Raw genomic sequence first — 243793 nt, forward strand, 5'->3', positions numbered from 1 at the left:
GCGCATCTCAAATAGACTTGAAATAATTCCACAAAATATCCAGGTGAATTAACATTTGAATTTCGAAACTTTTTCAAAATATTGGATGTGATTCGTTTAAATAAATAAGCAGTTATCTATCACTTAACCCGCCAATCAGTAGGACGGATGGACGAATTAGTCTGGGAGCTGTTTGGTCTATAGGTCTGTAGCTTTTTTAATCATTGAAAAATCACAATTAAAACCGTTGCTTAGAATTGGGACGGTATGTAGTGTAACTAAGTCATATGTAAATAGGTATGTAAATTATATTGAAAACCATTAAACCTCCGACAATACTAATAAGTATGTATAGTTTTCTTATTTTAATTAATAGAACAATTGAATAAGTGCCTTTTTAGAGTTGGTGAGTTGGTTAATCACTTTGTTTATTTTCAGTATACGTATTCCAAATATTGAAATTTAGATATCAAATATTGAAAATTGGGTCCTAATAATTGACATATTTATCTGTGGCAAACCAAATTAGCTTCGATAATAGGATGATGTAATAAATGACTACGTTAAGTGACTTAATTAGATGAGTTATATTTAGATAACCCATCTAATTAAGCATTAAGCATTCTAACAGTAACTAGTACCTAGTTACTGTTAGAATACTGAGTTACTTCTAACAGTAACTAGTACCTAGTTACTGTTAGAATGCTTAATGCTTAATTAGATGGGTTATCTAAATATAACTCATCTAATTAAGTCACTTAACGTAGTCATTTATTACATCATCCTATTATCGAAGCTAATTTGGTTTGCCACAGATAAATATGTCAATTATTAGGACCCAATTTTCAATATTTGATATCTAAATTTCAATATTTGGAATACGTATACTGAAAATAAACAAAGTGATTAACCAACTCACCAACTCTAAAAAGGCACTTATTCAATTGTTCTATTAATTAAAATAAGAAAACTATACATACTTATTAGTATTGTCGGAGGTTTAATGGTTTTCAATATAATTTACATACCTATTTACATATGACTTAGTTACACTACATACCGTCCCAATTCTAAGCAACGGTTTTAATTGTGATTTTTCAATGATTAAAAAAGCTACAGACCTATAGACCAAACAGCTCCCAGACTAATTCGTCCATCCGTCCTACTGATTGGCGGGTTAAGTGATAGATAACTGCTTATTTATTTAAACGAATCACATCCAATATTTTGAAAAAGTTTCGAAATTCAAATGTTAATTCACCTGGATATTTTGTGGAATTATTTCAAGTCTATTTGAGATGCGCGATTCATTATGCCCGAGTCTAGAGTGGGGCGTTGTAAGAGGCAAGTTTTAATAATGTAGGGCGGTTGGCAAGACTGCGCCGTTTCCTACCATTCATCTCTCCCCTTCCGGTTGGCGCAATTAAAACGGCGGCTTGTTCCGGCACTTAAAAAACTTTGAAAGTATATATAGGCTCTAACAATTTGAGTGGTACCACACTTTTGTTGTAAGTTACGTTATGTAATCATTATTTAATGTTTTCTTTATAAGAGTTTGGGTTTGAGTGAGATGGTTCTTTTATCGCTGTCAAGCACTATATTTACAACAGTTAATTTCTCAATTTGAAAAAAAAAAATCAAAATAATTACAATTATGAACTGCCATGCTTTATTAGGAAAATATTAATAATGTGTCCAGAAAAATATCTAGAAAACCTGTTCATTTGTCCACGTAGTTGTTTATAATATGGTTCAATTAAGATATATGCCAAATAATATGCTACATTTGTACTAAGAAACAGGAAATGACTGCTATTCAGTTGGTTACGTAAACTATTTTTAGTGAAATTTTATTTGTAATTATTCCACCTATCCCAATCCCAACTAATATTATAAATGCGAAAGTAAGTTTGTTTGTTTGTAAACTCTTTATTGCACGAAGAAAACACATACAAAGAAAGCAGTGAAATAAAGAAAGAACGCGTACAAAGGCGGACTTATCCCAGAAAGGGATTTCTTCCAGTCAACCAAGTATTTGAAAGGAAAAAATTCAACGCACAAAGTAAGGTAGCGTAAGATAAACGTGCAAAGTGAAGAAAAAAGAAGTACACGAAACATCAAGTAACAACAAGCAATGAAAACTTAAATAAGTATACTATATTAAAACTACACACAATAAGTACAAAAACAAAATAATAAAAATATAATAAAACCTTATATAAATACTAATATAAATATCTGAGGCCTGTTCATAGTGTCCCTTCAGCTGGGATTTAAAAGAGGCAAGTGAAGGAGCCACCTTTATTTCAAGAGACAGAAGACTGTTCCAAAGTTTCGCAGCAGGCACAGAGAATGAGAGAGCAAAGGTCCGAGATGCACAAGAAGGAATTTGTAACTTAGAAACATTACATGACCGTAAGCGACTATCAACATCACGGAAAGAGAATTTTTCATGAAGGTATTCAGGGAAAGACGGGTTAAAAAAACATTGTACAGAAGAGAAAGAATATGTAAGTTATGACGAAGACGGATGGGCAGCCAATTTAACTGACGACGAAAGTCAGAAACATGGTCAAATTTGCGAAGACCGAAAATAAAGCGAATGCCTTGATTTTGCAATCGTTCCAGCCTATCATACTGCTCCTCCGTTACATCCAAGACGGCAACATCAGAGTTGTCAAGAAGAGGAATAAGAAGACATTGAGTAAGAAGAGTTTTAGTGACAGTGGGAAGAAAAATCTACAACCGACGAAGAGCATGAAGTGAAGCAAAAATTTTGCGGCTAATCTCATCAATGTGCTGGGTCCAAGAAAGCGTCTCGTCCATGATGATGCCAAGATTCTTAACAAAAGGAGATAAAGGAATGGTTTTGTTGTCAAGAACAAGATCGGGCACCACCAGTTCTTTAAATTTATTAATATAAAAAGGACTACCTATAACAATGGCCTGAATGCCCGAACTGATTCTCATCAGTCGCAATTTTATTCAAGTCCGAATTAATGTTGGAGAAAGCGTCCTGGATGTTTTCTAACGGGGCAGCTGAGTATACTTGAAGGTCATCAGCGTATAAATGAAATTTTGAGGAGAGAGATGCCATTAATAAAAATCGAGAAAAGAACAGGAGAAAGTATGCCACCCTGAGGAACACCGGCAGAGAGATCATACCAGTCCGATAAACAGTCATTAAGTAGAACACATTGACGACGTCCGGTCAAATAAGACTTAACTAATTAGTGGGTACTAAGGGATAAAGGATAAAAAATCAGCTTATTCAAAAGGGCGATAAGAATGTCGAAATCTACAGTGTTGAATGCACTGGTAAAGTCTAAAAGAACAAGAACAGTCAGAAATCTCTTATCAATATTTGCCCGAATATCATCCGTGATCTTAACAGCGCAGTAGTGGTGCTATGACCATTCTTAAAACCAGATTGAAAGGCGCTCAAGTGGTTGAAGTAAGAAGATGGGAACTCAGTTGCTTGAACATGATGCTCGATGATTTTGGAAAGTAAAGGAAGGATGGAGATAGGACGAAGGTTACAAGGGCTAGATGGATTAAGTTTTTTAGGAAGGGGAATTATATGGCCGAGCTTCCAGGCGGATGGGAAAACACCAGAAGAAATTGAACAGTTTATTATGTTAGTAATTAATGGGGCAATAAGCAAAGCAATAGGTTTGATCATCTCCAAACATATACCATCATTGCCTACTGCTTTGATTTAATGGAGTTGATGAATTTAACAACTTCATCACTCGATATGTTATTAATGCAGAATAGAGGAGAATTAGAGAAAGGTTTAGCAGAGATGCCATCTAAGGTTGCCTGCTTAGTTGTGGAGGAAAGAGAAGAAGGAGTACAAAAATGTTTGTTTAAGTCGTTAACATCAAACACAGAATTACAACCAAGTTTTTGTTTACCTAAACCTAAGCTCCTTAAGAAGTTCCATACTTTATTGGAGGGACAATTCAGAACATGCGAATGAATGTACTTTCTCTTCGCCTCCCTACACTTTTTATTGCACAGGTTGCGTAGACAAACGTAAACGTTTGTTTGTTTGTTACCTCTAATTCCTCACGCATTATCTATTGAACCGATTGTTATGAAATTTGGTACACGGGTAGAAAATAACCTGGAATAACACATAGGGTACTTTTCCCGAAAATCTCACGGCAGTCAAGCCCTGGGGCGTAGCTAGCAATTTATAAAACAACTAGCTGTTCCTAGCAGCTTCGCGTGGTAGCCTATGTTTGACCTCGGGTCATTAAATTTCATATTTCATCGAAATCGGTCTAGAGGCTAATCTTTGATAGACAGAAAAACAGTTTCGCATTTATAATATTAGTATGGATTACAATATAAAATAGGTAATACTATCAAAAGGTCGATCATTTTGGTAAAGTTTGTTCCGCCACTTCTCTTTCACCTGCGCTTTGTAAGTCGGCGGTAGATTTAGTATTATGTATATTTTTGACGTCAATAAATACATAACAATAATGTACAATATGGTAAGTTGAATAAAGAATTTAGAATTTGAACGACAGCGCACCCGTTGAAATAGAGACTAGGCGGCGACATTTCGACGCCGATCGAAACATCTGAATCATTCGCGTGTGGTTGAAACCATTCACCAGCTGAAGTTCCGCTGGGTGATTAATGGTCCTGCGTTCCGACATTGTGTTTTTGTGATGCAAATAACTTCAGCCTGAGTCTGGCGCATAATGTGCACTACGCAAAATGAGCAATAGTCGCGAAATGAATACTTCGCAAATGTGCTGTTCAGAAAAAGTGTATTCCGTGAATTTTTTACAAGGATTTCATTAACTCGACAGCAACGTATTTTCTTAACATTTTTTAGAACTGCGTATTAGATAAAGACCACTTAGTAAGTTCCAATTTGAAGCCAATCGACAAGTACACATTTTGATTACATTTTGACATTTTGCATTTTCGAGAATTGCATATTCGCGAAGTGCACATTTTGCGTCAAGTGCTCATTTTACGAAATGCACATTATGCGTCAGACCCTTCAAGCGGAACAAGGAAAATTGAGTGGGAGGTCCGCACTATCGCAGTTTCAATTGCCTCCGCGGAATACTGATGAACCGTTTCGTTATTTGTTGTAACTAGTTAAGTACGGATTCCACTCAGGTGAGGTTAAAGTTGCATAGTCACGAATGGTAATAAAACTTATTAAAGTCACAGTTATAAAGATTGGCTCTATCGTATTAATGCATTAACTGTCATGATAATACATAATATAAATTCATTATAAGCATTTTAATTACTTTATTTGTTTCTTGATAAATTCATGACATCAATACTAACGGTTAAAATTACTGCGTTTTTACAGTTTATTACTATATCATGTATGATCAGACTTTATAAACAACGCAATAATATAATTTACATAACCTTACATAATCTAGCAAAATTTTAACAGTAGCATATTATTTATACACCATAATTAATATTGTCGAAGTTTCTCCCCTACAGCTTCTTTAGCTTGAGGCGATATGGCAATAAAATTTATATCTTATTAAGTACTTTATTTGTCTTACAAGTTTATTACATATAATATAATGTTATCAGTGTGATATCAAAGCATTTGCTCCTAGCTCCGGGCAAGATTTCCGGGTTTTATTAATACAGTGTTCTATCGACGGAATATGGGACTATTTCTGGTTTATAGCTGACAAATCTTGCAAGATAAAACATGCGTTCACTGACAAAATGATATTATTATATTAAGTAGTAAGAAAAATTTAATAAGTACATACATTTATTTTATTTTTGTAACAATTTTAATATATCCTTTTTTTTCCAATTTTAATATATCTCGTAAAATAATTAAGAGCTTCGAGAGCCGCGGGCTCATTGGCATACTTTTGCTGGTAATACGCAGTTAATCCCTGCACAAAAAGTTGCCTCTTGCTGATGTTATAATTCAAGAGGCCCGCCTGTTCTAGCGACAAGGGTGAATTTCTTATGAGCGAGACTTGTATTTGTCACAAAAATCTATATGTATATTTGACTCGGGACTACGTGCCTTGCAATTTTACGTACATAACACAAAACTGACAGCTTACTTTATTGCTTGTAGGCTAATGTTTCTTTTCTGAGGTATTCTCAGTGAATAATGAAGAGATTCTGCTTGGTTGAACTCTCCTAAATTGTGATAAAGCCGGTAATATTGTCTTCCACGGCGGCGCCGTGGGGTCACGAGCGGAGAACATTTCATTACGATTATTGCCGACTTAATGATGTCGTACTAACTTCACTTATTCGCGTGAGGCGAGGAATGCTGAATTTAAATAAATTCGAGCACATACGGGTGAGTTATCCTCATTCCAGGGACGAACCCGCGCCTGTCTTACAAAGAAACGCCGAGAATTCACGAGCTCAGTGTGAGTCACCCTTATCTTTTGAGTCCTACGACGACGCTCTTAAATCTTCCCGAGTCTCAAATAGTACTCAGGAATACTTACAACAGCATTTAATTCGAGACAAATTATTGCATAATTTAACAGTTTCAAATCTGGATTAACATCGGCAATAAGTTACGGCAGTGTCTGTTGTTCCCGGCTTAAGGAGTTTTGTCAAGGATTCGAATAATCTGGATGATTGCGTTATTAGGAGAATTGTCGAAAATGGTGGATTGCTTTGAAATTTTAATCTAAATAAAATTGGGAAAGAAAATAAAAATGTTGGAAAAAGTTCAGTTTAAACCCGTTTACGTAATCACAAAAATATGTTGACATTAACTTTTACAAGTCTAAGAGCATGATTACAAGAATTCTAAGCCGTAAAACATCCGCCTCGGAGCCACGACATGAACAAAAATGCTATCACGTCCCGGACGACAATCATTTAAACATTAAGGCAGATTTCGCACTGTTCTAGTAAGGTGAGTTATAAAAAGGGTCCTGTCCTGACCCAACTAATACCCTTGTCATGTTGAGATGAAATTAGTTCAACTTGTGCAGCTGTGACGCCGAAACCTCTGTTTGTTCAAAATTAATTCTCACAATATAACATCAATATACACGCACAAAATGGACTAGTCCTTCTTGTTCGTTCGGTTAATTGACCAATAATATTGGACATACATTTTAGAGGGACAAGACCCTTGTTAGTGGGTAAGCAAGATGGAAAATGAAAGAGCTGTGTGACCCCACAGATGAAGCTGGATCGGCCACTGTAAATTCACTTTGACATATATTAATAGGTATGAAAGGTAGGTATATTATATCTTTTATATTGTTGATTAACCTTTATTGTCTATAACACAGTAGTTATTATAATATACCTAGAGTAAAATAAATACACAAATTATATATTGTAATAAATATCGATAACAAGATGAACAACATCTTGTGAAACCTTTGTATTTTGTTTACTATTGATAATAGGAGCTCAATCATTTAACTAAAGAACGTACTCCCAAGATACCATCCAGATACATCATAAACTTCTAAAATAACTTATAATTTGCCACAAGTTTCCGTGTCCTGATGTACCTCATCTTTATGATGCCGAACTAGGACAGATGCGGACGTGAATACACAAACATTGCGTTGCGTATGAAAGCTATTATTTACCGCAATAAAAATCCAGCAATGTATGTCGAATCAGCCAAAGTCGATGAACTGTTCCGCGATAATGTATAGTCGGCATTACATCTACCACCTCGATACTAGCCACTTGGGTTCGCACCCGTTTACTTCGAGTTACGACTGTGATAAAACAACACTTAATACTGTTATTCTGGATTTAATTTTCTTTCTGTGTCACGAAACGTGGCATATATTTGAAAAAAGTTAATGTTTTAATACTTGTAAAATATAGTTCGAAGGTTCAGATGTTGCAAGGTGGATATTTGAACAAGAATTTACCGGGTTAAAGTGAAGTAATAAAACTGAAATAGCGGTTAACTTTTACGCGGCATATTTTTTTCTATTTAAGTCGCTCCATATGCAATACATTTTGTTTCATATTTTATAGAGTTTCGAAATCCTTTTATGCATGCATGGACGCAGTTTCAATTCAGGTCATTGCCGTTTGCAGAATGTGAATTGTCGTAGAATTTTTATGGCCTTTAAACTTTCGAGATGTGACTTTATTTACTGTAAAATTATAACTTTATCTATGTAGTTATCTCCTATATGTTATGTTTTGACTATAACCTCCTGTAAATAAAATAACAACAAAGATTATTCCATCTCTTTCGCTTTTCAACTTTTATAAAATGTATTAACGGCTTGTACGAGTATGTACTGAAGATTAATGAAAAACCTACACTCATAGGCCTAAAATATGCTAATGCAACTTGAATTTTAGTACAATTCTATACTAAAATAGGTGCATTTATTTTTATCTTTTCTCTTAGGTACCTATATGCATGAAAAAGTATGTTTATCTCAACCCAAATAATTCCAAAGTATGATTGATGATACCAAATGCGTCTGAATAGTGATGGACATAAATCAATATTTTTGCGAAGTATTTATACGGTGTTTTATATTAGCTTATAAAATATTTGAAAGAGTATTTTTTACGAAATGAGAATTAGAATATTAAAAATTCGAAAGATATAGGTAGTTTTGAATGTATTCCTGCTTTCGCGCTTAAAACGCTTGGACAGATTTGATAAAATTAACAATATATATATAATACTTAATTATCCGATGTCAAAAGAACTTTACAGCTATTAGGGGTGATATGGATAATTGCCAGTAAAATTATTTGTACGCAATCTAATTTGGTAAGAATTATGAATATCTGATGGTATAGAACCATTAGATACTTATGTCATTAACACTTGTGTGCATCAACTTATCATCAACAACTTATTCATTATCCAGCCATTGAAACATAAACAAATATTACCTAACAATGGGTTAAATAAACTTAAAATAGTGCATTCAATACATTGAACATTGTGTTGAAATGAACTGTATTTTTCTTGGGTCATACATTTGTCTATGAAGTAGATACAAATGGAACGCGGGGACTTTTTATGACAGACAACTTATTTTACTAGAAAATGCAAATTTATTAATATAAAAATACATTTTAAAATAGTGTATCACACAATACCATAGTAGTATTAAGTCCTAGATGTGGGACATTTATATGTGTGAATGATATGGATAGAAAAGTTAGCTTAGAAAGTGAGAAGGAAAAAATACGTTATGCAACTATCCTGAAACTGGGCAACATGACCATAATAATATTATGACAAAATTATGACCATAATATGATCAATAAAAATCTCCATTAGTTTGACTAGTAAGACTAGTTGTTGCGACGTGTGAGTAGATAGTAGACTCCGGAATATGGACCTTTATTTAAAATAAATAACAGCAAGTAATTAACATTTTATAATTTGTTTCCTATATTATATCACGTACAGTAATATGCAGCCATACTAGTCGGTAGTAAGAATGGAATGGATGAATAACTGAAACTTTACGTTCTCTATTTTAAAAGGCATCATCGTCTGAAAGCCAAGATCGCCTCATTCCTCCCGGCTATTTGTACAGTGACTTCGAAAAATGGTCTACCCTTACATTTTGACCGCGTGATGTGTGTCGCTCGCGCTATCACGGACTTTATAAGTCGGTCAAGTGGGCGGACCACCATTCCATTGTTAGATCAGGATAACAATAATGCTTTTAGAAGAGTAAAACTTGATTTTGAACGTATCCCAACTAATATTTTATATATTTTTTTATTTATTTGGCAATATAATAATGGTGAATAGGTTACATATATACTAAAAAACACTGATAAAACCAGCGCAGGGTTAAATCTGTGCTGGTTTTATCAAATTGATATCAAGTTCAGTTTGCCTGTATATGTATAGTTTAAAAGTGTTAGTAGTTAACTCGTTAACTATACTAACTATACAGTTTGCTAACTGCATTTTAGAAGACCATATGCTATCTTTTATCACGGGGAAAAAAGTACCTATAACAGCTTCCCGTCCCGTCTACGCTCGGGAAAATCATAATGAAAAAATCACATGTTACTCCTGTGGGTTTCGTGGGTCTCTGTGATAAATTTCATCAAAATCGGTCCAGTAGGTTTAGGGTTTTTCATATGTTTTAAACCTTTTGATGACATAATATCTGTTGGGTAAAGGTCTCCCCTTTATTTTCCACCCATCTCGATCCGAGGCAAAGTCCAGACTTTGAATAGCCAGCTATTCTCTCATAAATTTGTTGAGGTCACCCCGCCATCTACTTCTTAGTCAGCCTTTAGCACTCAGGTACTCAAAAGTGGCTAATTTTGGCAGATCTAGACGCATGCGACAGTGTCCCGCCCAGTCCCATTTCAGCTTAGTAGTTTTGGCACCTACATACGTCCTGAATTTTTACATTACAAACAAAAATACATATCTTTTCTTTAATATGGAAGTACGGATAGTTGAATATTGTAGGTTTTTACAAATACAGTGTCACAATTCAACAAAGAGTTGTGTTCCATTACACTCAGCGAGAGTTAGCAATACAATCACGTAGTACATATTTCTTCTTAATGCCATAACCTCCAAAGATATTGCGTTAAGGTGATGTTTCATGTGTAACCCAAATTGATATTTGCGAAAACAAAGCTTTACGGATCACAAACTTCTGGTGATAAAAGAGAAAGTATTACGACTTCTTATATTTGTTATTGTATTCTTTTTCTATAGTTTATTGCATATTAGTGAAGATATTATTAATTTTTTCTCATCATCATCAGCATCAGCGATTTTAACGTCCCCACTGCTTGGGGCACTACTGATCTTACTTATGGATGGATAAGCATTATGGGTCATAATGAGCCGCAAATCCGCCAATTCGTGTGCCCCACTATGCAGGCCCATTGCGTATTGGCGGGTTTTAACGAATGCAATGCAAATACATTCGGGAACTACAGCTTATGGCAGGAAACACGGTGGCAATGTTTTTGTTATGAGAAAAATCGTTTTTCTTTTATCATTTTTTGTTTGTACTATATCTCTATCTTATCTTTTTCGTGCTTCCGGCTTTATTTGACTTTCCACTCTATATCGCATTTGAGCATTTGGCTATTATTCGTCTACCCTGACATCAAGCGTCTTTGGATTCTATCAGCTATCAAAGCTTTTCATTTCTCCGTACGTCATCCACGGGAGAATATGGAGTGGTTTTATTATAGGGCGGAACCACCGGTTCTATAATAATATTAATAATATACAGTTTAATTTTAATTAAAGCACAGATTATTTAAATCGTTATCAAGGAGCTTAGCAACCACAGGGCATGGATCTATCGACTAACAACCAATCTGGGTTTGTCGTTGCGGTATCAGGAGGTATTGGGCGGTTATCTTGTAGATAACGTTTATCTTTTAGCAAAACTACATTGCAATTTGCGTTGTTTGCAATTTCTGTTTCAAAGTCAGAATAGAATATTCTATTATGGTCGCCTCATTCCTGAGCTGTAATAACTAAAAATACAGCTAAAAAAATTAATGGCGTGAATCTAATTGTTTTTTTATTCGATTAAAAACCGCTGAAAATCTTGCATAAAATCAAGGTTTAAAAATATCAGAAATTAACACATCATAGGCAAATTTATATATTATCTTAGCATAACATTATTATTTTAACACAAATTAGGTTCCAAAATCAGAAGTAGATCTAATGAAAAAACCAGTGCTAACAATGACACACTCGAAAAGAAGAAATCTATTATGTAACCTACCTGACATTATAGCCATGTAATGTTAGCTCACTTAAAAAAAAACGGTGTCATCTTTAACAATCAAGCTTTATTTGGTTTCATCTCAGTTGATTTACGCTGATGGCGCCTCTCAGATACGGCAATTTCCACAGATGACTGTAATCGTTCCGTGTCAGTATAAATAACGAATTTTCACCTACGGGATCTGTGTGCGCGCACGAAGGATATTTATGACACGCCGTGGACCCATACATTTGGTTCTTTAAGCATGCTATCTGTCATTTAGCAGCGTAACATTTAATGCGAGTTCGTGTCGCGTAATCTGAAGTCGTTATTGCTGTTGTTTGTTCGTGAATAAAGTGCTCTTTGCATTTCGCAAGATTTGTGTATAAGTCTAATTAATAGGATTGATAACAAAATTTTACGTGTATTTTTTTAGACGTTATGAAGTTAAAAAGGGAAAGTGGGAAGCTGGGTTCTATTTAGCGGCTGCGGAGGTAACCGGAAAAGCACTTAGATGGAAGAGAGAAATTGAATTTATGTCAAATCATGTGCTTATTGAAACTAAAACGAATAAAAGTAGACATTAAAATGAAATAAGTATAATAACATTAACGAAGTTCATATACTTATTAAGAAATGTGGATATGTTAACACAGTATTTTTATATTTATTATTGTTTAACAAAATATTAGGTTACCGTTATAAAAGTTTCCGAGATTTTTTCTGAAAAGCCACGAAAGAATTTAATTTCAACATTGACAGCTGGCCACTGCCTCACCGACAAAATGTCGGAACAATTTTTCAATGGAATTTTTTGAAAGTAGATAAAGTAAATTTATGATTTTTGAAGTATCTAACGAAAAGGAGCCTCTAGTTATTACTAAAGATTTTTTTAAATCATTGCGCTATTTATAGTTATCTTAGAATCTCTCATTTATGTATTTCTAGGGTTGCAACCCCAAAGGGCAAAACGGGACCCTGTTGCTAAGACTGCTGTATCTCATGGACCACGATAGATAGTTGACATTTTACAATAATATCATATATTTCTGTTGCCGCTGTAACAACAAATACTAAAAAGCAGAATAAAATAAATAACATTATACAATATACGTGATGTTTGGTAATAGATTGTTGATTATAGATACGGAACCTTTCTTGTGCGGGTCCTACTCGCACTTGGCCCGTTTTATTCCAATTCCTTCCTCAGCCGTCTGTCAGAACCCAGGGTCCACTGCTCGACTGTATTTAATACAATATGAAACAACATAAGTGCGTGTGTGTTCGCTATTTTTAGGTTACGATCCACGCCCAAACAACATTACTTCTCGACATTCATTTCACGAAGTGTCAGCGTAATGATACAGAAAGTACCATGGGACCTTTCTGCAGGGGCGGCATAATTCTAACATTTCTTATCACGCACATGCTTTATTTCAAATATTTCATAACATTAACATCGTTGGATAACCTATTATTTGTTTATTCGTTTGACAAGTTAATTTATCGTAGAAAATATGGGTAGATTTCACTATTTGTTTTTTTACTTTTATTAAAGCTTATAAATCTCAGCTGGGTTTGCTGGGAGTAAATGGGGCTTGAAAAATTGCTTGAAAAATGCATTTTAGTATAACTATGTTGTATACGGTTATATATCTATAAAATATGTGTCTTGATGGGTTATGTCATTAATGTAAAACAGGAATCGTTTGAGTAGTTTATTGGGGAACCTCTATGTTTATTTATTTTCCTGAAATTTTGCCCATTGAGTTTGGATAATTAACTGATAATACATACTCAAATTTTAACATTACTAGAATATTAGTCAAATTAACAAATTTCAATTGGAACTTGCGATATTTCGTAAAAATATTTTGAAGGGACTTTCAGAATAAGTTATTGGTTTTCATCCCAAAAGTGGGTAAACGTTTTTCAATAAAAAAAATATTAATAGCTGTTTGAATAACGTCAATAATGGCTTCCGGGTATTACAATGGGTCTCCGTCCAGCGGCGGGCATTGTCAGGAGGCTTGACGACCTTCCTCTGGAAAATGGCTTCACGAATCATTCGCTTTTGTGCCTAAAATCCAGCAAACATTTTGAGGCTTTCAATACCCAATTCTAATAATCTAAAATTTTTGACTATAATTAGACGCGGAAACCATATAATTAAGTTAAACAATTATATTTTTTAACTAAATTTTTATTATTTAGGAAAATGCCACCCTATATGTTTGATATCTTCACAGATATCAAACTGCAATAAAAAATGTTATCTATGAATTTTGTTTGCCTGCTTAGATTTATAGTGATTTATCCAGTTAAATTGTTTTATGTAATACTGTCATCGAAATTAATAAAATAATAAATTAGTTTTTTAGAATCCTGCTATATCATAGATCGTAAGCAAGTTCACATTCAACATTGTAGCATTTCATACACATACGAGTATTAGAGAGCTACGGGTACTACACATATTTCATTTAAAAGGAAAAACAAAAATTCTTACATACGAGTATCTAATTATACGCTTCATAGAAAACAAATGAAAAATAATCATTAAACATCATCTCAAATTAGCAACTCTCAAAACGCTTCTCTGTTTGATTAGAAAAAGATGGAAATGGTGATAAATAGGTAATGAATATTTACCTTTTTAGGTACATAAAAGAAAAAAATATTTAATTTAAAAGAGATCTAAAATAGAAAAAATAAACCATATTTTCCAGGAAAACCATCAAACCACGTCTGCGATAAAAATATTTTGAACGTAAGTATTGTAGTGTGACGATCTTTTTTCTTTCAAAATGTTAACTCAAAGTTCTGTTCCGTTTATAAATAGCAGTGTTTTTTTTTGCCACAGTACATTCGCGTAATCATAGTGTGCTAAGCTTATCGTTCCGTCATAATAATTTTCTGAGCTAAATAACGTTTTGCTTGCATGACTTGCAAATAAATAACTACATACATAATTGTTTAAATGCAATTTCACTCATTTAATTTCCCTTTAAATGAAAGGTGATGGTTGAGTTATTACTTTTTTAACATAATATGACCATTGAAATCAATTGAATTATTTATATATTCTTTAATAGTTATATTTTAATGTTTTAATGAATTGCACATTGTATGATGTGTGTAACTTTATAATTTAAAGTTACACTGAAAGTAAATAATAGTTCGTAGTGTAATGAGCATTAAATAATTATAATTAATGTTACTTACTCAAATGAATCGAAGAAGGCTGTCAATATGCTCATTTTTGTATAGTAAAAATTAGTTATTCGGCCAGTTTTTAACCAAATATAATAAAAAAATGAATTCATTCAATATGAATATCATTATGCTTCAGTTCTATACTATGCATATTTTTGTTACATGGAACTTGAGTAGCGCACACAACTAGATAAAAGTTTTAATGATTACTGTTTTAGGAAAACTTGATATCACAAAGTTTGCTACAATAACTGTGATGAATTGCAGTTACTTTAACTTGCAATTTGGAAATATAGTTGGTGAACTTAATTTTTAAACTACTTAACACAATCAGAAGTAAAATCCATAATTTTGATGCGACTTTTAGGACTTATTTATATAGCCGTATTTTAGTTGTTAGTCAAAGGAATAAATAATAGGAGCTGCTATTTAAGAACTGGCCACTACGTAAATAATTTTTAAAATGTAATTATTACATTTGGAAATTGAACTCTTTGGTCGTAGACTGTCAATTGTTTTTATTGCGTGGCGCGATTTAAAAAGTTCGTGTCATTATCACAATATCACCAACCGACTTTTTTATTTCTAATCGTAAAGAATAAATTACGTGGTCATAGATTTTTTACCGCCTTACAATTGGACAAAGTGCTATGAAAGCTGGTTTCATCGAATGCAAAAGTGCATCGATCATCACGGCGAGTATTTTGAAAGATAGGAGTCTATGTACATAAAATACTCGTATATTTTACACATATATGTATTTTGTGATTCCAGAAAAATATTAAATTTATTTTAGAACTACTAACTTTTTTTATTTTAGAAAGCAAAGCTCTAACGAAATGATTTCCACAGAGAGGCAAAATTGGGTACTAAATCATTTATCAGGTCTACGTAACTTTGTTACTAAAACTGTTGCTGTGGGGAAAAGGCTGGCATGGAACTAAATCTTCACAGAAAAGATTTTCCAAGTTAACACGGAGCAAACAATATCGGCAGTCCCGCCTTCTAAACTTTTCGGGAGTTTATATCAGTTCTATGTTCAAATAAAAAGAATGAACGATTTATCCTTACCTGTTAAATTGAAAAAGTTGGTGGGACTACTGTAAGGGCAGAATATATCTAGATAACACCACACTATAGACACAAAAAACCTAACGGAGAGAGAAAAAAAAAACATTATTTTTTTAAGCTGAAATTCTTTATAATATTTTCCAACATAGATATTGAAAGTTCGTTCGGTGGAAGGCAATTTATGAAGTGTCTATTTTTGCTGAGTGGTCTATGGCGCAGATTTACGTGCAACCAGTGCTGAGTAATATCAAAAAAGTTTATCGCAAACGGTTAACGTCGGGCTGCGACACGGGCCGCGCCGCGATTTTAATAATTTTCAACAAATTGAAAAATGTTACCCCCGCATTGATCCACCGTACAAAGTATCTGTACCAATGTGCATAATTTGTATGAGTACATACTTTTTACCATTCCGTAACTTTTTTGTTTTGAAATGTGAAACGAATTCAATTGTAATTGGTTTATATTTTCTTTGAATCTATATATTTTGTTTATTGAATAGCTTATTTGTGATAGTATTGTTCCTAACTTTTGTTAATAAGTATTTTAGCTATTTATTTAAAATATTATTTTACAATACAAAGCAAAACATTATTTACTTATTCTATAGATTAGAAATACGACAAGAAAGCTGAAATCATTTATATAATAAATCATATATACATGTGTAAATAACAACTTACACTTGACATACATTAGATATATCCTGCTCTTTCTTTCGTACATGTATTGTCGTCGTATATGCGACTTTGCTCGAGCATCCGCCGTCCCGCTCCCCTTCAATCCTTGAGCTCACACGCGAAGCGCAACATTAAAACGGTTAATTAAATACATATTATTTTTGGTGTGAAATCGTAAAACGAATTATTATAACTTGTCGAACAAACGTTGTTTACGATGTAATGAAAGCTATCAAGTCCTGAAGTGTTGTAGCTGATGTGTTAAGAGAAACTCTGTATGATTAAAAAAAGTTGCACAAGGTTTAAATTAAAGGAAATAAATCGTATTACCAAAAGGGACAAATTAAAACTACATGCTTCGAATTTCAAAGCGATCTCATACATAATGGTAATCACTTAATGGCAACATTAATTTCGGCTTTGTCCGTGGTAATTGGCGCACACTCATTAAAAACAAAGCGTTGACATACCACACCGATTTCCGAATGGAATAAAATTAATAAATTGCCTAATGGCAATGAAAATATTTAACGCCTCACAGGTCTACATTGGTTTTGGTACCGTTATTACTGGTATATTACCGGATTAAATCGGCATAATTAGGGTGAGTTGCACCGATCAACTTTGATGTTGAATGAATGGCGTACTTTAAATTCTTGTGCGCATGTTTAAGTTCAGTGGTGCAATGGGAAGGCTGGTACCGGCAGAAGGGGCAAATACAAAAAGTGCTGGCTTAATGTTGTCAAGGTTGGTATGACTGCTAAGGTTGGTATGAATGTTCTGGGGCTCTGATAAAAAAGAGATAGAATGGAATTCGAAATCAAAATTTTATTGAGATAATTTTACGGATAGGTAGATATTTGTATACATATACAAAATTTTATGTATAACATATATAATCGTCAAATAAGGTACATGAAGACAACCTAAGCGAAATCATTTCCATAGCATCGAATCTGAGAGCAGCACAAATGTTTGTTCAAGTCTGTAGCACACGCTACGGAATCTCGTAGCTCGTAGCCCGTAGCTCTACGCGACGTGTCCGACCCGTTGAGCTGGAAACATCTACTCGATTAGACGGAAGGCATACGCTTTACCCGGCGTCCTAGATGTGCGGCAAATGCGGTGAGACAACGTTATGCAGTGTGATATACTCTGGCCTAATATAATTACATTTCTGTCTCCGTAATCATTCACAGACGCAGAGCATCGCAACTCATCGTGTTTGTAATGTTTTGCCGCGTACCTAGAGCGCCGGGTCAGTCATGGCAGAGTTCCCTGAACCTAACTTTATTTGTTTATTTTTGAAGCACTATTTTGAGAACAACTGCTAATAATAAACTCCCGGGGAGTTTTAAAAATGTATTTCACATTTAATTCTATAAAAAAGTTTTTTTAACAAATTTATTTCATAACAGCAAAACTGGTAATGTAAATCTGGTAGATAAGTGTAATTTGTAGACTTGATTGATGGTATAATTGCTCATTTCAGTTCTTATCAAAGGAAAATCGTGAGAAAACCTTGAAATGTATAATCTAATATGTGATATGCGTAGATGATGGAACAATTCAATTTTATTCTACAGCCAGTGGTTATTATCATTGCATGAAATAAAAATAGGAGGAAAAAAAAACTCCTTTAAAAATAAATCTCGCCTCAAACTATTTTAAACTGTTATCTAAATCGTGGCAAATAGGAGAATTGTCGCATCGGACACTTATCAACGTCGCTAGGGCCGCGCAGCAAAACGAAACGTAACTGTAACAATTGGGGTGCGCATTTGTCACGTGACCAAAACTGAAGTAGGGTCGTTTGTGCCCGCCCTGAGCAATACTTTAGACCAATTCGAAGGCAATTCTTGTTTCTCTTAAACTGCTTGTAATTTAGACTCGTTTGATTTATAAACTTTAATCATAATTTTAAAGAACTTTTTAAATCAAATTTAGTTGATATAATATGTATTTGTACGTATTTATCTTTAAATATTTTATTATAAAATTAATTAATCCAAGTATCTAGAACTTTTAAATAATAATTTCTTATTTTACATACGTAATCTCCTCTCTCTTTTTGGTAAATTCTTTTAGCGTAATGTTATTTCCATAAATATATCTTCATTTAATTCACCATATAATAAGGCTGTCTCAATTATATGCACGTCATCACATTTACCCAGTACAATTTGTTGAAAGAAATAAAACGTTCCCTATAAATATTTTTTAAATTCCAACAGAATATTAGGCGAGATTTTTGTTTTTTTACTCATTCGTGTAATTTTATTCCCCAATTAATTACATAATGGCCAGTCCCTAATTGAGTAGTAGGTAAATCCCTGGGCGGGAAACGTCTACATCAAGATTCTTGTTAAAAATATATTAGACCTTTCCCAAAAATCTTCGCTGGGTTCTTTACGCTTGGTTTCGTGTAATGTTGCGGGTTTAATTATATTTAATTTTGACGAACAAGAAGTTAAACTCGTTAATTTTTTATTTCTGAAGTCAATGCTCTAGCAAAGTATATTATTTTGCTTTTATATTTTAATTACTCAAAATGTGTTGTAATTTAGAATAAATAATGTCGTGAGTTTGATTCCCGCCAGATTCAGAATCCGGAATTTTTAAGATATGTATAACAAAACATGTTGGTAGTATCTCTCTCTCTCTCTCTCTCTCTCTCTCTCTCATAGGTGCGTTATCTTGGCCTGTGCAATCCACTAGGTGCATATCAAGTTACATTGCAAAGATATTTATAGCGTTGTAAATGGAGCAAATTTGCGATGCTTTTGGTTGGTAAGGATGATGTGCTGTCTGTACTTAGCCGCGCTAGGTTTAATAATCTTTAACGACGGATGCATCTGAACCCTCCATACCCTATAAAAGCCCTTCTTAACGACTACCCCAAGTACTCGTGATATAAACATACAAAACCGGTACCACATAATATAAAACTGACCGTACTCAAGTAATAAATTTGGTAAGTATGGTCATAAGATACACCACATCTGGTGATACTCGTAAAATTCCCTAATGGAAGACGCTTATTTCATAAAATTTTAGATGTTCGAACAGTGTTTTTATTATTATTTATACAGATGAAGCGTATAACAGAAGTAATCTAGCGTATTAATCTGACTATATCCAGATACTATACTGTGACATTTCCTACCTAAACGAAAGAAAATCAATAAGTTAAATAATCAACGCACTGTATCGAGTTGTAATGATAAAAATATTGTAATACAGCATACACGTTCTCGCATGAACATCAGGCAGAAGGTGCTATAAAAACCTGTTACCGCAATTGAACCCAGATGTTGAGGCATTTAATAAAAAATAAACGAGCATCGCGCGCGGCCGGCAATCTATCACGCTACAGTCATAAGCTGACTTTAATGCTGGGTCACTTCAGGCCTTTTTGTTGACGTTAATATTACTTAACGCTTTACAAAAAAAATAATACAAAGTCATCCGGCGCTCTTTAAATAAAACGTCGACGGTGGGATAAACGTCTGACGGCTGTACATTTTATTGCGAGGTGACATGACGTAGCTTTAATTCCATCTACCGTAAAATAAATTATACATTATGTATTTGTTTATTTGACTAGCTTTTGCCCACAACTTTGTAAGTGAGTAAAAATCCGTTTCCTATGGGAATTTCTGGAAATCTCTTCTTAGTGCTCCCCTACACTGTCCTAAGAACCTACACACTAAATTTCACCTTTCTACGCCCAGTAGTTTCGGCTGTGCGTTGTCTGTCGTCAGTCAGTCACTCAGTAACGCAAGAGTTATATATAAAGAAGATTGCAAAAACATTCTATATATCTAGCTAAATTATTTAATTATCTTTCTCGGATAGGAAAGCTACTCAATGGCTGAGGATACGGGCATGGAACCGAACACGTTCAGATGAGCGTGTCCCGATTGTTACCTCAGCGGTTGAGTGTTGGAGTCCAGGGTCCACATTCCTACATTTTCGTCTTTCTTCTTGTCTTGGACATCTCTAGTTGTCAGAACATTGGCAGGTATATCATTCTCCGACATCAAGCTTACTTCATCAAGCAATACTTCTTGCATTTTTCCCCTTCTTCGGGCGGGTACGGCTTCGCCAGACATTCTTTCCCTACGAAATATGCCGCACGCAAAATGTGACAATCAAGCTAGATCATTTAATTTATCACCGTTAAATCACACTGTTGTCGATATAATTAACTGATTCCCTACGAACAATTTACTTCCATGAAAATTTACGCGGATCGTATTGAAAGCGCCTTGTTGTAGCGAGATTAAACAGTTTTGGCAGAACATGTGAGCACTTACGTATGCAAATGTGTTTGCGTTTCAACGATACATGAAATACTAGCTTTTGCCAACGGTTTTGCTCGTATAGATGTAAAATAGGGTTTCTTTATCTAGTAATAATCCTTTTATTTCTGTTTTTGTAGTTGAGATAAAATAGAACAATTAAACATACTCACTTTTGAAATAACCTTCATAAGCGTTTATTCAAACATTCAAAAAGAAGTAAACTTGTTTATTTGAAGCACACTGGAGTGCGGTCAATGAACAGGGCAAGTGGCGTTGGATGGAGCAGCCTCCAGCGATTCCACCCTTTGTTTTAAATCACGAGGTGTCTTCGTCTGTAGAATGTTGAGTGGGCAAGACGCCACTGTTACGTTGCTCCCTACACACTCAAAACGTCGAGCATTTTCCATGACTCATGTGAAGACTTCAACAGTCTTTTGTGACGCAGCTATGTCTAAAGTTGCATCGCGTTCATGCTTAGAAGTGATACTGTGGAAATCAAATTTTATGCTATATCAAATTGACGTAACTGCATGAGCGGTATACAAAGATTTTTCGCAAGGAACTTAACCTCGCCGTAAATATACAGGAAAATTGTTTGAACTGTGCTATTTTTCGATAATTTTAAACAAAAGATGTTTAGATTCAGGTACTTTAGAGAGTTTTATAAAATATGCTCACGATATTTCGACAATTTTATTATAGTCTCTAAAGGATTTTTCTTTTAAGTTTGAGGTGAAATAATTTTACAAACTGCTCGGATGATCTCAGATTAGATTTCCTAAGAGTTTATGGTATACTTTATTAATTTAATGAATATTTATTCACTAGCGCAGAAGACGTAAATATCATAACAGATACATTTAGGCAATTTAAATAATATTTTTATTAATACTTAATTTTTAACACATGTGTTAGCCATAACATACTCGATAAGAAATATAGTTATTCGCCTAAGTTTCCTCTTCGACAAAATACATATATCATTTAGGAGTTTGCTCGCTCGTACGTACACTACGCAAATGAGAATCGTCCTCCAGAGGCTTGCAAATGAGTTTCTCAAATGAATCGTTACGAAGTGTCGGCAACGAGAAATCATTCCACGGAGCTTGTTCGATCGCTTTCCAATTTAGTCTACTTTTCTACGTGTCTCTGCCAACCCGCACAAGGCATGTGGTAAACCTCTTTATTCGATTTTGTGACACCCTGTACGTAGGGATTAATTTGTAGGCTATTTTCAATATATTTTACTGGTGCCTTGTGTTTCAAAGTTATTTAAGATTGTTTCCGGTTTCATTATTGGCTGTAAGGCTCGAATTCCGCTTAGAAATGAATTTGAAGATACGGAAGTATTTTTACGGCCGCGCCGCCTGCTAGATGCCCTCTGTGGGCATGGTGATGTGGCAACATCACCAAAGAGACATCCCCATAGACATGGACCGCTCCATTTTAGTCAATCCACAAGGAGTTCACTCTACATCAGGATCGGATATCCTGATATTTAGCTTAAACGTAAAAAAAATAATGAATTGATAGCTTCGTGATCAAATCTAAGTATTAGGTACTTCAAATATGAAATTGCCAAGAACGTGTACATTATATTATCCATCATCAAATGGTGTATCAATATTTCTAAACGAGATCACTTAACTATTTTCGTCCTTTTTGTAAAAATCGGGCGTAGGAGGACACAAACAAAAGCAGAATACTGGAACTTTAGAGATAGTGAAAAATGTATTTTCTTTCACAAAGCGCAGAACATGAAATATGGTACGGATTCCGTTTGGCTCAACGTGCGTTAGGAGTGTACCACCTACTTAGTATAGCTTTCTTTGTCTGTAGTAGGGCATGCAGGGCATACAGGTAAACAATTCTGATATGTAGTACCTACTTGTGAATGGTGGAAGAACAAAATTTTAGGTGGCTAATTTTGCGAGTCCTTTCAGTGTCTTTTGAATGACTTTTGTAGGTCATATTATCATATAAATATATTATAGAATAATATGTAGCATCAAGACCGGGCAAGGTACATATCGCAAGGCTCTTTGGAGTTTTTCGGGTTTTTGGTTCTCACTATGACAATAACCGGATTGTTAATATAGGATATTTTAATATTAAATTGAATCTCACTAAATAAAATCTCATGAGATATATAACATACAGATAATACATTTAATTTACATATATCCTAATAATGATATAGCTTTGGTCCACTAACTACAAAAAGATACGTGAGGCCGTGGGCCCACACCGCACACGCTTATCGCTAGCCGCCACTGAAACTCATTTCATTTCGCTCGATTGTGCGTTTTTGTGTCAGACCGAAAAATATTCTGGAAATAAACAGATGCCAGTTTTTCTCGTCTTAGAATGAGAAAAACCTGTCAACTTTAACGTTGACTTTACCCTACGCAGTTAAACGCAAAGTACGCCAATATATCTAAATGACGGCAGCGGCGTGCAGGTTCGAGTCAACGTCAAAGTGTCTGGTGCAACCCACCCTCATTATTGCGATATATCTATTGTTGACAATTCAAAAAGTTAAGTTTATATATATAACAAGTAGAATAAGAACTTTACTATTTACTTTGTATGAACTCATATTTCTATATAATAATTGTTTTAATTCAAGACATTTCATGTTCAGCGTGAGTTTTTCTTGCGTAAATTATTCATGTCTTAACTCCATTTTGCTAGCTGATTGTTTAGCGCTCTATAGGCTGAACTATCTCTATAAAGTCGAGCTATCCGTTTCTCGACTAGAAAGCATTATTCCTTTTTTGTGCATTTGTTATCTAGGTATATAAGATACGTCGACGCTTCACTTGTAGTATTTTGTGCTTCGTTATTCAAAGTATCTTATTTACATATTCAAAGCCGCAGAAAACGTTTGGATTACTTCTGTGTATACTTTTACATATTTAAGTGGCACTGAAATGAGATTTTTCTATGTACTCACATATAGCTACAGCTTCTGGTTCAGGACGTTATTGCAGAATTGTGTTTCTTCTTTTTAGTGTCTTGTAGTTTGTCTTTGAAGTTGAAGTAGATATAAGTCGTCGGTACTTATTTAAAATTTACTGAAATAAGCTGGAATACGCTTATTTAATTTCAGTTATCTTATTTACTGTATCGACCACAGAGTCAGAACGTAGTCTTAGGCGGAGAAGATCTCGGCTAGAAACTCAGCTCTTACTCTGTTAAAAGACCATTTTACAACAATTGTTTTTACAATATTAACATTGACTTTATTTGCCATCAATTCTCAACGTAAATAGTTTAGAAAAAATCGATACCACATAACAGTAAATTTAGATAGGTTTAACAAACCGATGTTTTATAAGACGATATCACTATGATTAGTCGATACTTTAACACATAATGACAACGTCATTAATAATTTGCAACAATAATGATGATCCAATAGAGTAACTGCGTGAAATTTCAGAAGGTCAGCCATCCGTTATGCCTCACTAACAAGTGACGCATAACCTCCTCTCCAAAGAGGGCACTCACTTGTTTATGTCACTTGAATGGAGTGCGAATAGGTGTGCGGTGCAGGTGTGGTGCAGCGCCTAATTTGTATACGAGCTACATGTAAGTAACTTATGGCAAATAACTGATTAATTGCCTTTAGAAAGGCAAAATAAACATTTTTTTTAAGTATGAAACTATGCGTGCAGAATTAATATACTTTTTTTAAAGACATAAAATACTATTCACAATTATAAATACGCTGAGTGTCCAAAAAAAATATTTGTACAGAAAAAAGAAAAGCTTTTGCCCGCGGCTTTGCCCGTATAACTTTGTGGCTTCGACTGCTCATAACTTATTATTTTCAATATCTCGGATTCTAAGCGACGTAACTATATAAAATTTTAGGTTAGACAATACGCTATATAACTGTGAAAACCGCATCAAATTCCAATCATTCGTTTTTGCGAACTAACAAATATACAGACAGAAAGACAGACAGTTGTCTGTCTGTCTTTAATTTTGGCAAAATTGTTCTGGCTTCTATTAATCCCATAAAGACTCACCATAAATATTTTTCTTTAATATCTCCTATGTACAGACAAAGCTCTCTTCCAGTTTTTTTTATATGTATAGCACTATGCAAATATAGATTAACTCAATTAAAAGTATTTCATCAAAGTCTTATCTAATCGTACTATACTTGGTTGTCATCGACAAATGAACATAGACGATTACAGTAACGGAATACACGCCACAGACAGGCACACGGAATTGCGTCTACAGTTGACAAGCGCGAATTAATTAAAGTCAAACATCGCACGCGTTCTGCAAAATTATCTCCTCGACAAACGGAATTAATATTTTCATTAAGCTATATGTATGTGTGTGACAAATTATGTGAAATGATGTGAAAGTTTTAAGTGTTGTCAGCAACAATCGTCAGGTCCGAATCACCAACTATATTCAAAGAGGAATTCTGTATGATTACATTTCTTCTTTCTTTCATTTGTTTATCATTCGACAGTATAAAAAACGACTAGTATAAAGATTTTCACTGTAAACGATTCGACGAACATGATGGTCCAATTGTGACAAAACATTTTTTAACTGAAAGCATTGTAACCGTATTTATTTTAGTATTCGTTCATTCTGTGAAATCCGTTAAAAGCTTTTCAGTGTTGGAATGAAACGAATAATAGTGCATCTTTAAAAATTTGAGTGTCTATAGCTTGCATGTAGGTAGGCCGGCTTTCAGTACTTCGTCACTTTACATTTGAACGATGTTCAAAAACGTATAATCTTTCCTCACTTGAAAACACTCAATTCTAATCTAGTGTAAGTTTAAGTATGTTGCGATGATGAATATTTAATTTGATTATAGATAAATCTGTTGCTCCTACAATACCTGACATATTTTTTACAAAACTCTTCAAATTTTGAATAAAATCATTGTAAATCTGTATATATACTTTTAATTTACAAAATAAACAATGTGTTATAACAAAACTTACAAAAGTTTTGTTATAACACATTGTTTATTTTTCAACCTAGGTACCTATATATATAGCGACATTGTGAATTGATTCTAAAGTGAGGTTCATGGCTAGATAGAGAGAATAAATAAATTAAAAAAGCTGCAACTTGTTCTGTAGTTCAAATGGCAAAGTTTTGGTTTCGGACAAGCCGACCTAAGTGCACTTTGTCACTTAAATTGGAAAATATTGTTCTCAGCAAAGAAAGTAACGGTTCTAAACTGAAAGAATGGCTGGTTCATTGTTAGAGTTAAAAATATAATGTCGCCGACGTTCTCGGTTAGTATTCGTTTGTATTTTTAAAAGGAGTGTTTTCAAAAAAAGAATGTTGGGTTATTGTTTAATTAAAAAAAAAACGCGGCGGCAATCGACGAGGGCTGAATACATAAGCAAGTGCCAGTTTACACATGTCAGATTCTTATTTTACTCGCATGTATATTATATTTCCGCCATAAGTGATGACCGCTGAGAAACTATTGCAATGACTAATGCAATTTCAAGATGTTTTTTGAAAATGAATAGTAATTTATTTATTTACAAAGTAAATTCGTAGTATAAATTAGTAATTCTAAATACGAACTACATTTAATTATGCTTTTTATACTCTGTAATATTGTAACATGTAATCTACTTTTTTTTTTAATATTATGAGTCTTAAAAATGTCAGAGAAATAAAAATCACATAATTTATTTAAAAAATACTACGCCGTTCAGGATTGCTATTTTACGGCAATGAATGTGACCGATACGCTGGGAAGCCAGCATCTGTCAAAATGAACATTATCTCAACCGTGTGATAGCGAAACATTTTTCTTTATTGGCGAATGTCGCCATTTTATTTGATTTTTCTTTTTAGCCTCCGACGACAGAAAGAGAGGAATTATAAGTTTAACGTGTCTGTATTTCTGTCTTTGCTAGGCTGACCAAGGACGGCATAACTCTGTTATTTGTGGACTATTAGATGGCTTATTCTCTTTGGTGCAAACGGTTAAACCATTAAACTACTGACTTTTCATAATCTTAAAAGTCCCCATTCAATTCTAAAATAAACCAATATGATAAAATAATATCACAACACTTTATAAGTACGAAAATAGTAGTGTGAAGTTTGCTAGTTTTTAATTAAAAGTTATTTTATTTTTATGCTAAGAGATAAACTCTTGCAATTCGCGGCACTAAGCGGATATCAACTGCAAAACTTTCCTTTCCTGTAGAAATATTGCAGAAATTAATAATGTTATTCAAAATTAACTATCTATGTATCATAATTATAATATTTATTTTCTTGTAGTACCAGAGGCCCATCCCGGCTTCGCTCTAATAAAAACATAATAAATTATACACCTTAACATTTATCAGGACTTACGCAATTTATTGGTGAAAACCGCATGAGCATCCGTGGCAGTAGTTTTTGAGTTTATCACGATCAGAAAGGCGTAAAGACAAACGCAGCAGAAGACTGTAAGAAAAATACTTATTATGTTATTAGGTATGGAATAGGTGCTTAAAGTTTGGGATCAATTTAAGATATTTACTAATTTCAGCGAATATTTACAATTATTCGTCATTGTTTTGCCTTATATGTTATATGTTCAAACTTTAATAAAAGTTTGAACATATTTTTTTCATCTCCAACCCAAAGATTGGGATATTCCAGCCAATGAAAATCAAATATAATACCTAATAATACACGAGAAACATTATAAAGAAACATCTTTCACTAAACTTCGGAATGTCCGATGGGTTTACGTTCACAACTCAAATGTATAAGTTAAATAAAGCCTCGTTTAGTTCCCTCAAAAGTACTTACGGAGCCCGTAGTATTGTTTGTTAGTAATTTACAATACTAACAAACAGAAACCAATCTAAATAGGGGAGAGGGTCACATTCCTAGGTTTGTTCTGTTTGGAGCTTAGTGACCAGGTGGATATGGATATTATTTTGTACAATTAAAATCTTTTTTTAATATTTACTTTTTACTGTTATTTTCTTCTTCTTCTTGGCGTGTCGATGCCATTCCAAGGATATGATTAAATTTCTACTTTAATTTCTACTCTTCTTATATGATATGATTAATTTCAACTGTTATAATAAGCATTCCATTATGATTCGTGAATAGAAAGACCTGAAATTAGGTAAACGGTACTATGTTAAATACTTATATCAAATAAACTTAATGAAATTTTTCTTCTTTCATTTATGCTAATAATAAAGATGGACAGAAGAAGAGAGAATGAGTGAATAAAGTGGTAGGTTTCGAAAGCTTTTTAAGGCTAAGCTATTACTAAATAAAACTTGTCATTAATGCACATAGATAATGAAAGAGACGCTCAGCAGTGAGCAACTGGAGGTACACTTATTGTAAACAACATATTTCATTTTATTCTCCCTCTCATTTGAGCAACGGATTGCCAAAAATATAACGTCGGACTCGTGGTCATACCGTTTTGTGAAAATAAAAATTTAAAAGTTCTAACAGGAGCGTACCTATTCCGATATTGGATTTAGTTTAGCGATGGGACCGTTCGACTTACTGCTCTAACTATGGAGGCTTGCCCCTTGTTCCTCATTATCAAAGTTTGTTCCTGCATTATAACTATCTGTATTGGTCGATTTATTTATTTTCGGAAAGGTATAGTTGGGAACAGTGAGCTATATTTATTTAAAGGTATTTATTTATTCGATACCTATAAGGAGGCGTGTGGTCCCTTCCTAGAATAACCACTCACATCCTCTCGTGGATATCGTACGAGGCGACTATGGGATTCATAGCCTAGGTAACTGATAGGCAACAATAGCATTCCAAGGAGGCTTGATGTCAGACAGGCGGCCTGTTGTATGTTGTAAAATATTTTACGTTGATCCCAGGCTTCGCCGCATCAGAACACAGAATGCAACCGGAAATATGCGGAGTAAAGCGCGAGAGATTAATAATGATTAAAAAAATAATTAATTCTTATGGAAATCTAAGGACAAAAATGTCTTCAGAAGAATCTGGGCTCAGACACTATGCATCTATAAAAGCAATTGGGAAAATGAGAAAGATAGAGTATTGAAAAGAATCTCAATCAATTTGATCAAAACGATCCTTGTTGTCTTCAACATCTTAAAATGGATGGGACATTTTAAAAAGGGTTTGTCCCATTGTTCCCACTCCGTCGCAATGCTTAACCCGTCAGACTTGGAGCACAAAGCCACTACACGAGGTAAATGGGCTTTCTGCTCCTGAAACTGTAGTCCTGGGGACAGGCAACTATTATTTTATTTTAGATTATTTAAGCCTGTATTTTTTTTGTGAACCCCAAATAGACACCAAATTATATAGTTATATATTTTTATTATATATTTTTGTTAATGAATTATAGTCGATTATTTTATAAGTTTTTTAAGTCTATTATGATTACAGATTAATATAAGCTAGCTATTATTTCGCTCGACAAATGCAAAGTATTTTAATTCGAGATCTTCAAAGATTATAATTAAAAAATATCTAAATAAAAATATACCACATGATAAAATGTCAAGGTGTGTAAATAGTTCTACTAATTATTCTATGGTATTACTATGGTATTCGATTTTTTAAAGGTATTCTTATATTTAAAGATTTTTACACATTAGATATTATTTTTAATGTGAAATAGTATTTTTGTAATTAAAATGACGCAATAATGTGGCAACTCAATGATTCTTAGTTGCCGGAAGTGAATTACCAGGTACGCTAACTGGTGTCCAATATAAGCCACGATTTAAGCCACTATACAAATATACCCCAAGAAACTTGAATAATAATCCTCCTATCCCCTGGATCCCCCGTATAATGCTCCAGAGCTCGCTCTAAGAGTTGTTGCTGTGTCTTATTACAGTGTGCATAATATAATAATATTCATATCTGACACGAGACGCGGTTTATTAAAACCAACCAAGTCGCCGCCTCTTTTGCTTAGCTGAAATGAAAATTGGCGGTATTTGTTATGCCGGCTACACATTATCGCGATACGGCTTGCAGAACTTTGGCGGATTCAATGTACATTGCTGATTTTTCCTTTCGTTAAATAAAAGCTCTAAAATAAACTACGCATTCTTCATGCATTCGTGTCGGTATCCGAGTTCGCCGATAGTGTGTAGCCCATATTATAATTAGGAATTAAGTTAGTATCTTAAAGTTGGCTCTTTGATAATAAATTTTCGTTACGGTATAACATTTTACCTACCTAAATAACCTTAAAAGCTTAAACAATTATATCAGATATTGGCACGTGTGACCTAGGAGTTAGTGTTAACTCAGGTAAGTAAAATACCCGTATTACTACTGGTAAGACTGGTAAACAATGGGAATTTGCATAGGTATTTCACAAGCATTAAGTATATACGTCCCCAGAAACCTTTTAAAAAAGTTATTTATCCTTACGTTTTGATCCACTATGGATCACTGATTCTGGTGAACTACGTTTCGTAAAATCCTTCCGATATGTTAGATTTCCTTAAGGTTAAGGTATAACTACTATGAATATAAAAGAAATTATATTCATAGTAGTTACAAAGAGGTTTTGGAATTAGAAATGCATCATCACAAGTGAAAATACTGACTACAATGTAAGACGTTGGTTATCATCAATAAAAATACAATTAGGGTGAATGGCACCAGTCAATTTGTCGTTGACTTTTATCTACGCGCTATTTAACGATTTTTTGCCCAGGTTAAACTTAACTTCAAAGTTACGGGTGCAAACCCACCCTTATTTACTTTCTACTTATATTTAGGTCTTCTTACATCAGAGCTAAGTATTTTAGAAGACACACGCGGATAGAAATAAAAGCTAGTAAAGTTTTTCATTAGAGGAGTGTTCGTTGAGGCCAATCAGTCAATATCATCTCCAGACGGCGGCGTCAGGAAGATGTATAGTGTTCGTTATTTCTGACCCGTCGTCCTCACTGAGCGGCAGAGTACGACGCACGAGAATACGAAGCAATATGACGCTGTGCGGCGCTATTCAGACGTTATGTGACACTATGCGAGAGTATTTATCAATTCTGGCCATAAAGTAAATACATATTTATTTCTGTGTATGTAGGAGATTTACAAAAGTTCCACTAGTGTTAAAGTGTTTTTCTACCATGCTCATTTGCCCAGCAGTTTTATAAAAAGAAGCATGTCATGGTTTGACTGTAAAATAAACACGTATAAACATTTGAAAAGGAGTGCTAATAATAATACCATTTAATAATAAAATTTATCACTTAAAGAAATAAATAATAAATGCCATTATAGCACCCTAAACTTTTTTTTAAATTTTAATATTGTTGCTTCGTGATGCTTTGTCGCATTAGTAGTTCAGTTAGGACACCGGGTTAGCTTCAAGTATTCTGACCTGATATTCTACTTGAGCAATGAGCATACGTCGAGACCATGTAATTTAAGGAAAATAAAAATTGGACTTTTCCAAATATATAGCCAATCTTGCTAGCAGCTTCAATTCGAAGATTTGCTCAGGTGATAAAAGCAAACGTGCGTGATACAATGAGATTTATATCAAGTTTTGTGTTTCCATATTCCGTGTTATTATATACTTATATAATTTACAAAGGACTACTGCTTGGGAATTTGTAATTAGGAAACAGTAAATTGATTTTAATTGTGCAATATAGGAAAGGCGAGACTTTCTTTGTATTTTTCGTCTGCACTAAATTTTAATTAAAATTATTTATTACAGAGTTATTCTATTAGACTTGTCGAAAGCTAATCCATCAATCAGCAGCAGACGTCGTCACCAAAATGAATAGGTTTCCTAATTTACTTAGACAAAAAATGCTTAAAATTGGGTGCTTTTTACATTCAGTGTTCTGTTCATTTTCATGTAGTGTAACCAATTTTACAAAATAAAAAAGAACTGACATATTTTTCATACAATTTTTATAAAAAATGTGTCGCATTTCCAATCCCTTTAAGTGTCACTTTCCTTAAACAAATATGAAATTCCCTGTTTATGTGTACTGTGTATTGTGTACTTCACAATAGAAAAGGGTAAACTATAAAAGAACAATATCCAAATATTATTTTTCATTTTATTTACGTAGCTAGATCAAACAAAATATATTCGTAATGCGATAGTAATGTATTCTACATTCGCGCCACGTTCATTTTATATGCAGAGTTGTATGTAATGTACGTACACTGAACGATATCTTGGGTAGTCAACATTTTTCTTTTGTGCCAGAAAATAGGAATTAAAATATAATAATTTATTGTTACGTAAGTACTTATAAACGTAGGGTACATAACGTATTCTATTTATCACATATACATATATATACAACCTGCGACTATCATGATGCCGTCCGCCCATCTCATTGGAGGTCGTCCGATACCTCTCTCGCCGGTTATAGGCCACCATTCAGTCAGCAATTTACTCCACCTGCCAACACGCCGACGTGCCATGTGTCCTGCCCTTTATCACAGATTGGTAATTTTTTCTTCATAAATATTTTTTTTTATACAAAAAGTGACATAACAAAGCGTTTTCAGTACGTTCTTTTATTTTAAAGCAAAAAAGTTTTCTGAATTTGACAGATTCGCTATTACATTACTGGTTTTTCATTGTGATAAATAAAAGCTCTCATAAAAACTACGCAATGTTTTTATGCATTAGCGCCGGTATCTGTGTTCGTCGATAATGTGTAGCTTGCATTACAAATGCTTTAAAGCACGCACACATCATCGCAGCTAAAACGCTATGAATTTGAAAGAGTATCACTTTTTTGATAACTCCATATTCAAGGCGGCAAAATAAGCACTCAAACAGGTAAAAAATTACACTTCAACTAATATAATAATATATATAATAAAAATTCAATAGGTTCGAAATAATTTATTTTAGAATGGTGGCACGGCGCGTCGCGTCTGGGCTCGGCTCGATTGTCATTTGTTTATGGCAGAGTCTTAATCCCGCCCCTCTATAGACAGCTCCCTGATAAGAAGCGAAATATTCAAGACCTTTCTTCAGTAAAGCTATCGTCTATTTATATCTCCCAATTTCTTCATCGATGTTTTTTTTAATTGCTGAAATACTTTTTAGAAGCTTACGAAGTAATTACCTAAATTCTTATTCTGTCGTATGTAACGTGTAAGGTTGTTTATAATATTCTTACTACTTATAATCTGATTTTTAATATAAACTAGTGTTAGATAATTATAGATTATATACTAATACAAATGTTAGTAGCTTATCTAATAATAAAAATATAAAGTATCTACGAAATTCGGATCCTATTTCGTTTCTCAACCTCCCCATTCAATACGATCAAGACGTTTCCCGACAAGGATTTCTATCCCTTGAACAAATATGCACTCATGAGTTTGCGAACTACCATACCAGTCGTATAGAAAATTGAATTGTATGTGAAGAAAAAGGTTTTGTTTATTTTGATACGTGGCTGATCTTTATTATGTCGCACGTCAATAGACGGAATGCTCGTTCTTCTTTTTATGTTCAATTTGATTCGAATTCTTTAAAGTTTTTATCAGTGCAATTATTTTTCCTCGCATCCTAACTGAGCTGTAAATATGAAAAGACAGGACAGCAAGGTGCGGCGCGATGTGACTCTTTCAAACATTTGTGATACGAATTAACGTGTAGCCTATAATTTGTCGCCATAATTTCACATGCACATTCATAGCGTCGTCGTACAGCCATAGTGTTATCCATGTCGGTGCTTAGTGTTTTTATTTCATTAGTTAAGAAAGTTCTGAAACGTCTGTCTGACAAATGATTATTTAAGCGGAATTTATTGCGTGGCGACTAACATTATTTTTCCAATAATCATCTACTGAAAATTTTATCTCGTATATAAAAACTACAGCGGTGCTATTGAATAGTTTCAAATCAAAAAAGAAAAAGAAACTACACGAAAAACTAGTTAGACAAAAATAAGTTCGACCAATTTCATTTTCAGTGACTGGGGACATCAGACAATATTTTTCCGCTAGGTCCAGCCGCTAACGATGTGAAAAAGTTTAGATGGATTTTTCATAGCCTATCTGAAAAAATACAACAGTATGTGGTCATCCAATATCGCAAGTTTTGCGTCAGTGCGTCGCTGAAGTATTCGGAAAGTTCGAATGTCGATAACTTAGTATTTTATTACTCTTTAGTTGCTTTGGTAACAAATTTGGTCCCTGTTTTCATTTATTGTTGTATTGTTTGAAAGTTACTTTTATGTTTTGGGGAAAACATAATTTTATAATTCCCTTTAAAAAAAAAAAAACTTAAAACTTAAGTGTGACTAAAGTACACATAAATTCAACAAGTATCGGTCGAAAGTCGGCCTTGCCAGCTTCTATTACTATTTATAAAAGTTCCTAGTTGCAGTAGACATACGATCAATCTTACTTTGCCATTTTTTCATTCGACCAATGTCTACCCAAGTTGATAACACAACAAAATAAAAAAAATCAATTTATTTCCCCTGCGAGCGTGTCCCGGACTAATCCAGTTTGTTCGACCGCGCAAGGGTTGAATCGCCAATGAGAACCAGTCCAAATGTAAAAGTGTGCCTCTCGGGAAAAAATGTATCGAATATTGGCTATTCGCAATGAAGCTTGACTTCGATGACTATTTAAATGTAATTCTTTTTGAGTACGACTTTGCTGAGTACAACCTGAATGTTAATATATTTTATACTGGTAGGAATTTTTTTTTAATATAAAGTTTGTTATTTCTATCATTTCTTCTAGATTTATAATATATTCTATTCACTTAAAGGCATCTAATATGACTTATACGGCTGCCACCATCTAGTGGCAGAAAATCATTTTAACACTCCAGAATAATTACTCAAGAATTCTGCTTTTAGGCGTCGTGAAAAAACGCATTGTGGAAGATTAGATTGAAGTTTGTAGTAAATATTCCAGAGCACTTTCAGTCTTTATAATCATATACATATCATACATTTTTTTATCAGTCGATGGCAATGGGTATTTGATGTCAATAAGGTTACGAAACTCGAAGATTAACAACAAATATGGTGAACTTCGAATATAGGAATGGGTTGCTAGCCTATGAGAAGAATCTCCACTTTATTGTCCATTCTCTTGATTGACTTTTACATACAGTGCAATATAATTTTAACATTTTAGAAATATAGTGATGCTATTTTTATGCTCTTCATATCAACAAACAATATTTTAGCGAGAAAAATACAGTTCAGTCTCGTGTAACTGTATGTTTGCTCTTCAAACCGGCATTCCTTTTCAACAAACAGCTTCCACGTACATAAGGAATATTTAGTACGTGACGTACATGGTATTCTCTTATATTTAATTTTTCTTTGTAAAAAAGAGCTCTAATTTATTTAATTTTACAAAATGCCGGTTTGTTTCAGTTTGTTTTTCAATCGCAAAATAACATACAGTGGTAAACAAAAGCCAGGTGTTTTTCTTTTAGGAAGCAAATAGCACTTGATACAGACAAATAGCGTCTAAAAATATAAAATAGCCGTCATTTACGCTGGTTCCGCTTTGCGTTTAGCCAAAAATCCCAGGTGAATACACAAATTTCATTTAGCCCAAACTCATCACAAGCGTGTCGGATGCTCCGACTGCTGGCTTTAGAGTTGAAAAACTTATGAATAAAAAATGAATTCCTTGGTTTTAAAATTAGCATTACAAAGAGAGGGTAATTCTCGTACCTTTGCGCTGAGAAAGAAAAGTATAAACGCGCTCTTTTTCGTTTTGTTGTAAGTGAAAAATCAGCGTTTTACCTGAAACATATCAGGAATTCTGACTGTTTTTATTTCGGATGAACACGATGGAAATAAAGTTACTTTCTTTTATATTTATAATTAAGGTATGCTATGTAAATAAATAAGATTGTAATAATTTAGGTATATTAATTGTGTATGAATAAAAAAATGCAAATTAATTATTTTTTCGTAACTAAACTCATTTTTGTCACCTATACACGCCACTTATAAACGTCGCCAAGAACAAAAAAATGCAATTTTATAAAACTACGCTAGCGTTATATCTACTTACCTCAAAGTGGATCGGAAAACTAAGCATTAACATATAAAGGAGCGTATCCTCCACATAATCATGAAAATGTTATCGCTTCACACAAAATTGAGCCCTTCCCAGGAAAATAACTTTGGCTACAATGAGATCGCGACGCGAAAAGCTTTCTCCCCAAAGGAAATAAAGTGACACTTTAGACAAAATTTAGATAAAAATATTTATATAGTTTGCTTTCATCAGATTGGTTTCTAGATAAGATTGGTTACAGGCGATTTTCTTTTGACCCTTTTTACTAAAACAAAAGTTTTTGTAATAAGGAAATATCACCGGGATCCCCGCAGTAAAAACTTACGTAACAATCTCATATCATGGTGACAGGTCTACAAATTGTGTCAAGGTACTAGCTGAAAAGTGCCGCTTGGGCCCGTCATACAAAAAAGCAGTGACATCGGAATTTCTCATTACGGCTTCAGGCAAGATCCCATACATCACGATGCGAAAATATAGCTTTTAACATCCCCCAAAGCCATTAATAGTCAAACATATGTTCGTATATAGGGTAAGTAATGTCCACGAAATTGATAATGTTCGAAACAAGATTGAATTTTCCGTCTTGGGAAAACAAAATTACAAAAGATAAATAGAAGTTTTTTTATCTTCTTGGTACATAAATTTTAGCAAGGATGACAACTTGATTAGAAAAAGTTATCACTTAGAACAGCAAAAATTATCAATGTTAAAAATTAAGAAATGGTAATTTTGCTTGAATAAATTAATAATAATCTGAACTCAAAGCTTGGTCAATCGAGTTCGAGTAGCATGTTTTTTTTGGTTCTTTCAAATGTTCTATATACATTATACTCTTCAATAAATGCGCTTGGTATAAGGGTTATAAAGTATTCTGCTGCGATGTATAAAAAAATATCTTCAGAAAAATAAAGACCAAGCCACACGAAGATAAAACAAATGCATGCAATTTTTCTCGACCACACCACAAGGCGCCAATATTTGCTGACTAAGACGCTGTAATGGAATCGGTTAGTCGCTGAATTAGGCAGCATGTCTCTCCATTAGTCGAGCCTTAATTAGGATCCATCAGGAAGGTCTCCGAAGCCAAGTTGGTCGCAATGGGACGCCTTAATACCGCCATCGGAATTCTGATCACGATTTTAGAAAGTTCTATGAGAACGCCGAATGTCATTGCCCACATTTTCATATAGAATATGGCCAGAACTATCAGTTTGGAATGTTACATAGATTTTTTGCGAAATTATTAGTAGTTTATTTAAAATATTTTTTTCGCAACAATTTATCATGTGTTTTATTTTGATTTTATGATATTTCAAAAATATTTAATAAAATACTGAATAAAATGTTAGACCAAATAATTTGTTTCGAAATTAGTTTCGAAGTAATGCGATTACTTTTTGTTAAAGTTTGTTCTTTGCAGTACCACTTCGACTAAGTAAACCGATCAACGTACAGGTTTCCTATTTTTAATTCCAACCAACTGATTGAGAATATAATATGGCCATCAGACCAACTACTTTACCTAGTTTTTATTCTAAATTTTTCAGAATATAATATTCCAAGAGACCAATGTTAGTTGTTTCGGAGCTACAATTTTAAAATGCTTTGGTAAGAAAAAACCATAAGCGATCCTTGGCCAAAAACGAAACACGACTGGGAATCCGGGAAAACGTTTGGATGAGAAAGAGAAATAAAAATATTATTTTTGAAAGTAATAGTTTTAAAGGAAAGTAAGACATTAAAGGTGTAAACGTTCTTCCACAAGCACCATGCTCGAGCAATTTGTCTTCAACGCGAACTACAAAAGCGGTCATTGAATTAATTTTCGCTGACCTTACATAAAACTTGCGCTGGATTAAATTCAACTAGCTCTCATAACAGCTCATAAATAGTCTGGTTCTAGTTTCTGGTTAAAGTAAGATTAAATTCTAATCCTATACAGCTGTACACATTAAATGCCATGCTCTGTGCTATAGAGCACAGAGGAATAACACGAATAGTCATGTTATTCCTCTAGAGATGAGTCCTATCTTAACGGGCGCACCGAATCTGGCCATTTTGACCATTTTGGCACGATCGTTTTTTTTTACCGTAGGCTAAAAGGTACATCCAAACCTTATCCATTATTAGCTTTATAATGCGACGTTGAACCGTGGATTCAATGTCACTTATGTCGAAAGAGATTTTAATACGCCAATGTCACGTCGAGTGCTTTTTTATGTTCAGTTTGAACGAGGCCCAAACTGTAGCAGTAAAACTATAGAGTTTAATTCAAACAGGAGAGAAAATACGAAGCCATATTTATCATGGTATTTGAAAGTGGACATGCAGCTTTTATTAGACACGATACAGAAATAGTGAGATGTTTTGTCTGATTTATTACGCCAAGGGTCTATGTTTAACTAAATTGATTAATATTGACAGATATTGTAAGAAGAATATTGTAAGATATAACAACTGCAGCTGTGACAGCTGACTGAACAGCCCTTCCAACACTTTTAAAACACAATTTTAATGCATCAGTTCGATATGTTACATATAGGCTATGTGATAATGTTAGTATTCCGTGCATACTAACTCCACCTTACATTTTAATCTAGTTCTTTTATTTCTTAGCAAAAATTAAAAAAAATATATATTTTGACTGATCATTACCACATTAGAAAAATAATTTTAGTAGAAAGTATTATAGTTTTCTATAATACAATGTGGTCACAGTACACGGCATTTTGCCACGGCCTAAATGAATTTAAAAAATGTGAGGTACTTGTAGGTCTGTACCTACAAGTACCTCACATTTTTTAAATTCATTCAATTCATTAGCATTGTCTGTACAATGCTACTAGATCAATATAGTGCTTGCGAAGTTGCGATTTCCACAGTACTCTAGCCCTAGGCTACAGCCCAATTAGCCTAATGTAAATCAGGTATTGTTACGCTTCAGCTAGACTAAAGCTAAAAGTTTTGTTTCCAACAAAAGTTTAGACTATTCGGTAATTTAATATGAAAGTAAAACAATACTAACACTATAACGGAGATGTGTTTTTGAAGCAACCACTTAATTGTTTGGGTCCCTCAAGTTGCAGTCTGTATCGCAACAAATTAGTAAAGCAACTCCTTGATATAGGATGCCAAGCACGTCGGAAGTCGAAATTCGGATAGCTATGTCGATGTATCTAGGATCTGCTCAATTGAGTTAGCGTAAAAAGTTTCAATTTCATTAGAGTTATATTTTCTTAGCGGTAAATATATAAGTCATATTGCAATGTAGATTTTTTTTCTTACAAAAACTACTTAATGTATACATTTTAATATTATTATTGTAGTTGTAATTTTTGCCACATGAATAAAATTTGACTAATTTCATTGTCAAACGTATATCAGTATTACAATGGTTTTGAAAAACATGTATGTAATTGTATATATGTAATTAGTAATTAGTATAATATGTAATTAGTGAACGAATAAGATACACGAATTTTATCATCAGTTTAACATAATATATAAAAATCGTTTTATTTTGGTATGCACCGATTCAAAATTTCATGTTTGATAGCAGATTAATACACTACATCTACGTCAAGCTTCATCAAATGATTATTGATAAACTTTACCATAAAAAAATGAAATTAACGTTCCAAAACTTGTAGTAGAAAAAATATTCAGTAGAAAAGGTGCAATTTTCCCGTTCCGTTGACACGTTCGCCTTTTATTCCGCTCAGAATATTCAACGGGCTAATCGAACATGCATAGCTGTTTGTCTATGTATGCTTGTGGCTGTTAAGCATAGGTCAATAAAAAGAAAAAATGCTAAGCCAGTGGGAATAAGTTAACTAGAAACTTACGTGCGTTTAATCGATTTCAAAAATAACAAAAGAACTGGCATGGTCCCGACAGCAGTGGTTAAAAAGGTGGATTGACAAAATTCATTAAAAAGCATGTTTGCGAAATAAATGCAATAGCTAATGAAACGCATTTTTCGAAAGCTCAGTTTCATGACTCAGTTTTCATAATTTCATACAAATTCATGCAATTCTAAAATACGCTATTGAAACTTACATGCTTACAATTTTGTACAATTTCCTATGAGCATAGTTAGAACGTAGTAACCTATTGCAGTGTACAGTCGAGGACAATATTAACTTGGGTAATTAGCTCAGGGAACTGTACCGATTAGTTTTCTCAGTTCACCAGCCGAATGGAACGGGCACTGTTATTAAAGGTCGCAAATTCAATCACTGCGATCCTTGGAGATTATAGCGAACTGAGTTCCTAATGATAAATTTATATAGTTTGCGTCTTAATATTATTTACGATTAGTGTTCCTATTATTGGTTATAAGAATAATAAATCGTAAAGAGATATTAATGTAGTGTACTTACTTTTTATTATGAGAGGCAGTTCGATTTACCCCAGGTCAACGAAAACAAATGTTACAACAGTTTATTAGACATAATAAGTTTCATAATTTCCTCCAGAAACTAACGTTTATAGTTGGGTTCAGGGGGGGCATATTTTATCAGTTTTGGCGGATAAAAGCTATCGGGAACACCTGAGACTTATTTTACGCCCCGCATGCCAATATTCCTATTACGTACGAATGCCAGGTAGGGACCCTCAGGATAAATCATAAACGTCGGAAACACGCGCCGGTCGGTAGAATTAGCGTTGTTAATTTTGTTTGTTTCCGATATTGGCTCGTTCGCTGCAGATACATTGTTCGTTTCATCTGTTTTCTGCTTTAGTATTTATCTCATATATGTCTAGGTTTATAACAGAATATTACTTTTAACCCTTCCATTAGTGCAGCAAAGCTTTTCAATAGTTTTTCAATTATGTAATTTTTTATATTTGTTTTTATGAAACATTTATGTTTGACATAATTCAAAGACGAAGGTTCATTAATTCTACTTTCTCCAGCTTTTATGTATGTAAGACCACGATAGGTTGTCTGAAAGTCAAATATTGTAAGTTATCATCACGGGATAGAATAATTATTTTCTGTTCATTTATAGCATAAATTCTCTTATGTAACAAGAAGCATTGAAACCATTTTATTTTGCGAGATTACTTTTTAAATTACGAGTAATTTCGGCATTTTAAATTACGAGTTTGGTCCAAATCAATCTGTAATTTGTACTGCAAATCCCACAAGCAAAGCAAAGTTTTTTATTTGCTACAAAAAGTACAATAAATTAATTTTACTTAAAAATTTATAAGTACATTTGACATTATATAAATTAAGTAAAATTTCGCCTACTTTGCAGTTCCACTAAAAGTAGTCTCAATAAATACCTCTACGCTTGGATCAAAGATGTACCAAGCTTTGAGTTAACGTGCAAACGATTCCGACATTTACGTGAGTAATGTTTTCGTGTACATTTCCTAGTCGGAGGGCTAAAGACATTTGTATTCCATCAAATTGAGCACATCTCGTATGCACCAGGGCGGCTGCGATCGTTTGCGCTAGATGTGCCCGGCATAACTCATTGCCAGCCTCACAATATACGTGGCCGTGCTTCTGAATAAAGCTGCTAATATTGAAAGGTCGATTCCTAAACGTCCATCGTAGATGCTGATACAGTCCTCTTGTATATCATTTGGAGCTCATTATAAATATAACACAAAAATATGCTTACTCGTAAGTACTTACTTGTTTAAATAGTTCAGTTATGCTTAGCTACAAAAAATAATATATTATTTTACTGTCTAGATCCGTAAAAAACTATTATAAAAATGTAGGTAAATATAGCTTGAATATATAAAAATATAATGGCCCGAGATTCAGATCATGGACTCTGGGTTCCATTAGGCTTCACTGCTGTGGAGGCAACCACATTCACTTAGTTCCCAAACGCGACTAGATGAGAATTAGGTGGCATAATAATACCACCGAAATTGGTGTCGATTAAAGTATTAACACACAGAAAATCGTGTGTTAAAACGCCACATTAAGATAGTTTGTTCTAGTAAATAATGTTCTAACCGCATTTGCTTATCTCGCTTTATTTTATTTCCCAATAGTGATTGCAAGCACCTGGAATCTGCCATTACTCTTTTAAAATTGCAAACTTTATAGCGTCAATATTTCAGTGAAATTGCGGAACTGTTCGCCAAAATCATTTACTAACAGGAAATATGAAGTCAGTTTTGATTTGGAATACTTTTCCTAGTTACAAAGTTATGAGGTGTTCATGTTGTTTGTTACATTTTAAATAAAATATTGTGCTTACATGTTTAACTAAAAGTTCTGTTGATTTGCTTATTTCTGTTGATATATATTTTGTTTCAATAAATATATTACATAAATATGTTTGTCTATAACATATCGCAATTTTGGACATTTACATACAATTATTTCTGAAAATGCATTAAAAATTAATCAGTATCCGTTAGTATCTTAGTTATTTCTAGATAGTATAAGTTATTTCTAGATTGTCCACCAAATACTGGATTCGTCCAATAATCCCTCGGCCATGACGCCCTCATACCAAACAATTAGGAACATTTCTTATACATAGGAAATACAGAGACAGAGAAGAAAAATCAGGGTAGATTTAAAGATTTTTTGATACGCGGGTTTTGAATTTTCGGGCATTTGGAGGCATCCTTGTTGATAGCCTGTTAGGACCGTACCCGAAATACTGCATAGTTCCGACATAAAGCCAACAATTACAAACGATACTCCTAATCCGAACTAATTGCAGCCCTTGGAGCGCCACACTTTTTGGGAGCGTTAAATTAAATCGGCTTCGGACGTGACTTGCCTCGCGATGGTCGACTTCAAGCCATTTGAACTGTTTACTTTCAGTGTTGTCACCGTTAGGAAAGTAGACGTGAAATGTGGAGTTAGCGGACACAAAAATATCAGTATTGAGTACTTGGCTTTAACAGTAGGTACCTATAATATATGTCTTTATTATTGTGCATCATATATATATATATAGGTAACCTTCGGTGTAGTTCGGCACTAGTTATTATTACTATTCACACAGCCAATTCTTATTATTCGATTGTCGTATGTATTGTTAGCATAACTCTAATAGCAATCCATCGTCGTCATTGAAATATTAATTGAAAATGAAGTTTGTTGAAGAAATATTAATTGAAAATGTTTAACTTTGATTAAAATATATGACTAACTAGGTTCAATACATTACCTGAAATTCGACCTTGCTCAATGTGTGCTGACCTTTGTATTCCTGTAGGAGAAAATTTACTGATGTAGCAACCTTTATAGCCGGCCCTCCACGAAAACAAATGAGGCGGTCACTGATCATTATTAGAGAGTAATCATAGATTACAAAGTCTCGAATTTCAAGCTGAAAAGTGGTTACTTTTAAAATTACTGTCACAAAAAGTTTGTAGATCTCTGGAAAGATCTAACCTTCAAATAATTAGATTACGAGGATTATATCCACACTGTTTGACATCTAATTGAAAAGGTTGAGTGAGTAAGTAATTTTTTTTTACAAATAGGTGAACAATACTGCTCCCTATAGTTGAATAAAAGCATCTAACATTATCTTTACTATACTTTAATCGCCTAATTAAATAAGTTGCCTTTATAGTTGTGAGAGGACAGAATAGTACATTATCAAGCAAGCGTGATATTTAAATTATTTTTTATTTCAAATATTTGCTATTATTACGGGGATGTCAACACACGCAGTGACAAGTGTATCGTAAAATGTCTATTAAACGTGAGTTGCAACGTCAAATTTGACGTTGACTCTTACCAGCGTGCCGCTGACGTTTAGACAAAATGGCATACATTGCGTACGCGCGTTAAAATTAACGTCAAAGTTGACGGTGCAAACGTGGTGCAAACTATCCTGATAAGTAAGAGTATATAAAGTTAGTGATGGTAAATAAAGGATTTGAAGTAATATAAGCCTACAATATATTTAATTTTATCATTTAATAAAATAAAAAAATCGCATGTTTGATCTCCCCCTTATCCGATGAGATCTGTTTTATCTCCCACTTTTCTCAAAAAATGAGAGCAATGAAGTATAAGTAATTGCAATAAGATGTGTAATATTTTACTCTGTTTTCTTGACGCGAACATTCTCTTCTATTATCTAAATAGCGACACGAGTACTGCTTGTGTGGGTTTAGTCTCGGAAAATATTTGAAATAAACTTGTTGTTATTCTCGAATAATATAAAATTCTCAAGTACCTAAATATATAATAATCTTCGATTTTAACAACCAACCTGAAAGTCTTCCCACACGGGATTGAAAGGCAATATTCATTGTCTACGTTTCACATTTTAAAAAATCCGTACCTATTTGAGCTGTGAGCTGTAAATGATTTCCTAAGTCCTAAGTTAAACATACCTCTTTTTAACCCCGACGCTAAAAGAGGGGTGTTATAAATTTAACGTGTCTACGATGCCACAGATACACAGACGTGTAGGTATATGACATCGTAGCTCCCAAACGGATGAACCGATTTTCGTTTAGTTTTATGTCATTGATAATTTTGTCCCGAGTGTTCTTAGCGTTTCCTGAAAATCGGCTCAGCCGTTCAAATGTTGTAGCGAAATTAATATTGAAAGACAAGGGTTTTTTAATATTTCTAATAAATAAACTTGTTATTGAAGGCAGTTAAAAAAGAGCATATTTCTTCACGTCGATAACATTTTTTGGCCAAAATCACATCTTGTTACGAGTAGATGGATGTATTTTATCAGAGACCTTAAATTAGATCCAGCTGAACGTTACCCGCATCGGTAAAAAGAACGGGATTTGCTTTTTCTGATTACAAAAAAGTATTGCCGCTCTTGAAAAATTCTTATACAGGTTTAATTTTTTTTATGCCATACTATACAGTAGGTAAACGAGCGGGTTGCCCGACGGTAAGTGAATAAATTGAAAGTTTAAACTGTATTGAAAATAAGGGTAACTATATCTTATTATTTTATAGTTCTAAATACGCGTTGGCAAATAAAATGTTTGATAATATTATAAGAAAGACTCAACACAGACAACGAAACTGTAATTACTTTTGAGTTTTCTTCGAGTTTCTGCCATAACACAGATTCTTTTATAGCAACTTATATATCAAGAATTTGGTGAAGAAGGTAGCTCGTTCTAGGTATCAAGTAGCTCATTGTCCATAAATTTTACTCAGTTGTTAAAATTATTTTCACGTCAAAGAAAAAAACTAAACTAAACTATGCCGTAGGCTGTACTAATTTCTTCTGTCGTATTATTTAACACTTTCAGTTTATCTAGGGACAAAAGAAACACATCGCGTTCGATTTTCAAAGCAAAATAATATTTCACAAGTCACAAGGCGAAGCGTGTAACTGGTAGAGAGGACCCCACTAGTTGAACGATTAATTAACAAAGACTACGAGCCGCCCCTAGAGGGTACTGCTCTCGGAATTATTCACTCTATTCTCTACTCTACCCTTCTGCAAAATAATTATTAAGAGTAACCTAATTAATTTTCTCTTGTATAAGCCCTCGCATTATCTAAAGAGAATTTCCATTTTTTCAGCTTTATTAATGCTGGGGATTCTTGTGGTGAATAGCGTATTTTTACATACTTTCTTTAGATTTAGCTCGCAAAACATTTTATTTACAAACAACAAATTACAATTCTAAATATGGTGAAATATTAACCAGTAATAGAAGCCGATGACCGAATTAGTGATAGGGTTTCGTTTATTGAAACTAATTATTTTTTTCTATAAAAATCTTTAATTTTTTATTTTTTCACTTCTATTCAGTGATGCCTACATTCTGAAGAAACCCTGAACAGCCTAACAGAAAATACAGAAAATGAAAGCGAGGTAAATAGGCACAAAAAATATAACAAATTCTTTGATATAACTTTGACAAAGAGTTTTAAACCTCACAAAGAACTTTTTCATTGATTATAAGTCGCAGTAGATAACGCAACGACATCGGTGGACATAATACAGAGTCAAATAAAGTTCAAATGGAAACCAGGTCACTGTACTGGAGTAATTTGAGTCTAGGAGAATCTCACAAAGCAGATAAATACCACAGATACCCTCTTTGTAACAAAAGATCGTTCTTATCTCTTTGTCCATTGGATACTTTAGCCCAGTTAACAAAAGCCCTGTATGTTCTTACGTGTTCGTATTTTTTCCGTAGTGTGCTATATGTAGGTTGAGTTGCACCGTCAACTTTGACGTTAACTTTAACGTGCGCAGAAAAACGCAAAGTACGCCATTTTGTCTAAACGTCAGCAGAACGGCGGTTAAAGTCAACGTCAATTTTGACGGTGCAACTTCCACTAGGAGATTATTTTCTATATGTGTATTTTTAGATTTTATTTTGCAAATGAATAAAAGCAAAGTATTTGTAAATAAATATAAATATATATAGGGCATATCACAACTAAACTATATTTTATAGCATATATCATTTATTATATATTTATTGTACATTTCAAATATTTAGTATTTTTTTATTAAAAACCCATGACTCATTTTGATCATTTGTTTTTGTGTCACGAAAGTCGATGGACATGTAGGCAATGATTCACCAAACACCATTTTAAAGTCAAATGTTTGTTGAACAACAAAGCGCAGGTGACAGACAAATAGAACCTCGGAGTGTCAGAGTATTAGTTATTTGGTGGAAAGAAAAAACTTAAGTTTTTTTCTGGTTAAGAGATAAATTCTAAAATCATAAAAAAACGCAAAAAAATGCTCTCATCGAACAGTTATATACGACGAACTGTTACTAAAATGTTCAACATTAATTTTATAATATTATACTACTTAACATATATTTTTTTGTTCTCTTTTGTATTTCTTAAAAAGAAATAAAAAATGTTGATTTTTATTCCTAATTTAAATAAAAATCAACAATTTTTATTTTTTTTTATGAAATAAAAAAATTATATATCATGCAGATTTAGCAATCTTGAGAAATTATTTCTTTTTAAGAAAAAGCATTTATAAAGTTGAATACATGCTGATATGTATTCAACTTTATAAATGCATTTATTTTGAATATTTAATAATAATATGATATTTAATAAATAATTTAAATAGTTAAATAACATATATTTATTTAATTATTGAAAGTATCGTTGTAAAATTATGTACTGAGAAATGAAACATAGCCAACCGGTTACTAATATTGCACAGCCAGAGATATCAATATCCACATTCACAATGGTATCACAAACGCATTGAACATTGATCTAATACTTGTATCACATACACGTGGGATCAGCGTAATTACAGGCGGTTTGTATGGGTCCATGATTAGTCGGCGCTTCACGTAACCAAGGATTGAGCTAAACACCGCCGCGCCGGTTTGCTGGCAGACCGAATGGAGCTAGTGGCGAGGTAAACTGTAATGAAAGTAGTTAGCTAACTAAACGTAGATATTTCATTTATTTATGAACATTAAGGAAAATATGTAGATCAAATAAAAGGGAAGAAAAGGGATGTGTAATAAAGTGTTGTCATAAGAATGGTTGATAAAGAGACATGGAAATCACCCTAAGGTGCCGAAATCTACGTGAGATAGTTTAATGGTTTAAATTGCAGTCTGAATATTTCAATAATTAAATTTAAAAAAAGTAAAAAAAAAAATAAGCAAATTTTTTTTTAAATTAGGTACCTAAAAACGATAGAAACCTAAAGTCTAGAAGGAACAAGGGTGAAAACTGAATATATATTGTAATTTACTTACATGAGTAAAATTTCCTATTACTACCTAAGACCTCGTTGTAATTTCGAAACACTTGGCTTTCGCGCAAATGATTTCGCTTCACGCATCTTTGGTAGCAATCCATCGGAGTGATGGATTCGCTCCTCTTAATTCATGACGCCAAATCACTCCGTTGTCACGCGGTGACGCGGGAAAAATTTAATCAACAAGTAAAAGTCCCATTCCTTTGATTTCGCGCCCTTTCTGCAAATAAACAGATAGGTAAAATCTAAATTATCGAGTTCGAGTGCTGTAATGTTGGATATTTGCCAAGCAAATTGAATTATTCTAAGATTGTTTAATTTCTAATGCAAATGTTTGCTACATTTAAATAATGTTTATTTATGATTTTGCAGCCATGAAATGTAGCTAAACTTAATTTGGGGTTGATTTTGTGTTTAACGTTGAAATAATAATATCTTAACAATTAGGTTTTATTATACATATAATTATAAAAAATGTAGTTTAATTATGTAAAAGAAGGACAGCGAATAAAGAAAAGAGATCTGCACGTAGTAAGAAAAAAAGTGCCAAGATTATCGAGAACAAAAACAGTGATTATCAAATAAATCTTATCGTAAAGATTCTTAAAATCTGTAAATTGAATAATTTAAATTTCATAACACAAAGTATGAACTTCAGCACTTGTGTACAGCAGGATAAACAAAACTACTTAATACTTTTGTGAATTGAAACAACGAGATTGTTTCAATTCACAAAAGTATTAGTCCAGCCCTCAGGAGAGGCGAACATGACCTAGATTCATATATCGATATACAAACAGGAATAGTGTTCCGGAATTTTATGTAACTGGATATATCACTGTTGCTACTGTGGGTTACTTACATGTAGATATGCATTTCTGTGAGTATTCTCCTGAGTGTATAGGTATTGAAATATGAAACTTAGAAAACAGAGTTTCCGTCCATGATAAAAATAATTTATTTCACCACGATTGCTGAACTAAAAAGTCATGCAAAACCTACTAAAGGTTTTGCATAACTTTTTATCTACCAAAAACTCTAATTATTGTAATGAAATACTTTGCTCCTTAAATAGGATGTACGGTGATATTTATTTATTCAAATGTAAGTTAATATCACACAGTACAACACTTTTATTATGATACACAAGCACTTAAAAAACTGAACATTCATTTTTTAAATCAAATATCCAAAAAGATGAATTAGTAGACAGATTAATTAATTAGACATTTCAGTAGGTATATTTACAATGATCCAGACCTCGCAAGCCCGAGGCTACGAGGCGTTAATTGCAGCGCCTGACGGAAGAACAAGGGGCAATTTGCGAGCCCTACAGTCACTAAAACACCGCTTTAGTCTCCACACAAAGACATTATTAACCACAGTCGCCTAATTCTGGTAATAGAATAGGAATGGAACCACTCTGAATTTTATTTTCCGGTTTGACCTCGCATTTTCAGAATTTATGGCGACCGTACTACATCATGACATTATATTAGAAAGATGAAAGAGTTTTTATGGATAATATTAGCACGGAAAATTTATATTTAGAAGAAAAATATGCCTACAATGCCATAGAATTTACAGCATTTTATTAAGGATTATTTTAGTACACAATGCTATAGCACTATATAGCTGTACTATGCTATACTATATGTAGTATTGGGGTAAACGCTCAGCATGTTCCTACGTATGGCTTATTTGAAGAATGAAAATATTTTTTGGATTACAAAAAACTAAGAAAGCATGCAATAATAAACATAAAAATAAAAATATACAAACAGTCAATTCGTCTGGGAAACATATTTGAAGCTTCGAAATAAGATCACATATTTTCATCGAAAACGATAAAAAATATGCTAGTTTATCAAGTACAAAAATAATATTGTAACATTTCATCGCGATCGGACCTTAACAATTAAATCCCAATACTTGTCAATGTTTTAAATTTTAAAATTGATTTAAGAAAAGTACGAAGCAGGCTCTTGTCTTAAGTTTTGGCAATCCTTGAAAGCTTTAAAAGCTTCGCGCTGTTGTGAAAGCGCTCGGGGCTGCCAACCTTTTTCTATCCAGCTGCGGGACCGCAGGAACAGTTTCTTATTCCTGTATAAAGCAACGTTTCCCTTTTTCCCGACTTGACTGAATTATTAAGTGGCATAGTAATATATTAGTATAGGTCTGTGCCACATTATTTATTAAAACACCGATATCTTTGATCGCGCTTTTTATTGGATATTTTTGGATTGATATGGATAGGGAATTGTAAATGATGTTTGTGAATCTTTTGAGGAAAAACTAGAAGGGATTAAATTATGTCCTTGCTTCTAGTATACGATCATACTTAAATTGAATACATACTACAAACTAATGTGTGTGTGTTTAGCTGCATGTATGGATAAATATGAAATATCATTTTAGAAAATGGTAATAAATTATATAGTTTTTAATTTTGTTTTACAAAAATAAAGTTTACCTACTGTATATACAAAAATATTAATTTGTTTCAAATAAACAACATTTGAATGGACTGTCTTATTGTAGCCAGAACGCAAACTCAAACCAAAGTAAATTGTTATCGTCTGTGCAGGATCCAATTTCTTTCTTACATCTGAATTAAAAACCATTCATTTGCCAAAAGATCCCTTTCTATATTGTGTTCTTCTCTTGAGGAACAACTCGGCTACTTTCTCATTGTGATGCTTGGTAAATCAAAATAATACTCTGATAAGGAAATAAAAAAGCGAAATAAACTTGTATCATAGCATTTTACATTTATATCTACAGATTTTACTCTGAAATATAAAAATAGTGGTATAAAATTTTCATTAAAGAGATGAACCTGTCCATATGTTCTTATTTCGAAAGACATTTAATTAAAAATGGATTTCCATAAGTGAATGACATTCCCTCAGTTTCGTCTAAATATTATAAAAGTTTAACCGTAACGAGAAGCCAATTTTCATTGAAAGAAAAGAACATTTGAAAGTACAAACGAATGATGAATTATAGAGTCAATCTTATGCAACACAGTGTTAAGTTTAACTCCCATAAAATCTAATTACCATACTAGTGTACACAAGATTTCCATAATCAATTTACAAAGGGTTGGTACTCTATTGACAGATTCAGAAGTGGTGGGCTTTGCATGTCAACAGAATTGTCGCAGTCTAAAAGTAGCCCGATTCACAGTCTGTCCAATAGATTTTCATATCTATATATATAAAGGTTAGGTCAAGTTGTGCTAGTTTAATTTGTTTCTAGTATATATACCACATGATTATTCGAAAAGGCTGTAGCTCCAGAATCGAATGTTTTTGTAAATTAAAATTATCTAATCTATAATAATATAATGCATTGATGAAACTTGTTTTATATATTTTAAAAAGTTGTATATATTCCTAATGATAAAAAAAGTTCTAAGGATAAGATTGGATATATCAATGCAATAAAAAATTAAATGGTCGATAATAATAAGACGTGTAGAGATGAGAAAATCTGATTTTTCCTCTTCTAAACATAGTCACAAATCTTTCTTCAAGCTACATTAGGTGCACAATGGGCATACATTAGCTATATGGGCTCAAAGTGTCGGTCCGAGGCCTTATTCCTATCAGGAGGATTCCCTTCTTGCTTCTAAATTAAACACCATTTATTTTGTCGCCGCTTCCCGAAGGCTATAGACCCGATAAAGTGTTTATTATCACAACATCTGTTTTGTCTATTAGATTGGCGGTTCTACCTCAGCAGGAAAATTTCATTTTCTCCGGCACTTTTTGCAATCATTTTCAAGATACTTAGATAAAATAGGATCAATATATTATAAGAAGTAATGTTTATGTTTCAAACCCACTTTATTTGGGTTTTGGAGAATAGGAGCTATGGAAATTTAATTTTGTTTTAATAAAGTAGGAAGGATTTAAAAAATGTTTAAAAGTTATTGAATACTTATTTATTTCAGTTGTTTTATTTGTACGCTAGTGTACGAGTACACACTGAAATTAAGATACATTACGTGATGTATTGTCGTGCGAAGACTTAATTAAAATACGTGATAGCAAATATTGGTTAATGAAAAACTGACGTATTTGTAGTTTACGCAAAACTATTAATTCGAATTTCTTAATATTTATAAAATTGAATTTCAAATAGCATACTTTTTCGTGTAATATAATGAAGTTTTTTCAAACATATAATACATGCATTCTAAAGGAGAATGTTGATGAATACTGATACTCACGTTTCGCCCTGTATAGGCAATGGGTATCTTGGATTGTATTGTATTATGTAATGGCATTGTCACTTAACATTTATTATAATTAAAAACAAAAATAAAGGAACATCGATTAAAGAAACATTTCTTTTGAAATAAAGTCAATACAACTGGCAGCTTAGCTCAGTAAAAGCTGTGTGTTGATGCACTGTTCGCTCCACTGGTTTCCTCGACGACAAAATGCACTCACGTCGCTCCATCCCGCCTGCGATTCCAATACACTAATATTATTGATCGTTGCAGTCTTCTGGCAATGTTTTAGTCGAGACACGTCTGCAACTATTGAAGCTACTGTTTTACTTTATCAATATTGTGCGTAATGATTCTGTAATTATATTTCTGTAAATAAAAGGGTGCTGATTCTGTGTCATATATATATTTTATCACACTATTGTGATACAGTAGATATTTTTATTCACAGTCAATCCTCCTCTGTTGAATCTTACAACGAAGTTAAAAAGAAGGCACTTTTAGATATTGAACATAAAAACAGTAGTCAACAAATACAAGAATCAAATTTAATTAAGAATATGTAGTTAAGAAGGTTTAGTTTCCTTTTGAAATTTTAAAGCATTATTAAAAGAACTAGGTTAACGTTCTCCATTGTGGAAAAAGCTATTTGTGCTCAGAATTGGTTCGGCAAATAGTTCGAACCGACGTTGTTAATATTAAGCAGTATCCCTATTAGACAGTAAAACATCTAAACATATTACTGTCAATTTGTAAGGGAAGCACGTTTGAAACGTTAAGTGGAATGTTTGAATAAAAAATATATCGAGCGTATTTTTAACCCCTATCATTTGTCGCGAGGGCGTCAGATCTAGTCCAAAGGTATTTTCCATTCGGAGGCGAATAGCTGAGCTTGCTACGTGAGCACTTATCCCAAATTAGTAGGAGGTTCGGAGGGGATACGCCATAGAATGTTCCAAGCGATCGAGCGTGAGCCGCTCGCGCCAACTTAATCCCGCTGTCTGTGCCAGCGAGTTTCGACATCACTCCTGAGCCTAAACATTAAATAGTGAGGACGCTCTGAACTGAAATCGTATGTGATAACATCATAGAGGGATCAGTTTACATGTGTATATATTCATTTCATCATTCATATCAATATGAATGACAACATTTTATAACAAAGCGTTTTATTGTCAGGCACTCGAAGGATAAGAGATAATTTCAATAATTTTAAAAATCATGAAAGTCACTTACCTATATAAAATATAAAATGATTTATTATAGGTCAAGAATTTTAAAATCTTTATATATCATCATGTTGCTTAAAATGAAATAAAAAAATCCAGAGCTAAAAATAAAAAATATAATTGCAATTCTCATTTGACAAAAAAAAAAACAGCACAAGCAAACTCATACATCTGTCTAGGCAATTGAGAGTTATTGTCCAAAATAAAAAAGGGCAGTCGGCAAATTTATTCTGTTGCTCCGAATAAAGGCTTTTTCTGATACTCTAAAATCCGAAGCCGAGCTCTGGGAGCATTTAAAATAAAATGGAATTGAAACTTCGTACAATAGTTCATCGTGTTTCCTAACGCTGCAATTAAAAAGAAGTATCTAGAAGAATTTGTCCGATGCTAATGAAGCACGACTAATTCAACTGCCTTTGTTTCCTTTAGAAAAAACTTTTGAATACAAATTGTTTTTACCGCCCACTTCCCCGAAATAAAAAAAAAACAAACGTTGAATTTTCTTAAACCTTGCATTTATTTTACTCTTTCCGACATTATTATATCGAAGAGTAATTAACTAGGTAAATCTATTAGTAAGTACTTTAAACAGTGCAGAGTAAAAGACAATACATGAAGAATATGGAAAGAAAAATTGAAAAATATTTCTATCACACTTCGTTGTAGATAAAGTCGTAGTTTTTATTCCTGGAAAATGTCATATCGAGAATTCCTTTTCGAACAAAAAGTGTGCCTTTAATTAAACTTTGCAAAATTTATTTACTTATTCAATAATGCAAACGGCAAAAAGGATGCGAAAAAGACAACCATTATTAACCCATTTCAGAAAGTAGAGAAAAGAGACGGCTAGGTTGATTAATTAACAGCGAACTGGCCACAAGCGCGGTTCCTACGACAGAAAACTTAATTACTTTTCTTAGCTGAATCGTAAAGCTGAATAATTCATATACTTGCTGCAACGTCATTCTTAAAGGAATACGACAAAGATCGGAACACGTAAAACATAATAACTTTCATTTTTACATTACCATATGAGAGAACTTAATAGCCATTTGATAACCGAAAAACTAATTTCTACAGTCAATTTTACACGTCAATACATAAATGAGGAAGTTGTTCAACATATTCAAACGATAAACTACATTATAATAATTATTTTGTAAACAACATGGGATGCTATTATATAATCCTGTTGGAAAATTCAAAGATTTTACACGGGCAAAAATAAAAGTGGTGGGTATTTTGTATGGAGCTCAGTCACATAACGACACGACACTACTGCCGTATTCCTCTCTCGTGTCAAAACTGGCTTCGTAATAGCTGTAATCGACGACGTTCCAATTCAGGCAGGTACAGTCGACTGCAAGTCATGTTGTCCTGCATTACCCATCTATGTCTTGGTAATAGAGGCGAATTTGCGATGATCAATTTAATGTGTTGTTGATTGTACATTCAGCACTGCATCCAGCTTCCAAAACAGCTGACTAGCAGCCGGTGCCAAAACTTGGATTTTGCTTTGTTTAGCAATCGTTCGCATCGAGTCAACTGCCCTGATGATTTTAAGTTTTACACAAAAATAATATATACAGATACAATATCACGCAATATCCGTAACGGAGTTATAGTATAGCTAGCTAAGAGTGGTAAAACTCAAAGGAAAGTACTCAACGAAGAAACATCATGATCAAAGTACTTAATTTAGTTTTCATTAAAATAGGTTAAAATTTATTGTATTAAATTAATTATACACATTTTCACTCACATTTAAACTTTCGCATTAATAAATAAATAAATAGATCTCTAAAGTTAATGATAATTCTTAAAACAATGTTATTATTATGAACAATAACGATCATATATACATAATTATTCGGTTTGAGATATCAATACGTTACTAAAAGTACTAAACTTAATTTATTGTAGTGAGGTATTATTATCTTTTAGAGTTATAAGAGATCTTTGTTTCAGTAAGGAATTGCGCTTATTAAGCCAGCAGACGATATTATGAGAGTTCTATTTTAAACTGAAACACTTCAACACAAATTAAATACGATTCATAAGAGACGCTGCGAAAACCATGACTACAAAAACTATAAGCTTTTAAACAGGGAATTTAAATTTTAAGTTATTTTGTTGGGATAATGATATAAAAAGGGCAGGTAATATATTTTTTGATGAATAATTATTTATGCACTAAATGTAGGTTGGAGTTTCAGTGACTACCAACACACTTGAAACAATTAAAATTAAAAATAAATGTGATGTAACACATTTAAAGAAAAGTGAATCTACAATACTTTTAATGAATTTCACAAGGGTTAACATTAATAATTTGAAAGTGTACGTTTCCTTCTCGTGGGATTTAGAATTTCAAAGTACTATATTACTATACTACTATATAACTGTATTATTATATTACTATATACTATGTAACTAAATTAGTAATACTCATAATTGAATATCTAACACTCATCTTCACGAGCTCACATACATGCAAACTTTCTGCATTTATAATAATAATAGCATAGTAGGACTAAAAATAAATTAGAAGTGTATTAACTTCTCACCGTTGACATAATTTTAAATACTTATTTAAGGATATTTTCAATCAAAAACCTTTATTTCTGTCCTTTCATTGTGTTATATTGTCTACAAGGGCTGCCGCAATTAGCTCGGTAGTGGATTTTAAGCACTGTCATTTTCATAGACCGCCCAAACTTGTGACTACCGCTTTTGTGAGTAGTTTCTGATTTAAGTATTTATATAATATGTATATTGGGAGTAGCTACTCCCAATATACATATTACTACTTAGCTAAGTAGTTATTTTAATATTAAATTTATTGTCTAGTAACGCGACTTGAAGTTTGTGATAAGCTGCAAAAGTCAAATTGAATTTATATAAGTACTACGTGCATGAAGAAATATTAAAAAAAAAAACTATATTTTAGATTTTCATATCACGAAACTAGTTGTATTTTGTAAATGTATTTTTTCATTGTATTCTGGTGTTTAACTAACTTTATAGCAATAGTTCCCCTGGAGAATCAAAAGTCGATAATAAGAGCTTATAGCAATACCTCAATAAATAAACGAAGTATGGCAAGTTGTTGGATGAAACTCGTGGAATGTAGCCAGTTAACCGCTCGCAGGATCCCCAGAGACATCGAGACACGTTCCGTGCGCTCAGCACTCGACTCCAGGCGCGGATCCGCAGTTGTGGGCGAAATGGGCTCTTGCCCATTCTGACCCTTTGGGATGCCCATAACCTTAATTTACTTTATACGTTATAAAAAAAACACAGAAAAATATTTAAATAATTAAGCATATAATTTTCAACATTAAATTTTTAGGTTACTTCTACTACAGCCTAATAGCCTTTTAATAGTTATCTTCCACAGCAGTAATCCAAGTTGTATATAGTCAATAACATTAATTAAAGCAAGGAAAAAATTGTTAGGCACCAGCCCACACAAATGATAAGTCAGGTTAAGTTTCTAAATAAATACACACACACGTGTTAATGATGAAATGTTAGTTCAAATTGTTTTCGACCACAAACTTTTTTATGTCTGGATCCGCTTACTTCACTCTTCCAATTCTCAAAGACAATTCCGCTGTTCTTTCCCCGGCTCAAGAGCTTGCGATATAGCTGACATATACTTAATTTCGATTCGATACCGGCGCTATAGTTTCTCCAAAGAATTGCGAAAATTGACTCGAAAATATTCTGATATAGCTTTACCTTTTCTGTGAAACTTATTTGTAACTTACAACAAAAAAACAATGTTGTATAGTGATTGCTATACAAAGCAGTATTAAATAAAAACAAAAACGCAATACAAAGTAACTAAATGAATTTAATGATCGAAACAATCATCATCATAGTATCTTCATGCCTGATGGTCGTGACTACCATAGCTGAGGCTTTCTTGACTAGGGCCTACCAGGCAATACTTTCTTAAGCCTGTTTTAAAGCCTAGCCTAAACATTATATTCGATATAGGCTAAGGAAAATCACACTTCTGAAAATAGTACAAAAACATATTTTTTTAAACCAGCCAACTACTTAAAATATATATAACACATATTTTATTAATAACATGGTTTCATAACGTGACATACATATTAACGAATATCAACGACATCCTCGAAATAAGTCGCAATACTCTGTGGCAAAGTTTCGAAAACCCCAAATACGTGATGGTTGTATGTGACCAAATGCATTTATTATGTAATGGGCGGCTATGACGGATTTATTCCAAAGTTCTCCGAGCGAAGTCTTTCGAGATTACAAAGTTACCCTTACCGCATTTTTACAGGAAAAGTGGATTAAGATTTCCTATATATCTACCTAATATTTCACATTAGGGAACGTTCGTATGATTTATAGGCTAACTTTAGAAGTTTTGCATGTCATCCACTGGCTCTCTGCGAATTTTCTAAAGGAACTTTAAACTTTTTACGTTAGATGGATTACAGAGCATAACCCGGATGTTTTATATGTAGTGCAAAAGTTCATAATGGATTGTAGTTCTTTCTTTGAGATGACTTTTTGGTTTTTAAAAATTCTTTCCGCCTTTAAGCTTTTTTCAAATTGTAACACAGATAGTTATAATTATTTAAGCAACGTCTTATTGAAATACATTAAAGGTACATGCTGTAGTTGTGCAGGGTACGTACTGGTACATTATCATACAGAGGTACAGGGTACGTACATACTGGTTTATTAACCAGTATGTACAAAATGTAAATGTATACATTTTGTACATACTGGTTAATAAATAATGTATACCAGTATGTACAATATGTATATTTCTCCCAAAATAAATAATTTATCTAGTCTAGTTTATCTATCAGATTACAGTACAATAAATTTGTCAGAAAATTTGGTATAGTTAAATCTACAAACGCTTTAATTCCGCATTCAGACGAACAGCTCATTTCAATAATTTCACCTAAAGCGCTATCAAACTCCACACCGGGCCCTAATACATCAGCAATCAGTGAACTTTTTCCAAGGGTATTTGAACCCTTTGCCAGCGAACCAGCGTTCTTCGTGATTAATGGCTGCCTTTTGGATTGTTCGAGCGAGATGAGTTCAGAAGAAGCATTCACAACCCGTGAAATTAACTTTCGTCGCCTCTCCAATGCCTGTCAGTTTGTTTCCAGAAGTGCGTTTGGCTTTTTTGTGTTCCAATATTTCAAAGGTTATTGGAAACGTTTGATTATTATTGCTCCTTATTTCACGGTGACAGCCTCTTAGGCTGATAATCCTAATTTATCTGAAAAATTGCGGATTGAGGACATTTCTTTCGCAAGAAAAAATATATGTCGGAAGATGGTTGGAGTAAACAGAATTTTGATAAAATATTTTTTCAGGTGCCTACTTATTCTGTGTATTTATGATGTTTGCAATATTTTCAAAAATGTAATATTCGGAACTTCTACTCGCTGATTTTTATTTCTTTATTTTATTTATTTACTAAAACATGATAAAAGTATAGTACAATGCATATGTGCAAAAACCCGACGAAATAGGTAATACGTACGAAATCATAAAGTAATAGCATAGCTCGTCTTATATATTCTTACAGATACAGTATCACGTCTTTATTCCTTCAGGGGTTAACAGGGCCAAAAGTTGCGGAACACGAAGGCCGAGTTTAGCTGTTTATGGGTGGAGTTGAAATTAAATAACGACAGGTTGCTAACGCATCTATATATTCTTAACTACTTATAAACTCACAATTAGTTCTAGCAATTCAAACTTTAAAAAATAAAACTATTATTACGGTAACGTTAGTTAACGGGTACAGTTTTATATGTAAAATCCTGAATGACAACAAATTGAATAAATGAACCATTTAGTTCTGAATAAAATAGAACGGATTCAAATGATCATGATTAATTTAATGAAATCAATGTTGTTTCAATGTTAACTGTTATAAACCACGAGTCGTTATATGTTATTATATACAACGCAGTTATTCTGTGTATTCATGAGCATTTTATTATTAAACATATCAAAGTAATTAGTTATAACGCATCACTACATGAAAAGCAACAGTATTTTTAATGTATATAATTGCAATTGTCATAACACTGACCTACGAAAAAGAAAAAAAAAACATTTATACATCTGAACAATATGCACTGTTGCTATTACAAGCCTATCGCTGCTTTAATTGAATAAAAAACGCTCGCAGTGTAAAAAAGAAGAGAGTTAACAAAACATTAAAAAAACCCAATCCATTTGATCTTCACAATAATTTCACTCTTAAGTGTATAGATGGATCCGTTCTGTGAGGTATGTACCTCACAAAACGGATACCTTACAGGTACCTCAAAGAACGGATCCGTATGACCCTTAGAAATTAAAAACAATACAGATGGGACATTTCTTGCAATGTGTATGGCAGCGCTCAGGTGTAGGTTGTCTCAAAGGATTAGAAACGACTTCAAGGAAAGCCCATACTTACTCTGTGTTTAGTCCTGTATTTAAATGTTTGGTAAGTAATGTTTTGGTATGTGAATCTGACGTGTAGTACCGCCCTAGAATACATACTCCATATCCTCCCGTGGATGTCGGAGGCGACTAAGAGACACAGTTTTGAATCTCAACTTCTAAAATGTTGTTTTGTTAGGACTATTTTACATGCCTAGATTCAAAATTGTTCGCTTTATTATAGGTACTATCTATATAAAAAGTATAAAAATACATAGTCTTGTTCAAAACAAAACACATTTTTGTATAGAACAAAAGCACTGTGTGAAATCCATGTGAGCTCGTTATTTTATTCAACCAATAATGGATTGGCACCGAACGTCATGCTCTATGTCAATAAATGTTCTAGCTTTTAATGCCGTCTTTGTTGAAGTAGGCCATTACTGTGATCGAACCAATTATTAACTAGCACAGTCACTTTATTTGTACTGTTTCTATTGTCATTGGACATTTAGATACAGCCAAGCCATGTTATTAATTGTATAAATTTATGAACTTATTTTTGGCTAAATAAGAAATAAATAAGAATAGGTATACGGTTTTTACTAAAAAATATTTAATGTAAGTACTATTAGAATGCGTTTGAATCTCTTTTTCTTACTTTCTATTTAAAAACATCCCCCTGCATTTCAGGAAAGGCTCATGAATGCGTGTCATGACAGATATGAATAAACATTTAAAAATCCACCTCTTTCCGTGCACGCTGCACGTTACAAAAAATTACTATGCAAAGCTGTATGCTTTATCTCACTATTTTTGTTAGCGGAGATAGCGACCATTAACCTCATTCCACACGGACCCAACACAAAACAATGAAAAATTTAATAGTCAAGGTACTAGAAAACGGATTCACTACGAAAATGTCGTCGGGACTAAGGGTACTTTTTATTTGCGATCCAGACAGCTACTGTGATTCGAGATCAATATGTAAATGCATTCGAGAGTGCATTTTGCCCGGTCGACGTGTGAGTGCATTTTGTCGTAGAAGAGAAGGCAGCCAGCCGTGAAGTCGGGACCGCGAACTATTGTTTCTGGCTTTGTCAGCCAACACTTTTTTTCATATTTTTTAAACCTATGTGTTTTGTGGCTTTGAATGTTGTCTAGTACGATTGCTGCTGGTAATACTTAGGTAGTAAGATATTGCATAATGAAGTTTAAAACGCCAATAAAATCGTACAAATAAAAACTATATTTATTTTTTACGTTGAACAGTTGTAAATATAGAAATTATATTGCAAATTATTATTATTCATCTGACATTCTTACTGATTATCACAAGACGGTTTGTCAAAATAAAAGAATTCCAAATTTATTTTACAATTTGTCTTCAACTTACACGGGAATATGAATTTTCACTCTCTGAAACTAAATTATACTCGTAGTAACGGAATTGAAAAATGCAGTTTACTGGCTTCTGTATTGTGTAACGTCCTGAAAATTATATTGTCCGTAGCAGTTGTTTTAACGACCACACCTACACCGATCTGTGGAAAATTCATTTCACCCATTTTTATTTTATTTTACGGATTTAAGATTTCATCCATATTTTCATAGATATCGATTTATCAAAACAATCTAAACAATAAATGGAAATGTTAAAAATACAATTACATAAAAATAACAATATGTAGAACTATAGAAATTACGAAAATTGTCTTCCAAGGAAAGATATTACATTTAGGGTAAGTTGCATCGTCAAATTTTACGGTGCAGCCTACCCTAATTGTCATTTTTAATGATAACTTAAAGACAAGTTTAATTATGTTTTGTATGTATATAAGTACTTTTACTAAAAAAATATTTAAACATAACCAAAACATCACGAATAAGCTCTCAAAGCATACCTTCGGAGATGAAATGTTTGTTTTTACAGTCCGATGCATTTTCCATGCAAGCTGCTGAAACTAAACTTTAAAATTTTCATAACTGGATTTAAATTAAATATCAAAAGCACTAAGTTAATTCTTAAAATCACATTTTTATACTCCTAATGTATGTGTAATTGTTTTTATACAATATTTTTGCTTACGAAACTATTCATTCTATTCTATTACAGTGTTAACACAAAACTTCCTTATGATTGAATAGTTGCATGTCCGACAGTATTAAAAGCGTGAATCGCCACAGAAGAATGAGGAAACAGAAAAGAAAAATAGCGTCGTATACCGGCTGTGACGCCGCCAAGCGTAAATTAAAAGATTATTCCGACTATAATTTTACAAACAACAGCCTATCTGATAATGCTATTATTGCCTTTCATTACCTTAGGCAAAGTTGTGATAGTCGTCAAATTTTCATACACTATCGTACAACTTTCGTGATCTCCTTTGTTTATGGTGCCGTGCCTATTAGTCGTAATTTTCATTCGGCCGAATGGTTTCTAGTAGATTAACCATGTAACACTGATCGCCTTTATTACCTAATTCATTTGTGATTTTTCGCTTGTCCGACGAGTACTAACGGTGCTTTAAGTCTTTATTTTACTCTTGTTTTAGTAACTAGTTGAAATAATTTATGTGTAGTGACGTGAAAACTTCTTTACGGCGCTGTGCACTTTTTGTGATGGGTAAAAAATATTAAACTCGCGTCAGGAAAATTCGTAAGATGTCAAAAATGCACAACGTTAACATCCAAGTTTTCACTTCTGCCGGCATTCCTGGAGTATAACCCGTTCTTTTTTATATAACTATTTACAAGTACCTATAATAATAATCAAATATTTTCCAATTAATTTCATACCCAACATACTTTTGCAATTTAACAAATTACTTTTAAAAAAGATTTATTAAAGAAATAGTAAAAATCAAATTAAACTACCAACGAAATGTAAAGATACTATCTTTTTAAATCCAACAAAGATTTTAAACGCTGAATAGTTTCATCAAATTTCTATTTAAGTTTTGGCCGCTTAACAACTTACAGTCAAACAAGCCTTGATTATGGCTTCGATATCAAAGCGGTCTATTAAAGTTTAACAGAAGATAAGAATATAAGTAAATTAAACTGCCTCAGTTGACCTTTGGCACGCAAACTCAAATTTAGTGTAGGTACCTATCGTATGGTGTCAAAATGTTTTGGCATGCGGTCGCTACACAAGCTGCTCACCCAAGTTAAATACGACTTACACCAAGTTCTTGTGACATACACAAGTAGACGGTATAGTACCTATGAGACCTTTGTAATTTGACCCCATCTATAGTAGAAGTACGTAACGTACTGTTAAAAACCTGAACATGCGCCCTCAAAATTGATCTTATCAATAGGGTCTAATGCTGGCTACACACACACTATCGCCGAACTCGGACAGATGCCGACGCAAATGCAAAAACATCACGTAGCAATATGAGAGCTTTTATTTGCCGCAGTGTAAACCAGAAATGTATGCTAAATCTGCCAAAGTTTGGTGAACTGTTTGTTTCACGATAACGTATAGCCCCAAAGTACGAGACTAAATACACATGTTCAAAAAGCACATTAAAAATCTTATAGTTTTCAATTCTTATAATTTTTTTTATTGGGCGAATTTCATTAGAACCAATCAATATACATTTTTTGCTTGTGGATCTAATCTTGTAGCTCCAATGGGTTCTAGATCAAGTACACTAGCAAGATGGCAGTTTTGGCTCCGAAACTGCTTGACTTTGTTTTACTGTACAAAGCTCTCCCTATGTTATTTATTAGGTGAAGTATATTGTATTGTTTGTGTTACGATAATGTTACGATGTTTGTACTTAGACACGTTAGTTTGCTTGTGCACAATGACCAATCTTGATATTATAATTTATTAATATAAATTCTTGAAATTTAATAAGTACTTGTATTAGAATACTACTGGTGATAAAAATGCTAATTTATAAGGAATAAAGTAGCTTTCTAATAATAAAAGAAGTCGCGTAAATATATTTTCGATGAATATATCTTACAAATAAACCTATAAATTACTTATTAATGTAAATTAATAACTTGAAAAAAGTAAATTAATAACTTAAAAAAAAATGGCTTTAAGACATCAAAATGTTATTTATATGCTCAACATACACGAAAATACATACTTGAAGCTTTGCATAAAATGAATTCGCATATTCTTGTCAAGAGACATATAATTGTAGAGAAATATGTTTCTTAATGTTGTCATACATTTTAATGCGAAGTGGTGAAAATCTTTATTTTCTAAAACCAACCGGTAAAATAACTACATAACTTGAAACATGTGTCTTCATATAAAAGCAATATTTTTCCTTTGAACGAGACTGACATCAATTTTATATCGTACAACACGAATTTAGTTCCGGGGTCGAATCGTAATATCCAATATACAGTCGTTCAAAGGCTGCACATTTCGATGTCGGCAAACAAAATCCTAGGGCTGCGTTTCCACTAGACCAAAACTGTCACGTAAAACCATTTTGGCGCTTTAGTTCGGCGAGCTTCATTGATTTATTTTTCGCAAGTGATTTTGAATTAAGTTTAAGTTATGATCATCATTCATTCTTTAGAAATTAGACCTTCACAGACAATTTTTCTCGTTTAATCATACTAATGTTATAAATGTGAAAGTTTGGGAGGATGTTTGTTACTCTTTCACGCAAAATCTACTAGACTGATTGTTATAAAAGTTGGTACACGGGTAGAATATAACCTGGAATAATAAATAGTGTACTTTTTATTCTGAAATAAGGGTTGTGTGACATATTTTAATGAAAATTTAGCATAAATAAAAATTCAAAAGTATTTACTTCAATCTATATAACAAGTAAGTAAGTTATATAACACGATATTCGATAAATAAGTTTCTTATAAAGAAAAAATATACAAACACCATGAAAATTATATACCATAATGTGATTCAAAATTAACAAAAAAAAACCGCGCTCAAGTTTTAAACTAAACATAATTCTCGCATTGGACAGTGAAAGAACTAGTCAGTGCTGAACAATATGACCAACTCCGCTGTGCAAGCTGGTAATTATAAATTCTAACTGCAAAGCATTTTCCGCTGCGCCGAGTTTGTTCTAGCTAATTTTGCATTCTGCTGTCTTGTTGTGTGACTTCTATATAATGAACTTTTATAAATTTAACATAACGAACTTGTGTGTTATTCATTGAATGTTGTGTCTTATTCACAATAAATTTTACTATATTATTCAACAAGTAACATTCTTGCAAACTTTTTAAAAAATATATAACGTAATAGAATTTCAATAATTTGGCACTTTTGTAACAAGTTTAATTTAGTATGGTTATAGTCGAGCGAAACCGAAAAGGGCTGCTAGTATAAAATTAAGTAATAAAACTCACATACATACCATTTTCGTTGTTAGTGAAAGTAAATAAAATGAAAATGTTGAATGAAAATTTTTAGCTTCGTAATGTAAATACAATCTTAATCTGGCCCCCGCAAGTCGAGCACAAATTTATTTTTACAATTAATTCAGAAAATGTAATTAGCCTTGATTTCGTAACGATGTAAAAACAACGATGCCTTTATTTGAGGGTCTCTTTCAATTTACCCTCCTATTTGCTCACTCAGTTTATATAACCAGTGAATTTCACACCTTAAATACGTACAATGCTTTAAGAGCGTCGTTTTGATCTCAAATCGCCTTAGTTTAATAATAACTGAAGTGAAATAATCTATGCTTTGTATCCAAGGTTTGATATGGGAATGCTGTTATTTTTAGAGATATAAAAATCGTTGTTTACTTATCGTTTAGTCACATTTATCCGCAGTGTCCGTCTTACCATATCCATCATCCATGAAAAAATCGCTTACTAAGTATGAATTTTCGGGTGGAATCTTGTAATTATTTATTTTAATGTGCTGAAAAACTATATATGACACTCGCGAGCATTGACCTACATGTCCCAACATTTGCTCGCTAGTATTAAAATTTACTATTCTAAATCATAACAATATCTGATACGTCGTGAGAAATAACTACATTACTTATGTAACCCTCGGATGTAAGGTCTCTATCATTTATCTACCCTTATCACGATACGCAAAGTATGAATACTTATCGACGATCGTAGTTCATTGTGACTATTCAAATAGTACACAATTGCCGAAGCAGGTATTTCCAGGGCGGGACTGGATCGCAGTAAATTGTGAACATCAGGGTTTCCACGAATTCACATTGAAAATGTTGAAAAATTGTTGAAAACTTTTATTAGAAATCAAAGCTGAAATGTAATTCCCGGAAGTAATGTTCGAATCAATCGTAAATTCTTGAAATGTATGCTTTAATTAAAGTATGAAAAAGCTTTTAGAGCTGTGCTACTGGATAGACTAATTAATTTTTACACACAGAGGTTGCATGTAGTTACGCTCGAAACGACATCGACTTTTTATATTTATGAAAGAAGATTTGACCAGATCTTTCAATCAAAAAAATTAAGGATATATATGGCATTTTTATATATTAAGGAATCATCATAATCTTATCCTCATGGCTGAAGGACTTGGCCACCAATGGGAAGTTATTATCAGGGAAATTCCATCATATAGTGTGCAGACTGCGCTAAGCAGCAGCGTGCTAAAAACACACAATGTAAGTAATGTTTTTGTGTAGGTAGTAAGATGTTCCTTAGCTTTCAGCATGTGTTAGGCAATTATAAATGATTTGTATAGTTTTTATAATAAAGAAATAAATAATGAAATGATAAAATCCTTTTTATGCATATTTGGCCACCCTGCCCGTGACGCCTGGCCCTCGCAATCGGCGGAGTCACCGGTCTGGAATTAAGCGATTTATCGTAGTCACGGACTACGGCCCAGGACCCCGGCACGGCTCGCAATATTGTTAAACTGAGTACCCTACATCTAACCTAGAAATTATTCATTTGTGAAGATGTTTGAAGGTTCGACTGGAGGCTGAAAACGCAAAATATGTTGGATGGATTTCGATGATATTTGGTACTCGCGAGTGTGAGAGCGACTACAATTATTCACTTTGTTTTATAACCCCCGACGATAAAAGAGGGGTGTTATAAGTTTAATGTGTCTGCCTGTGTATCTGTCTGTGGCAGCTCCCGAACGGATGAACCGATTTTCGTTTAGTTTTTTTTGTGGTCATAGAAAATTTTATTCAGAGTGATCTTAGTCATGTTTCATGGTTCAGTCAGCGAAATGAATATTAAAAGCCGGTTTTTTTTTATTTGTCTAACAAATAAACTTGTTCATTATATGAATCACATGAAAAGCTTGTAAAATTTTATTTGTAAGTTAGCAACCTGCTTACTGTGCCCTTGCTTTGCTTGCATCACTTGTACTTATATTTTTTATTAAGTAACAACTTCAAACTTGTGACACCAGAAACCATCATCATTTCAGCCTCTTCCTGCCCATTACTGAGTATTGGGATTTCTTCTTTAAGCAATCCTTCCATTTAGATATCATTTCGGTAATTTAAAAAAAACATGGGATATTTTTATAAATCATCAAACCTGGTGATTATCAAACCTGAATCAGATGTAAATATAAGTTAAATAGAAACTTAGATATTTTATATTTATAAGCTACCTATAATTTTCTTAATATTATGTCAGATATAATTTCGGAAATCTTATAAAACTATGGGATATTTTTAGAAATCATCTACTCATGATATCAATATTTAATGTCATGAATAAAAATCAAATATTAAAATGTTCTCATGCAAATTACTCTATAGCCGATTTAGAGCAACAAGGTTTTCGGCAGTCATATTTCAGTAGGGCTCATTTCGCGGGCCCTCCACTGGGACAATATATCAGCCTCAATTTATTTTCTTCTCAGCCTTTCATAACCTCCGCTTTTTATTCTATGTCCTCACTCTAACACGAATCATATAGGATTACAGTGGAGCAAGACGTATTTTGGTTGGCTTACGATTAAACTACTTTTTTTTCGTGTTAGTAATGTGTAGGTATACATATGTATCCTGTCATCTTCACAGTCGTATTCCTCATGGCTGAGGGTTGTGGTCATTACGTGGAATTAAACACACACAACAACTTTCTTGGTATTAGTAATGGAGTGGTTTTCCATTGCCTTCTCCATTTCACACACAAGTTAATAATCAACCAATGTGCAGGTTTCCTCACAATGTTTACATTCACCGGAAGCAAGTGGTGGTCGATCAAAACTACTATACATGAATCAGATTGGTATACAAACCCATGTGGCACGAGTAGGATTCGAACCTGGAAACTTTCGATCCACAGGCGGACGTCTTAACCATTACACCACCACCGCTTCCTATGTTAGTATCCTGTGGTGATGTGTATTTTTTGATCTAGATCATATTTTCACGCTAAGCACGTATTATGTGACGTCAAATATTTTAAGAATGATTTTTACTCGTATAAACAATAAACTTTGATTTACGAGTCGCATAACAAAACTATATGTTCATCTTTGAAAAAAAAAATTTATAATATTTCACAAATTAATTGAATACTATCACGTCAATCAGTCACTTCATTGCGATAATCATTCAAACAAATTGCATTTCTTTCACATAAATATTTTTATATTGACGACAGTCACGTATTCCATAAACATATCTTTTTTTTCATTAAATACAGAATACAAACAAACTTACCGTCAAAAGCCCACAAACTGATACAGTTTGCTTTTACTGTGTCATAGTAGACACGTATTCGACGGAGGGTATATCGCGAATCAAGTGTATTCCAGACACGTCGTCCCCTGCGGGAGACGAGATACAAATCCCGGGAGGAACCAGGAATCTGTTCACATATACCTTCATGTTCACCTCACTCTTATTTATATGCGATTGAAAGAAAAATACGTGCAAGATCGCGTGACATACTAAACCAATGTGACGGAGAGGCGAAGAGTTTGAGCAAATATTTTGGATTAGTTTGTAGTTATTATTACTGTGTAAAAATAAAATAGGTCGATCGGTAAAGAATTAAATTTTCTATACGTACCTTAACTCCACGCGAGGCTTAATAACATCGAGAGGCATTTTTCAATTCTAGCGACCGTTTGTACTTTAATTTTAAAACTGAAAAATAATAATCATTGCCTTTACCTTTGAACATAATTAATCCTTACTCAACATTGCTGATAACAACGCGAACTTTCAACTTCAAATAAAATTTAATGAAGCAAAAACAAATACGAATAACTCCTCGACATGCAATGATATAATTTTTAAATGGCAGGAATGAACCCGTTAACACCTCAGTCCAGCTGTACTGGCATCAACATTTAATAAAGTGATAAAATGCTTGCTCGGTCTCTGAACACGCGATCTATTTGCGATTTCATTGCCGCTTTAAATTCAAGCTTTACGTACGCTACGAGTACGCGCATGTTGTTATCAATGAATAATTTCACACTAATTTATCACACGAATGAAGTAGAGGTTTATACGCGGCAAAGTACGCAGATTAACCTCCAAAAATATCCAGTTATATTGCCTTGTCTTATATAGAATATATGTATACAGAATATATGTATACAGAATATATGTATACAGAATATATGTATACAGAATATATGTATACAGAATATATGTATACAGAATATATGTATAATGAAATCAAATGATACATATTTTCATCTAATGTGGACATCAACACACGAAGGAAGTTATTTTAGTACAAGTTAAAATTGTATAGTACCTAATATTAATTATCGCCTTGACAAAAGTATTTCAGATTCACTATTGTTATTAAATAATTTAAAGTACAATTACTATGCACTTGAATTAGGTTTTGGCTATTTTGTTATGAATTTTATTGAATTTCTCCCGGTTTCATCTTCAACAATGGAACGTAGAAGCCCAAGATCAATCAATTAATTATTAAAGAACTGTGCTATAGCAGATTCCCCCAATTTGTTTTCGTTGCGCGATCTCTTAAATTTGAGGCTCTCAGCAAACGCGCGTTTTACTTTTGGTTAATATCTATTGCTTATTTTTCTCCCTCGTAACGCCTCGGGGATTCCGGTGGCCTCCGTGATTTATGGCTTATGCAAAGAATGAGAGGATATTTTCTACACCATAATTCAGGCTAGTTGAGATTAGAGGCGGGTCTCTAAGAATGATATATCAATCCTTCCCGCTCTTTTTATGTCTCGTATATTACGTTACTATTGTCAAATAAATAAAGGTCCGTTACTTCTTGAAAGCTTGTGCTTTGTGTTACGGTATGTTTTATATTAAAATAAAGTAGATGCTTATAAATATATTTTAGGTATGAGATTATCATAACATACGTCATGGTGATTATTTTAACAATTTTTATATACATGTAATGTTTGATAAACGTAACGGACGTAACATATTTATATGAATGAACAAACGAATAATTGTTACAGATTAATTTCCGAGTATTTTCGAAACAAACACAACCCAAAATAATGAATAGGTACTCACTTACCAACGTTGTATACCACCGTTTATCAATGTAATAATTTTACAGCCATCAAGCTATTTTAGCTGCTGTAATTCTAACTCCATTGTCTACATCATTAAATTAAAAGCTTCGTGTTTGAAGGCCGTTAGGAAATTTGCGACGCCTACAGTGCCTTGTGCCTTGAGAGTCGGTAATACAGCTAACTGATTCATTATCCATAAATTCGCGATCGAAAAGCTGATAAGACACGTTTTCAGGGTTTTACGAGTCTGTTTTAAAAGCGATGATGATATTGGTTCGTGTAGTTATTGTGTACGCTAATATTTCTCAACTCAGTCGCTATTCTGTATAGTTAAAAAACTGGTGACACGAGAGATTTTCATTATGACAAAATAAATAAGAAAGGATACAATTCGATTGAGACAATCCAACTATTAAAAGTCAACTTATATGGAATGAAAAGAGTACTTAAACCATAAATTCCAATATTTTTTATATCTCACTTTCATCCTCACATCCTCAAGTGTTTCCGATTATATTCAGGGCTGTGACGGCATGAAGCCTGCGACCAGCCTAAAAACCAAACATTAAAAACATTAGGCTGTAATTTTGAAACCAGCGGCTTACGTCTATCTTCTTTGGGAATGCTATTATTTCCTATCAGCAGCCAAGGCAGGGTTTTTCACCTCGTATGTCATCTCTGATTATGTAGAAATATAACATTTTAACTGTGAGATTGAATAAAACACAGCAGTTACTGATTGCAGTCTCATTTAATTTATCATTTTGTTTTCAATAAACTAAGATAGTTACATCAAAACACACATTGCATAACAAATTGGACTGGAAGATATGTTAGAACCAGTGATACGTACTATGTACCCACGAGTGGGGAAATTTATTGCCGAGCGCCCTTCCACCGCTGATTCGGATGAAATTTTTATCAAGTTTATGTGTAAACTATACAGCATTTTATATCATACAGAAGCGTACTTTGCAATGGACACTGTGACGTTAAAATTCCGACTGAACGGCGGGAGGACCAACCTAAAATATTATCTAAAACTGGGATATGTTTCGTTAATCACGAAGCATTCTAACACGAAAAAAGTAATTCTAAAATGCCATGTTGATATATACTTAATATTGTCATTGTTTTTTTATTTTTATTAATTAGTATTAAGTTATAATACTTTACATGAAGACTTCACTAGACAAAAAGTAGAAAAGACAACTTAGCGTATTTCCAGAGCGCAGTAGCATATAAAAACTTGAACATAATTTACCTAAATTTCATCTAGGCTAGTTTACCAATATTTTTCTATATATATCTATAACGTTATTTTGATGGTTAAAATGTACACACTTAAAACGAATTTCAAATTCGATAATAGGTACTTGCTCACAGAATAATATTCCCGCATACACCTTAAATTTATAAATCAACAGTCATTTATGTCAATATTATTATAATCCTTAATTATTGTGATGACGAAAAAGATGATAAGTATTCCACTTTGGGCACCAAATAAAATAGCACCTTGTGGAATACCTCAGCTGCCATTTTTTCGATGCCCAAATGGGGTAACGTCAAAATAAAATATCAAAGTAAGCTAGGAGAATTTAACTAAATTAAACATAATCCGTTGTAAAGTGCAGGTAATTAATTAACTATATACATATAATACACACCAGTGAGCTGGTATATAAATTAAAATTATGATTAAAATGGCCTTAATAAATTAAATTTTGAATACACGATACTTTAATTCGTGTATCAGTGAAATAAAAACGTCGGAAATTTGATATTTTGGAGCAATTTCATAACTAATTTCAATGCGGCTTTTAGTGAAGAGAATAAAATCAGTAATTACTAATATTTCAGTTGTCGTAAATGTTCTTTATGTGTATGTTTTTTATTATTATGGGTATTATTTTATGAGGTTAAAAGCTGATTTCTAAATTATATCACAAGAAAAACTAGTTAAAGTCCTTTGTTTCTTATTATTTATGTCATTGCACATCCCATACTACGGGAGTATTCTTTCACTAAAACCGCATTCTTTTCCGGTCTATACATGTATAAAAAAAGCTACTAATAAATAAATTAACGTTGAGTATACACACATAAAACTAAATAACTAATAAAAACTATTTTAAAATACTATGGCACCTTTATGATTGTATACTTGAGTGAATATAAAGCAATCTTAGAATTAAGGAATGATGTAAATGGAATGAAATCGTTAATGAACTCTTACTTGACACCGGAACATTGATTCAGGAAATTAAATTCATAAAAGCAGATGTCTTTTAACAATAAAAATGGAATGTTATTATAGGATATTGCCTCCCGAATGAATCGCACCACGGTGTGAATCCTTCAAATACTTTTATTGTACCCATGATCTTATTTAAATACGAGTCTTGTTGTGTAATGTTTTTTTGCACCGAGTGCTTACTTTGACTAAAATGTAATTACAAATGTTAAGTACACTAGTATTCATAATTTCATTGAGAAAATTAAATTATTAAACTTTGACATGTATCGTCACAGTTGCTATGCCCTAAAAACTGAAAATACGTTAATAACTCATGTGAAATAGTATTAATAAATCATAGATATATAATCTTATAATGCAGTTTTTCATGTTAATTTATGTTTTGCTGATTGCCTTTCAGCCATTCACTGAAATTTTGCCATATCAAAGCCATTCTTTGATCTGTCATAACCGCATTCGCAAATGTACTTACATACTATTCGTATGTACTTAGCATGTGATCTATTACTGTAAACTGGAATAAAAATTATATTCAAGTAATTCACTATCGATACCACGGAAAATATATTCTCCGAATTTTAACAACCTTCATAAAGAATTATTGGCGATTCACGTCGCGATTCGAACCACTCGTAAAAATACCCGGCTTTGCCTATCAACATCTCCTGGATAAATATTTTATACTTTTTCGAATTATGTACCATTTTCACGTAAGATATATACTATTCTAATTATCTACATATAATATTTTTGCTAGTAATAACAACAAAATATCGAGAGTCTTTTTTTATTCAGTACTTTCACACAATAATTCATCTGTTTATAATATACCTCTGATGTGTTATCCGAGCACCGATTTCCAACGATAGTATATTACTATTAAATAAGGCGCGATTATACGAGAGATTATAAGTTTCAAAGTTTTTCGAATCTTGGAATATTTATGCGCTCTGAGCCTTTAATCCTAAAACTACAAAATAACATATGGCAACATATTCTTTTGGTAATAAAGAATACTTTAACTTTTTTTTATTAAAGAATACGGATCATTTTAACATCCCTGTGGGTTGCTAACCTCTGATCGTACAATATACAATTTAAACAGAAGTTCGGATCGGATATGTATTGGTAGGTACATTGACAGGTACTTTCAAAAGTAACACAGAGCTTCAAAATAATACTTATAATTTTCACATTGATGTTGGCAATTGACGCGTTGCACCGTTGCGATTAGTCGTGCGTTTATTCGCAATGTCTGACTGTCGAAGCGGGTCGGATCGGAGTCGTGAGATCGAGGTGTCGCCCGCTCGCCTTCACACTTGCGACACATCCGTGCAAGCCAGTGTAGAGGGCCGGAGGCAGGCCAAGTGGCAAAGTTGGTGATCCCCCTGTGTTAAGTAGGCAAAGTTTGAGTACTCCTCACTACCAGAGTCTTAGTCCAAAATTAAAGTAGTTTATAACTTGTTCAGGATAATGGGCTAAGGAAAGTTGAAATGATTACTTTGGCTCACGCATGTCTTTATCTGTATAAGTACGGATTAACTTTTTAGAACGTTTATGTGGTTAGTACAAGTACCTACAATGAAAAATGACCAACAGACCAATCCTAGTATTAATATTATAAATGGAAAGTTTGTGAGGATTTATGTGTAAATTTAAGTTATGATCATTTCTTTAGAAATTAGACCTTCACAGACAATTTTTCTCGTTAAATCATACTAATGTGAAAGTTTGGGAGGATGTATGTGTAGGTTTGTTACTCTTTCACGCAAAATCTACGAATTGTTATGAAATTTAGTAAACGGGTAGAATAATAACCTGGAATAAAACATAGCGTGCTTTTTATCCCGAAATTCCCATGAAAGCGAAGCCCCGGGGCACAATTAATGTGAAACAATTTTTTTACACTTAGATAAATTAATAGATAGATAAGTATATACATTATGTTGACAAGTTAGAGACAGGATACGGATATTGAACGATTTGTTTCGTATTTCACGAACGTTAAAGTTTTGTTATGAAAATTTTCAGTAAGACACCTACTTAGCTGAAACTTTTACGAAGCTCTAAAGATTTCTATGAAGCCTTCATAACGAATTTAATAAAACTGGTTTATATTTCAAAATCAAACAAGTTTATGTAAAACTTTATTGCGTGGGTTCATTTAAAGTCACTTTAAGTAATATTTGTCAGTCATATATAAAAGCACTTTCAGAAATACCATCTATTTTGAAGAAATATGTTTTCATATTGGTCCTAATTAGATTTATTCTCATTAAGAGAATCAGCGGAAATAAGATTTGTATTCGAAGTTTCAAATATGAAAAAATACTTACCAATCCATAGTTTGGGGTTAGATTTCGAAGGTACCAGCATAGACTGGGAGTACCCTCTGACAGGCGGTCTGTTGTCTACCTGCAGCATTGCCAGTCGCTTTCTTCTCCTCACAGTGGCTATGTGCCACATCCCGTCATCCACACGGACCTTCGACTCAATGCTCTGGAACCAGTCCTCGTTGCTCGCCGAGTTGAGTTCCTTCACATCAGTGTCTGTGTATATAAGCTGCAGTTTTCCCTCACTCAGTCCTAGACCTATGAAATCCCGAGGCCGGATTCCAATCTTCCGCCGCCACAAAAGTAGACCAGACTCGTTGTAAGTTCTGAATTTAATTTCGTATCTAACACCGCGGGCATTGCGATTCCTAAAATCATATGAAAATATGTTAACACTATAAACGTTTTCTATTGTGATATTCAAAGTCACAAAGCTAAGTCAATAATTCCTTGTTTACAATCAAGCAAATAACAATGTTATTAATTTCAATTACATTTAAAATTCCGAATGTCAATTTTTAAATAATAATTAATGTTCAAAGAATTGCGTAATCAAATTAAAATAAAGCCAGACATAGAAAAAATATGGCAAAAAACGTTATGGATTTTGCTTGCAATTCAATATTACTGTAGTCCTAAGAACACATAATTAATAAAAAACATTTTAGATAAAATACTAATAAATTAAAACTCTCGAAAACAACATGCAGCAACACTGATGCTTGAATTTAAATTAGAAAGCTTGTACACACGCAACTTTATAATCTAAAACACGATAAAGTCAATGCAAATTTTCTGCATCGTTAATATAGGGCTGGCACTACTTAACCCGTGTAGGACACATTTACAAGCTGTAGCCGTGTTCGTTGTAATTACAACCCTAAGACATCCAAATGAAATTTACGTGGCGATAAAATAAAACAATAAAAGCAAGGAACTGCACTATCTGCAGCCAGTATTTCGGATTTCCTTATTTATGTTAACGCGTTTATGCAAATGTGTAAACTTCGGCTTAACTTATTTGCTTCACTTTGAATTTCTACATTCAGCAACTAAGAAAACAACAAATAAACTGTTTATAAAAAAAATGCTGGACATTTCAAAAGTATACCACTTAATAAAATATTAATTTTACAATACATCAACACTATGCTTTCCTTTGTAAAATGTGCCTCTTAGTTACCAAATGCATTATTATAACATTTTATACCATTTCCAAATTACACTTAAGTGGTACAATTTCCATGTCGCAATCAACTATTCATGGCCATGAACCGAAATTGTTCTAATATCCCCACATTTGCTTCATATTGTACGACAAAAATATTACATTACCTAATCTAAGCATACGGCAGTTTAGTGTTATGGTTTAAATTTATATAGTATCGTCCGTCGAGTGTTATCTTACATCATACGGTCCTTCACCCACATCTTTGTTAGTACGTAAGCTAGAAATATGAAATATTTGTTAGTAGACAAGACAATTACCACATTGATTATCTCAAAGAATAACCAGCAACATTTTTCTTCTTATTTATTGCAAGCGTGCTCGAAATTCGAACAATTTCGTTATACAAATATTTTCCTTCGCTGTATTTTCGTTTACAATGTATATCCTAATGAAGACCAATTATATACCTATTTCTATTTTATGTAATCTTCCATTTTTACTAGAAAATAATGTTATTGTGAATATAATAATATATACGAATTAAATCAGCATATATAAAAAACTTACTACATCATTTTTTGTATTTCTACTTAGGAAAACCAATGTATTTAACAACATTGTAGCATTTGTAGCCCGTCAAAAACTAGGCTGCTCGCTAGGACTGGCTTTTAATGTGTCATTAAAACAATTAAGTCGCAAATTACGACTGGCACGAAGTTCTACATCTACAAACTGGTACGAAATTAAAAAGCAAAAGTCGTGTGATCGTAAATGTTCCAATTGAATATTTAACCTTAAATACGATTTTTTACAAGCACTGAAGTGTTAGTAGTTATTTCAAAGACTCATATTGATAACGTATTAGTTTAAAACGTCAACTAAAATATTAGATATCCATATTGATAATGATTAATAAATTATTGTAAACCTAAAACGATGTAAACCTAAATTATGAACTCTTACCTGCGATTTCCTTTACTCCTATAGGAAAAATAATTGTTTCCATCAAATTTAATAGGAGATCGATCGCTGAGCATTGCCACATTTTGCACCTCACAGTTCCTGCCTTGGTAGCCATCTTGACATATGCATTTATATTCGTTCAATAGAGGTATACATGTTCCGTTGTTCTTGCAGGGACTAAGACCTAGCAAATATATAACAATTATAAAAAATATGCAAGCAATAATGCATAATGGATAAGTAAATATACCTATCCATTTTGTGTACGAGCTTCACAAATTACGCTGTGTAAAAATGACAATGCAACTTAATTATCTAATCAAATATTTAGTTTTTGTGAAATTTACACGCAACTATGTAGTGCTAGTGTAGGCCTAGGGCTCTATCGGCGCTAATATTCTGAGGAAGGTCTCCGATCTATTCATAAAAATATCGATAAATATATTTTTTATGTAATAAAACAAACGGCACACAAAGCGTATACAATAGGAGGGCTTTAATATATATTCTTTGCTTGTGTGTACAAACTCTCCCCGAAACGAGTAGGTATAGGTACATACGTGCACGATACAAGAATCGAAATATTAACAAACAACGTTGCGAACTAATACACGAAATATGGAAGCCAATCTCAATATTGGATTTGTTTTGTAAAGTTAAATAAGGCAACATCGATGAACATTTGGGTTACAGTTCAAGTAAGTTCGACCCAGAAGCTCCCAAGCGAGCAATTCATACTAACAACAGTCTACGACGCTATTATATGAACAAATAGTTTACGTAATTTATCTTTATACCATTTAGGTCCCGCTATTTCAATGGAAGTTCAGGCAAAGTTGGAAGGTTAAGATTCTGTGTACATAGATAAGTTTCATTGATACTTAGACATTGAGAGGTATATCTGTGCTGTTTTATCGCTTATATACAGTCTTATTTTCTGAACGCTGATTTTGTTTTATTTTTTAATTACAAAATTCAAAAATGTTCTAAAAACGGAAAATTGACAATTTTATTCAAATAGCAGAACTTTTGTAAATAACGACCCAGTTTTCGTCGCTAAAGGGTATCGTATCTCAAAGGGCGCTGGACAAAAACGACGGAAAAAATATATAAAATAAATGCTTCATTTTATTTTGAAAATGTTTATTTAAGTGCTTTAGTATGTTTATTTAGTACCATGGATTGATATTGATTTGAGGTCACGAGATTTAAAATAGTAAATTGAGTTGTATCGTTATTTCTGCTTCTGCACTATTATAAATAAATACATATTTTTATGAAAAAATATCATCACAAACCTTCATTTACATAAATAAGAAATAAGAGAATATACAGATTTTCTCTCTCCGCTTATTTATACGACAATATTTATAAAACACATGTTTTATTTAATAAAGTTATCACCAACAAACAGACAAACTCACCATTACCGCAAGGCGGGCCCACATACTTTGTGACCCCACTGGTAGCACAAGGCAATTTCTCCTCATCCTGAACTATGCCGCATCTCGCCGTGTCACCATTGTACAAAGACAGTGGGTTCCCATTCAGGAAGACCTGTTGCACGGAGCCTATGAAACTGCTGGTCACGCCAGACATCTTGTGCGGTCGGATGTATGCGCTGGAAGAATTATGTAACTTAGATTTGCAACAAATTGATGCCTAATCGGAGAATAATTTATAATGTCGCATGAGATCGTGGCCCTGGTGTAAGTTAAACATATTAAAGCTTAAGTATAATTTATAGTTCGGAGTAAGAGTTAATTTTTTAGTTCAGTCAAATAAATCAAGCATGACATCATATAGAAGCAGAACATATTAAACTGTAGATACTAGCTCTTTACCGCCATTTGTACGGGTTGCAATGACCTCTTTGTGGCTGCGAAACACAATATTCGACTTCGCAAAGCTTTTTAAGCTTATATTGTGTGCTTTTATTACTGGAGACATATATTGGTTTTAATTTACTGAAAATTAGGTGTTAAGGAATAAAATAGGTACATGACGTGTATAATTAACGACACTGTTTCCAATAAGTATATTATATTGTTAGTAAACAATATCCACAATATTAGCCGTGCTATCTGTCAGCACAGAATCCTCGCTCGACACCATGGCTACGATGGCAGACAAGATGATGGAGCACACAGAACAAGCGGTAGCAGAAGTCCGTGAAGATTCAACCCCTAGAAGCAGCAGCGAAACGCAAAACAACTTGCAATTTCAAGTCTTAAGCAAACAAATAGAAAAGCTTACACTTGAGATTGCCGCTCTCAAAGAAGGTCGGTCCAGATTTCGTGGTCGTCAACCCTTTAGAAACCCACGCCAGAACAGATCATCAACCAGATCGAAGTCGAGAAACGGAAGAAAACCAGGTGACCCAGAATGGGAATGCTCGTATCACTATCGCTTCGGTGATAAGGCCAGAAAATGCCAGTCACCCTGCGCTAGGCGACGGTCGGAAAACTAGAAGCAACATCGACGGTGGCGGGCGTTGGTGTTACTAAAGGGAGTAACCGCCTCTGCATCAGGGAGCTGAACACGAAAGAGCGTTTTCTCGTAGACACCGGCGCAGACATATCTGTATTAGCAGCGAAAAACAGAAACCAAACTCCGAGCAACACCTACAAGTTGTACGCAGCGAACAATACGCCGATACGAACCTACGGAGAGAAAACTATAAATCTCAACATAGGCCTTCGTCGCACATACAAATGGACATTCATCGTTGCAGACGTACAGACATCCATACTGGGCGCAGATTTCTTACGAAGTCACAAGTTACTCGTCGATCTACATCAAAAGAAACTCATAGACAGCGTCACTGATTTGAAGATAGAAGTCATAGAAACAACAAGCAATCAGCCCACAGTATACATCATAGACCAAAATCACATATATCAAGATATCTTAAAAAAATATCCCGAAGTACTACGCCCGATGTCAGTGAAGGAACCAGCAAAACACAGCGTCACACATCACATCGAAACCGCCGGCCCCCCACTCTTCGCCCGGCCTCGACCCCTCCCACCCGACAAGTACAAAGCGGCCAAGATTGAATTTGAGAAAATGATGGAGATGGGTATTTGCCAACCATCCAAAAGTCCATGGGCGAGTCCATTACACGTCGTCACAAAGAAAAATGGCTCACTTCGTGTGTGTGGAGACTACAGAAGACTTAACGCCGTGACTGTACCCGATCGCTACCCCATACCGAGAATTCAAGACTTCACATACAGATTGCACAATAAGAAAATATTTACGAAATTAGATTTAAAAATGGCATATTATTGGATCCCAATTCGAGACGAAGATAAAGCAAAGACAGCCATCATTACACCGTTCGGACTCTTCGAATTCAACTGCATGACGTTTGGCCTACGAAACTCTAGCCAAACATTCCAAAGATTTATGCACGAGGTACTACGAGGCTTGGATGACATCGTCTACTCATTCATCGACGATTTATTAGTATTTTCAAATAATCCGGATGACCACAGAAGGCACGTAGAACTTGTCCTGGAACGCCTAAGTAAATATGGAGTATCGTTAAACATCGAGAAATGTGAATTCGGAAGAAACAAGATTGAATTCCTCGGTTATCAAGTCTCAGTGGAGGGGATAACACCGACCGAAGAGCGCACTCACGCCATCTCTAACTATCCGAAACCAAACACGGTGCAAGATCTTAGAAGATTTCTTGGCATGGTCAACTTCTATCGTGACTGCCTACCTCATCAAGCCGAACATCAACACGAATTAAACAAATACTTACATAACGCCAAGAAGAACGACAAGACACCGATAGTATGGACAACTGAAGCCGAAACAGCTTTCGATATATGCCGACAAAGCGTTCTCGAAGCTACTACGTTATCACATCCAGTACCCGGTGCACCGTTATCTTTGTTGACCGACGCGTCTGACTGCAGTTTGGGCGCAGTGCTACAGCAAAAAGAAAATGAAGTATGGAAACCACTCGCATTTTTCTCGAAGTCAATGAGCGAGACGCAACGGCGATACAGCGTGTACGATCGCGAATTACTAGCTATGTACACCGCTGTCAAACACCTACGACGTCTTATAGAGGGGAGCGAAGTGACCATTTACACCGATCACAAACCTCTAGTAAACGCCTTAACAAGACCGCCGAGCAACAGTGACACACCGAGAAGAGAGAGACAACTACATTATATCAGCCAGTTTTGTTCAAGAATCAAGTTCATACAAGGAGAAAAAAATCTAGCAGCCGATGCCATGTCACGCATAGAAGAAATAGATCTACTCACATGCATAGATTACGAAAAATTATCACAAGAACAGAAAAGAGATATCACCCTACAAGATTTGAAAAATCATCCGAAATTAACTTTTGCCGACACAATTCTGGCAGGCGTCACTCAACCTATCACGTACGAGACATCGACAGGAAAAAATCGACTGTATCTACCACAAGCTTTTCGTTATGCCGCTTTCAAAGCGCAACACGAATTAAGCCATCCAGGAATACGCACGACGAGAAGAATAATGACTTCAAAATATTTTTGGCCGTCTATAAACAAGGACGTCGGATCATGGGCCAAATCCTGCATTGGTTGTCAGCGTGCGAAGATTCATAGACATGTCGTCAGTCCCTTAGGCGAGTTTTCACCGGCAAGAAGATTTGAACATGTACATACAGACATCGTTGGACCTCTACCGATCTCGCAGGGATACCGCTACCTCGTCACAATCATCGATCGCAACACGAACTGGATGGAAGCGATACCGGTCAAAGAAATCACCGCCGAGATTGTTGCTCAAGCAGTCTATGAAGGATGGATATCGAGATTTGGATGTCCTTTACGAATCACCACGGACCAAGGACGGCAATTCGAGTCATCATTGTTCAATGCACTAATGAAGAAATGTGGCATAAGGCGCATAAGAACTACAGCCTATCATCCTCAAGCCAACGGAAAAGTGGAAAGATTCCATCGCACATTGAAGGCGGCATTGATGGCAAGAGAGGCCAGTACAAGGTGGATAGAAGATTTACCTACAGTTTTGCTTGGCATACGCACTGCACTACGTGACGACAACACTAGTCCTGCACTGATGACGTATGGTTCTACGCTACGAGTCCCGTTCGATTTCTTTGTACCTACAAAGTCAAAGAATGAAGACGCCCAATTCATCCGCCAGTTCACAGAAACAATGTCAACTCTATCACCTGTACAGAGAATAATCGCATCGAGTAAGAACCTCTTCGTATATAAGGAATTATCAACATGCAGTCATGTATTCGTCCGCAATGACACTGTGAGAAGCCCCTTGATAGCGCCATATGACGGTCCATACAGAGTGATAGAGCGAAACAACAAATATTTCAAGATTGAATTGCCACTTCGAGCATCCAATATATCCATAGATCGACTCAAACCGGCACACATAATCAAGCAAGATGACGACGTAGCGGCAAACGCGCAACCGAGCCATCCCCACTCCTCGAAACCCGCACCAGCAACGAGTACATCTCAGCGCTCACTATCTGCTCACACGCCGAGTGCGCCGCAACCACGTATTGTCAAGCCGGGAAAACAGGAAACAACAACTATGCCGAAGATATCAAGACATGGAAGAGTAATCAAACCTTGTGTACGCTTCGCTTGAAGGGGGATAATGTGGAGCCCACAAACAGTTTGAATAGAAACAACGCGACGCGACGCGCGCTCCGTTCAGCGCGCTCCCCACCACCGCGCGAGTTGTGCCGTGATGCGAATTACGTGTGCAGTATCAATGTTGTACTATAAATATATGTAAATATTGTAAAATAAATTATTCTACTTCCATTCTTCTCATTGGCATTTTATTTCGAGTAGTCTAAGCACACTACAAATATATTACCTAAGTAATTTAATATTGTGTTTTTTGTGTTTACGTTATAACTAGACCTCGAACAGAAAAGAGGCTTCTGTTCGAGGTCTAGTTATAACGTAAACACAAAAGGATCAATTCTGATATTCTTGTTGCTATAATCCAATTAAACAGTGTTACGTAAAGGGCCACTATTCTTCACAATAACTTAAGTAAAGCTGTTTGACCGTAAAAAAAATGATAGTTTTGCGCAAATACAGCTTAATCTTAAAAAAGTGATTAGATCTTATGATTCACGCGTATCGTGGTCATTTGTTTTTAAGATTCAATCAATCTTGAAGTTAACAGAACTTCTATCTAGATAACTTAAAGGTAATTCCAAACTTTCTGGTAACCCATCGCTTAATAGTGAAATAATTCAAGCATCAACAAAACACAAAACAAGTTTATTGGCAATTTAAAAACGATTATCATCATCGTATTGTTAACCGTACAAAATATACACAAAATCAATATCAGTGAAGCCAAATTGAAGTATTTTATATTTATTCATGTAATCAAACACAAAGCTAAAACATTATCTACCAGTCATCAACACACACCACTGTATGGTGAGTTTAAACGAAAAAGCCGCACACCTGAAGAAAAAAGAATTTAAAGGTTCGGAAAAAATCAGTAAACATCCGGTGCAAATGTATTAGTTTAAAAACTTACGGCAGTGATCCAATGAACAAAGGAAGATTCAACTCCAGATGAGTCAGGGGTGGAGCAGAAGTTCCTTTCTGTGTTGGATGGTGATCTAGCTGTAAGCTGCCGTGACGATCGATTCGGGAGACACGGGCTCGGTGCCAGTGACCTTTGGTGATAGGTACTGGTGACCTAAGAAAACAAGTACATATTAAAAGTAGCATAGGATACGGATGGAATACTGTTGATTTTTCAAAGTCTCGGACAAACTCGAAACCTTTTTAGGATCTAATAACTTTTTTCTAAAAATGTTATTCGTATTTACTAATGAAATTTCGAAAGATTTTTAGTATCTCTATCTTGATCATTAAAATATACTTAGCCTAAATGCTTGAAAATAGTTACAACCTAAGAACTCTCTCCACAAATCTTATCTGTAATTTAAAGGCTTTGCTTACGTGATGTTGGCGATTCCGCTTCCCAAGTTGTATCTAAATTGTAGGTATCCATTAACCAAGTTAATCGCTATGAAATCCCCCTTGGCTTTATTAGACTGGCCGGTGTAAAGGAGCATCCCTGAAAAGCGGTTCGTTAAAAACCAGATTTCGATTCGAAACGCCTTCCCCAAGCCTTCGAGTGGTGGTAATTCAATGTAGCTCGTTCCATTAAACTGAGGGGACCACGTTTCTTGAACAACGTTAACATCTGTAAGCAAATAAAAATCAAATTAAGTAGCAGACTGCGGCAATTTTTCGAGGCGGAAGTTAATCTTCGAAAGTCGTTAAGAGAGTAATAAAAAGAAGAAATTCAATGGACAGCTGCACGGCATAAAAAAAACGCATTTAATTGTCTGGAGCTAGGACCGTTTCAGTGAGAATTATAAAATGGTACGTAAACACAACCATTAGGAGGAAATTCAGCTTAATTAAAATAGCGAAGTAGAGTACGTAAAGTAAGACTGACCTAACTTTTAATGAGGAAAGTACAGAGTTGAACTAGGTACTTGTTAAATATTGATAACGTAAAACATATTGAAATAATATACAAGTTTACGTAATATTTATAAAATCAGTAGATACATGAATTTTGTGTTTATAAGAAGGACTTGTTGAATTTTTAAGATTCAAATTCCGTGACAAAATGTTGTAATTTAGTATTGAAATATTTCTTTTAATAATATCTAATCACATATACACACTATATACATCTTTTGTCAATTTGAACACCAGTCTCGTAAAAAGAAACAAAAGTCCATCAATATCCAACTACTCACCGTTATTACAAGTATTTCCATTGGAACCAATTTCACCGCCAAACAAACAGCGGCAGACATGTCCGCCATCAGATCCGATGTCACACAATAGCCCCTCATCATATCCACAGGGATTCGACTCGCATGGATCTAATCTATCGTCACAATTGCCTCCTTGAAAACCGATAGGGCAGATACAAGTGTATTCGGTCAGCGATCCTTCAACAGAGCTACACGAAGCTCCGTTCTTGCACGGCATACTCATACACGGGTTGGATTGGCACTCGCGAACGTTTTCTATAGAAACTACTAATGAGTCCGGCCGGCCCAATTTCTTTGTCACTTGATGACGTATTATCCTCAAATACTTCACGCACCCAATAAATCCGCTTCGAGTGCCGATATTATCGAAAACCCTGGACAAAGGTAGTCATTGATTACAATATCGATATTATTGCGGATTATAATGATAGGAAAGGAAACCAAAATATTATCTACGGTTAATGACAGAGGTATTGTTTTAAATCTCACAGACATTTTCGAAAATTAAGGGATAGTAAACATCGAAATCATACACATTATTTATGAATAAGTATTATCTATCTTTTCAATTCAAAAACAATGTGATATTACTGTGTACTAATTTACCTGGAGTAGTTTGTAGGTACACTGCCTATGTAAGCATCCTCGGCAAGGTCTAAAGCCTTCAAATGGCCACTGGATTGTCCCACCACGTCCTCCATGTTATCGACCGATAGAATACCATCACGGTTGTAACGCTTTGCTGACACTTTGTGATATTCATTCAAGGTTATCTTTTCGAAGGACGTCAGAATTATCATTCCATTCCCAAGGTTATACCTAGATAAATAAGCACATAAAACAACCAATCCTAAAATAATATTTTATCAAGACAATTGGACATACAATATTGAAAACTACCTCCAGCATTGTCCAATGCAGAATAGTTACATCTAGACATGGCCGGAAATTGAAACCGGGAAATTATGTTTTATGCAGTTTCTAACTGTATACTATTCTGATGTTAATAACATGTCAACATGTATGTTCTATAGAATAAATAAATAATTTTCAATGTATTTATTGTAGATGTGGAACATTTTTAAAATAACTTTAAAAGCAGCACTTGCACAGCGCAAGCAACGAACTGGAAAATCCAATAGCATTAAATAAAGTTGTGAAGCAGAAAATATCGCTCACCTAAACTCTAAATATCCGTTAACCAAAGCAAGTGAAACAAAATCACCAGTGCCATCGAGTTTCTGCTGATTGTACAATATTACTCCGTTCTCGGAGAAGGCTTTGAACTCTATGTCGATGTTTAGCTTATGGTAAGCCTTCAATGGTTTCAGTCGAATATACGATGAGCCGTCAAAGAAAGGCGTTTCGATGTACGACCCCAGTCCGTCTTTTATGAGGGCTTCGCAATTCAGTCCGGTATAAGGCCCAGCGCACATACAAGTGTACGTCGAGCCTGGTAAGTCGACGCAAGTGCCCATGTTAAAACATGGCTCTGACAAACATGCACTGTATTCTTCAGTTGTCTCTTGAGTTGATTGTTCTGAGAATAAAACATCAATCTTGCTCAATTAGTTCGTAATAATGTACACAGAATTTATATTGATTAGGTTAGGTATATTTTATTTATACGTACTTCATAGGAATGGTTTGTCCAGGTTTATCGAAACCAAGAAAAATTGGACAAATAAATTCTGGAGACTTATTAGTAGGTACCTAAGTAAGCGAGCGAGGTCTCACATTCTATTTGGGGTAAAAATATTTTTTTGTATGTATGTATGTTTGTAACGCGATAACTCTCGAACCGTTGATCAGATTTTGATGAAATCTGAAAGGATCTGCCAATGTAATTTATAAGTTCGTGGGGCAACAAAATCGGTTAAGTGGTTTTTGAAATATTCACAATTTTGTAAAAAAAAATGTATTCGCGAGTTCGCAGCGAAAAACTAGTATAATACAATTCAAGTGCCTTTAACCATTATAAACATTTTTTAATCATACTTTGGCAAAGTTACGTCATTTATGTTAAACTTACCAATACAAGCTTTCCTATGCACAGTGGGTGCGAATCCTGGTCTACATTCGCATCCCCCACGCGCACAATGCGCTCCGGGCAATGCTGCGCAGTCATTATTGTCAGCGCACAGATCTCCTAGTAAGGCTCCTACAGCGCCTACTGTTGCTGTAGTTGCAGTTTGGGAGCCTATGGTAAATTGAATTTAAAATTTTGGCTTTTATGATAATTTATTTATGTTGGTATTTGCATATCACACATGATTTCAATTAAGTTCGTTTTCTGAATTAACTTCGTTTTATTATTCGTTTTTTCGTTTGGTCTTTTCTCTAAATTTCTTGTCAAATATTGTAAAGTTCATGGATTTAGTAAGTACTCGGAATACCATGGTAAAGTCATCTGCCAATATCATCCATGGCCTTTCTTTTTTATTTCAACAAATTAATACTTATTTTATATTGTAAGTTGTTTGTTATTTTGTATTCAATCGTCACCTATTAGAATTTAATGTTTCCCTGTAGCGGACAACATGTGGCATGGATTGGATGTAAACAACATTAGGCATGTGGCATAAACGTAACAGTAGTCAGTAATAATATTCATAGTAAGTACACTCGAAAGAATAATACTTTTTGTATTATATTTTCAAAATTGTATCATTATATAATGCAACAAGTAAATCAGACTGGGTTCACAATAAAAAAATAAGGCAATTATTATAGTACCGCATGAAGCCTGTGGTACGAAAGGCTCTGTGCAAATATCTTGTAAACAAAAAAGTCGAAACATAACAAAGATTATTTATATATTGCAGTCGGTTAGATAGACCTACATAATTTAAATCTGCATAGGCAAATGTCAAGCCCTTGTTATTTCTTTTTTTGACATTTTACTCTGAGTTCGGGTACATTAATCCGGTCCGATTGAATATCGAGGGTCGGAAATAAAACAAACTGTCCAATTGTTGACGCGAATTGACAAGTTTCATAAAGGAAAGTAGGCAGGCCAAATGTCATATACAGAGACGATATTGTTCCTGGATCAAAACATATGATATGACTTTTGGTCAATGCTAAACACAAACTTTTTTTCAAACTTTTTTGAATTTTGCACTTGATAAGTTAACTTTGGAAATCAGTATTTGTGAGTTACACCACTTAATTTAACATAATTAATAATTTAGCATCGAAATGGTAAGTCCATATTCTTGTGATTTTGTCATGTGACAGAAAAATTAATAACTGATGACTTTCATTGTATTTCTATAGATATTTCTGATTCAATAAAGAGTTTTACGTAATACTTATACCGTTACGATGACAAGACAATTATCAATTTCTTATTTTGTAATTACTTCACTTACTAAAATACTGCCTCATTATAACCAAGAAACCCATTTAAAAGTTTTGAAATAATGCCTTTAAATATCGCCTGAAATTACACACGCGGTAATTTGAGACGCTTCGTACAAACTTTACGTGACATCAATAAACAAGACAGTTGGTAGGAGACGGCAAAGTTTTCTCAACATTATTAATTACTGCTTATTAGGTAATAATAATTACAGAAAATTACTATCGGTGGGGTTATTATTTTTAGGAAGAAACAATTCGTTAATTGCGTAATGCCAGATTGGGAATATTATTTCCTTTAGGATTTCGTTTCGAAGACGACAGACATAAGTTAAATCAACAATATAAATGACAGCTGACAGCACCTACATCTTCTTCTTAAGATGTAAGTACCTACATAATTTATTCAGATTTCTTAACGGTACTAGGTACGATGTGTGTTCCATATTAATATAGGTAAGGACTTAATTCTCATCTGAATACTAAATCTCTCATGTGAGCGTTTACAAGGTTCCTCAGCCGCAAAGCATTGGAGCTCAGGGTCCGCTTTCCTACTTATTTTCTTCATTTCGCACGGTCTTCGGTATTTTCAGTAGTTATTTGTTCAGCTTAAGGGAAAACTAATTCATAGTAGAAACTCCGTGGATATAAAGTATGTATTAATTTAACTTAAAATAAATGAACCGCTAAAGAACGATCGAGTTGCTTGTATAAGTACGAAGTAAAGTTCAAACAACGCTGCAAAAAGTGGAGTGAAGTTTAACGATTCAATATTGCTACGTCGATTCCAAGGGATAAAAAAGTGAATGGCTCGCCATCGCCACTCGCCAGCAGCACTTGTTTTATAAGTTTAGAGGAATTCTTTTTTAAGCTATTTGAATTAGCTCTTTTAATTAAAATGGAGATTTTTAAGAGAGTCTTATACGTAAATGATTTACGCTTGGAGCAAGTAACTGACAGGTAGGCATATGCAATGTATTGTGATATTGAGATGAAAAATATTTGCGTATGTAATTTGTCCTATACTTAGTTATTATTCTGAAGTAATGTTTATATAGTGCTAGAAGCTGGCATGCACGTTTGCAAGCTACTGGGATGTGTATTTCTGCCATTATTCCAATTTAAAACAAGAAACATTTTTGAAAACAAAAATTGCAAATTGAATCCATCCCACGCCATTGCCTAACCGGAACAGTGCTTTTAACCTCACATTAACCTTGTTTTGAAAATTTGTTGAAAAGTATCTGTGACATGTCATGAAAAAATCATTAAAATATTACACTTACTTCTAAACTTTTGTCCTGACAAAATTCCATCAAAATCACTTGGCGTTTCTTTCCTCGTCCATTCGTATTTATTGTAATATTTATCTGGATTGAGAAGGTGCCTCGTTGACTTGGAAGCTGCGCCGTCATCTTGTTGAGTGAATTGAATGGGGGAGGAGGGTCTGGGAGGGCCAGCTGTTCCAGCCAGTTCGCCCAGTTTGCAAGGGCCAAACGCTTGTACTACTATGTCCTCTTGCGTGCGACACGCTTGCAACTTTAGGTGGCATTCCGACTCGTAAGTCTTGCCGTCGCTGCCGCAGACCTGTCAGGAATTGCAACAGAATTTTAAATTAAGTACTAAGTGAAAGTCTTACTGCTAATTACTGAAAACATTCACGACTTTACCACTTTCACACTGAGCCTATGTTAATGTGGGAAACTAAGTTTTCCGGCCTTCATACTAGTGTGAAATGCCTTGAACATATCATTGGGAAAATTGGGAAAAAAATCCATCAATATTTTGTGAAACTTCTCTTTTCAGGAATGAAAATTAGATTTAATCTAGAGGTTATAAAAATTGCTTACAGATATAATGTCACAGTCTGTGTTCATAAAAAAAACATAAGTTAATTACAAGGGTTTCCACTCACCAGCATGTTACTATCGCTATCAGGGCAGGGCGCAGCCGCACACTCGCACAGGGCTCCGCCCGTGCGCTCAGTGCACACTGCTCCGAAATAGCAGGACAGATCAGTGCACGAAGCCACCACGCTACCGCTTTCAGCTGTTTTGATAAATAGCTTTTGTATTAAATAGTTGAACAACTGTTTATATATTGCTTAGCAGAGGTTTAAAGGATATGATTACTATTGGTACCTAATACTATATTTATATTTCTTCCTTTCTCCAAGCTGAAGAACACATATGACGTAAGTTAACTAGAGTCAACTGGTTCAAGTACTATTGTCTTAATAATATTCTGAGTGACAATACGAAACAAATCAATAAATTACTTCAAGAAACTCAAAATGTCAGCGTATTTTAATTTCAAACATATAATACATACAAACATATAATTCCTAATGTAAAAAAATTCAATGAGTCTAGGACAAACAACATACTCGTACATTTATAATTGATAATTTTGGGCTTATCCGATCCAATTTGAGAAGTAGTGGCAGTATAATTTATTATGCACGGCCATTTCATGCGTTAATGGATACGTCGATCAAGTGGGGATCATTTTGTGATTATACCTATCCCACTTGAGGTAAACGTGTGCTATAATGGTATTAACGAGCTGTCCTATAATAATCTATTCATTTTTACGATAAAAATGGGCACTTTAAATTTATCTAGGTCATGACTTATGTAGTTATATATCAGGAGGTATTAAAACCGCACAAAATAATATATCGTTTGTAACATTATTTGCAAGATACCTAACTAAATATTTTTCTTTACCAAAATACTCTTTACAATAGATTTAACATAGGTACCAGCCACCCACGCAGCCGCCTACGAAATAAGTAATATATACTTAATAAATTTATTATCCCAACAATGATACAGTCGGTGGCGTAGTGGTAAAGTGCTTGCCTCTGAACCGAGAGGTCTCGGGTTCTATCCCCGGTCGGTTGTTTATCTATATATGTATATGTTATTAAATATAGTATCGTTGAGTTAGTATCCCATAACACAAGGCTAGAACTTTGGGGCTAGCTCAATGTGATTTGTCCTAATATATTTATTATTTATTTATTTAGTATATGATAATATTTAACTGTGTTCCTAAACATTGTCACAATAGTTGCGGGTACCTAGTAATATATTTATTAGTATATAACAATAGAGCTCTGATGAAATTACTATATAAAACATTTTCTTTTAAAATAGTCATGCTGCTAGATAACTGTGTATACATTATCAAACGCTTTTGATCTTTCTTTATTTTAGTGTGCTATTTTAGCCTGCACCTGAGATGAGAGTAGACGCATATAATTATATCATACTAGTGAAGTTCATCAATAGTGAAGTCCATCAGTGCGCAGGTTCATCATAATATTTTGCGTTACCCGGAACATGTGATATTAAAACTAACATATTATATGAGTATGATTGTTATAAGTATATAAGTAGCAGTAGGGATCGAACCTGGGAACTTTCGATCAAATACTACGACTACATTGGCTATGACCCATCTACGACCGCTTCGGCATGGGTTTGATAGAAAGTAGCTACGCTTCAACGATGAGTTTGAAAGTAAGTTTTTTAATCAACTAAATTACATTACATGGGTACAAATGTGTTAATGTTTAATAAGTTTCAGGAAGAAACTCTATAGGATAAGACTAAGCGAGTTCTAACGTATCCATGTAAAGGAAATTCTTACTAGGCAAAGTTTAGAAGTTTTGAACTTTATTTAGTATGGATGAGGGGGCGGGGAGACTTAGGATTGTTAAAGCAAAACTTTGTGGCTTCCAACTAAGTATATACGCGTTCAAAGTAGCTATGTGGAAATTGTTTTGCTGTGAAGAAGTTTAATATTAATGATATTTACATTCGTATCATTCGTAATACCTTTTATTAAGTTAATAATGTAGAAAATATTTTTTTGATTGAAATGAGTGTATAATATCATCTTATCCAACCCAACCCAGATCAACCTCACTTGCACGCGCTTCGGCAACAGAAGACTTACAGCTGCGAGTTTGCATTTCACTTCTCCTAGTGAACCAATCACATTGCGGTGTGGTTGTCGTTACGTTACAATGGCGCAATGTGATTGTTTCGCTCACTTCGAATCGACTCGATAGTGAGAAGTGAAGTACTTAACTGAATATCTCTCATTTGGTTCTTTACCAGATAGCGGTAGCCACCAGACTGTCTGTAACCTAAGTATATCTCAAGCAACATGAAGGAAGATCTGCAGCGAACTTTGAACTATTTTAATTTGACTTTTAATCGTACAAAATATAGAATTACTCACGGTCAGCACACCCATTGGGTCCGAGTCTGCGGCGATGGTCAGCGCACACGGTACACTTCTGTCCCTGGACTCCAGTGCGACACACACAACGGCCCGTCATTTGTTCACAGTCCTCTCGCACTGAACCAAAGGCTGAGCAGCCGCAAGCTAGACAATACACACGTTTGTGGCATTTTGTTGCACATTTCTTATTTTACCATTATTTAATATGACAATAAGCTATAAAGAATTCTCTGCCGAATATTAGGATCAAACAGAAAATAGCAAAACATTACCGTAATATAAAAATTTGAAGTAAAAAATAATTTTAAAACAAAAGATCCCTTACAAAAGTATTACAATAAATTTATTGCATATTTCATGATGATCCTGTCAGCATGGTATAGGTACAAGAGTCAATTTAAATAAAACTGAGTAATTAAATCGCACAATCTATCCGATACACAAATGTTTAAAATGATATTGTGATGACATATTATTCCGATCCGAACACGATGTCAAAACATAACAATAGCTGTTAAACATGTAGATTAGCGAGTTTTAATTTTTTAAATGTTATTTATATTATCATCAATATGAATTCTCACTACGAGTATTCTGTGTTTTTTATTTTTTGTAATTAAGTTTCCTTTTCTTCAAGACTAACTTGTTCGGAAAAATCGAGAATAACAATTTGGTGAAAAATAATAAGATGTAATAATATATAACATACGCAAAATAAGTGTATCACGGAAAACTGTTCGTTTAATGAGGCCAGAGACAAATCAGAATCAGACATGGGTTTACGTCCAATATTTTCCGATCAGCAGGCACAAACTGAGGTTAGAATGTAAATCTATAATACTTACGAATACAGCCAGTGTGCCCCGAGCCGATCCTCGGCAGCCCCCAATATCCGGGCTCGCAGCGGTCGCATTTCAGCCCGCCGACGCCCGGCCGACAAGCGCATTGCCCATTTTCGTCACAGCGATCTGACACGGACCCCAATCTATTGCAACCGCAAGTCGAGCTTGTGATTGGGCAACCCTCCTCATTGGGTCCTGTCGCCGCTGTCGACCCGTCAGGGCAACATCCGAACGCGCTAACCTCACAGTGCTCAAGTTTCTTCTCATCTATCCGTGAATCGTCTACAACCATACGTTTGAATATTAATGGCGATTCAACGGTTCCACGTTGAGTACACGATTTTATGGAGCTACCAAGAATTCAGGTAGCGTGATCGTGACCAATTTACTTGTGGTGCCGTGTACGGGTAGTATCTACACCGCGACAAATCACACGATAAAAATAGTACATGCATTTGAGTATTTTAAAAATAAATAGATTTTCCAAAGTAAATATATATAATCGTACTTTAAAATTCTTTACATTTCATTAAATAGATAGATAGATAAATAAGAAGTTTATTTGCATCAACTGAGACACGTACAAACATTAAAAGTTGGAACATATTAGATAGAGATACACAGCTATAAGTAACAATAATAAGATTGTTTCCGTGACTTAAATGTGTGGCGCAGTGATACAAATTAGCGATTTTTTCAGTCATCACCATAAACGGACACGTTGAGCCGCCGTCCAATGAACACTTACAATAATAAAAAGTGGAGAAAATAAACAAGTAACATTACTATTTATCATGCATAGACTAATTAAATGACTACGTAAAATAAAATAAAGCTGCCACTACTACACACTGCAATACTGAAATATAATTTCAATATAATTTCGGAATTATTTGCTCATAAAAGCTGCTTGAAAGCTGTCCTTTACCTCTACAACACTCGTAATTACGATTTAATTGCTTTCTAAATAAAGAAATGAAAATGGAGAATTCAAATTCGTTAACTCCAATTTGAATCTGACATCTGACATATACAGGAAAAGTGTTTTACTGGCAGCAGAAACTTTGACACAATATTTTTTTGCTTAGATCACAGATAATTATGTTAACTAACAAAAATTACTCTATTTTTCTTTAAGTTTCTTCAAGTTATTATTTTGTATGTGATGGATTAATTAAATTAATAAATCAAAGCCAATTATTAAATAATAAAACAATTGTTTTATTTATATTTTTTATCAACAAGTTAAATTTCAAGACTGAAATTTTACACTTACTTTTAGGACAGCATCTGGCAGCTGTAAGCGTTATATGACAATAGCTTCCAATCGGACAATCCTGACGATGAGGTCCATTGCCGCAGTCAATTTCAAGACCAGTAGTCGGATCAATCATAGCTTTATTATTACCACATGGCCTTACTTCCATACCTGCATGGAATAACAAATAAATTGATATCTTCAATTAACAAACACATTTTTGAAATTTCAGTGTTAGCAAGCATGCAAACAGTAACCCCCCACCTTTACAAAGATCCAAAGGACGAAGCCGAAGTTCAAGTTGTTTTTGGCATCCTTCTTTGCGCATAGCACATAAACTGGAATACAGCCTAAAGTCTGATGCACAGACCGGGAAGTATTCAAGTTCATGTGGACAGTCAAAAAGACAGGAACATCGTGGATACCCATCGGCTCCGATCTCGCAACTCGCTCCGAAATCACATCTGATGTCGCGGCATGCTGATGGGCTGGTCGTCACACTATCATCCGTGGCCCCCAAAGAATCAGTCGACTCTTCCTCTGCCTCCGTCGTGGTCATCGCTGTCGTTGCTATCCACCCCACACCAAAATATTTGCGTGTTAGTCGAGCGATAAAGCGGAAAGTTAGTTAATTGATCAGGGATGGGTCGCTTTATTGGAATTACTGCTAACAACCGGCTTGATGACGGTCCGGCGGTAAATATTTTGACTGCCACCCGCTCGTGAATTTTACATGCAGCAATAAATTATTGTGAAAATTAAAATAGTTAAGGAATAGATACTTTCAATAAAAAAATAAACGTACTCATTGCGATTGGTGGTACAACGGCCAATCTGTCCTTGCAGTCTCCGTAGAAGATTACATGTAGTGTGGCAGGTGGTGGTAATTTACAAGCGGCTTTCTGTAGTTCACATTCGTTGGGAAATGTCTGCATGGTGCTGCCACACACCGGTTCACGAGCTGCGCCAGTACAGTCAGTGGGACACACGCACTCTCCAGCCGAACAATGAGCTCCAAAAGAGCATTGAACGCCTTCGCATAGAGCTGTCAAAAGTGAAGAAGCTTTAATAAATCATAATATTTTAATTACTCCACAAGTATAGTTTACACACAATACTAGCGAATGAGCTGTAAAATATTACGAGTAATAATATTACGTAATGATCAAAACAGTAAATTTCTCGACAGCATTGGAGTCACATAGTCATAAATAACTCTATACGAGTTTTATTTCGTCTACGCTAGCAAGGTTACGACTCTGTAAGCACCCGGCTAAAGTTTGCCGAGAAACGAATGGCTGAACAGATAACGTCATTTTGTCCAACAATTGCGGGCTTCTTATAGTACTTTCTCATTCTGGCGTCAGAGAAAATTAGGCTTTCCCATTCTCGCAATGAGGAACGAGGGAAGACACCCGTGCAAATTTAATAACGATTGTTTACCACTTCTCCGCAAAATGAAAGTCTTGCAACAGCCGTCAAACTAATACACGGCGATAAAATGAAAGCGTCTTTCTATGAAGATTTTCAACTCTAAAATATTTATAAAGGAAAAACGGAAATGTTTTACGATTTTTCCAGGAAACTTCTTTAAATAAAGTACAAAAATAACTACCTCGTAAATAATGCAAATACTTTAACTTTTAAAATTACCAGATCTATTAATTTTTCTCTTATATTTTTATAACAACATTATTTTTTTAAATAAATAGTAAATACTAGTAGTGGTAGTTACAATATACTACAATATACTTGTAAGTTATTTGTTATTGATCCAAGCAATTGATGTACAATCTAACATTATTATAATAACGAGCTTACTGACATTGGAAAAAGATTTAGCTCAGTAAGTACGCCACAAAAGGTTCGATCCACAAAACAACCTGAAGATGCAAACAAAGCCAATTTATTTAATCCTTATGTGGATTTGAGTAAGTACCAGCAAAAAAGGAAAAAAATGGATTTCAAACTTTTCAGACTATTGAGATAAAATATAGGATGATAAAACTGCAGTAAAAATACAAAAAATAGTCAACTTTCCATTTTAGTTTCCTTTGAGTCTTCAGAGGATGTCAGAATACGTCATTGAATATACATTGAGTAAACAATAGTTTGAAACAATGCGTCTTTAAATACTTCTAAAATAAAATTTTATTGAAACTATTATCCTATTCTGATATTGGAATGTGCGCAAATATATTTATTCTTAAAACGTAACTTTTACTTAAAAAATATTACACTGTTTTTTATTTTAAAAGATTGGTACCTATATTACAATACTATTCTAAGACAAACTATGTGCATGCACTGTTATGTATTTTTAGGTAAATCAATAATTAATGTAATCCAATATGTATTCCCTGAAATAGCAAGCCCGATGCTCATTTCCGCCATGCACTTGCATAATAATGCACTAGCTAGGTGTCGTGTACAGTTCGTGGCAATGTTATGTTTCTCCACATAATTGTAATTAATCGGTACATAAATGTTGCGGTGTAAGTACCATCACGTGCGGTTGCACGTAATTTGGTTTGTAGCAAAAGATTTAATTGTATTTCCATTATTATGAATCATCTGATGAAAAAAATACGCCGAAACCAATTAGTAAAGATCTAGTTCACTAGCACTTGACCAGTTTTTAAATCGAGCTAATCGAGTGTCCGCGGCTTTTTAGCTTCATCGATTTTTACCACCCTGCGATGCCACCGACATTACCAAAAAAGAACAAATTTTATATTTATGTTCTAGTTAAATAAGCACTGTATTATCAAAGGGTTCTATTTTTGTTATGACAAACACTACTAGTATTTTTAAGCTTTTATGTAAGGTTTAACTTACGTTGTGATATTTTCTACTTTTAAATTGTGTTTTGAAAAAACATTGCTAAAAACATAAATTACTTATTCCGTAGTACAAAAATTGACATCATGACGAAGTACTGCTTTACTTTTAACTGCCTCCTTTGGAAAATGAAATGAAATCATGTACATACTGGTATGTTGACATTACAGAACAGGGATTTATAGAAAACAGTCTAACAAAATGATAACTATTGTTATCATTCAATTTAATCATTTAACTAATCACATATACTTAACACTACTTTATACTTACAGCAATCGCCCCTGTAAGTAATCTTGAGGTCACTTTGTTCCCGACATGCCATTGAATCCAGTTCACATTGCGAGGGGTACGTTTGGCCGTCGGTCCCGCATACCACGTCCGATTCCTAGCGATATAAAGGGTTAACTTATGGATAATTTAGCTAAGAATGTCGGCTGGGCCCAACCCATCATAGATTAAATATTTGAACATCGCGGGATATTTTATTGAGTTGTATTTTAACTATATTTAGTTTATTACTTTTTTACGCAATATAAACAAGGGTTAGGAGTTTATTACTTTTTTCTTTAGTAACATTGTATTTTTAAGTTATAGGATTTATTTATAAGTTACAAACCATGTCTCAAGTGAGCTCAAATTGCAGCAGTTGGATTACCTATTTGTTAAAATATAAATAGATTTATTTATTCATAACTTACTTCAGTAACTAAAAAAAAGACAATGAAGCAATTTTAACTTGAACTTTAATGAAATCGAATCAACAGAAGTGAAAACTCGATTAACGACTAAGAAGATCTTAAAATCAATACGTCTGATCCCTTTTAAGCTAAACTGGTTATAATCTACGTCTCATGCTACCCGGGGTATTGTTGAGAGCTATGCTTGTGCATTATTTGAAATCTACTTAACTTGATTGGATTGAAATTTACTTTCTCCCGAGGTCAGATATCGAGTAAATTATTAAATTTCGTAAATTTTATAAAGGTTAAACTTTTCGTCGACTGAAATTTTACTAATTTTACGTTATTATAACAGAATTAAAATTGTAAGATACTTAAAAAAATATTTCCATACTTATAAGTACCTTTTATTAGAACTTTAACATCACAAACAAATACGACGCCCGTTCGCTATCTGCAGGTCCTGGGTTTGATTCCAGAGCGGGCAAATATTTGTATTTGTGATCACATATATTTGTTGTTCAGGGTGTGTTCTGCCCATTTATGTTGTCCATTGTATTCGCGACACAAGTTTAGTGCAACGTGAACGCAAAATTATATATAATGATTGGTTATGATATTTTTATAAAAGTATAAAATACGGAACTACAATATAAATTATACATTATTATTAGATGTTTCAAAGCCAACAAAAACAGACCCAGTCACAAAGAAACCATGGACATTCTAATCAAGGTAGTTGACAAACACACATGTGGCGATGTCCTGATTCGTAATTAGAGAGCTCACCTGCGACGCAGTGCAATTGTGGTTGCATCTACACACTGGACGGCCGGTGTCGGCGTCCATGGTGCAGTCGCCGCCGCCTCGGCACACGATGTCCGCGCATGACTCTGATTCACAGACAATACAATCAAAACATAGCTAGAGATCAAGGCCATATTGTCCATGTCCACGTGGGAAACAGGGAACTTAACAAATGAATTGAAGTAGTTGTAAGAGATTTTAGACCGCTGAAAATGCAATGTTATGGTGAATAAGTTTGCAACTTGATGCTGAACTCAAATGCTTTACGGCAGTGGAAGTAACCAGAAATGCGCTCACATGAGAGAGCGAGAGAGTTTTGTATCAGTAATAAATATAATAGTTTTTTAGTCAATAGCGATCTATCTATAAAATAATTTACATGCATAAAACTTTTTTAATTTAATACACGAACAAAATACCGCGTAATTATAAAAAAAAATACTCAAAATATAGTTCATATGAATTTCTGAATAAAACATTCTGAAGGGTTAAAATATACACGAATACAGTTTAGCATACCGATTTGTTCTTTCTTTATGTTAGATATGAAACTTTTGTTTTATAACTAAGTTTTATGCATCAAGTTTTCAAAAATGTTTTGTACTAATCAGGCACCAATAAGTAAGCAAAGTTATAACGAAGTTAAACAAATAAGCTGCCATACTGACACCAAATTGGCTTGAGGCGAAAAGCTCTGCCAAGAAGCTTTAAAGTTGATTGATTAATAATAAAACTCTTAGGAAGTATCTTTTGAGAATTCTGGCGCTGATAAATATATTTTCCTTTTGTTTTTTGGAACATTGTTAAATATCAATAGCAGTGTAGGAAAAAATAATCTGTTGTCTCCGTTCATCAATCCGCGTCGGTTTCAATTACGACCTGCATTGGAGCCATTTTAATCTCTAATTGACATTTTCCGCGTTATAAGTGATAGGTTTGGTGCGATTTATTACTGCGTGTGAGTTAAGCAGAACAGATGGCTGCGCTCGGAATTACGAGGTTGACAAAATGCTCCAGGCGGTAACAGAATTTAAAATTTTAAAGTAAATCTAACGCTTCCCTGGATTTAATGACAATCAATCAGTGTCTAAAAATGTTTACAAAATCAAAATTTCTAATTCATTGTTAGATAAGAGGAAAACGATGAATCAAGAATTTGCTCTGAAATGATTTAATAATAAAGATGAAGCTCGCTTTCACGAATTTTATAAATGAAAAAATGTTTTGGTCTTTTAAATTACTTCAATGTAGCTATTGCTTATATGCCTCTATATTTTATTTGTTATTTAAAAGCTAGTCTTAATAAAATAATTTAAAATTATATGTTTTGATTGCAAAATACATGAAAAAAAGAACATAGGGTGTTCAACGAAAATCCACTGGGGTTAAAATTGAGCGTGGAATTTCGTATTTGAAACTTCTTTGTTTCATGAACAATATTTTTTCATATAACAAAAAGTAAAAAGACAACTCACGACAAGTTCCATTATACAGCACCCGTAGTTCCCCTTCCTTGATGCCTTCTTGGCAGGCGTGCATCCTCATCTTGCACTCGCTACCGTACGTGTTGTGATCTGAGGCGCAGACCGGCGCAAGCGCAGGGGGACACACGGGACATGCGCACTGCGCAGTCCCGACGCGGGACACGCACGCTCCGCCCCAAGGACAAGATGCGCGGGCACACGGATTTTCTACGCCTGTATATAATGTTGCACAGTTTCTCACTTCTGTTTGTCATACTAAATACAAGAGTAGATTTGAAATTGATGAACGGACTCGTATATCGTAGCAATTCGCTTTTTTATTTGGGCATAATTTTTTAGGGAAATCCATTTTCGTTATCAGAAAAAGAGTAAACAACCGTTTACTTTTTCAATTACAAAAAGAGAACAGAAAATTAGAGCATGTTGTGCAGAAATGTTTGATATTCAGAATCTGCTACAACTTATATCATTTTCTGTTAACAAAATTACTACAGGAGTTTATTCCAAAACATGTATTATTCAGCGCAGCACGCAAAAAGAGAATAGATTAACAAGCGATAGATGGATGATTTAGTACAAGTTGTAGCTTCGCTGTCGTAGCATATTCAAAATTAAATTAGTGCTCCAATGAAATAAATATACATTTCTTTTCAGGGTAAATATCACTCCTTAATAAATAAAAGGAGTAATACTGGTTGGTTTTGGCAGTTCAGTATTTTTATATTTGTTATCAAAAAAACTGATAAATGAAATCTGGAAAGTAGTATAGTAATATGACACAGAAGAAATTAGACACAGCTACATGTTTTCTACCTTACAGACGTACAAAATTTGGCCAACTAAAATTAAACAAAAACCAACATTTGCGTTGTACATAGGTCCATATATAAAAATCTTGACTATTTTCCAATAAGACAAATGAAATTGCAATTTGTTCCTTAGAAAATGGTCATGTTTATGGTCATTTCATTTATCATTTTACATACTCACCACACGTCCCCATGTACGCCACGCGTATATCTCGGTTCTCCATACAAGAAGCTCGTTCCAGCAAGCAAGGGCTCTCGTACGTTTTGCCGTCCGATCCGCACACGGGCCGGACAACCGACTCACAGTCAGAACCGCAGCCGCACACGGCGACACCACGCGCGTCCAGTGAACAGTGTTCGCGGAGACCACATTTTACGGACTCGCACGGATGTTGAGCTAAAAAAAATTATAATATTAAAAATAATATCAGGTGGAATGTAAAAAGTTTAACATTTAACTGATAAAATATTCTACACATTTTCTTGTTGACTTAAGTAGGCCTCAATTTATAGAAACAGTTTTATGTAAACTTATGTAACTTTTTTCTGTAGTTTCACTGTGTGTATAGGAAGATAAGGATTCAATACTTCGATGGTTAGTAGTCAATAATTATCTTAGTCTAATTCGACAAGAAACTGGAAGAAATTTCTGTCTGTCCACCGTAATCTGTCCACTTTATTTTATAATGCCAAATAAGTACATACAATATTCAGTTATGAATGTAAAGTAACTTTAAATATCGCTTCATTATATCGATCTTTAGCAATAATTTTTATAAAATTTACCTTTTATAAATGATTATACAAAGTAGAAATTATTGTCACAAATTGTAGCGTAATATTATGGAAAGTTAATGCTATCACTGAAACCCTTTAGGTATTAATTTTAACAAAATTATTTCGTCCTTGTCTCAATATCTTTTGAGCCGACAAGACGGTTGAGCTCGTGTCCAATTACTTTCTTTAGAACAAAATGTCCCTTTAACATGGGCTACGACAAAAGCTGACGCTTAACGTTTTCAAATAAAGATTTAATTTTAGATTAGAAGACATGACATTGAGGCTTTTCTCCCTGGGTGAAATTTTTGATTTTCATTATCGATATTATCGAAGTTATATTGATTAGTGTGGTTTGGGTTTATTATTAAATGATTGCGATTATACACTTTTACAAAATTATGTCATGAAATGTTGTTGTTAGTAATTCACCTGCAATAAACTGTGTAAGGTTTTTGTGTTTCATTGGGTACGATAGTACACAGACTAATATTTTATATTTCAGTTACCTGAGGCGCACTCTCCTCTGTAAGCGATAGTGAGCTGTTGCCGCGTCCGGCAGGATTCCCGTCTTAGCGCGCATTCGCTAGGATAGTCCCGGTAGTCGGAGCCGCACACGGCAGACCCGGGCCGGACGACGAGGTCGCACGGTGGCCCGCACCGGCAGGCCGGCTGACGCAGCTCGTTTAATTGACAAACGCTACCATCAGCGCATTCGTGTTCGGAACAAGGATCTGGTGAACAATAAGAGTATGTTTGGACGAGCTTAATTTTTTTCTTTTAACGTCGATTTGGTATACCGCCTTAAACCTAGCTGAAACTTGTTGAGCATTTTTTAAAATTATATAGTAAAAGTGAAATTACTCAACGTTGAATCAAGATCAAATCTAAAGCGACTTAAAAATAATCTCGTAAGACGCCTCTTCGAAAGTTACTTTACTTGTTATTATTAAAGCACAAAGTTGATACCGTCAAATATTATTTCTTTTAAAGTAAAGATTAACATTTTCCTTAAATATTACACTGAATATGTAAAAGCTTGTAAATGTACTCAGACTATAACTGTATTAAAGAGAATAACTACAAATGTACTTTAGATCGAATGTTCTGTACAACTTTCGTGAAAAGGGAACAGAAATAGACGTACACACGTGGGTACACAATAGATAAAGTAAAAGAGATTAAGTTACTTTGTGAAAGGAAAAGTAAGAAGCGACCCACATTTTTATTTGGCATCCAACAAATATTGAACAAGATTCTTCAGTGAAGAATATGCGAATCAAATATTATTTACTGTTTGGGGACAGTAATGAAACATGAAAGTTTGAAAGTAATATTGCTAAGTATAATTTCTTTGTAGGTATTTTACAAATATACCTACTTCCTTAATTAATTTTCATATTACCTAATACAAGAAGAACTCTGAATGTTAGAAATGTTTACAAAATCATCTATATATAGCAAATCGCACATCATATGGATGACGCTAGACGCTGCCGTCATACTAGGATATTTTTAAAATTCACATTGGCTGTTCAGAAAATCAAAAGACAATTTTTTTATTTGTGTATTTTTTTTTTTTCTGAAATTGTTCGACGCCGACCAAACAAAAATTTTTTAGAGATATTATCGCATCTCCCACCCGATATTTAGATAAAATCATTGCCTATGTTACTATCTGAGTATAAGAAAGGAAAAATATGTACCTAGGTACTTTTCAATATTCTATCATCGAATTCTGCTATAAGAGTTTGAAATGTCCACGTGATTGATAGAAATTATAAAAGTCGTGCTCTATTAACAAGGTGTGCGTGACACCTATCTCCTTTCAGCCTATTTTATTCTTGACGTCATCTTAACGAATTTAATGTTGACCTTTTTATATACTTCACGTCTATTATGAAGAAGCTATTCTTAACGAGATCCTTTCATACTTCCAAACATCGCCAACAATACGGGGTCATTTGTTCTAATTAATTTTCCTCATTAAACCTCGTCGAGGGTTGTGGTCGAAAGTCTCGAAAATGTTTTCATTGCATAATTGTTGTTACTTGAATAAATAACCCACGGGATATTAATTTTTTTGCAACTTTTCTTAGGCTTTTGAATTACAAATTATAAGATAAATGTGCTCCCTAATTGAAAACAATGAAGAATAGGCTTGACTGATGCTCCAATAAAACATTTGAACTAGAAAATAAAATTTTGCACAGAGTTGATATTTCTGTTGAGAAGAATAAGAGTGAATCATTACCAAATAATATATATACTTACATAAAAGAGACATAAAAAAAAGTAAACTACATAAAATAACAGATCGCTCACCGCATTTCCCGTGGTACTTCACAGTGATGTTGAGTTGATTTTCGCACGCATGTTTGTCAAGATGGCAAACCGAGGGATACTCCTTGCCGTCGGTTCCGCACACTGGTTTCCTTCTCTGGCAACTCCTGGCACATCTACATTCTGGCTGGTTGTTGGTAACCACACATCGCGCGCCAGTGGGACATGTCACGCCAGTGCAGGGGTCGCCCGCTTTTGGAAAGAGAGAAAACATAAAACAACCTTGATTTCTCCTTATCGCATTATTATTTTTTTCTGTTGATCTGTGTATTAAGCATACGGATACAGATATACAAGTAATATTTTTTTTAAATGTCGTGTTGGTAAATTGACTTTGGTTATCAAGATTAACTACTAACAGATTCAAAAAGGTAATTCTTGTTTATAAAATCTGTTTGTTCAAAGTTTACACTGAAGTGTGTGGAAATACGAATTGTAATATATATAGAACATAACATATATTTTCTTTTAGTCCTAAATGCAAATTAAATACTTTCTAATAAAATAAAGACGATATACACTTAAATACGTTTAAGATAACATAACAAACGTTTAGGAAAAGAGCGCATAACAGCGGTCTTTTCCTACTAAAATAATAATTTATTTATGCTATACAATAATAATTGTGATTTATGTACAAAACTCTGAAATAAGCGTACATATTCAGCACGGAAATAGTTGAAGCAAGCGCTTCAAAACTACCATATTTCCTACAAGACAAAGAGAAGTTCCCAGTCTAACTGAAATGTCGTGGAGTAACGACGGACGCCATGTGGCAGAATATTTTTATGAGATTGTAGCTCGAAGTAATGGATCATTCCAACGATTCGCATTTGTTTCATTTTGCAATTCAAGCTAAACTTTATATACCTACCTAATATTTTTTAATTTTTTTCTATACATCAATTTAGCTTTTTATCTAAATAGATATAAAACTAGCTATAGTAGCCTATGTTTGACCTTATATCGTTTGACCGTATGTGTATTCCAATTTTCATTAAAATCGGCCGATCGTTTCCGCTATGACAGCAGACAAACAAACAGGCTTTCGCATTTTTGATATTAGTTTCGATATGGAACTATGGATTGACAAATGACAAACATGACAATATTATAATAATATGCTCAAGTCCCACATGATTTTCCCGTTCGAGTTGGTTTTTTTTCAACACTAATTAAAATTATTAACAAGATTGTATGTATGTACACATATGAAATTATTATGAGATTTGAATTTGTTATAATTTTATTTGAGTCCAACAAATGTATTATATTGATGTACAATACAATCTGAAATCACAAGAGAACGTTACATGCCAGAAAATAAGCCTAATTGACTATTTACAAATCAATCTCAAGATAACTATTGCCTTGACTGCCTATTAAGGAAAAAATACCTAACCATATCGATATTTTTTCCTGGGACTTAGATAATAATAATAATATAATCTATATGTACATAAAATATGTGTGTAGTACTTATATGAAAGGTTTTGTCCTTTCTCGTCCGTGTTTAGCGCCCGATTCGAGTTTTAAATACATAGCAACGTTGGGTGACGATATTATTAAATCGATCGTTGCTGTGTTGCCTAGCTATTTAACTTCTAGTACAAAGATTCGTGTTGGTAGTTTCATTAGTCTGTAACAGCTTTCAATTACGGTCACAAAATAGAATGATCTTTATTCAGAAATTGAACTTTCATGGGAATTTTATCATATTTCCCAAATTTAGTTATATTAATTAAATTATGTTATATTTCCCAAAAAACTAAAAACTATTATTGGCATTTCGGAACGACTGCTTCAAAGAAATTCCGAAAGGAACTCATTTATACTGTGTTGGTCTCTATCATGCCAGAATAGTGATATGGAAAGAAAATAGCTTTGTGAACGAAAATCAAACTTCTCAAAGTATATAAAGAGAATGTACTACACTTAATAATTAGTATCTTAAAAAACTAACTGCTTGGAATTTTCGAATTCAGCGCTCAGGAAGCGATCCTTTTTCCAATCTTTGATGATATCACAATGAGTGCTTATTAGAATAAGTAGACTGCCGAGTGCTTGTAAAGTAAAAGTTCGCAGTTTCCAATCAAAGTCATGCCACAACCATTTAGTACTATATTGGACTTCACGTGAAGAAACATAAGTAAATTACGGAAAATTGCACTGCTCTTTTTATCAGCTACTGTGTGTGAAATGGAGAAGTCAAATAGCAAAACTCCCTTATTGACGTTCTTAATAAAATCTTCTTAACAATATTTGGGTACTATATAACATTTAAGTAAACTCATATAATGACACCGATAAAAAAAGCTCTCACAAAAAAAGAACTAAGAACTAATTTTATAAAAATAAAAGATTTTATAATTGTGATTTCTAAAATTGTATGCAATTCTAACGCCCGTGTATTTTGGATTTCCATACAATTTCGAGGTGCAAGTGCTGCATATGCATTGGGTGTGCACGGACCTTGAAACATTTGAACAACAGCGATACGTACCGCATTCACCTTCATGTTTGACGCGTAGATTGAGCCGTCTTTCGCACGCTTCTTTGCGCAAGTAGCAATGGTTGCGATACGTGCGGCCTGCGGTGGAGCAGACGGCCGCGGGGGACGCGGGGCAGGAGGTGGGGCACGCACAGTGGGCCCGCCCATCCCCCAGCGACACGCATTCTGCCCCCCATCGACAGAACGTCTTCTCGCATGCCTCTGAAATTATTAAATTATATTAATCCACATGCATTATTTATGGAAATTACAGAATATGAACTAACAGCTGTTACCCGCAAAACCGCCCGCGGTATTAATTATTACTTTGGATCATTAACTATATGTATTCCATCAAATCGGACAATGGTTTAACCGTGAAAGAAAAAAGTACACCAGAAGAAAGACTAAACAAAGACGAAAAAAGTCTCTAACTTTCACTTGCCTCCCATTTTACAGTATGGAAGTATGGATGATCGAAATGCAAAATCAGAAATGGCAGGAAAGCGCATTTAGAGGCTTAAGGATATAAATCCTGCAGTGGTTGTAATGAGATATGCCAAGAAAATGAAGAACAAAGAACATAAAGGGGGTACCTATGATTTGAAAAGCTTAATGGCTTATCTCTCTAAAGTATATAAACAGTAGATTTTCTCCATAAAATACAAGATCATTCAGAAAAACGTATAAAGCATCCTGTGACAATTATTATTCGATAATTTCACTAAATAATGTAAAGTCTATAAATGATAATAACTAAGAGTGGGATGCGCCATTCAACTTTGACATTAAATTTGACTCGTGCAGGATACCGAAAAGTACACTATTTTGTCTAAACGTCGGCTGCGCGTAGGTTGAAGTCAACGTCAAAACAAGATTTCAAATGGCAGTTCAATTTCGACTAGTTGAGAAAAACCAATTCCAAAAATCTGATGGGTTGAAACAATAAAGTTAATGGGAGCTTATGTCGCGTTTTGTTATCTAACGACGACTGATCATAAAAGTAACTCCAAAGCAAATACGACAGTAAACCGCGTCTTTCGCAACAAAGTAACAGAATTAAACTGATAGATACCGGGTAGACGTTCTAGATCCCTAATCACGGGCATTGTTGTAACGCGGATAGCGCTAATAAAATCAGGACTGCGACGCGAGCTTAGAACTCTTTGAAGAAGCCATAATTCTTTAGCCAACTTGGCAAAGAATGACACAATTTCCAATTTTCCACCTGGGGAAACGTAGCCGTGACTAAATTACTGAAGAGACTGAAATAAGATGCGAACATCCGCCTTGCTACGGGATTGTGTTAGCGTAGACTTCGGGGATTACTGATTTCTATCGTCTAGTTAAAATTCTGAGCAGCTATTGTCGGCCGCAAAGTCACACAGCGGCTTGGCAAAAGTTAATTTACAATTTTCGTCTCCATTTCAAAGCGCTTTCGATTGTAGCTTAAAAGTTTTTGGTAATCTTATGAAACCATTGATTGTCTATTCTTCTTACTCAGAAAAAAAAAGATGTTGAGTAAAAAATTGAAATTTAATTTTGTATCTATAGAATATAATATAATTTATTTGTTTGTTATTTAGGTGTGAATTTTATTATTAGTTATTATTAAAATATATAATGTTAACAATAATGTTAAACAATTTTAATGGAGTTTATTACAAAAGTAAGTAAAAAAAAACTCGAACTTGTTTTTTTTATTCAATTAATGAACAGTTACATAAAATGTTATTGTTCGTATTATTTGTTACCTATTTTGTTGAAATTGCGTATAGGAAAAATATGTTTTAAAACTATCAACACAAAACATACTTCTCGCCTATTTCATTAAGGTATTCCTCGAAGCGCACTTGTTTTGAGCGCACCCGTCGAAGCATACCATAGAAGCGCACCAAAATTGTTCTGATACGAAATCTAATTTATATCCCATTTGACATAACGTTTGTCTCTTGAGAAAATCGAGCATCAGAATCCAACCTAGAACTCATTTCCTTGACTTTTATGTAACGGCTGAGACGAATCCGCTTAAAGAAACAAAAGCAACCGGAAATAACAATTTTGTAAGAAACAAACAAAACGTAAGACCAAGAATCGCTGTAGAGCTTGAGATAAATGGAGAGGTAGGTAGGTGCTTCGTTCTTCAATATTTTAGTCCTATGGGACGAAACATCCTATTTGAAAATATTAATAATGTAATGCGTTTTGTCTCAAGTAATTTTAAGGCATCTGAAGTAAACAATATTCTTGCAAAATCTATTAAAAATAGACAAATATCAGGGTCATCCTTTTGTTATAAATAAATCTCTAAAAATATTGTACTTACATACATATATGGACATCCTTTATAAGATCCTAATATTTGTGCGTGATCCGACACGCACGTGGCCAATTTATTTATTGTATAATTAAAGTGATTAATGATTAAAGTTTAACATATTCATGGGTCAGTTGGTTCAACTAACATTAACATAAATAAAATTGAGACCAATTAAATATATTTTTAAATTAGATATTTCGTCCCGTAGGACGAGAGTATTGAGGGACGAAACGCCGACATACTCAAACGGAGATAGGAGGGGAGATAAAAATTATGGCGGATGCCTCGTGAATGAAAGAAAATTAGGTAATACGCCGCAACGCTTTTTATGCCGAAGGCTGTTTAAATTATCTATATTACATATGCATAAATCTCTACTGCTCATTCAAGAAGGCATACGAGAAAGCTACGAACCTTTATTAACTTCGATATGGCTGCAGACTGAAAAATGTTCATAAAAAACGAAATGAGGTCATCAGCCGGTGAAGGAAAAACATTATCATTTGCTTGGAGTAAAAACCTTATTTATTAAAGTTAATATAGTTATATGTTATAATAAAATTCAAATATTTAAGAATACTTACTTTAAGACAACACCATTAATGAAAGTACGTGTGATTATCGACAGTCAGAAAGTTGACCATAGTTTCAGTCTAAAATAATAAAACAACAGTTTTATGTACAAGACTTGTGATTCAAAAGACGGATACGACTACACACCTAATTTCAAATAAGTCTCTATTTTAATCCTACGACGATTTCTAGCGAAGTTCCTACTAAACATATAATTTATCTAATAGATGTTGATTCATCTGACGTGCATTGATGGTGACAATACTTTCTATTTAATGCTTACCCTCAGGGACGGGTGGTCTAGGTTGATAGTGTAAATCTGAAACAAAAATAAAATCAAATTAAAAACCAACTCTAAAAAATATTTGTGCATATAGAAAGTTTAAAATCCATAGAATTCAGTTTACCTACTTCCTATTAAACCTATCTCCAGTTGACTGTAAGATCCTTATTTGGGATAAGTCCGTTGTGCAATGTGTCTTTCTTGATTTAATTTAAATTTATGTTTTTATTTTTCAAACAAAGTTATAACAAACAAACTTCCAAATATCGGTACTGGCACTCATTACGTCACTTTTTTCACTATTCTGTTAATCCGCTGTGCCATTTGAGCACCCGTAAAATGCCTAGGTACTGAAACTAATGATAATAGCCGAAACGCAATCCGACTAATAGACCTGCATTCACGGATTATTTGACTCGCTGTTCTATTCTAAACTAAAATAAGTATAGAAAAAGGGATGATATTTTTTTTCTTACTTTATCATTATCATATCGAGTAGGTACGTTCTTATTGAGAATATGGTGTCAGATTTTTTCAAGTCACCTTAAAGCATAACTTATATGAATACTATTGTTTAGCGGCAAGTAATCATAAGACATAATAGTGAACGAAATATTCAACCAGTGTGTATCGTGTATCACGATATTTTCATACATGGCTAGAACTTTTCTGCTGTGTATGTAATATTCATAATAAATTGACTGAATATATGAAGTTGAATCAAAGTAAGCAAAAGTCTTTGGGGAGATTTGCTTGACCTTCACTCTAAATATTATTGTTTTCAGAAATAACTATCGTCTTTATAATAATAGTACAGTTTGTTAGTGTTTCTGAAGCAGCCATAAATGTTGTAAATTCATATTATTAGTTATTTGATTAAATAAAACTATAGACAGAAGAATAATCGTTCCAAAATTCTACTACTATGTCGCCTGGAATATTATTGTGTGGTTTAAAATTTGAGGTGAAACAGTATCTGTCTAATTTCTGATTGTAAGTTTGAATCGACAAATATTCAAACAGAAGACCATCAATAAACTAGACATTGTACCTACTTAGGATAATGCACTATAGTGTATCTACACTATTGTAAGATACCTCGTAATCATATCTTGATTATTTTGAAATATCTATGGCAATCTTTCGCCTTGTCTTCGCATGTTTTAAGCCGCATATAGGTATTTTCTTCTGTGCATTCAATATTCTGTAGTTACTATTTTCCAATTTGCAGTGTAAACCACAATAATGTAATTGTACAACTGAATTGCCCACAACTGGGGCTGTCCATCGACCACTGCGTTTCGTCATTCAGATTTATGTTGTAATTGAAAAGCTAAATGTTTTTCATTAATTGAGCTTAAAATAAATTATTCGAGTGTACATTACTAATGAGCTACCGTTTTTGTACTAGTAATTATTATGTATTTGATATCAATTAATCCAATCCCAATGATTTAGAAATGTAAAAGTGAGTTCATTTATTTTCCTTCACGCTTTCGATCAATCTTCTGGTTCTGTATAAAAGTTTAAAAGATATATACATATTTAGTTTTATATAACCTACAATGATTTATCTATTAATATCACTCTTATAATACTGATAACTCACAAAAAATAATATAAATCCAAACATTTAAAAATATGTCTATCTCCGTTCGTGACATCTGAAATGGAAAAATGCAAACAGTGCGAATATTTATTTCAGTACGAAAAATATTTGTGTTCGAGTGAGGAGCAGGCGACTTGGCTGCATCTTTATACAAAACACGTTTTTAGCCCAACGTGCAGCCTGCATTGTAAGCCGAACACAATTTTCCACTGAGATTGGACATTCAATGTACATTTTGTTGTTGTTATATATACTAAAAAATACCATTTTCTATAAAAATATAATAATTATATGTTTATATAACATCTATAAATAACCTCATAATATATTTCGGAATAAAAAATACTCTGTGTTATTCCAGGTTACATTCAAGAATAAAACTCAGATGTAAAATATCAGGCAGATAAATATTTTTTACCAAAAAGTACCTACTATTTAATTTGGAAAAAATAATAAAAAAATCATTTAGTAAAATTTTCTGTTGCATATTCTCTGTATTATTTACTCTTTCTTTGCAAAACATAAAAGATAATGTGGCGGCTACTACAGGCAGAGAGTGCACCTCGAAAATTGGCAACGCATGAGAAACATACTAACACTGAAGGGCCCTCTATGCCATAAAGTAAAAGAAGGGTATCACGTATTATTATTACGACACGTACAACCGTTCAGCAGGAATTGCTAGAAATTCTATATAGAAACAAGAATTTTGAGATCATTTCTTCATATGAAACATATCGAGCATCTGCTAACCAAAATTTTTATAAAAAAAAAAACTGATATGTTAAATAATCAAATAAAGAAATATAGGTCATTGAATAAATATTTTATGTAATTTCAAAAAACAAATATATCAGAGCGATTCAGTAATGTCAAGAATTTCTATGATTCTCCGAAAAACTTCAGGAAGACAAATTTCAATAATACAATTTATACGAAAAAATAACAGGTGAGCTCGCAAAATCTGAATTTGAACTTTTTCCGAGTACCTACTATCCCCTTTGACGCCGTATTCATCAGCTCGGAGATTATTTAAATGCTTTTGAAGAGAGAAAATCATACTGCGACGTCTTTATAAATTTAGGTTGGTAGGTACCATTTCATGAATATTAAATGGAAGGGTTCATTAAAAGTTGTTTTAATCCGATCTTTCCCTGGTGCATGATAATTAGTCTACCTTGCATTCTTGTGTCAGCTCTAGAGTAAATCTAAAAGCGCCATTACGAAAAAGGGACAAGAGTAAAGGGTTTTTCATTTTACACAGATTAATTTCATCTTAGGTCGGGACATAACATTTCGGTATGTGACACAAAGAGGTTCGTAGCTAATGGGTTCGGAGTCGGGATAAATATAAAATACAACAAGAGGTTGGCACGGAGCCGCAAGCCGGGTGTTCGGGGCGGCGCCATATTGTTTTATTGCAAATTGGTTGGACGTAGACCGCGCTGTCCTTTACATATACGAGGCCATTAAACTACGGTCGGTGTCCAGTCACGTGTTAAACGAATCCGATAGCTGCATACAATGTAGACGGAGTGACTCTACTGACACGTAACTAAGGCTTAGGGAGCTGACGGCATGCAAATGGCAGGACTGCTGAGCTGGATGCTAAACCCGCAGTGAAGTCACTATTTTTGCAAGTTCAATTTTATTTTCAATTCACGACACACCATTATTTCAGTATTGTTTTCGTTCTGGATTGTACTTTTAGATGTTGCTGGAGATTTTTGATTATAAACTGTGATCAGGCTTTGGAAAAGGTTTGATTTTTTTTTCGTTATAAAGTAGTTCTAAAGGGGAAAAATATCAAAGGAAAGAAATCAAATTGAATGATTCGAAGCGGTGGTGGCCAAGTGATCAAGATCGTCTGGCTGTGCTCGAAAGGTCCCAGATTCGAATCCTACTATTTATGCCATGAGCTGTTGCCAAATGAGTTTTTATACCACAGTGACTCATGTATATTACTTTTCATCTACCAGCACTTGCTTCAGCTGAAGGAAAACATTGTGAGGAAACCTGCGCATTAATAGAGAGTTTAGTTCATTATGTGTGTATGCGACTACATGCTACGAGTTGGCGGTAGATAGTCGTAAAAAGTCATGTCAGATGCTTTTAGGTGACTTAAATAAAATCTGAGACTAGTGTTAGCACTAACACACTCGATATCAGTGAATGAAATTGATTGGTGTGTTTAAAATATTAGCCCTAGCAGCGATAACAGTCGGTTTGCCGAGTAAAAAATAATGTTTCAATATATTCCAGCAAAGAGAAAAAAGTTTTGTATTAAGCCAAGCCACTGGTATCTCTAGTCCATAAATATACAGAAGTCGAACAAAACTAGAAATAACAAAGCAAGGATATATTTCAAGTTACCTGCAGCAAATCCAATAGCGCGACTTGGCGCGACAATATTACGTGTCTGGTATTAGGTTTGTTCCATTATACGAATACCAACGTATCACGTGAATATCGGGACGATAGGGTTCCTGAAGGATGTTTGTTGTATTATTTTCCTAAAGCTACCCTTTGCGGTTTTATGTATTTTTTTCGGATATACGTTATTATCCTATTATGGTTCTAAAAATAATGTCGATAAGTACATTTATTTATATGAGAAGATATTTTCATTTTGAGAAAGTTATTTTTAGTCGTAAATTATGTTATATTTTCTAATAGTAAAATATCGTCGGATGTATCAACATAATTAATTAGGATAGAACTTTAATGTTTCTTCTGTTATCCGTAAATAGATACTTGTTACTAAATTTAGAATGAGCTTATTACATATTGTGCTCTCTATCAATCCAAATCTATATTATAAAGATGTAAGCGTTTGCGAGTTTGTATGTTTGAGGCGGGTAATCTCCGAAACTACCGAACCGATTTCAAAAATTATTTCACCATTAGCTTTCTAATAGGTGCATTATCCAAGATTTCTATAGGCTATATTTTATCTCAAAATTCCCACGGAAGCGAAGTCCCGGGCAACATTACATATTTTGGCAAAAATGTAAATATAACATGCTATTTAAAAGCACTCAGCGTTACGAAATCAAAGCTGCCAAACCGAATACGGAAATTAAAATGACATTATTTATATCGAAGCGTAAGCGAAAACAATTCCCGAATTATAACGAAATGCCGTTTATCCATCGGAATGGAAATGAGCTAGATAGAATCAATGCAATATCATTACCAGGTTATCAGATGTCAACGTTGGGTTTACATTAAATTTTATGAATCACGCACCACAGCGACCCGTGTCCCTAAACCATACGATAATTGTGTATGAAGCTATAATTTATACAACGATAATGAATATGACTAACGGTTCCGGAGCACGAAGGTTTTACCCTAATAAGTGGCACCAAGTCACAAAAAATGTGCACAAAGGTTATTGAATTATGTCTCCAGGGAAACCTTTCATGAGGCGTCGCCCGAGCACATTAAGTTTTCAGCTGCTATTCATTCCACTCGGCATGACCGGTAGTTATACTTAGTGGAACTATTCCAACAATGATTTTAGTAATCACCTGCAGTTTGGAGTTTGAAATTGAATCGTCAGACCCGAACTGGTTAAGAACTATCCAACCAAACCAATTGTTTCCTATATTTCAGGCTTACGTTCTGTAGGAATTAATATAAAAACGCATTTATTATAAAAGTAGGTACCCATAATGAGGCAAACACTTCATAAGGCTTTTTATATCTTAGTTACCTAGTACAATATCCTATTGGAAGGCAGGAACCACATGTCACATATGTTTTTAGCATAAAAGTATCTACCACATATCGTATTCCTGATTTATACACTGCCTGTACTATAAGTTATGATTGTGTAACAAACTTTATCATACTGATTTTGCATATAACGTTTTTTAACTAAGGTTATGCCAAAGATGTAAAACTATTACCTATTATGATTATAATTATTATAAATTATTCGATTGGGTTGCACCAGACAACTTTGACGTTAACTTAATGCACGCCATATTGTCGAAACGGTGGCGGCGCGCAGGTTAAAGTTAACTTCAAAGTTGACTGGTGTGTCCCACCCTTGAGTTCAAAAAACACCATTATGTAAGCACAAACATTGAATTATTTTTGTGAGCATACTTTTTCATTCAGAAAATATTAGTAGTATATTTAACTAGAGTCCTTTATTGGCATCTGTATTATTCCGGTCGATCCAGCTTCGTCTACGTCGGTTCTTCACAGATGATTGCTATTGTTAATTGGTAATTATTATCGGATCAGCCAGTATTTGGCTGCTAATCTCGTATCTTCATTATGGACATTAGGTGCTGATTGCAAATGATATCTGTAACAATAGGCGTTTGTGATCTCTCAATCTGGCTCCGCATAGGTATTATTTGTTAGGTTTATTTGAGGTACTAAAAACAGATTTTATTTATGTATCCAGATGACATTTAGGGTGGATTGCAACAGACAACTTAGACGTTAACTTTTACCTTTACGCCGCCCTTTTGCCCAGGACTGATGCAATCGAACCTTAAATAAAGGCATTAATGTTTTAAATTAGGATGTTTTTTTTTCAAGTAGGTACTCAAGTTTTGTAACAGAAAATATGTAAATAATATATCCAAATTGGACATAGCACTTGTACAAGATCAAATTTACATCTAAACAGGAATACTTGTGGGCGTCGGAGACACCATTATTGTACTTTATTAGAAATTCTAAAGATAGAAATTAAATGAAATCCCGAAATCAACAACAAAAATCCTACCTCATTGAAACACTGTAGACAAGCGAAACAATTAAACTCAATGATAACAATCAATGGCGAAAATATCTGTAGATCAGACAAAGAGTTAGACACGGCTCGATCTAAATACTGGTAGCGAGTGCGTGATTGCGCTTGACACCTGTAATATCCGGCCGATGCCCACCGATGGTATCAATTTCAATTTGTTGCGGTGCTAGCTATAACTGCCGGCTCGACTCGATTCCTATGAATCGATCTCACTCCAGTTTCCTGTTGCGCTCGCACCGGACTTAATCTCAAATCGATTGAAATGCTCGCTCGGAATCATTGGTGTTTATGGCACCGATATCTATTTAATTTCGTGTTCAGCGAATTCCAATAATAACTTCGCTCGCTGAGAATAAATCTTTATTGGAACGAAATTGAACCACATCTTATATTTAAGCCACAGTTTGAAATAAATCGATCACTATATAAGTGATTAATATTATATGTGAATTTATATTCACCATTACAATGGACAAACAAGTAGTGTTATCTGATACGTTTCTAGATTCTGAAACTGAGCAGATAGTCGGTTGTCGAAACAGTAACAAGAGGTCAAGGAAATAGATTGATTTAAGAACAGGATCAGCCTTCCGTGATAACGAGAAATTATGTAAGTTCAACGTTTAATTAACCCAAAGTAACCAAATTGTTCTCGAATAAATCAAGCACCAAGGAGCGGTAAATCAGCGGGACTCACTTGATCGTATAATTTGTTACACAACATAACTGCGAGGACGATATAGCTAGAGTATGTGTTCATGTGCTGGGAATTACAAATTCCGATCCTTGCATTCCACAAGAATTTTGTGTTCAAACGGCGTGAAAATTAATCGATCGATTAGCCACTCGCGCTCCGCTTCAAAAGCTAAAGTTGAACGTGACTGGTGGAACGGTCCCCTGCCGTCGGTAGAAATTAATTCTCCCGGTGAAAAAAATAGACGATTCGTTCAAACATTTTGGCAATCCAATGCTAGAGTTTCGACTAACCTTTCCACTGTTCTACGTGGTTCGTAGTTTGTTAACGGACTGCGAGTCAATACAGTTTCGAATATTGCTTGGCTTATTGTTCCGCTCCCGCGAAATCAGACTATGGTGTTAGTTTTATTTCAAAACTTGAGTAGACTATTTAAGTGCTTTTGGCGGAGTGAAATTCGAGCTAATATAAACTTTCAAATATTGAGCAAACTGATTCAATAATCTGTATGTATCTAAGTTTATTTCCAGACGATAGAGCATTTCCATTTATTATGTTTTTCCAACTCTTTTAGTTTTTAGGGTTCCGTACCTCAAAACCCCTATAGGATCACTGCGTTGTCCGTCTGTCTGTCCGTCTGTCACGAACGCGTCTTTTTTTCAGGAACGCGTAAAGTAAGTAAACTTATACGTTAACGCGATCAAAAAATATGACCGTTGATGTCACATATTTTGTGATATTTTGCGATTTTACAAGGGAATTAAAACCTATTAGGATACTAATTCCCGTAGACCAAGAATCATGAAATTTGGCAAAAAGTTAAGTAAAAAGGGGCATACCTATAGGAGCATACCTACTGATATAGGAAAAAATCTATATATATGAATGAATAATTTTCCTATATCTATATATAGGAAAATTATTCATTTATAATTAGATCACAGAAAAAAAGTTATATTTGTAATTTATTCCATGCAAAATGAGTGCATTTTGCGATTTCACAAAGGAATCAAAACCTACAAGGTGCTTCCGATGACCTAGAATCATAAATCATGAAATTTGGGATAAAGGGCATACTTAACTATGCTGATATAGGAAAATATCCAAAAATTGGTAATTTATACTTACATACTTTTATTATAAGAATTAATAAAACATATCCTATTGTAATTGCAGAAATTGTATTCTTGTGTAATAAAGCTTAATAAATAAATAAATTCGCCATGTATTTCCTCACGTCCATTGTAAATTAATACAGCACTTAAATATATTTTATAATTATTATAATGAATACACGAGAAAGTAAAATATTGGAAATAAAATTAGTACAAATTATGATGTTCACTCAATTAAAATATTAAAAATTATGATAATAAACTACGTAAACCAAGTAGCAGCTAAGGTAATTAACAGTACCGTCATAATCAAGTTTTATACACACAATAATATAAACATTCATTAATTTTGAGTTATTTGAATCAGTCAGTCGTAGTTTCAGAGCAAAATCACAACTAGTTTGGTCGCAAATTTTTGGCTGTAAGTAGTTTTTAAGTCCGATATATAAACGCACTGCGCATGTAATAGGCCACGCTACTTGTTCGCCGCAATATAGGGACTAGCCAAATTTAAAGATGTATGGGAGAAAAGTTTTAATAATTTTAGCATAAAATTTTAACAAATAAAATACACTTCTAAATTGACGTATGCGTTAATTACTAACTAATGCATAGGTACGTCAAGTTAGAAGTCTATTTTATATTTCTGTGCAGAGCTGAAATACAATACAAGTATAGGATATTATTATATAAGTATTATAGTAAGTAAATATAAGTATAGGATATATTTTTGTCTCTTATAGCCAGCCGAATCCTATTTTTTGTTTAGCTTGGCCAACTTGGTTTACCGTCTACTGGTTATATAGCCGGCAGTTGACGGTATCGATGATAGTAAACGTAGACGTATGTAAGTCTACGTTTACTATCACCGAACTCGGACAGATGCCAACGCGAATGCATGTATATTGCGTAGTTTGTACGAGTGCTTTTATTTACCGCGATCAAAAACCAAGCAATGAATTCCGACGCGCGAAGTTCGGCGAACTAGGCCGCGATAGTGTGGAGCCGGCATACTATCTAAGTTTTAGTGCGCAGTTCTGTGTTTTCACTCTCACTTCTTAAGCTTGGCTCTTCTGGTAGACCCAAGCGGAATAGTTATCATTCTTACTATAACTACTTATGCGTTTAAGTACAATTTTTACCAAATTCTATCAATATTTTGTAGAAAACTCTTACAAACTTTCACGTTTATAGGATACAGCAATTTACATAAGCAAAGCAAAATATCAATAAAATGTATGTAAACATTTAATAAACAATAACCCCGTAATCCACTTCCACTATGAATCTCTGATAAGGGTTCTAAACTTGTTGGGACCTGTCACCGGGTAGGGTCTCGGATATAATTTATTTAGCGTCCAATTAAGTGGCGAATTGCTGCGATGCTCTCCGTTTGTGTAACAATAGACTGCCTATGGGATATAGCTCACTGCTCCGCTTTATAATACAGGAATAAATGTCTTCAACAATACCTATATTACTACACATCCCAGTCTCTATCTTATTCTCGTTTATTTAATGTTAATTCTTGGCTGTGACGCTCCAAAGCCCGAACTCCGCATAAAAAGACCTACTTAACGATACCAAAATACTCGTAATTCAGGATTGCCTAAAAAAAGGATTCATTATTTTTTATGTATGAACTATATATTTAACGTATAGCTAAAATCATTTTTTTGACTGGACTGTTTAATCGGAGACTAAATAATAAAAGTGGAAAATAAACTTCTTGAATACTAACACCATTTCTATTAAGGCAATCATACAAAACCGGGTCGGCCTATTAAATAACAAGTAAATAACTTTTTGAAATATGAAAAATTATACGCTACATTATACTTTACAAACAAAACATGAAAACAAAAAGACAGCCTTTGTTTCTTTTGAAGTCTATACAATTATTCGAACCATTTGAGAAATATGCTAACAAAGAAAATTCATTAATTAATTAAAAGTTATCGGCAAGCGTTGAAGTTGAGCTTCTACTTATACGGCATACAGAGGTCGCGAAATTGGTTCTTATACCCACTTTAAATAATTTTTTACATCTAAATGGAGTTGTTATGATGTCACACATGCTTTTAAACTTATTTTTGAAAATAATAATGAGATGAAAAAATTAAATAGATCCATTTAAATAAATGCTTGAGTATTTTCAAAAACATAATTTCTTACACAAGTAAGGCAAAATATCAATATAATGTTAATCTTAACTAATCAACATACCCTACTGTTACAAAACAGTAGGGTATGTTGATTAGTTAAGAATATATACTACTATATAATAATACTACTCTCTGATGAAAATACTGTACGTCGGCGTAAGACGTAAAGAGCTGAATTAATTCAGCCGATCTGACATGGTCTCGATAGCGCTAGTTCAAGAGCACTATCCCGGATAGACAACACAACACAACACAACACTTTTGCGAAAGCTTAGTCAGTACGCTTTTGATTCTAAATCAATTGAGCTAATAGCTTCGTACTTAAAAGATAGGTTACAAACTGTTGATATTAATAACGTTAAATCAAATGGTTGCGTGTTAAATCAAATTTCTCTTCTTAGTTTACGTCAATGATCTACCATACATGGTAGAAAAGCGGGCTGACATCGTGCTGTTTGCTGATGATACATCATTAATCTTTAAACTAGACCGCCATAGCGAAGATGTTGATGATGTAAATCGTATTTTGTCTACCATTTCGAATTGGTTTTCTGCTATTAACTTATTGCTGAATGCAAATAAAACCCAATGCATTAAATTGACACTTCCCAATGTTAGGCAGGCTCACGTCGACGTGACTCTGAATGGAGAAAGCTTAGGTTTTGTACTAAACACCAAATTCTTAGGAATTACCCTTGATTCCAAATTGCAATGGGACGCTCATATTAATGGCCTATCTAAAAAGCTTAGTTCCGCGGCATTCGCAGTTTGGAGAATCAGACAACTGACGGACGTGGCGACTGATAGATTAGTTTACTTTAGTTATTTTCATAGCTTAATGTCCTATGGGATACTACTTTGGGGGAGTGCTAGCACCATTAACACTATTTTCATTTTACAAAAAAGAGCAATACTGCTATATATGGTTTGAAGAGAAGGGATTCCCTTAGAGATTTTTTTAAAGATATTAATATTTTAACTTTACCCTCTCAATACATATTTGACAACATTATGCATGTCCGGAAAAATTTAAACTTATTTAAAAAAGTTGGTGATTACACTGATAGAGCCTTACGTAATAAAGATAAATTGTCTGTCCCCGGGCATCGGTTGGCCAAAGTTAGAACGTCTTTTGTTGGGAACTGTATACGTTTTTATAACAAATTGCCTAAATGGATTCTTGATTTGCCGGACAAAAAATTTAGAAATTATATAAAAGAACTACGTTAATATATATATATGTATATTGTGTGACAATTTTCAATAATTTTATTGGAAATTCACCTTTTATTTTATTTATTCATTCAAATTTTGACATTTTTAATAATGATGTAAATTCGTCCTCCTAATTTTTGTTTTTGACGTCCTTGGAGAAAAGGCTGCGGTGAAGTTTGTTGCGCCGCTTCTTCTTCACCTGCGCTTTGGAAGCCGGCAGTAGACTTAGTTTAAGTAATTTTTGACGTCAATAAGTGATGTATATCATCCTAAATTGAATTAAGAATTTTGAATTTGAATTTGACTGTCTCAAATTCAAATTCAAATTCAAGGTGCGGGTTCAATTCCCGCTCGATTCCAGAATTTTTTCATTTCAATTATTTCCAAAAATTTTTAACATCGTTTTAATATTTCAATTTAAATTGAGTGTTGCCTGTGAGCCTACTGGAAAAAGAACTTTGGCCGGTGCTCATCGTCAAGGATGATATACATTCCAATGGTCTGACAATTAGGGATGCTGACGACTGAGAAGTGGAGACCAAAATGTAGGAAACCGGACCCTGGGCTCCGACGCACAACTGCTGATGAAGAAACCGGGAAGATGCTCAGATAAGAGAGAGTTTTAGTGGTTTATAAGTAACAACAGCATTCCCAAGGAGGGCTAACGTCAGGCAAGAGGCCGGTTGAAAAATCACAGCAATATCTTCACAATTTTATCATTTATTCGAGCTTCGCCCAGAAAGAGATATCGGTGTTGCTAATGCTTAAAATATAAGAGTAAGTAAATAAATGAAACTTAATATTTAAATAAAGTTTGCTTTATCATACTCAGAAAAACAAAATCTGCGTATGACGCTTGCCTTAGTAATAACAAAACTAAAATAGGAGTGAAATTAATAATTTTATGTGGAGTTTATAAGAAAATTTACAAACATTATAACTAGAGCTAACTAATAAATATAACAGTTTTCTTGTGACCTTGTGAGTGATTGCTCGATTCTTCCTTGCACCATTTTCCTCGATTCAGCTCGTGTCTTCCTTGCACCGAGCGACTCGGACGCGACAGGAAAATTAATAAAATTAATTATCTACAGCAGTCATTCTATTACGCTCTCTCTTATAAGCAAGAGTCAGGAAAACGTTCACTTGTGTTGGGAGCTTCTGTACCTATATTGTTGAAGAATTGCTAATGCTGAATTTTTAGATTTCTATATATTTGTTATTGTTACAAGGTATTTAATTAATTTTTATGCAACTGGGTGTCGCACCTGTGGGAATTTGCTTTGAAAATGACTCCATGCCAAAAACTAAGTAAAACACATATTTATAAAGTGTCTGCCGTATACACTTTATAAATATGTATTTTTTTTTAAATTTTCGCATGGAGTTATTTATACGAAATAATTCTACCTTTAATATTTATATTTCAGCATAATTTGAAACAAAATACTGTCATATTTCTTCTGTCTTTTAAACAGATAGCTGTGTTTTTGGCAAAGGATTTACTTGTTATTTGAGTATTAAAATGATATTTTGTCCTCATTACATGCACATGATCTTATAAAAAAGAAAAAATTCATATTGATTATTATTCTTCAATGGGAAAGTAAGGTTGGATGGGATATTACGTACGATATATATAAATATCGTATATGCCAACAGCACAGCTATCTGTTTAAAAGACAAAAGAAATATAACAGTATTTTGTTTCAAATTATGCTGAAATATAAATATTAAAGGGAGAATTATTTCGTATACTGCCGCATACACTTTACAAATTAGATGCGGTCACACAATGTCAGTTACAGGGGCGCGGGCTCTCTGTCATCCTACAACGCTACGGTTTCGGGTGACGATGTTAAAATATTTATAATACTTTGAGAAATTTCATTCAACAATGCGAATATGTAAAACAATTCATTTACATACCGCAGTCTTATACACAATATATATTTTTTAACGTAACGTACGTCTTAACGTAAGCTGGCATAGGTCATAAATGAATTTAAGTATTCTATAAAATAAAATTTTCGATCTTTGTGTTAGTTTTCCTCGAAATCTTTAAATTTGCCGCAAAACATTATTACATGAATTACTAAATCATTACTTGAATAAAAATTTGATAGGGCTCTATCATTTTTCAAACTTTCATCTTTCAAAACTATTTCTATTATTATTTGCTATTCACAAAATAACACTTACGACAAATTAAAATTGCCAGCTTGCTTTAAATTTTAAATTCCATTTAGTACAAAAGTTAATTTTTAATTCCAATAGTCTCACCGCAATTTCTAAATCCGGCTCTGTGCGCCAGGAGTGCCGCTGAAATTAATGTCCTGCCAACGAGAAAAACGAGTGAAACGGCACCCGGCTCCTAGACTACTCGTACCTGAGTCTCACACCCCGGCCAATTTAAGTTTCCTTTGTAGTGCGCAATGATTGTCGCTCTTAAGTGTCAAGGGTAACTACGTATGCAGATACTTTTATAGGAATTTGTATTAATAATAATAGGACCGTCATATTTTGTTCGATGCTATTTTATGTTATTTTTCATTCGTTCCAAGCATGAAATAAATACGCTATTAAGTTTTCATATAAGATAAAAGATACATTGAAAAAAAATCCGTAAGTATAACATATTTTTGTATTAGAGCTGGTATTAATTATTATTACGTATAATGAATAAATAAAAATATTTTTTTTATATTACTGAACCTACATTACAGTAAAACTACTAAACTTTACATAAAAATTCGTTAACGGATAAGATAAAAAAAAAAATGCTGTTTTGAAACTCACTTTTATTAAAACATTGAAAAAATCTTCTCCTATATATTTTATTTATCTATTATACTATATATTTTATTTTTATTTATAGGTTTTTATCAATACAAAATACCATACTTTAAAAACAAAATGGTAATCCAATACGTACACCTCACATTTTTCTGAAATGCAGCGCTCAGTTCGCATCGGTAAAAAAATAAAATAAGCTGACAGTGTCACAGCTAACGTAAGTTTATAGCCGGCTTTAGCTAGCGGATGATCAAGCTGATCTATTCATCCAGGAGCAAAAATTCCGCTTGCGTTAACAACATTAAACAGGTATTCCATGCCATCCATTTCTAAGTTTTACAAAACAAAGTCTGTTTACTAGTATGATATAACTTTTTGGGATTTCAAATAAGAACTGAATACCTACTATGCAATTTTATATTGGGCAAACGAGCATACAGGTCGCCTGATGGTAACAAACAACACACCCCGCGGACAATTCGGTATATAAATTTTGAATTATGTAAACAAATAAGGTTATAAAATATATACTTACAATTATTCGTCAAAAAGAACCCTGTTGATACTCCCAACAAGACTAGAAAAAACAGCAGCAGCAGAACTATGAGTGCAGGTCTGCAGTAGTGGATCCAACAATAGTCCTCTGAATTGGCCGCGGGAGCACTAGACGACAGTCCACAACACTTACTACAGCCCGACTCGGCGGGGGCTGTAGTCCTGACTACGGCACTGTTCCCTTGCTGGTTCACTATCACCCCTTGCACTGGAGCATCGCTCCCTTGTCCATACATCGCATTTTTTTCTGAAAGTCGAGCAAATCCCGAACTATCATCATCCTGGGGGTTTCCGTACACCCCATACGAGGCTACCATATCGACTCCGGACAGAGACCTCGTTGTCTCATTTCCTGCAATATCTTGAACCACATTATTGTCGGTACTAGGCCAGCATTCACAGGAACATCGATCCTCTTTTCTTCTCTGCCTCGGCACTGTCGCGTCAGCCCTTCGTATAGGCACATCAGCTTTTTTCTCTTCTTCTTTTTTAATTTTGGCATCTTGAGGTATTGCGTCGTGGCTGACGTCGTAACTAGATTGAATATTTTTGTGGTTTTCTATGTACCAGTGCCGTTCTTCGGCTCGGAGAGTGGTGTCGTTATTGCCTTCGTACACATCGGCGTAATTAGCTAGCGGGTGGGAAGAGGGGCTGTAAACGGGGCCAGCGGCAGTGAGCGGGCCGTAGCCGCGCTCGTACTGTGGCGGCCGGTTACTGGCCGCGTAATACGTGGTGGAAGCAGGCGCGGCATAATCGTAGCCCGGCCTGTTCATCTTCAAGGTTTGATCGCCTCATTTGAGCTTATATTTCATCACTGATGGCATCATTGATGGAGCTGTGGATGAAATTTCGTCATAATCCAATCAAGTTTTAACAAACCTACCGATATTATAATTTATCCAATATCGTACAATGCTGCTTCCTAAAGTAACATACTAATATGATGAATGATGAATATGAACTAGGCATATATTTTGCAATATATTTTCATTATTTCATACGAAGCGGAAGGCTGAAGACTCCAGTTGTTAGACAAACTTTGCTGATTCTGTTACGCGTTACACTCGGAGGCAGAAAGTTATAGAGCAAAATACACATCTGTTTATCTCAATTACCTCTCTTGTTCAACGGTGGTATTTATCTTTTGTATTACGACGTGCGCCGCCCTTCGCGTGCCCAAGGAAGGTAGACAAAGAAGTAACGACGTGAGTAAATAAACTCCCTTAACTTAAATTAACGATATTTATACCTCAGATTTTGACACACGAGCTTTATGTTATTTAATTACAAACAATATAAGAAAGAAAATTCTTGATTTAATTATTTCTTGTACATCACAGTGATAATCAGATTGGCTCTACAAAAGTTTGTCGCATTAATAATGGATCGTTGACCTTCCGACGGAGTCGATAACAAACTTTTCTGTGAATCCCTGCGATCGCTAGGATAATCCATCCCAATTAATTAAATTAAAAACAGGCAAAAGTCATTACATTAAAGTTGGGGGACGGAAGTTGCGACTCGTGATGACAATCCTGGGGGAAAAATTGGCACCCTTTTCTCTATTAAAAATATAATCAATTAATATTATCTTTACGATTTAATATTTTTATTTCACGATTTAATTTTTTTAAACAACGTAAAATAAAACGTATATAAGTGATTATTGATTTAAAATAAAATTAAATATTGTTATAATGACCCTAATCGAATCAAGGTCATATTATTACATTTACTTCCAAATTCTTCCCGCAATTGACTATTTTCAATGTTCTTAAAAATAACGTAGGCTATTAGCGAAATGGTTTATTTCCAGGTTGATTAATAAGTTATTATTTAGAATTAACTGAATCTAGTAACATGTATACAGATATGTCGATATCTGGTTTTAGAATATCCATGGAATCTGAGCTGCGGTGCGTATTAAGAGGCTTAGCATTCAGTAGCTTACGATTCGGGTACATTTATGAGGTTTCCTCTATGATCATAGTTATTCTAGATATATATTTAGTGGATACCGCATATAGACTTAATTATGTTTATATTGTTTTTATTTATATTGAAGGCACGATAAGTTCAAGCCCTTGGATACAAATCCATCAATCATATCAATTGGTCTAGGCTGTCTGGTGAGTCATGGCACATTTTCCTTAGCAAAGTCAATGTTGTCATTTTCAATATAAATAGAAGAAGAATATCTTATGAAGCGTCTTCTGATCTTGTGAAATAAACTGTTGGAGCAGGTATGCCGCGAATGTAGTTATAGAAATCCCGCAATTTTATTGGTTATGAGAACTATTTACCCTAATTGGAAAATTGTACCAAATCAGATTGGAATGAAATCAAACGATTTACCAGGAAAAATGCTATCTTTAGGTGTAAACGTCATACTTTTTTATTAACATTTTGTGAAATGCTATATTAAAAATAATTAATGGATACTAAAAAAATTGTTGTTGTAGACTCGCCATCAACATGCAAAGAAGAAAAGTAATAATATCAAATTCAGGAAATTAATGTATCGTACATCTACTACAATAAATAAGTGAATACACCAAATTTTACTTAGATTATTAATTAATTTGTTATATTCTTATAAAAATATACAAAATTGTAACTCAACGGGGAAAACGATGATGAACCCTGGTTGATAAATAAAGGACATAAATTTTATTAAGTCCAAATGGATCATTGAATCTACCATTTCAGTAATTAAAAACACGCCGACTGCCTCCTATAGCTTCAAAGTACTCGTCTAAATTATTTTGCTGTAATCAGGAAAGTTTCCATTTAATTAATTAAATTTCTACCTACGAAGAATCATTTGCAAAGAAAAGTTATTAATATCAATTAACTTGTTAATTCAAACGAACGCAATCAAATAAATTTCATCTTTATGTACTTACTTAAATCTCAAGTACTGTAAATATTTAATCACTAAATTAAATATCCGCTTAAAACTGAAGTTAATTTATTTTTATTACTCATAAATATTATGTACGTACATTTTATGTTTAATATTTAACTCCAATATAATAAGCAAGTAATTCTTAGAAAATACTTCTTCATAGTCTGTAGTATTAGTAAAGTATCAGAAAGGACATATAAATATAATTACTCGAACTAATATGTAATCTATTTTCTATCCGCCTATAGCCTGAAGGCCACATCTACATTGCAATTGTGCATTTGGTTGGTTCCCTACTTCAAATCAGCTTCATATCAAATTATCAAAACATCAAAGTCGTAAAATGTCAAGACCTGAAAATATAAAAACTAATAAAAAAATAAGGCAAGGAGTTAAAGTTTTGATAAAAGAAATTATTAATAATAGGGAACATAAAAAAACCAGTGCGAGCAGAAAATAACATGTTATGTAAATTTTTTTAATATGTTATGTTACAAAAACCTACCAATTTTTTTTCAGTTTGCTCAGTATTTTTTGACGATTTCCCTTTTTTGATAATGTGGAAATATAGGGATAAACATCAGACTAAACTCTTAACTATAGATACCTGGAAAACAACAAACGCTACTTTCGGTGGAAATGGGCCCATTATGCTACCGACACCAGTCTAATTGAATATGAAAGTTTGTTATGAAACCAAACTTCCCATTAAAGCATGCAGTGTATTATTTCTACTAATAAATGTTACCTTATATAATTGTATTCTCACTATCCCGCCCGGGGCGTGTTTGAGGGTAGTCTAGTTAATAATTTAGGAGTGGATGTCAAAAACAGTTGTTACTGTTATTATGATAAATCGTAACCGACTTTTGGAATGTCTGTGTTAAGTTTCTAAAACAACTTTGTGTCTTGAGTCGTTTTTAATGAATTATTAATTCCCATCACAGATATGTTGTGAAATTGACACACAGTACATATCGAGCAAACACAAAAATATACAGAATACACATAAAAATGTATTGATATAAAAAAATATATATCTATTATCTATATGTCATAGATAATTAAATATTTTAGTATAATTTTTTTTTTGTATGGCAGTAATTTAAATTTTACATTTCGCCAGACAGTCAACACTTTCGCTCATGAAGTCTTTAAAATCTAAAGAAGACCCTAGATACTTAGCGAGAGTACATTCGAAGATAATCGAAGATAACGGTTGAACATATATAGTTTGCTCCTGATCACCAAAGTTACATGTCTCTTTGTAACTTCTGTCGCCCACTGCTGGGCAAAGGCGCATCTCATTTAGATAAAGAGCAATGAAAGGCGAATGAAAATTAATGATATATACACGTGAAAATGTATCCTTGTTCTATATATCTTTGTATTCCAAAATTACTTAAACTAAATTAAAAAATCATCCTACGTTAGAATGTGCAGGAAATTGACAATACAGAATAAATACGGACTTTAACACTAAAATATGTGAATTCTTTTGATATTGTCAATCTTTTCATTCTTCCAAATAAAGATAACTATTCCGCCATTAGTATCGACCTTGTTTAATATTCCCAATTCATACATCGATTTAGATAAATAAAATATCGAGCGCATCATTTGTAACTCGTTACTTATTCCAATAACAAGGTCAATGTGCCGTTTGAATTTAAACCTCTCGAATGGATTTTTGTGAAAAACGTTTTTTCAAGGTTTTATAAATATTAATGCCTCGGGGTTTTTCTAGAGGGAATGTCGGAGTGGAAATACTCTGTTTTCTAATTAAAATACAAAATGTTTTACTTACGTTATAATTCATAGCTTTACATAAAAGATTCATTCATGAAACATTTATATAATATAAACATTTATATAATAATATATACATTTATATAATATAAACTTTATTATATATATACGAGAAGACGGCAAACCTTTGCCTACTGTTTCTAGCTATTCAAGCAGACAGTTCCCAAAGTAATGAAAATAGGAAATAAGAAGAACAATAAAGCCTAATCCGCCAAATTCCGCCCAAGAATCTGTTCCCGATAAATATTGAGCTACTTAGCTATGCACCTCCTAATAATATGTACATACGGCTGCTCTGCCACGAGTATACCAAGAACAAGCTACACGGATATAATATGACAAAGTATTTTGCCAAGACTTGAAGATAAATAAATTCCGATGGCTATGTTAGGTAACAATATTATTTTTAACCTGTTTTTTCGTCTCATCTGCAGGACAATATACGTTTGTTTATTTATATCCTTAACCTACGGTTCTGAGACATTGCGTGTGACCCTCTGGTGAGTTAGGGCAACACTAGTTTACGGTCACGACATAATCTGAAATAAAACGACGATAGTGTTCCATGAAAATAAATATAGCCGGACAAAATGTTCAAGTGAAAAAAAGTATCTAAATGTAAGTGAAAACGGCATTGACCACAATGATTTAAGAATGAATGACATTGCCAAAAAACATACATAATTTTTAAAAAAACGGTCAAGTGTGAGTTGGACTAGCTTTTTTCAATGCAGATAGGTATAGATACATTATATAATTTTCCGATCTTGTGCACGTGATGCTTCTTGCTAAATATTATTCACTTGATGTTAACCAAAAGCATGTACCCTATATATAATATATGTTCTGATTTATTTGTGAAGTCGCGAAATATGCGACATAAAGGGTCGGTCTTTTCAATTTTGGAAGTGACAATTTCTTTAGCGGCGTTGTGCACTTTTCGTGATGGGTAAAAATGTTAAACCCGCGTCAGGACACGTGACCCTGATCGAAAATTCGTAAGATGTCAAAAATGCACAACGTTAATAGTAAGTTTTCACTTCTGCGGGTTTGCACTCCGGGATTGCCGAAGTGCAACCCCGTTTTTTTGACAACGATTGATTCTATTAGAGTTCCAGTTTTAAATTTTTTTAGCTAAAGAACCAAAATAACTTTCCTAAGTAACCATGTATTAAGACAACAGGTTTTTATTAGAAAAATATGTTCAGTGTCTTGGTCTGAAGCGCTCCTGTAATTTTATTTGTACCAATCAATAGAGCCTTAGGCCTCCTTCGCTCTCACGTGGAATATTTATTCATAGTTTCCCTTTATTATGACCACAAACTATTTAATTCTTATGTTTATGCAGTAGTTAACTCGCAGCTGAATTAATAATTATCATGTATTTATGTATGTAAGTATACATAGATACATTACACTTATACACTTTTTAGATGTGAATCTGTCGGAATGAATGAGTTTGAATAATATTTATGGTTAACATTGACATGAGACACTATTCATTGAAATATAATTATTCTAATATTATAGTTATATTCTTGGTAAAAAAAAACATATACATGTTTTTTTTTCCAGCTTTTTTAGGAAGGCAGCATTATAAAATCTGGATATACTTATTTAAATAATCGGCACCGGTTGCCGTTTATTCTAATCATTGAAATTATGACAGACCACGTCGGCCGACGAACCCAGCACCCATACAATGAACGGAACAGACACATTCACATATGTGCAGCACATACACGCGTAGCACTGAGCACATTCGTAGGCCTCGCCACGCTTCGGGAAGTGCCCATCGTAGCAGTCACTCCGAAAATTTAAATTGTTCGTAAACACGGCTACGGTTACGGACGCCTCGGCCGACGTAGCCTCGCGTGAACGGCGTAACGCCAACTGCCAACTACCCGATCCGACCCCATTCCCCCCTCCCGCCCCTCGCAACCCCTGTCACCGCCACACTTTGCCCAAATCCAGACGAGTTTTCATTAATGTTGTTATCGGTGTAAAAGTTCGGCTAAGTTAAACTAAGAACCTACAGCTTTAATTAACTGTCCGTAAAATAACACTAAACAAACGGGAAGATCCGACAGCTCCCAGACTATGAGATTGCGCACAACTTCTTGAATGTAATAGGGGTTGATTGAGTTGGCCCTTTCGAAACGTGGCGCTGCATTCATTTTTTATCTGTTGTTTCAGCTGATAACAATCTTGTTGAAAAATTCGTTTTTGAAAGAAATGCTTCACAAGTTGAGACAAATGTAAAATGATACATTACAGAGGATATATAAAGTTATTTAGTAAAATAAAAATAAAAAGATTAACAACTGTGTAAGTTTGACCCGCGTGGGAATTTCCAGTTTTTGGATAAAATATTTTTCTATTCCTTACTTGCCCTTTGCCTTGAAGTTGACCTTCCTCATGAACTTCTGTGAAAATAAACCGATAGCAGTAGCAATCTTTCTTTCTTATCGAGTGTTATACAAGTCGCCCAAAGTTATCTAACGTTAATATCAGGACTATTATATATAACTGTATATAGTATTATGTATCAAGTATAGCGTAGCTATAACAACACATTGTTTGGATCAGTGGAATAAAAGGCATCTGACATTATTAATATCAGGACTCCTATATATTACTGTATATAGTGATATATATCAAGTATAGCGTAGCTATATATGTACAAGGCATTGTTTAAAGCAGTGGAATACCAGCCTGAATGTGGAATATCCTTCGTGTATTATCCAGCGCGTACCTTCACTTGTGACAATATCATATATTTTTCCATTAATTTTATTTACGTTTTTATCTATAATACAATCACATAACACTTTATTTATTTGTAAAAAAATGATTGTAGATTATTGATTTAAAAATGATAACGCCCATTTCCATTCCGCTTAAGTCAGCCCTTTATGTTTTACGTGAAATAATAAAATTTTACAATAAATAACTACCACATAAACATGTACAATTGAGTCTTTAATTTCTTGTCCAGAATATTAAAATTATTTAATTATGCATAATGCAGTACATAATGAGTGATGAAAACATTATGAAAAACGGGTTTCCATAGAGTTTTGGGCTTGGTCAGTTATCTCTTACCACGTTGTTTAAATAACTAGAATCACCAACTACTGTAAAGTTTCAGAAATCAATAACAAGATTTATTAGAGCGTATCGCCTTGGTTCCATCTCTGTAAGCCTTGTTAAGCTTCTTGCAACTTGCCGTCATAACTTTGCATGTATATCATATTAACGATACTTAGAATTATTACAACTTAAGAATTTACCGATACCTTTGATACAGCCACGATTCGTATAATGTAAAAATTTTTATAGAAGCTCTCAAAGTAGATGTTGAATAAATAAAAATGTTTTCAGTGAGAATTTCTTTAGTGAACCGGCTCAATCGTCTCCATCGATTGAATGCGGGCACAAATTGTAAGAATTATTGATACCGAGCGGGTGGCGGGAGCGGCTCATACAAAAAGTTTATAAAAGGAAGTGAAGCGAACAAACCGGCGACGAACAAACTTTTATTCCGGGAGTCCGAACACAAATTTCTGCAACCACAGATGTGATCCTTCATGCAATCATGCAGTTCGTTCACATGATGTTCGCTAAAAATTGTCAAGTCAATAGAAAGTAGTTTATAATGTGGAATTATTTTGCCATATACTAATTTATATCAAGTGTTTTTGAGTAGTTTTTTTATATAGTATACTAGCTTAGCTTGCAGATATTTACGCGCGTAAAAAATCCTTTTTTTCTTTTCTTTGTAATGTACTTAGTACAGAGCAGTTTTACGTAATAATATTAATAATATAATAGGTACATAGTTTCTGAGATGAATTCGTTAGCTATACCTTTCTATGCACTTACAGTTTGTTCCGGACGAGCGCGAACGTTACTTATCTGCCGCAGTCGAGCTGACAGGCACAGATGAAAAATTGAAATTGTGTGAGATAAAACTACCTAACTGCTGCTGCACTGCCGGCCGAACAATGTGACAACAACTTGTTTATTTTTAAATCACATCAAAAATTTTACATTTTTAATGCAACCAGCTATAGATAGTCAGAGCGTGAAAATTTATTATTTTTGTTTATATAAAAGAAATAACATTTTTCTTTCATAAATAAAAACCAAGCAGCATTACATCTTTCATATCCCACTCATGGATGCGTAGCCAAAAACGCTCACAAAATCCCCAATATGTAAATATGAACGTTTCTGCTTCCTATATCAATTCAACACGGCCGATGTAAGCTGAATGGCGACAGCGCCTCTCTAACATGCAATAATAACGAACCGTCCAAACGTCAGCCGAGACCCTTCTATTTATGGGGTAACTCGAGGGTGCCACGTGAAAACTCCGACGTAAATCAAAGTCATAAATTCTCCTATCGTGAATGAACATTTCTCTTCGCAGACGTCTACACTGGGTGAATGGATAACGCCGACCCGCCTTCGCAGGATCACCTCTACTGAGTCATTTGCTTTTGTTCGTGGGGCAATTAATAACGGCCAGAAGGACGGTTTCAAACCGCAGGCGCCATTCGCATATCAGTAATGATCTAACGGCAGTCTCCTGCTCAGCTATCGATCATATTCACTTAATGAACGGCACATGTGGAACGGCACGGACTCCGTTTGCGGTTTCTTGTGAGTTATTGTTTGTCGACTCTATTAATCGTATATCTGTGGTACATGTGAATAGAATTTTGATTGCAATGGTATTGATATATGAATAATATCTTGTAAGTATTTAACATTACTACTTAAAGTTTTCCACTAAGAAATACCGTTATTATAGCTTTCTAACTGTAGCTATTCAATTACTACTTTCTATATGTCTATCCCACGTTATCTAGAACTACTAAACGTCAAGTCATTTTCTTATAAGATTGTAGGTACTAAACTGTTTTACGTATAGGTGTAAATTATAGTACAGGTACTAGAAATGAAAACAAACTACATATAAATTATTTGAAGTCTCCTGGTCGGTAACTAGTTATCATTACAGCATTGTGTTAATGTGTCCCAACGACAGGATTAATAAATAGTCGTGTGGACATTGCATGAAGAATTGCCACTACTAATTATTTTATAGCGTGATAGTTTTCTGCTCGTATACATTTCAGACTGAAGTATTATTAAATTTCGGTCTAACAGGCTGAACGACTTGCAAGTAAAAGCAATATCAATTTCATACATTGTCATTAAATGGATCGACGCATCCAGTGAATCATATCATAACTGTTCAACATATGTCATCTTGTTAAAACACATTTTTATCGGCGAACATTCAAGGAGTCGCAAAATGATACTGTCCAACATTATGACACAACGAGTGAAAGTATCGAATAAACTCTTGTAATCTGGGACGTTACACAAAATTTTCAGCAAGGATTTCTTTCCATTTTCCCCGTCACATTAGGCGGCGGAGCCCAAACATCGGATAACTTGTATATTGTTGTTTACGGCAAACTTGGAACTTAGAAGGAGCAATTCACGTCATAAATTCTCTTGTAATAACAGCTCACAGTTTCCCCCAGACACTTGTAAGTGCACCGCAATAACGTGAAGCCGACCGCCTGTAAACATTTACCTGAATGAAACAAACAATGAGACTTTCATCAAAATGTCATATGTTAATTAATTGAATGAATTGCGGTGAATGACAAACTTTCAGGGCATAATAAAGGCTTTGCTGCTAAAGGCACATCAATACATGTTTTGAACTAAACTCGAAGATCGTATTCTATATAGACAACCTGTATTTAAGTATCTAGAGCAGCAGACTTTGTGATCGTAATATGTATGTAAAATAAAACCAGTATTTTTTTTGTTTTTTGATATTCAGGAACTAATAGTTTTATTTTTATTTAGTGATTCAATCTAGCTTAAATAATAAATTTATTTCATTCGCTTGACCCGGTGCAACTGACGCAACTAGATTTTCAACGTTCGAAAATTGAACATCAATATAACTCTTTAAAAATAATACTACAATTTTTTTTTTAAGCTAGTCAGTTCATTTTCCTTTTTGATTGCAATTTATTACCGAGAAGTATCTATTTATTGTCATGAAAACTTGGATCAGCTGCTATTGATGTCTTTATACTCTAATCCCTGTGTCAACATTTACATAGCCTCGATTTTCAACTGAAGACGTTGACTGCAACTTTGCGTAGCCTCATTTCGATTCAGCGGAAACGATTATTTTTTTTCGGCGTCAATGCTTAAAAAAATAGTTATAACATATAAATACTTTAACCAAATAATACTTATGTGTTATGTATTGCTCATCCAATTACGTTGCAGTATTTCTATGCGTTGATAACTTATAGATAACGAATTCTTTAATGCTATGGATTTTGTTGTGCTGTTATCCAGTTATTATAATCCACTGCTTATCTGGTTTTGACCTGTACCTGAGAGTTGTAGCTGTCATTAGACACGGTTTGTTTTGTAGGTTACTTATATCTGCACTAGCTTTGCAATACTTTGCCTATTAATCCGTATTAGTCGCGAATTGTCAATTTATTAATAAACCAAAATTTATGGTGGAAACCACGATTTAGTTTTGTTACTACGAACAATACCTGGCATAGCTCATAATATTCTGACGTAAATATTTATTATTTTGCGAGAACGCAATTAAAATTGGGCCCAAAGCCAAGCATAACGAGACCACAGAGCATTAACGATACCTAGACAACATTCTGCCGCAGGTATCCTCTTGACATTCAATTTAATATCTCGGATAGTCTAGACTATTTCAGGCCGGCAGCCTAACAAGATTTGGTAACTTATCAATGCAATTTTATTTTAAAGATAAAATCACATTTATGTAGTCTAGCCGAAATTCATGCAATATCTTTAAAGATAAGTATATAATGATATCAAAGCAGCTAAAGGTATGTTGTGCCCTGTTGGTCCCAGACCTGCAGAATCTGCAGTCGCTACAACATATAAATCCGCATTGGGCCCAACTGAAAAAAAAATCCTCACCCACCCATAAGGAAAGCCAGTGCCCCCGCAATGGACATTAAAATGGCCGATGATGATGATGATAAAACATCATAACATCGAAGGCAAAATATTGAATATACGTTCTTAACTTTATTGGTCAATTTAATGAATCCTTGATTGTTGAATTTTATGGCTCACCCAGAAATAAACGCGATAAAAGTGGCTACCATTTCTGTTGCATGTAAATATGTTAATGAGAATGTTTCATTTGTAATGTCCTAAATAAGCTGGAAAAGCCACATAAATTTTATTTAGTTAGATGTTTAGCTTATCAGGGAGCAATCGGAATGATGTGTGGACTAAGTTTGAAAGACCAGAGTAGACGTATTGGTTAGTGGTAAAATCAGGCAAAATGTAACTTGGATCTCGGCATGGGCATGTAGCCAACTGATGGCTATCGACGGACGAGAAATATCGAAAATTTATAAAATTAAAAGTTCATAATAAGGCTTTTGTTAAAATATCGTAAGAACAAAGAGTTTAATGTGTATTATCCATACTCATAAATGAGATAGATTTTACTGTAACTTTGAAACCACTGTAGCAAAATGTAAGTATTTGTCTCAAAGAAAAAGTCGTTTTGTGTGCATTGGAAACGGAAAATAGGATAAAATAAGTTAAAAAAAAGACTACAGACATTAATAACAAAGTTAAATAAAAAATCTAATATTATCATTTGTAAATTATCATCCAATATGCAAACATTTGTGGATTAGAAATAGACTATGTGGAATAAGCTTAAAGGAATCGCGCGTAATAACTTGCATGAGAAGTTTATTACTCTGCCACGGGTCAGTGTAAAACAGCATAAGATATAGTTCGCACGAGCTGTAAACTCCATTTTTAATAGGACGTGACCACACCTACCGTAATGTATTCGGATACAGTTTCGTTGGGAATTCTCGAATACCTGCTGCTGGCAGAACGTCCGACCTCGTAACGTACTCATAATTAGCTAAATATGACTTTTAAACTAAGAGCACGAAGCCGCCGCTCTTTTCCCAGCCTTTTTAGAAAATTAGCGAATTTTCATACGAATGCCCCGTTCCCAAGTTGGCATTTAATTCGGAGCTGAAGAAATTTACACAGACTCGTCAAAATGTTATCGCGTTATCGTTTTTCCCGCCGCCGCATGTATGCGGAACCCGTTAATGTTTTAAGCGAATGTTATGAGGAATTCTCTTTGTTAAATTTGTGTTTCAGTGAGAAAATTGCGTTTAACTATTCTGAAATTTTGCTTTTATTTAGAGCATACTGCAGCGCACGCTTAATGTTTCATCTCATACCATTTCATAGTACAGTCGGCGATAGATAAAACTAATCCACATCTATCTTACTTGTCATCACGGGTGGGTTGAGTTTTTCTATCTCGACCGTACAAGTGATTCATTATACCTACTCTATCTGTTTCCGTATATCAATCAATCAATGCGATTGAAATTAAATCTGAAAATAAAACAAAAAAAAATAATAAAAAGCTAAAATATTTTCCTAAACAATAACAATGAACGAAACCTTATTGGCTCTGAAAGAGTTTTAATTTGCGGCTAGGTATTTCCGCGTCACGTTCATAGGAAGCTGCCGTAATACTAGTTCGTGAAGTCTCGCTATAAATCATAACGCCATTTCAATTTACCGACTCCGACGCGGCCGCAAAGGTGCAATTCCACAGACACGCAGCTTATACAGCACGCGTACTTAGGTTTGCTTGGCACATTCAATTAATTACTTTACCAAAATTTCGTGGCGTGCACGCCTTACAATAGGACCGCTCGACGGACTAATAGCCTAGATTATGTGTTACCTAACATTAGATAGACATTAAGCATCAGAGCCCAGAGACCGCTTTCCTACTTTTTCTTTTCCATTTGAAAATCTTTTTAGCATCTATAATTTACTAAATGTTTCTATAATTTTATTTGTGTGGAAATTGCAACGATATTCACCTTTTTTAAGTTTAAAGTACGTACCGATTACTGATTACGATACAGACGGTACCTATAAACAAACACAGGTACACAGGCTTATTTGATTTGATTTTATTGATTTTACGATTTTTATGAACAATACATATTTTTGCAAAATTGTGCGAGGCAATGGAAAAGCTCCTTAAAACCAACTGACCGTAGACGCTGAAAGACCTAAATTTGTATTCAAGGAGCGATATGATCATTAGTTAGTGCAATTTTCCTCCCATCCTGTACACGAATGCCTCTATATGCCCGGAATAAATAAAATATCGCTAATTCTTAGGACCATATAGGTACAGTCGCGGACTATATAACTCTGCCGATTAATTTAATATTTTTTAGAACCTCTACCTACTCTGTCTATAAATATATCTCGCTCTTCAATCAACCTTATAATTTTGAAGATTTGTATAATTATTTTACTACCGCCCACCCTGTCTGACGTGAATTTTTATTATTGTCCATCAGCTGGCAAGACTATTTCTTAGTAATCATGTGTAACATCGAAAACAGGATTTGGAGTGGTCCTAATCTAGGACGGAATCGCACGACAGCACCGCTGTGCAATTATGTATTTAGTCTTGTGCGGTTCAAATATAAATTAGAAAATTCAACGAATTTCAATAGTTCATCAATAATAATTAAATTTTTTTCTAGACCTGCTGGGCCGAGGTCTTTCTTCTTGTTCCCCAAAATTCTTTATAATTACTATGTACTTATCTCGATTATATGCGGGTGCCCATCTCATTACCTACATTAATACCTTCGATTATATATAATACACGATAATATATGATAATAACTAAAATAAATGTATAAAGTATAGTGACCCATTAAACACCATTGAAAATGTCGTTGTTTGAAAAAAAGGTATATTAAAATTGATTTATTATGTGACTGTACTTGGGAATCAACTATAATGAGTGCACTTTTGAACGCCTTATTATACCATCGACCTTATCCATATCAACTCCACATTTGCATAATCTTCACAATGTAATATTGAAATCGTAAGTAATTTCTAGATTACTCGTAGCTTTGCATGTTAATGTAGCATTTATGAGATGCAAGAATTCTCACTTCATTATTTGGATAAGATAAGGAAAGATTTCAAAAAAAATGGACTTTACGATCATAGTGTACTTAGGTAGTAATGAATAAAAAGATCGATCTACTTAGATAAGCTTATAATATTAAGACTATTTACACTTTAGTAACTCAATTTACTTATAAAATGACTATTTAAACGAGAAACTGTTTTCAAAAGGTAAGTAAAAATTATACACAGTATAATGAGACTTAAGACCTTGTCGTAAACAATGTATCTTTAAAAACAGATAAGTTTTGTAAGGATGCGTCATTTGCTACTCTTTTAAAGGCTAATGTCCTTCAGCACGCCTCATTACGCGAAGGATACGAGATACTTAGTGTTTCGCTCACTAGTTTTTGGACCCAAAATCCACTTTATGTCGCACTTCAACTATTCCACAATTTCAATAAGCATACCTACTTAATTTGTTTACTCTTACAATTAAATTTGATCGGAGAGTATTGAAATGTTAATTTAATTTGAATTCTTATGTAGCTAATGTAATGTATGGATGGCCCAATGTATGGATAACTAACCATTAACTTAATCCATAATCGAATAAAATGAGCGAGTTTATGTCAAAACACTATATTTTTCTGTCGAGTTGAATAAAATCATAATATGATTTTCTTATGTTACAGTTTTCTTGTGTTAAAAAATATGAAAAGAAAAGGATAAGAGTCCTGCCCAGAGAAATTCCATCTTCACATTTTAATAAGTAGTTATGTAATAAATTCAAGAGCACTAAAGCATATATATTCGCTTGATACAAGGTTGCGGAAATACTCGTGCAAACATAAATCCCACCGAACTAAAGTCAAAGTCACATCATGAATTCAAGGTACTGCGAGTAAGACGTCTAGCAAGCACTTCTAAATTGGCAGTAGTCTTGACACTGGTTCAGGAAATACGTACATGTAATATTATTGATTACGGGGTGCGGTCCAGCCCAATTTGAATTTCCAATGAGCTCGTTAGAATCAGCCCGGGACACGGGCCTCGGACAAGCGATAAAAACTTTATTCCTTTTTAGCTGATTGTGCACGAATCCGAATTTGGAATTAGTGTAAACGCTTTTTTTGTAAGAGATTTTTAATTAGCATTGATTCTTATCAAATCAATTGCTTTTTCATCGTTGTTTATTTTATTTTATCTTTTGATAATTTTAAAATTTAACGAAATGCAGAAAAAAAGATTTACGAGCTATTTGGTTACTTGTGCAATGTTATCTACAAGTATATGTGATGATTTGCTAACACATCTAAATTTTTATTGAATACGATCTTATTATCAACGTCATTTAAAAACATATATTTTTCGTAGTTTTGCAATCAACTTTGCAATTATTTGTTACGAACTTATAGAACAAAGTAGCAGTCTCGGCGTAGCAACGGCAATACATAGCGATTCGAGTTTTGCTCTTAATTAAACCCCCGCGGCAGAGCCTAGCGGGAAACTTCGATTGCGCTGTCAAAAATCCGAAGAATTATTCCGGCAGTGAAATAACTTGTGCTATTTTAGGCTTTATCGTCCCAGTTCAGGCGTATTAGCGAATTTATACGGATGCAATATGCTGCCGCTTCGCGCCACTAGTTCGGCCGGTTTTATTAAAAACTGTTTTTATTTATTGACGGTCCGAGGAGGCCAAGTTTTTCTTCGTATTCGTTCAGATATAGGGGATTTCTCTGTCAACTCTAGTAATGTTGTGATAGCTCCATTTCATTTTATTTTGGTTTTGGAGTCTATTATTAGTTTGTCTATATAGAAGTAGTTTTTGAATAACCTAAAGTCATCTGAAACCTTGACCTCCTTTGCGAATAACAAAGACGTAAACAAACTCACATTGACTCCTTTAGCACGCAATCTTTACTTCTACCTAGTGCTCCAATTATTGCCTACCCATTACTTTATGGTCTTCATGATTCTGCCAGCACGCACTAGTATTTACCACAATCTGACCACGTTAACTTGGTCTCGGATTGTTTAATTCTTTCCGTGGAATTGTACGACAAAATGCTTATAGAGGAAATAGCAATGAAGACCGCTTTATGGTGGCGCCATTTTCCGACCGCAACTCTAGGGCAATTAGTATTAAGATTGTTTTGCAGCACGCCACAAAAGCCGGTTTATGTGTTCTATATTACTGAAAATTAAAAAAAAAACAATTTACCATACATACAAAAAAATACTCTTATTAGCACATTTAAAATTATAGTCACGTAAATAACAATGCTATTAAACTATGAAATAAAACTGAATGCAAAATTAAACGATCCAAAAGCTATATAAAAGCACAACAACACGTGATTGATAGCCGCAATACATTAAAATAAGGGTTTGTGCAATAACGATTTAGCGGCCGCCCACGCACTATTCTCGAATAAGATTTATTCACCCATCGTTCATTTAAATTGAAAGTATTCGATACATTTTTAATTACCTGCCTCGGGCCCATAAAATAAAATAGGGAGTGTATGGATTTTTAAAAATAAATCGTTATGGAATATGTCAACTTTCACATTTAAAACAAAGTTAACGGTTCTTTTTAGTGATAATAAAAATAATAAAACGGAACCCTTATCAGATCACTCGTGCGCTGTGCTCGTGCGTATTCTGTCCGTCCTAGAATAAAGACTGGCATGTAGCTTCACGATCCGTTTTTCAAATTTCTTCTAAGTTTGTCAAAAATTTTTTTACAAGATTGAATTCACTCACTTCTGTAGAGTTTTTATTTTGTAACACCAATGTTTTGTACTGTACATTAAGCGCGAAATAATTAAACGGGCTATTACTTAATGTATACAAATAAAATGGTAATTGTCTTTTGCAATTAACAATTGGTCCCAATGAAGCCATTTAATTGCTGCTTTTGTACGTGGTTTGAATCAATACGAAAATCAATTGCGTTGACATTTATTTCTCGTTTAATACTTGTGTAGCACAACAAGTAATAAAATAATCTACAGGTTTTATTAAAAATCATACAAATAAAGGTTTTTGTATTGCATAATTCAATACTTATAGATATAAATATTTCGACTCCAGGAAGAAGAAAGAAATATTTGATCTTGAACCATTGTACTCTGTACTCGTAGTTTAATCATTCATCCTGACGTTATACCATGAAAATATGACCTACAGAAAAAATATGACACTGCTGAATATCTGATAGTCTGAGATAAATTATAACTCATGCAAATGCACCTTTAGATAGACCAGCAAAGAACTTCATTTTCCTCAAAATATAAAAAGTTTCTAAACCTGAAAATTATCAAAAACAGTTTTATTAAATTTAAGTGTTATGAGCACTTTTAGGTACGGTCTGGTACGATTCGGGGTGGATGGCCAGATAAGGTATAAAATATGTTTAGTATTGGTACATTTTGAATGACATTAACAATCAATTTTTTAAGTCATTCAAAATCACTCCATTTAATTCCGAGCTTCTAAATGATGTCTACATTTAACGCACCCCAACGCTGCAGGAACAAGCATTTAAAATGCCCAAATCCCATTAACCCTTTTTAATTCGTTCCGAATCGTCCTTTACACTCCAATTGACATTCTTGTAAAGGAGATTGATCACATAAAGGTTTTTTACGACATGTTTGTTTTTATTACCACGTCGCTTAATAGTCTTCGATAGAATTAAGATGTCGTTTAATATTACAAATATTTAATGTATCAAATTAAATCTTCATTTTACCGCATTCACCGTATACCGTATTAGTATAAATAGATAAATATACAATTGGCGGTCTTATCAAAGCGATATATTCTACAATCGAAGATTATTGAAAATTAAATGGTTATTACCAATATTGCGTACATATTTAATTTGAATAAGTCTAGACAAAATATACAGTACTGTAAGGGAAATTACATAACCTGAAGGGCATGAAATATGTCATGTAACCTATGCTGCATAATTATGTTATGTAATTATAAATTGCAAATAAAATATTTTACCTATTTTCATTATTGTAGACTTGCACAGCTATTTTTCAAGGATACATAAGCTCTGCAACTTATTTCAACAGTACGGTCATCATCACATCAACATAAACAAATTCATTTCTAATGTACTAATGCGTACATACCCCTATTATCAAGGTATAAAAGATCCATGCGGGATAACTTTGCAAGCGGGAACAACATCTACTTTGGCCACGAAAGTTAATTATTTTCATCTATTATTATAATGAACTTTTACACGTGTTTCACGGCATTTCAGTCGCCGCTCAATACGCCCGCAGGGGCTGGTGTACGCAGTACATACATATAACATATTGTACGATTTCAATCCAAAGCTGACCTATTTGTTACTTTCTGAACTTTGATTGCAGCTACAAACATCTGGTTCCAAATTATTATTTTTAATGATTGTCTCTGTATAGCAGCGTGTATGATTGTGCGCATGGTATACAGACAGGACAGCGAAAAAATGGCGCACCTTAAATTACACAATCGGAAGAAAGCAAAAATATGTAAATGAATAAATATTGTTTAGTTTTTATTTTGAGCAATCAAAGGTCCTTCTAAGTAGGTAGGACATACTCGTAATAGTACATTTTTTCGATTCGGTCAGTTTCGAAAATCATCTAGGTTTCGTTTTCAGTTTGTCATATTTACCTGCGTGTGGTACCGAAATATTTATTTTAGAACTTAGTTATTCCTAATAACTAAGTTCGAAAATAAATATTTAGGTTAACAAAACAATAAAAGAGGCATTAGCATAACAAAGCATCGTTATGTCATAATAACCTCGAGAGTGCTTGTGCCCACGACTTTGTGCCCAAAGCTAGGAAAGTCTATGGCTTTATGGCTAGAACCAAAGTTACTTATGATTTATAGGTAATTTGGCTGTTAGTAGAAGTCTTTAAAATGCAACTTACGTGAGCAAAACAAAAAAAAATACTTATGAGGTTTCAATGAAACTTTGGTTTCAACACTAAATGGGAGGTACACTATAAATGTTAGGTATGTAATTCTAGCAATTTTTACTGAAAAAAATATTTTACAATAGATATTTACTTATAATAAATTGAATGATTTTCTCATAAGATTAAGAAAATTGCTCCATGATGCTAAAGAGAAGCACATTTTATTTCTAAATTTGAAATTAGTAAGTTTGTACAATATAATTTTCCGAACTACTAAGCAGATAATGCAAGGCACGATCACCCACGCGTAATCACAAGGGGGAATCACTGGGTAAAATCTTAAACCCAGCAAACGGGACCGGTCCCGTACGGAGAGGGTGATTCATTTAATTGTTAATGCCGTAGTGATCTAAGGGAACCAGTGGCTTAGGTATATAGGTTAATGAGGTCGCTCCTAATTCACGCAGTCACGGAAAAGCTCCCCTGGTTATGAAAACTCCCCCAGACCGTGCTACTTTCATAAGGAAAAAAGATGCATCTGATATTTTTCTCGCAAATGAGTTAATTGCATATTCTGAATCGTCTGTTTTCGCTGATTCTGAATATGTATAAAACTGTTTTTCGAGAAAAACGTCTTATATGACTTTTTCCCGCGTGTCGGCAGCATAGATGAGCCAAGTTTTATACCCATTATGTCATTTACCTACATTTGCTTTTAGGTCTCGCTTGTAAACTAAGAATGTTTGCATTAATGCTAATTGCGTTATTACTGCGCTTTTAACATATTTAGGTTTGCTAATTGTGCTGTTAATACTGACAATGCAATGTGTGAAGTGATAGTTGTTTCTTTGAGGACAATAAACTTTAATAAATTCTAAAGTTTAATAATCATTGAGAAAATACTCAAGCCCAAGGATCTAATAATTAAAAAAATATATACTTAGTCTCAAGTTTGCATTGAAATACTAAACATTTTTGTACTCGTATGTGCATTTTTAAGCTATGAAATACTTTGTAGGACTTATAGTTTACAGATTTCCAATTTTTTAATTATTTTTTTATGGGAAATTATACTTTAACTATTTAACAAAAAATAATTAATTATACTAAATCCTTTGAGACAAAATTTATGATGTTTTGTGGTTAAGTGTTTTAGGTCGATGTGCGTGAAGCCTACGGATTTATCTAACATGCTAATGTCGTGACATTCAGACCAGAATCACTGCTATCAGGGCACCGATCACTCATCAACCCACGTGCAGCTAGGATTTATATACAGACAACATAGTTCCAACAAAGTCGCATTAAACTACATAAATACGGCATAATACAAATAATGCCTAATGTATTTTAGAAAAAGAAACATATTAAAATTACATTTATATTATATATAGTTGTGTCGTGTACAGTCGACCGCAAGTCAAGCTACCCAAATTCATTGCATACTCACCTTTATTACCGCCGCATACAGCGATTCAGGGTAACTTGTCATGCAGTAGACTGTACCAGTGTACTCGTATATTATCAGTATCATGATATTGACAAAAAATTACTTCCATTCCATTCCATTTTTTTATGTCATGATGTAAAATGATGGCATAAAGTGGGATAAGCGTAGTTGGATAATGACAATGTTTGAAAAAATAATAATAATGATTATTATTACAATTTGCATTGTACTCCTAAAGCTCTAATTAGCTTGCACTTAAATATTAATGCAATTTAAACGACACACTTTGCAACTTTAAATTACTGGAGTTAATAAAACCCACGTATGTACGAGAATATTAAATTCGTTTATATGGCAAAGTTTATATTGCAAGTGAATATTATTTTAAACAAGAATTTATTCTGCATGTAAATCAAAATAAATTTCATAATTATTTTTAAGTAATATGCGTTTTTTAACAAAAAAATTAATTTTCTTTTAAATCTTATATATATATATATATATTTTTAATTTACCTGGTGCTATCATTTTCCACAAAATATTCCACATAAGTACAATTACTTTATTAATTACTAGAGGCTCGTCTCGGCTTCGCTCATGTAGAACCATAAAAAAGTAGCCTATGTCACTCCTGTGTCTCTGCAAATTTCATCAAAATTGATCCAGTAGTTTTTGAGTGTATTCATTACAAACAAAAAAAAATAATCTTTTTTTATATAATATTAGTACGAATTAACATGACTTTAGATACACAAAATAATCTGTCAACAAAAAATCATTTTTTCATAGAACTTGGTACGCAAAAGCCTTATTCTTCTATAAATTTCGATCCAGCTTGTTAAAAAAAGCTAAACATGGTTAGTCGGGTAGGAGTAAAACTAGCCGCAAAGACATTCGCGATAACGTCCGCCGCTAGCGTGCCTAATTTACCTAAATACGCAAGGAGGAGGTGCTAGATAAGGCACGGACACGGAAAAACATTTCCGTCCTACATTAGCGGAGACGTCATCAGCCAGCCGCAATAATCAAATGAATTCGAGTATCTGGTCCTCAGGACAGCGACTTGTAATGTTTTAGTAGACATTGGTTGAAATTACCATTGATTACCATTACCATTAAATTAAAAAATTGAATTTATAAGAGTTGTTTGCACCAGTCAACTTTAACTGCCGTCGTCTTTTATATAAAATGGCGTACTTTGCGTTTTTCTGCGCAGGTTAAAGTTTACGTCAAATTTGACTGGCTAACCCTATAGAATTAAAATTACAATGGTTAGGTACATTTTTCGCTTCATGTTTATAATTTTCTTATTTACAGCCTGCTTGCTTTTGCAGCCATAGAGATTGTCATCCAGGGTTTGATTTACTCACTTTCACTTTCAATCGACGATTTATGTCAGATCATTTGCATTGCATCAACAATGTAAAGACTGCTCCTCTTAAAATTATTTAGTATGTTGCGCCTTATACGTCTATGGTTCAGACATTCTGTTATCGGGGGCGGACGGCGTCGGTGCAGTGGCGAGATAGCATCGCGCACCCGACCTAATTTGATTCGCCTAGCCCAGCCTTCCCCACAAAACTTACGACGCGATGCGACTTACCCGATAAACTCTGCTTTAATAACGAAATATTACACAGTGCCTGATTAACCGTGTAAAGTGAAATGGGCTCAGCTATGCTGGGGGTGCCTGCGCCCTAAAAACTTGAAGCAATCCTTAAGTTAAGGGAGGACTTCCTTATAATCTAAGGATGATGTTAAATATATCCAGACAAAATATGTATTTCTTGTACAGTTTCGGACAAGATGATTAAGTAAATAACTATTTTATAGCATAGAGCTTGCTTAATTCGGCACTGATGTTACAATCTGCACTCAAGCATGCACACCTTTGTGTCGTGACAATCAATTTGCGATTTCATAGTGTACCTTCAAGAAAACATTCATTGCTGAATCGCGTGTCAGTTTTTTAAATTCCTTTTGAAGTGGTGAAATTATTTATTTTTTTCAGATTTCAAAAGTTTCACTTATTAAGGAACGTGAAGTGAAAATAAACGTACCTACCATAATTTTATATTTTTGGCACTTATTAAGAAGAACAATCACTTCAAAAATCACAAGTATATATCATAAAATATTTATAGTAAAAGATACAGACCAAAAGCATAATTATTTGTCAAAACTATTCTCGAACTCCTATCGGTACGCAATGTAACGACAGATAGTAAAGTAAGATTTGAAGGTACCTACGTTCGCTATTAGATCATACAATTATAATAGAGACAAACCTTCCACAGTATCATGAGTGTTTTGCGGTGGTGCAGAGTCTCGGTCTCGACACGACGCGCCCCAACACTTCCGCTCGCGTAATTAATTCAATGATCGTCCGCATAATGACTTGCATGTGGCTACCCCCTTACGAGTGCGCCTCCAACTAACGCTCGCTAATTTCCACCACGTTAATGAAGGGAATTCTCTGCAGAGACGTTTTTGTTAGCACTAACATACGTTACGTAAAACAAGGATTTTTGGCACTGTCACCGCCGACCATTTAAGCGTTCCCGCCATTAATCTCACGTTTCCGCGGAGATTGCATTTTAAAGTTTCTGTTTGGGCAGCATTTGCTTGTAATGTTTCATTTCGAGTCGTTCTACTGCCGCTACACAATTGAAATGAACGGCGCGTCCTATAAAAGTGGAGCGGCGCGCTTGTGGCAGATAAGTACAACGTCGTTTTACGGAAAAGAAAGTTTTTTAATTTACATTACAATACAATAACACTTTATTGCACAAATTAATTACATAATATAAATAATTACAACATACATAGAGCATGACATAATGATATATATATATACATACATTGTGCAAAAGACATTGTGCATTGTGCAAGATTTATATAGTAAAATATATATTCAGATTTTTTTCGCTAAATGCCAATATGTATTCAACTCATTTTCCTTAAGGCTACTCGACTTTCTTCGTTAAGGCGGCAATACAGCTGGGATGGAATGGTCAACTCGAATGCGTTATTTCTCATTAACGAGGAGGGATTTTCATAACAATTTTGGGTGAGATTTAGGCAAAATGATGTTGCTCTGGGCTACTCACAGAGCCATTTGCAGAGAGATTGGCCCGACCTAGTAGGAAGATTGCGGAACTTTAGAGATAACTTCTCCAAACTTGGAACATTTTGACGCTGCAATACTTGGATAAGGTAAACTGACTGTCTGTCTTAATTAAGTTAGAGACGTTTAAACACGACTTAGCCTCATATCATTTGTGAGTCTGATAAAGTATAATGACTTTATTATAACTTCAATCATGTTTTCGAAACAATAATATTTTCAGATGATTACATGAATATACCACACCACTTTAGGCATACCACATCATTTAAAACTTGCTGGCTGCAGTGGAGTGCGGAGTCCGACCCGACCCGTTCAAGTTGCTTTACATTCTCTAATCTGCAAAATAAGAGCTGATACTCTTTAAACACGTAAAATCGAATAAATATTACAAAAAACCTCAAATCGGTTAAACCGTTTGGCTGCTATGAGGCTACAGACAGACAGAAATATAAACAGATACGTGAGACTTATTTCCTTTTATCGTCATTAGGTGTTAAAAAAATGCTGCCAGGTAGCAGTAGTCAAACCAATTTGTAAGTTGGTATAATATACATTAAACATATAATATGATCCCTCGGTACGGCACCTACGCAAAGTGCTTTGTCGCTCTCAAAGGAGAGGGCGTTAATAAATATTACTATGATACAGCAGGGCAGAGCATGTAATATATACTAACGTGTGTTTCTACAAGGAAACTGAATACCGCACATTAACTAACAAGGATGGAATTTTCAACAAAATTAATCGACATATGGCAACACTAAGTAATTTACTCAAGATTTATACCAACTTAACAGGATGTAAATGTTAATAGATAAATTATATACCAATTTATTAACACTATAATAAAGCTGGGTAAAGATAAATCATACGTATTAAACATCATACGTAAGGATAGATTACATGGTTTTAATGATATGACTAGATAATTTATAATCAAGCTTGTAAATTGACATTATCGTCATAGCATATATAATTTCAATATTAACATCTTAATCTTTAAAAAATTGTGTTTACCCTTTAGATTTCCATGAGCACCAAAACACCTTAACTTAAAATACTTTTCAAAAACAAAATCAAATTATTTATTCAGAAATTAGGCCTTCACAGGCATTTCTTTTTCACGTCATAACGCACTAACATCGCTTTTCTATTATTATGCATGTAACAGACTTCGAGCTTCTGGCTGAGGGCTTCTAAGATTAATTTCTTATACGACACAAACACGAACAGCTAAACCCGAATTGAGTTCTATTGATGCAGTGATGGTCAATGAAGAGGTGGTGGTCAAATAGTTAAGACCATACGCCCGGATCGAATGGTCTCAGGTTCGAATCCAACTCGTGCCGTATGAGTAATTTTCATAGACCACAACTTCTTTAAAATCTAACATAATTTTAGCAATTAACACACTCGAAAAAAAAGAAGTATTGTACTACTAGGTAAAACTAACAATAAAGTGTAAAAACAAGCAATATACATGGCACGAGCATTTTAAATTAAAATTAAAGTTGATGACTCTTTAATGACCAGGACACGTGCCTATGTAGTGGTTGGCCATTAATGGCACCCAATTTCCGTAAAAGCATTGTATTAAGTCATTCACAGCGATGCAATCGCAGCCGTTTGTCAGATAAGATAATAATTTCGTTTGTTTACTAAAGTTATTTAAATTTTTCCAAATGTGTTTTGAATTATGGCTGGCTTTAAGGCTTTGTAGAAAACAACAATGATTGAATGAATTTGAAAAAGTGATAACGAAGTAATGAAGCCATGAAACATACAACAAAATATTACTTTATGCTCACTATTTCTGCCAATTTTACAGACAATTTGCCAAGTACATATATTCTAGCTAAGCAATATTAAATAGATAAATAATTTTCCCTCATATCACATTAAATACTTACTTAGTAGGTATCCTGTCTAATTTAAATTTAATATTTCCCTTTGCTTTCATATACAATTTGTGTAACTGACAATTTGTCGCTGATTGTAAAATATCCAAATTAGCTATAAATTGGAAGCATTATCCGCGTTGTGAATATTAAGTTGATTTCTATTTAAATATAAAAGTTGTATTCATATGGTATATTTTTATAAATATTTTATGGAATCATTTGTTAAAAAATAATCCAAAAAAATGTGAACATTGGTCATTAGGCCGTTATTAGAGTCTCATTTTGCCTTCAAAACGGTGCCTGTGCATTTCCATCGTCTATGCCAGTTTTGGAGTTCATATCTTTGAAATATAAAAACATAATATACAACAATTATATTTATTTTTAGATGTATATGTTGTGCAATAAAGTTTAAATTGTAAAAAAATAATCTCTCTTTAATAATATTCATAAAAGTCAACTCAATTGAGTCGTAAAATTTCACTGATTCGTACCGAATGCATGCGTCATGCATGGTCATGCGTCCGAATAAAGTTGGACAAGGTTATACGGCATCCATAATCCAGGATCAAGCGTTCTTGGGTGAATTTTCGAGCGTTTTGACCGCCGTCATTACCCTCCTTCAAATTTCAACAAAGACAAGAAGCTTTTTACTACCCAAATTTATAAATAATAAACTGTGTTGGGGATAGTGTTATTTTAGAATGGTTCTTTATTTTGAAGGAGGATAATAACGGCGGTCAAAACGCTCGAAAATTCACCCAAGAACGCTTGATTCTGCGACAAAAGAGCGAACCCAAACGTATTGTACTGCAAAGCATTTCAACAAATCGCTTTCTGAAAAGGAATCGTCTTTTTGCAATTTGCGACCATAACGGCTCCCGTCCAGATTGCATGAATACTATTTTTATATATTTTGTTCAAATATATGTAGAAGATATCGCAATAACATGAAATGGCTCTTTTATGGATTGCGATATATTTTATTTGATAGTATATTCTATATGATTATTTTATTTATATTCTCTATACTTTTCGTGACTATTATACCGGCGTCAGATTTATTTTTAAGCTGCCTCATGAAATCATGCTGTAATAAAGCCATCAGCTTCCTCCACTTCTCCCTGCCTGATGTTCACGAATCTGTTACATTTCTCTATGCCATATTCTGCCGAACGTACTCTATCCATCTCTTGAAATTAATTGACATGATTAAAGTCTACACTCTAATTCCCCAAAATTTTAGTTAGTTAATGGAATATAAACCGAATTGATTTCAAGCTCTACGTTTTTCTGATCATCTAGGTAAGCTAAAATCATTCATTAATTACAATTTATTTATCATGTGACATAATTTCATTAGCTATTTTCTACTTTACTATTAACTAATTCCAACGTTTGTGTTAGTTTTGTATACTAAATAGATAGATGAGTTTGCTAAATATACAAATGTAAATGTATACTCGTAATCTTTCCATTCATTAGTCTGTAGTGCAGAATACCTGAAAATATACATCTATAGCTATCTAAATAAATATCTTACGAATACAAAAAGGAGCTTGTTATTTCTTCACGTTTCTACTAAATATACCCAACCAATAATCTTGCTAGTTAGCGTAGAAATAAAAAGGAATAAGTATTGAAAAAAGTATATCGAACCTTTTATAGTTACAAAATACGGTCCCTGTGTAAAATTTTCGCAAACGACGCCGCCGGTAAAATCTAGTAATGATATAAACTCTTACTAAGTGTATGCATAGACACAAAGCGATATAAGTTTCCCACAGAAAACAATACGTACTAAGCTTCTAATATAACTATCCATATGGTTTTGTCAATAATATTCGAATAAATTGTTAATTATTTTGAGTAAATGTTTAATATTGTATTGGAATCCAGTAGCAACACAATTACAGTATCTTTTCATTTTAATATACAAAGAAAAACTAGTTCTTTTTGTCATTTAATGAAAATGTATTCTTCAATTTACCACAAACTTATTATACTATATAAAACTAGCGGCTTCTTCTGACTTTGCTAAAAAATGTAACATCTAAACCTTCCTCAGGACTCATACTTCTACTCATATATTTAAAAATCCCGCATCAAAATCAGTTTCATAGTTTTAAAGATCTAAGTAGACATAGAAACAGACAGACAAACAGCGGGAAGCGACTTTGTTTTATATTATGTAGTGTTTAAAATACTCTAGTTTTTTGACAAATAAGTAATAAATTATTGTGTGATCGTAAAACTAGTTCGAATAGCCAATTGCCGGTGCTACTCCCGCACCGGCAATTGGCGCCAGTGTACATTTGCGTAGGCAAACTAGTGCCGATCTGCGGAGCAAAGTGATTAACTGGCAATAGTGTGCATTTCTCACAGCCTTTAAACTTTATAATTATACGATACAATCCGTCGATTCATAGTAAGGCTGCAATTTCATTTTCTTGCACAATTCTAGAATATCATTTCCAACCTTTGAGCTTTAGATATCGTGAGAACGTAATAATATAACTATTATTTTCACTATAAATTTTAATTTATTACCATCTTCGATATAAATCAGATTTATTATTAATGAAAGGGATAATTTCAAAATTAGATCAAAGAGATTCCATTTTTGTACTAATTTACATGTTCCATGGAAATAATTAGCATTTTGAAACCAATATTTTTGAGAAATTAGATTGTTTAACTTCTATCTACTGTCCAACAAGTGTTAAGATCTTCTCATAATAGTCAAAGAAATATAAATTATACAAATCTGATTACTTTGAAAACGTAAACCTACTCGAATAATGTCATCCGAACAACAGCATTAAATTAATTAGACTATTAAAATTCTACCGCGGCAGTTTACTTAATTGCGTCTTTGTTATTCGCGGAGAAGGCAATTCACTTTTCACAGAACATGACAACAAGACAGCAGTTTAATTTTATTCTTGGATAATGAAGTTTTAGGTGACAATAACAATTAAAATATTTTTAAGAGATCGAAAGTTCTATCGTTCGGTTAATAATAAAGATAATTGTTGGTGATGTTATTATAATCATTGACTATTAGAAATAATATTATAGTCTTCTAATATTTAACCAATAAATAAACAACAAATTATATCTAGATGTCGGTAGGTAGTCGTAAAAGTCATGTCATATGCCTTAAGCGACTTGAATAAAATCTGATACCAGTTTTAGCAGTAACACACGCGAAAAGAAAAAACAACGACGAAATGTTAATCAGGAACTGTCATCCAGCTAAAATTGACAACTATTTTGACTACACTTATTTAAACACCTACGTGGTTACGAGGGTCACCCAATAAACCTCCATTTTCATCACCACTCCTTTACACGTCAGGAAAATTAAGAGCTCATAAAGTTGCTGCAAGTGGATCATTCATTTCATGTCAGTGAAAGCTCGCTCTGATTACACTCACAGTGGTCGAGTTCGAGAGACGTGGTGACTAGCTACTTGTATAATGTACTCTAAGTTGAGAATATGATTGAAGATATTTTTGTGATTGTAATTTTATTTATTATTTTACGAGTATTATAGAATAAAATTTTGGCATCATAAATATGTCTAAATATTTTACAAATAAACTCATAAAACTCATAAAACCTACCTATATAGTTTTCATTTCATTTCGATTAATATTCATTAACTCCAATATCTTTTTCTCTCTATCTAAGATTTCCCGGTTTCTCACAATAAAGAACACTCTTTCCTAAAAAGAAAGATAAACAATGTATTCGATAAGTAGATATTACAAAATTATCGTTACAATACAAAATACGTTCTCAAAGTTCACCAGAATAAATTGGCTAATTCTACATTTCTTCTTCACTAACTCACTAGATCAACGTGAGCTAATCTTATAGCAGTACGAAGTTATCGCTGCCGCAATCTGAACACGTCTTACTGTTACGTGCTCACGGTGCCATGAAACTCTTGGCACCAACAACCATCACCATATTTTAGAGTTAAAGCATGCACGACCCATTCAGTCACCCATAGACGAGTTTTAAATTGTCCAATCGTCTAAGATTTGTATTAATTTTGAACAAATTTCTATCAGAATATAGTTTTGAAATTGAAACTAAATTTAAATGTTGGCGATACTAGCCTTTGACATATATTGATGATTTATAAAATATATAACTTCCTTTACTTACATAACTTCCAGTGTACATATACACTGGATTTTATATTAGGTAGCATTTAACAGAAATAATTACGTAATTAGGTAACTGGTACCTATTTTGTCTATGTTATAGATTGCTTAAATTATGCATTGCATATGCATGCTTGTTTTTTTTTAAGTGGGCAGTTTCAGTTATAAATGCATTATTTAGGGTATTATTTAATAAAAGAATGTCATGGAGGCGTAATTTTAGCTGGCCTAGTAGACTTTTTATTGTTTCGAAAGTTAATAACGTTAATGGAGTTTATTCAAGTCAGGTATTTTATTTAGAGAAATTATCGGCTGTTATGTAACATATTTGGCTTCGTAGCTAAAGTTACTCCTTGCCAGTTGGGAGTTCCTAACGTACTTAACACCAACACCTTGTTCTGAGCTTGCAAAGACGCACACTATACGATTTGTGTTATGTAAGTAAATGCACACGAGAAACTTTGACAAACTGCAATATCTAATTTGCACCGTTGTCTATTTTGTACTGTCTACGGTACATAAACCTAGCTAAATGTATACAGTCATCATTTCAAGCGATTGAAAATATGACTGACGACACTATATTTTTGTACTCAAGGCTCTCTCATTTCCGCATGTTGCGGTCATGGCTGTGACGTCAAAAAAATAAGCATAATATTTTGAAGATTCGGTTGTCATTATGGAACCGGCCGCCTTCTTGACGTCAACCCTCCTTGTTAATGCTTTAATTGGCTATCAGCTATCTAGGTATTGGACATGCACGGTAGGTAATGGAGAGGCCTTATTCCAAGGCTACTTGAATAAGTATTTTTTCTTAATTCATTTATAAATTCATTAAATATAAATATAACTAAATAAATATAAATATATTAGGACAAATCACACATTGAAAGTCACCCCTTCTTCAGACTTGCAGTCGATGCAGTTGACTGGATAGCCGACATGTGCACATTGTGCAGTAACTTCTGTTGTTGGCATTTCCGCGGAGATAAAAATAAGTTGTTCGAAATTTAAATGCAAAGAATAACTTTTTAAAAACGAAATACACAAAATTGAAACACATGAAATTGTTACAGATAGCTGAAATACAGAAACGATTGTGCTCTAGTGGTTAAGATATCCCCTTTTGATATGAGTTTGTATACAAAACATCGTAACGTGTGTACAGACACTACCTAGTTACTTTATTTTTTACTGTTGTGTAGACTAGTGATGCGACGATCGCCACCATATCACAGATTGTACAATACTTTCAATAACCAGATGGACAACATGGAAATGGATTAATGAAGAAGCAATCATTATTTTTCAGTTACATCTGTCAGCTATTATATTCAGAGCTAATACGATATTGAGTATAAAACTGAAGTATACAATTGTTCAAACAACAATTCGAGGTGGCCATTTAATGTAGTATACATATATGACATAGTATATGGAATATATACTCATGATGTGTTGAGCATATAGCTTATTCACTAAGTAAGTTCTGACGTGAAAGATGAATAATCTAGCACCCAACCTAGTCGAGCAAATGTCCAACAACTTGAAGAAATATATTTTGTTACCTACCTATATTTTTACAAATATACGTCTGCAGTTATGGTTTGATTAAAATGCCTGTAGCAAACAGTAAATATACTTAATTTATTTACATCAGTAACTATGTTAGTATATATTAAATAACTTATTATTTTATCCTGTAGTAGTTAAGGTAGTAGTCAAGAATAGACTTTTTATTTTTATAAAGAACATTGATCGTATTTTGCAACTAGCCGAGACTCAAGATCAGCAATCGGTTTAGTATTTCAATCCACAGATAAATAAATCTAGCGTAACTTCGAAATCACTCGACGGACGCTGTCCTGTCAGATTAGATATTGATTATCTGTAATCGACACGCTCTGATTGGTTGCCTTGCTCGATGTTTTCACGATAAATGTCAAAGAGTTCTAAATAATGAGCAAGAACGTTATATATTCCATAGGGATTGCTATATCGATTTTATTGAACCATTTTACATAATTAGCGCGTTTTGGAACGAATTTCATTAACCTAGCTAATGACAAAGCGTCGTTATTTGAAAAAATGACATCCTTACTTAAGCACTATTTTCATAAAAAAATAATTCCTATAAAAGTTTTTTACTGTATTTATGACTGAAAGAAATCTTTTTCTGAGATAAATCAGCCTTAAGTTAATTTTTTAAAATTGTATACACATTGCACAGTTTAGAAATAAATTAAAATTAAACAAAAGTATTTCAGTATAATTAATATAAACACATTTTATTATTATTTCTCTATCTATAAAGCACTAAAACAAATATCATTAAACAGGTACATTACGAAATTACTACCAAGAAACCCTACTATTAAAACGTCAGAAATATTAATAGCGAGTCATCCATTTGTTTTCTTATAACCATTATAATCATCATTAGCCTCTATTTATTTTTAAAAGGCCTCCACAAAGTACAAATTAGCGTGTTATTAAAATTTTTCAATGTTCCTTGTTCTGAGAACTGGAATAATTAAACATTCTTTGAACTCTTATAAAATTTACCTACTTCTAATCGTAAAGCTCATTTTAAAAAACAATTTTTTCTCTTTAGTTAAAAGTTTTCCCAAATAGATATTGCTGAAATAAAACTATTCTGCTAAAACCTCTTATAAAGGAGATAAAAATCTATGGCAGGTAACAGAGTAGAATGGAAAATACTCCATCCACAAGAAAGTAGTTCTTACAATTGTTGCCGATGAAATATCTTGTTAAAACTCGATCCGTTTTTAAAATCTTTAAATAAGTATTACGCTACGCTCTTGACCGTGCTTTATACATAATATTTATACAAAATCCTGCCGAAATGATAGCTCTGCTATATGCTATGACTTCCTAGTCATAACATAATAAAAAGAAACGAAACAAATTTGTAATTATAGGTAGGTAACCTATAAAAACGTAGAACAAACGTTGTGTATAATGTTAGCTTTCTGTGATGTTTTACATATAACCGACCGTGTATAAAAATACAACATTCAATTATATTAACTGTGACCTTCAACCGGATTATAAATTAGTACGTTACATCACTGTGATAGTTTTGTTTATAATTCTAGTTTATTTAGTTTCCCGTTATCTGCCACGATGTCGCCACTGGACGGAAGCCGACACACGCAAACAGTGGAGGCAACCCTTGCTTAACTTATATTATTTACAGTTTACAGAGGCGGGTCTTAGCTTGTGACTAAACAAGCCAACTTCTAGCGAGAGCTCCGTGGCTGGTTGCATGCTCAAAGTCGTTTATACTATTTGTGAAGAATTTAGTTTTGCTTAATTTCCTTTGTGCTCGCGACGATTTAACAGAAAATGCAGTGTTTATGCGCCTTAGACTAGGTTTAAAAATTTCAAACGCTTATATGGCTGATATAAGTACAAGAAAAATATAAAACTGAAAATATCGAGAACCATTAATTAATAAAAATTCTTGTAAGAAAAAATATGTTTGTGTTTGTTACACTAGGTCATTCCATATGAAGAAAGGCGAAACTCATTATATTTTGATAGTCTTATAGGTACACTGTTTTTCTTTTGATTGTGATAAAGAGAATAAGTATATAAATTAAAATTAATAAAATAGCTTTTTTTATTATCAGAGCAAAATAATTGCGATAATTTTAAAATCTATCAGATGGCAACTATGACCACCTAAGCTATCCTAAATTGATTACCCGTCCTTGTAAGTTGAGTCAGAGCACAGTACCTGTAACAATGAGGAATAAAAACAATTAGTAAATCAGTTCTCTTACCTCATCCGACAATACGATACATATATCTAGGCCCCCGCATCATTGTTGCCGTAAAACACGACACCCACTAGGTGTCAAGGAAATTATTATGAGAAGAACACGTAATGATTAAAATTAACACAATATCTGGTATGTTAAACCAATATGCATTGAATAAAGATAAAATATACGCATAACAGGCTGTATTAATTTGAAAATAGAATAATAATAAAATAAAAAGTAAGTGTATAATTTCAATTTCTATGACGTCATCCGCACATAAAGTCGTACAAACGAATAATAAATACGGTCGAATTTGTTTTAATTTTGTATCCTCTTCACGCTTGTCTACCAAATAATTATAAAGTTTCGCTTAGAAAGTGCGCAGTAGGACGTAGATACCTTTCAAGCCAGAAAAAAACATGCCAAGTAAACCATGGACAAAAGCTAATGTAAAATATTTTTAGAATGAGAAGCAAAATAAGACTGCAAAATAAAAAGGGGTTACTTCTGAATCCAATGAGTATACAGTTAAGTTTGTGAAACTGAGCGTCTAGCTAAAGCAATCTTCTCGAGTTAAAGTAAATAATAGTGCTTATTGTTCTATAAGATTAATGGCTTCCCTTCGCGGTCACCTGTCGGCGGTAAAAAACGGAACAATAATTTAGGCGCCAAGTGCCTACTGAATTTGTAATGGGCACAAAATACTTAAGCATGAGTTAAAATTAAGGAAAACAGGCACTTTAACTTCTTAAAACAACGTGTTGTTTTAACGAAAACAAAATGGCGGGAGTTGTATTTTAAATATTAATTCATTTCAATACATACGTGTTTTTTTCTCCATTGAAAATATATTATTTATAATTATATTCATGATCTTTAAATAATTTCATAATGACCAATTAAAAAAAAAAACTCAATTAGTGATAGTCAAGTATTTCCCAAAAAACTGACTACAAGATTGACTATTCGGAGATAAATTGTAAAAATATTGAGAGTAAACGCACGTTCGCATGTTTTACTTACATTAAAATAAATTTATTACCAATCCAAAAAATACAAATTACTACAATGCGTAATTAGTACAAAATTACATAACCTCACGTTATAAATTCAAAAGCAACCCATTTGACATACAATTCATAATTCGACTAATCGGATAACAACAACCAACAATATGAATTTGCATTTTAAAATGTAAATCCAAATCCCCTCAAAATTATTTTATTGCCGAATACAAATCCATTCTACAAAGACTTGATATTATTAGTCAATTGGATAGCAGTTAATGGACAAAACGGTAACGGGTTGAAAAAAATTTGGACGTACGTGTCTGGAGGCCGGAAGCGCGTAGGTAGACGACATTCTGCTTGATGGAACAAAGCTTTGGAATGCTGCACGGTTTTTACCTGACATTAGGGTTATCGATCCTGATTTTGTCTAGTTAATCGTGGCTCAATGGTTTTTTGATAGTATAAGTATTATATTCCTTAATAGTTACAACACCTGTGCAAATAGCAAAATATTACAATTTTTTTTTAGTAACATGATTAGTGTCGTAACAATAACATATGAGTGTCGTGTATGTATCTGTAAATGAAGGACTTCACTTTAACAGAAACGATACTAGTGTCGAAATTAATGAGAATAGACCTATTTGAAAATTGATCTTACCTTAAAATTTCGTGGCTCTTTTCCACACGATTAATGAATTCTATACATATTTAGAATTGATATTTTTTTCTATTCAGGAGAAAATAAAATAAACTTAGGGTCGTCATTCAATAATTCATATCACAATAAAACCGACCTATTGTTAATAAAAACTCACAGATTAAGAATAGCTCATGTGATTGAAATGGATAAAAATAAAAGTTGTAAGTTAAAAGCTTTTATGTGTGGTCTGGCGATTATATTTTCTGTTATTAATTCATCGCGTTATATTTGATTACAAACAAAAATATTAAAGTTTTTTTATTAATGATATTTAAATTGTATTGCATTTTTGATATGATATTTAAATTGTAAATAATTTCTGCGTTAAAATTAACATGATTAAAATGAAACGATATTACGTCTAAAGAATCAAATAAGAAATAAAAGGATCTAAAGTAGTGTTGCCATTACAATAGTAAATTACATAAGGAATATAATGAAAAACAAGAAGCCTGGTTAAACAATGTTTGAAAACATAAAACGATTGGAACATTTGAAAGATTTCGAAGCTTTATTTTAAGTAAGGTAACCACGGTTTGAATTCAATTGTTTTCTCAGAGCGCTTTATGGCTCGCGCAGACCATGCGGTTCTGAGGTCAGCATCCTTTTTTTTTTGCCGTCAAGAGTACGAGTATGAAACTTTCCATCATGTTACTAGTCTAATTTAAGATATTAACGTCCAATAATAACATGCCATTAAGTTCCAACAGTCATATTATTCCAATTCCATATAATATCAATTTATTTCTGTTCATACAAGAGATGACGTAAATACTTTTATATTTCTACCTAAACAAAGAGCAAATCTATTCCTGGTGAAATAATATCCCAAAACGATCACACACTTAAGAGATAGAGGATTTGATTCGAGATTTATGGATCCGCACGTTTCCGAATAGGTTAAACGATCGCAGATCAAGTTTTTATAGATATACAGTATTGTTTATTTCGCAAAGGATTTCATTTTTATTCATAGCACCAAAACATTTATATGCTTATTTTTGTATCAGTTTTCTATGAAAAAAGTTGCGTTATACCAGATTTAAAGGTAGCCTATTTAATTCTGCGAAGTAATGTGTACAAAAATTCAAGAACATAGTTGATAAAGCGGAAGGAGTTTATTATTTCAATTAGCATAATATAGGATATATTTGAAAACACCAGCCAAATTTTCACAATATAGGTACCTATTATTTTATCAAAATACTTAACTACTAATTGATCTCAAAACAAATGGTTGCCCAGGATCCAAAAAATTTCACATTTGATAAAGTTTAGGTTAGATATCTCGACATCCAATTGGGATAGTTAAAAAAATACTTTCACAAATAAGTCGAATAAAATTCATGCAATTGCAAATTGCAAAAAACAACACGATTGAAAAAATTCCGTGGTGCTTGCATTAAAGTGTCAAAATTAATGTTAATCCATAAAATAACTTTATCACGAGTATTCACTAGTTTAACTAAAGACATAAATAACACTTCACACTCGTTATTTAATGGCAGCAAAATTATTATTGCATACCTATATTCAACGCCGACCGATAAATGCTACGCAAATATATGAGTATCACTGGAATTTTAATTTTATTGTCAGAATTTCCACTGTAATCAGTGTATAATATGTACGGTATCCATTTTGACCATAGATCAACCAAAATAAAAAGTATTTTAACACATGTTCCTGCCGCAATGTGGGTCGTAAACTGGAATATTGAAGTATAAACTTGTTAAGAAATTCTCATTGCTTCTTGCCAGTATTTGAGATAAAGATGCTTCTGGCTATTAAGCCATAAGTATATATAGGTAGTAAGAATATATTCTGGTCATTATCCCTCACCATTATAGTAATATTTTTTATTATATTATAAACTTATCAAATACTTTATACCTATACGCCAAGGAATAAAGTATTTGATAATTTTATAATAATAAAACATAATGTAGAATTCCTCACTTATTGTATTTAATAAACCTCTGTTTAAAACGAAAGAAGCGAGCAATGTGTTGTTTGTAGTATCATAAAGAATTTAAGCCCATTCTTATATGTACTTATACCTATATAATTTTAAGCTATTAGATACCTATATGAACGTAATGGTCAAAATTAGTTTAACTTTGTTCTTGTCATACGTGGTCTCACGACTCAAAATAATGCCAGTTCAAAAGACAATAGACAAAGAAAACAACGGTGTTATTAGAGAGTAATTTCATGTTTAATGTTCTAGCGAGTGCGTCGCAAACGTTTCTCAGCGTTACTCTAACGTAACATATGTGAGAACTTTCCGAATATACACTTTGTTACCTGAAAGGGGTTTCATAAAACTGAATTATAGCCATAACCTTAACTCGGTCTTGAGGATCGTCATAAAGTAGCATCTTGGGCGCACACAGGACACGTGAAGTTGACTGTTGTTAAATTTTATGGAATCTCAGCGGGATACAATGGGAATATGTAAATTAAGGAAGCATCAAGTTACTGGACCTTTTGAATCTGCCGGTTAATACAGCATCATGCAAACGAGATTGTCGATATTCTAGATTTTATTCCCGGCCAAGATTGTGGCACGTACAGCAAGCAGGCTACGAGTATGGAACCCGCTCTATCGTTATATTGAAATTCATGTTTTGATGTTAACATTCACAATATTCTATTCACCTAAAAGCACACGAAGAATAGCAGCTTAAGTATGCTCTGGGTATTTACATTTTACGGTAACTTTGAACCGCCATTTGACTAATACTTTTAGTTTCTCCCGTCTCGCGTGTGGATAATCCAATATAGTTTGTAAACTGTCAAAGATTAAATATACAAAAGTCACTGGTCCTTGTGGACTCAAGTGGAATGACAAGACTCTTTCGTTCCCTAAACAATGCGTCAGCAAAAATATCTCATTATTATGTCACGCTCCCTAAGAAGATTATCTCAAACGCCTTGATCTACCTCAACGTATATGAAAACAATAAGATTGGAAGTCTTGTCACTGGTATTTGAATAATTTATTTTATTATTACACACCTCAGGCAAAGTGTCTCGCTTTAATGATGCAAACTACTTTACAATTTATTATTGCCAACGTATGATGGCAGTGTGGTGTAGGCGTACTTTATTTGTGATAATAATACTATTCTAGGTAGATGTTGGCCATACTGGGTTGAATAGTTCTGAAAAACGATCAAAAAGACATCAAAATATACAAACTGTAGAACATTTAGTATTAAATAAAAAATATTTCCTAGCTTTTCTGCAATGTTTAAGACAATAAAAATGTAAACCATATAAATAAAAAAACTAGATTTAGTTCCACATTCACAATTAGGTTGATGAAATGATCATTTATTGTTATTTTCTAGGTACGGGACCTTATTAATATAGACATGTACAAGGTTGTTTATACAAAAAAGCGTGAAGTTAGCGAGTGCCCGGCGGCGGCTGGCGCCTGAGGCCGCGGTCGGCGCCGGCCGTTTTCTCTGCGCCCACGCAGATTTGGACGTAGCTTATCTGCCGTATTCTCACATAGAAATTTACACGTGCTTGCGAGAGCTGGCAGCTCGTAATAACGCAGTCGTCGAATTTTATCTGCAAGCTGGCAGCTGTGACCGCTCGGGCGATATGTAGCGTACTATCCGACAACACCCGTGGGACGTGGGCGAGTGCCGCAACCGCCGCGTTTTATAACCTTTTTATTCCATTGTCACTCGGACCGAGCGAGGGAAAAATAAATTTTATTCTTTATCTAAATGTCAAATCGTTCGGATTCGATCGAATCAGTTTCCAAATAGTTTTAATAAATCTCCTTTTACGGCTTTGGAACTGGCGGCGGTCGTACAGGGACATTACGGATTCATGCGGCGACTTATCGTGTTTTGTTCTGTTGTGACCGCTGTGTCTGGCCGCGGTAACAATAGCTTTAATTGAAAGAGTGTCAATAAATTTGTCGGATGCGGTCGGACGGTTCTGCGACGTCGGTGGTCTGATAATAAATATGGTCACCGCGCGAGGCATCCCTCAGGATCGAACCCTTGTTCCGGAGGTCGCGTGTTTGTTTTTATCTGCCGATCTTGTCTTTATCAAGGCATATCTTTTGAAACCTTTCTTGAAGTAATTGCTGTTATCTCTATTTACTACTTGAAACTTTTTTTACTTTAACGCAAGCCACTTTTAGTGTAAATATAATGACGCGATACCTATTTACCTTAAAAGTAAAGCAGTAAAATGCCCTCAATTCAGATCAGTTTAACAGACATCTTGATTGCTTAAAAAGGTATCTCATCCTTGGTCCAATAAAATACAACAAAGAATCGTATGTCTAAAAATCCGTGACAGAATAAAGGCTATCATACGGATTTTGTTTGAATTTTCTCACGCTACGAGGTTCTGGTTCCGCCCACATCTTCTACGAAGACGATTTAAAGAAATGAAACACGTCTTCATAATTTAGCTATAGAATTAGATGACGCAAACTATTATAAATATGTCATCTATCTTCGTTAGATGAATTATCGCCTATCTAGTAACTTATTTAAATCGTATAGTAGCAAAAGATTGATGACCAATTTCATGAATAAAGTCTTGACTTAATTATGATTATATAGTTATGTAATTTAATGATTGGGCTTAATAATCATTAAAAAAATAAAGAGTGCTGTTTCCCTATTTTAATGTATTTCATTTACTGCTTACGGTTTTTTTAAAGTTTATTTTTGTTCCTTGTTTGTGCTTTCATAATAATATAATTTATTTGGCTTTACTTATTGTTGTGTATCTTTAAGTGTCGTTCGCATAAAAGCTTTTAGCCATTAAATAATAAAAATGACGCTACATGTTACGACGTACCTAACAGTACAACAATTATAATATGTAAGTAAAAATAAAATATAGATTAGCTTGTTAAAAAGCAAAAAATATTTATGTAATTTAAAATCGTAATTAAAAACGCAATAACAAAGACGAAATATCTTCTAACAGGAACAGATATTTTCCAACTATTCACAATGTTTAATATCATTTGCAAAATATTTAAAGCAAGAACACATAATTGACCATAAACAAGTCAATTCCATTATTTTGCTCTGGCTAGCAATATGGCTTTCAAAGAAACCGCAAATATACTGTAAACGTGAAACAGCCGCGGCCATATTAACTCTGTACAATCATCGCAGACATGGTTTTACTGCACTTCAACAATTCACACTCAATAATCATCTTTTGAGATAAACGCTTAGCTATTGATACACCGCTGAATATATCTACGAAGTTGTGTAGTTTCCTTATGTGTAGTTTTATTTGTATTTAGAACTACAACTAAAATAATCTGTAATTATTAATTATCCACGACCCTCAGCCATGAGAAATACTAGGTAAATTGAAATAGATAATTTAACTGATTATGAATATCAAAATGAGAACAGGAAAAAATCTGGAATCGAGCGGGAATTGAACCCAAGCCGCTGTGTATCTGGGACAGTGCTTTTAACCACTGAGATATTTAATTCCCCCTCGATTCTAGATTTTTTCCTCTCAAAATTAAATAGGTAGATATTAATTTATAGATAAACTGAGAGTTTCATTTTGACAGAAAGTGGAAACTATTAAAGTCCTTGTTGAGACAAATCATACACAAATATTAGGAGGAGGTATTTTCCTATGTTTATGTTTCTTATTACGGCAGTTTGTTAATTATAAACCAAAAGAACTTTGAATGGATGATGTTTATATTATTACGAACTAAAAGAACTTAACAAGATTTGCGATAAGTTTATTAACTTAGCAAAGAGCTTATCAATTAACATGAGACTTCATTACAAATAAGTACCTACTTACTTTGTCATTTATTCAAATAACAATGGCATGGGTCTAGAACTATAGATAGGTAGCTGTAATTTATTACTAACCTTTAATAATAGCTTTCACTTTTCTTACTACATCCAGACTAGAAGGAACAGGATCCGTTATTAGTTTCAGAGGCGAAGAATATTCTGCGCTAAAGAGAAGCGCACCCCAGCCTTGCTGTGCGCCCGCGCATCTTTTTTGCCAAGCTTTCCCTTCAGCAAACACATACGCTCGGTTTGATGAATTTTTCGTTCTTGTTTCAAAATTTAAAATATCACTTAAGGCACCAACATCACCTTTCAAAACACGCCTAACAAACACTTTAATAACACTTTTAAGTTTCCCATTCTCCCGCCTCCGTCTTTGCACGCTCGAAATTTTCCCCGTAAAAATGTATTTAGACGCAAACACTATCTGTCTCAATGTGCCATTGTTTTTGAATATGGAACTGTTATAAAAGCACGGCGGAGGAAAATTGTCGTTTATTTTTATCACAGTGTTCCGTTTTTTAACCGCGCCTTTTATTACGAAATCCGCATCCGTAGTGAGTAATAAAAGCGCCCAAACTGAGACTATGACAACGATTATCTTTGTCATTTTTTGCATATCAGCGGTTTCGAAATATTTGCATGTTATTTTTATAGTTTATACAATATTTTTCGTCCTAAATAATATATTGTGAACTTCATGTTATGAAGTCGTCAGTGCAGTATCCGAGTATATTCTGAGTAGCGAGCGAATGCGCGCGCGCCGCCCGCCGAGCTAACATAGACTGGAGGCTTTATCAGGCTGCAACTGCAACCTGTTATATGTTAATCCCGTCTATATTCACTGCCTGCTCTTGTGAATATTCGACATTCTCGATTGCCCTTACATTTTTTCATGTTCTGCCATTATCGTAATTTGTAATATATCACTTGTCAATGCCATAATTAGGGTTTATTGGTCAAGAACCTGCGATCAATAAAATGATAAATTGTTTTTATGTCATTGGACATTTATTCTGCTTGTGATGTTTACGCAAATTTATAATTACCAATTTTTTGATGCACTTTTTAAAATTAATTTTTAATAATTAGTCCAAGAAATAGTTGTCTGAGTAAACAAACTATAAAATACAAAGAATATTCTCAGACTCATTAGATATTGTTAAAATTATGGATCAGGATTTTTTAAATTTTTAATCTTGTGTCATCCTAAATCGACGCATTTTAGTAGATTCCATTAAATAATAACATGTAAGGCATTTTGAATAAATATCGAGTAAAAACTCCGATATTACTATTGGATGCGGCGCTTGACAGAGACTGCGTCGAGTTTTGCGTGAATTCCAGTTAACCTACTACCTATTATGCATCTTTAAACGAATGGGAGAATGCAGTTTGTCCACAGAAGTGAAAATATAGACAAGTTCTAAGTAACTACTTAGCGTATGCTCGCCGCTCGCAAAGAATATTACAAACTAATAGAATGGCTCGGTATTACTTAGTACCGCATGGTTAGTATCTGTAGAAATATCGTGTTGTTTTGTATCTACAAGTACAATCAACTGCATTTCTATAAGTACAACAAGCTAGCCTAAACTAGTCATAGCGAATTTTAATTAATTAATGTATAGGTTAAGATAGTTTTGTTGATGAACTATAGGTTGTATGTATCCAATATTTATGTAAAATAAATAGGTACCTACTAATTTAATCTTGCTTGATTAGTTTCATAACTAAAGATACCGAAAACCTTGCAAAGTAGGCAATAAAACATAGGAAAGCTTACCTTGGGCTCTGAAGCATTACGACAAAGGAAGAAACCGAGAAACTCTCAGATGAGAAAAATGTACTATTCTATATATATTCACTACTCGTAGATAAACTTGCTCATAACAAAGAGTAGTAAACTAAGTATATCTCATAATTGCATTCCATATTTGTAGTTGGCACTTCATTTTACTATGCAATATTATCAGAGTAGCGTAACACGACCAGTAGACCGTCAAGGTTCAGCGTACATCTACAAGATCAGTTGTTCCCTTTTTCCAAAAACCTTCATCCGATAACCTTCAAACAGGGGAGGGAATAAAGTTCAAATTTGTTTGAAAGTTTTTGAAAGTATGCGTATGCATCTTGGTGCACGTGGAAGCGCGTGGGCGAACGGGTAGGTTCAGAAACATGGGCTGTGGTACAAAAGTGATCGGGGCCAGTCGCCTGAGCGATTTATAACGTCCTACGTCTACGACTAAGCCCTATATACGATTCGCCATTGTCACGGTTTTGGTCCATGATTCGGAAAATGAAAGCGCCGTGGGAGGTGCTCTAGAAATCGGATAATAGTAAACTTTGTAACGATTCAAAAATAAAGAAATAATAAAAGGTCTGAAAGACTTCAGTGGTACGTTAAAATATTAATGACAAATATGTAGGTAAGAACTCCTATTGCACATTCAGTAAGACAAACAAACAAAAAAAAAACAGGAATATTAATTTTATTCATGATTTTTTAAATATGATACTTATCGTCATTTTATGCAACATAGTATAAGATGAAAAAAGTAGTCCAAGTGCTGATGCTCAATTTGTATTCAAAACACATTTTATCGATAATTCTATCAACGAACTTGTTGACACGGCTCGAACTTCAATTTCCATTCCAGCGCTAGTGCCGGACCAGATTAAGTTACAAGAGCTTATTAATAACTAGATGTTTCCCGTGGCTCTGTCCTGTTGTTGGGAAAGTGAGAGAACCTTTGAACTCGATAAATTTCACTTTACCGCCTTTATAATATATACTGATCTTTCAGTCTTTGAATAGATAAAATCTTTTACTCGTAATATGTATTACGGCTTGAATTTATTTTAATTTGTTTACGTTTCCATCTAAACACGAGTGGGTGGATGTGTTTCCTACTGGCCAAATAAAAAATGCTATATATAACGTATATAATATATATAACGTATGTTACAACAAACCTAGTTGGTTTTATTAGAAAATTTTACCTACAAAACCTTTAACATTTACATACGATTTAGTAAGTGCACATATAAATTCATACCTTTACTTTTCCATACCTTTTTTATCACAAACTTATTACCATACATACCTTACTATATTAGAAATTTTATCTAGGTGTTGTAGATGTTTGAAAATTATTGTTGTTCTTAACACAAGTGCAAAACTTGAAAGCACGTTTTCACAATAGCATTGGCTTTATTCTAGCTGCAAAGTTTGCTAGCTGATTAACATAAGTTAAATTAAACATGCCCGTATTACATCGAGATAGAAAGCAGAACCAAGAAAAGCTATTAAAACTACTTACATACAACATAAACAAACAATTTATAAAAACATTTCAAGTTAGGTATAGTTTGTGATAGTAATATCAAATTTAATTAAAATTAAATCGGCGGGAGAACTGATATAACATTATTTAGTCACACTTTCAGTATATCTAGTCGTATTCCTCATAGGGCTTGTTCCACATAATAGCCACAACACTCAGTTACACTTTAATACTGGTAATTTCGTAATTTACAGTTTGACTATAACTTCTAAGGATATAAATATAAGTTAATTTGTGTTTGAAATAAAAATAGAATAAGGTCAAAATACATTTACAGCTTTATTGTATTATATTTTAATTTGTTATTTTGCTGGATTCCCTCAACTTATGAAAGCGTGGAATATTTCCCACACTTAGCTTTGACTCATGAGAAGATTAAAAACAAACTGTCTGTTTATTTTTGTTATATTTTTCGTTGCTTTGGCGTGGTATCCCGAATCAAAAATACACTTTCAGAAGAAACGTATTTTTAATTAATGACATTTGTACCAATTGCTATATTGTACGAGATTTTCAATTGATGTAGTTATGTAATTTCCACGCTCGCACGATAGAATAATTGAGAGCCTACACTTTCGAGGGTGATTAGAAAAATACCATCCAAAAATGACGACATAAAAGCGGAGAAACGGAACAATCTGTGGTGCTTCACCGGCGACCCAAACGGGGCTCCCATATATTGAGGGCCATAACATTGGCCGGCTCATACTTGGCTGCAGCATTGGAATGCAATTCCAGCATAGCTGTGGCAGACAGCGGTCGATAATTGCATTTTGTGGTCGGTAAGCGCTTAAAGCGCTCCACTTCGCTGGAACACGCGCGATCGAACGGAACGCAAACAAACTTCGGTATTCTTCCTCGGATTCCAGACGGATAAATAAGCTGCAAGCTGCGAGTTGAGCTAAGCCGCCAACAGTTTTCGTACTGTCGCGTGCCGTAAATATATATATCCTATTCTATTATTTTGTTACTTATTTATCAGACGCAATCAGTACAACAAAGTTTCGTCTGATGTTGATATTTGTATGTTCACTTGTAGTATCCCTTCATGTACCTCTTCTTATATCTTAATTATAGTTGCCTTACTATTAACCTAGCTTTTTTACAATCAATACAGACTGTCAGTAATATAGTTATTTCAATTGAAATAAATATAATATTTGGTATTTTATTACTATGATACAAATTAAAATAATTTTGTTTGGTAAGCACAATACCTTACTGTATCCTATAAACATTAAGGTATAATTGTTGTGACCATCTCAATATTTAGCCTCATTTGCAATAACTGTATGGTGAATGTAAGGCCAAGACCAAGACCTCATATAAATTATATTTATGGTTGTCTGAGTTCGCATACAAATAGGTTAACTTTTAATGCATTGAGTACTCCAAGTGCGTACTTATTGCAGGATCCTTTCTAATTCTGTTGTATTCTCTGAACAAATCGTTGACTTCCTCAAGAAATGGAAGTTTAAGACGTCGGTCAAAAGATCGAAAGCCAGACGTTACTTGGACAAACATTCTTGTAAATGCACTTATAGTAGATTTAAAAAAAAGCCTTTAGTAGTATATATAATAATAAAATACATATTGTCTTCAAAAAGCAAAAATTGATGTAGATAATGCTATAAAATTTATTAAGAAAATTATCTACTTAAAAGATTTTGTAAGTAGCATTGTTGTACTTTCTAAGGTTACGATACACTTTTGAACACAACAATGATACGTGTGTCTAACAAAAAATATAGTACACTTCAACACAAGGCCACTACTATAGACCCTTGCGGACATGTGACACGATTGGGGTTGGCACAGATTTGCTATAACTGGAAAAATAAAAAGCCTGCAGCTAGAGATTAGAGCGAAAACCGCTGCGTCGCCATTTCAAGATATTGAACTATATAGAAATGCCAATAAAATTATTTACTATCTTCTTATCTTTACCACCATCTAATGTAATATTTTATATAGACACTTAGGTTTTTACTACATTATTGAGATTAAATAAAGTACTGAAATTCTTAGCACTTATTTGTTGCATTATAAAAACTGCAAACAAAACTAGAAACTTAAGTCATGAATCGAGAACAAAACTCAACGACATTGTTATATATACGTTCGGAGTGCTGACAGAAATTATTTCAAGCATTTTCCATTTATCGACTTAGTTTAACGAGACTTCGAACGACGAGAGCTACTTATGGTCACACTTTACAATAAAAAGCGAATTGATTGGATGGTATAAAGACAAAAGCTGTAATTCTGAACGGTATCGATAGTATGATGTCAGCTGAATCCGCTGCAAAGAGAAATGCACTACAAATTGCTCAGTGTTAGTGTAGAATGGATGACGCAACATCTGTAGTTATTAAAGCGTCAACATCTGGGTTTAAGGATAAAAATAGTCCTTGTTTACGAGCACACCCACGAGCATAGAACTATGAAAAAAAATTACAATATGTTTTAGTTTAGTTACCCTTTAAGAAGTCAAGTTACCCTGGAGCCATGAACCCCTGACAATCAAATAATTAAATAGGTTGTCGACTGTACACGGACTACCATGTGGCATGGCGAATGAACCGCAGTTTTAAATACTAATCAAATTACTATAAAAGTAGTATTTAAAAGAATAAAATGTTAATTATAGAAAATTTACCATCGCCCGATAGAAAAAACAGTAAATTCTAATTATATGTTATTTCTGTTGTACTGACACAACCGATAGTATATATTTTAGATGTATAGTGCTATTTAGTGCCCGGGTATATCCCCATAACTCTGTCGCCTCAATCCGCTGAAGTGTCGCAGTGTGCGAGAGAAATGGTCCACAAATTGCGTTCGCTTCACTGCGTCGCTTATGTTGTCGCTTCTCTATCTGCACTACATAAGTTAATGCATAAATTTATTTATAGTATTTCGTTTTGTTTGAATTTCACGGCATGTCTCAGTTATCTGTGCATGGTAACTGGACATGAATGCATCAAGTTACCATACTATATAAAATAGCCATAATAGGTCAACAAAAAAGAAATACTGTAGTAATAGCTGCAACTTTGCAATGGTTTTGGACAGCTTCAAGTTCCTCATTTTATTCAGCCTTTTTCTTTGCTGCACGAGAAATCAAGAAAATCGTGATCGACTTTTCAATAATGAATAAGATTAGCCTTGGACTGTAAAATAAAATAACTATTCATATAACGAAATAAACAATTCATTTTGCATATTTCTACGAAGAATTGCTAGAAATATGTATACACAAAACGGGTCTAATAAAGACATTATTATATAAGGTTCTCTCATATACGGCGAGGAATTCGGGATATTAAAACATTATTGGTAGAGCTCGTCAAATATTCAAACTGGGGACACTTTAATTACAGACACTAAAAGTGAAATTGCCAAAACATGAAAATTACGACCTAATGAAATGTGCATTTTCTTGTAAGGGTTGATCGTGATGATACACAGGTGATTAAATTGTACTGGTATTGATGTTTGAATCAATATAAATTATTATATCGTAATTCTCATCGAGATTTCTAAATAATGAGACTAATTTATTATTTGGATGAACCTCATTAGGTCTATTTGCTAGTACCTAACTGAATTTCATAATGGTATAATAAATAAACTTCTTTTGTCTCGTCGAACATGAGACGAGACAAAAGTAGTATATTTATTATACTTTTATAATCATAGATGACATATGTTCTATTTAACAGACCTTTGTGTTAACACTATAGTACACCGTACTAAGTTATTCTCACCAACTCCAGTCGTTCTTCCGCGAAAGTAACGAAGGCACATGCATGGCCAAGGATGACATTTGTCCTATTTCTATTTTACAAACCTCTAAGCTCTCACGATAAAACACTATAAGTTATTCATACTGGTTCCAATCATTCTCGCCTGACAAAGGTGGTACTTACGCATTTCTATAAACTTAATGCCGCGTCATAATGTTGCGGTTAAGCATAAATAATTGTTGCTGCAATAAAATCTGTAATTCAGGAATGTATCGTCGTCTGTCATCTGTATGTCATTGGTCTACTCTATGGTTGATTTTCATAGATCTCAATTTGCAACCAGAGTTATTAATTACTAAGAAGTGTATATACTTATTCATACATAATTTAACTTCTATTTTTCTTTATGAGATAGGCAGAAACTTTAATTTAGTTACGTGTGTATCATGCACAGACTGTTTTATAGCCACAAAAACGTGACAAACTTTCGCAATTTATTGTGATATCTATAAAGTATGGATTTTTAAACAAATCACATCATACAAGCAACGATAAGCATCATACAAGGTATAGTATACAATAACCCCAAAAAAGTTTAAATCTGAATAAAAACATGACATTTCGACGTTCCATATTAATCCATTCGACTGAACGGAACGGAACCAAGAAAAAAACAATAGGTTAATTTTTATCCTTTGTCATAAAACAAAAATAGAGTAGAAAGTAGAAACTCCTATTTTTTTTTATTATTTAAAGTTTTGACGTGATTTCAAAATAATTGATTGAATTGGAATGATACTCGCTTTAGTGATAATAAAGCAATAATTTTTGCAATTACATAATCATATGGAAAATGAACAGATACTTTATCATCACAAAATTTCCCATATAAATTTTGTCGGTGTCGATTTCATAATAATGAGAATTGTGAAAAAGCAAAGCACTTAAGTACAGAAAATTTTATGTTAAAAAATATTTGAGTAAAATGAAAACCAATTTATAACTGGTATTTTAGCTGCGACTGAGCAATATCAATGTTAGTAAAAACGTTCATATTCCCTCTGTGAATTTTTCTCTCAACTTCACACGGTCTTCACGTATAATTATAAAATATTGTCATTTTCACATTGTTTACAAACCATGAGCTATCCAATTAACATTTTAGAATCTCGAACCGATCCAGTCCAGCCTCACATGTCATAATAATTTCTAGCTTTTATATTTTTGCACATAGTTTCCACGGGGGGTACCCACATGGCGTTTCAGTGGGAGTTTATGCAAAGAAAATTTATATTATATGCTAATATGCATGCCTATAATGGCTGTTGGCAGCCGTAACAACAAAAATTTATTGTTGATAACATATAAGGAGATTATTGGTTAACAAGTAAAGGCAGTGCTCTTTATTTGATTTTAATGTTATTCTAACGAAGCTTGACTGCATTACATACCGGCTATTACTAATAGGAGTGGAAGCCAGAAAATTATAGGATATTATCGCATAATGTTACAAGATGTGTATACAAATATTTTTAATTTAATGATTTGTGAATTTAGTATTAATTTGATACTGTATTCTCAAATTAGACGACATTCATCACCGTTGTATAGCGACTAGAATGTTGACACTTCATTGCAAACATCAATTATTTAAACGAGCCACTGTTGTTACATATTTGTATGAGTTACCTATGTAGGTATTTGTGCAAAAAAGCTGGGATGATTTTTATGAATATTTCTAATTAGATATTCAAATTGTTACAGGTCATCTATAGTATGTCATATCATCTCTATAATCTGTTGTAATCTAAAATATACTTTGTTCTTTTTAAAGTAGAATGAAACTGAACGCAATAATCCGAGCGTTCCGTGTCGGCATTTCCCACGAAAACATTTTGCTGAATAGGAATAAACGTTTCCAGTCTTATGATTATTATCCCCTACTTGCTGTTTGACTATTTTCTTCTGAAGTTAAAATGTCAAGCCTTTATTTCTGAAATTCACCATTGACATTTACTTAAGCAATGAATATTTTCCAAGTTAATTTCTTAGTATGCGTCACTTAAATGATGTACCTAATACGAGATCTAATTTGTTTTACATCATTGTTGTTTCTGTTCTACTCTTTTGGAAATTCTTCTGGCGGGTGAAATCCATTCTTTGTTTAAATAATAAAAGCCTTTTGAACGTTACTCTCATTTTCATAGCGGAGCTATTTTAAATCTACAGAGTTATGGATACTCACAAGCTACAACTTTCTGATAACAACACTTATAGCCTAGAGGTATATCGAACAATTTCTTGTTCGTTATTAAAACAAACAAGCAACATCGGTTTCGTGATTAAAGAACAATACGAACGATTTGTCCACTACGGCGCTTTTGAACGCATTGTTAGCAGAAAATTGAATGGCGGTGGCGTATTCTCAGTTTAATATATATAAGCGACATAGGTAGAGGAGCTTGTGCGGTGACCGCGTCCGTTTTGTGTAAAATGTCAAAGTGAGGGGAAAAGGCGGGCGCAAAATTGTGTTGACGCAGTGACCGCAGCGTCAGAGCAGGGTCGGGCGTGCCGGCCTTTGGAAACTCAGCAGTCGCCGGGTGGCCTGCAACCCTGCAGCCCACTACAGAACAATTCTAGTGAACCCGTCATTCTTGAGGATAAGCGGCTCATTATTCACTAAAAGCCCACAGCGTGCCCGCTCGGGTAATTGGAGGCTTTGTTCCTTTGCGCTCGGCTTTGACGCTCTCGTGAACTACACGTGGCGCAGCTCCGACGGATTATATTATTCGCACAATCAACCATGTACGCAAAGCCTAAGATTAATCTGACATTTGAGACATGAGATGTTGGAACTGTGGACAAAGCTCAGTTCACGTACAGAAATAATAAAAAATAGAATTATAAAAAGCTTTCATGTAAATAAGTCCTCAACAGAATGACACGAATGGACAGCGAAGCTACATTAAGTTTAAAGTTAAGGAGAATTATGATACTATTGTCCAGCGTCACATCGAAGTGGTTTTTAGTTTGCGTGGGGAGCGTGGGAAAACTGGGAGAGGCAGAGAAACTATCGGATTTAGTGCGTGGCCGCTCCGCCCGCTAGCGAAGGCGACAAATATGACTTTAAAAATTTATAGCCAAGGCAGAAGCAATCGTGTTTTTAAAGCAATTTAAAACTGGAAAATAAAATGTTTGTAATCTATTTCGATTTATGTGCTGCAGTTTAAACAATGGACACGTATTGTAGTTAGTGCCCGGGTTAGGCACTATTGTAATTTTGAGTTATTTTGGCGAACACAGCATAACAGACGTATTCTGCTCATGACGTGAAACTAAGCAGAGAATGGCGAAGTGTGCACATGAAACTGAACCTTATGAGAATATTATGTGACAGAGAGCTAGCGTGTGTTCTGTGGCTGTTATGAAGATAGTAATGGAGAAAAATAGTTCATTTCGCTCATAAAGCACGACGATATATCATAACAAAGCACATTATTATTTTGCTGCATCTGTCTCTATTCAACCGTTCTATGTGTGACGTCATAACTGCTCGCGTATCTTTTCATAAATATGATTTACGTATTATATTATTGTATTTGAATTCACATCGACATTCACATTTGATGATTCATAATAATATAAATAATAATATATTCAAAAATATTTGTGAAACCTATATTCCAGCCCTAACCCTAGGAGCCTATCCTGATTATGAATATATTATATTTCAGTTAAATGACCTACACAAACAAGACTGGATAACAAGTGAGCATCGTCGGCTAACTCTATGACAGTGAAGTAACTTTCTAATCTAAGTTACAGCCTTTCGCGTCCCAGCGCTTCCAAAGTTATTGCAGTGCCAGTTATAGGCTAATTAATTGTAACTCGGGTAGACATCGTCAGTTTAATCACAAGTTGCAGCCCATCGACTATTAGCTATCAAGTTTTCATGGGAAATTCGAAACGCTCGCTCACATGACTGATTAGTGTAAGCTGAAGGTTCGTCAGCTTTATATATTTTAAAAGTATTTCCATCATTTTTGTTGTTGTCTTGTATCTGAACGTATTTTATTCATGTATTTACGTTTACCTTATGTTTAACATTTTCAGTTAAAAGTAAAATAAAACAAAATAAAATACCTAAAAGAAGAAAGTTGGAATCGTTCGTGATTTGTGTAGATAAACTTTACGATATCTAAATAGGTATTTACTTGAATTGGATTACAATCCACATCTTCTAATCCACAAATGTTCACATTACACTAGACATATCAGCTCGAATGACACGTGACAAGTATCAAGTAGTTGGTACTTAGTGGTATGATATGATACCTAGCAAAACCATTTAAAGAGCAATTTTAAGTTGCAGCGAGTTTTACCTAATTACAACTGTATTAGCAGTTGTAATTAGTTAAAACTCGCTGCGTAAAATCATAAAATATTACTTGTACAAAATACCGGGTTGTTCCGGTATAATCCAATGACGATGACGTTTTGATTAGTAACAATTAACCATTGTAAAATACGAGCAGTATACAATCGGTTGAGTGTGTGATAGCATATAGTAATTTGAAATTAAGTTTATCGTCGTCGCATGAGTAAAGCAAAAATATTGAACCAGATGAGACGTCATCAGATAAATACAGAACAAACCCAAAATATCATAGTTACATTTTTTTTACTGTAATGAAAAAATGTCTCCCGCATTTTCTCTGAATAATTTGTTTACACATAAAAGAGCAGCATACGTTGTTTTAGCGAGATGAGATGAGACTCGTTTATTTCGTAAAATGGCGACCATTGGAGTTAAAATTCAAGAGCTAATTTTTTAAAAAGAGGCGCACTCAAAGTGTCAGCGTCGCTAACTAAGACGGTCGGGCACCGGCGTTCCCAAGCTCAGGGGGCCCTCGGCCTCTGAGCAGCGGCCTTTTGTATAGGTCGCACATTCGTAATTTTATTACTATGTTTCACCCCAACTAAGATGTTTAATTTAAATTTTATTACACTTCAATTACACAAGTTTATTAGGGATAATTTTAATATCTAGTTAAGTTTAACATCAGTACTTACAGTTATCTGCTGATCATCTTATACATATCATAAAAATAAGTCGACAACGTTCATAGGCTGCAGTGACTTTCGTCTGTTTAGAAGCATAAAAAAGCTTAGTTAAGGTTTTTTAAATCTTTTTTACACCAGGGCCTAAGCTTATTTAGCTACGCCACAGCTGCGAAGGCCTCACAGGATCGCCGGCGCCCGTCATCGCGTCGCTCGTTACAGCGGGCCCCGCGGCGCTCCCAACACCACATACAAACTTATTAACATACCTCAGATAAACAACATTCAACCTTAAACCTTACAATATAATAAATATATATCACCAAACACGTCTTGGCGAAGGCTTACAACCAGCCTTCCTCATTACGTCTGTCAGCGTTATTGCCATCTCGTCGGAACATCAGTAAGCGCCGCTGAGAAAAATATTTACATACATCTCTCTTGCAAATATTGGAGCTAGCAGAAATGTACAGGTAGGTACATAATTATGTTTACTCATATGGTATTAATAACATTTCTGAAGATATACATGATTGCACGAGCACACAACGTTACGGAGATTGTAGTTAGCGTTCAAAAATGTCCCATATCCTAGTTTTAACTCCAAAAACAAATATTTTTCATATGCATCTATTGACATTATAAAAATGATAGACAACTTGTAGTAGTACGTACGTAAGTACTGACTTACTTTAGGATGATGTTAATTAGTACTGAATAGAAGGTTGGTACTAAAATTTGCAAAGATACTAAAAGCAATCAATTACGGTGATAAACAAGTATGTGAAAAATTTTACAAGTTTAAAATAGAACATGGTTACACAATATTTTTTAAACAAATCGGTAAAAGTGGTTTTGAAATTCTCAACAACATATTGCATTGTAACAGAGTGTTCACATCATGAACACCGAACATATTCGAACGTCCATTTCATAGCTGATTTCGCAATAAAACTTGCCATTAGTGGAATCGAGGCGATTGAATTACTGCGATCAGTATATTGGCTAAATCACTGTATCGGATATCAGGCTATTAAATCGAGCTTCACGCCTCTATTTTGTATTACTGTTATCACCGTATTAATGTCACATTCGCTGAAGTTAGGGTATTGTGTTAACTTGGTAATGTTATATTGCATTCCTTAACAAATATGCTTTACTATAGGTTTAAGCAGCAGAGATGACTATTAGCAGCGGCTACGCCCACGTAACAGACCACGTCCGTGAGATATGATTTTTTTTGCGAAGTAAAAGGTAGCCTATGTCCTTCTCTATACTCTTTAAGAATACCTATGAAAAATTTCAAGAATATTGGTTTAGAACATAAAGCGTGAAGAGGTAACAAACAAATTTATTTTCACATTAATTTTATAAGATTAGTTGGGATTGGAATAGTTTTATTTCATTGGAGTACATAAGCACAAGTTAGTCAGATATTTTAGTTACAAACTACTAAAATTATAATGATTGATCGAATGATGATTCATTACATTTCTTGCATCATCTATACAACACTTATTTAAAATATTAAAGCATACGACACAAATTCATAACGGAATAAATCTTTTAAAATATTTATAAAGTAAATATATTTTCTATATTATATTTTCCGAGAACTGTAACAGATGTAATAGAGCGCTTTCTTTGAGCTGAAACAGAATTTAATTCCATTACGGGTTACCTGTATCGCCGCCGAGGGACAAAAGCCGGTTTAATCCATTAAACAATACGAAGCACATTGGTCTCTCTATCCAGATCAAAACTAATGTTAATAATTGAATATTAGTATTCATTTAATATAAATATCAGATAGGTATCTGAAAGCATTTGAATTCTACACATGTATGTGTAATACATTTTATGTTGGCGTTGAGTACTACACATATCATTAAAAAACCGCTAAGCAGTTTTTGATGTAAAGTACCTGCATGTTTTGATAAACGTGGTAAAAAGTATGACTAATACCTATACAATAACTATACGTTATACTTATGTACATACTTCGCAATACATAGAAAGAAAAGTCAGACAGATGATAGAGATAGTAATATAACTATGCACTTCACATCAAAATCGTTAGTAGCATCCAGTATTGGCAATAGGCTCAGGCTTCCACTATTATTATTATTTATAGCTAAACTTTAATATTCATAGACATAGGAAACAATCTTCCGCTGTTTATGGAGCCTATAGGCGACAATCTTTGTTACATGTTTACTTATACAGCGCCATCGAATTGCTCTAAAATAACAAAACTTAGAAGAGCAATAATAAAATAAAATTCTATTACTCACTTAACACACACAGTATTGAAACAATCACAATATTTATGAATCAAACACGAGTCTCCACTTCAATTCCAGACGATAGACCAGGATCTGTCATAAAAATATTAGTTACGATATAACGTGGTCCAAACCAAAAAAGTTGTTAGGACCACAAAAGAGAACCTTAGTATGTCAACACATGTATGTACATACTAAGGGTGTACCAAATACATAATCCTAAGTACATAACATGATAATTGTATTTTTGATCGAGAAAGAATTACATAAATAACACTGGTTTATTAATACATTCAACCTTCCAGGAAATAAGATTGCGTTATGGGAATAGCTCTGTCTATAGTATCGTTCACAGATATTGGAAACCCAACTTTACAAAAGCCCTTTAAAATTATCATCATCATCACACCAATGTTGTGTTGTTCTCATTCTTCAGCACACACCTTTATTACATTAAAAATATTTTTTTTATAAAAATGATCAGTCCACTTTCTCTCTCCGTAAAATAAAACTAACTTGTGTCGTACATACACCTACCTAGTCTTAAGCAATTGTTTCCATAAACACATTCTCGATAGGGTTTATAGAAATATTTGCAAAGGTTTCTATAATTGAAACGGTTAAGTTTTATAGGCATCATAAAACTGGTTCCATGGTGTCGTGTTCGTGTCTAGTCCACAAGTGGGACTTGTCGAGGCGGAGGAGCTACCATAAAGAACGGTCGTGGGCGACGCGTGTTGGCACTAGCTCAGTACGGTTAGGATTGTGGATTGTGGGTGAAAGACAATATACAATGAATTACAATGTGATGATTTTGTGAGGTAGTGGGAGCTAATGAAATTCTAAGAATGAATTCTGTTCATCAGAATAAACTACTGCAGTCACTGTGAACTCCTTAACAAAAAAATATAATGTTTTGGATGTTATCATTAATAAGCTAAGTTGTTAAGTTAAATACATTCTTCGAAACAAAAAAACAAAAACTAAATAAAAACGTAGTCTAGTGGAAAAATATTCTTCATAAATAAATAGTATTTGTACTTAGTTTCATATTAAATTCACATTTAGTAAAATAACAAGTACAATTATAATTGTTTTAACATTCCTTCAGTTTATACATTTTATTTTATTAATTAACATTCACGATTTCAATACCTATGTTGAAACGATTTCGATCAAAAACTCTTTCAAAATACACACCAGGAATAAATATCTACAGAAAGCTGGAGTTATTGTGGAGCAGAACAAAAAAGGCGGCAAAAATGAGCTCGTACAGTGCTTTTCAATAAAACTAGTGGCGTGAAATCCTGCTATTGGTTTTCTTTGCAACATGCCGTAATTTGAGCCACCCGACCGACTGCGTTCAAACTAACATGGATATATTGAGAACATACATCCGCACAGTAAATTTGATTCGTACTTACCCTACAGGCCTTCAACTTTTACGAAACGATTCAAATGTGCAGTTTAATTTAGGAACCTGAAATGAATCGCAATAGATGGTATTAAAATTTTGCTTCATGGTACGAATTTGCGACGCATATCAGTTTAGGCCCTGAGCTGGATCGCTTTAAGAGATGATGGTTAGCCCCTTATAAAAACAGATAAAGCATATTTTAAGTTAAAGTATGTTTTGTCTGTTTCTGTCAATGTCAAATATTATAAATCTCGAAAGTGACAAGACATACTTGAGTTTAAAGAATGCTTTCAGTTTTTTTTTTATAAATTACGTCGTTAGTGTTCAAATAAATGTTTGTTAAAGTAAATTATCTTTTATTGCGGCTCCATGTTTGCAGTCGCTGATAAGAATTCGCATTTGATTTATATGAAAATATTACTTACAAATAAAATCACACATTCATAAATTTACATATATTCCGCCCTGTTTTAACTTAAAGATCATTTGAACTGTGATTTGAACTTACTGTAAGAAGATTGAAAGATGAAACCGACTGGATGACCCTGGGCTTCGACGCCAAAAGGCTGAAGATGAAACAGGGAATACGCTCGGACGAGACAGAGAATTTCCTTAATGAGAAACCTATTCCATCGATCATGCACGAACAACTTAGGTATGCGTGTAAACTAAATTCATTATTAAGTGCCCCTAATCGCACTTCGCAACTCTCCTTGTTAAATCCGTTGAGGGATTCCAATTTATGTGGGAAGCATGATTCTGACTGGGATAACGACTGTCATTTCCAAGTTATCACAACAACTGTTTACATCCACTCTACAGTTAATATTTTTATTGAAGTCATAAATATCTATGACCAAAACGCACCGACTATTGAAAGAAATTCAATTAATAAACTATGATTGGAATTTTATTAATTGTTAATTGGCATTTATTGTATTTAAATACAAATGAATGTTGTAAACGAATAACTAATGGACGAATAAGTAGTAACAAATTTACATTTTAGAGTAATATTTATATATCGAATTACCTAATTATAAATGAAAATTTGGTCACTATAGTAATATTTTATAACATTATATATTATGTACTTGTCTCTGAGAAATATAAACCTAAGAAAAAAAAGGAAAAGTGATAAAAGCCGTTGATATGTAACAGAAAAAAGGTTAGTCCACGCCCACATAAATTGAACGAAGTATATACCTCTATACCTACAAGGTAAAAGTTCGTAGCGTCAATATTATATTAATTTGATGTTTAAAAGTGTGAGTTTCCCTTAGACACATAAACATTATTCTTTGCACATAATTTCAGGCATTCTTTTATTCAGAGTCGTATCGGCAAGCAAAGTTTTAGTTTATAAGACTCATTGTAAGTGAATTTATTCTTTATGAGTCAATAAATGTTTAAACCTAAGTTTCTGATATAAATCTGATTTAAAGTGATACCATAGAAATGTATATGCTATGGTTTTTATATCCATTACAAATTATATCAAAGTGATATAACCTTATTCTTCACATGGCTTGACTATATTCAAAACGCGCGGGAATTATGAATTAATCACATAGTCAGTAACATATAATATTAGATAGCCGCGACCGGTTATGAATTAGACCAACTGCGTATGGTATGTATTCGCCGCATCACGCCTGCTGGAACCAATTCAGACGCGGGAACCACCTCGCTCGAATGCCAAGTCCGGACATGCATGACTCCACAAATTCTTTTACATTTATGTTAAAATTATATTATCATAATAATTTCCATAGTACCCCAACCGGTACAATAAAGGCAACCTTATTATCGAACCTAATTATAGTTCTTTGTGTTTAAATTCGGAGAGATTTTTTTATTTAAATCAAGTCACGTCGCGGCGGGGCCGCTCGGGAACAAAGGGATATATTGAGTTGTTAAGATAATTATTCATTATCTTGTACGCCCAATGCAATTCTTATGTGCATACAAATTGTGTTTACTTTAAAATTAAAGCGGACAAATTATATTTTCTCTTTTCGTGTGTTTCTTTTGAATATTTAATTAAGTAATTTACATACAGATGATCTGGATTTTAATTCACTTGCTAATATTTTCGACACTTAATATTATACTTGTCAACTTCTAGTATGTATTCGTATTCATATGTAATAATAAACGATACTTGTTTCATGAATAAACTATTCGTTATAACATCGGCTTTATATAGCTCGGCTTTACCTCGCGCGATAATCCCGCCTCGTATGCACTAACCAAAATTTCCAATATTATAATAAAGATTACAAACCAAAAATATGAAGTAGATAAGTATATCATTTATAGCTCAATCTTAATAGAATTATTTCGAACAAGCAGTAAATTCTGATTATGATTTATCTCACTCAGTAAATAACCACACGCGAAATTTCACTAAAAAGAAGAGAAATCTCTATCCACCTACTAAAGGAATACATTAGAGGGAACGCACTCACAGCAACATAAATTCAAGTGTGGCAGAACGCGTCACATAAACTTGATTTATCTTTCGTGACGTAACATAAGCTAAACTCCTTACAAAAATTCTATGTTACCATCTCACTTTTAGAAAAACATCGCCTCGAGTAATCTGAAGGTAGTTAAAGTCGTATCTGGCTATAGCAATAAATATAAAGTTGTGCTCGCGTGGGACAGCTGCAAAAATTTACGCTTATTACATCACAAACGTACTCCCGAAATGTTTACATGCCTTTGGGATATGAATTTCTTGTAGATGGAGGCCGGAAAATTATTTTTTCTCGCAAGATTATATATTATATTTGTGAATTTCATATAAAGTATTGAAAGTCATCATCCGCCGCCAAGGTTCCACTGCTGAATACAGGCCTGCCCCAAGTATTTGAACTATTTAGATAATTATTATTTTGTTTTTGTAAAATTCGAAAATTATATTTATTCAAAAATACATATTAGACAAAGAAAATGTTTCAAAATAAAGAAACAGAGAATTTTTCGATATATAAATTAAAAACCACTGTACAAAATGTCGAGTTGATGAAATCGTAGTGAATAGCTGCTGTGTCGTTGAGTCGAGTAATTTGCATTCATTGCCCGGCGTTATACAAGATGTAAAAACTAGTGGAGTACTAGTACTGCTAGTAGTACTAGCCGGTATTTATGCTAATAGTGCCTGTAGTTGCAGGCGCCGGTGCATCTGAAGTGAGGCTGTATGTATGCACGTTTATAATAGTTAATACTTGACGACCTCGGTGGCGCAGTGGTAAAGTTCTTGCCACTGGACCGAGAGGTCCGGATTCGATCCCCGGTCGGGTCATAATGGAAAATGACCTTTTCCTGATTGGCCCGGGTCTTGGATGTTTATCTACATATGTATTTGTTATAAAATATAGTATCGTTGAGTTAGTATCCCATAACACAAGTCTCGAACTTACTTTGGGGCTGGCTCAATCTGTGTGATTTGTCGTAATATATTTATTTATTATTTATTTATTTATACTGGAGTGAATTTTAAAAATAATAAGACACATGCTTATTTTTCTACTAAACAGAATTTCAAAACGCAATTTCATGTTTAGTATTAATTTTTATTAAACCTAGGTCATATCAAATGGGCTGCAATAAACGATTGTTTTTATTAATATGGTTTTTATTATATTGGTTGAGAAAGTTCATCATCGCACGTTTGTATTCTCAACAATGGCTGATACGAACATCCGATATGGTTTGCAATATTTTTGCAAAATTCGCAAAAAATATAGTATTTCCAATCGAACGCAGGTAGTTTCATTTCAATAAGCAAACAAGCATTATCTTTGCCTTATTTAATTAGATTAAACAGATACTTGCTGTATCCGGTTGTTGCTTTGCAGGCTATAAATTAAATACTTGCTTCAAAATTCCATTCGATTAAACAGAACAATGCTAGTATAAAGCGTACAGCAGAAATACTAAGCTAATTGAAAATGGACCTGGAAATCTTGAATGCGATAACAATTAACTTGGCGCCATAAAATAGTAATTAGTCAACATAGACCGGGTAAGGCACCGCAGGCAATCGTATTTATTAGTTACTGTTCAAACAATGAGCTAACTGCCGGCGCATAGCTTGTCTCATTTGAATAAATCCAATATAGTTTTGGCGTTCAGCACAAAATTACTGTTGATTTTGTAAATGTTTTTCGATTCAAATTGTTGAATTATTTCACTTTGAGGTTTGCTATTTACATTTAGAGTGTAAAATCGCTAGAGATATTGCATATTTAGCGAAAGAAAACAGTTCGTTCAATTGACATCGCAAGCATTTAAAATTTAATCATAATAAATTGTCTTTCAAAACTGTTTCCTTAAATCAAATTACACTATGTTAATTACAGTTTCTCCTTCACCATAATAATGTGGTTGATGTCAACAATACTATAATGGAATATCGTATAAGTTTATTGACAGTGTGTAGTGAACAATCCGCTTAGTAACTGAATATTCATAACATATTCATCTGATATGGTGCGGAACACAGCAAATGGTATAGTTCCCTCGTTTTGCGCTCGTATTGATACTGAGACATAGTTATCAATTCATTATTCTGATCTGTATGAATATGTATCAACTTCAGAAAACGCGGGATTTAGAATAAAAGAGGTATTAGGATCCAAAGAAAAAATAGACATTCCATGTGACCAACATTCTTAAATGTCATACAGGGCCTTGTTTACTGAAGGCATTAAATCAAATCAGATCATTGATTCAGACATTAGACCTTCACTATTTCAAGTCAAATTTTAAATTACATAATATTTTCAAACTACTGACATTTCGGAACGTAATAATCTTCTTCATTCACCGTTCAGGCGGTGCGAGGTCACTCAAATGTTGTCCTGATAATAATTGCTGGAGGTCTCTACTGTCCGTAGTCGTCATTGTTAAAGTTTTTTAAATTTTACTTAATACCTACGATTTTTTATTTATGCATGAGCTACTTTCAAATATCATCACCATCGTCGTATCCTCCTGACTGAGGTCATGACCAGCAGTAGCTGCTACTCTATTGACTATCTTGTGCCTGCTTTCAAATATTTCTATATATTTGTGTAACATAAAATCCCATCCTAATCTACTTATTAATTGTACTGCTCTGATCAAATTCCTAGTTAAACTGTATTTTTCTTTTTTCAGGTAGTTCCACATTATCAAAAATAAAAATATACATGTAGTAATGGTTTGAATAAAATAAATGTTATTAGGATAACATACAATACAAGGTAAAATATAGCGAAATTTATTACCTAATTGGAAAAGGAAAACCGTAGCGTATAGGCGCCGTTCACACCGACGCCGACCTACCATACTTCCGCGCTATCCGACCCTCGCCAAATTCTGTGTATTTCCATTTGTATCTGCATATATTTGTGTTTACCTGGCAAATAAAATGCTTTTATTTGCGCGTGCCTTACAAGAGAGTAGCTTTTTTTGTTTCGATACAATTTGAAAAATTCTTTGACACGTTGTAAATTGTATGCTGCTGATGCGGAGTTCTTGACAAGAAGTGGCTCTTTAATAGACTTTAGTATATTTCGTAAACAAGAGAAAAGCAACCACAACGGCCATAATAACAAAACATGAGTAGCGGCGGCGGCGCCATAATAAAACAATCTAATTATCTAACAAGGCCCACTCACAATTCCGCCGAAAATGTTAAAGGATGAGAAGTATTGTTCACCTGAGTATAATATTTATGTTCCAAAAGATTCATATTGCAAATACCGACGCGAAAACATATTTTACAAATAACAGGTGGGGCACTCTGAATTTTAGATGTGATCAAACCTCATAAGGGGTATTCCTTAGTAGGATTGGCCAGTGGATCTAATACTATATATTCCTAACCTATATACGCTTATACAGCACTGAATACGCAAATTCGAAAATAAACATATTCATGTCGCGCTATAGTAAAAAAGAAGAAGGTTAGTCTTCCATTTGGATCCACCATCCTGAGATGCTTTGTCTTCTTTTCTGATCCACTTTTGATATACTTTTAAATTCCACTACTGGATTTTTATCCAGACATAATAATACAAATAGACAACAACACACATTATAGTGATAAGTTGCAGAAATACAAATAGGTCCATCTCAGTACATATATCACCCAGAAGAGTGGATCAACAAATAAATATGAAAAAAATACACAGATTAAGTTATAATATGCAATAATTCTTACTTTTATTTAGGATCGAGAGTAAATAAGCCTTCTGTACGTTAGTACTATTACCTATTCTATGACCCGACGCCGAAACATACATATTTTACCAATGGCAGAATTACTCCAGACAAACCGGTGGGGCGCGATAATATATGGCTAGCTAATAAACTTTGTAAGCGATCGGCAAAGGAACTATTTTATCCTTTGAACGGTTAGGATCTGACTGCGGCTGAGATTCTGCGCCAGCCAGTAATGTGTTTATTTGACCTATTAAATATTTTGCATTCCAGATATGTATCTACATTTTTTTTAAACGCTGCGAGGTAGTAATTGTACTATTTAAGTATGTCTTTAATGTTGTACTGAATAAATTATTTTAAAACAATACATATCAATTCAAATTAACATTTATAGATTGTTTTTTCAAAAATTGTACTCCAGTATTGCTACTCCAGTTGGAAATCTATTTAAAATTAGCAAATAAAATTTTGTAATATACGAAAATAAAATAAATCATACATACATTTTTTGTGTAACATAGGTATTTAGATAGATTGGTGATAATCAAAAAAGGAACAAACATCGAAAGAAAGACAGTAAACAACGTTAGTTGAAATAAATTAGTTGTCATAACAGACAAAGATTTACGCTGAGACATTTTATCGTATCTGGAGAGTTATTAAGATCAAAACGGTGCTTATCGAAAGGACGGCGACATTCCCACCGCGCTCCCTTCCTTAAGGCTGGTTCCACATGGGCGATTTTTCTGTAAGCCCTGTTACACACGGCACGAGCGCTATATTCGACCGCACAGGGTGACTCAACCAAAACAGGTTCTCGAGACTGATATCTCTAAGTAGCTCTAAATGATATCCATAAAAATATTATTTATTATTATTATTTAAAAAATTTGCAGCGGCGGTTATTAGGTATAAGTAAAAGTTTAATATAAATACCTATATATTAAATTAATTCATTAATTAATTCATTCAATTTAATTATTCTGCATTCCACAACAATAAGCCCACCATACACATACAGAGCTAAAGGTGACCTTCGAGTTTAACAACATCTTTCAATCCCGTAAGGGATAAGAACGTGAAACTGTATCTGTATTCATTTAAAGATCGGAGTGTTTCATTATAATAATATTTACTTTAATTGATTTGAACATTAGATCATCTTCGCGGGTCTAATAGAATTTCCTACTAAACGAAAGTACCCTTAAATGTTGTTTCCTATTTGTAAGTTTTATATTTACAATATTATGTTGTGTACATAAAGTAATTAATAAAATAATTAATATTTAAAATACCAATATGTAATACATACCTATATATGTATACCTTTCATCATTAGAAAATAAATACGTGTCGAAAAATTATTATAAAAGTTATCCTGTCCGGAATGATCGTGTACAGAGCCCATCACAACATTTGTCTTAATTAATGACTGGGCCTTATTATGACCGATACATGCCGCTCCATTAACGTAACGAACCTCTGTCAAGGTGTCCGTCAGTCATCACCTCTGTTCCACATCCTTACCGCCCTACTCTGTTATTACTTTACATGTGTTTTGACACAAATTAACGTATGCCACAACGTATGTAACGTCTTGCTGTGAAGCATTAAATACATTTATAAGTGGTTTCAAAATTAGGGCTCAAGATAACAACAAAATTAAAATTCAACTGTTATGTATTAATCGCGTCTACGTAATTTGGGTCGTTGGGCGACTGGGACCGCAATAAACTAAGACCACAGTCCCACTCGTCGCAGCACTGTATCTTACTGTGTTTACTTGGCCCGTGGTTGATGGAGCATGTAATATAATCGGTATACAAAAAAGTACCAGGTAAATAGAACTCTAAAATAGTTTCATGTATAGTTTTTATGACTGATGTCGCGGGCAAAGATTAATCCATTTTTGTGCACACGACATCATACATTCCACAGAAATATAACTTAGTTAAAAATAAGCATTATCATTTACTCGCACATAGAAAATTTGGTCCCGGTCGAGTAATTGCAAATATAATGTTGAGTAACTGGGACCGCGGTCCAAGTTTATTGCGGTTCAAGTCGCCCAACATAATTTCATCTCGTAAATATCGTTAGACACACACTCATAACATAGTCGACCGTGTACTGACTGATATATAGATGGCGCCACTATGTGAAACCAGGAACACGGTCGTAAAGACTTATTTCGCTTTTAACCGACCATAAAATATGATTTAAACACTTTGTCGGATAATAAATATCGCACATACAAGCAGAAACTTGGTAGTGTCATGTAAATAATCATTATGCGCAAGATACACTTAAGAACTTGATTGATAGATCGTCTTTGTAATAACTACGCACCTTTTTAGCATTTCGACGAAGATTAAAGATGAATGAATAGTAATGCAAGGAACAATATACTTATCAGAAATTGATAGTAATGAACGATGGCGTAGATGTATATTATTATATTCAATATCATGTAATAATATAATAATTTGTGAAGAAAAATAAATTAACAAAGAAGTGTTAATGTCAATGTAGTAGATCTAAGCTCTGAATCTGTCTTGTCTATCATATTTCTTTCTTTTATCTATAAAAGAACGAATGGCCATTGAATGTGCTGCCTCAATTCACTGGTTAAACACATTACCATATAAACCGAAATGTCATTGCTAGCTTCGTGGACAAACAACACTGCGTACTAACTCATCATGCGTTTCATTGTAACCCCACTATAAACTAATCAATGCAGGGTAATGTAAATTTTCATTTGCAATAATTCAGCAACCTAATTAACATAATAGGTTACTAATATCTTATTTTCGTAAATAATTTGGAAACAAAAATGGAAGAGAAATATAGATTAGAACGACTTCTAATTATTTATACTTAAATATTAAAATTCTTATATTCACAAAGCATAATAAATGTCCATAGGATGACTAAGATTAAGACTTGTGACTTGCGTTGTTCTAAGTAATTTATAGATTATCTCACTCTGCGATATGGGTACGATAACACAGAATACAAACATAAGATGCATTCTAACAGTTCACTTGGTCTTTATTGTTACTGACAACCTCGGTGGCGCAGTGGTAAAGTGCTTGCCTCTGAACCGAGAGGTCCCGGGTTCGATCCCCGGTCGGGTCATGATGGAAAATGATCTTTTTCTGATTGGCCCGGGTCTTGGATGTTTATCTATATATGTATTTGTTATAAAATATAGTATCGTTGAGTTAGTATCCCATAACACAAGTCTCGAACTTATTTTGGGGCTAGCTCAATCTGTGTGATTTGTCCTAATATTTATATTTTATTTTTATTTATTGGTTATTCTGTGCCATCAAATTCATTGTGACAATGTATTCAACACAGCATCTGTGACTTCTTAACCCATCAATTTAATGTCAGCAAACACTATCAGAAACAGACCGCTGAACTCGGCGATTACGACGTACACCCATTTCAGATTTACGGCAATAAAAAACTTACGTAAACTACACAACGTATATTGATTTGCGTTAACATCTGCCTGAGTTCGCCAATAGTGTGCAGCCGAATAAGATTCATTCTACAACGAACAGTCTTCCGTGCTATAGAATTCATTGTGACACCCTTATCGACAAAACGACAAGCTGTGACTTCTTATCCCAGAAATGTATATATTGTGCTGTTTAATGAAAACGGTGAACAAAGTTGATAAGGCATGCGGTCCGATAATGCGGCCCTGCGGGGAGACGAGTCGGGTATAAATCATTGCTAAGTGAGATCGGCTCGATGTGTGAACCCGTTAATCAACCCCGAATGAGACCGCGCCGACAGTGATGGGCCGTCTTTAAATAAATTAATCGAATGAAACGCCGATCAAGCTGCCGGAATATTCCATTACTTAATTTCTACAACGATCTAGGTTTATTAATTCAAAATGTTTTTGATACACTTCAAAGTCAATTCGTTTATATTTTTAATTAGCTAACATTTTTAAAATATAATTATTGGTTTTATTATTTCTTTTTAATTAATTAAACTATGTAAAATACCACGAATGAACGACGTCACTAATAGTAATATTTACCCTGTAATTCATAAAATACTTTAAGCTAAAGTAACTTTTGTCTCGTTCTGTCAATGTCAAATATTGTAAACTGTGAAAGTGACACAACATACAGCAGCTTTAACCTTACCTTTTTATGAATAACAAGGTCAAATAGAAACAAAGACTTCTAAATAAGTATGTATGACCTAATACACAGAGCACTCTAGCCATTGAGTTCAGAATAGTTCATTAAATAGTTTCAATATAGGAATCTCAGGATTAAGCGATAACCAAGAGGTATGGACCGCTAAACTGGTCGAACGACCAATCGCCCTCGGAGTAAGCTTGCCAATGTAATTGTTCCCTATAGTCAATTAATTCAAGTGCACTATTACAGTTGATGGCTTTTAGATCAATATCTATTTTCATGAATAAAACATACATGTGACGTTTAATTTCTTCATAATAAAAACATCATCATATTTATTTGAAGAGCTAGCAAATTTCAATTCTTTAAATATAGAGTTCAAAAATATTTTGTGCTCAAAGTTTAACATAATAAATAATACAAGAACGAAATTGTAGCCATGTCAAATTAAAGATACAAGTCATTTGTTTTTTTTTTATAATATCATCAAAAATATTTTTTAAATTCCCAAATAGATTGCTTTAAATAAGTTACCATATCAGATCCATTTTCATTGAAAACAAAACTAAATTATAGTTGGAATTCATTACATTCCAAGGGTGAGTTACACCAGCTAAATTTCACGTTGACTGGTGCAACGCCCTTAAATGGATGAAGTTAACACATGATGATGACATATAACAATGTCACTATTAGCATAATAAAGATGTTATATGATAGATACTAAACGCCCATGTTTTGTATAAAAAAATTTAATGCTTTTGATACTCTGTATATTTCTCAAAGCACAGAAATAAGCAGTTTATTATGAACATCATAATACACTTTCAATTTAGCAACCTGTTTTAACCGACTTTGCCTACACAAGTGTTTTCTAGAATCACTTAAGGTTTTTAGTATACTTTGCTTAAGCAATAAGGCTGTATATTATTACGTCCGGTAGTAATTAAGTTGCTATACGACTCAGGCAATTTATGGAACACCCATGATTTTATTTAGTTATAAAATTTTATTGGAAATTAATAGAAACCAGTCCGTTTTCAATTCCGTGTAAAAAATGTACTTAATCATGCATAAATGATGCATAAATCAACTGCGGGATTAAAAAGATTTATTTTCAGTATTCAGCGATGTGAAATTATATTTTTTTTTGTTCTATTTAATTCTTTGTAGTATTTAATTGGCGTTATTTGTATATTTGTGTAACCCGTGGTCCTACTGAAAATAAATAAAAGTATATGGAGAATTGTCTGACGAAAATATTTTTAGTTAAATATTTACCTTTTCCTTAGATAAACATAAGGGCAAATTACATTGAACAACAAATTATGAAATTAAAAATTACAATTTCAATGCGAAATATTCGTATATTTTTCATGAAATGTGTTGTTTTCACAAATATTTTTAATCAGACTAGTACTATCTGTCATCTAGAGGCAAGTTCAAACAAATTCTTTTGCTATATTCTATTGATATAATTTAAATGGAAATGTATATAATTTGAAAAGCACACAAACGGAGTTGCGGACATAACTATTTTTATATGTAATTATAGATTATAAATTACTACTAAAATAATAATAATAGCGACTACTTATCACTGGATGGCGGTGGGTAATCGTAAAAGTCAAGTCAAATGCCTTTAGGTGACATCAATAAAATCTGACACCAGTGTTAGCTAAGACCACCGCACTCTATATGAAGATTATTTTAATTATACATTTCAACATGACATACAATCCGACGTGAAGTCACCATTATCCCAGCAAATGTATAGCACTCATCAATCGTGACGCCGCTAAATAGAGGGGTAATCACGTAAACATATCAGTTTTGTACATACATAACACTGGAGCTTTCACAAAAAATTGTTGATGTATCTAAAATATTGCTATCTCTTCCTTCAGTGGCCTGATTCTATGTATGATGGTCTGTACCTATGTATGAACGCGACAAACTAAAAAAACTACCGGATGAATTTTATACCAGTAGAAAATGTGATTTCTGAGGAAGATTTAGGTGTATAATTTATTATGGTTTTACCCGGTCAGGGACACTAATAGTACGTTACATAAATTCCTCGCAATTTAAAGGAAAAATATCTCAGGCCACGGATGAAAGAGATAGCAATATGTACCTTGCTTCAAAAACTTCTTAAGACTGCGGGCTCTTGTACTCTTAGTCTTAGATTCAAGGTACAAATCTGAGTGAATTAGGAACATAATCACATGCAAGTGACAGACTGTGCGATGCGACCTAACTTTTGTGACGTGCATTTATTAGAAACCATTAAGTAAAGATTCAAATCCATTGTTCAGACTTTATCTTGTTTTGATCGTAGTCAGGTTTGATAATATAATATTTGTTATGATAGTTAAATATATAAATAAATAAAATGTATAAGAACAATACACACAGATTGAGCTAGCGCCCAAGTAAGTTCGAGACTTGTGAAATACATATATAGATAAACATCCCAGACCCGGGACCTCACGGATCAGAGGCAAGCACTTTATCACTGCGCCACCGAGGTCGACTTAGTAATATTATGACATGACTTTAACAGCAGTGTTGTATTTTCTGTACTAAAGTATAAAATATGACATCCTCCTTTTATAAAAGTCGGTAGGAAAGAAAGAAAATGAATTAAACTAAATTTTTTATTTTTATTTTTTAAGAATTAAATTTCAAGACTATTTATTTTCTATCAAGACTATGAAAAATTTTGCGAACGAACTTCATTGAAATTTATATATATTTTGAGAAAGTAATAATAAAAGTTTACATCACTTAACATTTCAAGAATAACTTATTATGCACTCGATCAGTAGTGATATGAATGGATGTTACATTGGGTTCGCAGACGGACAGACAGACTTTCTCCAGTAATTGACTCCACAGTGTCGCCCAGATGGCTGACTTATGTTTTGATTACTCACCCGTTGTAAGATTAGTCATAAAATATTTTTGTCTGTTGTGCAACGACAATTTAGTTAAGTGGTCGACACATTAACTCTATTTCAAAAGCAGCTATTTTTTTAAATAAAAATACTTGTTGAGGCTTTTTTAATTCATCATCAATCTTCAACAGCCATTTAAACGTGTTGGGGCACAGGCCTTCCTTATATGGAAGGGCACCTAAGAAGTTAGGCCACAACCCACCCCACGCTGGCCCATTACGGATTGGCAGGTTTTAACAACTGCAAACTTAATCGGGATGTGCCTTCTGTGCTTCCGAAGTACGAAGAAGATAATACGTTTTTGATCCCATTGACCTACCATTGTGAAAATGTCTTAACCGCAATTACCACAAGTCGAGCGCGCTAATCACTGCGACATTGAGCTCATTTTTAAATTCACAGCCAAAAATCCGCCAAAATTCACATTATTAAAGCCAAGCCAAGGTTGGGTTAAAAAGTGATTTATTTAGGTTGGCTTGCACCATAAACTTTGCCGTTAACATTTAAGTTAACACCAAAGTTGTTTGTCTAAACGTCAGCAGCGCGCCGGTTAAAATCAACGTCAATTTTGATGGTGCAACTCACCCTTAGCATTATAATTTACTAAGTGGTTCGGATCAAAGCGCGTCAATCAACACGTTAAACAACGTGTTTTACTTTAGCGGTCCTCATTTTTATTTTACCTTGCCGGGAACAAAGTTCAACGTATCGCCTCCCTTTAAATACAGATGAAGGTTAAGTGGGCGCTGTCTGCTTCACTTAGATCGTTGCCCGAAGGTCCGCCTCCGTGGCGAACGGTGGCAGCCACTTGTGTTACGATATTGTATTATTATGACGGCAACCCTGCGGCTAAAGACTAAACAAAAATGAAACGTAGATTCGCAAATTGCATTGTGTTTTCGTTTTATGAGACTTTGTACACGGATTATCAAAAGAACAGAATACAGATAAGATGTATTGTTATTCTAAAATTATGCCTTGAGGCACACAAAACGAAAAAGTTAATTAACTTATCATTTATTTTTCTCATTAAATGATTGAAACAATATAAAGTATAAGTAGTTCACTTATTACACAACGATCAGTTTCCCAAAAAGAGATCAAAGATTTTTTTTTAATTTATCTTCTGTAAATATGACTTAATTTATCATCAGTATAAATAAAAAGTTCACTATGTACACATTTTATAAGGAGCGCATCTGTACTCTCGCAAACTCTTGGTAATACCGAGGAAAAATTAAATTTCCACGCAAATTAGTTTTCCAACCGTTCACATCTCCGCTCCGTCGGATTTGAATGTGAAAATTGTATTTCAATATTGTATTGGCGAAAATAGTTTGGTCGTTTGAGTTCGAGGCTCGTTGGAGGGCCCTCGGCGGCACTCGCTGGTCAACTCAATACACACTCGTCCGCAATCGTTTTCACTGCCGGCGAGATTGCTTAGCTTGTTGGTTCTGATTGAATTCACCCGAACGACCACCGCCGGCGCCTGACCCGGAAAATTAACTCACCAGATAAATGCCGATATGTGTCAAGTGGTTACTAGGGTAAATAAACTACCGTTGTGGTCGTTTCGGCTGTGCCCTGAAATTAAGTGTCTACTTGCTGGCCCGCATGACGATGTTGGTTTTCATATTCGATAAAATTAAATCAAGTGGGGTAGGTTATTTTGAAGTTGATTAATTTTATACACCATACATAGTATGGAACTTGTTTACATGATGAAAGATGGAACAGATAATATAACTTTAATCAATCAGAATATCAAGAATGAATGTCAAAAAGGTCTTCCATAAAATATCGTCCTCAAAAACCAGCGGGAAAAGATATTGCGTGGATAAATAAAAACAACCATTTCTTTAATTGGTGTTTAGTTAAACAATCGTTTAATCTATTTACAAAAGCAGCGAGACCATCCCAGCTATAAAATTAAAGTGAATGCTGGGAAACCGACGCTTACGTAAAAGAATGGCCAAGAATCATAAAAAGGCGAAACAGTGTACAAAGTAATGTTTTTACAGTGCGCTATTAATCTCTGCGCTGAATAGGGTCAGTGCTTTCGAGTGTGAAATCTCCATGGTTTTATAGTGGTATAAATGCAGCAATTAACACGTTAAGTACCAGTGTGTTAGATATTGTTGTTGTTTCATCATTAAGATGGTTTATTACGGCTGCGATATACGATATCTCCCTGCAGAGATCATTATAGTAGCTCCGTCCGAAAATCGTATTATCCGATGCAGAAAAAGGTTTCTTCAGCTACGTCCTAATTAAAAATTCCGAGCGAGTGCAAAATGAGACAAAGATACCCGATAATTAAGTCGGGTAAAGGTCCTGATACACGGACTGTCATAGTAAGTTTTCAAACATGCAGTCTCGTTAGCACAAGACAAGCGTTTGTCACCTTTCCGAGGGAGGCATTCATTTCTTTGCTTTGCAAACGCAAGTATCGAATAACGACGACATAGGTATAATGGCGTTTATGGTCTGCAGTATGCAGACTGCGCTACTAGCTAGACCAATTAATTTGATCTTGGCATACCTATAACAATGTAGGTATCTTCATTAAAACCACGATAACCCAAGTTAACGAAAAATTCGAATATCATTTAATTTAAAGTCTTATTTTTCCTTTTACACGTTTCTCTGGTACTATGATAAAATTATTTTATACTGAAAACCTTGCAGGAGCGGTACTTCTAGGCGTAGATAAAATATTTTGGATATAAAATCTATGGAGCTCTACTTCAGTACTTTCCTTATTTTACGACGCAGTGGAGTGACGCATAAATTGAAAGAGGCTCAGCAGACACCGCTGTTGGTGCCGGCTTGTCGCTGGAGAGCTGGTGTCAATATTTAATGACTTCACCCGGTCCACCCTTGAGCTTACAGCACTGCAACTATTCATACTTCCTTTAAGCGATATAAGTGATATAAGATGCGGAGAAAAGTTTAATGTGATGATTTTTTATATGTAACACAAATTAAAATTAATATGAAACAACATGTATCTTACATGTACAACGGCGGACTGAATCCTATCCTATGCATGTAGTACAGTGAATCGGGAGAGGTTCCTTACAGGGAATCTGTTATAGTACAGTAAATCGGGGCGATAGGTTGAGACCACGATATGAAACGAAACGATATATATTTTTTTATTTCATATTAGATTTGATGCAGAGTTAATTCAATATTTTATTAGTGTATAATTTTTTTCTTAAAATCAGCCAGCATTATCCTTACATATTATAAAACAAACTCCTCTGCCGCGTCTGTCTGCCTGTTCGCTATAAAATAAAAAAATACTGTACGGACACCAATAGATAGTATGATTCCTGAGGAAGGTTTAATTATATGATGATTCATTATGTTTTTACTCGAGCGAAGTCAGGACGGGCCGCTAGTTTTTTTATATAAATACACAATTATTACAATCTGAGCTTCTCGAGCTGTGGGTAAATATGAAGCAAAATGTCGAAGGTCTCATAGATGGACAAACCCCTTTGGTCTTTGCTTTGATCAGTGGCGACCTACAGAAGCTTGAAATCAAAGCGTAACTACATGCCTTAGGATTATTATGGTCTTTTGTAATTACAATATTCTGATAAATATTATCTACAGGAATTAGTCTTGTATATCAGTTATTATAATAGGCAAAGCGTTGAAGTCTTTTATTATTTTCGTAGCAAGCGTAGCGCATCTACGAAAAACTTGAGTAAATTCAGGCAACAACGATAATTTCTTCTAAACTTCGATTTCATCAAAAAAATATTATGTGATTTATCATACAAATCAAAATCGTTATAAGTAAATATTGAATTTTAAAAAATAAATAAATATTTGGTATATAATAGATGTATAAAAATATAATTTTCATTTGCTTCGGTTCTAAATTCTGAGAATAATATTCAATACAAATAGATTAAGTCCCCAAGATAAAAAAAGTAGTTTAATGTTCTTTGTCATAAAGTATCGCTGGGCGATGCAATAAAATCTTATAGGGTTCAATAAAAATAATGTTAGCATATCTGCCACACACAGACCACCTACGGTTTATATAGCCTTGTAGTACTTGATATTTAACAGTTATAAAAACTGTACGCCATTTAACAGCAGCCAGCACTTCTACCATTATTAGTACTGTTCTCTTTCTTATAGAAATAAATAATACGCAAATCAATTATTTTCTTTTTTACTAAATGCCGTAATACTCACATTTACAGATAGAACGAAAAAGGTACTGTCCCAATGAGGGAGACACTATTGAATAAATTCGACAAAAATTACATTTCGGAATGAATTTTAAAACGTCTTCTTTAAACGAAAACAGTGCTGAACTTAAAACAAAAAAGCCGCCAATAAAAAAAGATAGGTATATCATAAAATGCGAAGGCTAGAAAGCCACTTTTACTGACTAGCGTTCCTAACTGTAAATGACAATAGTAATTTCGTCCCGTTTCACATGTTAACTCTGCTCTGCTTTTATGTGTGGGACTGGATACCCTGATAAATCCTTATATTTATTATTTATTTATATATATTTTTCAAATGTCAAAAACAAAAAAATATATGGAACTTGTAGGCAGTAATAGATATGTTATGATGAATCAAAATATATTTTAATGAGAATAAAAAAATAGTAAATTACGTAATTTACGAAATTTTCTACGAAAATAAAAACTAAAAAATTTTGATAAAAAGAATTTTAAAAACCGTTTATAAATTCTGGTCAGACTTTTGATATATAACATCCCAATAACCTTTCTTTGGCAAGGATACCAGCGGAAGCGACAAATTCTCTTTTGGTTTTCGTCCAAAAATGCTCTTACATTATAATGTTGAAGACAAGAGCTGGCCTCATATGGATACGACGAAACGGCACATACCTGAAAAAAAAAGAAAGTACCTATTATGCATCTTTTTAAAAGTGACAGTGATTTAATTTGCCTAAAACTGCTGTAATGTTACAAATAAATTCTTATAACTTCAATTATTTTAATGTTTTTCTCTCTCTCTCTCATCAGATAGTTTTCCGGTTTTCTTCCTTAGCCGCGCAGCGTCGGAGCCCAGGGTTCGCTAAATGATTCTTTTAAAATTGCTATTACTTTTTAATGTCACACGTTTCACTTTATTTTCATCTTTTGTTCGTCAATCCCATGTAGTTACTAAATTTGGCAGCAGAAATGTGGCATGTGCTCCCGAGCGCTAATATATGGAACTGACTAGTCGGATTTTAGTTAGGAATGGGTTTAAACGTTTTGCACGTTAGGCTCATTAATCTTAGCCAGTTATCTTGAGAGGGACGCCGCATATCTGTAGCTGTAGGATAGGTATCCTGTAGATATATACATATACTTAATGCTGCAATTTGATATTCCAGAATAATGGCGCAGTTAGTACTAACTAGCCCGGATTATGCCGAGCTAGTTCGACGACGCAACTTCGGGTAATATCACTTTAATACGGTTTCCAGTTTGCCCCTGATGCAGTATCTCAGTTATCTGCTATATTAATGTCCATTCTATAATTTATGAACAAACGATTTTCGTTTTTGTTAATAATCAAAGCTTTGCCTTTTTTACCATATTTTTATTGCCGCTTTTCTACATTTTGTTTGAGTTATTAGATGAAATGATGATAGTCAGTAATGATCATATAATAACTACCGCAGCATACATAGAGATCAATGATGATATGATGTTAGACTACTGAAATGATGATCTTTGGTAATTATATTATTGTAACCATTATTAGGAAAGTAGTAGGTATTATCTCGCAATTAGCCAAGAGGATTTGGTCATTATGTACACTAGTAAACACGTAATCTGTATACCTATCTTCTGATAACCTAAATCAAACACCTATTGTTTGTTGTTATTGTAATTTGATCTTTGAAGCATGATAATTATATAATTAATTGAATAATTAACTAACTCTCGACGATGCGGAATACGATTCACTTCCTAGGAGAAATCAATATAGTTATAAATACCGGCTAGAAATTCGTATATTGTCGAATTTCTGCTAAACCCGATAATTACTGACTTCCTTTTTTTCAGAGAGAATTCAAATTCTAAATTCTTTATTCAGTTTAGACTGATATACATCAAGTATTGACGACAAAAAATTATTTAAAACAAAGTCAAACGAATATTCGAACGGACGCCGATGGAGACACGAATATCGTAAGTAAAAAAGTCGTAGCATATAGTCGTAAGTAAAAAAGAGATAAATAGACCCACCCCTAAGCTTCCGAGACTTTTCTTTCTAAATACCGGCATTGTATGCAGCAATCCGATCCTTTAAGAAAGATAGGTAAAGGAAAATTTACATAAGTAATTTTCTCCAACCACTTATATAACGCATTCGTAGAGCACTTACCGAGACTGACTTTATTTGGTAAGTTTGAACGATGATGACTCCCGTAACATCTTGTTTGGATTCTGAGTTAACGGTGGGACAGTTTATGTAATACAGAGATGCATCTAAGTGGCTGCCACTTATGGTCATTCCCGTCTGCAGTCGGAATTCAACGAGTGTTAGACCAAACACCTTAATTGATTTGTTTTACAGTCGGCACGTTTCGATCAGTCGTTATTACGTGTCAATAACGTAATGGAATTGAGCACCGAAGTTGGATGGTGCTATATTGGTTGTTGTCGATTACACGATACGAGATGTAACAGATAAACAAGCGTTTGTGAAACTGTTGGGAAATTATTTTAAAGCAAACATTTTGTTGCCGTAATAATGATTCAAATTAACATTTTAACTATATGGTAGCCACTTCACCTTTGATCTTTATTTACGTTTATAGTTTGTAGTGGCAAAGACCATTCCTTTGTGCATAGTTGAGATTAATTCAAATTTCAAAGTTTGCCTTTGTTATTATTTTTTTACGTTAGCAATTTGAAAACTATTATGTTTTAAAACTCAAATGCGATGACAGCTCATATATATTTGAATTCAATCTGGTAACAGAACATCTAACGTGAACAAGCTCGAGTGTAGTCCGAGTACCAACAGTTTGCATACGAGTCTAGTGGGCGGGTGCGAGCGTGAGAAACAAATAGCTAGTGTCGCACTCACGGCCTGCGCCTGCGCCGTAATGAAGAATTGAATATGCGCTAATGGACACTGAACTGTCATAATTGCCTCTCCATTGGTACTCGTATTTGTTATATGGCCTGTCGATATGGGTACATGGCTCTCCTTTAATACAAATCTTATATTTAAATCAATAATTATAAGTCGCTTAATTAGATTTTTTGTTTGTGAAAATTTTATCTATTCATCAAACTAAACATTGTAAGAAGAAAAAGTATTGAAGCATTTCATAATATTTATTTAATATAAAAGTTCAAGCCTTGTTTCAACTGTTGATATAGTTATCAGTCAGATATTATCTATGTGTCTAACCAAAAGTTATGTGAAATTCTAAGACAGAAGGACATGGTCCATGAGAACATGCAGTTTTCCTATTGACGTGAAAAAAAAACCAGTTATTAAATGAAAATTATTATTAAAAAATTTCACGGAATATAAAAAGTCAGTAAGTCGAATAACCTATATAATTTATGTACTTATATAGAGGATGAAAGCTATTCTTCTGAATGAAATATTGTACTTAAACGAGCATTATTGGGAAACAACAAATACTGCGGTTTTTTTGCAGCTTAATGCGTAGGGTGACATAAATCCCTTAAACATTCAGCAATAATATCCCGTATCGCGGCCACTGAGGTGTATTTTATTCTGCCGATAGCTAATGAAGGAGGACATAAACCTCGGTGGCGCGAGCTCACTTGTCGGTGTTGCCAGCTATTCCTGCCAATGCCTATCTTCGTGGAGACTTTATTGAGAAAACGTGCCTATCAAACGTTTTGACCATAAACGGCATTTGTAGAGGTTCAACTGTAGGTCAGTGTAGTTTTTTCTTGTTGTTATTTATTTTGCATTTCGTTATGTTAAGTGCGTCATTATTTCTTTCTGTGATGCGCTAAATAAAACTTTTAAAGTACGATTCTACGGAATATCTCTTATTTTACTATTACATGACATCAAAGCAAATTAAGTTCGCACCTATAGCTAAAAAGAGACATTGAATCTAGTAATTTACCGATATTCAATTTTGTCTTGACAAGATAATGATTATTGTTCCTTTGAATGTTTATATTACGGAAATGGATTTTCCATGACGAATTTGAGTCATAGCTCCCAACCTATAATAAAATCATACTTCAATAGGTCACGGAGGTAAATAATGAGTGAGTCACGCCGCGGGATGAGCGTGGGCGGGCCGGTCCTCACATCTGACTACGTTTACCTCAGAGCCGTGGTAGAAAGCTATGCAGTTGTCCTGCTATTAAATAACACCAGCTAGCAGGTTTTCCCTTGAATATATTATTATCTACGTAAAGTTAAGGGACATTGAGTTAGCAGTAAGTTGTCAGACAAATATTAATAGTGAATTTGCTACTATATTTTGATAGGTTTATGTAACGTGATGACTCGAGCACTTATCGAACTTGTTTATAGTTTTATCTATTTATTAATTTATTTTTTAACTTATCGTTCTTTGGATGTTGATAATAAGAAAGGAAATAATATTATGTTCATATTTTTAAAAAAATAAATAGTTGCGTTAAAGGAGATTGCGTTACGTTTCGACATCCACGAATACGTTTTGTTAAATGCTTGATTTGTTCCATTCCAACTTTTGGATAGGATATCGTCACTTGCATCGTCTAAAATCTTGATTATCAACTAGTTGTAGAAGTACCGTCCCTATTTGTTTTTTCCCGATGTATTATTCTCATTTTTAGTTAACACAAATAACGCAATAATGCAGCTAGTTATTATGTGATAATGCAGACACAGAAAATCACTTATCGCGTCACCCACGTATGCCTTCTTTCGCGCCTACATAGCGGATACTTTTATGTTTGAATTGTGAACAAAACTTACATTTAAAGATATGTCCATGTGAGAAGAGAAACATTGTATATTATACTCATATTTGCAGACTAGCTGTTTTACCCGCAGCACCTCTCGCATGAACTTCAGTTTCTGTACATAATTATTACAAACTTAATTTTTATCTGTTACTGTTTTTTTTATTTTACACCCTAAATATACGCAACCAAACCTTCTTTAAATCTATATTGTTGTTAAGTAGATACTAATAAATTTTAGGTTTTCCTTGCATAAGAGATGGTTATAGCCTCCTCTGGAATTTAACGCGGTGAAGAAAGTAAAACTGCAATCTAAACTGAGAATGACTATAAGGTTTTATGTTATCTGCTTTTAATACCTTTTAATATTTATTGTAAAACTTTACTACACTACACTAATTATTGACATAAATAATTTATTTATTTAAGATACAGCTTATCTAAATACTTTATCTGCCCAAAATATTATATATACTATGTCTCCTTTTACGTGCAATCAACCAATTTATCGATGAGTTTAAAACGACATCTCTTCACACGTAATTTTATTTTCATTTTATTCCCACGCTTGGGGAGTGATGGCGAGCCATTAAATTTTAGAACAATGCTCTTTCCAAACAATTTTATTGTGCCATTAAATAAATTTATCTCGAACGTTCGAACAATTTTCAAAGTAAATAAACGAGGTTAATTAAATATATAACGCCCGTTTATACAATTAAATAGAAATGGAGAATTTATGTTTTCAGGGATTGTGTAGGCTAGGCGTATCCTGAAGGCCAATATATATTTTAAAATTATAATTATAATATTTGATTTTGTTATTTTTTTATTAAAATGGTTCAAATGGGTTATTTAAAGTTAAAATAATAAGAATACATATAATTACTCCTAAAACTCTTTTAAAATTAAACTTTATAGTTATACAAAAACCTAATAGTGTATGACGAGACTGTTCCGAGACAAGAAAGAGCAAAGCTCTTTATTTATTTTTTGTCGTTCAAAAAATGACTTTGCGCTTTACATTTTTGCTTATGAAATCGTGCTTCTTACTTAAGTACATGAACGGAATCCATTTCACGTTTTCTCTTACATCTTTTTATCTATAGAGTTATATAATTAGCTATACATTTCTATGATATTTGAATTACATATACAAATAATGAATTTTATAGATTAGGATCCTAAAAAATAACAGGTCTCTTTTCAGGCTTGTGTTCAATCACAAACCTGAAAACAGACTTATTATTTTTGACCATCACATGAATCATGGTTTTACCTTAAATATAAAATTACGTTATCCATTCATAAAAAAATGGGAACGATGGCTGACGATGATGATAAAATAAAAAAAAATAAGTAACTATTAAATATTATAATTCAGTCACACAATTGAAAGCTATGATATGCCGGGCACATTGACGGAAACCGGTAAGGTAATATTTGTATTGAAATTAACCTGCTTATTATAACGGGTACACATTCGCATTTCATTATACCATACAATTGCTGACCAAGAGCATAAACATACATGCAAATATGTACTTTGTATGTACCTACATCGACTCTTTCTAATTTGTTTGAATTGGTAGCGACTAGCGGCCTCGGCCAACATTTTAATAAGCAATATCTGTCATTTGCATACAAGTTTCGTGTATTTGGACGTCTCTTTCTTCCTATTTGCCTGCTTGGTAGTATTGAAAAAAATTAATTTCTATAAATACGTATAATATAAAGGTGCATGAAGTTACCATAATAGAAAGAATATAATTAAAATTTATGTAATCAAAGATAAATAAACATAGAACAATGTAATTTAAAATTATTGCTCCAAATTAAACATTATTGAAATATTGAACCTTAAAGAAGTATTCAAATAGCAGTATTGTGTGCCAAGAAATTGAAGTCGGCCCGAGCAAATTTAAGCCGTGTGTGGTCAAGTTTGAACGAACGTGTGTTTTTATTCTATTTTGAATCTTATGTGTTCGCGAATTAAATCCATGAATCAATGTGCTAGTTAGCCACGACAAAACATTCACTCCATCTTCGGAATGTGAGCTATTTGAGAACCACCCAGTCTTTACTACGACTTTGCAGCAAGATAAATTAAATCGTTAGTTCGCTCAAATTACATAAAAACAACAAAGACAGACTAGCTTCGTTTTTAGTGCTACTTTATTTATTTATTTATACTTAGCAATCAAACAGGCATGCGATTTTTATACTTAAAATCCTCAATAATTTAATACAGCAATTTGTTTGAAACGCCCTACGCGGCAAAATTTTGCAGTACAAATTAAATAATATCTCATTAGTTTATCGCTCGGGGCTGCGGCGCTTCCATTAGGTAACAAGACATACGTCAATGCGTCAAATTCAGCGCGATAATATTTTATATACATTTTCGAAATTATAGCTGTTACATAGATAATCACTCCATTGAACATTTTGGGAGTTTATTTGTACAATGTTGTATCAACTACTTACTTTATCAATTTAAACTTTAACCTATTTTCAGTTTTCATTATAAATGTATCAGACATGTTATTACTAGTTTTAATCAAATTCTCAATGTTTCAGACTACCAAGGGATAGAGAGATACGTTTTATAGTAAACTTTTAACCCCCACACACCCTCCGTAAGTGGAAAGTTAAACATTTACTTAGCTCGGCATACAATAGTCACGTACTATTTCCAACAATTACAGCGGTGTTCGTGTGTAGATAAACGCAATTTGTCCAATAAGTGACAGCGCCAACAACGAAAGTTTAACAATGAACATATAACTTTATAACTTGTATGCCTGAGTCACACAGGCCGCCACCTAGATGTAAACATTTACCTTTCAAAGCGGCATTTACTCTGTCCAAATCGTAAAGCGACAGTGGAAGAGGCTCGTTCAACAACCGCAATCGTCGCTCGTTCCCACTCTTAAAGCCTTCGTAAAAACCGTCACTCAAAAATATCCCAGAAGAATGTCTATACAACTTGTAAGCGCACTTATTCGTTCGGAGCCAGTCAACAAACACAATTGCTCCATTCAAACTGCGCTCGTCTCCTGAAAATACGTGACTTCTCAACTCGGCAACGTTGCCTTTCATAACTAGACGTACGTACACTTTATATGTCATAAATACTTTTACATTGGGCCTGGAACCGCGCTTTATCTTCCTTACGCTCAGCACCCGCGCCGTGAAAATGTATTTGGATTCAGACACCGCTGACGACAAAATCTCGTAGTCATTAGTTATCGTCTCGTTTAAAACACATTTGTGAGCGTTTGTGTTTTTCTTTCGGCGAATCGTGTCCCGCTTCTTGACAGCACCCCTTAAAAGGAAATGCGCATGTATTATCGTGATGCAGTACAGCAATAACACTAAAAACTGCGGTCTCATCTTTATTGCAACTGTTTTATGTCGGGCACAAGCGAATATAAGTAAAAGCCATTTCAGCGTTGTAATTTATGAAACTTTGATTGAGGGGCGTCGTAAACGCGGCGGTCAGTAGGTTGCGCAAGCAGCTTTGGCGCCACCGAGACGCGTGCGCCAGCGCAGCCTCGCGCGTAGACTGGAGACCTCGCAATTCAATGCAACCTTCATCAACGTAAACAAACGTTGAATTACGTTAGAATAGCAGAAAAGTGTTGCTTTTTATGGTCGGTGCGAAGTGTCGATGGGTAAGTTTATCGGGAGAATATGAGGTAGTGATGGGTGGGCGGTCGGCTGCGGTCGGCACAAGTTAACAGTTATTGCTGAACGGCCGGCGCCTGAATATTCATGCCGCTCGGGGTGGCTCTCGGGAACTTCTGTCGCGTTTTATACCAGTCCACTTAGCATACAGATGTTCTTCAATGTTTACTTACAATAAGTTTATTTTAAATAAAATCTAGGTAGGCCATTGCAATTGTTAATATTTTTAAATCATTCCCTCAACAACTTTGAAATTTAAATTCAAAATTTCTATATAATCCAGAATGTTAAATTAATTTGAAATACCAATTTTTGTTGTAGTAAAGGAGGTATCAAATACGTCGAAGTTAGCAGAAAGATTATAATATACATATAATCCTCACGTCCACGTATACCCTATTTTAGGACATGAAGTAATAAATAAGAAGCACACAATAAAGCATTTTACCTAAGCGTTGTTTGTCGTCACCGCACGTACGTAGTGGATTGCGAGTGCTTACTAGAGGAATTTGGAAAGTGGTACAAGTGTGGGCGGGCTGGTCGCAGCTCGCGGCTTCACCAATCTTCAAACTCGCGCTTTATTATTTTATAACATTTTTCACATACTGCTGCCGATCTACTTATTTTATCTTCAGCCACAACCTTAATCTTTGATGGAAATGTCAGGAATCTGATACTCACAATTGATTCATCTTTCCGACTTTTTAACGATGAATATAAACAAGACACTTTCAATGTGTTATAAATCTATTGATTTATATGCCACATATATAAGAACATATCAAGAAGGCGCGCGAGATATCGTTACAGTATATAATAGCATCATCCCTGTGCCTAGGAACTGGTAGATACTTACCCCGCGCTACTGTAGCCGTGAGCCTTTAATTAATTTAATGGCCGATAAAGTCACAGAGTATGCAATCAGCGCCTTCGTGCGTGGGGTACTGCTGCTATCGTGACGAATGCATTTGGTTATTACTTTCTCTACACTCTACTCGTATAACGCCTCCTGTGCTGCGATGCAAACTGCAGATACAATACTTCGATCGCGATAATTTTCGATATGGCACTTATTGCGACACATTTAGGTCTATCTTTAAAAATCTCAACAGTTCGGCGAGTTGGAATCGCGTGAGCGTCTTCAATATGCAGCGAGTGTAATGAAGCCGATTGAATCGCATACATCTGCGGGTCTGTAGTTTATCTCGAGGAATTCTCACGGATCGTGCGGCGGGTGATACGATCGCTTTGGGGCTTGGGATGCTGCGTGAGGCTCTAGTAACTTAACTATGAAGTTGAACAACAGCAGAAACTGATGAAGTTCTGAGATACGTATACGTATGCGATCCATACACAAAGCAGTAAAGCAAGGAAGGGCGCCGACGAGCGCGATACTCATCTCGCCTCCGTATTATGCGAGGCTTAAATTGGATCTTCTTGGAATTTTTAGGTTAAAATGTCTTTCGCAATAAAATTTATTGCGGGGTGTTTGACTCGGAATAAATTCTAGTCGTGACCCACAGCGAATTCAATTAAAGACCATCTTACCGTAGATAAAGTTATTTACATTATTTTGTTTTTTACGCGGCAGCAATTTTATAATGTGTTACTTAAAGCACAAAATGTTTTTTTCTGTAAACTTCTTAGATATAAATATGCATGTTAGCTTACATACAATAAATTCATGAATTTTGTAAGTAGTAATTTTGTCAGTAATTTATGGAATGAATAAGAGTATTCAATCTTTTATTCTTTTTTGTTTTAATTTTTCGTTAGCTAACTTTTTGTACCTTAAAAATTGCGAACGTAAAGCCCTAGGTGTAATTAAATTCTAGATTTATTCTAGATAAAGTTGAGGGCGATGGGAGCATCATCGATAACATCTTCAATAGATAAAAATTGATTCTATTTTGTTCGTCATTTATAAACAATGCAAATTTTTATTAAAACTGTTATTCTATGGCTAGTAGTTTGACAACTAGTGATGCGACTACCATGCGAAGTGGAGACGAAAAAACGAAACCAGGGGTCCAACGCTTAACGGCTGAAAAAGAGACCGAGAATACGCTAGACAGAGGGAGAGAGAGATGATTATTACATTATAAACAAAACAAGTTTAATTTTTTAAATAACGTTCTTCATATTGTCCATATCCATGAAACCGTTGGTAAGATTCGTAAGTAAAGCGTGATTTAAAAAAGTTTAAAAGGTCAGATCCAAACAATAAACTCGCCAATTACATGTTCAAGTAAACCCCAACACATAATAAAGGCTCCAGTCGAGCAATCAGTTTATCCTTAACTCATTCAATGAGAATGCGTGGGTGTTTATCCATAATGCACGAGCTGGAGCATTAAGAGGTGATTTTGATCGACATCTCGACAACCGTTCGTTAACTAATGGAGTAGACGTTTGTGCTCGCCCGACTTGCATCGTGGGCCGACGCCATTATTTATACTATCCTGTTATGAACAATAAATAATTCAGATGGGCACGAATAAAAATGAATTTCCTACTTGTATGTTTAATTTTACCATTTTACTTGTAGCTGATATAAATTAAATTAATAACCAATGCCTAAATATATAAAAAAACATGAACATTGCAGAAAATTACATAGTGACGTAGATAGCTAGATAAACTGTCGAAGGCCCACATATATTTATGATACAGTAAACCATTAAAATAAAGGACAAATACACAAAAAACATTCTACATAACTATACAATTATGTGCCTCAGCGATATAAAAGGGCAGTATATCCGTTCATGTTCTGCTCAACAAAAGAGTGCAGGGGGCTTACCATCATCTCTTAACGCGATCCACTTTACGACCTAAACTGGGCTGCATCGCAAATTTGCACCATCAACTTAATTTTTAGTATGAATGCGATTCATTTTAGGTTCCAAAATTGAACTGAGTTGCCTTGGAATCGTTCTGTAAAAGTTAATGGTAGGCCTACAGGGCACTGGTTTTTAGATACCAAGAGGGTATATGGGGTTTCACGCATATCGAAGACATCATAACTTCTATAAGAAATTTCATTCTTTTTTCATTAATCGGATACAAAAAGATATATTTTGTGGTTTTAGAGAGTTCTCATTGCATTATTATACAATAACAATAATTATTAAGAAACAACAATTGTAATAGGTATTTGATATATTAAAAGTGGTTTCACAACTTCAAATACAAATAAAACTTACTGTTGACTTTTAGGAAAACCAATTAATTAGTTCTGATAAACTAGATATTAAGGTTTTATGCAAATATTAGCTTTTGAAATTGCCATAAGTATTGATTATAATTTATGTATTGATGATTGAATAAACATAATGGAGTCAAATTATGATAAACTGACCTTTAACAGCAGCATTGATCCTATCCAGATGATAAAGAGTTAAGGGAACTGGGTCTGTGATCAGCTTCAAGCGAGGACCTGGGCCTCTTCCACCGTCAGCATATTGTCCGTCACTTAGAAATATCGCAGAAAGCCTTGGCCGAGGCCCCGGCGCACACGACTCTGAGGCATTCGGTCGCTCGACGATTAACGTCGATCCACTCAGAGTACCCAACACCCCCTCTGATTTTATGAAATTTTTAAAATTTTCACCTTCTCCTTTCAACAGCCGCCTCATGTAAACCTTGTATATATTCGATCGCTTATCAACAACAACGCCCTGCTCCGACCTTAATTTTTTCGCGTTTAAAACTTTACCCGTAAAAATGTACTTTGATTTCCCTATCGCCTCCATCAACGACCACTCGTCTTCTATAATAGACTCATTAAAGCTACAGAGCGGCAGAATAGCCCGGTGCCTTCTGTGCGAGGTGTGCCTTTTCCTTACTTTGCCGCGAATCCTGATCTCGCCCCTGACGATGATCGCCAGCGCGATAACATAAACAATAACCATTGAGATCTTCATGTCGCGAAATTGCTGCTTAAACACTCTTAAATGCTGATCCTACAAATGTCTCTGTCACATTATGTCTGATATTTATGACTAACGTGTATTATAAACCGACGGCGATGGCTCACTAAAGACTCGAGGCGTTGACATCTCACTAACAGAAAGTCATCAATTGGATACTTAATTTTCCGATACAATCAGTTAAGAAAAATATGTGACTTTTATTGGAGAGCTGCGTATAGGCGGAGATTCTCACGGTGCGTCGTCAAGTCGTGTTAGTAAACAAACGGTCGTGAGCCGGAAGAGTTAGTGACTGTGAACGCGTGCGCGCGCGCAGCTTCGCGACGTTGACTGAAGCCTGTCACGTGCAGCCTCACGTAGTAGAATAAGGGAGCCTACAAATCGGAGTTGTTTCACTGAATTCATTTCCATTAGATGTGCCTATGTGTTCGTTACATACTTCATTTAGATTAGACAGGTAATGAAAACTATAAATAACATGAAAAATGAACATACCTACTGAAAATGAGAGTGTAAAAAATGAGAGCATATAATACAATTGCTGTAAATATCATTGAAGATAATCTAACATAATGAAATAAATCAAGGTAGACTAGTGTTGGAACGCGTCGGTACGTAGATAGTACTCGGCGCGGCGTAGTTGTGAAAGCCCGCGATGCGTGCGGCGAGCGTGGGCGGACGGGCTGTGGCGCCGCGCCGCCCGTGGTGCAAGACATAGGTTCTCAGTTACACACAGATATTAATTCCAATTATGTTTAACAAAATATTGATCGGTAATTGAAAGTAGTGAAAAGATTTTGTTGTGCCTGTGAATTGATACATTCCATCTCGTCTTTGAACAAAGTGTCTCATTATTCAATTCAAACAATGATCTCTCGTTTCAATTATAAACAAAATAGTCGTAACGCAACTTGATTCTGTCTGTTAAAAAACACTACTAAGTACCTATTTTAATTTATTATGATATTTATATTTCTTGATGGTGGTTTTCTGTTCTTCTTCTTTTAAGCGTGTCGACTCTGCTAAACTTGTGTGGACCATACGACGCCACTGATACGACTTTTCTGGAATGGTTGTTACGCTTTATTTTCAGTTCAATTATTATACATATTTATTCACTCCATTTCCATTTATAAAATTTATAAAATTTTTTTACAAGCTATCGTCCTATAACTTAATCCACAATCGTAACAGTCGCTAACAAATCTTTAATGTGTAATTACAGTACACCTCCGCCGATACAGTCGGGCAAAACGGGAATGTTATCACTATCTACAAACTACAACACTAATGGCGAAACGTTGTACCAAACGACCTCATATATTCATGTTAATATTTCTCTGATAAATTCACTAAATATGTATTTTCATATCAATACTGATACAAGATAATTATGAGCATTTACTACGCGGTTTATGTCATGTGGTTCAATTAAAATTTATACCGCAAAATGTAATCCCCATTATTACCTACTAAGCAATATTAATAATAACTAGATAAATTATAATATTAAGTTTATAACCGCATCGTCCATTTTTAAATACATGGTCTACCTAGAGAATTATAATAATCAACAAGAAGAGAAATGAGTTTGTCATTTTACTCGAGTTAATATAAAAAAATAAAAATTTACTCATATACAATGCTCAACAATAAATACCCACTTCCATATATACAGATCTACGTTATTACCAACAGAGCTCGGTACGCAATATTCCCGCAATAACTCACGGTTCGGACTCCCGAACTAATCCCGATTTACTGAAACGATCACGGCACGATATTAAATCACTCTGTCAAACTACAACAAGCCGCTCATTATGGCCCCGCTTAGCAAATACCGATACACCCCTATTACACTCCACTGACTCAATTAATACCAATTCGCCCTGCAACGGCGGAAGCAACGCGAAAAACACAACCGATTATCCCCTCTTCACCTAGCAATTTTAAAAACCAAATTCCCATCACACCTCTTTTACCAATAACGGAAGTTAATGCCAATGCAAATCGATGTAGAGCTAGATAGTAGCTAGAACATTCTTTATGGGATACTTAGAAGACATAACTTGAGGCGCAAGATCATTAAATCCTCTCAAGCGGAATTATCGCAAAATAAAGAGGTCTATTTCTTCTTCCGGAAAATGTGATTAGGTACACAAGGTAGTTAAGCCATTGATCGTATATCACAATTTTCTTCTTCATCTTTACCTTTTCCCACGTCAAGTAGGATTGGCTCTCCTAGTCCTCCTGCGCCATGACGTTCTGTCTAGGGTTGTGGGATCTGGTAGATCCTATTCTTGTACGAGACTGGTGATCGTATTTCACAATAAGATATGAAAAATCCACTCCATAAGTCCGAAACTTGTAATTTAATATGATTCTTCTCAATTTTTTCGGTTTCCAAAGGGTCCGTCTGTCGTCGTTGTTCGTCTATCTATCTGACTGTAACGTAACTATAAAGTATCTTATGAACCGTCATACATAGTTTTTCACTTTCACATATAACTGAAATGCTAAAAAACAGAATAAAAAAAATATTTAAGGGGGCTACTCAAGGAGAATACTAGGGTACAAGGAGAGAAAAGGGGGCTAATATGATTGTTTTAGGGTTCTAAGCGAAAAAACTAATTAAAACAACATATTCAAGTGATAAATATCTATTTCCGATCTCCTTGATTTACAAACAAATATTGCTGCAAAATCAAGTACATGACCTGTGAAACTGAACTGTCAGCAAGCAGCAACGTTAGCAAACAGCGTAATTACAGGTGTCCATGTAACAAGCTATCGCGGCCGAAATAGAAGCTGGAAAGTCACTTTTCGCCATTTACTTTTATTTTACACTTACCAGGTAAGTAGTTACATTATGTACTAGATTATTTTAAAAACCTTTCTTAATTCTTGTTATAATTAAGACAGAATAATAAAAGAAATCGAACAATCACGAATATAGTACAAAGAGCCAAAAGGTTAAATGTATTAATCAATTAAAACGAAATAATAACAAAGCCTGAAATTGTCACCCGTGTCGTCAGAATGATATCAAAATGTCCGACATGGATGTCAGGAACGTGGCCGCGCGATTTCGCCAGGAAAAGCGTGCTCACGCCATCACTCACTCAATTTAAAAATCACCATATTTTTTTTACAATGTCACCTTATTTTGCAATAGTTATATAAAATTCTTAAAAATACAATAAGCGTAGCTATTCCTGGACTACATACTGCACCAACATCAAAGTTCGGACTCTGTCAGCTGCCTTTTTCGTCGTACACTCAAACTGAGATCGTTTTTACACCAGTATGTCCCTGTAGGTGTATGGTAAAACGGGGACATCATTAGTCTTTTGTAAATCGCAGTTCAGCAGACCAGAAGCTGCGGAGCACAAAGGTGTCAGGTCACGGGCGGGACGCTTCCTAGATTCGTTTGAACCAAAGCGGCGATGCGTCACAAAGACCCAGCTGTAACGTTTCTCGTCCTACATTTTTTCTCAAAACGTTTTGTTCACTAAACGTTTTCCAGTCGCGTACTCTTTTTATAAAGAATTGTATTGTATGAAATGTATGAAAATAAATATAAGTACTACACTGAAGAGATTTATGTCTTCAACAACTTAATAGTATCATCCACCGACCTGATATTTCAACTGTTGACAATGAAACCTTACTTACCACTATTATCTAAGCTAATATATAAAAATAAACGTTTTTAAGAATGTTCAAAGGCAAACGTCTAACATTATTGAAAACTTCTGTTGTAACTCCTTCTCGCAGAATATACTCGAGTAATTTTATTCTCGTTGAGATTTGATCGGGATAAAACTTCGAATACTACATACAAAGCGACGACCCCGATTAAACAAAATAATACTGATCATAACATCGAGTCACAGATATTCAGAACTTTACTCAAGCGTATAAATCGATATATCGTCGCTAAATACAAAATCCTGACTATCAGCAGCGAGTTCAACTTGTGGCTAATTGACATGATCTCCACATATATTATCTCATCTATAAATCAGCAAGCCGCCAGATGAAATTAACTTTTAGAAATGTGAGGCATAGAAAATAGATACTAGCTCTCATATGGTTCTCATTCTAATTCAGTCATGTCAATTAGTGTTAAAAATTCTATTATGATTTGGTTTATTAAGCTAGCGAGGACACTGTCGCGAGACTGAATGGTCAAGCTAGAATTCACGGACTAGTATCCTGTAAAGTCTCTTTCTGATATTTTTATCAAAATTTCCATGAAAACTATGACATCCGAAATAATAAGTCATTGCAAGTATGACATTATTTTATTTTATTTTTTATAAACCGGAATAAACGATCACCACTGGTGACCACTTCCCGTCAGTACTATAATAATGAAACCACAACGATGCAAACTTATGCAATGCATATTATAAAGAGAAAAGATTGGTTTTTTGTTTGTAATGTATGAATGATGAAATTTCCAATGTCTCTTCACACAAAGCGAAATAAGTGCCAGAATTTCGATAACCTATAATTTACAGGACGACAGAAACAACATTCAGCAGCTTTCTATTTATTTTACCAACAAAGGAAATCAAATGTGACGTACATTCCGTCTGAGTTACTAATATCATGAATATAAATTGAAACATCATGTATATTTACGGATATTGCTCGGAGCGGGTCGGGCAGGTGTTCACACCAGACAATACGACCGCGGGCAATAGATTTCTGATACTGATATTTATGCCTATTACCAATCCAAAAGAAATGAGTACACGAACCAACCGCTCGGCCCGGCGGCCCTTCGGGAAAATGTTTGTGGCCCCTGGCGACTGTTTTACGCTCATTTAAGCGATAGCCCAGCACTTCTTTCAGTATATGAAAATTTATACGCCATGTAATTAGTAATAAATTTTGTTGTTCTAAAAAAAAAAATTTTAGTCATCTCTTAATTGAGAAGTGGGTAATTAACGATGTTTTAATTTAATTCAGTTGAATGAAATCAGAGCACAATGACATCAAGAATGCACAATTTGTACGATTGTGCATTCTTGGTGTCATTGTGCTCTAGATCAACAATTTTTTCGTAAATAAACTATTCGAAATAGCTATAAATTATGTCCAAAAGCAAGTGTGAAAGCATCGAAACTCTTTTCTCTTCTCAACTAAATTCTTTTCAGTTTGCAACTTATAAGTTTAAGATTTACAAATGACTTCATAAAAACAGCACTGAAAAAAATAGCAGACATAATTAATACGGCGAGCAGATCGAATGCAATTACTGTAATCTCATAATGTGCAAAATGTACGTGACAACATAATACGGCTTTTGAGGCTTCGTGTTCGGCTCCGAGAACGTCGTGCAAATTAATTTAATTTCCCGTGATTTACCTACTTTGCAAAATTAACGCATGCTATATCAACATATGAAATGATAATACAAATAACTAAATTGATAGGCAACACCGAGATAAATGTTCCAAGAGAGAGTCCAATGAAATGGCGACCTGCGAACGATGATGATGATTCAAATGTTTTAAATACTTGTCATGTCACACACAATATTTTAAATCGGGCGTCTTAACTTACTCCATGACCACTTCAAGTATAAATAATACCTATGTTTTCAATTAATATAATAAGACTCTTATTTTGACTCAAAAATAGGGAGAATTCAATAAGATATTCACCCGGTATATTCACACTCACACGTAGAGTTATTACCGTTCTGGCTCTAGCTAGTAGCTACGATTGCATTCCATATTGACAATGCAGCTGTCAATCGATGGAAAGCACCTGAAATCGATTCCAGAACTTGCTTGGGATAATTCAGGATTTGGTTGGGCAAATAATTGACGATGCTTTTAGCCGGAGACTCATGCATGTTCCCGTCATACTGTCAGATTTCTGAACAATTTTCACTGGCGGGGTATTTTTACATGGCATAGTAGTTTTTTCACTCACAATTATTATATTTGCGAAAATTATAACCTAATCGAAATGGTAACGAAATGCAGCATCGCTTTATCAATATATATCCACATATATAATATCAGAAACCTTATAAATAAATACTTTGCAATTTTAAAAGTATTTAAGTTAAGAAAGAGTAAATTCTCTATAAGAATAGATTTAATATATACCATTTCTTATTTCATTTGAGGTATTCCATTCAAATTGTTTTGCATTTAACTAAATACACGAAGAATGTAAAAAAGGAGGTATGCAAAAAAGACTTTACACAACATTTTGACAGAAGTCGCTGGTTCCTGATCACTGAAATCGGAACAATGTAGACAGAATAAGTACCTCGGCCCGTAGCACGATCGTTTAGCAAAACGTTTGCACCAGTTCCCTCGAAATTGAATTCACTATTTCAATGTCACGGTCAGAAAACTCCAACGCAATATTTCTCGGTAATTTCTAATTTTGATAGCAAATTCAACGTGCAAAACTTATAGCCCACTTTCGCTATGATTGTTGTTTTTTTCTACTATTTTTTTGTTTTTTGTCGTTTTTATTCTACTAATTTAGTTGATTAAAAATCGAAGACAAATGCGAAACCCTTTAAAAATTACATAAATTTCTCCGCAGAAACTTGACTCAAAAATTTGTATATTTAAGAGAGTGGTCCGAGCTGCATTTCTCATCATCGAGGCGTGACAAATTGTCACCATGGCTGGGTGCTGGGGTCGAGAACGTTTCGTGCAAAAAAGCTATGTAGGTACTTTAACTCAAACATATTCCATAAGAGAACTAAAAATAAATATCTTTTTTTAATACAAAAGTATGTTTATCACTCTTTCACGGCTAAACCACTGGGCCGATTTTGATGAAATTTGGAACAAATATAGTTAATTAACCGAGGTCAAACATAAGTCACTACAACTGCGTAAACTATTTACATTAATTATTAGTGCTTTTTTTATAGACAATAAAATATTTTAATGGTTGTTCTACAAGTTAAAATTTGAAATGTACAAATCGCTCTCAGCCCTTCCTACAATATTACTGCAAACCAGTTAGCCACTGCCATTTCTCTCAGTGTAATTATCAAGAACATGATTCTCTGCTAATTCAGGCCACAGTTATTTGTTGATCAAACAGTACCTGCTCGGGTAATCATAACTCTATTTTCAACTCTACATACATACCTACATACATAAGTTTATTATAGAAATCAATAATCTCTTTATACAATACAGCTTTTATTCAGCTAATAAATCCCACCAAACGCCATCGTGTAAATATTATCCCGCCAAAAACATAAATGTGAAAATTTAAAGCCTAAGCTCAATATAGTGTGATTGTCGGCTTCACCGACGATGTAAATAGGGCCGAAGTTCAGCAGACAATCTATCGTTTAACATTTTTTAAAATAAAGCAAACAACGTAAAATCTACAGCACCATACAGTTTAACTTGGCATTTATTAACTACCCCGTGTGTTGATCTTGTTAGTGGAGTTAAGAAGATACAACTTCACTTCTAGTTGACTTATCGAAAAGACAAAAAACGATATAAAATTTATTTCAAAACACACTTGCACCGAGCGAGTACCAGCTCCGCATCAGCGGAGGAGGAGACACCGCTCAACTATCCAATTACGGATCCATTAGCCTTCTTTCTCAGGTGTATAAACTCTTTACTAAAATAATCAGCAACCGTGTTACCCGAATTTTAGATGATGAATGAACCTGTAGAACAAGCTGGTTTCCGAAGCGAATTTTCCCCAACAGACCATATCCATATCGTGAAATAGCTGATGGAGAAGAGTTCAGAATTTAACAGACCCTTATGTCTAGCCTTTGTCGATTGTGAAAAGGCCTTTGACAGCGTCGAACACAGGGACGTGTTCAACTCTCTTCATTACTATCAGGTAGACGCACGCTATGTGGATCTGCTGAAGATGATCTATAGTTCGGCAACGATGCGGGTACGTCTGCATACTAACACCGATCCCATACCCGTCATGACAGAGATGGTTGGCGGAGACGGAAGAAGGCCTATGCCCAGCAGTGGGTCACGGAGGGCTGCAGATGATGATGATTACGTTTTTCAGCGCAGGTTAAAGTTAATGTTAAAACTGACAGGTCAACCCAGGTGAGTGAGTGAGACATTTATGCAAAATGGCATACCTACTTTGGGTTTTTTGCGCAAGTCAAAGTTGACAGTCCAACTCACTGTTATTTTTTGATTTTGAAATGTCTGAACTGAAGTAAGGTAGATAAATAAATCCTTATTTATTTGACAAGCGTATTTACTTGCTAACACGGACACGAACATACACGTTCTGACAATATTTTCTATTCTTGAACGGATGTAACTCGAAAAATATCAAAAGGCCCAACAAAAATGTATAAGTAATTCGGCATAAACGGTTCTATATCCCCTTATTCTGTTGGGAAGAAATCCCCGTAAATCCATTCTGGAGGGGACGGTCGCCGCTCGCGCATTGACTGAGACGTATGCAAAAGGATCAATGAGATAAATTGCTCTCCACTGTCACTTATTTCTCGGGATCACTTGGCTACATTGATCGAGCGATTCTATTGACTTTGGCGAGTTATAAATTTGCTTAGTCTTAAATAAGTGCGTGTTACTGTTCGGACGAAGATACACATACAGGTAACGGGTAGGTATATGAAAGTTATATGCCGGCTCCACACTATCCGCGAAGTTCGCCAAACTTTGGCGGATTAGATATACATTGCTGATATTTCATTGAAGTAAATAAAAGCACTCATTTACCTCAATGAAATATCAGACACAAATTACGCAATATTTCTGCATTTGAAACACAAGCTACTTGTCGTTCTGAATACAATTTTCTGAGTATTTATTTTTATTTAAATCACATGAGAACTTTATACTATAACTACATACTATACGGGCGAGTGAACTGACCAGCCCAATATCGTACAACGTGAATCAAGTCTTGTGAGTCTTTCTCATTGAAATGGATGGTGGGGTGAGTGGGACGAGTGGGATGAGATGTAATGGTGCGCGTGGGCATGTACCGCACACTTTAATTACACAGGCAGGCTGTATTAATGGGCATCCAGATGCAAACCCAAGATTACCCATAGTTAGAAATAATGCACAAACCACGTAAAGTAAATAAATAGGTAACATATTATATTAATATAATAAGACATAACATTTTTATTCGGGTTTCAGACGCATCAAAGTGTACTTATTTTAACTATATATAAGTGTGTAGTACACGTATAATAATAATAAAAATAAATGTGGAAAAATACAGGACTTCTATTTTTTATAAAACGTAGATAGGCAGATAAATAAATATATTACAAACAAATGTGACAAATCACACAGATTGAACTAACCCCAAAGTAAGTTAGAGACTTGTGTTATAGAATACTAACTCAACGATGCTATATTTTATTACAAATACAAATATAGATAAACATCCAAGACCTGGGCCAATCAGAAAAAGATAATTTTCCATCATGACCCGACCGGGGATCGAACCCGGACCTCTCGGTTTCTGAACCGAGATTACTATAAGCAATTACTACAGGCGTTACGTTTATGTGTCATCCTAAGGTAAATTTCGACCTCGGTGGCGCAGTGGTAAGCGCCACCGAGATAGAAATTTACTTAAAGTTGACACATAAACATAATATTCATAAAATCTCAAGTTTTTCTCTGACGTTGCTCGCTGATTACATTATCCGGAGCACTTAGCGTTTGCACCCGCAAATTACGTTGTTATGGGACTACAAATAACCACAAATTTATGTAGATAGCTATCAAGTAGCTACCGTTAAGTTGAACGTGTTTAAGACGGTCGAGAAGGCGATAACACGACTAGTGTTAACATCTGGCCGGGCTCGTCGCAGCATAAACATGCCGATGTTGGCAGCGTGTCTTAATTTGCATGTTTCAGGGCGACATCGGCACCCCGACATGGAAATAGGATCGTTACCCGAATTTATTCACAGAGGCAAGATGCCCCAAATTTTTAGCCGTATTATATCAACTACGTTACAAAATAAATTGCGAACTACGCGCTTACCTGGCTCGTTATGAATTCAGCTTTGAGATGGCACTAAAAGCAAATGATACGATGTTGGGGAGAAGCGGCAATGTACGCGATATACCCACACTTGAAAACCTTGATGATAAAGAGGAAAATGTAAGAATCTTGAAGAGGCGCTCAACTAAGATAATGATTACACAAATGTTCACATATCTCAATTGTTAAACCATTGAAACAATTGTACTATAGGTAATGAAGGTACAATCCCGCAATATACATTTACTAAACATAGGTACCTAATTAAAATCACATAAATGCGTCATTCGAAAATCGCCTTTAAAGATTCTTTAAGATGAATGACTGATTCCATTTCAAAAAGTTTAAGTTAATATTCAGATTATTCAAAAGCTTAATCAAGTAGCCAAGTCTTCTGCGATATTGCTCTCCAGTTAAACCGATATCTTTAGGACAATGAGGCTCGTTTGCTACCCCCATAAAAGTGAGATATAACAATAACCCAGCCAGCTGCCTCTCCAGCTTCAGGATAATAACTCCCCAATTAAAAGGGCATTGTTAAACTTAATCCCTAATCTATTATTTTAAATCCAAAAAGACTGTAAAGTAGATTAATCTCACTATCTAGATCAGTCATTTAAAGCCGTCTTTTGTTGGCTAAAGCAACAAATGAATCTAATTTACTTGAAATTGAATATGTAAATTTCTTGGATATTAAAGTATATAGATAGTGCAAATATCTATATATATTATCACTTAATATAAGTACACTTTTGTACCGGGAAGACTTAAAAAATAGTCTATCATAAAGCCAAAAAATATATAAAATAGAATTCATTACACTGAACAACAAAAGACCTGCCGTATTTAAATAACAGACATTTGAAACATACATAAACAATCAAATAGATGTAGCACCTATTTACAAACGTTATCCAAATACTGTGTTTAAATTTAATGTTATTAACTTAGTGGATATGGCCGATTTAAAATATATAATCATTGTTTCAGCCAGTAACTTCCACAGTAAACTGTATCAAATGATTAAACGAAAACAAAGCGCTCGCCCGCTACTGTGACAAATTTTCCAATAATCCTTTAGTACTGTAAAATACTATTGAGGGAAAAGCGTTTACTGCTCCAATATACCGTATTTTTCCGGTCAGGAGACATCGTTGATGAAAATAACGTAATACTTCAGTAGACACTATACAATGACATGACAGCGATACGGTATTGTTCTTATTATAAGTTATATTTACATATCACTAACTTTTGTCCGCAGCTCCGCTCGCGGTAGCCTACTATCTATTTCAAATATTATCAAACGGCCCAATGATTTAGCCGTAAAAGCGTGACGGACACAATCACAAAAAGACTTTTGCATAATAATTTAGTATGGTTAATATGGATTGTTATTCTCCAAACGCCTCTCCTTTTCGCCAAATGGTTCGTCCATTTTGAACAACAAACGGAATGTTGTTTTCTAATCCGAAACATTCTATTAGATCGCACTCGTCATAATATTTATATAAAAATAATTAAATTTCAATTAATTTTATTTCATCCATTCGCGATAGACGATAAGTAAATGTAGCTTGTGTGTCAAGATATGTTCTATCGTATTTGCATCATTGGGTAATAAACATTCTAACAAAAATCCAAACTTTAATATTAGTGGGATTTCAGACATCAAATAAGATCTTAATAGACATCTGATCTATTTGAAAAATAATAAAAATTACTACCTAATCATAAACTTTTATACTTAAATAAACAGTTAATCTTTAACATTTAAATTGTGCTCAGGTTGTATGGGAACCTCCCACATCTGACAGTAGTTTTAGGACGATTAACCACAGCGGACACGCGATATCCACATTTACTCATAAAACCTTAATTGTAAGTACATAAACCGTGCTCTCATTAGATATGTACCTGTTGACATTTAACAATAATGCTTTAAGTAGATAGGTACTAACGTAGCTACCAATACCCACTTCTAAACTTCTAGAGTATGTAAACCAGAATATTCATTACGAAACCAACCATAAATATATTCACCATTTTCTTTTAAGTCTTTTAAAATCAACTAAAACTAAAGTATTATTTCAAAAAATTGTATCTAAAAAAATACTAAAATGGAAAGTTCCATGTCAGTATTTTTTATACCTAATTTGTGTAATTACTTAGAAATTTATCTCAGGAGAAATTTATCTCATAGTCTTCATAAATATCAAGTTGTTTAATATTGTTCAGTTATTCTTACAATATTATTAAAACATAAAATTTGGTATCTAAGTGTAGTGTTAAGGTGCTTATTTTCAATAACAAAATTTTAACGTTCACAGTGACATTTCCCTTCAAAATGTTGCTAACTGTTAATTATTCACAAAGAACTGGACTTTTTAAACGTACAATTATCTTGAAATTTAACTGTCTGAGACTGTAAATAAGTGTTATTGTGACTTAGGTGTAAAAAATAAATAGAACAAAAATTGTGTTGAAACGAGACGCGCGTAAATTCGTCATTGCTGCTGACGACACCACGGCTGTACGGAGAAGTAATCACTGGATTTGGTTTGATAAAGCATCGAGATAAGGTCAGATCCATCCATATTACATATAAATTATCGAATAACATATAAATGATCGAATATTATAGCCTATAGCACACATAGAAATACGATTGGAGTTCATTGTTCAATCACGGATTTGCAATTTTATATTTTTTCTACCCACACATCTAAAAAACAGAAACTGTTATATTGGTACACAATTGAACGAAATAATACTTACATATATATTTGATGCAGTTTACTAGAATTTACTTTGTATTAAAATTGAAAGTAAAGTAAGTTATAACAAACATATTCATTATAAGGTCGCCATCTATTGGCATAGTTAGAATAACACTAATATTCATAATATTAATCAATTATCTATAGTTATAAGAATAGATTTTGTATATTTGTATATATATATAAACAATTTTATTTGAAATGAACTTCTTAGACTCGTTTCGTCGCAGGAAATCTGACTCAGAGTGTCAAACTGATGATATATTCGTGTCAAACTTAGAAATAGATAATAATTCAAGTAATACCTTACCAAGTATATCAGATGAGGAAGGAGATGATATGAAAAAGTTAAAGGAACGTTTGGCCACTGTTCAGTCAGAATTACAATGTGCGCAACAGGAAATATGTAGGCTATATCAAGAAAATAGTAAATTAAAACGTGCTAACAAAGAGTTACAAAATTTATATGATGCCAATAATAGCAATGCTAGTAGTCCTGTTACTTTGCGTAAAACAACGCCGAAAAAGAAAAACAAAAAACGTAAAAATAAAACTCAAACAGTTTCAGACGAATTAGAATCACAAAAAATTTCAAGTGATATAACAGAATCCTCAAAAAATCAATGTGAAACAAGCTCCAAAAGTAGTAACATGAAAATAAAAAAAAATGGAAAACAGAAACAAAATATGTATATTAACCAGCAACAAACAGATTAAAATATTTTCAATGGCTAAAGAAACCTTAAAAACATATAACATATGTCATTACCTTACTACAAATGGCAACACTAAATTATTACTAAAAGGTATCAAATCGAAATTGACACATTTTAATAATAATGACTACTGTATTATTATGATCGGAGATGAAGATTTTAAAAGTACTAAAAATTATTTTAATATCATATATTACATTCGAGATATATTGCAACAATTGACACATACCAACTTCATTATTTATCTTCCCACATACAAATATAGTCATATAAATAATATGTTCAATTGGAGAGTTGAAACATTTAATAACCTATTATACCTGGATGTACATAGTCACGAATAGGAATTGTAATGCGCCTAATATTTAATGATATTAAAAATCTTATTAAAGATATAGATTACAATAATAATCAATTAGAAAATAATACTCCAGAAGAGGATTCTTCATTTTTTCGAGACTAAGGCTTTGTACATTTTACATCAAAACATTGCAGGGTTATTAAATAAATCTGATGAGCTTTGCATTATTTTACAAGAACTCATTGATAAGAAAATAAACGTAGACATCATTTGCATAACTGAACATTTCATGGAGACTGGATACGAGACCTTCCTAAACTTACATAATTATACTTTAGCTGCTTGTTATGGTAGAAATCATTCCAAACGAGGAGGAGCGTGTATTTTAGTGAAGAAAGAGCATAAGTGGAGAGAAATAAATGTTAGAAAATATTGTGTTCCTAGTACATTCGAGTGTTGTGCGGTTGAGTTAATTGATTATAAACTTAATATTCTTTGTGTATATAGGGTGCCAGATTTTAAAAATATATATGATTTTTTCCAAAAGTTGGAACAAGTCTTAAACGATATCTCGAAATGTAGTCAAAAACAATTAATAATTGCTGGTGACTTTAATATTGATAATCTGAAAAATACTAAGGAAAAAATGAATTTGAAGGTATATTAAATAGTTATGATTTAAAATGAGCATTGAAACAAGTCACTAGACCAGTAAGCCAGACATGTATTGATAATTTTGCTCATAATTTCAAAAAGAATTGTATAACGGAAGTGTTAGATTTCGGTCTGTCAGATCACACAGCTCAGCTTATTAAATTGCCTATTTAAAAAACTGTAAGATTTAAGTTTTGGCGTAGAACAGTGCGAGATTACAGTGTCGAAAATATTATTAAATTTATAGCCTGTATAAAACGCTTAAGTTTTTCGGAAATATATACGAGTAATACGGTGGATCCCAATATTGCGTATCACAGTTTTGCAGAAGTTTTTATATTGTTTTATAAGATAATGACGTCCGAGAACAAATCAAAAGCCACATGGCAAATTATAAATCAAGCTAGACTAAACATACCAAAAGAAACAATAAGTCGAATTAAAGTTGATGATCACTATATAACAAATCCAGAGGAAATAGCTAATTCATTTAATAATTATTTCATTGACAAAATCAAACCAAAAAAAAGAAGTCGAGCCAATACCATATCTGCTATTACCCATAGACAACATTGTTTATGGTGCCATGATTACCAGAGGAAGATTATAAAATTATAAAAGAACTTAAAAATACGGATAGTGTTGGGTATGATGGTGTTTCAACCAAAATACTCAAAGCTGTAAATGAACATATATATCATCATGTTAGTCACTTAATAAACCTTAGTATAGAAGCTAGTGTTTTCCCTCAAGACTTAAAAACTCCATAATTAAACCTTTATTTAAAAAAATTAACAAAGAAGTAATTCAATATTATCGACCTATATGAAAAACATTTTTCCAACCAATTAAACGTCTATTTTGAAGATAAAAAAAATGTTGTGTAATGAACAAAAGGGGTTTCGTCGTAATGAAAATATAAATATCCAATCGGCCATCTATGATTTTTTGAAAATTTTATTAACTGAAGTTAACATCAGAAAACCCATATGCTCTATATATTGTGATATGACACAAGCTTTTGACTATGTTCAACATGACAAGCTAGATGCGTACGGAATTAGGGGTAATGTGTTAAATTTAATAAAATCATATTTATCTAATCGTAAACAGTTAACAGAAATTTCAAAATTCAATCTTAAAACAAAATCGGAACAACATTACTTATCAACTGAACGTTCTGTTTTATATGGTGTTCTACAAGGTAGTGTGCTTGGGCCCCTTCTTTTCATAATCTATATTAACGATCTTCCAAACACTACCAAACATAATATGACTTTATTTGCGGACGATAGCACGGTAACAATAAAATGTATTGATGTAAATATTTATCAATTAGATATTAATGCAACTTTAACATAACATAACTGAATGGCTTGATATTAATAATTTAAAGATAAATCTTGACAAAACCAATATAATGCATTTTAGTCAAAGACCGCTCGATACGGAAAATTATAAAATACAATATCAAGGCCATGTGTTGAAAGAAGTAGATTCAACAAAATTTCTAGGGCTAACTATAGATTCTAAATTAAACTGGAAACCCCATATAGATGGTCTTAGTAAAAGACTTAGTAGTTCGGCGTTTGTACTATTTAAACTCTCAAATGAATTAAACATAAAAGCGCTTCTTACAGCTTATCATGGTTTAGTGGAATTAATACTTAGATATGGAATAATTTTTTGGGGCAATTCGACGGATAAGGATATAGCTTTTAAAATGCAAAAACGCTGTATTCGCGCAATGTTTAGACTCCAAAGCACTGATAGTTGTCAGCCGTTTTTTAAAGAACACAAAATTCTTACACTTCCGTCACTTTACATACTTGAGGTAGCAACATTTGTGAAAACCAATGCTCACTTATTCCCTCGTCTAGCTGATGTTGTATTGAGAAATCATCGAGATATCTATCGATTACGCATGCACCCATCAAAAACTGCTTTACTCAGTAATAGCATAGTATGTATGGCACCGAAAATTTATAAACAAAATTCCAAATCAATATAAAAGCTTAAATTTAAATCTATTTAAAAAGCACCTCAAGTCTTTATTAACTGATAAATGTTATTATACTTTAAATGATTTCTTTAATGATAGACTCGAATAGAATTTAGGGCTAGTATACATTATAATTCTTTTTTGTTTTGGATTTGTAGTGGATAGCATGCTCCTCTTTATTTATTTATTTATATGTGCATACCTATATTCGGTAAAACATGTAGGTTTTATTCATTTTGACATCAATTTGTCTATTTGTACACATGTTTTTGGCAAATAAATGTTTTCTTTCTTTCTTTCAAGTTATTATGCAATCATCACTTATAAAAGCTCGCTCTTCGCTGGAAGCGATCGACAACGTCATCAGAAGCACTTCGGAAGTAATCTAAACAGTAATGTTTAAGATATAAACTCGACCAATTTGAAATGAAGTCATATATCCCCTGTAAGTGAATGTTCTCAATAAAAAGTATCAATAAAGCATAGTGAAAATGTGTCCGGAGTAAACGGTTATCGTAAATCTTGTGTATTGTAGAGTTTCAATAGGTCTGGGACGGGCTGATCCCCGAACGAAGATTTTCCATTAAATTCACCACTTTTATGAATTTGTAAGGGTAACGATTGATCGATATAGAATGGAGTTTTATTGTAGAGGTATATCTAATGGAGTTTTATGCCAGAGGTTAGCAAATTGCACTCTGCGGTGGGAGGAAAAGGGTAGAAGTATAATGTTATTGCAAATATAGCAAATAATAATATACAAATAAATAAGTAAGGGAAAGGAAAATTTCAATTGGGTAATGACTTAATATAGAAGAAGGAATTTCGTTATATGTTGTTTTTTAATGATGTGAATAATTCAATGAACATATTTATTAACGACTTAATAAGTACATAAATAATATCTTGGCTGATAAATATTGATCTTGATATTCTTTAGATTGAACATGAATAATTTTAGGACAAAATCTATGCTGGCGATATATTTCAAAACATAGAAAAAGAATAGAAGCACTATCATAGATAATAGAGCAGTAGCAAAACTTGCTCCTAGTTATGAAAAGGGAAATGCATGCGTACTTATATGCGAAGAATTGAAATATTATTTATAAATTATGTATTTTAGAAAGTAAAATGCATTATTTATCAAACACAACAAATTAAAACGCGTAAAGAGTTGCAGGCGCGGCTTGCAGGGAAATGTGAGCCGGCGAATCGTAAAAGGTTTAATGGCGTCATAACGGCGGCTTTCAATTTATGCTGCTGGCAATACTCGCTTAGCTTGCACGGTGCAGAACTAATGAGCTCTGTGATAGCCGTGAAGCTACCGGTACTAAGGCCTGATGCCGATCACTGCCAGTTTCAATTCATGATCAAGCAAGCGCCCTGGGCGAAACTTCTATCACCCTAAAAAGTCATTCGAAAGAAAACAACGCGTTTTTTTTATGTGGCATGTGGTCCCGCCCTAAAATTAGACCACTACTTTTCCCCACGAGGCGACTAAGGCCCTACGACTTACTAAGCCTTGTAAGCTGATAGAGGAAAATATCATTCCCATGAAGGGTTGAAGTTTTGTAAAATCACAGCCGAATAATAAAAATGTTAAGGTTTATTTTTATGGTGATTCCTGCTTCACGGCGATGCAGCCCCTAATGAAACCAGGAACCTGAGAAAATGAGAAGAGAACGCGTGCCTAGTTGATTCAGCCTATCTATCCAGCCGCATATTCCCACAAAGTATGAGAGACGATTACGCTCCTTTATCAAAAAACTGAAACACCTCTTTATATATATCACTCCCGGACATTAGATGCATTCTACTCTCTCTTCAATTAAAATCTCCACGTGCCTGCCTTATATTTGAGCATAAATTTTGAGTGCAAAATTAACGCGCGTCTTTACTGAACTTTATTATCATAACTATGAAATTACCCACTTACGCTTAATTATAAAAAGAAAATATTAGATACCTACTGTGTAGATAGCATTTGCTTTCGATTGTATTAAAGATAACTTTTCTACAACATTTACTCACCTGCACTAATTATGTACTTATTTGAGACGAACGAGGTACCTTACTCCACCTACATAAGTACGAACTTATAATATAGCGGGTGGTTACGTATGTGGTTACGTAGGTAGTTATGTTTTTGTTTCCAAATTAAAGTCTGAGTAGTTTTCAGTACAAGTATCTAATATTAACGTGGAGGGTGATATCTCGGTTCGCAGTGTTCGCTAAATATTCAGTGTTGTTTTAGGACAAAAGTCAACAAGCTCTGCGCCAAGACAACATATTAATTGCAAATGACCAAATTCTGATTAGATTTTCGAGGTTACTTACATGAGAAACTTCATATAATTATTCAAAGCTTTGTATTTTTCATATAATTATTCAAAGCTTTATATTACGAAAACTTAGGTACTACTGCTGCACAACTAGCCACAGTGAGTGGATGGCCTTTAGTAGATCTTTGACGACGACATCTCGCCAGTGAGCGACGTGAGCGCTAGCTCCAAACTGTTCTATCATCCTTCTTATAGTATGCCCCAGTTTTTCCTATGCTAGCTATAAGTACAGGCGACTGCATATCAAGTTAACCTACTTGTGCACTAACGTCGAATTTTTAATGAATTTGGGTAGGTTGATGTGCTGTTGCAATTAACAAAACTGGGGGCCTACCATCAACTATTACAAAACGATTCATTTGTAGAGCAGTTCAGTTTAGAAACCTAAAAAGAATCGCGTTATTTGGTACCACCAACTAATCTTAACAAAGTCGCATTTGAATCGTAAGGAGTGAATCAATTAAAAAAATAAAAATTGTCTCTGAATCGTAAACCCCAGTGACAGTAGCCAAATGTAAGAAAGAGATAAGGCTATACGATATCGATATATTTTATCTCATTTCAAGAGTTACGTTCCGATATCAAATTCTTACCATTTTGGGCAAACAATACGCACTTTTTTGTTACTTAAAATTAAAATTTATATTATTAATTTGCTACTACATGACTATAGTAAATACAAAACACAATAAAATAAAATATTTTAATTAAAATAAATGCAATATTATGCAGACTAAAAATTTATCGGTCCTAACATCTAAACACAAAGTTCGGAACATAAAAACCGTACCACGAAAGAGTTTCCCTGGCAAAATTAGGAACTATCAATAACAGATAGACCACATCGTTATGACAGAGTAGCGCCACGTCTGTGGGACTTCTATCGTGGGAATCTATCTGAAATAGTAACTTTTTTGAATCACCAATTTAGACAGCTAAGCGATCCAGTTTACGTTCTCAATGCACATTATGTTACAAAATTGTATGTAAAATGAGTGAATAAAATCGAATTGGCGTATTGTTTTGGTCACCACCTATAATGGATCGTATATCATCTCGATAGTACGAATTAGCGATGCAGATCAGTTTAGGTCCTGGATTGAATCGCATTAAGAGATGATGGTGTAAACCCCCAGGTCTTTAAATAAGCCTAATTGTTATACATGTATGTAAGTTTATATAGAAAACACAACAAACAAAATATTGTATCCAGAACAAAACCTACATTTTGTTTCAAAATATTATTACAAAATATTTTTTACGTAAGTATACATATAATAAAGTGGCAAAAAATCATAGTTTATCGTGTCCACTGTAGTAAGATCAACAACTCTGCTCTGATGTCCACGGCAGCCTAGGCAGCTGGCTAGTAGCAGGCTAAGAAAGCTGTATCGAGCTAATCGAATCCACCCCGGCGCCGCCGCTCCCGCAAACACGGTCACTTTATTTAACAACGCGCTGCTGCACAAGGCAGGCTCTTAACCAAGTATTTACAAACTATTTAATATATCTATAGAATTTACTTATTCTGTGGCATGCAAGGTGCAATACCGTTGTCACAACAAATATTTTTATTATAGACTAAAGAATATTTTTATACAACGAACAATTTTAAAGAATAATTTACATTTTTTATATTATTAAATATGTACATAAATAATTGTTTTAACAGATATTTTCATTCAACATTTGGCTGAAATTGGATAGGAATTTATGAACTTCTAGTTAATCAGAAAATATTTTTCACGAGATCAAAGTTGGCCTGAGCCAAATAATATTAACACAATCAGTAACTCTCGAAGACCTAAAAAATCCAATTGCACAACATCAACCTTTATATCGTATGTATAAATCATATAAGTAATGAAATTATTAAAGACCCTGCCTGTGAAACATGCCCTGATATACCTATACGATTATAATTTAAATAAGTTCGATGTTGCATTCATCTATATTATATTAAAAGTAACATTTATAACTATATTTTATTGTACTCGTATAAGTCGTAGGTTTATTTTTTCACTTTATTTATCAGTTTTGTATTGCCTTTTAGTTGTATTATGGTTCATTCTAATGGGTGGGTATATTTTGTAGCTATCGTTGTATATGTACCTATATAATTCTGTTTAAACACGTTTAAGGTAGCAAATTCGTTCTTCTAGCTATATATTATTGTATATCCATATGTGTTTGTTATCTGTTGTGTTTTCCTGTGAATGTAATATAACAAAATAAATTACGTAAGTAGACCTAAGTTTTGATTTGATTTCGATCTCTTGCCACAGCTTGTTTTTTTTTCCACACGAATTCAGGAGGTGGCAAAAAGTGCACAGTTCGATATTGCACATGAAGAGCGTGCAACCGCATCGCTGGCATGATATGACAGCGTTGAGCGGCGGAGCCCGGTGTTTTATGAAATTTTATGCGTTTGAGCAGCCGCTGTCAGACCCGTTTTAATTGAATCGCGCGTCAGCCCCGTGATGTACGACTGCGCCTGCCAACTTCCAACTAAACGAACAATTTATCGAAATTAATCCCGCATACTTTGCCGGATAAATTTAAAAATACTCGATCGATTAATCTGTCTCCGTTTTTGATCCTTTAATTTAGACAAGTTCATTGCAAACATCAAAGTCTAGACAGATAAACGATTTCATCAAAATCGCCGCGAGGTGTTCCATCAGTTTTGTTTTTGACTTCTTTTATAGTAGTTATTGCCTGGAGATCTGCTCCTGTAAAGTCAATAGACTTTGAGTAAGTGTTATATTACATTACATTTATTTTTAAATCCCTATCAAATTTTAAACTATACAAGTTCGAAACAATAAATAAAGAACATTTCCAAAGGTAAAAACTATAAGCCGTTCTGTACGAATTGGACACCGATGTCAACGGAATACTTTGATCCAAGCAAACATTTTAGGTTTTTATAATCTTCTCGACGACGTGTGAAATGTAAGATAGAAATAAGAAAATAAATATAAAATCCTGCGTTTTTATAACTCGGCAAATAAGTCATTGTAAGGAACCAACTGTATTCTTCGAGATATGATTGTGTCGTAAACGCGAGCACTGCTTCGCTCGTACATTTATTGAAACGAAATGTTTTATCGTCCCCAATAAGTACTCATAATAAAATAATAAAAATTTATAGCGACCTTTGAACATAGTAGTATCTTTCTTCCATTATTTTGTCTCAGTTTCTACCTTTTCTCAGATAAACATTCTTAAAAAAAGAAATCAGGCACTATTAGATAAAAATATTTTATTGGCGTAATTTTGTAAATTATTATGTAAATTTATATGGCGAATTTTTTAATTGAATAAATAAAATACCATACCATTTACCAAACTTTAAATTACCTACGGACAAAAGATTTATTTTTATTTGATTATCGCGGAGAGTTCATTATTTCATCAAGAGTATTAAATATCTCGAATCACATAGATTCGAGATATTTGTGTAATGTTAATACCATTATCCTTCAGAAAAATATCATACATATTCCATTACGATTAAAGTTGAAGCAAACGACTCAAAGTAGATAAATTCTTCCATTTGCCAACAGAAGTTTAGTAAGTACTTACTTCAGCCACAAAACATAGAGGAGATAAAGTTTATGTTTCTCTTATTCGTCCGCTCCACTCCATAGTTTCATACTAACCAAATGAAGTGGTGATAGGTAAAATGTACTTATGTGTGCTATTTAAAAATTGTTTGAGTTTATACAAGTTTTGATTTTGTCATAACTACTACATAGTTCAAACCGTCCTGATGAATAACTGTGTCTATTGGTGAAAACCGTCGGTATAAAAATCCGTTTACCGCCACTATTACCTTGACTTAAGATCCGTACAGGGTAACAGGACAGCGGTCGACTGTGCATTCTGATGGGTAGGCAAGACCCATGATAAAGATCCCCTTATGATCTTAATTTTGACGAAGTAATCTCTGTTACCACGTTATTTTATGGTACGGGTTTTCATAAAATTAATATCTGGTGCGGCGTGCAGGTAAACGGAACTTCAGCGGGACTCTCAGACATGCAAGTAGAAAATTTAATATTCTTGTGTCACAGTGACGTAACATGCCTTACTTAGTACCTACATACAATATAGCTACAGTATTTTCTTTTATCTATATTAAGGTTGATTTATTTCACGTAACAAATAACTACAAAACACAATATCAACTGTAAAAGTCTTTGCTGATAAAAATGAAGTTTAGATTTCATTAAATAATGCTCTTAATAGTATTCATCAAAATTACTTTTAAAAGGATGGAAAAATACAAATTGGAATATATTATTGGTGATACTCGATTATACCGACACTCGATTATATGACATTTCATAAACGTTGCCAATATTATTTAGAAGGGCCCCGCGTACATACCTTATCTCTGAATGAAACAGCCTGAGAATGGAAAATATTTGAGTGAAATAAAAAAATTACCTATAATTAATTTTATGTTTCAATTAGAAAAACTATAATTTAAAAATGAATGTAATTTTGAAATAGCAATTAGATTTTTTATTTTCGTATTATGAAAGCTATTATGATCAATTGGGATTTTTTTTCTTTATCGGTATCCTTGTTTAGTGACTCACGGGTTACAAGTAAAAGAATTAAGTTGTTTTATTTGTTGAATTTTTGACCATGAATCTACAACAGGAAATGTCGAAAAGTGACACTTGTAAGAATTCCGTGGAATTAATAATAGAATGGGTGTATATGTCCCTAGGTAGTAAGTACTTATAAAGGTATATATACTTATAAAGGTAATACGTTTACACCAAAAAAGTTAAACTCGAAATTGTAAATCTAATGAATAATTTCTAAACGGCAAAGCTGAAATTTGCCAACGCGGCTTGACGCCTTACTGCATTCATGTAAAATTATCCTTCATTCAGATTTCTCTCTGTAATCTAGTTACAATAAAATTAGGTACTTCACCATGCTAATCGAGTTTACAACTCTGATTACAGCCGGTAATAACATTTTATGACACAATAAATAGTAATATGCGTATGATTATTTTGTTTACTTGTAACATGTAGGATTACGGGTCATGTTTCCGTAGTGTAGCGGTTATCACGTGTGCTTCACACGCACAAGGTCCCCGGTTCGATCCCGGGCGGGAACAATACTTTTTTACTTGATTCTAGGACTAAACTTTTGCTATATTGCACTCGGAAAAATGAACTGACCTAGGTACTAGTTGTAGTTTCATTTGTTTTAGTAAAACCCCGAAAATGGAAATCTTTTTAAGGAAAAAAGTACCCCAAACTAGATTTTAAAGTAAATGTATGTCTTTTACTTGTCGATTTATAATTTTATTTAAAGTTTATTGCACAAGAATACAAGTTGTAAAATTTATAATAGATGAACTTAAAGTTGGTGAATTGACGTTTTGCAAACATCAAACAAATCTAACAGTAACCTTTGGATCATACAGAGAACGCTATGTGGGATTAAAATATATACTTACATAATAAACATTTAAATATATACAATACGATACATAGACTTACACTTATTACACAATTATTACTACTTCTTCTAAAGTATTTTTATTATTTCAGGCCTTAATTAATCAAACTCACATATTCCAAACATCATAATTTCAGCGTCCAAAAGTCTACAGCTGGACGTAGAAAGTCTTCTCCCAAAGTCTCAATGTAGGCAGATCGAAAAATAATATTTTTCCATACCTATCCACATAAGTTCTATATTATATAGATGTATTACATAGCAGTAAGTGTAATTTAATTAACGTTTCAGTTATTCTCTCTATATACCCTGAAATAATAATTACTAACATCTTTAAGTAAGTGATGTCTTGCTTTGAGGCGCAATTAAGCAAATCAAAATATTGAAGCAAATGGCTCTGGTAGCCACAAGATAGGTACCGTTGGCATAGGGTTGTCACTTGTCTTGATAATGAAATTCATATTTTGAAATAAGAATTTCATTACTACTTCTTCGACCACATTGGTCCAGGATTTGAAGTAGGTATGTGGAATATAGTCCAGAAATATATTATTATATGCGTGCAAACGTTTAAATAGCTGATGATGATTATAATGTGCAAATTGTTTGACAATTAAGAATGTCGAAAACCGTGCGAATATATAAGAAAAAGTAGGAAACCGCCTTGGTTTCGACGCTTTGGGGCTAAAGATGCAACCATGAAAGCGCTCAGATGAAAGTTAGGGATTTGTAAAATAAGAACATATTTTTGTTGAGCAGCCCTAAAGCGCGTATCAACGCTATTGCGGTCACTCGACTCCGCCCGCCAAGTAATTACCGCCTTCTTGTTTATTTACGCTGCCCTTTAAGTAATCTCTCAGGATGTACAGTAATCAAGATCTTGTCAATGCCTTGTCATTACAAGTATTAAAAAAAAGAATAGGAAAACACAACTAATTTATAGGTAGGTATATAAAATATTCAATAGGATTTCAATTTTATGCTCCATAAAATTTTCCCACTTTTTCAGAGTCACTGTCTCACACACACGTAATTTTATGGAGAATATATTTTATAAATGAACTTTGAAATAATCACGAGTTTATTAACTAGCTTCAAAATTTCACTTTTTAAATAACTTTTAAAAGTATTACTTTAAAATTACATGTTTAGACTTCAAGACATATTTTCATCTAAGAATTTTTATACTTTTATGGAAGGTGTGTGTAGGTAATGGCGCAAATATGAGACAGCAATGTGATAACCATAATAAAAAATGAAATCGACTGGGCATTATTATAATACCTACTTGTCTATCTAGACGACTGAGACTCTGCTCGCGTCGTTGCCAAATGGCTAGTGCTCACGTGCTAGCTTTAATCATATAAGTTGCATCAGTACATTTAACATGCGTAGAAAATCACCATTTTATTTAAACGATAGCTGCACGCAGGTTACAGTTAACGTTCAAGTTGACTGGTGCAACCCACCCTAAGATTTCCCAACGCAAATCTCAGAGTCTATGATCTTGACTTGATGGCAATAGGGCTAATATTAATATTCAGACATTCATACAACTATAATCTTAACAGCCATTCCAGCTATGTCAAATATCAAAGCGACTTTAGATTAATATTACATTGTGAATCATATTATTATGTTAGAACTTAGTAACTAAAATTTATATAGACAGGTAATATATCTGAATTTCTTTGTTCGATATATGTACTTATTGGCTCATTCTATTGCGAACGACAATTTCTGTAACTTATATAAGAACCTTAATATATTTTTATGTTCAATAAAATGTACATTGCGTTGATATTTAATAGTATCTATTGTGTTCAACAGTAAATTATCGACGGCACCTTTAAGCAGTCGTTTTCTACTTTATAACGTTCTTTCATCACAGTCGTTAAATAATAACAATTGCGAGTTGTGACTTTATTCGAAATCAGTAGATGTTGTAATGCGTTAAATGCTTACTTACCTTTGAGTGCTGCTTCTATAATGTCGATGTTCTTCAAAGTCAATAATACCGGCGCGACGACCATTCGCAATAGATATGTCTCCTCTCTACTCTTTTCTGTTAAAAATATTGCATAAGTGCGCACGCGCATCGGTGGGCATGTCATCGTGCGCGAACTTGCCACAAGCACGGTTGCGTCGCTGAAACGGAGCGACTTCGCTCTCCCGAACTTAACCACCACTCCTATTTCATTCAAATCTCCCTTGAGAACTCTTCTAATATTCACTTTATATACACTTGTGTCATTTTCAGTTTTCACGCTAGAAACTTTACCAGTGAAAATGTATTTGGAAACGAGAGTAGCACGCTTAATTAGCACTTTGTCAAATATTGCTGCATTGCATATCCCACGCGAGGTTCTATTCACTCTCATATTGTATGGCAAAACTTGTAGATTTAAATTTATAAGCAAGATCATTATAAGTATGAACCGCATTTTCGGTCTCCGCACCACACTACACTCTGCAAATTTGTAAACGCGATCATAGACTACTTTCACGGAATCAAATAAGGAACTACAAGAGGCGCGCGCGCAGCCGCTGGGCGCGCTAAGGCTATGGCGGTACTGCCTGCCCACTCACTCCCGATCGTTCACCTACCCTACATATTTACATACTGATTGGTCCCGCGTAAATAACACCACGCATCTTGCGATAGATTAGCAACGACAAAAAACGAAGGTACAGGTTAATCCATGAAAACAAATTCAACCAATATTTTGAATGACTTCGAACCCAGAGTGTCTCGTACCTGTAGAAAAGCTCTCTTTACGTTTACTCTGTGTCTGGTCAATCGCCAAAATGAGGGAGAGGGGCTGTAGGAAAACATACATTCTAGCTTTTGCTCGCGGCTCCGCCTGCGTAGATTCACCATAGAAACAAATTTATTTTTTCCCAGGATTACCTAATTGTATCCTATGTCCTTCTCCGTTTTCTGAAATAGAGGTATGCAAAGTTTCAAAAAGATTGTCGAGTAGATACGAGTAGAGTATGAAGAAGTAACAAATAAATACTTATTACTTTCGTGTTTATAATATTAGTTAAGACTAAGTTAACGTTAGGATTAACATTATCTATCTAATATTGTATTTTCATTTTATTTATTGACATTTATCAATCTTAAAACCCTTAAAAACTTTTCCCAACGACAGTCCTAAGATTAATTACGGAGCAATATAAAACTACTACGTACCTAGTGGATTTAATTCTGGGGGATTTTTTTTCTTATTATTGCCATTGTATAAGTAAGTAGGAATCCTTCTATATCTAATCAATTTGTACTCCTAGTGATTGGTTGGAGGCGACGTGGCGACGTTTATTGTGACACTATCCTAATTTGTCGCACATTTCGCACCCAAATAGAACTAGGTAAAATGCCGCTCCTCCACGTCTCTGAATAAAACCCATTTGTTACCTGAATGTCACTATAAAATTTAATGTTCGTACTTACGCAGAAAGAGGACATTATTATTTATCTATAAATAAAAGTCTCGTTGACATTAATATCCACTTTGCGAGGATCATTAGAACAGATAAAAAGTACGTAGTACCTATACACAATAACAATAATTAACATACCAATTATAAGTACCTAGTTATTACGTAACTAAGTACTTAACAGAGCATGATTCTACGTATCCATTTCTGTGATGATTAAAATCAAAATCGAAAGTTTATTCAAAAATACAAAATTTAAAATAAAATAAAGTTAAGTATTCAATAGGTATTAAACATTGGGAATTAAAAAAAAGAACAAGACATTGTTTGATTCGTTTTTTGTTGAATTAAGTATATTGTTAGTTTCATGATAAGTAGGTTGTACCAGGTGCTTGATACCTATCATTTCAGAAATAAGTACTTACTTACAATCCAAATATGAATGAAAACTAATAAATAAACATTTCATTTCTGCAATACAGTCATGTATGACAAAATTATTGTTGATCACATAACTCATCAACCACAGCGGATCAAAATGAAATCCACGATCGCACGTCGAAGCGGTAAACTAAACGTGTGTGCGATCGAAGTACAAAGACAAGATAAATTATCATTAAACTATCAGCTAACGGAGAACTTAATTCAATCAATCGCAAATAATGACTATTCCCTAAATGAGCCTTTTACAGAGCGTGGCTATTAAAGTTTAACGAAAAATAGTTTTTGTCATTTGATCACGTGTAGTGTACGATCATTATGGCGGGGCGACGTCATCAGAAATCAATTTGTGTCTTGCTTGGCGAATATCTCTGAAAAAATAATTTGTAAAAGTCAATTACGGGCGATTTGCGTAACTAGGCCATCGGAATCTGCTATCAATCAGCTTCGGGATTCCAGCTCCGCCGGGAAGACCCGGATCAGACACATTAATGAGGGGACTAATTCCAAGCTACTTAGAGTTGGACCGAGGTCGTAGTAGCCCTTTTTTCTATTTTTATTGAATTTTGTACATACCTAAACACATCTTACGTCTCACATGCAGTCTCATACCTACTACGCCTATCAAAAAAAGAAAAACTCTAGCAGCTCGGGTAAAACCAAAAATACTCGTAAAAAGTAGCCTATGTTACTCCCAAACGTTTCGTCTATATCTCTGTGCCAATATCATCAAAATCGGTCCATTAGTTTTTGAGTTTATTAATTACAAACAAAAATACAAATCTTTTATCTTTATAATATCATTATGGATATGGAAGAATACATGTAGGTAACGTACACGTAACATATTGTTCATGGGAGAACACATAATAATTACAAAATTAATTCGGTGCAAACATAGGGGTCACAAAATTAAAATTCATGCCTACAAAGGCGCTCTCTAGTGGAGTTGCAATTAATATGAAAATCTCTGGACAATATTTATGACACTGACACAGGCGAAATTATTGCAGAGTTTAATATTTACTGAGTGCCCGTATTTTACACGTCGAGGGGATTACGCGCGAAATATATACGTAAGCTGCGTTATCCAAGTTTAACGGCCGCTATTTTGACACCTGATCGTTGTGGAATGGGCTATGTCGGAAATGCAACAATAGTTACGATAATATTACTGGCCATATTTCAGGCACGGAATTGCTGATATTTGCTGGAAAATAAATTAGAAGAGAATACGTCAGCGATAAAACCGCGTCATAATCATCGCTGGGAGCGGGTAATCCCGCTATAACGCATTCTGTCAGTGCATCGCAAACGAGGTCGTGCAGTGAGTATACGCTGCCTAAGCGTGGATAATTTCCCGCTCTTGCACACAGCTTTACTTTCCCAACTGCCAAGTGCGGCGGTTGCGTGAAATATGAGCACCTATGTACGTTTACGTTTTCAAATAATCCTCTGGCTGCAAATTATAACCCGTGAATGAACATAAAAGGCGCGCACGCCGTAATTCGCAATGAAAATGTCGTAAATAATTGTCGTGGCTTTCGTACTAATTTCTCGCCAAGAGTGAAATCTATAGAGACCGCGAGTCGCGTCGCTATGAAAAATTGCTCTAACATCGTACCTGTTGCGTTCATTTCACGGAGTGTTACTTTTGAAACTAAAATGTATTTTTGATAATATAATGTATTAAGTGTCAGTTTCTTCTTTTAAATACAATTTAACGAAATTATTTTTTAGGTATTTTTATAAACTGAGAAAATTAAAATTGAGTATGGAAATTTTATTTGATACCTCAAAGTCCTTTTATCAGAACCGAATAACATTCAAACTTCTTCATATGAAATGGTAACGCATTTTTAAAAAGTTTGAACTATCGGCCGTGGTCATTACTAAGTACAACTTTTTTTAGGATCATGCAGTTTACTATGAACGAACAGAATTAAATATTGCAGAAAGCAGATTTATTTCAGCTTTTTCCCCTAAAGACATCTGTTGATCTGCAGGCCTACCTACCATCAACTTTGACGGAACGATTCCAATGCAACCACAGTTACAGTTCAATTTAGGTGCCTAAACTGAATCGCATTAATGCTAAAAACTAACTCGATGAATCGAACTCGAACCTCACAGCGATATTATAATTAAACATTCCGCAGCTCCTCATATGAACCGTTTCAATATTCGAACAATGTCGTACACTAGGCACTTCCTATGACAATATTAGCGCGTGTATGCCTCATGCCAGCCTTCCGGATGTTTTAAACGCCTAGTTGAATACTTGAACCCTCGCGTTTATGTAACATACTTGTTTTAGATTTATGTTACGTATGCAAGTAAAATGAAGATCTTTGGACAACATTTATAACACTAACACATGCGATAATTTAGAGCGAAAAAAAAAATAAAAATAAACAAAATTCATAGTGTTTAAAAATCCAAACTCTGTACGCGGAATTTTGGTTTGTTGTCACTGTTCAGCAACTACTTATACTGAATCTAGTCAATGATGACTTATCTTGATTGTTATCTACATGACGAGCTATTAATTTTTCAAAATTTATTAACATTATGTAATGTTTGACATTAAATTTCGGTGACGATATAACGACGGTTCTGGAACTGGATGAAGATGAAGAAATTCATTTACATGTACCTATACCTACCTAATGTAAAATTTCAGATTCTTTGAATGTTTTATTTATGCAACTATTGATTTCATAGTGTCCATGTCTCCAATTAATAAACATGATTGCGTAATTTAATCCTACCTTTAATAAATTCACTCAATATATACCCGAAGTTTTATATTAAGTAGTACTTACCACAGTTACTTACCTTCATGTAAGTAGTTGCAGTAGGAATAAGGAAAGAATTGATCGTTGAAAAAGAAAACGAATGCGAGTTTACTCCTAATTTTCATCGTATTTCGCATGACTGCCCTTAGAGTAACTTCAATACGACATTTTAAGGGGGAAAGGGGAATGAATAGCGGCTTTCAGCTATATTACTGCGTCACAGGCGGTTAGGGAATGGTTGTTATGATGAAATTAATGGCGCCGCCTAAGTGAGAGCTCATATGGTTCACCCATAGGGTTCACCTCGATTACTGCGAAAAACAAATGCAATATCGCGCCGCGCCTTGAACATTTCATAACATAATGCCGACGCCATTAGTATTTTTTTTTCTTTTTGTTAATCTATGGTCGTTGACGCCCAATAGTCGTCAAATAGCCGTTCTGACCCTTTCATTGAACATAGTGAAATCTAGTATAATGTTACGTGTAGTTGAATCATTAGAGCATTTAGAATATTCAACATAATGACTGACTTGGTGTTTGATTAATAATGGCATTGTTCTAACGGTTAGCTGTTTATTTCAACGGACATAGGTATACATAAACCAAGTAGGCTG

At 33.9% G+C, this 243793-nt stretch overlaps 1 protein-coding gene and 1 non-coding gene across 10 annotated transcripts; one reads left to right on the top strand and one right to left on the bottom strand.

Moving 5' to 3' along the window:
* Positions 1 to 70806: 70806 nt before the first annotated feature.
* On the bottom strand, positions 70807 to 239054 carry LOC128675166 (agrin-like). Of its 9 annotated transcripts, XR_010370099.1 has the most exons (28): positions 131084 to 131291; positions 124676 to 125530; positions 109770 to 109805; positions 106606 to 106815; positions 104085 to 104294; positions 102269 to 102493; positions 101164 to 101379; positions 100165 to 100386; positions 98672 to 98775; positions 97473 to 97587; positions 95164 to 95403; positions 94623 to 94928; positions 94377 to 94529; positions 93104 to 93382; positions 92256 to 92402; positions 89917 to 90050; positions 89288 to 89588; positions 86671 to 86838; positions 85818 to 86178; positions 85245 to 85457; positions 84618 to 85012; positions 83803 to 84049; positions 83372 to 83536; positions 78226 to 78422; positions 76802 to 76985; positions 76003 to 76115; positions 74671 to 75035; positions 70807 to 73722 (listed from the first exon to the last, which is right to left on the bottom strand). XR_010370099.1 is itself a non-coding variant. In XM_053754399.1 (27 exons), the coding sequence occupies exons 2-27, from the start codon at positions 125466 to 125468 to the stop codon at positions 73577 to 73579; spliced, it is 6132 nt and encodes a 2043-aa protein (XP_053610374.1). In that variant the 5' UTR covers positions 125469 to 125530; positions 131130 to 131291; the 3' UTR covers positions 70807 to 73576. The 9 variants fall into 9 exon arrangements, 8 of the variants coding, with proteins under 8 accessions (XP_053610374.1, XP_053610356.1, XP_053610366.1 ...); XM_053754399.1 differs by lacking the exon at positions 76003 to 76115 and having other exon boundaries at positions 131130 to 131291; XM_053754381.1 differs by lacking the exon at positions 76003 to 76115.
* Positions 236074 to 236146, top strand: TRNAV-CAC (transfer RNA valine (anticodon CAC)). The gene has a single exon. It is a non-coding gene; the product is annotated as a tRNA-Val (tRNA).
* Positions 239055 to 243793: the final 4739 nt, after the last annotated feature.

Source organism: Plodia interpunctella, chromosome 2 (genome assembly GCF_027563975.2).
Source record: "Plodia interpunctella isolate USDA-ARS_2022_Savannah chromosome 2, ilPloInte3.2, whole genome shotgun sequence".
In the NCBI taxonomy this organism is placed as follows: Eukaryota; Metazoa; Arthropoda; class Insecta; order Lepidoptera; family Pyralidae; genus Plodia; species Plodia interpunctella.

What these genes read in the sequence shown, in the direction of transcription:
- LOC128675166 (XM_053754399.1), bottom strand. Translation starts at nt 125,468, where the DNA reads ATGAACAGGCCGGGCTACGATTATGCCGCGCCTGCTTCCACCACGTAT. An exon ending in TAGACCACCCGTCCCTGAGG is followed by an intron (nt 106,816 to 109,769) that starts GTAAGCATTAAA and finishes TAATAATTTCAG; the next exon opens with AGGCATGCGAGAAGACGTTC. An exon ending in GTACCTACAAACTACTCCAG is followed by an intron (nt 85,013 to 85,244) that starts GTAAATTAGTAC and finishes ACCTTTGTCCAG; the next exon opens with GGTTTTCGATAATATCGGCA.